Source organism: Erpetoichthys calabaricus, chromosome 5, assembly GCF_900747795.2.
Source record: "Erpetoichthys calabaricus chromosome 5, fErpCal1.3, whole genome shotgun sequence".
NCBI classification, from domain to species: domain Eukaryota; kingdom Metazoa; phylum Chordata; class Cladistia; order Polypteriformes; family Polypteridae; genus Erpetoichthys; species Erpetoichthys calabaricus.
The window spans coordinates 44,151,032-44,431,994 of record NC_041398.2 but is presented as its reverse complement, the minus strand read 5'-3'; the positions used below and the strand labels follow the sequence as shown (position 1 = coordinate 44,431,994).

Here is a 280,963-nt window from a genome sequence, read left to right as displayed (position 1 = left end):
TACACTGTACCAATGATGTGAGGACACATGGTACAGTAAAGATCAAAAGGCTCAAATTTACAGAGTAAAGCAGGACAGTAAGCCATGTCTTTAAAGGGGGAGCCTTGGTGGAGACGTCTGAAGGGTAACCTCAGACTAGGGGGGCAGCCTTCAAGCCTCCCCCTGTATGTTGAAGGGCAGCAGATGAAAGCCAACCAGGGACTAGGGACTTGATGCTAAGCAACCCCTATTAGTTACAGAGGGTCTACAATCCCTGGGGTGGTGGTGGGACACCAGCATAGGTCCTCCTGCAATAACGGAAAGATCAATTAGGAGTAAAAAAGACCACACCCTAGTAAAAGCGAGCCGAGTTTACAAACAAAACATTTAACAGACAGAATGAGAGACACTCAAAGAACAAGAGCCACGCAGTTAGAAGGCCAACTAAACTGAGTGAGAGGAAAGGCGAACAAGAAATCAGACAGAGCAGGCACAAGTGGTGACTCGGTCCAAGATGACTGACTAATGTCCTCTAGCAGAATCTTTTGCAGCAGCATGGAGTCATTTCTCTTGAACTCTGAAAAGAGGTGGGACTGCCTCCTATAAGGAGTGACCAGAAACTTCAAGTTTAAATAACGGACTTTGTTCTTAGCTCTAAAACCACAAGGACCACTTGCATCACACTGCATGATGGATATTGTCATTTTTACATTCAATCTTCTGAGGAAAAACTGCTGTCTAGTGCGGTACGAGTTATAGTCTGCTGCGTAATGGCAGTTGTCGCTAATGAAATTAACTGCAAACACAAAACCGTAAAAGAGGTGCGACGCCCAGGCATTTAATTTCAAATGTAAAAAGGGTCATCTGAGACAGACCTGTCTGAGACTCTCCAGCTGTCGTGTCACTTTGTCACTTTGCAGTTCTTGAGAAAATAATTAATAAAACTCTGACCCAAATCACAAACAATGCCAAACTCTCCGCTTATTAAGTTATTTTATTCTAAGCCCCACTAAAATCTCTCAGTTCTTCGTGCCTACTGTGTTCATAAGAATTAGTTATGAATGCTTTGAAATCACTTCAGTTTTTATTTTTTACAGCACCTTGAGGCTCACCGATATGAGAACACGGCCACATGTGCCATCACGTTGATGTCTAGTATGCAGGGCAAGATTTTTTTGGGATCCCTTCTATTTCTAGCCCTCTAGGCCAACAAAACCCTAATTTTTAGGCAATTTTGGAACCATATTTTGGCAAGGAAAACACATCCTAATGATAAAGAGAAAAACCAGTGTGTGTCTTCAGCAAAAAAAAGATCAGAAGAGCTCAGAGTTGGGTTTCCTGCATCAGCCGACCTCCAATGGAATATGACAAGTCAAAGTTACTCCTTTTCACAAAATTAAACAAAAATGTGAATCAGTAATCTTGTCATGTGGAGTGTCATTTTATGCTGTTCCAAGGTTGCTGATCACAAATCTGTTATTTTTGATATTTGATTCTCTACCAGTGCCATCTACCAGCTATACTCCGAGAGGGTTAAAAATAACATAATTCGAGCAAACAACATTAGATCAGACACCTTCTCTTATATCATTGCAGATCAGTTTAGATACCTAGGGGTAAACATCACAAGTAAATATAAAGCTCTTTATCAACTAACTTTGGAATTTGCATGGAAAAAATTAAACAAGACGTGCATAGATGGTCAACCCTCCACCTCACTTTAGCTGGAAGAATTAACGTTAAGATGAATATCCTTCCTAAGCTTCTGTTTCTATTTCAAAACATTTCAATATAGATCAATAAATCATTATTTAAGAAGTTAGATTATATCATAACCTCATTTATTGGGAATTTAAAAACATCCACGCATCCAAAGGGCAACCCTACAACAACCTAAAGCAGAAGGTGGCATGGCTCTACCTAACTTTCAATTTTATTACTGGAAGGCAAACATACAAGCTATAAAAACCTGGACATTTACACAAATAGATGAACACACGCAAGCTTGGTCCTCAATAGAAATGAAATCCTGCAGTCCTTCTTTATATTCCTTGCTTCGTACTCCAGTAAATACAAGTTATCGCCAATATACTAACAACCTAATTGTCCTTCATTCACTCAGAATATGGAACCAATGTAGGGAACACTTCAAGTCAGAGAAGCTTTTATCTGTGGCACCTCTGCACGAGAAACACTGCTTTCCACGCTGTGGAAGAATAACTTTAGGATAACATAGCATTCATCTTAAAGAAATAGCATAATAAATATGGGAAACCAAATAAAGGTGAAGTGAACAACAAAATGTACACTGAAATATAAGATTTTGTTTAGGAAAAATACTGAGATGGTCAAGTAAATAAAGAATGTACCAAGAGAAAGGTTAATGTAATAACAAAATATACTGAAGGATGACTAAGAAATCAGCAGATGTCCTATAAACTAGAATGGACAGTTGTTATATGCACAGCAATTTCAAGGGTGGTGTCTCATCTCAAAAGGTATAAGAAGAACCAGAATATAATATAAGAGACTTTTATTCTATATAAATATTTGGGTGTAAACCAGTGAACCAGCCAGAGTAAAATGTATGCATTGATTGACACTGTATGTAAATTCAATACAGTAGTTTATAAAATTAACCTCTATCCTTGGTTTCTCTGACCATTCTGACAATGTTGTAATGAACTGCTTTTGAAGAATGCTCCCCACAAGGCATTTTGCCGAGGAGTCATTAAAAGAGACCATGAACAGCTTTTCTCCAGCCTGATTACTGAATTGTCCTATTAGAGGATGTTTCTTTCTTTAATAAGATGTTAAATTTTGACCACAACCCTCTCAAACTTACACAGTTTTTAATGTTTGGAAAACGTATGGGGTTAAATCATTTAGTGATTTGTATATAAATGTCTTTTCGTCCTATGAACAAATTTACTTTCAGTTTCCCATCAACACAATTTTTCCACTATCTCCAAATTAGAAACTTTGCTAAAAGAAATCTGCCCAATTTTCCTCACCTGCCACCTATTCCTATTCCAGAATGAGATATGGATCAGTCTTGAAGACTCAGACACCATTTCTATAATATATAAAGCCATTTTAAAGTCCCTTCCTTTTAAAGATCCCAGAGTACAGTGGGAAAAGGATCTCTTACTCAACATTTCAGAAAAGGAGTGGAAGGCAGCCATGCACAGAATTCACACTAGCGCCATATGCACAAAGCATTCAATTATTCAACTTAAAATCATCTATTGAGCACATCTGTCTTGTTTGAAATTGTCCAAAATGTTTCCAGGGCAAGATCCAACTTGCGAACATTGCAATCAAGCTCCAGCCTCACTAGGCCACGTTTTCTACCAAATGAACATACTTCTGGATAAAAATCTTTAAATGCCTTTCACAAAGCCTTGGTGTCCCAATCCCTCCTAACCTACTAACAGCTGTGTTTGGTGTTCTTCCAGATGGGCTTAAAGTGGAGAAGAACAAACGAACTGGAATTGCCTTTACTACACTATAGGCACGCAGACTTATCTTGTGAATCCTAGCCCACCTCTGGGTAACTGATATTATATACTATTTGAAAATGTAAAAAATCAAATTCTCACTTAGAGGATCTGTGCAAAACCTGTCAGGATCTAATCAATAATATTTTAGAATAAGCCTTTATATTGGGGAGAAAGACTCCTTTCCCTCTTTACTACTCTCAGTAGTTTTACTTTGGCTGTTGGCCTTCCTCTGCTTCTCATGAGTTGGGTTTGAATTGAATTTAGTTTTGTTAAGTTTCACTTGATTGTATGGAATGTTACATGCTTTTAACAAATTTAATAAAAGATTAAAAAACATAAGCATGTGCAGAATCGTTTTAGACTATTTCAAGGTCAGTTATTATACATGTAATATTATTTTAAATTTATAATCCTTTACTAGGAGTCTAGCCCTTTATGGGCTTCTATCAGAGGATGAAAAATGATAAATTCATTTATCAATTAAGAACATTTAGGCTTTAAACATTTAAATTGAAGCACACATTTTAATATATCAAATACCTGATACAACTACTCTTATTTCCTATGTACTCCTACTTCATGAAGTAAATCATAACATTTCCTATGAACACCTATGATGGGCGACTTACGCTAATTCAGACTTTTCTAAACTGCAGTGTGGCCATAGAAATGCCAAAGAAATTATTTTGAAACTTTTGCAGGACATTAGGATGCGAACAAGTGACCCAAGGATCTGCAGGATTACTGATGAGGACACAGAGGTCAGGCCAGGTCAGCTTTGGGAGCATGCACTGCTACAGCTCATTGCCGCACCCATCACATGACAAAGCTGTTTGGGATCGTGGTTGGCAACCCTCCAGGCACATACGCGGTCCATTCCCACCCTCTGGAAAAGATCATCTATCTGCTGCACCCAAGTGTTACGTGGGCGTCTCCTTGTCCTGGTCCAGCCACTCGAGTCCTCAACAATGAAGATCCTGTGAGCCGGATCGCCCTCTGGGAATCAAGACACATGACTGTAGTGCTGTAACTGATGCTCCCTCACAATGCAGGTAATGTGCCTCACTCAGGACTCCATGAGCAACCATTCATTCGACACAAAGTCAAACTAGTGGTACCCAAGGATTCTCCAAAGAGACACAGTACCAAAGGAGTCCAGACTTCATCTCTGGTCACTGGATAGTGTCCATGGCTCACAATCATATATCAAAACAGGAAGCACCAGGAGCATCATGTATAATGCCCTGTGCAGAATTCACACTAAAACATGGCGTACGGACAAAAATAGAAATTGGAAAATGGATGGATGGAAATGTGCATACGCACAAAAAAATCTAGATGCATAAAGCTGTGTGTACGCGAACTTCCACGTTCTTCCGTTATATAAATCCCGGTCAGAGTGAAATGTAACGCACTTGCACGCACCTGCCGCCCCACCCCAACTCCTCATAGAATTACGCTCCTTTGAATATGCTAATCAATATAAACAGCCCATTATGTTCAGTGTTTTGTGAAAAGAGCACGGGGAAAAAAGAAGAATTTCAGCGAATACCAAGTGGAGGCAAGGAAAAATGTATTATTTGATGGTTTAAGTAATGATATAAACAACAAAAGGAAGTTGATTGAGTGACAGAGTGATACAGAAACTCGAAAGTTCAAGTTCAGAAAGTTGCACAGTGCCCGAAATAAAAAGAAGTGGTCAGATATCAAAGTTGCAGTGAGAAGGACAGTCATAGCCAACCGTCTTGAGTGTCATATGAAAGTGTATTAGGGTACAGAGAAAAGAAAAAAACGGATACAGTGGAAAAAAAGGTAGAAATTTCCACTTTAATTATGTAGTTTATTTTGTCATTAAAAATCAATGTTTAATCTCGATAATTCTCTCCGCTCTTGAACACAATCTGCTGTAGTGCTTTCCGAGCAGGAGCTGTATAGCTGTGATTCCACACTCAAGATACAACGGGTTAAAAAAAAACTCCAGTGGTGAACCGACAGTGACAACGCTAAAGCAGCTATGGCATTTGGAATAGTTCGGCAATTCCGTGCACCATTATATGGTTACAGGTTGATTACAATCAGATGCCTTAAACTAAAAAAATTATAGTTTGTTCATTTTAAGTGTATTTAATAATGCTACGTCAGGGATGTGAACCTAAAAAATAAAGGAAACCACACAGGAATAGTAGCACTGCTTTGACTCTGGGTGCTGCCAATTTGCAAAACCGAGCCGAAAACTTGCATATGGAATGGTTTCAGCTGGCGTGAGAATGGGTGTGGCTTTACGTCAAGTTTAGCTTTAATACATTGTGATGTGGGCGTGGAAATGGGTGTACGCAACATTTTTGTGCATATGCACCATTTATACACGATGGCCCAGGACTCTAAAGACTTGGACCTTTGTCCTTTTGCAAAGATATCAGGAGCACCACACACCCCTTTCCAGCAACCTCATGACCCCCCATGCTCTCCCAATCCATCTACTGACTTCATAGGAAGAGTCACCAGAGACATGAATGTCACTGCCGAGGTAAGTAAAATTCTCAACAAGGTCGACACTCTCTCTGCAGACACTCTCACTGCTGATGGCTGTTCCCAGGAGGTCATTAAAGGCCTGATCTTGTTTTTTATCCAGGACACCCAAAAGCCCAGACATTCAGACTTCTCACTCAGTGACTCGAGAACCCCGATCAGAGCCTCCATTGACTCCGTGAAGATCACAGCATCATCAGCAAAGTCAAGATTAGTGAATCTTTCTTTCACGCCCTTGCCCAACACCCAGTCCATGAACAGCATTGAACAAAGTAGGAGCAAGAACACAACCTTGACAAACCCCAGAATCAACTGGGAAAAACACAGAGGTTCAACTTCCACTCTGCAAAGCACTCACAGTACCAGTGTACAGGTCAGCCATGATATCAAGCAACCTTGAGAGGATCCCACAAAGTCTCAGGATGTTCCACAGAGCAGCTCGATCAACTAAGTCAAACGCTTTATGAAAATTGACAAAGGCTGCAAAGAAACTCTGCATTTGTGTTCCATGAGAACCCTCAGTGCCAGGATGCAATCAATGGTAGACTTCTTAGGCATAAAACCAGACTGCTCCAGTTGCTGGTAGGTGAGCAAGTGAACACGGATCCTATTGAGGACAACCCTAGCGAGGACCTTACCTGGCACCGAGAGCAGTGTTATCCCCCTGTAGTTGGCGCAATTCAGGTGATCACCCTTCCCTTTAGAATTTCCTTACCTGGAAACTTTCAAGTTTGAAGGTTCATTCTTGTCAAGGGGCCGATGGGGTATTTGTTTTTGTTAAAACGTTCATTTAGACGACATTCATTATAAGCAGCTATAAAAGAGTTTATGAACATTTTATTAACTTTACTATTAACTACAATCAATTACTATTAAAACCAAGAATACTCTTGATTATGCTATTGTCTTTTTCATTGTTTTATATTATGTTAAGAATGCTTGTAATACACTTTATAGCATGCATTAGACATTATGCTATTTAAGTATCAATCGTCCTTAAACAATATATAAGTGCACAAGTATTATAAAGGATGTAATAGAATATATTAAATATGTTTAATTTTCTTTCTATTTTAGCACAGTGTTTAATACTTGTATGTTTAGAGTTTACCTAAGTGTATTCAAAATATTCAATTTTAAAATATAAGGTGGCAGTCTGAATGCGCCAGTATACGGACTGCAGACATGAACATTATACTTTCCTAAAAACAGAACAACACACTAGTTTTCTACAGCATGCTGGTCAGCAGATGTTATTTGAAGATGGCAGGCAGCAAGAAAATACAGTATACACCTAGCAAAATTTTAAAGTCCATTGTGAAAGCAGAAATGTGGAACTGACAGCATGACTCATTCATGCACAGGCCAAGTGCCTTGAATTTCTACTGTAGTTGTCTTACTGACAAAGCTTACTGACCGCTGACATCGCTCTCTGCTCATTAACAACGCTGAGCCAGCTTCACAAAAAAAAAAAATAAAAACACAAAGACTAACTTAGTACGCACTGATTACAAGTTAGCAGCTTTGTTATGGGTTAGTGATCAGTGAAATAAGTCACAAACTACTTGGGGATATAAACTGCTTTTGGTTTGGCTAGCATCCTAGGTTACAGGACAAGTCTTATTCTGGTAGGATTTGATGTTGCTTTGCACAACTAATGGAAGGTCAATTGAGCAGAAGTTGTAATTATTCATGGAGCATGCAGGTAATAAATTACATCACATACTTTATGATTCTTCCTTAAAGTCATGCACATTTTTTCAGGACTAAGTAATACAAATGAACAAGTCATATTTTGAGAAATACTCCACCCAAAAATGACACTTTTTAAAATGTTACTTATGCTATAAAGTTTGCAGTGATGACCAAGAAATTTTTTTTAATTTCATGTTTTTTGCAGAACAAAAATAAAAATGTTTCTGACAGAACAGAAGGTAATGGTGACCAACAGCAAACAATATCAAACCGTTGATGAAAAAAATCTAAAACAAATGTGAACAAGCATTTAAATTGAAGACAAGCATCCTCTCTCATTCACTGGTCATGAGTCCAGCCAGTTTTGTTTTAATTCTCTCTTAGCTATGACCTCCAGGGGGTCCAGAGTGCATCCTATAACTGAGTCTGCCCTTTTAATTAGCTTGTTGATTCGGTGGGCCTCTCCTGAAGTGATGTTACCAGCCCAGCACACATTACACTACAGGGTAGAAAATCATACTGGTCATCACAGGCTTATGGAAGATGTGAAGGATGTCACTTCCCACATTAAAGGAACACAGTCTCCTTAAAAAAAAAAAAACAGACACAGTCTGCATGGCCCTTTCTTTTATGGTTTCTCTGTGTATCGTCTAAATGCTCTTTCAGATTTTAGCTCTGCATTTTCCGGAAGTAATTAATCTCACAATACTTTAGTATTTGGGACGCCCTGAACATACAACAGGATGACTTGATGTACAGTATATAGCATGCAACATGAGTAGCATGACATTTTTTTCATGGATGTTTGGATATAGCTTGATATTGTCTGGTCACCATAGACTTCTATTAGACAAGCTAAGTTCTGCATGAAAACATGCGATTCACGTTTTTTTTCTGTCATTACTGCCAACTACATGGTGGGAAGTTACATATAAAAATATTTTTGGGCGGAGTATTTTTTTGAATAGCTTCCAAAAAAACACATTTCAAATGTTTTCCTATTTCAGATTACACAATTAATAAAATATTTACAGGCAGTCAATGGCTGTTAATGATGGCTTCTTAAGCTACAGTATTATCTTTTTCTGTTTTGTATTCAGTATCTCAGTAGCCTTTATGTCCTATTCAATTTCTTGAATACAGTGGACAGTAAAGCTATCCAGTGTAGACTAAAACCCAAGGATCACGCAACAAGTTGCTGCTCTTGGCAGGAGAAGGCAACAAAATGACAAGAAAAAATACCATTCGGGACCTATCATTCATAAACAATAGTTTTCATTCCTGATTACAATGATTTGAATACTTCACAAAACATTGCCTGCATAAACTTCTATATAAGAGACAAGTAGTGCTCCCTACAACCAAATTTACATCTTTAGCACAAACTCATTTCCATTCATGTCAGTTTAGTTTATTTTTATAGCATCCTTAACAAATCCAGAAATTTACAAAGATACAAATGATATATACAAATTGCACAGGTTCAGTGTCGGGGGTCAAGAGTCCACAAGTCAAATTGCCTGCTGAATCTCCTGTTCTCCCCCTCACCCAAATACTTGTCTCATATTAAGAGTCCTCCAAACACCTCCTGCAATGTCTTTACTTTCCTGTCACCCCATAAGAGAACCTGCTCCATAGAAATATGTTTGAAATTCTGCACTGAATGAGAACTGCAGCTGTCCAGAGCTGTCATTTCTGCTTCTTATTCTTCCAATCCCAATATGGAACCTGGTAGTGTCATCAAACTTGACAAGAAGTGTGCATAAGCCATAAGATGGATCAGAACATGAATTTACCTGGCATTCGGTCTTACTCCTGTCATCTTAGGACCAACATTTCAATGTTTGCCCAGTCAAATCTTTCCTTCCTAAGGGTGGCACAATTAAAGAACAACTGTATATGCTGGATCATTTCAGGAAGGGCACTAACACACAGTATATAATGAGGGACTAATTAACAGAATTATGACATGAGGCATCAGTGAAGGACCTATTTCTCTTCAGACGAACCTTTGAAATTATACAGTACAATAATATGTGAGGGTCACTTCCCCAGAGATTCAGATTCATCTTTGTTCACCTACATTAAAGCAGTTTAGCAGTCCACAGATCCCTCATTATCTTGAATGCATCTTCTGATCAATATATCCAGCATCACCTGTTCTCTATGGGTTTCTCAGAAAGTTCAAGTTTTTTCCACAATTTAATACCGCAAAGGAGGGTATTTCATTGGCTGAATACTCTTCTCAAGCGTGCACCTTTTGACCAGTTCTTGTAAACTCTGTAATTGTGTCTTGAACTTCTTTTTCTTTTTCTTCTTTCTTTTCTTCTTTTTAAGTCTTGTGGATGGTGGTTGAAATTCCATGTCTGGTCCAACTAAAGCTCCTACCTCAGGCTCAGACTCGGCTGATGTTCCCAACTCAGGCTCCAGGTCAAATTCAAGTAGAGTTCCCATTTTTGGTGTGAATTCCTCCATTGTTCGGGTTTCATAATTAGGTTCAAACTCTGCCAATACATCTGTGTCAGGTTCAGGTTCTGATTCCATCAGTGTTTCCCCCTCAGGCATATATTTAAGTTTATCTAATGTCTTAGTATCAGGCCTAAGTTCAACCTCAATCAGTGCTTTCTCCTCCTCCTTAGTAAGTTCAGGTTCAGCAAATGTTTCTTGCTCAGGAATAGTGTCCAGAAATGTTGAAGGTCCAACATGAATTTCAGGCTCTGATAATTTTCGTTCCTTAGTCGCATTTGTGGACTCTGGCATCACATCATGTTCATTTTCTGGCAATATTCCAGTTTCAGATTCAAGCCCTGGGACAGCAGATGTACTTTCCACAGCCATAATTTCAGGCTCTGTTATACATTCTGTCTCAGGCCCATTCTCTGGTTCAATTATTGGCAATGTAGATACATCACACTTATTTCCAGGAAGTTTCTCTATTTCCAATTTAAGCTGAGGTTTAGTTGTTCCTGTTGCCTCATTTTCTTCTTCAAGCTCAGCCTTAACTAATACTTGTGTTTGAAGCCCATCTGGTTCTTCCTCAGGCTCAGCCTTCACTAACACTTTAGTTTCAAGCCCTCCTGGTTTTTCCTCCTTATGTTCAGTCAATACTTCCACTGATGGTTGAATTTCAGGCTCATGGGATAATTTCATATCAGTGCAAATGTCAAGTACTATTCCTTTTTCGGGTTCAGGTTCTCTCTGAACTACTTTTTCTTCCTCAGTCTCCAATTGAGGTTGAAAACCAGATTCTGTTTTTTCCACCTTGTGCTCAAACTCAGGTTCAACTGATATTTTAGGATCCTGTTGATCATCCATTTCAGCATCAAATGAAGTTTTCGTCAAAGGCTCATGCAATGAAACCCCCTCATGCTCAAGTAGATATACTGTTTCCTTTTCAGATCCAGGCTCAGGCTCAGGCTCAAAATCAGATTTTCTTTCCTTAGGGTCAACCAGTAATTTTTCATCAGGTTCAGGCTCAGCTAATCTTTCACCATCAAGAGTATGTTCAGCTAAATTTACAATTTCAGGTTCATATTTAGGCTGAGATTCACTTGGAGGTTTAGGTTCATGTTCAGATGTAAAAACAGTTCCAATTTCAGGTTCAAACTCAAATACAGGGAAGGATTCAGGTTCAGGTTTGGATTCAGTATACTGCTCAGTTTGGGGTGCAGGTTCAGGCTTAGGCACAAGCTCTGGCACAACATCAAGATGAGGTGCAGGTTCTGACACGGCATCAAGCCTAGGCTCAGGCTCTGGCATGGCATCAGGCTCAGGCTCTGGCATGGCATCAGGCTTAGGCTCTGGCATGGCATCAAGCCTAGGCTCAGGCTCTGGCATGGCATCAAGCCTAGGCTCAGGCTCTGGCATGGCATCAAGCCTAGGCTCAGGCTCTGGCACGGCATCAAGCCTAGGCACAGGATCTGGCACGGCATGAAGCCTAGGCTCAGGCTCTGGCACGGCATCAAGCCTAGGCTCAGGATCTGGCATGGCATCAAGCTTAGGCTCAGGCTCTGGCACGGCATCAAGCTTAGGCTCAGGCTCTGGCACGGCATCAAGCTTAGGCTCAGGTTCTGGCACGGCACCAAGCTCAGGCTCAGGCTCTGGCACAGCATCAAGCTTAGGCTCAGTCTTGGGCACTGGCTCAGGCTCAGACTCAGGTTCAGGTTCTTGCTCAGGTACAGGTAGAGGTACAGGCTCAGGCTCATCTTGAATTAAAATGGCCTCTTTAACCTGAAGGTCATCAGATTCTCCTTCCTCATGTTCAGGCTCAACTGACTGTTTAAGTTTAGGCTCAATAAGCTCCATTTCTGGTTCACTTTTTTGCACAACCTGAGGCTTCATCTTTTGATGAGAAGGTAATGCTTGTTCATCTGGAAATACCTGTGAAGTTTGAAAGGATCGATAGTTAGTATGTAGCAACCAAAATTTAAGCTTCACATTTAAATAATATTTTCCAAAAATTTCTGGATAATTTCAAATGTTAAAAAATGAAGACAACTATAGATACTAGCCAACCCGCGGCATAGCATACGCCGCATAATTATGTATTGATGGGTGAACACTTCCTGAACGACACAGTTGTCCAAATGGCGTGGGTTTGAGGATACGACTGTGAGTGAATGAAAAGATAGACCTCTGGAGAGAGCAACATATAATTGTCCGTGACTGAAAGCGGGATCGTCTGTGACGAAGAAGGCCACGCTGGTGAAAGTTACTTCGTCAGTAGGGATAAGTGTCAGTACTTGTAGATTAAGGTGTAGCGAGTCTTCGTTGTTGACGCTTAATATAGCTCGCGTACTGAGATGTTCCGGAGTCACAGTTGAGAAACACTTTTTTAATGTCTTTTAAGCACAGGGGAAAAATGAACATATGAAACATCCGTAATGTAATAAGCCACCAAGAAAAGTAACATTGAAACAATGCTATCTTCGACCCGATCTCTGTAAACAGAAGTGAAAACAAAATCGAGTCCGGTGCATTCTTTAACTGCCTTGTGGCGCTGTAGTAGTGCTGCTGCTTTGCAGTAAGGAGACTGTGGAAGATTGTGGGTTCGGTTCCTCCCTGTGTGGATAGCGCTTTGAATACTGAGAACACCGCTATATCAATGTAACAAAGTATTAACAGAAAATTGTGTTCGTGTAATAGTAAAAATCAAATTATCCACGACAAACAAACTGTTTTACATGCTGCATACCAACCTGCGGCGTAGTATATGCCGTATAATCACGCCGCTTTTTAAATGTTTTTTAAGCAGAGGGAAAAATATGAACATTTGCAAAATCCGTAACGCTGCTTTCAGTAAGTACAATACACACGCGTTTAATTTGTTGACCACTTTTTGCCAGCCGTCTTTTCTGGTTTGGGCTGCTTTTGCAGTGTTACCACTTGTGCATATTAAATCTTGAAATCCTTTGAGTAACTAATTAACTAACTAACACCCACCCACCCACACACACAGCCTGTTTGAAAAAAAATTCGCCCGTTCTTTCATCATTTTGTTGCAGCCTATCAAAGACTTGCTGATCATGTTTTCTAGACTCAATATATATTGGCTTTTCACTCAGCGCGGGCGCGCGCATTCATCTCGGATTATTACATCCAGGTAGACTAATCTGCTACACGGCTGCGTTTGAAAAACAGACTTATCCCGGATGAGTTTCACCGGCAGTAATGATTAGGAATCAGGTTGGAACAAAACCCTGCAGCCATAGGGGTTCACCAAGACCGAGTTTGGGTAACACTGCTGAACACAGACGAAACCGACTCAGGTGAGGAGTTGGGGCGGGCAAAGTAGTTGCAGCTATTGATTATTCAGTGTTGTTTGCCTGGGTGTCTGATCTGCTCGACGGGATCAGAAATAAAAGGAAAACAATGTGAAGGCAATGTCACAGGTGTTCCTGTGGTATAGCAGGTCCACAGCTCCCCTTCAAAAGGCCATTTTTAAATAAATAATCATCGCACTCACAGCGTAGTGAGGGGCATGGAAGTTTGGCTGAAACGGTTTCCGGGTGGAGTCGTGCTGCGGGTGTTTCTCCCCTGTGCAGTGTGCGAGCAAGTGAGGAGAGAGAGAAAGCCGGTACGTTAGAGTGAGCGAGAGCAGGCTCGAAGACAATGTCACAGGTGTTCCTGTGGTATAGCGGGTCCATAGCTCCCCTTCAAAAGGCCATTTTAAAACTATGTCTGATCTGCTCGATGGGATCAGAAATAAAAGGAAAACAATGTGAAGGCAATGTCACAGGTGTTCCTGTAGTATAGCGGTTCTACAGCTCCCCTTCAAAAGGCTATTTTTAAATAAATAATCACCGCGCTCACAGCGTAGCGAGGGGCATGGAAGTTTGGCTGAAACGGTTTCCGGGTGGAGTCGTGCTGCGGGTGTTTCTCCCCTGTGCAGTGTGAGAGCGAGTGAGGAGAGAGAGAAAGCCAGTATGTTAGAGTGAGCGAGAGCAGGCTCGAAGGCAATGTGTTCCTGTGGTATAGCGGGTCCATAGCTCCCCTTGAAAAGGCCATTTTTAATCAGGCGACTGACAGTAGTGGAGTCAGGCACAGAGAAGGTCAGCTGCTGAGAGAGCGTCTCGACTGTTGCAGGGCCTGCATCAGTGAAGCAGGTGAGACGCTAATGAAACAGAGGCACAGGGCTTATTGGTTTTTAAAGACTGCTTACTTCATTGTGTTTTAACCTCAGTTTTAAAGGATTGTTTTAAGGATCCCAGAGGATACCCCTCGCAAACTGTTTTACACGCTGCATATAGCGATTCACATCCGTGAGAAACATGCCTCTATGAACAGTCAACGTGACTCAGAGGTGCATGTGGCGAACATAAATGACGCCGTTTTTTCTGTGTCGTCGCGTCCGAGTTGGTGGGCGTGGCTCTGCGAGTTGTCGTCGTATCCAATGGTCTTAGAGTTGGTGGGCGTGGCTCCGTCCTGTGTGCTTCCATGGGTGTCTTGCTTGCTCTGGCGGCGGCTTAGTGAATTATATATATAGATGTTTCCAGAGATACTATAAATAGCACTTTTACTCTAACAAATACTCAGCATAAGAACACCAATGAAATAAGCTTAACCAAAAATGATGGTCACCATAAATTCAAAAGAAAATGCAAATTTCGAATATTCTCAAAGTAAAAGCTGTATCTGCAAATATTATGAAGTAACTCTCATATAGCAATAAAACTGTCAAAATTTCTCAATTTACGAAATAGTGCAATATTTAAGAAAATAAAAAATTACATTAAATAATACATTTTTAAAATACAGAAAAATACCAAATACTGGTGTTTTTCCAAGAATTAATTCTATTTCAAATGAAAATGTTCGTTACTAATGACTGTCAGTCCTTTTTAAATACTACTGCTACCAACTACTGATGAATCAGCAGCAAACTGGGATGTTATAAATCACTTGTGCCCAGAGTAATTCCTGACATTTCAACAAGTGACAGCTGTTTTTCCAGATGTGTCAGGAATTTCTGTTACATAAGCACATCAACTCAGGTTAGAATTAATTATATCTTTATCCACAGTGAACTACCTCATAGAATGTTTTGACATTTAATAGTAAACTATTTTGTGCAACTGACTTACATATACATGAAATGGTGGTTTGCCGATAGTTACTCATGGAGTTTTGCAATTGCATGCTCTAATTTTTCTAAATCACAGAAACACACCATATCCAGTATTAGTATTTTATATTGTTCTGGTTATAGATACTATAAAGAAACAATTTTTCTACATAAATTCCAATTCTGTCCTGTTATTTATAGAGAACACAAGAATTAAAATATAAGTTGTAATCATCAGGCAGTAAGATCTGTGTATCAATATTTTTAGGTGTATACAAATGTATTTGGAACAATCGCCCCAAGTGAGCCTGCAGTGTAGTAGCAGGCATGCATCTGTGGTGCAAAAGAGTGAACAAAATTCTTTAAAGCTGCTACTATTCTGAAAATCTGTACATACCTGAACTAATAATGCTTTACAAAAAAATGCATAATATTAACAAACTAGTCAGATTTAAGAAATCATATTCAAATGTAAGATTTATTTAAACATTAAATTTTATAGCTTATACTGTATATACACTTTCTCTGTGACCTTAACATGAAGTCAGTAAACAGATAGAACATGTGAATGGATAGATATCCATCATGTATCAGTTTGCTTAGTAGACATTTTAGAACTGAAAGTTGGAGAAGGACATACCATTCCAGATGATTTCATTAAGCTTTTAAGTTGTTTGTTCTCTTCTTCTAGGGCTCTGTTACGCAGAATAGTATCTTCCAACACACTCATAGCATCATTGAGTTTCTCCTGATAATGAACAACTTCTTGTTTACATTTCTTCACCATATTCTGACCAGAAAACAGAAGGACCAAACCATTAATTTCAAAGCATGTTGTTATAATAATATTATTACATAATTATATGAACTTGTCAGAAGTGAAAGACGTTTTGTATCACTTCTCTCAATAGAAAGATTGTTTAGTTAGGTTGTGCAAAGACCACCATTTTTCATTTAAAGTCAGTAAGACCAAAGAAAGATTATCTGAAGTTCAAAGACATGAGACTCATATGCTCACTACTATACAGTAATAGACAAGTACAATCTGCTTAAACTAACAACTCACAAAAGATACTTAAATGTACTTATTCTGTACTTAAAATTGTACTTTTTCTTGTAAATGCTGAAAACTTTGTTTAAAAATTCACAGTCCAGGTTGGAAAAGGTATACAAAGCACACAAGATCTGGTTCCTGACACAGTTTCCTCTTCATATGATCCAAACATAGATCAAAAGAAGGCCTTAGAAGAAGAATTGCTGAGATGCAAAAAGCTGGAAATGGTTACAAATGCTTTTCTAAAGGCTTGGGTGATCATCATTCCACAGTAAGACAAACTATGTGCAAACAGAGGAAATTCAGTACTGTTGCTACTCTTTGGGCGCCCTGTAAAGATTGCAGCAAGATCACAGCTTGGAATATGAAAAAGAAAAAGAACACAAGGTGACATTGATGGATTTGCAGAAAACAGTTTAACTTGCCAAAGTCACTGTTCATGTCTGTCATGTATAAAAAAAATAAACTGAGTAAGAATAGTCTGCAGAAGGACACCATGAAGGAAACCACTGCTCTCCAAGAGAAACACTGCTGCAAGTCTCATGTTTGCATGGATGTCTCTGTGGACGGATGAGACAAAAGTTGCACATTTGGCAGCAAAATGCAAATCACTGCACACAAAACATAAAAAAAATAAAAATCCTAGGCATGAAGCATGGTGGAGGGAGCACCATGGTTTGGGGATGCTTTACTGGCCTAGGACCCACATAGCTTGTTATCACAGAGGGAAACCACAAGTTCAAAATTTCATCAAGAAAGTTTACAAGAGAATGCCAGGGTAATGGTCAGTGACCTGAAACTTAACAAAAGTTAAATCAACAATGGAGAGTTGGTCACACAAGGAATCCCATAAATATGAATGTAGTGATACAGTATTGTAAGGAGGAATAGTGAAAAATCATCCTAACCATTTTGCAAGTCTGATAAGGAACTATAGGAAATGTTTGGTGGATGTTATTGCTAGACATCATGGATATAAATACACAATATATAGTTTTTAAAATGTTCCATAATGCTTGTGAGCGTTGTCAGCAAGAACAAATACCGTAATAGAAATGAAGGTCAATGTTTTTCATAGGATAGTAAAAATTTCTGAGGGTAAATGAATTGGTTTACCGTTTTAAATCTTATTGAATACTTTTTCATAATTAAGCAAATCACATAAATTAAATACAGAATACACAGTTATTCACAGTATTCTAGTTCTGAAATGCATTTTGATTATTGACTTTTATTATAGACAGTAGCTCATTGGTTAGGTTTCTGATTAAGAAGATATTTCCTATCATTCAAAATAAGGAAATACAGAAGGAGAGAAACTTACATACTGCTAAAAAGGAGGAAGGTTGCCAGGGTATGCTTATAGCTATCCTGATTGAGTGACTTAGAAAACAAGTGTAAATAAGTTATTGCTTAAGTGATAATTTTGCCTCAGCTCAATACCTTATTGCTGGTCTTACCACTGTCTTATAAACTTTACCTTTAAGCTTAGTCTTAATTCTTCGATCACACAATACTCCTGATAGCGTCTGGCAGTTGTTCCATCAACAGTGCACTCTTGGCCTACCCCTTATTCTACTTATTTAAACTGATCCACTGTTTTCAATAGCTCTCCCTGCAGGAAAATGTTTGAATCTTGATCATTGTTACACCTCAAATATTCTGTCTTCTTCCTATTTATCTTCAATCCTCTGTCTTCTCAAACCCCTTTTTCATTCTTCTTATAACCTCTCCACTTCTTGTGTTCTGGTGTTACATAGTACAGTGTCATCAGCAAAAAGCATGCTGGATCATGAGGACTGGTCTTTTATTCCAAGAGTCAACACATCCATAATCAAATCAAAGAAGATTCCTGGTGTAGACTTTACTCCAACTGGGATCTTGTCTGTTACCCCAACACTGCTTTTAACCCAGGTCCACACTCCCTTATACACAGCCTGGACAATCCTTACATACTTCTCTGGCACTTATTTCTGTCTCATGAACCTCCATACCTTTTGATATTGCACTCTATCATAAGCTTTCTACAATTCAATAAGCACCTTTCTGTTTTTCTAAATGTTTCTCTATGAGCTGTCTCAATGCAGACTGCATCATTTGTTTCTCTCCCTGGCATAAAGCCAAACTGCTCATCCCCTATGGTGGTCTCTTTCCTAAGCCTTCTCTCTATAACCCTTTCCCAGAATTTCATCAAGTGCAACATTGGCTTTATCTCTCTATAGTTTCCACAACTGTGAATATCACCTTTTTTTAAAAAAGGGTACAATCATACTTTTCATCCACTCTTCTAGTATTCTCTCTTGTTTATAGATCTTTTGCATTAGACCCCACAACACATCTACTACCTCTTCCCCTAAACACTTCGTCTGGTATTTCATCTGGTCATGTTGCCCTTCCATTCTTCATTGTTTTCAGTGCCTTCTTACATATTCCTTCCCAATTCTTGGGAATGGCCTTCATTTGGGGCTCCATCCTCAAATACTACCCCTTCTGTTATTATTCGTATTCATATTAGAATTCTTATTATTCTTATTGCTTGTTCTGTTAGCACTAGGTGCAAAGGTGGGACCTAATCATGGGACAAATCCTTATTGTTCTGTTTGGGGTGTATTCAGAGGTTAAAAATAACCTAAAGTGCATGTATTTAAAACACAAAAGGAAAAAAAATTAACATATATTCTTTTTGTAAATAAACATCATTTTGAAACATTTTGCATTTTTTTGTGTAATTAATTTAGTGTGATGTAAAAATGACTAATCATGGTTCACTTTACTATAACTGATAAAGGGTGACACGGTGGCACAGTGGGTAGCGCTGCTGCCTCGCAGTTGGGAGATCTGGGGACCTGGGTTCGCTTCCCGGGTCCTCCCTGCGTGGAGTTTGCATGTTCTCCCCGTGTCTGCGTGGGTTTCCTCCGGGCGCTCCGGTTTCCTCCCACAGTCCAAAGACATGCAGGTTAGGTGGACTGGCGATTCTAAATTGGCCCTAGTGTGTGCTTGGTGTGTGGGTGTGTTTGTATGTGTCCTGCGGTGGGATGGCACCCTGCCTGGGATTGGTTCCTGCCTTGTGCCCTGTGTTGGCTGGGATTGGCTCCAGCAGACCCCAGTGACCCTGTGTTCGGATTCAGCAGGTTGGAAAATGGATGGATGGATAACTGATAAAGTGATAAATTACTGATTTCTGATAACTCATAAATAACTTGATAAATTTCACTGCCAAAAATATTTTAAGAATCTTACACGAATACAGCTGATTGTTTCCTTGTAAAGTTTCAATCTCTTTTCAGCTGTTTCCTTGAGTTCAACCACCGAAACCTTATTTTCAATCATGAGCCTAAAAAAAAGTAAATATTAATTACTAACTTCAAGCTTTTCTATTGTTTTAAATATTAAAGTACACTAGGAATCCTGAGAATGAGAATCTCTCTCGGAGAAGAAAGTCAGTATATAGTACTAGAAGAAAATAAACCATAGGTATATTCATTAGCAATGCTGTTTAGTGATATACTGTATATGGTCGAGATTTAGACATGGACTGTAAGTAAAATGATACAAACAGTGGCCATTTGAAAAAATGTATCAAAACCAGATTAAACACCTATAGTCATGAAGCAATCATAGCTCTTAACCAGCTCTGAGCAATCTAGTATCAAGGTGCATCCACCAACAATAACATTAAACAAGACACTGACACTACGGTGGGCTGGCACCCTGCCTGGGGTTCGTTTCCTGCCTTGCGCCCTGTGTTGGCTGGGATTGGCTCCGGCAGACCCCCGTGACCCTGTAGTTAGGATATAGCGGGTTGGATAATGGATGGATGGAAGATACTGACAATACACAGCTGCTGCAAACATGGAATTCATAAACTCAACTTAGAAGGCTAGGGTTTGGACATGAAAAAAGCTAAGACACAGAGGTCCATTAATTTTAAAGAAGATACACTTTCAGGTAGAATGAAGTATGGGACTGTGTAGAAAACAGCTTCACTGTAGTTATGGTAAACATCATGCAACATAAATCTCTTAACATGTAGTGGTATGCATTAGTCATGTAAACTATCCAGAGAACAATGTAAAAACATTTTTGCATTGTGGCATCATTAATTAATTCCTGAAGATTTACTATCAATTAAAGGTAGATTAATACCTTAAAAACAGCAGACGTAATGTTGAAAAAATAAATTACAAGAGTTATTAGTGTGAAATAAAAGCTAGTGGGTTAACTCAATCATATGAGTTCACTTCAATGTAGCAATGTACAGGTAAATACTAAAAGCAAAGTGTTATACATAAATCACATTTTTATTCTAAATAATTGCCATGCTAAACACTGTGCGACACACAAAATAAATATAAGAATCATAAAAATCATGTTTTAATGTAGCATTTCAACTTGAACTTTGAAAGTGAGACATATGTGTATTTTTCAATAAGTATTTTAATTTCTCATGCAGCTTTTTACAATTACCTTTTCTGCAAATAGTAAAATTGCTTTTCCTTTCTCCGTTTCCGTTACTGGTGTGTAACTTTTCATACATAGTAAACTTGACTTTATTTGCTTCCAAAAGTAAAAAAATAGCTATTGAATAAGTCAAGCTCCACATTTAGATATACCAGTGACAAACACCCTAAAACCATATTCTCTGTTCAAAAATGACAGTGTGACAATTTTGCCATTAATCAGAAAGAAAATTCCCACAGGCCCCATAGAGGTCCATGATGAGGGATGACTAATTTGCATGAAACATCAACTGAATCATTGCAAAGACTATACTGAAATGCAAATCTATAGATGTGCAATTACATTTGAATAAACAATGCATTCCTTTGTGGTAAAAAAGTTGGGCAGCCAAAGCAAGGGGACATGCTTGCCAGAATTTATAAATGCAAGTTTAAGAATAATGAAAAAAGACAAGAAATTGAATTAAGTATTCTTGCAGAATGTATCATTGGACATTTAACCCGAATCTCTTTTTACTTTTAGCAAGAAAAAAACACCATGGGCCATAAAATGCAGAAAAAAAAGAAATAAAATAGAACATGGAGTACAATGTCAATAAAGTAACAAAAAAACAAGATTATCATTACAGCTTATACTATTGAATGTACATATTAGTCTATGTAACATACAAACCAATGCAAAAATTTCAATCAATATTTAAAGTAAAAAATAAAACTACACCTTTGTAAACTATCTTCCATTTCTATTACAAGCAGCAAGATTTCACCAATGGCAATGATGTCCTCAGGCATAGGTAGTAAAGTTGCGTCGTGTTCTCTTATTTTTTTAGTTAGTACTTGTCTTAGCTCAGCACATTGTTCTTCCTGTTCTTGCAACTGTTGCAATGGGAAAATAAAAATTATCATCAATCAACATTTCAGTTTCTCAAACTGTTTATCTATGTCAGTGTTTTGAGTTTCCTTTACTTCTGCTAGTAAAGTTACACATATAGTTTAACACTTGTCTGACCTTTAACTAGTGACAGTACAGTGACATTACACATGCATTACTTGCACATACACTACTAATGCTACACATGGCTACAGCTCTTTTTGGTCAATAACTTGTGGCACCTCCTTCAGAAGGAATAGATTCACAGTCTGCTATAACAAATTGGTCTCAGGCATCTTGCTGGAGGGATTTTTCCCACTGCTCCTTATACAGTATAACTCTGGTTCTATGAAGTTTGACAGATGTCTAGTATGAACAGGTCCTGCCACAGAATTTCAATAAGAACCTTAATAGATTTACTTAGATGTTTAGAATTATTATCTTGTTGAAAGATTCACTTTATACCCAACTTGAGTTTTCAGATTGATTGACATTTTCTAAAGAATTCCTTGATTCTCAAAATTCATGATTCCTTAAACAATGTCAAGTTACCCATGTCTATAGAATAAGAAAGTCAGCCACTGACTTGATTGACACTAGGGATAAGGTTTAATGGGTGGTAAGCTCCTTGTCAAATATGGCACTCTTATTGTGCATAAATAATTAAATTTTAAACAGACAGGTGCTGTCTGCTAAACATTAGGTGGGTAGCTTTGTTCTTTTGGGACAGATAGGTTTCTTCCTGGCGCCCCTTTTGGTAACTCAGTTTCTGTAGGTTATTCTTATTAGCTGTCTAGGCATCACCACCCTGGAGTCACCTACAGAGGCTAGAAGTACACTTGATGGTATGTTTTATTACAGTTTACACTCTTTTATTATTCTCCTTGTTGCCCAGGGTGAAACTTTAAGAGGACATCCAATGTGAGGCAGGGTTACCATTGATTTAAATGGTATATTTATGGAATCTAAATCTTTGTGTCCAAAATGATGAGCATTCACTACTTTTTTCCTTAGTTCTGCTGATAATTCATACGTTTGAGGCATGATGTTAGACTTATAGGAATATTAACTGACCTGCTTTCTTGCAATTATTTATGTCTGCTCTTCTCCTGAGCATTATTTCAGATCTTCACTTTCATTACTTAGGTGTCTGTCATTGAACCTCTTGATCCTGCTTTACTTTAATATACAGTAAGTTATAAACCTAAAGATTCACTTATTGTACACAATTTATGCATTTGTATGAAAAAATAAGTACACTACATGAAATGTTTTTTTCTTTAACATATGTGAACATCTGAGGTGGGTTGACGCCCTGCTTGGGATTGGTTCCTGCCTTGCACCCTGTGTTGGCTGGGATTGGCTCCAGCAGACCCCCATGACCCTGTGTTCGGATTCAGTGGGTTGGAAGATGGATGGATGGATATCTGAACATATCAAGATTTGATTTCCATTTAAACAGTATCTTTAGATAAACATGACAAAAATGAAAATTTGACTTTGCAATAATTAATTAAATGAAAAACAAACAGATATGCCATTTGGTATGTGTGGAAAAAATAAGTACAACCTTGACTCTAATAGGTGGTTACTGTCCCGGTCATTAGAAGCTGCTTCAAGTCTGTGTTTCCTACATTTGTGTAACAGTCTTTTGACATCAACTGAAAGAAAGTTTTTCCTACACCTCCATGCAGATGTTTTTCTGGTGAGTCTACTATGCTGTAAGTATCGGTTCTTATGCGTATTCTTTACATGTACAGGTCAGCTTATACTTTATTGTTGTTATTTTCTTTGTGTTGCCTTTTACAACAATTCATTCATAATGTAAAAAATGAATTATATATGAATATTATATATATATATATATATATATATATATATATATTAAATATATATATATATATAAATCAGTAAGGTAATGCAAGTCCTTTCTTAAATACAGTTTTAAACAGTAAGACCAGAAGAAATATCTTTAATGTATTAAGTGCACTTCAAAGTCATTGTAAGATTGTGTACTATTTATCAGAGTTACAAAAGAATTTCAATTAGAAATGGCTTCACTGTCTTCATATATCAAAGAGGAAAATATATCTTACAATTCTCTATCTGAAGATTACCCTGCATCTATAAAAATGTAAAGAAATTCAAATAAAAAAACACACAAAACTTTAAACTATGCTGTGACAATAACAGAACAAGCAACACAATGTTCCATTAATCAAAAATAAGACTTACTACTTTTTCTCGTTGTCTCTTTTGTTCTAACATGATGTTGTATCGTTCTTCTATAGCTCTTTGTTTACATTCCTTTTCTTTCCTTGCTTTTTCCAGTTGCATTTCTTTGTTTCTCTCCCTCTCTGCCTCCCATTGTTCCCTTAAGATATCCTAATCAAACAAAGAATCTAGTTAACTAAATTAATATTTGTTAAATGCTTTTAATGAAAGTGATAAACAAAATGACATATGAAGGAAAGGGCTAATGTAATAATAGATTTGGGACTCATCCATGTCTCCAGTTTAATTTAATTTCAAAAGTCTGAGTTGCCTTGAAATCTTGAATATTATAATCTTTTTAGTTAGCCAATAAAACTGAAAAAATCAAGAAAAAATTACAATCAGCTTAACCTTTGGTTTCTGCAGATTTTTATTCATTTTCTGGATAAGTAATGTAGGCTTAACATTTAACAGCAGCATCCTTAAAAACAAAAATTACATCCATGACAATTAAACTTTATGTGGTTGAAAGTGGCAAATCTGGAGGCTTTAAATATTGGTAATCATAGCCAGCTTGCACAGCAAAGATACTCTTTAAAGGTACATGTTTAACTGACTCTCTTTGAAATTTAGACTTCACATTCTATTAAATTCAATCTTCTCAATAATGCAGACCACCTGTACACTAGAAGAATGGTTCAGAACATTTTTTTTAAGTTTGTTGTGTGAATATGTACACAAAAGCACAAAGAAATCAAGGTCAATCCCATGTGTGCTAGCTGACTAGCATTGAAATTCATAAATAAAACAGTACATTACATTCATTAATGTAACTGTAATACTGAGTGCAGAGAATTATAAGAAATTACGGTATGTTGAGTAGTAACATTGAACCGGAAATATAATAGATCCTAATTAATTTTCTACCATAACAAGTTAAATCTGTGCTGCCAGTTAGCTATGTACTGATCTAAACATCACACTAATTAGTTGTATACTTTTACAAATATGGTAGTAAGCTGTTAATAATCATGCAACATATTAAACATTAATTATCATTACATTTGATCTATCAAGGTAAAAAGATGATGAAAATAAAATATAATTAGTTTCTAAACTGGTGAGAAGTTTAGATTTCAATGTCACACGCCTATGCAAATTTGGTTTTCAGTTTCAAAGAGCTATGTACAGGTATGCAAGGTGTTTATGGGATTCAAATTATACATACAATAAACTGATTATAAATCAGAATACCAGATACAGTTATATATAAATTTTCCAAAAATTTAATTTAAAGTCCACCCCCTACAGAACAGTAATCAATCAGAAAAGTGAAACTGGTTGAAAAGCTCATAGCACTGACCAGGATCAGCTGTTATAGAAAGCTCTTTGTTGAAGATGGCATTAATGAAGGGCTGCCACATGCATACTGATTTAATTGAAAACTGAATTTCTTTAATTATGTATAGTACATCAATTCTCCAGTGTACAAGAATAATCTGGTTAGGATTCTTACAATTAACAAAAATGAGATGGTGAGCAAGTAATGTACTGTAGGCTGTCACTGTGGTTTATTCATAATGTAGTGGTGTTCCATCTGTTGTTATACAATACAAGTCTCTATGATGGACAAAAGATGGAGATATAAGTTAGTGAGGGAAGATATTTTCTGTGAAATACAGTATGTGACTTGCACATAATTGAAGAAATGGTATTGCGTTATATTTAATTCACAGCAAAGAAGGTTCATAGATGTTCTATATTTTAAATGTTTTGTGTTTTGAGTAGGGGGTGTTTGGTCAGCCTTCTGATAACACCAGCTCTGACTTAAGACTCTCGGTGAGAGCTGAATCACAGGGTTCAGCTCTTACTGTAATTTCATAAGGTTGGCTACAAAACAAAGTTAGTAATCACATAAAGTTGGCTACAAACAGTAGAACAGATAAGGAAGAAACAGTACAAGATCTTTTTTCATAGCAAACCACCCCGGGTACGACATTATTCTGCATCCAGCCCTGCATGTAGGCCCTACAACCTGCAGGGAAAACCCTGGGGGTTAATGGCAGAATTGGCACTCCAGCCAGAGTAAAAACACTTCACACTGTTCCATTTCATCTGAACTAGTGTGTTGCTGAGGCGTCATCCATTGCATGGCTGGCACTCAGGTCCTAATCTAGGATCCTGAGGTGGTTCATCATGTGGTGGGTGCGGCAAAGAACTGTATCAGCACTTCATCCCAACCTCTCTCAACCATGTATGGGTTCAGTACTGTCTGACATCTTCCAAATTTTCAAAATATGCATGTTCATTGCTCAAACATAAAATTGAAAATTAGACAGTTTTACCACTGTCTTATTTAGGTTTTTGAAGGGATGATTTTTAAACTGGTATGGTTTCACTTTCATGTAAATAATTTTTTTTTTAATAAAGGCTAAAATATAGCATATAACACAGAATTCAAAAAAGTAAATTCTAAGTAAAAAAACATTTTACTAATATTGATTCTCATGACTAATGTAAGGTGATAATAAAGCCATCTAACAGAATCTTATGTGGTACTCTCTAGAAAACTTTCAATGTAAGGTACAGTTAACAATACATGGGAACATTTACAGTACAACTGCAAATGTAAACCATTGTGTTCCTGTTCAACTGCAAATTAGGATGGCAATTGAAACACAGTTTAAAAGGGGAAGAGTAGGTTCATGTTAAGTAGTCAAGAAAAAAAGTTCTCCACCATTATCTTTTCACACTCACCCATTTGGCAGCTAATTTTGTCTTCTTCTTTAATCCAAAAGCCACTGCAATTTTTGATTCTGAAAGGAAGAACATTCATACATAATCAAATCACAGAACTACACAGATGCAATTGTGCACATGAAAATGTTGTTTCATATAACAAAAAATTCTGACAAAATTAATTACTATACTATTTTGTTTGTTTTTATATTCTTCTGTATAGGCAGCAATGTCATTTCTTCTAGAGATTGATGTATTTGTTGCTTACATTTTTATTTTAAAAAGTGATGTTTCTTTGTTTTCAAGCTGGCTACCTTTATTTGTAAAATGAAGTGAGGATAGAAAAGGTACATACTGTATGGTTCACACGTAAGAAAAGAAACTCTGTATAATAATCTGCTGACTTGCACTGTGCTACCTCCTTAACACTGTACTGGATAAAGCAGGTTAAAAAAATGTGAAGATGGAAAAAAAGTAATTAAACTTTAATATAACTTTCAGTAACCAAGGAAGTTAGATGGCACAAAGCTTTATACACAGGAACTACAAGCATACTCACATACAGCTTTTCATTTCAGGATCTTTTGGCTGTCATATTTCTATGAACCAGTTTCCAGTAAGGTGCATATTAATTGGTTTAGTTGCTGGCAATAGAGTAAAATTGCAAATGCAAAAAAGAATATGCGCTCTAAGTCTTCACTGAAGAGGTAGACCATCTGCTAAGTTTTGTAGAAATTAGGCCACAATCCCTTATTGTGGAAGAAAAAAATACAACACAGGCTTGGTTGGGGTATTTCATTCTAAAAAGTTACGATTCAGAGTATTAATTATGCATTGTTAGAGCTACTGTACTTCAGTTTCCTAGGGGAGCTGTGAAGCTCAAATGGCTGCTGCATACAATTTTGTCCAGTTCTGATTATGTACATGCTCAAAGCCAAAATCATTTTATTTTACACAGTATATCCATTTAATTTAGGTGTTCTCCATATTTGAAATCTGTATCCATAGTCTGCTGAAAAGACATATGGTACACATATTAGTTTCACTAGCTAATGACATTTCAGCTTTAAAGAAATAATGCACATTTCCATGGATTAGTAAAAGCCATCCAGAATTATTATTTTCAGTTAACAGATTAAAAAAAATCAACCCCTATTACATATTTCTACAGGAAAGAATGTGATTTTGATTTCACAGTGATACTTTATGCTGAAAAAAATACAAGTGGGAGTGATACGGATATTGTGATTATCATGTTTAAATATCATTATCAGATTTCTCTGAAGAATACAATGTACGTTGTATTAAGATATTGTAGTTTCTTACTTTCTGGATGGACATGCACCCTCATTCTTTTTATTAGTATTTGTCATTTTCAAGAGCACTATTACTGCATTTGTTACAGTATCTTACTGCTATCCATTACTTTTGCAATGGCATTTTAACAGGATCTTATAATCAATGCAAATATTATAATGCAATAGTCTTATTGCAAATAATCATTTTGACATGGAAAACAAAAAATGAAAAAAATGTCTCTATAACAAAATGTCCTGTTACTAAATAAATTAAGTTTACTCTTGTTTATTCATTAAATGTTAGTTGACTTACTGAATTTATAATTAAAATATATTTTAGTGTATAAATAGATTTTGGAAATATGATCACAACATTGTTTTTCATAAAATTATGTAAATTACTTATGCAACTAAGATAAATTGCTCATACGTCTTCCAATTACATTTCCCCCAAAGTAGCCTGCAACCTCCTAGTCTTCTTCAATATACTAATATACCAACTTATAGAGCAAAGCCTTTGAGTGCTCTGCAAATATTTATACATGAAAATGAGGTAACTGACCAAAGATAGAGTAGATGCTCCTTCTGTTGTAATGCCTGCACTTACATAACCTGCACTAACAGCAGGGCACCCTGCATTCTTCATTTCCCTAGGCAGACTTAAAAGATGGTTCAGCTTCATCTTACTAGAACAAAATTGTGAACAATGTTTCATGTTTATACCTATCACCCATACAAAGAATTTTATATCACCTGTGGCACTTAATGCAATATTTTCAATATGTATTATTGAAGGCTTAAATACAAGTTAATGTTGTTGAAATAACAACAGATTGTTTTGCTACGTTTATGCTGTCTTCTGGTTCTCACACTTTTCCACCACCTACTGGTTCACACTGGCTGAAGAAGCTGGTAATGCAGTCACACAACCCACAAGCAAGCTTAGCCCCTCTAAAAACAATGAGAAGATCCTTCAGAAAATAGAGGAAAAAAACATATACATCCCCTTATTGGGGATAAGAATCAAGTTTAGGAGCAAATATCACAGAAATAAACATGTAGACATAAGCAAACAAGAAAACATTAAGCAAAATGATGTTAACAAGCAGTCTTTACTCTGTACATTTGCTTTTCTGCAAAGCAAAGTCCCATCCTCTCTGTTTCATGGATAGTTGGTAATTCTAGTGTCTAATGATATAATATCATTATGATGTATTAATCTTCCTCTCTTTTTATTAGATTAGATTAGATAAACTTTATTAATCCCATAGGTAAATTCAGATATGTATTGAACAGATAATTTTGGTAAAAGGTTTCTTTTTCTTGCTTGCTTTCTCTTTTTCTCCCTCCATCCATCCACAATTTCTATGGATTAATTATAAAATCGTTAGGGTTTTTTAATTTTAGGAAAATAATAAATGAGTTTCTTAAAGGAAAATTATAACTGAAGCATCTTTTCAAGAAGAACCAGAGCATCACAGACATGGAAACTAGGGTGTTTAAATATAACAGACATATACCAAAAGTCAAGAAAATTTTGGATTATGTTAGAAAAGAAAAAAAAAGAAAAAAAAAAGACACAAAACCTCAGCTGAGCAGCCTTCATCAAAGCCTAATGAGATGACTGTAGAAGATACAGTTGCTACACTTTACATGTGTATAGTATTATTAGTGACAAAAGTAAACTCTTACTGGCATGTGCTAATTAACAAATATCATGTCACCACTCTCTGGTGCCAAGGTTAGTGAGTATTGCTTTAAAACTTCTACCTTCCTCATCTTAAAATCTCAGAACACAATTAACAATACTGTCTACCATTAGGAGAAATATTAACTTTCATTCAAATACTAAGCTAAGCACAATGCTGTATTTATCAGTAAGTCTGATTAATAATTCTTCAGTGTGTCTGCTATTATAAGGCACATAAAGTGCAGCACTCTCTTTCAGAATGACTAACATTTTAAGCGTAACTAATTTTCTCCCCCTTCCATCCATGTCAGTAGAAAACGGTAAAAAAGATGATCTGTATCATGACATGTTGCCTATGGTGACTTAACTCTTTTTTTTTCCATTTGAGTCTCACATCTAATGAATGCTACATAGCCAAAGCATTGTGTTCATAATCTTCTCTTCTATTTCTTCAGCGTGGGAACAACCTTTACCTATTTCTTTCTTTGGTAGATGCATGCTGATGCAACCCTTCATCAGCTCCATCAAATAGCAGATTTGCATTATTAACATTACCACAATAAGCCTCTTTAACTTGAAGGGGGATGGGGCCGAAGATGGGTATTTGTTGTGTGCAAAACCGCGGCCACAGGACTCCTTTCAAGATACTCACATAAATCTGTAAATAAAAGTTCCTTGTTTACAGTAAATGCAAAATGAGAAAATGAGTTGTCTCTTAGTTTGCTGTTGTTTTGGAACTGAAAAGTACTACACTACCATACCTACTAGCTATCACAGTTACTAGATAGATAGATAAAATTTTATTTGTCCACTGGGGGAAAAGGTAGACAAACAAACAAACAAACAAACAAACAAATAAATAAATACACACACACACAAAAACACCAGAATGACTATAAAGAATCACAGTCACGATGAGGCATCATGCAGATGTATTACTGTTTATATAAAGGAGCCCCAGTAGCATTTCTTGACGCACTTATGATGAATAATTTGTTGGCTGAAAGTCCTTAGCACATTTATATACACGAGGGATGTTGAAAAAGTTTCTGCATTTTTTATATTTTCATTGGAAACAGTGAAGGTGGGAGGAGTAGTAATTGGGCATTAAAAAGTTGGTACGACGCTGGGAAAATTGCATTGCAATAGAAAGTGACTGGAGAAAAGTGATGTAGTTTGTTTTTGAAATTCTTAATAAATAGAGTTTAAAAAAAGTGCAGAAACTTTTTGAATGTCCCTCGTATATATAAATATCTGGTCTTTGGTTATGGTTTAAAATAAGAGCTTAAAGTAGCAGGTGTACAATGGATGGTTTCTTGAGCTATCATAAGTTAGGGTACAGTAAAGTAAAACATGATTCAGTGCATTTTAATCTTTAAATGAAAGCATTTAGTTTATTCAATAGTTAATGATTATTGCTATGCCAGAAGAAAATTACATCACTTGCAGATATGTAAAAAAGGTGAACAGTGTTGACTGGGTTTATGACCGTTTTGTTTAAAAATGAAGAATGTGCTTTATTCATATCATTCACTGTAGCTTGCTTCAAAAGAAATTATTTTCTGTTGCTTAATAAAAATGCAATTCTGAATGATAGATTAGCATACAAGAGTGCAACAAAACACATATTTCACAACATACCAAAGACTTCCACTTGCATTCCCAGATGTGACACTGTAGCTGTGACTGTGAACACCCAGCAGCAAAAATATTGAAAATTGCCAAGTTTTGAACAGTGGCTGATTTAAAGAGGCAATACAAAATTGAGTTTACGACTAAAATGCAGTGTACTGAATGAAACGTTGAGCTATTTTTGGAAAGATACAATACTAGCTCTTTAATTAAAAATGCTTTAATTTGGGGCAAAGTACAGTGGCATGTAGTGCACCGGCCTCAGTGCATTTGGACTATGAATCAATGTTGAAAGTTTTGGCTCTTAAGGCAGTAAAATGTGTGCAAACTTCTCTAAACTTTTTCTCTAAATTGTTTGAAATTATTTGAATTTTCTATATAGTGTTATTTATTTTGTAGCTAGTCCTATTCTCTTTTGAATCATAACCAGATTGAGTAAGTACATAGAGAAAGGATGTCTTATCGTGGGGTGTAAGCTAAATTAGCATTACTTCTAACTGCTACATGGGCCGGAGGATATGGCAACTTTTCATTGTTGATGTTTACCAGCAGAATGACTCCACTAAGAGCACAATTACATTTTCATCGGACAGATTATTAACTAGAACCATTTGGACAAGAACAGACCATTCAGCCTATCAAACTCGCCAATCCTGTTCAGCTAATTCTTCCAAAATAACACAAGTCGAGACGTGAGGGTCCCTAACATCCTCCTCTCTCCCAAGCTATTTAGCAATTTATTCCATGTGTCTAAGTTTCCTTGCATTAAGAAACATTTTATAACATTTCTGTAAAATTTGCCCTTAACAATTACTCAGCCTTATTTTTGTTGAAGAATTTATTCTATACTGAAAAGGTATAACTTCTTCGATTACAGCTCATATGTGTTAGGGCTGGAATCAGTCAGGTCTTTTTGAGGTATGGAGACCAAAACTGTACACAGTACTCCAGAGGAGTCCTCACTAGTTTGTTATATACTGTAGCTTAAGCTTCCCACCTTATCTTGTTCACCACAATTTGTGCTATATAATTACAATCCTATTACCCTTCTTATATCACTTCTGTACACTGTCTTCAAGTAACTGTGTCCTAAAATCTAACTGAAGAAGCCTTACATTCAATTTCTGTTTTGTTTCAATGGCTACTCCCTCCCTTTTTAGGTTCTACCTGTCATTCTTAATTAACGTGTACCCATCATGATATATTCATTACCATCTCTCTTATTTAGACAGGTTTCTGTTATTCCTGTTATACTGTATATGTGCAGCTGCAAATAAATCCAACTCACGTATTTTATTCCTAATACTAATAGCATTAAATCAAGCAATATTAATGTATTACTTTCTATACGTCTGCTTTTTAAAAGTGGTCTAGAACTTTCTTGTATATGTGTATTTATACTCCTGCCTGTTCCTTTATGTGAAATTCTAAACCTGGTCTTTCCTAAGTTCTCTGCCCCATTATTCCCTAGTTTAAACAATCCTCAACTAACCTGCTCATAAGCCTCCCCAATACATCAGTGCAACGTCTGTTTAAAAGATGCCATCTGTTCCAAAAGGTTCCCAATGTTCCATAAACCTATGCCCCTCTATCCTACACCAAGATTTGAGCCATGACTTAAGCCTTCAATTTCCATAGGCTTATTTAGACTTGCACATGGCATAGACAGAACTTCAGAGAAAACCACCTTGTCAGTTTTGTGTCTCAGCTCAGCACAACTCTTTAATTAGGGTTTGCAATAGTGATAGCCTGCCCTTATTTATGTAATTTGTTCAGACATGGAAAATGACAAATGCATTCACCATCACTGCAGTCGAGAGCTTGTTCACCCTTCCAGGAAGGTCTCCAACCTGTGAGCCCAGAATGCAACACACCATATAAACCTCTCTGTCTCTGGAACAAACGTTCATCTAAACATCCCTAATGAATCAATTTCCCATGATTATTACTTCTCTTTTTCTGGGGACTGGTTTTGAGATTATCCATTGGAACTCTTCAGCCTAATTTATCACATCAAAATCTGGGATTAATGCCTCTGTAGAGCAGCACCTACTGCTTGGTGCATACATCCGACCATAACTCACTTGTTTCTACCTCTCTGATCTGGAGTCTCTTCCTACAGCTCTTTGGGGGTATACACTATGTCCCTAAAGGCCACCTGGGCAAAGACCTGCTAAATGTTTACAACAACACAGGCTAGCCACCTCCTCCAAAGGTTCAGTGGCTCTGAGCTTAAGGTGCTAAATCTGCTGGCATCTCATGATACTAGGAGTCAACCTCGTGAAATGCAGCTTCCAAAAAGCCCACCATCATACAAGACTTACATTGCAAAGAAATTTTGTGGCATCTAATACCTTTTAAATGAATTATAAATTAATTAAGAGTTTAACTGCAGCACCTCTTTAACATTTAGTAGCCTTCCCTAAACCATTGCAGTTACTCTTTGAGACGCTCTCACTACATGCTTTCTTCCCTCTGCTACCGAAGCACATTTAGTGGACAGCTGAATGTTTTCATCTCTTACTGGACTTTCCTTTAAACCTGTTTGTTTCAATAAAAAAATGTCTCTTCACGGCTTTCTTTTTTCTAAACTAATGCAACAATCAGTAGTATACTTGCTTAATTACCTTTTAAATGTGCTCTTTATCCTTGCATTCCTCTGAACACCAATTCTTCTCGGCTAGCACATAATGTACTTGAGTTAACTACTACTCTTTTACTTCCTTCCTTACTGGGAAACCCACTCACTTATTTACTATTAACAGATATAAAGTCAGCTAATTATTTACTCACTGTCCTACTACTAAGCAATGCTATGCCTCCGCCATTGACTTACCCTTGTTTTTTGCTGTGACTACTATTACCACTGCTGCTGCCATCACTTCACGTTGCGAAGGTGCACACACATCTTTCAATCACAATGTGCCCTTGCTCCATGGCAGTTAAAAGAAAAAAAACCACCATGGCTTGTAACAAGCTGTTACAAGTACTCCCCAAACCCTTAGTGGCAATTAAAAAGGCTGTTTAAAGATCAAATGGTGTATTTTAATCAAGTTCCTTGCACAAGGAACACACTGCACCAACCTCTCAGTACAATTCACTAGCAAAGATGATATCAGCATGCAGCACACGGTCTGTACTGTACATCAGCAAAGCTCCAATGTTTTAAGAGTGTTACATGGTAAAGTGGCAAATATTCAGCACCTTTACACTACTTTTTAAGATTCTTTCATTATCTTTAAAACAGCTTTTTACTATATGTGTCTTATCCCAGTATCTCTGTAGCTTGCATTTGATTGCACTATTGGTGAATGTAAATCCATCTTAAGACCAAGTATTGAACTATTCTGTACAGAACAGGTATGGTCAGAACAACAGAGTTAATGAGGCTGCTTAAAACTGTATAACCAAAAGCATGGCCAGTGTAAAAGGGGCATCTGTTTCTGTGGACATTTATAATATTGGATGAGTTTCAAGCTAGCACATGTTCACTCTGTTTATGTAAAGTAACTTAGGCAAAATTACATCTCCTTACAGAATGGGACCATTTGTTTCTAAGAGAGATTTGATCAATATTATTCAGGTATTTTTTGCCTTTAAAGAAAGGTGAATACAAATACATTTACACTTAAAGTAACTTACTTTGCCAAGATGTAAACTTAGGCATTTCATGTAATTCTTCTTTGGCTTCTTCAGAGCCTGGGGTCTCCTCATCCAATACGGATTCATTCGAATTGGTAGTACTCGCCTCATATTCCTCATCAGGTGTTGGCTCCTTATACTCAGGGGATGGAGGTTCTTTGGGTGCGGCACTCTCTTGTTCTTCTTCTGGTTTGTCTTCCTCTCCTCCTCCTTCAGGCAGAGCCTCTTCAAATATAGGAGTTCCTTCAGACAAAAGTTCATCGGCCAACTCCTCTGACAAGGACTCCTCATTTTCAAGGACTTCCTTCTGGAGATAATCTACATCCTCTACCTGAAACAAGCTCAGATAGTTGAATTATATTTAACACCACACTATGTGCAATTCTAATAGTAAGGCAATCAACAATAAGTAAAAAAAAAAAAAAAACAACCTTTTGTTTGTAAAGGATACATTTTCTGCTCTTATATAACCTTAAAAATACAGCTAAAAAAACATCAATCCCTTAGCATTTGGTCTAGGATTTGAGAAACAGGTGTGGGTGAGTCATTTTCTATGGCCACGTTAGTGCTAAGAAGACCTTACTATGTATTGACTTAAAAAGGAAATAAGGAAACACTAGCAATGGTTTAAGTGTCACTAAGCATTTTACTGTGGCCAAATGTTGCATACTTTCCCATTTAATGAGCAAAATTTTAACAAAGCCTGATACGGATGGGGGCAAATAAACCTATAATCCATTAGGATCCAGAAATGTATTAAGAACTGGTAAGAGGACCAAGAAATGTTCTTGAAATGAGACAAGATTGGGTAAACAAAGTTTCATTATTAACAATTTGGAATTATCAAAATAGGAGAATAGAAAAAAGAGGATACTAAGAAACAAATGATATTTTTCAAAATACAATACAATACAATTTATTTTTGAATAGCCCAAAATCACACAAGAAGTGCCGCAATGGGCTTGAATAAAAATAAACCTTTCAGCAGGCCCTGATAGTTACCCCGTAGAATTTTATAAGAAATTCTCCACTCAGCTAGCTCCCCTCTATATTGGCAACATTTACAGAAGCTAGAGACAACCAAATACTACCTCAAACATTTCGACAAGCATTAATCACCGTCTTTCCTAAACAAAATAAGGACTTGTTACAATGTGCATCATACAGACCAATTTCACTCCTGAATAATGATGTTAAGATACTCTCAAAAATTCTAGCTAGAAGGATAGAGAAAGTGCTGCCCTCGGTAATATAACAGAATCAAACTGGATTTATTAAAGGACGACATCTATCTTCCAATCTCCAACGCTTGTTTAATGTTATATATCCATCCATCCATTTTCCAACCCGCTGAATCCGAACACAGGGTCACGGGGGTCTGCTGGAGCCAATCCCAGCCAACACAGGGCACAAGGCAGGGAACCAATCCCGGGCAGGGTGCCAACCCACCTCAGGACACACACAAACACACCCACACACCAAGCACACACTAGGGCCAATTTAGAATCACCAATCCACTTAACCTGCATGTCTTTGGACTGTGGGAGGAAACCGGAGCGCCCGGAGGAAACCCACGCAGACACGGGGAGAACATGCAAACTCCACGCAGGGTGGACCCGGGAAGCGAACCCGGGTCTCCTAACTGCGAGGCAATGTTATATATTCACCAGCAAAATCAAACACCCCAGAGATATTACTATCATTAGGCGCAGAAAAAGCATTTGATATGATTGAATGGAACTACCTTTTCACTGCATTGGAGAAATTTGGGTTTGGCCCGAATATTTGTGCATGGATCAAACTACTGTATACCAATCCAGAAGCTTCAGTTTGTATTAATAACATTTGCTCAGACTACTTTAAGCTAGAACGTGGCACCAGACAAGGATGTCCCTTGTGGCCACTGCTGTTTGCAATCGCTATTGAACCACTGGCGGTTCACTGACGAAATTCTTATCAGATAAAGGGGATTGTCAGAGTAGGACTGGAACAGAAAATTTCTCTATATGCAGATGATATGGTTTTATATATATCAGACCCAGAAAACACTGTCCCTGCAGTTCTAACAGCACTAACAGAATTTCAAAAGATATCTGGTCTTAAAATTTATCTGAATAAAAGTATACTCTTTCCAGTGAATTCACAAGCATATATTAGATTGGACACCCTACCTTTTACCATAGAAGATCAGTTTAAATACCTAGGGGTAAATATCACAAGTAAACATAAAGCTCTTTATCAACAAAATTTTGCCGTCTGTATGGAAAAAATTAAGCAAGACCTAGATAGATGGTCAATCCTTCATCTCACTCTAGCCGGAAGAATTAACGTTGTTAAGATGAATATCCTTCCTAAACTTTTTTTATTTCAAAACATTCCAATATATATCAATAAATCGTTTTTTAAACAGTTAGATTCAACAATAACCTCGTTCATTTGGAACTCAAAACACCCACGTATCCGAAGAGCGACCCTACAAAGACCTCAGGCAGAAGGTGGCATGGCTTTACCTAATTTTCAGTTTTATTACTGGGCAGCAAACATACAAGCCATAAAAACCTGGACACAAATAAATGAACATACACAGGCTTGGTCCGCAATGGAAGTAAAATCCTGTAGTACTGTACTTCTTTATACTCCCTGCTCTGCTCTCCAATAAATGCAAGTTATCGCAAATATACTTATAACCCAATTGTGCTTTACTCACTTAGAATATGGAACCAAATTAGAAAGCATTTTAAGATGGAAAATCTTTTATCCGTGGCACCTCTGCAAGAGAACCACCTATTTCAACCCTCGCAAACATATCCAGTTTTTAATACCTGGAAAAAAGTTTTGGGATTAAAATGCTCAGAGATCTTTATATAGACAACATATTTACATCTTTTGAACAATTACGTTCAAAATTTAACCTCCCAGCTACACATTTCTTTCACTATCTTCAAATTATAAATTTTGTTAAACAGAAATTGCCCGATTTCCCCCATCTCACACCCTCCACAATGCTGGAAAAAATACTGCTTAATTTCAAGGAATTAAACACCATTTCCGCATTATATAAAATCCTATTAGAGTCCCAACCTTTCAAATATCCAAGAGGACATTGGGAAGAAGATCTCTTAATCAATATATCAGAAAAGGAGTGGAAGGTAGCAAAGCAGAGAATTCACTCGAGCTCCATATGAGCAAAGCATAGAATTATTCAACTAAAAATTATATATCGAGCTCATCTGTCTCGCTTAAAACTGTCCAAAATGTTTCCAGGGCAGGATCCAACCTGCGAATGCTGCAACCAAGCTCCTGCCTCACTGGGTCACATGTCCTGGGCCTGCACCAAATTAACATCATTTTGGACCAAAATTTTTAAGTGCCTTTCAGACAGCCTTGGGGTTACAATCCCTCCTAACCCACTAACAGCTGTGTTCGGTGTTCTTCCAGACGGACTTGAAGTGGAAAAGGACAAGCAAACGGTGATTGCATTCACTACACTTTTGGCACGCAGACGTATTTTGTTAAATTGGAAGAATCCCAATTCTCCTCTGATAAGTCAGTGGGAAACTGATGTTTTATATTATTTGAAATTGGAAAAAATCAAATTCTCAGTTAGAGGATCTGTACAAAATTTTTTCAAAATCTGGCAGGATCTGATCAATATTATTTTAGAATAAGAGAAATAACTATTACCGCATTTAATTCCCTTCTCCATCTCTTATTTACATATATTTTTTTTTCTCCCTTTCTTTTGCTTATTGTTGTCTTATTAAAAATCCCTAAGCTATTCTCCTTTAGCTAAGCTCTCCTCCTCAGTGGTGGGGTTTGATTTGTCTTCAATTTTGTTTGGTTATAAATTGATCTATTTGTATGGAATGATTACAATAAAAATTAATAAAAAAATAAAATAAACCTTTTGATCAAGAAATTTTATTTTTCTACAGATAAATACTGTTACACATGCGCGCCGTAGGCCCTACTTGCAGACTCAGTCAAGGTATATACTAACCCACCAAAACGATAGAGGGCTCTGCCGCTAACACTGTTATTTCTTTCTTTTCCCATAGTACGGAGAAGCCATAAAGTCCTAGGTGTCCTAGAAGGAGACGTCACTTTTGACCAGATCCACAAGTAAGACAGAGCTCCTCTAAAGAATAATTGTACCTTCTCACAATCCTCTTTTTGAATTTCCGCAGGAGGGATATACACCAACGCTATTGTCAGTTCATTTTCCTTATTTTGTGTATTTGGATGATTGAAGGGGACGAACCAGTTGGTGCCCTAAAATTTCTTGCTGCAGTGCTAAGCTGTCATTACCACACCCAGCCACAATTATCCATTATTATACTGTATGGTAATAGCATGGTAACTTTATCTGTATATGAAAAATATATTTTAATAACTGTCAATATGTTCTTCTTTTTAAGAGTTATACATTTCTTTACAATTTATACTACCTATACCTCATTCAAGTGTGCTATTTTATTCCATTCCCATATTTAGATGTAGGATTTGGAAAATCACTAATTGAGCATAAGATTCAGCAATTTTGCTGTCAAATTGTACAGAAGTAATTTCACAAAAATTAAAAAGTAATTGTTGGGAAATTAAATGAGTTTTAGATGGATGAAAGCCTGTTTTTTATATGTTCTGCTCACCAATGATATGTCTACTGTACTTCAACATATTTAAATAGTTCTCAGATTCTGTAATGATGACTGCACATTTTCTCATCATACACACAAAAACACAATGAAGCACATAGACTGGTAAATATTACACAGGTCAACGTTGAGTGACCCTAAAATCTAACCTGTAAATAATAACAAAATGCAAACATTTCAAAGGTTTGTGAATAAACCGACATCTCTCTATTATAAAAAAAAATCTTGGAAGGCTTGGAAGGTGACAATATGTGATTTTCTCGGAGACACTTTAACGTCCCGCGAGACAAGGCAGTGAGACAAAAGGACAGCTGCTGTACAGGCTTTTAAATGATCGACGTGCAGCGTGACAAGCAGAACACGCAGCTCGGCAACTTTGAGTGCGTTCAGCCCCCCATCTGCGAGCGACAGAGACGCGAAGTGGTGCGCACATGGCACGCCCCTTTGTCATAACCCCTTAGTTATGACAAAAATAAATAACTCTGTACAGTTCACAAAGAATTGATATCTTAGTTATATGAACTTTAGAGTATTTGGAAAAAAGTAACACAAGCAAAACTAATTGATAAAACTTTGGTACTTTTGTACTAAATGTGGCCAAATGTGAATATGCTCAATTGAAGCTATTTTAACACGTACCATTTGTTTTCATTAAACTTTCTTTTTTGAGAAGATCTGAACTGCAGTACTTCCCCAATGTTCGTGGTTCTTGACAAATGTGTTTTATTAAACTTCATAATATATCACTTAAAAATATTGCTTTTTATACAGTATTTAAATATTATGTTTTGTATTCTCTCCAGTCGCATGAAAAATCATTCACTCTTCACTGACGCACATTTCAGATGTTCTTTCCCTTGAATAAACACCACAGCCCAACAAAAAATGAAAAGTACTCTCAAGCTTCACAGATACACCTTTACTTCACAAGCAATGATAACATAGTTGTCAAATTTACATTGATCCTGGTGGGCTGCAGTGCCTGCAGGATTTCATTCTAGAACTTTCTTTACCACTGCGGTGGGTTGGCACCCTGCCAGGGATTGGTTCCTGCCTTGTGCCCTGTGTTGGCTGGGATTGGCTCCAGCAGACCCCCGTGACCCTGTGTTCGGATTCAGCGGGTTGGAAAATGGATGGATGGAACTTTCTTTACCAGTTACTGCTGCAAATGACTTATTTTTTCTTAATTTTAATTAACTTGCTTTTTAAGATTCAGAACCCTTCATTTTTCTAGAAGCCAGGCCATAAAAACATGTAAAGTGAGGCAACAGAAGGCCAGCCAATTTGCCCCTAATTACAACTTTATGCCCAGGAAAAAGCATGGGCACTGTACAGACATATGTCTTATTGCTTTAGATATAAATGAAATGCTGATTTCAGAAATAAAGACAATTAAAACGAGTTTTGGAAATATCTGGTTTGATGTAATGAGAGTACTAAGAAGCCATTGAATTGAAAAACCTGTTTTGTCAACCGCAGGAATTGGCTTCTAATTAAGAAACTGACTGAAGTGAAAATTTATTTTCACTTAACTTATTTTCATAACCCCATTAGCTGGTCATCCGTTGGCTCACTTTGCAACTCATTAAAGTTTTATTGTTTAGCTGCCAGTTAAGGGAAAAAGAAACAATGAAAAGCTTTGAATCTTAAAAAGCAATTTATTTAAAATTAAGATATAAAAAGAATATTACATTAACAGCTGTAATTTGTTGCTAATTAAGGGAATGGCTGGAAAGAAAATCTAAAGCCACTGTGGCCTTCAGGATCTGAGTTTGACACCTCTCCTTTATAATTAAAGGATGAAGGTAATTTTAGATCAAGTCTTAAAAAATTGAAAGGGCACAGTACAGAATTCACAGGTTAGACAATGTCCCCCTCCTAGTTTGAAAAGGAAAAGAAAAAAATTGTGTATTAAAATTGAGGTCTAGTATGATTAGACTATTAGAATAAAGTCAATGCTGACCATACCAATCCTCTCTGTCGGCCATGAAGCCTTCTGTTTTCTGCTTCGGCAGCTCTGCACCTCTTATTCTGTTCTTCTTGCAGTAGCTCACAGGCATTGAGCTTTTTCAGCATCACAGAGACTTCTCGTTTAGTCCTCTTTGCATCTCCCTACAAAGAGAGTTGCTAAATATGAAGTTCCAGATGGGAAATGAGTCCTCATTTTTCCAGGAGGTGCACACAAGGAATATTTTGGTTTCTTCTACATGTTGCATGGTTCCTGTGAGACTCCGTAACTTCAAACATGATAAATAGAGGTAGAAGGTCCGAGTAAGAAACAAACTGAAGAATGAAAAGAAGGACCAACTAATGTGATAACAGCCCTTTTTTAGCAAAGAAACAAGTTTAAAAGTCTTACAGCAGCCCGAAGGATAAATTGTTTGTAGCGTTGATAGGTCTTCCTGCAGAGCTCAACGAATTCTGTTTCGGACTTACTGACTTCAAGATGGCATCTAAAAAAACAATCATCGATATACAATTCTCTACTTTAATTCAAATCAAAGGGAAGGTTTAAATGACACATTCTGGTTTTCTACCAGAATTTGCTGTTAATAGTCTAAAGTGTAGAAATAAAACTGTAATGATACTAAGCATTATAAGATAACTAAACACTGAATTTCAAGTGGAAAATATTCAAATAACAAATATTAACTTACTTAGCATTATGTTTTCCCCAGAAAAATGATTCAAAACATGTAAATACCAAAACATCAACATGCAGTATGAAAGATATGTCTAGTGTCCATGGCACTGATGCACGTCCTTCATGTGATATGTTTTGAAACAGCCATTAACCCACAGTCAGACATTGCAATTGGGAAGTAGGAGCGCGTTTCTTTGCATACTTTTCTTGTAATCATTTTTCTGCTGCTTCACAATCACGATCACGATTGTGTTATTATAGGCTATCACAAGACAAGTTCAAGGCTTACTGGCTTCCACGATTCCTCCGATACAAACGACAGTTGCTGTATCATATATAGTGCTTAGGAGGTTAATGTCTTTGTTGTCCTTCTACTTGATCACAATCATTTTCCCTTTCTGCCATATACCCACCTGCACCATGGTGAACCATCAGTTTATGAAGAAAAGAATGTTGGTGCAAGACATGATATTAAATATATCCTTAAACAGAAAAAGGTGCTGAATGGATGAATATAATTTTTGCCATATAACATAAAATAGTTTAATAAGTGAATTAATGTTTCTGTGCTTAATCATCTCTTCAGGTTTAACAAAAAATAAGTATTTGCGGAGCAAAATACTGGTATTTTTAATCAATGGGGCATGCGCAAACCGGGAGTAAATTCAAATATTCTGGAATTTTTCAAACCACAAGCTACAAACTTTCTTCACAATGATACATCATAAGCATCATAAAATGAGCTGTCATATATTAACAGGTAAGTGAAGTTGTACACTTCATTATGTGTAATTTTCTTCACTAATGCAAATTCCACATTTTTTAATTATTTTTTTAAATACTTCGAACATTAACTTGATCAGCAAGGTAAGATAGTTTTTAATTTAGTTTTCTGTAAAGTGAATATTATTTACTTTTTCTTTGAACATACTTAAAATTAAAATTGTTTTCTAACACAGCTCTTCACATCTGCAATAATTTATTACCTTTAGCTAAGAGCATCAATGTAGAGGTGAAAAACAGAGACAATAGCCTGAGTGTCTTAAGCTCCACAATGGAGTTGACATTTTCCTTGAGAAGAAAGGAAATTGTACAGGATCAGCCAATGGTCTCCACAATTAAACAACAATGGCAAGGGCTCTTTTTTGAAGAATGGGTAAACAGTTTATTCAGCTTCACACTTTAATATCTTAAACACACTTGCTCGGTTTCTACAGTTCAATAACTCAGTTCCCTCTCAGTGTCTTGCTTACACATTGTGTTATGTAGAATTTCAATGCATAACCCTGGTTGATCTGAAGTTAACACTACTAACATCATTGGACAGTTATACTATGGGTTTGTTTAAGATGTGCAGAGGTAAAGTACGACAATCAGGCGAACAGGAAATCGAGAGTCTACTAGAAAAACTGGATATACAGGTAAATAATATCTAGAGTATTTTTGCAAATTTATCAACTACAGAGTAGTATAGATTTTTCTTTTGGCTTCATCTTGGTATGATCTTGTATCATACCTTACCTTGTGTTTGTTGTGCTTTGCTTTTCGTTCATAGACCACACACTTAACAGCACACAGAAGAGAGTGGACTTCAATTTCAAAAACCATCCTAGTAATTTGCTGTCCTCATTTTATGTTTAATCAGTTTGGCCTTTTTATTGTGATATAACTTGCATAAAATTACACATATCCTGATATTTTGTTACAGTTTTTGTGATATCCATAATAAGGGATCTTTTATTAAGTGTCTAATTTTATTTAATGCCTTTTGTAGAACACTGAGCCATTAGAGACTCATGCAAAGAATATTGCAATGGGAAGTTGGAAGTGCTCAAGAATGCTGTCCCTTCAATTTTGCTATCCAATGTAGTAAATGTTGTAATTGTTCTTGAAGAGGACGTTGTGATGGATAATTTGGGAAACTTCACAAATGCCTTTACAATCCTGTTCGGTCTGCTTTATGCTCTTAACATGGACTATCGGAAGAACCTTAAATATACATTTGAGGTGGTCCAGAAAGTGTTCCTGAACCTTGGAAATGACTGCACTGCTAGAGTGCAATCTATAAAAAACATACTATTGCAAATTTAACATGAATTTCTGTGTGACATTTCCACAGAATTCTGTCACTTCTGGGCATCTGTTTTTGAAAGAAAAAAAAAATATATTAAATCTTTAACCACTGTTTTCAAATGTTAAGTTAAATGAAATTAACTGGTAAATGGTCTATTTATTTAATTATTTAAATTTATTAGTTTTTTAAAGAAGTCTCCAAATATTGATTTGAAGGAGCTAAACAGCCATTTTTATTGTCTGGTAATGACTGTCTGCAATGTTTTTATTGCTGTTATGTACACTATTATGTATGGTAAATTCTGTGCAGCTGTTTTTGACATAATTTATGAGTTAAAATGTTGTTCATTTGTACTGTCACTATTCTACTGCTCTTATATAGTATATTGCAGCTGGAAAGTTATAAATGTTGATAATACTTTAACAGTGATGTGTTAATAAAACATTTAAAGAATTTCATTTTCATTATTCATTAAATGCTGTGCTAGTTTTAATTTGTAGAGTGTAAAATTTACATTTGTGCTTAATTTTTGATACTGGCTTCGTGTGTAAGTTAACTAAGCATCAGTAGCTAATACAACACAAAATATGTTATTAGAACAACAAGCTGATTTGGGGAGTAGTAAAAATTTTATTGATAAAACATATCATTTTTATTTGAGCCAACATGATAAGGATGTCACTACAATTTGAAATATGCAATTTACACAATTTTAATTGGGTAAACTAAAATTTCTGAATGCAACAGGTCATTAGAAAATTTTAAGATTTTTTTTACACAGTGATCAGCCTGTGACTGAATAACCATATTTACATAGAATTCTGAATCTGTTTGGGGTTAACACCAAGGAAGTTAAGACCTATAACCAACAATGAATACTGAAATTAAAATAATGAACATAACCATGCCTCTCCATCCTCTCAAGTGTGCACTTCTATATTTTAAAGCTGATGGAGTTTTTGAGGACAAATTTGAAAAGAACAGGTGGCTTCTTTGTTATTTTTCATACATTTACTATTTATTAGACTCATTTTGCTGCATCAGTTTAGAATGAATTTATAGCATTTATTACTGTCAGGAAACTCTACACCTCTACCACAACTCCAACTTTGGAGTAAGCTTCTACTAATTTCTTTTGTTTTTTTCTGTGTACTCGTCTCCTTATATCACATCAAGAACATGCATTTTAAGATCAAAGTTGACTCCCTTGGCCCAGTGTGAGGAATGAAGGTGTGTGCACAAGTGTATTCCTTACTTGCATTTGATGTAAGTAGGATAAGTTTTAGCTCCTAGAAATTTAGTAATGGAAAAAACGGGGCCCCAATGTAAATGAATCTTCATAAAAATAAGTTTACTCAGCTTTTCCTTTTTTTCACTTTAATGCAAATTATAAATGTATTAAACGAATTAAACACCTTAGCATCTCTTTTGCCTTCTCTTTAAATTCTGCTGCTTTTTCAGTTGGACCCCTGAGATGTTCATCCAGGATGTGTGGTGAGGATATAATGGTCTCTTTTACTCTCTGGAAGATTTCTCCTGTTAAGATCTCATTTTCCATTTTATAATAAGGAAGCCACTCCTTCAGTTCGTGAAGCTGATAAAAGAGGAAAAATAAATATATATTTTGCATTATCAACAACCGCAACAATTAAGTCAATTAAAAATACTTTGTGTTACACAACTACAGGAATCTAACAATATTGAAAAGACACAAAGTTAATATTATTTGGAATCTTTTACAGTGAGCACCGCTAAAAAGCACTACACAAAAAAATATAATATTATAAAACAATGGAATAAAGAATTTCTGCTTATATGACCCCAGTTTTTGGGTTGCAAAATTATAGTCTGCTATGATGAGTGCTACTATGGCCATATACAGTAAAAGTAAAACCTTTGGCATGAAGTTCATCATTGTATAGTGATAGGAAACAGTAGCCAGGGAGTAGTTGACAGTGGATATCCCAGCATATTCACCCAAAGATCAAATTATATGATGTAGGAAATGTGTATGATGCAAAAAGAAGAATCGATCAATTGATATTAATCAATCAATTAATTACCAGTTTTACCAACGGCAAAGCCAGCAATTATATAATTTGCAAAAGCTCCCATTTTATTTTCCTCATCTTTCTCTGTAGGATGGGTTTTCTGCCATTAGGATTATATAAAAGTAACTGAAGTATTACTTGTTCTCAGAAACAGCATAATGCAATACATTGATAAACACAAGGATTATAGAAATAGGTTAAGTGCATATATCGACAAAGAAGACAGGATGCGAGACAGACGAAAATATAATATAGAAGAGGGTAGCTACTTAGAGTTCAAATTTATTCTGAAACAGATAAACAGTTTTACAATACTAAGCCAACCGATGCTGTGTGGAGTTGAGTGTTGTTGCTCTGGGTTGAAGGGGAGGATTCTTCTTGGCTTTTTCTACACAGTCATTTGTCTGTAGTGTGATTTGGTGCTTCTTCCCTCTGCTTGCTGTTAGGCTCATTGTTGGGTCCTCTACAACTTCAATGGGAAAAGCCTTACCCTTTATAGGACAAGAGTAGGTGCTAAAGTTCCCTTCATGAAGTAATGCTGCTTTTCACTCTTCTTACACAAAGGTATGTCACTGGTACAGAGCTTAGCTTGGAAGAGTGGAACTTAGAGGTGGTTCTGGATGTCCAGCTCAAATGCTCTATGGAGACCAGCTTTCAAGGCAAAGAAAGTTTTTAGGTTTTGTGCTCCACAGAGAGTGCTGGCTTCTCACCCCAAAGAGAGCAGCTTGACAGTTTTCAGCTCCCCAAAGAGAAAAAAAAAAGATGAATGCACCTAGTTTTGAAAGAAGGTATAACCTCTGGTAATTGGATTTAGGTCACATCAAGTTACAGATCTAGTGCCTGCTTACATGTGCCTTATTTTGTCTAATATATCCAACCAGAGTTCAGATCAGTTTGCAGTTACAAGCCTAAAATAAAAGTTTATTGGAAAGCTTTTTGGCTGAAGCAGTCTCTGCAGAGTAGTCAGCTTAACTCTGATTTACACCTTTGTTATCAGATGAAGTTCAGAGCATGACTAAAGTATTGATAGATTTAATTTAGTGTTCTCTCAGTAAAGTAGGTAAAGGGGTATAGCTGGATTTCTGCATTCCTGTTAAATCTAATGTCTTAAACAGGCCTTGCGTGCCACAAAAGCCTAGGAAAATGGGCGATGACCACTTTGTCTTACAATGATGCTCAGACAAATCACACCTAGCATGTATAGGTCACTACCAACATGGTACATGTTACAGTCCATACAACAAGTATAGTTTTCATGGAAAGTTAGTCAACAGAAAAGGAACCATCTCTCCAAAGAGAACACTAATCTAGATTAAAACAAGTAATTCAGCCCAACAAACCTGCCAGTCCTATCCACTTTCTTCTTCTAAAAAACATCAAGTCAAGTTCAGAAAGTCCCTAAAGTCTTACTCTCTACCACACTACTTGGTAGCTTATTCCAAGTGTCTATGGTTCTCTGTGTAAAGAAAAACTTCCTGTTTGTGCGAAAATTACCCTTAACAAGTTTCCAACTGTGTCCCTGTGTTCTTGATGAACACATTTTAAAATAACAGTCTCGATCCACTGTACTAGTTCCCTTCATAATTTTATATCATGTCACCTCTTAATCTTCTTTTGCTTAAACTGAAAAGGCTCAGCTCTTTTAATCATTCTTCATAATTCATCCCTTGTGGCCCTGAAATGAGCCTAGTCTTCACTGGAACTTTTCTAGTGCTGCTATGTCCTTTCTTTAGCCTGGAGACTAAAACTGCACACAGAACTCCAGATGAGGCTTCACTATTGTATTATAAAGTTTGAGCTTAACCTCCTTGGATTTGAACTCAATTTTCAGACCTCCCATTGTGTATTCAAACCTAGCATTTTTACTTACTATATGTCTTACTTTACATTTTCTCACAATAAATTTCATCTGCCACAAATCTATCCAAGCCTGTTCTGTAATGATTTAATGGATTCCAAATGATCTGTCAATCCACATATCTTACTTAACCAGTTTGTTACTTATATCCATCCATCCATCCATTTTCCAACCCGCTGAATCCGAACAGGGTCACGGGGGTCTGCTGGAGCCAATCCCAGCCAACACAGGGCACAAGGCAGGAAACAATCCTGGGCAGGGTGCCAACCCACCGCAGGACACACACAAACACACCCACACACCAAGCACACACTAGGGCCAATTTAGAATCGCCAATCCACCTAACCTGCATGTCTTTGGACTGTGGGAGGAAACCGGAGCCCCCGGAGGAAACCCACGCAGACACGGGGAGAACATGCAAACTCCACGCAGGGAGGACCCGGGAATTGAACCCAGGTCCCCAGATCTCCCAACTGCGAGGCAGCAGCGCTACCCACTGTGCCACCCTTGTTACTTATATTCCTATCTAAATCATTTATATATATTAAAAATAGCAGCGGCCCTTTGCACTGACCCCAGTGGAACACCACTCTTACCATCAACCAATTCTGATGAGGTTCCTTGCACTATCATCCTCTGCTTCCTGTGTCTGAGCCAATTCTGCACCCATCAACAAACACCACCCTGTACTCCCACTTCTTTTAGTTTAATGCCCAACCTCTCATATGGCAAATTAACATATACTTTCTGAAAGTCAAGATAAGTAATATCATATGCTCCGCTTTGATCACATCCTTTTGTTGCTTCCTCATAGAATTCCAGCATGTTAGTAAAAAATGACCTTTTTTGAACCCAAGTTGACTGTTCAGAAAAACTCATGTACTTGCCATGTGCTGCTCAATCTTATCCTTAATAATTCCTAATAATTTTCCTGTGATGCATGTTAAGGTTACTGGCCTATAGTTGCTTGGATCTGTCCGGTCACCCTTTTTATATAATGAGATAATACAGTATTTGCCATTTTCCAGTCTTTGGGAATCTCCCCAGTGTGCAGTGACTTCCTAAAAATATACGTATGTCAAGGGTTTACAACCATATGAAAAAGTTTGGGAACCCCTCTCAGCCTGCATAATAATTTACTCTACTTTCAACAAAAAAGATAACAGTGGTATGTCTTTCATTTCCTAGTACTGGGGTGTTTTCTGAACAAAGATTTTTGGTGAAGCAGTATTTAGTTGTATGAAATTAAATCAAATGTGAAAAACTGGCTGTGCAAAAATGTGGGTCCCCTTGTAATTTTGCTGGTTTGAATGCATGTCACTGCTCAATACTGATTACTTGCAACACCAAATTGGTTGGATTAGCTCGTTAAGCCTTGAACTTCATAGACAGGTGTGTCCAATCATGAGAAAAGGTATTTAAGGTGGTCAATTACAAGTTGTGCTTCCCTTTGACTCTCCTCTGAAGAGTGACAGCATGGGATCCTCAAAGCGACTCTCAAAAGATCTGAAAACAAAGATTGTTCAGTATCATGGTTTAGGGGAAGGCTACAAAAAGCTATCTCAGAGGTTTAAACTGTCAGTTTCAACTGTAAGGAATGTAATCAGGAAATGGAAGGCCACAGGCACAGTTGCTGTTAAACCCAGCAGGTCTGGCAGGCCAAGAAAAATACAGGAGCGACATATGCGCAGGATTGTGAGAATGGTTACAGACAATCCACAGATCACCTCCAAAGACCTGCAAGAGCATCTTGCTGCAGATGGTGTATCTGTACAACGTTCTACAATTCAGCACAATTTGCACAAAGAACATCTGTATGGCAGGGTGATGAGAAAGAAGCCCTTACTGCACTCATGCCACAAACAGAGTCGCTTGTTGTATGCAAATGCTCATTTAGACAAGCCAGATTCATTTTGGAACAAAGTGCTTTGGACTGATGAGACAAATATTGAGTTATTTGGTCTGAACAAAAAGCGCTATGCATGGCGGAAGAAGAACACCACATTCCAAGAAAAACAACTGCTTGCCTACTGTCAAATTTGGTGGAGGTTCCATCATGCTGCGGGGCTGCGTGGCCAGTTCAGGGACTAGGGCCTTTGCTAAAGTCGAGGGTCGGATGAATTCAACCCAGTATCAACAAATTCTTCAGGATAATGTTCAAGCATCAGTCACAAAGTTGAAGTTAAGCAGGGGTTGGATATTCCAACATGACAATGACCCAAAACACAGTTCAAAATCTACAAAGGCATTCATGCAGAGGGAGAAGTACAATGTTCTGGAATGGCCGTCACAGTCCCCTGACTTGAATATCATCGAAAAATCTATGGGATGATTTGAAGCAGGCCGTCCATGTTCGGCAGCCTTCAAATTTAACTGGAGAGATTTTGTATGGAAGAATGGTCAAAAACACCTCCATCCAGAATCCAGACACTCAACAAAAGCTATAGGAGGCATCTAGAGGCTGTTGTATTTGCAAAAAGAGGCTCAACTAAGTATTGATGTAATATCTCTGTTGGAGTACCCAAATTTATGCACCTGTCTAATTTTGTTATTGTGCATATTGCATATTTTCTTTTAATCCAATAAACTTAATGTCACTGCTGAAATACTACTGTTTCCATAAGGCATGTCATATATTAAAAGGAAGTTGCTTCTTTGAAAGCTCAGCCAATGATAAACAAAAATCCAAAGAATTAAGAGGGGTTCCCAAACATTTTCATATGACTGTATATATGTATTCGCTAGCCTCCTCATGAACTCAAGGGTAAATATTATCTGGTCCTGGTGATTTGTTTGATTTCATCCGATTTAATGTGAGCAGCACTTCTCCCTCTACAATTTCCAAATCCTTCAATACCTCCTTAGCAGTTCCATTTACCGCTGGGAGGTTATCCACTTCCTTACTTGTGAAGACCTCAGAAAAATACAACTGTAGAGCATCTGCTATTTCACGTCTGTATCATTTAATTCTCCTTTACTATCCTGATGTACTTCGCTTCCTCCTTGACTGTTCTTTTACTACTAAAATACTGAAAGAATCTTTAAGGGTTGTCTTTCGCCTTTTCTGCTATATTTTGCTATATTAAGGTTAAACTTAACACTTTTAGTCTTTGCATCCCCACTATTACAAAACATTGAGAACCATATTATATTATGGTCACTTGACCCTAGTAGTTCAATCACCTCTACACCCTCAGTTCTATTCTGATCATTACAGAAAACTAAATCCAGATAAGCTGCACCATGCAATGGTGCTTTAACATACTGTATTAAAAAACAGTTACTGATTACTTCTAAAAACTCCTGCTCTTGTGCACCACCATTTGCAAGGTTATCCAAGTTAAAATTTGGATAACTAAAGTCCCCCATAACTATAATATCTCCCTGTAAACTTGCCTTTTTAATATTACTAAAAAGATGTGTGTTGAAATTACTGTCTGCATTGGGTGCTCTATAACACACTCCTAAAACAAGGTCTCTTTCCCTATTGGTTTTCAGGCAAAGCCACATGTCTTCACTAAGATGGGGCTCATCTGAAGAGCTGAAGAGGACTTACATTTAAATTCTGTTTTGACATAAACAGCAACCCCACCTCCTTTTCTGTTCTGTCTATCCTTTCTAAAAAATGTGTTTCCCACTATGTTATACTCATCCCCATCTTTGTCATTTAGCCAGGTTTCCCTTATTGCTATAATATCATAATTATGCTCTGTCACATACAATTCCAACTCACTTGACTTATTTTTGCTACTTCTAGCATTAAGGCAAGCTATTTTTAATGTGTTACTCCTTCTACATTTAAATGTTTGCTTAGAATTTACATTACTACGCATTTTTATTTCTACACTGTTGTTTGTTTCTCCATGTATAGTTCTAAACCTGGCATGTCCTAAACTCCCTGTCCCACCATTCCCTAGTTTAAACAATCCTCAACTAACTTACTCATACGCCTCCCCAATACATTGGTACACCTCCGGTTCAGATGTAACCTGTCATGGCAGAACAGGTCCCATCTACTCCAAAAGGAGTCCCACTGCCCCATAAACCCATACCCTTCTACCCTGCACCAAGATTTCAGCCATACATTCAACCTTCTAATCTCCTCGATCTTACCTGGACTGGTATGTGGAACAGGGAGAACTATCAGTTCTGCTCCTCAGCCTGGCACCTAACTTTTTGAATTTAGATCACAGCACTGTCAGGCTGCCCTTATGTATGTCATTTGTTCCAACATCGACAATGACCACTGGATCCATCCCCATTCTGGCCAAGAGCCTATCCACCCTTCAAGGAAGGTCTCCCACCTGTGCACCCAGAAGGCAACATACTGTGCGAGACTCTCTGTCCCTGGAGCAAACCTACACTTCAATACCCCTAATGATTGAGTCCCCAACTACCACTACCTCTCTCTTTCTGTGAACTGGTTTTGAGGTGGCCCATTGGGGCTCCTCATCCCTGCCTATCACCTCAGAATCTAATATTAGAGACACCACCCAGCTCCGCAAGGACCTGAAAATGGTTTGACAATTCTAATTCTGGGGTTGATGCCCCAGGACAGTGTGCACCCTTTACCTTATGCTTTGTGACTATGTCCCACCTATCTCTACCTGTCTGGTCTGGGATCTCCTCCCGCCTCACCTTAGGGGTGCACACTATCTCTCTAAAGGACACCTGGGCCAGGTCAGCCAATTCCTAAATGCAACGCAGGCCAGCCAACTCCTCCTCCAGTTCAGTGACCCTGAGCTCAAGGTGCTGGATCAGCCAGCATCTCCTGCAGATGTAGCCCTCATTGACGACTGGCTCTACCAAGCCATCATCTAAAAAGTTCAACATCCAATACGACTTGCATTGCACTGGCATCATTATTAGCATTTGATTTAGGATTACTGCCTTAACTTATGCTTTTTTTTTTTTATTAAAATTAAATGATTTAACTTACATGGTAAAACTAAAAAAAATTAAGCCAAATAAAGTATAGAACTGCTACAGCTATTTTACACCTTCTGGCCCCTTCAGCTCCTGTACTATTCTCCCTCTCAGCTGCCTGCTGTTTGTTCTTCTAACTTTCACCCCTCTTATTCCTTACTTACAAGCTCTCCATTCACACTGTTTGTATTTCCCCATATTAATGAACCTTTATGCTGTCGCCCAATTAACTGCTCTACCACTGGACTGCTAAGAACCGCTCAATCAAAAGTAATTAATTAAATAAAACTTGCTTAGTGAATATTTGCTGCTAGTTCATTTCTTACTATCTAATCTGCTCCTACAGCCCCCCTGATCGGGCGTCTAAACGTTGGACGCTTACCTATGCATCATTGAGTCTTCCCCTTTATTGCTTTGACATTAGCCACACCATTTTTTTTAAACTTAGGAAATGCTGTTTCAGTTGCTTATTAACTAGTTATTGCTCTGACTCAGTTATTTACTTGCAAAAGCTGTGACGCTTTCTAACATGCCTCCTAGTCACCAGTTCAAATACAAATAACAAGAACAAGTACACATACAAGTACAAGTAACTTTTCCAAGCGCACCCTCAAACACCCAGCTACTTTTGCTCCTTTGCAGGAGTTTAATTAACTCTCACACCACAGAAAACACAAAAACTCTCAGAGACGCTACGCTGCCTCTCTCGTTGCAAAGTTGACATCGGCACAAGGTATCACCAGGTACATAGTGCAATAAGAATAATACCATGCGTTGTCTTGCAAATATGCATATGAACAAGAACGTTTCTGGAATAAATTCCTCTAAACAGCTGATACCAAAGTTGATTTATCTGGTAGCTATGCACAACACAGTGTTTGGAGAAAATCAGACACAACACATTATCGTAAGAAATTTATACCACCTATTAATTATGGTGAAAGGAGTATTGATGATTAGGGAAAGTATTGGAGCCACAGGCCCTAGATGCATCCAGATCATTGAGTCCACTATGAAGTCCTCTTTATATTGGAGTGTTCTGGAGGAAAATATGTCATCATATCACTGGCAGCTAATGCCTGGCTAAAACTGGATTGTGCAACTAGATATATCTAACATAAAATGGCCAGAAAACAAAAGATTCATTAATTTTGGAATATCCAAGTCAGGGCCCAGACCACCTCAAATCCCACACGCTGGAAAGACATCAAGTTGCTATATGTCAACACATGCCCTCAGGCATCAGTGATCTGCAGCAGAATTGTAAAAGGGAATAGAAGAAAATTTCTGAAACATGACGGATTGCTTTTGTCTAGTATTCAGTGCAAATGAGTGTGGCATGGAGAGCAAACAAAACTCTTAGTTTATTGGAGAATAAATTAGGAGAACTCTTGAAACCTTCAAGAGAAATTTAAAATAATTTAATTTTCTAGATCCTTGAAATCCTTATGCCTGTAACTTATGTACTACACTCCTGAACTGAGATTACAATCTTTAAATTGGGAATAAGAATGAAGACTGAGATGGCCTTTACTGCACATTGATTAGGATTTTAGTGGGACATTTATTTTTTGTTTGATTTTAGCTTGTTTAGAGTCACTGGAATGCTGGAAGGTCCACTTGCAGCTATGTCAATACCTTCTAGTAAAGTGTGCCAAGTGTTTAGATGTACAATAGTAACACTTGGTAAAGTTTATGACACCAAGGCCAGAGATGGCACAATAGTCCCACCATATCAGTAATGCATCATTACATTCCAGAGTGGATATGAAGTTCTTTTTTTTTGTATGGATCTCTTTTTTACGTAATATTTTAAAAATGTTCTAATTAATAATAATATCAATGTTTCCAGTTTTGTTGGGTTATCTGAAAGTGATGAATAAATTATAAAATAGTCTGTTGATTCCTATCTAATGAAATTTGTTTATTTAATCTTTTTCTGAATACCAATAATAAAGTACACTGTTCTGCTCTCATTCTAAGGAATATGAAAGAGGATGATTAAAAAAATGTAGGATTTTGGCGGAAAAAAAGTATTTCTTGATTTTTTAAGCAGTTAACATTTTGAAGGCATTAAATACACTGTTAATAATGTAACTACTGGTAAGCTGTTGTACTACAAAACAATCCCAGGAGAAATGGTGCACAAGCTATTGCAGAGCACTATTAAATATGTCAAAGGAGACAGCCGACTTGCAAACAGAAACAGACCAATCACAGTCACACAGTCAGCAAGGGTGGGATTTGGGATGCAAAGAGAGCAGCTAGAACTGCATAAAAAGGGAAGTTGGACCCTTGCTGGTTTGTTTGCATGACTGAAAAGCTGTCAAACACCTGGCGTGATGTGCATGGCGTGTTCATGTAACCCTATAACGTCTATAATGTGTTCCCGGGCCATAACACTGGAATTACTTGGAGCTCGATTGCAACGTTCGCAGATTGGATCTTGCCCTAGAAATATTTTGGATAATTTTAAATGAGACAGATGTGCTCAATAAAAGATTTTAAGTTGAATAATTGAATGCTTTGTGCCTATGGAGATAAGTGAATTCTATGCATGGCTGCCTTCCACTCCAAACTGAAGCTTCTGGACTGGTATATAGTATTTTGATCCATGCACATATGTTCAAGCCAAACCCAAATTTATGCAATGTGGTGAATACGTAGTTCGATTCAACCATATCAAATGTTTTTTCTGCATCCAAAGATAATAAGATCTCCGGAGTGTTAGACTTTATGGGTGAATTTACTACATTAAATAAGCGTTGAAGACCGGAAACTAAGTATCTACCTTTAATAAATCCGATTTGGTCTTATGATATTAAGATTCAAAAATTTCGATCTCCGGTTTTCGATGGATCTCAACGTTTTAGGGTGCCGAAAACATCAACATCTCGATGATGAATGTGTGTCTGTCTCTGAGAGTGTATGTCAGTGTGTCACAGTTTCTTGAGGATGGTCTAGAGCTAAAACGGCTGGATGGAAAAATACCAAACTCGAAACTTCAGCCTGTTATGAGCTGACAATATGCTTATTAGTTTTTGAACCAAATCGTGCAAGAGAAAGATGCACTCTAGAGGAACTCTTAAATACCATAATTTTGCAATTAATTATGAATTCTTCTCGTCAATTGCTCTTGTAATGACCTATTTTATGATCAGAAAGATCAGTATCAGAGTAATAAATAATTACTGAAATGTTATATAATAGTTCGTTCATAGTGCGCAAACGACAGTTTTACACAACAGTGTTAAAGGATAATTTGAATCTGAATTCTGTAGTAGCTGTAATTGAAATTATGCTTAACAGTACTGAAGACTGAGGTTGAAAAAGTAAACAAGAAAACTATATAAAAGCACAAATGTCATATCATAGGAAAAATAATTAACAACATATCTAGGCAGATTTACTTTATTCTTGTTTCTGGTGGGTGCAAACATCTAACAGGTAAGTACAATAAACAGTGTAGAGTTAAAAAAAGAAGGGCATAATAATGAAGGAATGGAAAATCAAAACAAAGTGTGCAAATCCCTTTAATCTCCAGAAACACTAAATATTAAAATGACTAGATCAATCAAGGAATGAAGTAAAGCTAACAACAGAAGACATACAGTATGCTGGTTGGACCTGCAGATCTGTTTGACACCTGCAGGTTTGTTACTGCTTAGCTACTTAACTACAACAATGACCTCAGATACATACATGTACCCATCTTTTCTAAGTGATAATGACATTTCCTCCACTGATGTAATGTCAGATGTATCACTGGTGAAAAATCCATGTTATTAATGGTATTAGGCTTGGTGAATAGAGATTATTACTTAATCCGAATTTTCTGCTCTCCCATCTACATTTGGAATGATTTAAAAGATTTAGAATTACTGCATATATGAATGCAATGCTTATTCTATTTAAATACATATGAAAGTTAATAAAAGTAGTGATTAGAGATTAAATGTTAACAGTGTTCAAAACTATTAAAAATTAATGTTCTGAAATTAAAACAATTAGATACATATTATTTGTAATTCAGTTATACCCCTCTCTCAATACAAGGACCCCTAAAGTTTTGTGATGGATCCAGGCTTACCCCCTGTCTTGACAATACATATGCTGAAGCTTAATAATCTTGATGTTCTGAGCAAGTTTGGGGAACCATAGACCCAACTATCATGACATGAACATTTCAAGGTTATTACCTTCAGCCATTTTACTTACTCACATGATTTGCACATCATTCCTTTATTTTTTAAGAATATTCATCAAGCAGTTGTATCCTCCATGCTGTCAAAAGACGCACTTAGTCCATAAATTTGTTGACAGAAAACAACGATTATACATTAGATTTTCAGGGGCCCCGTGTGAATCAAGTACTATATATTCTTGTCTCCTGCTGCTCAAATTGTAAAAATGCTGAATTAAACTACAACTTTTTATTGAACCACCAGGTTATTGAGGGTTCTTATAGCACTGTGAAATACATGCTAATAGTGAGTCACAGGAAAATAAAAATGAATGGATAGGGTAATTTAGATCATACAGAAGTAGAAACTGAGTTGTATGGATTTGGGTAATAACACCACCAAGAAATCCTTTGATAAATCTAGAGCTGAATTGTTGTTTTAAAATGGTGACAAAATAAACTACTATATAATACTGGATCTCTATTATGACAGTATCCTTTTACGTGTCATATTTAAATATATTCTTTGCTAAAGATGAAATAGAAGACAAATGTTTCATTTAACAGTTTGAAAAAAAAAACAGGTGCCAAAGAAGCATTAATCCTTGATTAACACAGCCTTCAAACTAAAAACAGTGCAGGACTTACAGTGTTTTCAAGCATTTCACGCTCCTCTTCCAGGGTCTCATTTTCCGTTTTTAAGCCCAAAAGTTGTTCGATTGTATCCTTTAAAGTCTCTTCAGCTCTGTGTCTAAATTGTCGCATTTCAGTTATTTCTTGTCGATATTTCTTAATTTCAGCCTAGGCAAAGAAATCACAGGGCTAAGATTTCTGTTTTAGTGAAAAAGATTTATTACATCCTTTATTAATTTAAAATAAACACTTGCACTTTTCCTCATGATGTTTGATTGTGTACACACAGGTTGTTGATCAGAAATGAAAACAACAGCTTGTAATTCCAAAATACATTTTGAAGGTAGGCTATTTTATCTTCACTTTTATCCTTGCTGAGATATGCTCCTTCATACCGGTTAACAGACATTTGTTACTGAAAGATCTTGTAAAGAACCAATCTACACTTACCCATTTGCTTCCTGGCTCATACTTTTTTACGAACAACTTTTGGGCTAAAGCTGCCATCACCCTGGTTTGATCTAAAAGAAAAGATTATTAGACCCACCAGGTTAATCATTTAAAAAAAAAAAAGTTTTCAACAGGTTTGTTTCATAAGATTGGTTGCAAGCATAATAGAAGAAAAAAGTTGCATTTGAATTGGTAAAAGCCCTAAAAACTACAGTATGTTTTATAAAGCACTGTAATCTCCAAATTACTACACTGAACTGCTCTGTCACAAGTTATACTCAATAGAATAATGAAAAACTATTTAATTAAGGGATCATATTTATAAATGTGCTTGTGTAGGGCTGTTTTATCTGTACTATACTTTTAAAGTATGGAGTTAACTTTTAATGGAGAGATATTTACCCTTTTCAAAATTTTGAATTTTTGCATATTTTTTAAGATGTAATGTTATGAGATCTTCATCTAAAAAATAAGTATACTTCTGAAAACCACAAACACCACAACAGAACTCTTGAGGGAGGTGAGTGCATGCGTTTACAATGGGATTGCAAAATGAACTCTTTTGCTCAATGTGTTGTTGTTTTTTGTATTTTTGGAATGTTATAGATTTTAAGACATTGGATGTACATATCTGTGAAAGAAAAAGTTCCTTAATACAGCAAAAATGGTGGATTTCATTGTTATCCTACCACATTTTCTAAAACCTTTAATAAAAAAGTACTCTGACAAGTAACATTAAAATAAATAAGTATTTTTTTCCACGTCCAACTATTGGCAACTTTGCACCCCTAAGCAATCTGTTCTTGTGAGTTTTGTGAAGGCAGTGCTCTACTAAATATCTTAACAGGGGCTTAAATCAGCATAAAAATCAAGACAGGTGCTATTTTTCTAAAATGTTTGACCGTCTTGGTAGAATTTTTAAGGCAGAATGTGTCTCCTTCAAAAAACAAAGGAGCCTGTGACTTGTCAAGCAAAGTGTTACCAGAATGACCTAATATTGTCTGAAGTAATGAATGTGGTCACTACTGAAAAGACTCCTGAGATTACAAGGAACTGAAATTTGGCTTCTCAAGAATAAATTGGCCCTATCCATTGAAGAAGTTTGCAAGGAGCTATTTTTGGTGGCCAGTGTTGAATATACAGTATTAAGAAGGCCAAAGTATGTTCTATTCCTGGAATCTTCTAACTGGTCTGAGAAAGTTTTATAGGATATACTTGGGGATTCTGCATACTCCTTTAAGCGGAAGATGTTCATGGTTTTTATAGATGTCTACAGTAAGTGGATGGAAATTCCTGTTATGCACTCCACAAGAGATGATAAAATCACTGAATTTTCCTTGTTCCTACTAGGTAAAGGAGTTCAACATATTCACTCTGTACCTCAACATACTACCACCAAAGGGTTAGACTTTTACAGCCAACAAAACATGCTCTGAAAGCATCTCAAGGTCAAGATTTTACTTATCAGCGCTTAAACCAGTTCCTACAGCCTTACAGAAATAGATTATGCCCCACTGATGATGTGGAGATGTCTTAGCACAACTTTTGATTTGTTAAAGATACAAGAAACAAGAAAATAATCAACAAAAACAAACTGACCCATGTAATAAAACAAAAACAGAAAAAAAAACAGAAGTCAAAGTCTTTAATCCTGGTGAGACCATCCTGGTTCCAAATTCTCAACACTGGGCCTGAGTGATCACTCAGACAGGGTCTGGTTCTTGCATTATCAGAATTGCCAAATGTATTTACTGACAAAGACCTAATGATCACTTGTTGTATGAAATGCCATCAGCTGTGAAGTCACAGCATGGCTACTGTCCTAAACTGCCTTTTGAGAACTGTGATGATCAGTGTTTTGTTACTGAAGAACAAGCCATACTTATTGAGGTGTCAGAGTCTGCGTGATCAACACCTGCATCAGTGGAAAGGTCAACATAGGCATCTTTTCCAACTCTTTCACCTAGCTCTAATTCAATGGACGGACACCATAATAGGTCATTTTGCTGTCAGGAAAGAACAGTCTCTTAACGTCAATATTTATAGGGAAGACTCACCCTCCCAAAATGGGAGTAAATAATTACCAGGGTGAAGTCAAGGGCTGAGACAGTACATCTTCTTCCCAACAGAAAATAAATAAAATGATGACAAAGAAAAACAGCAAAAATGAAGCTCAGTATTAGTTTAATGTCTCTTGTTAAAAATGTACATTTTACACTTAAGGGGAAACATAATGTTAAATCTTGCACTGCTACTTATGTAAATGCTTTGAATTTGCATTATGTGATACACATAAGTGCATTTGAGAAACTATAGGGTGGTTAAATGGAAGCACTCATAGGTCCCTTTAGGTGTGTTCTTGTTATAAATGGAAGAACAGAAGATACTTTTAAATCCCAATTTACCATAAAAGAAAAAAAAAAACAAGATGGGCTTGTTCACATGCTCTAATTGTGTTTCTGGATCTAAAGAACTTAATTTAGTTTGGACTCTAAAATGTGCCAGCCCTAGCAAGATAATGTACAGTAAGCTTTTGACTATTTTCTGATATTTAATCAATACTGTCAAAATAAGCTGTAACTCATGATAAAAAAGTTGTTGTTGGATTACATATAGATTTATAAACATCAGAGAGACCACAAAGACAAAAATGAGTTGCAAGTTAAGTCATAAAAATACAGGGAGGTACTGACATAATGCGAGTGGCAATTCAATAGTCCATCATTTTTAAATGTAAAAAATCCCAACGGACACTTGGCTAAAAGCCATGCAAGTCTGGATCAACTGTAGATAAATCTAAGAAACACATCCAAGCTATTAAAAGTCTAACCTCTCAGAATTTAAACATTCATATAAGTTTAAGCTTATTCATATAAATCTTAAGGATTCAATAATCTTTGGAGCATTTTTTGTTCCCACTAGACTTATTTTTTGGCATTAATTGTTAAAGGGTTCATGCACTGAGCATGCAAATATGTTTTTGAATTGTTCATCTGTTGAATGTATAAATTTCCAACAAATTAAGCATGCTAGCAAGAGGTAGTTTGGCAACAACAGATGACAAGTGCCCTTCACAGAGCCTTTTATCACATTGGTAAATTACATGACTGTATGTTTGAAACTAACATCTAGCTACAAAAATCAATGACAGTCTGTACAGGCAATACCATAGTAATAAAACTGCCTGCTCCTTACTAAACCTTCACTGTGATCTGTTTTGCTCAAATCACCTTCATTTTCATCTAGAGGAATTTTGAAGCCACAGGTGCTTTCAGTGTTGTGATCCTGATGGCAAATGGTCAATCCCTCTAACTCTTTTTCTTTACCTTTCATCTAATATTGCTTTGGTTGGGTTCTCTAACTCACTAGCCTTAGTAATTGCTTGTACCTTAATAATATGGTTAATATTTTCTTCTTTTTTTCAGACACTCAAGAATCTTTATACATCAAAATGTATAAGTTATACTACTGCACGTAATTATTATACACTTAGCATGTCTCTCGGATATCGTCCAATGATAGCGAGTTTCAGAAATTCTTGTCCCATAGTGTTTGTAACTGGCAAATGATCTTTTATCATTTCTAGCATGTTACTGTGTGTTTGTTCTCCTCCTTTTCATATACAGTATTCCCTTTTCACTTTTTAAATTAATTAAAAAACGAACAAGCACAAGCTATACTTATTATGTACTTTAAATAAAATTGAAACTCTTAAATAATGATGTTTATAGCAACTATAATATTTAGGTGCATTTTTTTAATTCCATTTCACTTAATAGGATTGGTTGACAATTTAAACTGTCTTTAAGAAAAATCAATCTCAAAAACATGCAAAGGTTCTGAACATCCAGAAGGCTGAACATACTCAGTTTTCATTATATTTTGAAGTGAAAGTTCTGTGGAGCATCTGTTGGCAAAGATTCACTGATCTTGACTTTGCTGACACTGCTGTGATCTTCACAGAGTCAATGGAGGCTCTGATCAGGGCTCTTGAGAGACTGAGCGAGGAGTCTGAGTGTCTGGGCTTGCAAGTGTCCTGCATAAAAACTAAGATCCAGGCCTTTAATGATCTCTTGGGCACAGCCATCAGCAGTGTGTCTGTTTGCGGAGAGTGTCGACCTTATTGAGTGGTTTACTTACCTTGGCAGTGACATTCATGTCTCTGGTGACTCTTCAGCAGACCTCTCAGTAGACAGATTGGGAGAGCATGGGGGGGGGGGGGGTCATGAGGATGCTGGAAAGGGGTGTGTGGTGCTCCCAATATCTATGCAAAAGTACGAGGGTCCTAGTCTTTAAGAGTCTTAGTGCTTCCTGTCTTGCTATATTGTTACGAGACATGGACGCTATCCCGTGACCTGACTTTGTGTAGAAATGAGCTGTTGCTCATGGAGTTCCAAATGTGGCACATTACCTGCATTGTGAGCACTAAGGCCATGTGGTGCGATTCCCAGAGGGTGATCCAGCTTGCAGAATCCTCATTGTTGAGGAGCCGAGTGGCTGGACCAGGTCAAGGAGACACCCACGTAACACCTGACTGTGGCAGATACAGGGTCATTTATAGATGTTGGGACTGGACTGCTTTTCTGCCTGGGGGATTCCCAAACAGGATCCCGAGCTGTTTTGTCATGTGGTGGGTATGGCAACGCAATGTACCAGTACATGCTCCCCAACCTGACCTGTCCTGCTTGAAAAACATACCATCAAGATACATACAGTAATATCTACGTGCACCACAGATCACAGTGTCTCACCATCCTGTAACGGAGTATCCTGTAATGGAGTATCCTGTAACGAAGCATCCTGTAACGAAGCATCTTGTTTATCATCATCCTGCTGATGGACACCTTCTTCTTGATTCCAAGAACCAATGTTATTATCTTCATTCTAAAACATAAACAGGAAGTATCCTATGATTGTCTCATATAATTAAATTAAACCTTTTTTTTTAATGAAGGCTTAAGTCATTATTTTGCTTATTTCTTTTGTGCCAGATCTAACAGAGTATAATATACATTATTATACCATATGCTTCATATATCTGGAATCTTATTAACCTCTACAATTCTGTAACAATTCTTTTGTGGTGGTGTTTTGCACCATTGCAATTTGCTCAAAGTACTCTGTGGCCACATGTGATGTTGGAAAGAATGCAGATATTCCTCAGTCTTCTAGGACAGTGCATCATAATAGTAAAGAACTACTTTGGCTCATTTGTATGTTGTATAGAATGCAGAGTAGGAACGGAGTGTTCTTTAGACCTTGGAAACCCTGCAGATTTATTTTATCCATCGTCTTACCAGCTGGACTTTTTGTTTTCCTATCCTCCCTGGCCATCTCATTATAATCATTAAAGACTTAAAACATTAGTTTAGCAATTGGATCCATATTTAAAGGATTCTTCAGTTTCTATTACTTGTTTATCTGTGTTATGTGAACTTGTATTTATTTATGTATTTAATATTTTCTTTAATTTTTAATTTCAATTTTTTCCAATTATATATTTTTCTTAACTTCTTGTAAAGTGCTTTGAGCTACATACTGTATCTTGTATTATAACGTTCTATGGAAAAAATGCTCTTGCTAGAGTTGCTACATAGTTTTTTTCATATTGCTCTTTAAAATTGCTTTTTAATTATTGGTAGTAATTGTTTTTGCTCTGTTGTCATTATCTTTGCTTTTTCTCATCTCAGTGCTCAAGGTAGCACATGATCTGCCATGTATTGTTCATCTTATCAGTTGTCTTCTCCTACATGCAAATAAAATTTTCTTTGTTTACCTGCAGAATGGTCCTTTTTAGAATATGGATGAAATAGGTCAGCTAGAATTTGGACTACAACTAGTCTCTCTGTTTATTTTAACATTTTGTTTTGTAACATGACATTCTTAAACCCACCTAATCCAATTCAGGTTCAGGGGGCGCTAGAGCCAATCCAAGTATTACTGGGTTCAAAGCAGTAACCAGTCCTGCACAGAGCACCAGAGTCATGCACATGTTCACAGAGGGTGCTAATGATTCACATGATTAGCAATGATGGACATTAGGATACTATTTGGACACTTAGATAATGTCTACTAAGAACAGAGCTTTACAGTCACATGTGAATAATAAATTATCCATCCATCCATCCATTTTCCAACCCGCTGAATCCGAACACAGGGTCACGGGGGTCTGCTGGAGCCAATCCCAGCCAACACAGGGCACAAGGCAGGAACCAATCCTGGGCAGGGTGCCAACCCACCTCAGGACACACACAAACACACCCACACACCAAGCACACACTAAGGCCAATTTAGAATCACCAATCCACCTAACCTGCATGTCTTTGGACTGTGGGAGGAAACCGGAGCACCCAGAGGAAACCCACACAGACACGGGGAGAACATGCAAACTCCACGCAGGGAGGACCCGGAAAGCGAACCCAGGTCCCCAGGTCTCCCAACTGCGAGGCAGCAGCGCTACCCACTGCACCACCGTGCCGCCATAATAAATTATAAATCAGTCATTTCAAAAAGTAATAGCAATTTGCAACACAAATAATGTTTTTGCTACATTTTTAAATACAATTTAATGACACTATATCTTCATAAAAAAAGCATTGATTTCTATCAAAAACATTAAACTTTTTGGATGACTGCAAACTTTTAAATGCTAGTGTATACAAGACAAAAATTATATGGTGAGTAAAAATAAAAGAGGACCCACTTGCCAAATGTCAACTATGTTTATACATACATTATAGCTATTTCATTGTTTGCTGCCAGTGCTGCTTCTTCAGACTTTGAGGACTTCTAGGCTAGAAAATGCTTGTTGTAAAGGACCATGAACCCAACCCGCCTCCAAAGGTTTATTTTTTCCAGAACCACAATTAATTGAAGGATTTGTTTTTCTCTTTTCAGTTGTTAAATCCTTTTTAAATGGAGCTCTGTTGGCACAGCTACACTTTCACTTACACATCTTTATCTTACTGTTTATTTAACAGATTGTTGGTGTTATTACCTACACATGTTTCATGATTATGCACGTTCCATGAATATTGTCAACAATCTTATGAATCATACATTAAGAATCAGGCTCATTTTCAGCTAACTAAGAGTGTCACACAGTAAAGCCTACTAATCTGCAAATGAACCCTCTTTCTTTAGCAGAGACAATTACCAGCTGTAATAAACTAAGCAGCTGCCACCAAGCTGGTAAGCATATTTCCAATGAGAATGCCTAACACCAGGAAAGCTACAGATAACAGAAAGAAAAATACAGATAAATACAACAATTCTGTTAAAAGAGGTGTTAAAAATAATTTAAGAAAAAAAATTACTGAGTGGGAATGGTTCTTCTGCCATGAGTCAGAGTGCTGCCACATCTTCTGAAAAGAAACAGAATGTTAAAAAGCTTTACAAATAGGCAAAAAACAAGCATATAAAAATTATCTCTCTATTATAATAAAAAAATCCTGGGTCGAGATGAGACTTTTTAGCCTGGGACGAGGCGTGACTTTTTCAGAGAGAAACTTTCACGTCCCGCAAAAGGAGACTGTGCCAAGAGATTTAACCATGCCTGGGGCAGAAAATAAAAGACAAAAAGTAGATGACAAAGTAGAATGTCGTAACGAATTCAAAAACGGCACGATATACATGCAGGCTAGTAGAATTCGAAAGACTCAAAAAAATGATAGTAAAGATCGCATTAGCGCAAACAAACGGAAATTGTTACTTGGTGAAATAACAGAACAGTGAAAAAAAGATTGAATATATTGTTCAGATTTAAACTTTAAGTCAGAGACTTGTAGATCGCCTAATTCGTGTTGCCATCAGGGAAAAGTAGTGTTTCTTCCAAATGAAGAGGCATATCTCCGAGAATTTAAAAATTTGTTGTTTGGTGAAAGTGAAATCCACATATGTGAGCGGCAGGGATGCGAAGTGGCTGGTGCGTAGCGCAGGCCGGGGGGTTTTGCGAGCGAAGCCACCTAGTATTAGTACATATAAATGTGTATACTGTATAAGACTTTAATATATATATCAATTAAAACATTTATTGCAGAATTATACAGAATTAGTTGCAATTAAGTCACATCCAACATTAAAACATGCAATCGTAAAATAAATACATAAATCATTAATTAAATACACATTAAAACACGAAATCAATGTAGAATTAACACAAAGGAATTTTTTTTAATTTAATGGCAAATTTTAAATTTAAACAATGGCCTAAAACCTGACCTTTTAACAAAATACTCCTTGAGCAAGTACAACCTGAATTTGAATGCCTTCCTAAAGGGCAAGTTGAAAAAAAGGCAATAAAAAAACGAGGGCAATGTATTAATTCTCAGATTGATAAGGCAATACTAAACACAGACGTGTTAAAATAAAATTAAACAAATTGAAACAACTGTAGACTTTGATAGATAGAGATAGATAGATAATTTATTAATCCCAAGGGGAAATTCACATACTCCAGCAGCATTTGAATTTGAATGCACTGCTAAAGAGTTACTTCACTGAAAAAAGCATCTCTTAAATGGGCATACAGTTAGGTCCATAAATATTTGGACGGAGACAACTTTTTTTCTAATTTTGGTTCTGTACATTACCACAATGAATTTTAAATGAAACAACTCAGATGCAGTTGAAGTGCAGACTTTCAGCTTTAATTCAGTGGGGTGAACAAAACGATTGCATAAAAATGTAAGGCAACTAACGCATTTTTTTAACACAATCCCTTCATTTCAGGGGCTCAAAAGTAATTGGACAAATTAAATAACTGGAAATAAAATGTTCATTTCTAATACTTCGTTGAAAACCCTTTGCTGGCAATGACAGCCTGAAATCTTGAACTCATGGACATCACCAGATGCTGGGTTTCCTCCTTTTTAATGCTCTGCCAGGCCTTCACTGCAGCGGCTTTCAGTTGCTGCTTGTTTGTGGGCCTTTCTGTCTGAACTTTAGTCTTCAACAAGTGAAATGCATGCTCAATTGGGTTAAGATCAGCTGACTGACTTGGCCATTCAAGAATTTTCCACTTCTTTGCTTTAATAAACTCCTGGATTGCTTTGGCTGTATGTTTTGGGTCATTGTCCATCTGTATCATGAAACGCCACCCAATCAATTTGACTGGATTTGAGCAGACAGTATGTCTCTGAACACCTCAGAATTCATTCGGCTGCTTCTGTCCTGTGTCACATCATCAATAAACACTGGTGTCCCAGTGCCACTGGCAGCCATGCACGCCCAAGCCATCACACTGCCTCCACCGTATTTTACAGATGATGTGGTCTGCTTTGGATAATGAGCTGTTCCACGCCTTCTCCATACATTTTTCTTGCCATCATTCTGGTAGAGGTTGATCTTGGTTTCATCTGTCCAAAGAATGTTTTTCCCAGAACTGTGCTGGCTTTTTTAGATCTTTAGCAAAGTCCAATCTAGCCTTTCTAATCTTGAGGCTTATGAGTGGCTTGCACCTTGCAGTGCACCCTCTATATTTACTTTCATGCAGTCTTCTCTTTATGTTAGACTTGGATATCGATACGCCTACCCCCTGAAGAGTGTTGTTCACTTGGTTGGCTGTTGTGAAGGGGGTTTCTCTTCACCATGGAAATGATTCTGCGATCATCCACCACTGTTGTCTTCCGTGGACGTCCAGGTCTTTTTGTGTTGCTGAATTCACTAGTGCTTGCTTTCTTTCTCAGGATGTACCAAACTGTAGATTTTGCCACTCGTAATATTGTAGCAATTTCTCGGATGGGCTTTTTCTGTTTTCGCAGCTTAAGGATGTCTTCTTTCACCTGCACGGAGAGCTCCTTTGACCGCATGTTGTCTGTTCACAGCAAAATCTTCCACATGCAAGCACCACACCTCAAATCAACTCCAGGCCTTTTATCTGCTTAATTGATAATGACATAATGACGGACTTGCCCACACCTGCCCATGAAATAGCCTTTGAGTCAATTGTCCAATTACTTTTGAGCCCCTGAAATGAAGGGATTGTGTTAAAAAAATGCTTTAGTTGCCTCACATTTTTATGCAATCGTTTTGTTCACCCCACTGAATTAAAGCTGAAAGTCTGCACTTCAACTGCATCTGAGTTGTTTCATTTAAAATTCATTGTGGTAATGTACAGAACCAAAATTACAAAAAAGTTGTCTCTGTCCAAATATTTATGGACCTAACTGTACATTAAAACTTACGTTAAAAATCTGCAATTCCATCCTTAATTATTCATCACCATCAATGACTTTATAATTATACTCTAAACATGTGTTTTTCAACTGGTGCGCAATGAGAGCTATCCAACTGTGCCATACAGAACAACCTATATGAGCGGGCTTAGGGAAAAAGCAGCTGAGAAAATGTGTTCAAAGTGCTCACCAAGTTCTCTGTCTGTGAACACCAACCTCCAAGCCTTTTGCCAGTGTCTCTGATACTCTCACCCCTTTAGACAGTTTAGCAAGTGCATAGATAGAATGCTTTTGTGGTTGGTAGAATCAAGACGTACTTTGGTATTTTTTAAGTTACAAAAAGTGTGCTACCACAGAACAATGGTTGGAAAACACTGCTCTACCTTCACCTTTGCTCCTGGCATAATGAAAGAGCTCTCTGTAGCTGCTATCTCAGTTAAAAACTGACACTGTGCATTACTTGGGTGGTTATGTTGCGTTCTTTGCATAAATTATCAAAGATACTGCAAACTGGAATAATGGGTAGGGATAATCATTACACTTCTATAGAATTTTGTCATTATGTTAGGGCAGTCAGCACTGTAATCCACCTGGCAGGGAGGTGAGTTAAATACTGAGGCACTAGAAATGTATTTTGATTTCAGTGAAATCAAAGAAAATGTATTTTGCACGTCAGTGGTATGACATTGATTCGATCTTCTTACAGAAACATGACATGAAAAAAAAAAAAGAGCGAGTGGATTTTTTTCCTTTGTTACTTTTCTTTAGCATTTCTCCAGGGCAACCATAAACCCCACTTCTGCCCACTCCACTGCACCTATGTCAGTATGTATTAATCAAGCAAATGAATACCAGTACCACGTACTGACTGACATGTGGCAAGTTGTTGTAAAACACGTAATTTGAAAGTTTTAACTAAAATGTTATTTATGTAAATTTTTAAAGGTAGTATATAAATATGGTACTGGATGTATACATAATTCTTTAGGTCCATTATTGCAATGAAATCTGTTTGGTTTTGATTGATCTGCACTGTTCAGACAGAAACAGAGTAAACATGGGGTGGACAGGTATGCAATAGGAGAGTAAATCCACAGTGAGGAGATGCCAAGCAATGATTTCAGGAGTAGTGCACATCACTCTATTTGCTTGCTGTTTTCAACAGAGGGACATCCACATCAAACTTTGATAGAGAAGACCAATAACAGAAACAGAAAAGGCCACAATACAATGTGATATTGCAAACTTCTTTTACTTTCTCAAAAAGAACAGCCTCTTGTGACCCTTCTTGACTATTGTCAATGTACTAACCGTGTTATAGTTTTGGGAATGGTTGCGAGTATGAGCTTGAAATTCTCCACCACTGTTACAATCTGGCCATTAATGCATAAAGGTACGCTGAAATTCTTACATTATACAGTGAAATTTACATGCTGTAGTTAAAAGTATACACTTCATTCTGAAACTCTCAAACACATAGACCATAAGCTGAAATGCATGCAGTTTAAAATGAAAGACATGCAATTCACAATGAAGCAAAGTGACTCCATTAGAGAGTGTATATCATTCATAATGCACAGATTGACCACTTAAGAGAGGTAGATGGTGTTTTCACTGAACCCAAGTGAGCAGTGTAAGGCAGAGCCAGAGGCTTGTGTGTACAGGCTCAGGACAAGGCATCTGGTTAAAATGGAACCACAGAAGTTCAGAGCAGCACTGCATTACAGAAAGGTCGAAGAGGAAGACAGCAGGCTCAACCACAGAGGCTCCAACAGTTCTTTAAGGGGTCAATTACAGCTAATGTTCTCAGAGTGCTAAATCCATTCCTCAGTCTCTCATATCCCGGGGTTGTTACACTATTGTCTGAAGTGGAAACTGCCTAATGACCGGAGATGAAAGACTGGTTTGATACTAGCGTTGATGGAGTTAAGACAAGCAGTATTCCCCATCCACATTCATGAGTGCTTGCTCAGGCTGGGCCAATCACAGATCACTTAGCACAACTCGAATGGCCTGGAAAAAGAACTTCATGTTACTCTCAAGGACAAGGAGCTTGAGAGAAGGGCAGGGTATCCCTAAATTGTCAGAAAGGTTAAGGCTACCTAAAGAAGCCAGCCATAAAAGCACCTCCAGAGAGAGTGGAGGGGGTCACAAATAGCGTATTTAAGAGAAGCACTTATAGAAGAGTGGCTGCCAGTAGGATCCTGGCTCTTTACTGACTCAGAGAGTTGTGGAAAATGGCAGGTACTACTGATGCTGACCCCAGGTGAGTAAAGTGAGGAACAGCCAGTGGAGTCAATGCATATTGTAGAGAAATGTGATTTTATTTTGTTTTATTTTGTATTCTTTAAATTGTTAAAAAGGATTATGGACAATTTTTATTATATTTAAAACTTATGCTTTAACTGAAGGTGCACATTTCTTTAACTTGAAAGCAGCTTGTCCAGACAAAGAAGAACAGGTGTTGGTATAGGCAGAAGGCAGTTTTTCTGCATTCAGAAGGGCAGACAGACACATTTTGCAGACAAGTCTGGCATTGAAAGGTCAGAACCTCAAATGGTAAACTGGTCATTTTATGGACTTTACATATTTATAAAGTGAAGCTTTTAAGCCAAGTGGATACCTTCATGCATACCTTGTTCACATGTACTAATATAGTCTGTTAAATGGACATGACCTAACGGTGTTCACCTTGGCCCTTACAAGATTTTAAAAAGTCAGCTTCAAGAAGGAAGACTTATTAAGAAGGAGAAGAAGAGACAACACAGCCACACAGCAATGTAACCTAAGAGACCCAAAGATTCAACATTTGGATGTGTGGGCCAGCAACTTCTGTGACATTGCCTCAAATATTCCAGGTAGTATCATTGATTAGCCATACCCATTTACCTTTTTATTTGTGTTTGCTTTATGCCAAATTAAGTATATTTTTAAGAATGTTAATCCTCTAGTTACTGTATAAAAGTTTATTGTGAGCTCCCCTTGCTTGCTTTGTTACTCTTATTATCTATATATATATATATATATATATATATATATATATATATAATTCACTAAGCCGACAGAACAAGCAAGACAACCATGGGATACGCACGGCATAGCCACGCACGCGAACTCACAGAGACCCGCCCACCAACCCTAGTGAGACGAGACCGCCTGCAAGCCCACCCCGCCTGACTGTTACAGTACTAGCATTCACCGCAATGCATTCACCGGAATGTACTGGAGTGTAAAACCATCGCAGCTTTTAACTCACAAACTGCAACAACTCACCAAATACCGCCACCCTGTCTCTCTAGGCATTCACACTGCCAGAAGACAACCATGGGATACGCAAGAAATAGCCATGTCCGTCAACTCGTAAAGCGCCGCCCACCAACTCTAACACCATAGGATACGACGACAACTCACAGAGACACACCCACCAACTCTAAGAGCATGGGACGAGAACGCCTGCCCGCCCGCCCGACTGTTACCAGCGTTCACCGCAATGTATTGGAGTGTTAAACCATCACAACTGCTAACTCACAAACTGCAACAATTCACCCAACACCGCCTCAGTCGCTTTCTATATCTAAGAAGATATACAGATACTCATTATTCCCCAGCACGCATCCACCCATGCTCTCAAGGCATTCACAGTGCCTGCTCATGTGCCCGGACGCAACAACTCCACCGCCTCAGTCGCTTTCTATATCTAAGAAGATATATAGATACTCATTATTCCCCGGCACGCGTCCACCCACTCTCTCAAGGCATTCACAGTGCCTGCTCATGTGCCCGGACGCAACAACTCACCATACACAAATTCTGCTTAATTTGACTCAACACGGGAAACCTCACCCGGCCCGGACACGGAGAGGATTGACAGATTGATAGCTCTTTCTCGATTCTGTGGGTGGTGGAGCGATTTGTCTGGTTAATTCCGAAAACGAATGAGACTCCCTACTGCTAAATAGTTACGCGACCTCCGAGCGGTCGGCGTCCAACTTCTTAGAGGGGTAAGTGGCTTTCAGCCACATGAGATTGAGCATTAACAGGTCTGTGATGCCCTTGGATGTCCGGTACTGCACGCACGCTACACTGAATGGATCAACGTGTGTCTACCCAATGCCGACAGGCGTGGGTAAGCCATTGAACCACATTCGTGATGGAGACCAGGTCTTGCAATTGTTCCCCACGAACGAGGAATTCCCAGTAAGTGCGCGGCTACTATCATGGTCGGGTGACTTGGTGGATTATATATAGAAAAGCAGCCGGAACCGCAAAGAACAATGAATGACGGGGGGCCGGGACGGAGGGGGCGGAATGGGTGTCCTTCCCCTCTCCCCCCGTTCCGCCCTCCACGCCGTCCTGCCCCATCCCTCGCTCTGGGAAGTGGAGGAGCGACAACAGTCCTCCAGTTTTCAGCCACGGACAATTATATGTTGGTTCGTAGCGTGCATTGTTGCAATGTTACTTTCTTGGTGGTTTATTAAATTACGGATTTTTCAAATGTTTATTTTTTTCCTTGTGCTTAAAACTCATTAAAACAGCAGCGTGACTATGCGGCATATGCTACGCCACTAGTTGGCTAGTTTTATTTATTGGGTTACGTCAGGAAGGGCATCCGGTGTAAAATTTTGTCAAATCAATGTGCGGACAATACAAATTTTCATACCGGATCAGTCGAGCCCCGGATTAACTTCAACCGCCACCAGTACTGTTAGCCAACAGGGTGCTGGCGGAAATTGGGCTACTGTTGGCTGAAGAAGAAGGAGAAGAAGATGGGGGAGACGTGTCCGGAGGCAGGAGGAGAGGAGGAAAGTAAAGAGAGTGGAACTGAAGGTAGGAACAGGCCCGGTCTTAGGTATTATGGGGCCCTAGGCGAAAGGGGGGTTAGGGGCCCCCCTTAGGGGGGTGGAGCCCCCCTGGAAGCTCTGCGAAATGTGTGAAAATTAGACCAAGGAGACGTTTTCTTGTAACGTTACGAGGTCATCACCCTACGTCCCTTTTTCGCCCGGAGTAGTTAGCTGCTACAATTTAGCCAGTTTGAACTGTTAAACATGCGAGGGGAGGGGCGGGCCGGGGGCCTGGCCACCATCAATCCGGAGCCCCCCGGACGCCGGGGCCCTAGGCGGTCGCCTACTTTGCCTATGCCTAAGGCCGGGCCTGGTAGGAACTTTGAATGTTGGCAGTATGACTGGTAAGGGGAGAGAGTTAGCAAATATGATGGAGAGAAGGAAGGTTGGTATATTGTGCATGCAAGAGACTAAATGGAAGGGGAGTAAGACCAGGTGGATCGGAGGTGGATTCAAATTGTTCTATCATGGTGTGGATGGGAGGAGAAATGGGGTAGGAGTTATTCTGAAGGAACAGTATGTCAAGAATGTTCTGGAGGTGAGAAGAGTGTCAAGCAGAGTAATGATTATGAAGCTGGAAATTGGAGGTGTGATGATGAATGTTGTTAGTGCATATGCACCGCAAGTTGCCTGTGCAATGGGTGAAAAAGAAGATTTTTAGAGTGAGTTGGATGAAGTGATGAACAGTGTACCCAAGGGATAGAAAGTGGTGATTGTAGCGGATTTCAATGGGCATGTTGGTGAAGGGAACAAAGGAGACGAGGAGGTGATGGGTAGGTATGGTGTCAAGGAGAGGAATGAAGAAGGTGAGAGGATAGTGGATTTTGCCAAAAGGATGGACAGGGCTGTGGTGAATATGTATTTTAAGAAGAGGAAGGAACATAGTGTGACGTACAAGAGTGGAGGAAGATACACACAGGTAGATTACATCCTATGCAGAAGAGTTGATCTGAAGGAGATTGAAGACTGCAAAGTGGTGGCAGGGGAAAGTGTAGTTAAGAAGCATAGGATGGTGGTCTGTAGGATGACGTTGGCAATCAAGAAGAGGAAGAGAGTGAGGGCAGAGCCAAGGATCAAATGGTGGAAGTTGAAAAAGGAATACTGCAAGGTTGAGTTTAGGGAGGAGGTGAGACAGGCACTGGGTGGCAGTGAAGAGTTACCAGACAGCTGGGAAACTACAGCAGATGTAGTAAGGGTGACAGCAAGAAGGGTACTTGGCATGACATCTGGAAAGAGGAAGGAGGAAAAGGAAACCTGGTGGTGGAATGAGGAAATACAGGAGAGTATACAGAGGAAGAGGATGGCAAAGAAGAAGTGGGATAGTCAGAGAGATGCAGAAAGTAGACAAGAGTACAAGGAGATAAGGTGCAAGGTGAAGAGAGAGGTGGCGAAGGCTAAAGAAAAGGCTTATGATGAGTTGTATGAGAGGTTGGACATTAAGGAGGGAGAAAAGGACCTGTACCGACTGGCTAGACAGAGGGACCAAGCTGGGAAAGATGTGCAGCAGGTTAGGGTGATAAAGGATAAAGATGGAAACATATTCACAAGCGAGGAGAGTGTGTTGAGCAGATGGAAAGAGATACTTTGAAAGGCTAATGAATGAAGAGAATGAGAGAGAGAAGAGGTTGGATGATGTGGAGATAGTGAATCAGGAAGTGCAATGGATTAGCAAGGAGGAAGTAAGGACAGCTATGAAGAGGATGAAAAAATGAAAAGGCCGTTCGTTGGTCCAGATGACATACCTATGGAAGCATGGATGTGTTTAGGAGAGATGGCAGTGGAGTTTTTAATCAGATTGTTTAATGGAATCTTGGAAAGTGACAGGATGCCTGAGGAGTGGATAAGAAGTGTACTGGTGCTGATATTTAAGAATAAGCAGGACTGTAGTAACTACAGGGGAATAAAATTGATGAGCAACAGCATGAAGTTATGGGAAAGAGTAGTGGAAGCTAGGTTAAGAAGTTAGGTGATGATTAGTGAACAGCAGTATGGTTTCATGACAAGAAAGACCATCACAGATGCAATGTTTGCTCTGAGGATGTTGATGGAGAAGTTTAGAGAAGGCCAGAAGGAGTTGCATTGCATCGTTGTGGACCTGGAGAAAGCATATGACAGGGTGCCTCGAGAGGAGCTGTGGTATTGTATGAGGAAGTCAGGAGTGGCAGAGAAGTACGTAAGAGTTGTACAGGATATGTATGAGGGAAGTGTCAAATGGTGAGGTCTGTGGTAGGAGTGATGGATGCATTCAAGTTGGAGGTGGGATTACATCAGGGATCGGCTCTGAGTCATTTCTTATTTGCAATGGTGATGGACAGGTTGACAGATGAGATTAGACAGGAGTCCCCGTGGACTATGATGTTTGCTGATGACATTGTGATCTGTAGTGATAGTAGGGAGCAGGTTGAGGAGACCCTGGAGAGGTGGAGATATGCTCTAGAGAGGAAAAGAATGAAGGTCAGTAGGAACAAGATAGAATACATGTGTGTAAATGAGAGGGAGGTCAGTGGAATGGTGAGAATGCAAGGGAAAGAGTTGGCGAAGGTGGATGAGTTTAAATACTTGGGATCAACAGTACAGAGTAATGGGGATTGCAGAAGAGAGGTGAAAAAGAATGCAGGCAGGGTGGAATGGGTGGAGAAGAGTGTCAGGAGTAATTTGTGATAGACGGGTATCAGCAAGAGTGAAAGGGACGGTTTACAGAACAGTAGTTAGACCAGCTATGTTAAGGATAGAGCTGCCAGGGAAGAGGAAAAGAGGAAGGCCTAAGCAAAGGTTTAGGGATGTGCTGAGAGAGGACATGCAGGTGATGGGTGTAACAGAGCAAGATGCAGAGGACAGAAAGATATGGAAGAAGATGATCCGCTGTGGCAACCCCTAATGGGAGCAGCCGAAAGAAGAAGAAGATTTATTTATTATTTTATTTTTATTATCTCATTTTATTTATAGGTACCTTTCAAGGCTACCTTACAAAACACATAATAGTCACAAAAACTTACAATAAAACCAATGTTAATACAACAATGAAAATATAACAACTAAAATTGATATCAAACAGAATACGCAAGCTTAAAATGGTGTGTTTTAAGGTGGGATTTAAAGGTAGGAAGAGTGTCAGTGTTATGAATATCTTGTGAGAGAGAGTTCCATGAGGAGCCACTCGACTAAAAGCTTTAAACCACATGGTAGCCAGGCGAGCAGGAGGTATAATACGATTAACAGAGGAGGAAGATCTAAGGATACAGGTAGGAATAGAGATATGAAGATCAGAGAGATATGGAGGACTCAAATTATGGAGGGTCTTGAAGGTTAAAAGCAGAATCTTAACATTAATGTGGTATTTAACAGGGAGCCAGTGAAGCTGGTGAAGGACAGGGAGTAATGTGTTCTGTGGAAGAGTTCTTGCCAACTTGGGAAGCTATAGAGAAAAGAAGAGACGTTCCTCTAGTACAGTGGTGGCGAACTCTGGGCCCGGAGAGCCGCAGTGGCTACAGGTTTTCATTCTAACCCTTTCCTAATCAGCAAGCAGTTTTCACTGCTAATTAACTCCTTTTCCATTCATTTTAGTAGCCCTGTTTTTAAGGAGTCAGTCCTCTGAATTGATTCCTTTCTTCATTAAATGGCAGCCAAACAGAAATGAGACGTGAAACGAGCCAACAGATGACCAGCTAAACTGGGATTTCAAACTCCAACCAATTTCACTCCAAACAGTCTCTTAATGAAAAGCTGATTCTTGCTGTTAATTAAGCCCGTTATTTAATTCAATGGCTTGTTGCTGCTCTAATTCTGCCACAGCAGACATTTCCAAATCTTTTAATTTTTCTGTTTTTTCTAAGAACATTTTCAAAATGTTTTGGTGACCTGAGAGATCAACCTTACGGAGACCTTCACCTTTATTTATTTTCAGATATTGTGTGATGGGCACAGGTGAGCTGGTCATATGGTGGCTTGTTTGATGTCTCATTATTGTCCATCCATCCATCCATTTCCCAACCCGCTGAATCCGAACACAGGGTCACGGGGGTCTGCTGGAGCCAATCCCAGCCAACACAGGGCACAAGGCAGGGAACCAATCCCGGGCAGGGTGCCAACCCACCGCAGGACACACACAAACACACCCACACACCAAGCACACACTAGGGCCAATTTAGATGTCTCATTATTGTTTGGCTACTAATTAAGGAAAAAGAGACAATTAAGGGGCCTGAGTCAAGTTAATTAAAACTAAAGCAAAAGAAGTTAATTAGCAGTAAAAACGGCTCACTAATGAAGAAGATGGTTAGAATGAAAACATGCAGCCACTGCGGCCCTCGAGGACTGGAGTTCGACACCTGTGCTGTAGTAAGTGAAGTGTAGCACAGTAGCAGTCAGTCCTGGGTGAAGTCAGAATCTGTAGTCTCAGCAGCAATTGCATTGTGTCTTACGGCAGTGCCCCCATCCAGGCCAGGTGAGGGAAAGGATAAGAAAACAAAAGTAGGGGTTGTATGTGTAGATCTACGTAACAAAGAATCTGGGTGTGGGAATAAAACTATAGAGGGCAAACAGTTACAGATCAATGGAAAGTCAGTTCTTCTTTCGGCTGCTCCCGTTAGGGGTCGCCACAGTGGATCATCTTGTTCCATAACTTTTTGTTCTCTACATCTTGCTCTGTTACACCCATCACCTGCATGTCTTCTCTTATCACATCCATAAACCTTCTCTTAGGCCTTCCTCTTTTCCTCTTGCCTGGCAGCTCTATCCCTAGCATCCTTTTCCCAATATACCCAGCATCTCTCCACTGCATATGTCCAAACCAATGCAATCTCGCCTCTCTGACTTTGTCTCCACTAATGGTCTTTTAAAAGGCCAGTTACCACCAAAGTTGTCCATTACTTCTTCTCTCATATTAGTCAGTCCCCAGGGCAATGTAGTATGTTTTTCAGTATGTAATACAGTATATAATTGTTACACAATGCATGCATTTTGAGTATTTGACAAAACCCAAGTATAGATTATACATTTTACTACAGTGAATATTGCATACTTTGTAAAGAATTATTTAAGTTCTAAACATAAGAAATCTGAAAAAACAAGTGGAGACAATTCAGTCCATCGAGACCATTTTTTTTGCTAATAGCTAAGCAGTCTCTTACAGATATTGATAACTAAACAGCACCACATAGATTTATTAACTCAGTTGTCAGGTGGCTGTTGAAGATTACTGTTGTCCAAAATGTTTTTTTTTTATTTATTCGCCGATTTGTCAACGTACCATAACAATTAATGTTTAAAGCTACCTAGAAACAGCAACTATACATTGATACCAATTAGACAACAGTAACATCCCAACTAAACAATGCGAATAAAAATGCATCTTTTGGAAACAATACAAACTGTGATACACATAAAATAAAATAAAAAACTGTCGTGGATTACATGTCTCAAATTTGCTAAATCCGAACACCGTTATTGCTAACCCGCTACTGAAAGAAAGCAGAGTTCAGACTCAACCCTTTAAGACACCCGACACCTCCCTCCGACATACGAGAAGAGCGCGCCAAACCACCGGAAGTAATGCACCATGGGACTTGTAGGCAAATACACAGTTCGCTCCCAGGAAGAACGAGTACATAACGGAAACCTAATGCGAGTTACGGTAAACCAAAATAACTCTTAATATTTGCATCGTTCAAGAGAGTCACTAATTTGTCCATGACGTGACATTTCAAAACACCCTGTTGGATCTAAGAGGCTTCTATGTGCGGATACAGTGGCACTTCGGAGAACGGCGGAACTTCGCAAATGCGCAGCGCCTTTTGACAAGAGGCGCCACACTGTACCTCGTTTTGGTCATCGTGGAGCTCTCCCGAAGGTCCATCCATCCCGCAGTACGTCTACGTGTCTAGACATAATCTAGCGCAGCACTAATGAACTGCACTGCCTGGCAGGCGGGACTCATGTGAAAGAATAAGCAAGTTCGGAAACTACCAACCGAGCAGCTCAGTCGGGGGTTGATGGTTGCGCGGCAACATGTGACTCCCGCCAGGTGTGCCGCTCCCAGACTTGGGCTTGCTCGAAAGCCTCGGGGCCGCGCAAATTCTACTGGCTCATATGGTGGCCTGGCGCGCGCACAAACTTTCTCGTACCCTGCGTATCAGCGCTCCTTTACAGCTGAGAGCTCGATTACTCAAAAGTCCAGTGGCAATGAAGTCGGCGGCCAGAGTCTCATCTGGCAACCTCGGTTTCTTTAATGCCCGTCCAATGATAGTTTATTGGTCTGTCTGCTGCTGGATACGACTGAATTCGTTCTGAAATTAAATGGATGGACACCTGATCGCACGCGTGAGTAACATCGTGAATTAGTATTAAAAGCAGGGCTGTCCGATTTAAAGCGCTCAGACAGCCCGCAGTGCTTGACAAACCCAGACAAACAGTTTGAAGACCGCCCTTGTTGAGGTCTGATGTTTACTTCCTCGGTATCCTTATTTCTTTTTTTCCCAGTCAATTTGCTTCTTTAAACCTATAAAATAAGAACCACGTTATAGTAATTTTAACCCAGACTTCAGTACAATATAGGTGGGGTGTATTGCAAAGACAGTATGGAATGTTAAGTTCTTCACGTACCCTGTTCAAAGGTGATTCCTCACTTTGCACCTAGTGCCTCCTAAATAGGGTATGGGTAGCCCACTGGGCTTGAGAATGTTATGTTAAAAAATGGATAGATAATTACAATTGCTCAAAATGTTAAGGCCACCAATATTGCACAAAATAATAATAATTCTTTAAAATAACCTGGCAACCCTGACGGCATTGGAGTAGGGTGGTCTACAGGTTGAAGAAACAAAAGTATCAAACCAAGAACTGGTTTTAACATTGACGTTGGGGGGTTAATTTTAAGTTTCGTTTTTTCTATCAGCCTGTTGTCCATGTGTATATTCAGATCTGTTCATGTTTTTTTAAGACCCAATCTGAATTCCTGTCTCGTGGGCGAAACATATAAACTCCACAGACACCGTGTCCCATTTTCATGGAGCTGTAAGGTGGCAGTCCTAGCACCCTTGTCACATTCCAGCGCCATTAACCAACATTTTTCTGTGTTTGCTTCCTTATCTGCTCTCGGCTAACATAATAAAGAGATTGTTGACTGCACTACTGACTACATCAACTTCTGTATGGACTTTGTAGTTCCAGTAAGAACAGTACGCTGCTATGCTAACAATAAGCCATGGATTACAAGTGACATCAAGGGCCTTTTGAACCAGAAGAAGAGGGCTTTTAAAGGCGGTGATCAGCATGAGCTCAAGCGTGTGCAGAAGGAACTCCAAGTCCAGTTCAGGGTGGTGAAGGAGTAGTACAGTAGAAAGCTGGAGCAGAAGTTGCAGAATAACAGCATGAAGGAAGTGTAGGATGGGATGAAGATCATCACTGGCTGCAGCTCGAAGCAGGGTGCCACCATCGACAGATACGTGGAGAGAGCAAACCAGATGAACAACTTCTTTAACAGGTTTGACCACACTAACCCACTCTCACCCTGGAGTACTGCACCCTCCACCCATCCTTCTGCTGATACCAGCATAAGAGAGAGTTTCCCCCCACCTACAATTACAGCAGCCCAGGTAAGCAGAGAGCTGAGGAGACTTCATGCCAGCAAAGCAGCGGGTCCAGATGGAGTATCACCACGACTGCTGAAGGCCTGTGCGCTGGAGCTGGGGAGTCCTCTACAGCGCATCTTCAACCTGAGCCTGGAACAGGGGAGAGTCCCGAGGCTTTGGAAAACATCTTGCATCACCACAGTCCCAAAGGTATCATGTCCTAGTGAGCTGAACGACCTCCAGCCTGTCGCTCTGACGTCACATGTGATGAAGACCATGGAGCAGCTGCTGCTTCACCACCTGAGGCCACAGGTCCGCCACGCCCTCGACCCTCTGCAATTTGTCCAGGCGTCCTTCTTCATTATGCTGCCTCCCTAGCACACCACCACATAGAAGAGGGTGCTCGCCACAACTGCCTGATAGAACATCTGCAGCATCTTATTGCAGACGTTAAAGGACGCCAGCCTTCTAAGGAAGGTGTTCAGTTGTAGGTGGTTTAAGTCGCACCATTTAACAAAGTCCTTGATGAGGTTTCTATACTCCTCCTCCTGCCCACTCCTGATGCAGCCCACGATAGCAGTGTCGTCAGCAAACTTTTGCACGTGGCAGGACTCCGAGTTATATTGGAAGTCTGATGTATATAGGCTGAACAGGACCGGAGAAAGTACAGTCCCCTGCGGCGCTCCTGTGTTGCTGACCACAATGTCAGATCTGCAATTCCCGAGAGGCACATACTGAGGTCTGTTTGTAAGATAGTCCACGATCCATGCCACCAGGTATGAATCTACTCCCATCTCTGTCAGCTTGTCCCTAAGGAGCAGAGGTTGGATGGTGTTGAAGGCGCTAGAGAAGTCTAGAAACATAATTCTTACAGCGCCACTGCCTCTGTCCAAGTGGGAGAGGGATCGATGTAGCATATAGATGATGGCATCTTCCGCTCCCACCTTCTCCTGGTATGCGAACTGCAGAGGGTCGAGGGCGTGTTGGACCTGTGGCCTCAGGTGGTGAAGCAGCAGCTGCTCCATGGTCTTCATCACATGTGATGTTAGAGCGAAAGGCCGGAAGTCATTCAGCTCACCAGGACATGATACCTTTGGGACTGGGGTGATGCAAGATGTTTTCCAAAGCCTCGGGACTTTCCCCTGTTCCAGGCTCAGGTTGAATATGCCCTGTAGAGGACCCCCTAGCTCTGATGCACAGACCTTCAGCAGTCGTGGCGATACTCCATCTGGACCTGCTGCTTTGCTGGCACGAAGTTTCCTCAGCTCTCTGCTCACTTGCGCTGCTGTAATTGTGGGTGGGGATGCCTCTTCTATGTTGGTATCAGCAGAAGGATGTGTAGAGAGTGCAGTACTCCGAGGTGAGAGTGGGTTAGGGTGGTCAAACCTGTTAAAGAAGGTGTTCATTTGGTTTGCTCTCTTCACGTCTCTCTCGATGGTGGTACCCCACTTCGAGCTGCAGCCAGTGATGATCTTCATCCCATCCCACACTTCCTTCATGCTGTTGTTCTGCAACTTCTGCTCCAGCTTTCTCCTGTACTGCTCCTTTGCTGCCCTGAGCTGGACTCGGAGTTCCTTCTGCACGCGCTTGAGCTCATGCTGATCACCGTCTTTAAAGGCTCTTTTCTTCTGGTTCAAAAGGCCCTTGATGTCACTTGTAATCCATGGCTTGTTGTTAGCATAGCAGCGTACAGTTCTTACTGGAACTACAATGTCCATACAGAAGTTGATGTAGTCAGTAGTGCAGTCAACAACCTCCTCAATACAATACAATACAATACAGTTTATTTTTGTATAGCCCAAAATCACACAGGAAGTGCCGCAATGGGCTTTAACAGGCCCTGCCTCTTGACAGCCCCCCAGCCTTGACTCTCTAAGAAGACAAGGAAAAACTCCCAAAAAAACCTAGTAGGGAAAAATGGAAGAAACCTTGGGAAAGGCAGTTCAGAGAGAGACCCCTTTCCAGGTAGATTGGGCGTGCAGTGGGTGTCAAAAGAAGGGGGTCAATACAATACAGTACAGTACACAGAACAATTTCTCAATATAGTAAGAAATAAAAAAATATATATATATATAAATTTTTGAAGTACAGAGCAGAATTTAACAGTAGATGATATATCCCATAATAAGATTTGTATTTGTATAGAGTCCTGGAGACCTCATCCTTCAAGCTGCCTCCCCCATTTGGCCATTCCACAGCTGAAACAGTGCTGGGCCAGCCAATCCGATGAAAGGACCCCTCTCTCCCACGATTCCTGCGATCCTCCATCTGGGATGACTTTTCCTTAGGCAGGCAAAACAACTTGGCAGGTGGGCCGTGGCACCAAGTGCCACATTTGAGTACCGAGAAGAAAAACAGAATAAGTGAGGGTTAGTATCCAATTATAACTGTCATGTTACTTATGTTTAAGTGCTAATGACTAACAACAGAGATGCAGTCTGTACAGTTAATCAGCAGCTCTAGTCAGGATATGCTGAACTGAAGTAGTGAGTCTTCAGCCGGGATTTAAAAGTTGAGACCGAAGGGGCATCTCTTATAGTAGCAGGCAGACCATTCCACAGTTTAGGGGCCCTGTAACTAAAAGCTCGACCCCCCACTGTTATTTTATTAATCCTTGGAATCATAAGCAGACCGGCATCTTGAGATCTTAATGTGCGCTCTGGTTTGTAAGTCATGATAAGTTCAGACAAGTAAGCCGGACCTCGACCATTTAATGATTTATATGTTAAAAGAAGGATTTTGAAATCTGCCCTGAACTTAACCGGGAGCCAGTGTAAGGATTTAAGAACTGGAGTTATGTGTTCGTATTTTCTTGTTCTTGTAATAATTCTCACAGCCGCATTTTGGATTAACTGGAGGCTGTATAAAGAACAGTTTGAACATCCAGTGAACACCGCATTGCAGTAGTCAATCCTACTAGAAATGTTCTCACTATGAGATCCCTGCAGGATATCCCAGTCTGTAGTTCCAAAACATTGTCTCAGAGCATTCTCAGCCTCCGGGGTCCACTTCCTGAATGATCGTGTGGTTACAGGTAGGACTCTCACTTTTGGTTTATAGTGAGGCTGAAGCAGAACCAGGTTATGATCTCCTTTCCCAAGCGCAGGCAGCGGGGTGGCACTGTATGCGTCTTTAACGTTTGCATACATTAAATCAATAGTCTTATTTCCCCGGGTGTTGCAGTCCACATACTGGGAGAATGCAGGTAATGTTTTGTCCAGCGTCACATGGTTAAAGTCTCCAGCGATTAGCATAAGTGCCTCGGGGTGCTGCGTTTGTAACTTAGCAACAGCAGAATGGATGATGTCACTCGCTAGCTCCACGTCCGCCCGAGGAGGAATATACACGATGACAACAATGACATGTCCAAACTCTCTGGGCAAGTAATAGGGACGTAGACTTATGGCCAACAGTTCGATGTCCCTGCAGCAAGTGGAGATTTTGACTTTAACATGTCCAGAGTTACACCACCGTGTATTAACATAGAGAGCGAGTCCTCCTCCTTTGTGCTTCCCACAGGTACTTGCATCTCTGTCCGCTCTAACTGTGCTAAACCCGGGTAGCTCCACATTAGCATCTGGGATGGTGTTAGTTAGCCACGTTTCGCAGAAACACAACAAACTGCATTCTCTGTAGGTTCTGACATTTTTCACCAGCGCAGCCAGTTCGTCGATCTTATTTGAGATTTCATGCATGTGTTGTATGATTTAGCGAAGGGGTTGATGGTTCTGAGCATGGAAACTAGCTGGAATGATTTGGTGATAAATTTGCCGTGTAGTTTAAAACAGTATGGTCCGTGGCCAGGAGGTTGAGTTATCTGTGCACCCATGGAAGCAAATACTAGAGAAGGGTTGTATTCTCAAATGTGTTCACGATAATTTTTAGCTGCTGATGTTTGCTGTGTAAGAAGCTGTTGTAAAGACACAGGTCGCTCCCGCAAAGGAAGTAAAGCTACTTTACCGTTGTGGCAGCACCTCGAGTACTTGTTGGATGCATTACGCTCAGCAGGCCAGTATAGTGCATGACATGGAAGACGACAAATAGGAAGGCATAAAAATAATATTCTTGAGCTTTGCCTTATAGACATTTCTGCATCTTAAGTCCAAGGTTAAGTGTAAAGGAAAACCAGCAGCATTGCTGTAATATTCCACATATTTATAAGGTTGTTACTAACCTTTGTAATTCTTACTTGCATGTGATCATCACTCCGATACCATGATTAGTTTGGTGGGCACTGCAGTTCTTGTCCATCCTAGATGAATGGTGGACAGATATTTGCTGCTTATTCTGCACAATACACTCTTAAAAATACTGGCTCTAAAATAACACTTTACTGGGTCATCCAACCATTGCTCGACCATGAACCGTTTAAATTCAGGACTGTTCTTTGCCTATGATACTGGTTCTTTAGGCTTTGAAAAGGTAGAAAAATAAGAAATCTTTAATTTAATGGTAGGCTACCTAGCAGGATAGTAACAGATCAAGAAAACCTGAACTGAGTCTGTGTGGTTAAAAGAAGGAAGAGTTCTCTTCTGTACTGGTACAGAATGTTTGTTATCAGTGACATGAAATGAGTGACAGTTCAGCCTTTGTTTGTTCTGCTTGACTCTCCATTAGATGTGCCAACTTTTTCAAGACAACTCTCCACAAAGCTTAGGGCCAGGGCCTTCATAATTAAAGCTGGCAGTCCATTAGTGGCACAGCAGCCTGGCCACTCCAGGGACATGTATCACTAGCTGTGGAGGCTTTGCCTGCTGTCTTTGTGTCTGTGTGTCTTTTCCTCCCACATCCCAGATTGATCAATTCTACCTTGTCTGTGTGTGCCTTTTCCCAGACTGGAGCCTAATTTAGGTGGGCTGACCCACTAATGGAGTTACTGGGATCCAGAAAATGAGAGGACAGAAGTTGATCCACATTTCATATTGCCCCATTGATAGAAAATGTCTAAGCACAATATCAGATGTCCCTAGTTATAAATGATGTCACAAACGTGGCATAGTGGTCCTCCTAAGGCCATCCCATGAGAAAACAGCCATATCAGAGTGGCCTCTTCTTGCTTCATTTTCTTATATCCAGATTCAAACTCAGATCCTGGGCTCCAATGCCTTCAGTGTGTCATTCCAACATTTTCTTTACCAGTTCCTGTTGCTAATTGCACAGCCTTTTATTGCCTTCATTTTAAATGATTAGCGTTTTAGGCTTTAGAATCACTGTTTCCAGCATCCAAACATTGACAAGATGTAAAGTAAACAAACAGATGGCCATTCACTGTGGAATCTACTGTAGGTGTCCGTCATACAATATCTTCTTTCAATAAAGTATCTGAAAAGAAAAACGTGGCAGTTTGAAATATATATTGACCTGCTCTGGTCCTTAATATGTTTAGGAAAATAAAAAGGAAAATCAACATAAGAACATAAGAAATTTGACAGACGAGAGGAGACCATTCAGTAATTCAAGCCTGTTTGTTTGGCTAATAGCTAAGCTGTCCCAGTATCTCATCCAGATACTTCTTAAAGACTAGGGGGCTTCGCTCTCCCCCTCCAAGCACTACATGCCATTGTGAAGTGGGGGGCTGAACGCACCTCAAGGATATGCTGCCGCTCCTCCGAAACCCCTCTTAAATGGTGATACAATGGGAATCAAATAACAGTTGCTTTTTTTACCTCCTCTTTGCTCGATCAGCTGCTGGCTTGCTGCTACTCCTGTGCCACGTGATCTGCATTTCGTGTGGCGCTTCTAACATTTTAAAGCCTTGTCTCTCTTCTCCCCCAGACATCCTCAAACACTATTTAATCTCTTTTCGCTGATCCATTATTTCATCGAGTAATATTTTCCATTTGTTTGCGTTTTACTCTTTTTTACTCTTAAATTTAATATTGTTCTTTGTATCAGTATGCTACTGATGGAGTTTCTGAATTTCCCCTTGGGATTAATAAAGTATCTATCTATCTAATGTGATCTTTACTCTCATTTTTTGAGACTTTCGAATTTTCCTACTTCCATTATCTCTAACCTGCTCTGCATGGGTGTCACAGGACTTGCTTCCAAAGCTTGTAAGTATGACCTGACTTGCCTGTCTCACGGGATCTGAAAGTGTGTCTCTGTCTCTCTTCAAAAGATTACGTCTCGTCCCAAGTTTTGTTTTTTTTATAATGGAGAGACTACCAAGGTTTCTACATCAACTCCATGTCTTGGTAGTTTGTTCCAAAGTCCCACAATTCTTTGTGTAAAGAAGTGCTTGCTGGCTTCAGTTTTAAATGCACTTCCCCTTAATTTCCACTGATGTCCTCGAGTACGTTATTCACCTTTAAGCTGAAAGAGTGTTGCTGAATCTATCGATACCTTTGAGAATTTTAAATACCTGGATTTGGTCCCCACACCGTCTCCTCTACTCGAGACTAAACAGGTTTAACTCTCTGAGTCTGTCAGTATAGGACATGTCCTTAAGTCTTGGGATGCACCTGGCTGCTCACCTCTGCACAACTTCAAGTGCTGCTATGTCATTCTTGTACCGTGGTGACCAGAATTGCACACAGTACAGTACTCCAGTTTTTGGAACAGTTTTGTAAATAGATAGATAGATAGATAGATAGATAGATAGATAGATAGATAGATAGATAGATAGATAGATAGATAGATACTTTATTAATCCCGATGGGAAATTCACATTCTTCAGCAGCAGCATACTGATACAATAAATAATATTAAATTAAAGAATGATAATAATACAGGTGAAAAAAACAGACAATAACTATGTATAATGTTAAATATTAACGTCTACCCCCCCTGGTGGAATTAAAGAGTCGCATAGTTTGGGGGAGGAACGATCTCCTCAATCTATCTGTGGAGCAGGACAGTGACAGCAGTCTGTCGCTAAAGCTGCTCTTCTGTCTGGAGGAAATGAGAGCCCTGAGAAACCATGAAAATGAATAAATAAATAAGAAATTGACTCAAGTGAAAATGGTGGCCCTCAATGACTTGGAAACCCCCAGGTTAGCTGGTCATCTGTTGCTTCTGTTATTTCACTGTTTTGCTACTGGTTAAGGAGAAAAGAAACAAAGAAGGACTTTGAATCTTAAAAAGCAATTCATTGAAAATTCAGGCAAAGCATGAATGTTCCATTAGAAGCAGTAATTAATTACTAATAAGGAAAATGGCCAAAAAAAATCCAGGATCTGAAATAGACACAGTACCACACAGCTTCTCTGCTTCTTCCAACCGAAGCCTGGTGTGTTTGTAATACTAGGAATGACCAGTAGAGGTCAGCAATTCTTCATTTGGTTAATAACTGTGGCCAGAAATAGTTCAAGTCATCTGGTCAGCCAGCACGCCACACAGACACACACAACACCAGCATAAGGTGAGTCACCCGGTTAAAGCAGAAACCTGTTCTCTTAAAAACTCCATGTACCTGCGCAAGTACACAACTGGGACAGCCTGCCGGGCCCACACTGACAGCAACCAGACATGGGACTTGAACCATAAGGCTAAGCCAAACACAGTTCCTATGAAAAGTAACAATAATAATTCTTTACATTTATGTTGGGCTTTTCTCACTACTCAAAGTATTTTGCACCATCAGTGGGGGTCCACTTCAACCACCACTATTGTGTAGCACAGGGGTCTCCAACTCCAGCCCTGGAGAGCTACTGTGGCTGCAGGTTTTCATTCTAACCCTTTTCTTAATTAGTGAACAGATTTTGCTGCTAATTAACTCTTTGCCTTAATTTTAATTGATGCACATCTCAGGACTCAGTCCTCTTAATTATTTCTTTTTTCCTTAATTTGCAACCAAACAATATTAAGACACAAAATGTACCAACACATAAATAACAACCTGCGTCCATCATGCAATAACTGAAAATAAAGAAAGGTGAAGGCCTCAGTAATGTTGATCTGCTCAGGTCCACAAAACATTTTGACAGTGCTCTTAAAAAAGAAAATCATCAGTTTTGGAAATGTCTGCCATGACAGAATGAGCACCATGGAATCAAATAATGGGTTTAATTAGCAACGAGAACTGGCTTCAAATTAAGAAACTGAATGAAGTGAAGTTGGTTGGAGTTTCAGGCCCCAACTTTGTTGGACATCTGTTGACTCATTTCATATCAAATTTATGTTTAGGTGCCATTTAAGGAAAAAAACAATCAATTCAAAGTCAATTAAAATAAAGGGAAATAGTTAATTAGCAGCAAACACTGGTCACTAATTAAGAAAAGAGTTAGAATGAAAGCTCGCAGCCACTGTAGCTCTCCAGGGGCCTCATGTATAAACGGTGCGTACGCACAGAAATGTTGAGTAAGAACATTTCCACGTTCAAATAAAACCTACACTTGGCATAAAGCCACGCACTTTTCCACGGTACCTCATACCCTGTCGTACGCAAGTTCTCCATTAGGTTTTGCAGACTGGCGGCACCCTGCGTCAAAGCAGTGCTACTGTTCCTGTGTGGTTACCCTTTCTTAGATCCACATCCCTGGTGAGGCTTTATCAAATACACTGAAATTAACTGCATATCATTCATAAATTTAATGCATCTGATTTTAATTAACCTGTAACAATATAATGGTCCACAGAATGGTCAAACTATTCTAAATACCATAACTGCTTTAGCATTGTTACTCTCGCTGCACCTTCTTTTTCTTCTGTCAGCTGCTCCTGTTAGGGGTTGCCACGTCGGATCACCTTTTTCCATATTTCTCTCACTGCACCACTCGGAGTATTTATATCACTGTATCTGAGTGTGAATCACAGATCTACAGCGATTGGAAAGAGAATTATCAGTATACAGCATCAAGCACTCACTGCCTCGGCCATTTGCTATTTGAACTGCTCTCAAGGCTTCACAGCCTTTCCTGTTCGGACCTCGCGGTTCACAAACAGTTTCATCCCAAGAACTATACACACACTCAATCAGTCCATCAAGTGCTCCTTGTAGAACTGTTTGTACTTGCAAGTTACCGTGAGGTAATTGTACTTATGATACAGTTATAATATTGCACAACCTGAGCCACTTTATAAAGCGCGTATTTACATATGATGATGATATCATTTTTAAGAAGAAATGCAGTAAAATATGTTGATTATATTATGCAGATAAAACTTTAACTTTAACTACATGGTGCCGCAGTGCTAGCGAGCTTGAGCTTCGTTCACGGTTTGTTCCTGCCTCGCGCTATATTAATGCTGTGGCTGGGGCAACACTGGAAGGATAGATGGATAGAATAATTAAACATTATGAAGATATTTCGATGTTCCTTAAAAGTTTTGAAGAATCGGCGTTCTAAGCTTACAGATGGCTTAACGTCTATTACAGAGCTGATTGTGTGGTGATTGGGTATTTGGAGAAAGAAAAGTAAGGACAGGAATTGGGGGTTAGTACGTTTGAAAACGACAGTACTTCTGTAATAAAGCATTTCATTGAAGGTTGCGCATGGCGCAGCAAGCATCTTGCTGTAAGACATGAACAATCACTGTGCCACCGTGTTCCCATGTTTAACAACATGCTTTAACTCATATCATCATGAAAATGATATCACGTATACTTCTCAGTATTTTAATTATTCAGATTTTCACGCCGACTTTGATATGTGACAACTTTTTTATTTCGGGCACTGTGCGACTTTGTGAACTTGAGCTTTCGAGTTTCTCCGACACGCTATGTCACTCGATCAACTTCCTTTTGTTGCTTATATAACTGTTTAAACCAACAAATAGTACGTTTTTCTTTGCCTCCATCTGGTATTCGCTGATATTCTTCTATTTTTCCTCGTACTTTTGCCATTGCCTTTTCACAGAATGCTGGGCTTAAGGGCTATTTATATTGATTTGCATATTCAAAGAGGCATAATTCTGGGAGGAGTTGGGGCGGGACAGCAAGTGCGTGCATGTGCGTTTATTTCCACGCTGAGCGGGATTTATGTAGCGGAAGAACGTGGAAGTTGTCGAACACACAGATTCCTGCATCTGGATTTTTCTGTGCGTAAGCACATTTCAGCATTTGTGCTTACGTCATGTTATAGTGTGAATTCTACACACGGCGTTATGCATGAGGCCCCAGGACTGGAGTTGGAGACCCCTGGTGTAGCATCTGGATAGATAGATAGATAGATAGATAGATAGATAGATAGATAGATAGATAGATAGATAGATAGATAGATAGATAGATAGATAGATACTTTATTAATCCCAAGGAGAAATTCACATACTCCAGTAGCAGCATACTGATAAAGAGCAATATTAAATTAAAGAGTGATAACACTGCAGGTATACAGACAGAGAATAACTTTAACGTTTACACCCCGATGTAGAATTGAAGAGTCGCACAGTGTTGGGGAGGAACAATCTCCTCAGTCTGTCAATGGAGCAGGACAGTGACAGCAGTCTGTCGCTGAAGCTGCTCCTCTGTCTGGAGATGATACTGTTTAGTGGATGCAGTGGATTCTCCATGATTGACAGGAGCCTGCTCAGTGCCCGTCGCTCTGCCACGGATGTCAAACTGTCCAGCTCCGTGCCTACAATAGAGCCTGCCTTCCTCACCAGTTTGTCCAGGCATGAGGCGTCCCTCTTCTTTATGCTGCCAACCCAGCACACCACCGCGTAGAAGAGGGTGCTCGCCAAAAACGTCTGATAGAATATCTGCAGCATCTTATTGCAGATGTTGAAGGACGCCAACCTTCTAAGGAAGTATAGTCTGCTCTGTCCTCTCTTGCACAGAGAATCAGTATTGGCAGTCCAGTCCAATTTATCATCCAGCTGCACTCCCAGGTATTTATAGATCTGCACCCTCTGCACACAGTCACCTCTGATGATCACGGGGTCCATGAGGGGCCTGGGCCTCCTAAAATCCAACACCAGCTACTTGGTTTTGCTGGTGTTCAGTTGTAGGTGGTTTGAGTCGCACCATTTAACAAAGTCCTTGATTAGGTCCCTATACTCCTCTTCCTGCCCATTCCTGAGCAGCCCACGATAGCAGTGTCGTCAGCAAACTTTTGCACGTGGCAGGACTCCGAGTTGTATTGGAAGTCCGATGTATATAGGCTGAACAGGACCGGAGAAAGTACAGTACCCTGTGGCGCTCCTGTGTTGTCTGACCACAATGTCAGACCTGTAGTTCCCAAGACACACATACTGAGGTCTGTCTGTAAGATAGTCCATGATCCATGCTACCAGGTATGAATCTACTCCCATCTCTGTCAGCTTGTCCCTAAGGAGCAGAGGTTGGATGGTGTTGAAGGCGCTAGAGAAGTCCAGAAACATAATTCTTACAGCACCACCTCTGTCCAAGTGGGAGAGGGATCGGTGTAGCATATAGATGATGACATCCTCTGCTCCCACCTTCTCCTGGTATGCGAACTGCAGAGGGTCAAGGGCGTGGCGGACCTGTGGCCTCAGGTGGTGAAGCAGCAGCTGCTCCATGGTCTTCATCACATGTGACGTCAGAGTGACAGGCTGGAGGTCGTTCAGCTCACTAGGACATGATACCTTTGGGACTGGGGTGATGCAAGATGTTTTCCAAAGCCTCGGGACTCTTGCCTGTTCCAGGTTCAGGTTGAAGATCCACTATAGAGGACTCCCCAGCTCCAACGCACAGGCCTTCAGCAGTCATGGCGATACTCCATCTGGACCCGCTGCTTTGCTGGCATGAAGTCTCCTCAGCTCTCTGCTTACCTGGGCTGCTGTAATTGTGGGTGGGGGGAAACTCTCTCCTACGCTGGTATCAGCAGAAGGATGGGTGGAAGTTGCAGTACTCCGAGGTGAGAGTGGGTTAGGGTGGTCAAACCTGTTAAAGAAGTTGTTCATTTGGTTTGCTCTCTCCACATCTCTCTCGATGGTGGCACCCCACTTCGAGCTGCAACCAGTGATAATCTTCATCCCATCCCACACTTCCTTCATGCTGTTATTCTGCAACTTTTGCTCCAGTTTTCTCCTGTACTGCTCCTTCACCGCCCTGAGCTGGACTCGGAGTTCCTTCTGCACGCGCTTGAGCTCATGCTGATCACCGCCTTTAAAGCCCTTTTCTTCTGGTTCAAAAGGTCCTTGATGTCACTTGTAATCCATGGCTTGTTGTTAGCATAGCAGTATACTGTTCTTACTGGAACTACAATGTCCATACAGAAGTTGATGTAGTCAGTAGTGCAGTCAACAACCTCCTCAATGTTCTCACTATATGATCCCTGCAGGATATCTCAGAGCCTGCTCTGCCTCAGGGGACCATTTCCTGAATGAGTATGTGGTTGTAGGTAGCTCCCTCACTCTTGGTTTGTAGTGGGGCTGAAGCAGGACCAGGTTATGATCTGCTTTCCCAAGCGCAGGCAGCAGGGTGGCGCTGTATGCGTCTTTAATGTTTGCATACAGTAGGTCAATAATCCTATTTCCCCGGGTGTTACAATCCACATACTGGGAGATGGCAGGTAATGTTTTGTCCAGCGTCGCATGGGTAAAATCTCCAGAGATTAGCGCAAGTGCCTCAGGGTGCTGCGTTTGTAGTTTAGCAACAGCGGAATGGATGATATCACCCACTATCTCCACATCCGCCCGAGGAGGGATGTAAACAATAACAACAATGACGTGTTATCTACCTGGATGATGCAACAGCAGCCACTTTTGCACCAGTATGTTCACCACACATTAGCTGTTAGGTGGTGAATTTGTGAGAGTGAGAGCCAATTATAGACAGAGGATAATTTGGGGGCCAGAACGACAAGGCCGTGGTGGGCAATTTAGCCAGGACATCGTGATACACCCAACTCTTTATGAAGGACGCCCAGGGACCTTTTATGACCATAGAGACTCAGGACTTCAATTGTATGTCTCATCTGAAGGACGACTCCATTTTTATAGCACAGTGTCCCCCCATTACTGGGACATTGGAATCCATGTTAAGACCACAGGGTAAGTGCCCCTGCTAGCCTCACCAACACCTCTTCCAGAAGCAACCCAAGCTTTTGCTGGTTATTCTCCCATTCAAGTACTAACAAGCTTAGCTCCAGATGGATGACCTCTTCTGAAGTGCATGTGGTATGGTGGGGTAGTCACCCCTGGTTAGAAGTCTTCACATTGTTGTTTCAAACAACTTTGAACTATAGTGGAATTAATTTGGGGTTTTAACACTGATCATCAGAAAAGGATTCTTTAATGTTAAAGTGTAAAGAGATCTGTGCAGAGTGGTCTATATTAAGGTAAAATATAAAACACAAAGTAAACAGTCCATGTTTAGTTGACATACCTTGGCAGCCATGATAGTCTTGAGTCTGTGTGCTCAGGTCTCGGTCAGCTTTGCACCGCTGGACATTGCACTTTCTCTCCTTTCTTCTGTGTAAAGCTGCTCAAACTCTGTCAGGATGCATAGAGATTGTGAGTGATCGGCCTTTGTCAAGTGCAGCCACAAAGTCTCCGTTAGAATGAGATGTGGACTGTGACTCGGCCACTCCAGGACATTAACATTGCTGTTTTGATGCCATTTCTGTGAAGTTTTGGCTTTATGGATGTGGTGGTTGTCTTGCTCCCCTTACCTCTCTCTACTCATTAGACACATTTTTAAAGACACCATAACATGATTGTAGTTTAATAAGCAGCTTGCTGCAGCTTTCCCTGTGCTGTTTCAAATGGCACTTCTGAAGAACACCATCCATAAGCGACTTTAGACTTTAATCTAAACATGCAAGCCCAAGACTGACTGCACTTTGTCTTTGGTAGAACCCGCATTTTGGTCTCAATGAGATTATTTACAAACCAGTTGTCTTGTGCTACTGACCTAATGCCAGGTTGTGTGCCGGCCTAATGAAAAGTCATCTGTGATGGAGTAGCACTGGAATTGTTGGGTAGAAGGGTCCTTTCATCAGATTTGCTGACCCAACACTGACTAAGCTGTGGAATGGCCAGTAGTGGGGAGGCAGCTTGATAGCCAAGGTCTCTAGGACTCTGAACAATTCAGAATCCTATTATGTAATATCATCTACACTTGCCTTTTGCTCTGTACTTGAAATGTTATTATTGTCCTATTATACAGTATTGTATTAAGGATTACTTGTGTTCTGTTCTTTGTACAGGGAGATTCACTCGAATGAGGCCCCGAACATTCTGTAATAACTCTCGCTAGGACGAAGCAATCTGAACAAAACAACGTGCAATGTGCTCCTCAGTATATGGAGCTTTGAACAAGCCGGGATGCCCCTGCGTCGGAGTGATGAGGTAGGCGCCGGACAGCCATCACGACATTTAACCTCCGTTTGCAACTTCTGGGTGCATATCACCCGTACCCCTTTACTCAGTCACTCGACTTCTCATCAGGATGGTGGTGTACAGTATTAAGCAGTGCGTCTTCATGGTGTGAACCTATTGGGTCACCAATTCATTTAAGCAATGTCAGAATCAACTGGATGATCGTGAGTTAACAGAAGGTCACTTCCAGCAAGATGGACCAACGTGTCACACATCGGCATGGCAGAAATTGAGTCTTTCTTCGGCAACAGGGTACAGTGGAACCTCGGTTTGCGAACATAATTCGTTCATAATTAGTCCAAAGCACTCGTATGTCAAAGTGAATTTCCCCATAAGAAATAAAGACCTCACAGGTGGCGTAGTGCTGCTGTTTTGCAGTAAGGAGACTGTGGAAGATTGTGGGTTCACTTCCCGGTTCCTCCCTGTGTGGATAGCGCTTTGAATAATAAGAAAAGCGCTATATAAATGTAATAAATTATTATTATTTTTATTAATGGAAACTCAGATGATTTGTTCCACAACCCAAAACTATTCATATAAAAATGATTAATACAAAATATAAAGTAAAAATACATAAAACAAATTAACTTGCACTTTACCTTTGAAAAGAATCATGGCTGGTGTGAGTGAGTTTCTAAACTCTTGTAGGATTGCACCCAACGGGACGACACACGGAAGAGCGTCCCAAAGCAATCGCAGTCTCCCAGCGCTGTAGCAGTTCTCCGTAAAAGCGAATCCGAAAAAGATCGCGGACATGCTATAAGCGCCTGCCGTCAATGGGTGATACAAGGAACAAGGAACATTATAAATGTGCAGGGCCCTGCCTGACTGCTGTGTCTGTGTATAAATAACCGCGCTGTTGCTGTTTCAAGCTGAATAAAGCTGGTGTTGCTAAAGTACTGAGACTCAGCTTCGTATTTTAGGGTGCAAGACGGGGACTCGCACGTCACAGCACACACGCGCGCGCGCGCGAGCACACATACCCACACACACACACGAGCGCGCGCGAGCACACGCACACACAGGCACGAGCGCGCGCACACAGTCACAATGCTAATGCTGCAGTAAACACTATACGCTCACACGGATGTTGACTATATGAGTGAGGCACGCCGACTCAGACGGAGAATAGGAGACGATTGCCCACAATCCCGCAGTGAGAGAGAGAGAAGAACCATCAGCACAGTTGTGATCAAATGACGCTCAGCAGACAAACTACTCGTACTGCAAGACCTCGCTCGTTTATCAAGTGAAAATTTATTAAAAAGTTTTGCTCGTCTTGCAAAACACTCGTAAACCAAGTTACTCGCAAACCGAGGTTCCACTGTAATTTCAAATTGGCTTTGGCCACCACGGTCGCCGGATCTGACACCACCAGACTTTTTCCTTTGGGGTATGCTCAAAGGAAAAATCTATCAGAACAAGCCTGGCACTGTGGTAGACTTGAAGGACAACATCCAATGTGAAATTGCTGCTATTCCTCCTGAGACACTTGCCAATATTTTAAGGATCATGGAGCGCCACGTCAAAATGTGTCTGACAGAAAACGGAAACCACTTCGAGCATCGCATGTAATGCAATCAATTACACATACGTCAAGGTATATAGCGTATTTGTTTGGTTCAGATTGCTTCATTCTAATGAGTGTTACAACAGTATATTCGGGGGTCTCTTTCGAGTGAATCTCCGTACTTCTAGAATTTTTATTTTTATACTGTATTGAGGATTTATTCTGTTGTATATATTGTACTGTATTATATTTACCCCCTTTTTTGACACCCACTGCATGCCCAACTTACCTGGAAAGGGGTCTCTCTCTGAATTGCCATTCCCGAGGTTTCTTCCATTTTTTTCCCTACAAGGGTCTTTTTCTTGTCTTCTTAGAGAGTCAAAGCTGGGGGGCTATCAAAAAACAGGACCTGTTAAAGCTCATTGCAGGCACAGCATTATAGGCCCCCCGGGCAAATCAGTGCAATGGGGCCCCTACCTACACAATCGCTCAGCAAGTCACACCATACATAGATTAGCATGGGGGGCCCCCGGGTAACTGCCCAGCGTGCCCATGCGTTAAGATGTCCTTGTGTGATTTTGGGAAAAAAATTAATTCTATTGCATTTGTAAAAAGCCTTGTAATGATGCTCATAGTGAAAGAAAGGCACTATATGAAATGAGAAAATGGAATTTCCTCCTGAGCGTCTTTCTTTTGCATGTGCTGTTTAATTTAGGTTGGCAGCAGTTATCGTGCTCTTGTAAAGTGACATTCACTTTAAGCTACTGCAATGAAACAATAAGAGCTTTGTCCATTATTTTAGTTGGAGGTGCAAGCAATCTGATAAAGAGCAGTGCAGCTGCCAGCTTTGACCTTGGATTTTATTGAGTTTAGCAGATAAGGGTAACTAAAGAGAAAGGCTGTAATGAAGGATGAACTGAGAATGGCTGCTGTATCGTATCATACTAGTCACAGAGTGAACTTACATAAAACACTGCACAATGCAAACAGCAGACCTGAGTGGAAAGTCAACTTTTATTAAAACAGCCGTTCCAAATCCAGTAACAAGAGGCCTACCACAAGGGGGTCAACAGTACGAAGCGACGAGCACGTGACTCCATCAGGCCTCATGTGGCCTCTTCCTTTGTTGCAGGTTCACGGCGCCCTGTGTCAGCCCCAGGACCAGAGGTCACTCTGCAGACAAGGCGCCGCTGGGGGGAAACGAGCCTGGAAGCCTGCTAGCCAAACACAAACAAGGAAGCCGTTCTGACAAGGTGGACACTAGAGAGGCTTCCCTAATCGGCGTCCTGACACGCAGAAATGAAGCAGAGGGCAGAAAAAGGCAAGCAAATGGCCGGGAGCCCACTGAGGGGAGCCGTTGCTAACACGCAATGCTGGTCTGTTGAACGTTCCCCGCACAGACTGACAGGCTAGGAACTTGGCTGCCGTTTATAATTTCACAGATCAACTGAACGTATTACAGATAGATAAGTGGCATTTGGTTTTTTTCTAATCATTGTCGCTTTTAGGGAGCTATTAAACAACAATTGTGCCTGAAGGACTGCAGATATGGAAAAGGTTCAGTTACAGTTACAGTACATGAGAACTGGCAATATGGAGGGAGGGAAATCATTTAGGGAATGTGCGCAATTGAAAAAGGATTTTGTTGGAGAGCATAAATGATTGAAGAGTATTAAGAATGTATTCTAGTAATTAACATGGCGGCACGGTGGCGCAGTGAGTAGCGCTGCTGCCTCGCAGTTAGGAGACCTGGGTTCGCTTCCCGGGTCCTCCCTGTGTGGAGTTTGCATGTTCTCCCCGTGTCTGCGTGGGTTTCCTCCGGGCGCTCTGGTTTTCTCCCACAGTCCAAAGACATGCAGGTTAGGTGGATTGGCGATTCTAAATTGTCCCTAGTGTGTGCTGGGTGTGTGTGTCCTGCTGTGGGTTGGCACCCTGCCCAGGTTTGGTTCCTGCCTTGTGCCCTGTGTTGGCTGGGATTGTCTCCAGTAGACCCCCGTGACCCTGTGTTCGGATTCAGCGGGTTGGAAAATGGATGGATTCTAGTAATTAGCATGGACTGTAACAAACTGGGGAGAGTTCCAGTTCAGATTGGCTCCGTTCTGGTAAAATGAAAAAAACAACAACAAAAAAAAAATGCATGTGATTCTTAAATTGACTTTTTATTTCATTGCAGACAGTATGAACCCAAAACATTTTATTTTTTGTCTGGTCGACTGCATTTCATTTGTTAATACAGTAGACATCCATTCCTACATTTCAGGCCTACAACACATTCCGAAATAAGTTGGGACGGGGTCAAATTAGGGCCAGTGCAGTTACCGCGTAATTAATAAATTGCTTTTAATTTTCTGATTTACCCTTTTTATACAAGGAAAGGGTTATGCCAGGGACCAACTTTCAACTTTTTACTGAATTTCTTTTTAGGCATCCGTAAACTCGACTTGATCACTGATGTCAGTCAGTCTGTGTCCACCAGGATTGGAGTCTCTGCACAATGCAACTCCCAATAAATCACTCGGCCCAAATGAAGCTTCACACAGTTTTTATGCTTGAGAAAACACTAGAAGCTGATTGATTTGGGGCAAATCAGTCCAGCAGAGGACCAATTACATATGCCACTGATTATGCCGTTTGGGGAATGATGTGTGACAGGGATAAACTTTGATTCGATTGCTTTCAATGTGATGTCTGTCTTTGGGTGAGTCTGTGGATGTCATAATCCAAAACCTCCATTCAAATGCAATATTTCCCCACTAAAACTGAAGCTTCATGTAGGGCAGCTGTGTCGAACTCCGGTCCTGGAGGGCCGCAGTGGGTGCAGGTTTTCCTTCTAACCATCTCCTTAATTAGTGATCATTTTTTGCTTCTAATTAACTTCTTTTGCCTTTGTTTTAATTGACGTGACTCAGACCCCTTAGTTGTTTCTTTGTCCTTAATTAGCAGCCAAACCATAATGAGACACAAAACAAGCAGCCACATGACCAGCTTCCCTGTGCCCATCACACAATAGCTGAAAATAAAGAAGGGTGAAGGTCTTAGTAAAACAGACGATCAACAGTTTTGGAAATGTCTGCTGTGGCAGAATGAGAGCAGCAACAAGCCATGGAATTAAATGACGGGTTCCATTAACAAGAATCAGCATCTCATTAAGAAACTGGTTGGAGTTTGAATCCCCAGTTTAACTGGTCATCTGTTGGCTCGTTTCACGTCTAATTTCTGTTTGGCTGTCATTTAATGAAGAAAGGAATCAATTCAGGGGACTGAATCCTTAAAACATGGCTAAAGAAAAGAAGTTAATTAGCAGTGAAAACTGGTCACTTATTATGAAAAAGGTTAGAATGAAAACCTGCAGCCACTGCGGCCCTCCAGGCCTGGAGTTTGACACCTGTGATGTAGGGGGTCATTTGTTGGACATACAAGACTTTCTGCTAATCTCTTTACTGTATTATAAAAAAAATCTTGGGACAAGACGAGACGTGATCTTTTGAAGAGAGACACTTTCACGTCCCACGAGACGGTCAAGTCACGTCATACTAAAAACCTTTAGAAGCAAGTCCTGTGAGACGTTGACTTTTGCAAGTCATGCCCTACTTACAACCGTTTTCAAACAAGACCTTAGTTGTTGGAATGCTTTTGGTAGACACACTTGCTGTGCTCTAGGCTCTTAAAAATTGTATACGTTCTAGGTGACACGTCAACTATTAAGTGAAGAAGAAAGAGCAGCGCGTCAAAAAGAGACCCAAAAATGTTGAAGAGAAAAGAATGCAAAACAGAAAGCAAAAATAATCTGTGTGTAAATTCTGAAAATCTTATTTATAATTTGCCAGTCTCCTCACTCACTCACTCACGTCCGTCCAAAGCCGAATGCGCAGTTGCCTTCTGCACAGCTGCCCGAAAAACCTCACGAGACCGACATCACGGCAGGCGGCGGATTTAAGGCCGCGAAAATTCAAAAAGAAAGGCAACTTCGATCAACATCGCGGCAGGCAGAGGATTTACGGCCGTGAAAATTCAAAGTGAAAGGCGACTTCGACTAACATCACAGCAGGGTCCGTCCGAAGCCGAATGCGCAGTCGCCTTCTGCGCATGTCCGAAGCCGAATGTGCAGTCTCCCTCTGCGCAGCTGCCCTAAAAACCTTATGAGACTGACATCGCGGCAGGCGGCGGATTTAAGGCCGTGAAAATTCAAAAAGAAAGGCGACTTTGACCAACATCGCAGCAAGCAGATTTACGGCCGCAAAAATTCAAAGAGAAAGGTGACTTCGATTAAAGCTCTAGAGGCCTGAAAGGCGATTTCGACTACAGCTCCAGGCCTAATTACGCATTCATTCAATACACCTATATCAGGTTTGTGGTGCTTATACTTATTACTACTTGACTCGTGCCCTTTTCATCTTACGTTGTTGAAACAGGCTCTTTGTCTAGTAAAGAATGATCAGACCGTCCCGCGAGACTAGACTTTGTGCCAAGAGATTTAACCACGCCCGGGGCCGGAAACAGAAAGTAGAACGTTGTAAAGAATTCAAAAACGTGATACACATGCAGAGCGGGTTAGATATAATGGAAGTAGGAAAATTCGAAAGTCTCAAAAAAATTATAGTAAAGATCGCATTAGTGCAAAGAAATGGAAAATATTACTCGGTGAAATAACGGAACAGCGAAAACAGATCAAATAGTGTTTATGGATGTCTGGGGGAGAAGAGAGACAAGGTAGTGAGACAGAGGGACTGCTGGACAGGCTTTTAAATGTTTGAGGCGCAGCGCGAGTTGCAGATCACACGGCACGGCAGCAGCAGGAAACCAGCAGCTGATCGAGCAAAGAGGAGGTAAAAAAAAAAAAAACTGTGTTTCCCATTGTATCGCATTTTAGGAGGGGGTTTCGGAGGACTGACTGCATCTCCTTGGGGTATTTCAGCCCCCTTCTTCACAACGGCACGTAACGCTGGCTGAGGGGTTGGCAAGCGAAGCGATCAGGGGGTGAAGCCCCTTAGTACTTCAAAAAAACAAACAAGCTGGCCCAGAAAGCTCTTTAAGGTTCACCTGTATATGTGCTCATGCTATGTGCTGTGATTTATTTTTCTTTTGCTCTGGTGTTCCCTGTGAATGAGACTATAAAGACAGACATTTTAAAAAAGGGTGACCAAAGGGTCCTACACTTGCAGGGGATTTTCTCAGGAAAGAGTGCAAAGTTTGTAAAGGGTGATCTTTGCTTTATACAAAGAGGGAAAAAAATCAAAACCTTGCTCTAGGCTTTTGTTGGCGGCACTCCTTTCATGCAACTAACATGACCTTTGTCCCGGACGTGATGTGTATTATGATTTTTTTTTTTTGCTACCACTAAAATATGTGCAGCATATCTGCATTTTTGTTTGTCTTTTGGTTTGCTACACCAATTTAATAAATCAGTTGGCAGTGTTTATCTGGAGGGTTCAAGAAAAAGCCATCAGCTATCTCAGGTATGCTGATGACATGTTTTATTGGCCGAGTCACCAAAGAACTACAGGAGCTGGCGTGCCAAGTTGACAGAGCTGCAAAGGAGTTAAGTGATGAGGACTAACACTGATGAGGATCTTGGTTCGATGGTGGAGTTTTTGGGAATTTGGAGAGTGGACTTACAAAATGATGCTGGTTGTGTAGGTGAGGTTAAGTCGTGGCTGGCAGCAATGGTTAAATTGAAAGTGATCTGGAAAACTAAGTCATTCAGCACCACTAGCGTGTAGTGGCATATGGATACAAGGTCTTGATGCTTAAGAAAGAAGACAAGAAGCATCCAAGCCTTTTACAACAACGAGTTTCTGAGAATCTCAAGACCACTGAACAAGTGTGTAAGCTGGCTAGAACAGAAAGCAAACTGCTGAGTCACATTAAAACCCACAGACTAAGGTACTTTGAGACAAGCGCATGATGCCAGTGACGGTAGTGTGATGACAGGTCTTGTAGCGGGGTCGGAGGGCGCAGAAGACCATGAATATGCTGTTGTGACAACATCATGGTGTGCACTGGCACGTTGGGGGGCGAGTCGAGACAGAAGCAACGACACTGCAGTGATGTGACAAGATACCAATTATTAATTTGCATGGGTGGTACACAGTTTACAACCTTAATCAAAGAGGGCACACGAGCAGCACTGTTCTGAAATAAAGCTGTGAAAGAACTTCAAAGAAAGACCAGCAGAACTGGCTCGTGACAGAGGTAGCTTTATATCACAGATGGGGAAAAAAAAAATCAGACAAAAACGCCCAAAAAGTTAACAAAGAAAACAAAATGTTACTTTATAGTCAGATAATACATTTTTAAATAACTTACAAAAATAAACGTACATATTCAAAGTGTATTTAAATATTACAAAACATTTTTATCTTGAGCTTTTAAAGTTCAGGAGTAACAGAAAACACATCTGCAATTAACTGTTTTTGTGGTGTGTATGTATGTATAGACATTACAGAATATTATTATATTAGTAAATAATGATATATGCATATGTAAAAAGGATGTATGTGCGTGTACATATATATATTATATAAATGTAAAGAGAGAGAGTCTATGTATGTGTGTATGTATTCTGTACACCTACATATACATAAATTAACACACATACAGTCTATCATTTAATAAATCAGACCGATAGTACAGAGAATTTATTGTAAAATGTATTATATGTTGGTCATTCCAGAAGTATTCTTGAAAATTTATATTTTATGTGACATCCAGTTATAGCTTTTTTGGATTTTTCTTTTTCAATCTCATTACTTTATGACAGGCCAAGTAGTTATATATTTAGGTACATTCATAATATCATTTTACAGGAACTTCTTAAAAGAAGGACCCAGCTCTACGAATGTTAGTGTGATTTTGCCCCACGATGTACTGTAAATTAAACCCCGATTAAAGATGTCTCTGCTATGCTCTTGTATACAATTTGCCTGAATTTGAATAGAAACACTTCCCAGCAGCCGTATCCTGGTATCTATAATGACTTTACCGTGGGAGCTTTGTGAAGTTTTAATCTAGTAGACTCTTACTTCAGGGTAATACGTGCAAAGTCTATCTTACGACATAGCAGTACTTGACTAGTAGATGCAGTACTGGAAGGATCTATTGTAAAATTTCACTGGGGTGCTTTTAAAATCTACGTAATAATACGAACCAAATAGTTTTTTGACATCAAAATAATGGAAGAACACTAACAATGTATTGTGCTGTTTATAAGGTGTGGTTATAAAGCGGCAGCTCCCTAAAAGATGCGCCCAGTTAGTAGCCCCATTGTCACCAAGTATACAGTATACACTACAATATTACATTATGTGTGTGTATATAATATACACACATACACACACACATTGTATATATATATATATATATATATATATTATAGGTGCACGCGTACATAAAAACATACATAACTATACATACATACACACAATAAGACATCATGTCTTCCATATTCAAATGTGCACAGAGTTGCAATTCTTTGTAACAAAATGCAAAGGCCTGAAAACGAGAGAGACCCTGTGGTAACATTTGGATGAGAATTCTGCTTTAAAGGACTCCTGACATTGTGCTGCAGGTTATGTACATCCTACTCTTTACAGAAAACGACTGATCATGCACAGTGAAAATGGACAACTATGCCATGCAGCTTGCACAGGCTGAGTGTATAAATCTAAAAACTGAAGGTAAAAATCCCATTCCTTGTCAGTGATGACAGGGTCCGATTCCTGGGGGTTTGGGGCTGGTGCTCCTTCTCTATTGTTACTGCAGTTGTGACATTTTTCTGAATTAAAGTGTTTATTAGTTTGCTGTATTCCTTTGCAAAATGAAAAGATAATAAATTAGAAAAAAAAAAGACACAAAAAAACAGCACTGCAGCCCAAGACAGGATCATATTAGCCCAGGCCTGATGTTATCCATAAAAGCCCCCATTTCCCAGAATCTTCAACAACACCCCCCCACTTATACTTTACAATATACTGTATCAGATAGTCCATGTCTGTCTGAATTTCAGTAGGTATAAAAAGGGTACATTCGGCCCACGTGTCCTTCTCTAATTTAGACAGGCCAGAGTCCATTACCCTGTGGTCACAAACGTTACAGCTGCTACACCTGACTGTTAAAAAACAAAACAAAAAAGAATAACTTCCCATCGAGGAATCTTTTCAAAGCACACCTGAAGAAACATCAGTGAAAAACATTGGTACCATATCAGCCACATAGCATGAGGTTTAAAAATCTTCATTTGGGTTCTAAGCCGGCTTGAGGGCAGTTCACAGCACTTGGTCTTTGTTTCACCTTTAGTCTTTTTGGCGTTCTGTTGTGAGCGCTTTTGCTTTTTTGACACCTGAGACCTGTCAACCTGCCCTGTGTGTTGTAAAACATAAAGTCCTAAGCAGTGACCGACTGAAATATTGGGACAACCTGGCTGCTGGTTTAAAATGGGTGAATGGCCACTGAAGGTGTAAAAGCTAGGTCTGAAGACCATCATCATTTCAATTTCTAGTGTCTGGAATATCCTAATTATTATGATCTTCCCCTCAGTGGTATCAATCAGCACATTTTAAAAACAAATATAAACAGTGTCCGCTATGCCAGTACAGATTATTTCAACACAAAATGTTCATAGTTCTATACAAACGTCTTTATGGAGCCATCGACCTGTCAATGATTTTTTAGAATCTGGAGACAGCATACAGAGACAAGACTTGCCAGATGAGTCAAGTGGCCAACTTGGCTGAACGATAACATTTATAGAAACGAAACAAATTGCAAAATGAGAGATTGTTCATTGCCTGTCATAAATCTCAACAAAGTCAGGTATTCAACTACTATCACATGAATGGAGACTCTGTTCCTTCAGGTCCATGCTTGGCACTTACCAACAAAATGGACAACCAATTTCACTTCTCCAAAAAATGTCACCTGATTGTGAACATTATGAGCTGCAAACTGCAAAGCGGCTAACAGTGGGAGCCAACTGACTTTGCTACTCTTAAGAAAGAGAAGGTGAGAGAAAGAGAAGTCCATACCCACTGATACAAGCCTGTACCTCAGTTGTGTAGGACTGAGGGAAGAACAGTGCAACCTAAACGCATTAAATCCTTCAATCAAACAGTTCACTACACGGGCCAGTCCAGTCATAGCAAGCAGTATGGAATAGTTGCTCCACTTCTGAGCACTGTTACAATCAATCGATGAGGCTCATTCCAGCCTTCCACCAGAGGATGTGCACTACATCCCCGCCATCTTAAGGTGGTGAGAAAACGGGCTTGTGTTAAGAACGTGTCACTACTGCTTTGGGTTGTGTACTGCTGTTTAAGTGATAAAGCTGTGCGTACACAGGTGTTTTATGTTGTGTGCTTATCATTCTGTTCAACTATTAAACTAATTAAGACGCAGACATACCACAAGATAGGTGTTTCTTTTTGACTGTTGAACCGTAACACCTCTTACACTGGATTATGAATGCATTTCTCAAAATTTTTTCTCAGTATTCTGGTGTCTCTGACAGGGTGCAGAAGCCTATACCAGCAACCAGGGCTGTGGAGTTGGGGTCGGAGTTGGCAAAAACGTTCTGACTCCTACTAAATTTAAATTGTAATGTAAAAAAAAAATACAGCAAGTTCAAATATCCCATTTCACAAACAATAGTAATAACTAAGTACTTCTCTGATGTAAGAATAAAGCCCAGTGCACAGTTGTGTTACTACTAGTGTGAAGTTCAGCTGAGCTGTTCTACAACCTGACATTTACATATTGTAATCTGGATTATGGTACATTACAAAAAGTGTTTTCATTTTATTTCAGATATAATGTGTTTAACAAGTTCATTTGAGTATAAACAAGTGTAATGATGTAGGTGGAGGTGTGTGCTATGGCCTGATGTGTGTTTTGGGGTTCTTTTCTTTTCTTTAAACTGCCCAATATGTTAGGGAGTCGGCTTCCTAGTCAGTAATTCTGTGTATGTTGCCTTCCTTCAATAAACATGGAAAATACATTAGCGTATCAAATATGTCGGAGTCAGAAGTACCGGAAACTAAGGAGTCGGGGTTCGAGTTGGAGTCGAAGGATTTATCAGCAACATCAGGTAGAAGACATGGAAATGGACTTGCTCACTCTGGGACAATTAATAAATGAACAATCAGTAACGCAATGTGCACATTTTTACAATATGACAGAAAAAAAGAGCACGTGGAAGAACAATGGTATCTTGAGTGGGAGAATGTGACAGCCCTTCATTTGAAGTTGTTTAGCTCTCTTCACAGTGCAAACCACATGTTAAATTCACTAGAAGGATGGGAGACTAGAGGTCAACAATTCCATGAGCATCAGGACCTGGTTTCTAGAATGGAAGTCGTTCCTTTCAAACAAGTGGTTTTTTTTTTTGGACTATCAAACTCCTCCATGCCGGGCTGCCTTTGGTTTGACTTCATTACAGTCTTAACACTCCAAACTGACAACAAAGACATATTTTGATTTTACCCCAGATGTCTTGCTGAATGAATCTGAAGCCAAACTGGCATCTGCTTTCAGCATAAAGAGGCTAACATTCTGACATTAATGTAGTGAAGAGGAGGGGTGACACTATTTAAACATGGCTGAACATGAAGTGGTCCTCAATAAATAAAAGAATCAACCACTAGGCTTAAGTTGTGCTTTTAACTGAGTTTATTTTGATGCTCCCCTTCATCATTTCTCATCAAAACATGGGGAGAAGCAAAGTTTTTCCTTAAGTCTGTATTTATATACTGTATCAGACTGTCTGACATTTTGTTATTTTATTCATTTTCTAGACTTCTATTCACATCACAAATCAGTATGAAATAGGAGACTACATTCGTAAGAAATTTGCGACCCTGTAGTCAGTCAGTCAGTCATTGTTCAATCTGCAATATCCTAACACAGGGTCACAGGGGTCTGCTGGAGCCAATCCTAGCCAGCACAGGGTACAAGGCAGGAACAAACACTGGGCAAGACGCCAGCCCACCGTAGGGCACACACACAACCACACACCAAGGACAATTTAGGATCGCCAATGCACCTAACCTGCATGTCTTTGGACTTTGGGAGGAAACCCATGCAGACACGGGGAGAACATGCAAACTCCACACAGGGAGGACCCGGGAAGGTCTTCTTACTGCAAGGCAGCAGCGCCACCACTGCGCCACCGTACCACCCTGACCCTGTAGTTACTTCTCTTAATTAGGCAGGTAAGCACCCTAATGGATGAAAATCTGGACAGTTGTAGCACCTTTGACTCACTTTGTGATCCTGTCAAATAAGCTGCCATAGCTCCAATTGTGTAAATTTGGAAATAAATATATATTTTAATTTGTACAACACCTTGGGAGAATAAAAAGACACTGTAGTATTTAAAATACATTTTGGCTAATGTATTTCTGCTTCATCTCAATGTGACTGCTCACTGAACCTTGTATATTTAATTGTTTCACAATTCATGTTACTTTCTGTATATACACAGAATGTACTGTGATGGGGCAATATTTTGATAGATTTCAAAGGATTTAAATGCTTTAGTGCCTTGCAGCAAGGAAACTGGGGTTTGCATGTTCCCCTCATGTCCATGTGGCTTCCCTCCAGGTGTTTTGGCTTTCTCACACTGTCCAAAGACGTGCAGCTTAGGTGGAATGGCTAAAGTGGGCCGTGTGTGTGTGTGTGTGTGTGTGTGTGTGTGTGTGTTCACCCTTTGATGGCCTGGCCCCTGCCCAGGTGTTGTTCCTGCCTTGCGCCCAATACTTGCTGGGATAGACTCCAGCTGCACTGTGACCCTGCCTGCCCTGGGTAAGCGGAATTTGGAAGATGGATGGAGCTATCCCTGAACACAATTCGGTGTGGTGATGATCAGGATGCAACTTTGAGGACATAATAACTTGGTCAGAATAGAACTTGGCAGAGTGGTCACACTCCATAAAATGCTAGAAAGCTACTGATTTTGAGAAACCTCACGCCACTAGATTTTACTCTGTGATTTTGTGGAGTTTTGTTTGGCCTGAAATACCTTAGATATAAAATGACAGCTGTACATATGGCGAGATATGTGCTGTACACATCAGGTTTTTTTAATATATAGATGGTGGTGCAAAAAAAATGTGTAACAAGCCTATGATATTAGCACCTGCGTGTACCTTTCTAAGAATGGAGAATGATCTGAGAGAAAAATCGTACTTAATCGATGTTAGGTTGAAAAATAATCTCTGAATCACTAAACGACTGCAATAAAGCATACACTGCTGCACATTTTTGAACAAAAAAGTCAATTCACCAAAAGGTTCACTAAAGAAGGAACTAGCTCCAGTGTAAACTGAGCTTCAAAGATCCTGCTTCAGTCAACCCTACAAGATGGCAGTCATCAAAGTGAGTGGCCTTACATTGCACATAAGAATGAGAGGTCTGGAAGCTCTAAGTAGCCATATTGATAAAACAGGACAGGAGTAGGTGGAGAAATAAAATGCTACAGAAAACAACATGGTGGTCACAAGTTGACATTTCACATCTGTACGGCTTTGAGCAGGACACTGTATATGGCAGCTGTACGCCACTGCCAGGACTCATCTATGTCAAACTCTGCTTGAATGCTATTTATCATGGAAAATGCCAATTGATCCATTTTGCTAAGCCATGTGGGCAGGCAGACACTGCAGGTTACTGGCCAGAAGGTTCTCAAACATAAAAGCCACAGATTTCAAACTCCACTGCTCCATCACATGCTCACCTCTTTGTAGCTTTGTGAATTTAACATACGCCCTCATATAGAGAACAGCATGGGGGCACCCTAGAACAGAGTATAGAAGCAAAAAACAAAAAACTATATTTGGATTCTCACTCTCGCCACCACATGCATTATTACATCAGCATTTTAACCATATTTTCTATTTACAGCAGCATATATATCCAAACTTCAAAACTGTCCTTCAGGTTCATACATGCTATGTACAAATAACGTTCATTTTCTAGAAGGTGCTGAAGTTGTGCGATTTCCCAGTACATTAATTCCTGATAATTTTCCAATTAACGTAAGTAAGAAAGCAAATGTCTTAAAAACATTTGCTAGGATGCTGAGAATATGCAGTTCTTTTCAAACTGTAAAACACATTCCATTTCCTTAGGAAAAGCCTGTGAGAAAATGCCACCATGATGCCACATAAGCAGCACGTGCCACCTCTAATACGTGGATTTCAGGCTTTGGGGATTTCTAAAATGGGGCCTTGCAAGTCGTGGAAGATAAAAACAGGTGTCTTCAGGGCTCGATGTACAAAGGTGCACAAACAGCATCAGAACTTTACAAACGGACTATCACCCCCCTCCAGACCCGGACAGTTCTTTGGTGCACAGTCATGGTTACCTTTTCTGCTTCATTCTAATAGAGTGCAAAAAGAGCATGCCTATTAACACATACATACACTTCCCACTTGGGTTCAAAGGGCTTTCTTAGCCTAAAACCAACTCCACTCCCCTTCCCAAGAAAACAGCAAAAGTATTCTTTGATCCAGGGAGGCCCAGAGACCCTGATCCTCTGGTACAAGTCACCCCCTAGCAACAAGGTGCTGAGAACCGTACAATGGGCCCAAAGAAAGCCCTGCCATTTATGGCTCAGAAGCCAGCTCATCTGGGGCTCAAATCCAAGGATTCTTCAGCCATTACACTGGATCATTGTGAAAGCGGGGCTGTGCAGTGCAAATCGAAGACACTTCCTTGAATTAGGAATTTTGAATCATTCCAAAAGAAAAAAAGTACAATAAATTAACATTAAAAGAGAGAAAATCATTCCAGTGCAAAACCAGAGCCTCAAGTGTGGCTGTCAGTGGTAGCAAGGGCTAAATTGAGCTTAGGCACAGAATGAGGGTAGAGCTCAACTCTCTCAGAAACCATTATCACTCTCGCAAATAAAAGATTTGGAACCCAAAGATTTCTCTTCATATTGTGCTGCTTTTTCCTTTCCTTTGACATGTCAGAAGAGAAACCCAAAGCATCTATAGACTCCAAATGTGCTGATGTGCTGGTCTAATGGAAAACTACTTCCATGTATATCGTTTGCTGCCTTGGTGGAACGACTCTAAGCTTCAAGAGAGCAACATGAATCCTTACTTCCTTGCAGTTCTAAAGAGTCAGGAGAAAAAATCTACAATTTGTAATCCATGAGTAGCAAACAGCAGCACAGCAATAAGAGAGGTTGGAGATTTATCTTGCTGCCCCAGACCGAGAATGTATTTCTTAAATTGAACTTTCTTCACATGTGTCCAAAGGAGTGCCGACAAGTTTCATGATCACTGGGGTGTCGCCGTTCTCCTTACTTTCTTCACATATTTCATTAATATTACTGTAAAGGGCATGTCCATTTGCCAAGCCATTCCTTTTAGCTGTGAGGGGAATGCCCTCAGATGCTAGACTTGGGCTGCTGGGTGTGTTAGGGGTAGCCTCATAATGGAGTCCCAGCTTTTCTGGCTCTTTGGGTTTGGTGTCTGTCAATCTGTTGTAAATGCAGATTCCAGCAGCACCAATCAAAACTCCCAGCATGAATAATAAAAACGACACTCCCACAGTGTACTTCCTCTCTGTACCGACGAGTGCCTTGTTCAAAGGGTTCTCAAGATTCACCTCATAGGAGGCCATGTCACAGCCCAGTTTGTTTTCGGCACAGCTGCATTTGTACTCCCCCATGCTTTCCTCGGATACTACGATCTCAAGACCATCGACATGTTGTTTGGGAACAGGAAACTGCCTGGGGTATTTCCAGGTACAGGATGACCAAGTGGAAGGGGGTAAGCAGGAGAGGATTAGACGAGATCCAAGCGCTGCTTTCATAGACTTTTGAGGCGGAGAACAGATTCCTGAAAAAGAATTTTAAAAATTCATTAGCTTATCTTAAGATGCAGACAATGCTAATAAGTTATCAACATCAACAGTTATCATCCATTACAGACTCTGTGTCACCGTAACTGTACGGTTGGTGCAACGGAGCTGGCACTGAACAGCTGTGTCCTTAGTATGGCTAATCATTCAGACACAGTATAAAAGGTGAGACAGCTGGCACAGAAAAAAATGCAGTATACACAAAGATGGCAGCATGGCACGATCCTAACATCCCTTGTAATAAAGCACAAAATCAATACTGAGATATCTTCCCTTAGGTAAGATTTTCTTGAATTAGGTCTTAGAAGCTCTGATTAGTTCAAATTACACTCAGGGCAAAAAAAGGCCTTGACCATGCAGAGCTGCTCATCAGTTTCTATGAAGTAGGAAATCACCACACACAGGGATCACAGCACGTACTGCATTACGAACATGCAGCAGCAGTACGAGAGAAGGCAGCTGCCAATCATAAGATGTGTGTGAAGATTCAAGTCTGTTGGCAGCGCATGTTCACAGCATATGAGCGGTGCAGAAAAAACGACTGAGACGGGGGACGCGAGTGCAGGAGAGTGTGACTAAAAATCTATTTCACTGTTGAAATGGATAAAAGTTAATATCACAACCCGATTTCAGTTTTCAGCTGAGTAGACGGATTAAAACATTCACTCTGATATTACGCTGAACTACCTGGAAATGGCATGAGAACAAGCTGACAGCCATTTTACCACTGAAATCTACCAATACAAATTATCCTTGTTTTTAAATCCTTGTAGAAGAACTCTGTACTTAGGGGTGAGCAGTGAGAGGAAGCAGGGATGGGTATGTGGTTACTACCTTTCTCCTTTCTCAATATTTCTTTACATATACTTGCAGCCATGTGTGAATCAAGCCTTGTAATGTATAGCATGTACTAACATAAAAAAAATAAAAAGTGTTGAACGATACCATTTGATGCCAAGGCAGTTTCTGTGTTTAAATGCAGACAAAAAGATTTAAATCTTGATAATTAGAGGACACAAAATTAATTTTCCATAGAAACAATGTAATTTTTACTCCCCCATGTTCTTTACAGCAGTGTTTTTCAACGACTGGGTTGCGACCCACTTTTGGGTAGCAGCTGCTGCCAGTGCATCGCATGTTGCTATGGTTCATATTAGTAGTGGGTTGCCGCTCTGACGATCGTGCTCCTTTCATCAAGGGGATATAAGGACAGTCTCGACTCACCAAGGTGAAACTCTGGTGATCACACACAATTTGCCCCATTGGTGGGTCGTGGTGATGCTTATATGGAAAAAACAGATTGTGAGAACAAAAAGGGTGAGAAACACTGCTTTATAGGATTGTGGGGTGCAAGAGTCTACCCCAATAAGATCGGAAGCACAAGGCAGGAACAGGAAAAAAGCCTGGAAAAGACAACAGCCCATTGCAGAAGCAATATATCTCTGCTGCTCACATTGTGAAGAGGGGGACTGAACGCACCCCAAGGAGACGTGGTCGCTCCTCCGACACCCCCTCTTAAATGGTGATACAATGGGAAACACATGCAGTTTTTTTTACCTCCTCTTTGCTCGATCAGCTGCTATTGCTGCTACTGCTGTGCCACGTGATCAGCATTTTGCGCGGTGCACTTCTGTCATATCACCTATGTCCATAAATTCAATCTCTTTTCACTTTTATCTTTTCATCAATATCACATTTAATTTTGATTCCGTGTTTGGAATTACATCTTGACAAAGCAACGTATAACTGCCAGTGAGTGAATATCGTTTCTTTCTCTCTACAAGAAATGTGTCTGACATAACAACACAGGAATTTTCCAAATCTGTTTGCATAAGCTCTTGTCTCGCGGGGCTTCCAGCCCCGGGCGTGGTTACATCTCTTGGCACGAAGTGAAAGTGACTCTGAGACAATCACATCTCATCTCCTTCGAAGATTTTTTTTTTATAATAGAGATTTATCTCATGCAGTGATAAGAACATAAGAAATTTGACAAATGAGAGACCATTCAGTCCTAGCGCTTGTTTGTTTAGCTAATAGCTAAGCTGTCCCAATATCTCATCGAGATGATGAGCATTGTGAAGACCTGGATTAGGTCCCCATGCAGTCTTCTCTGCTAAAGACTAAACGGATTTAATTCTCTGAGTCTGCCAAAGTACACCATGTCCTTAAGTCCTCCTCTGTGTTTCTTGTAGCATTGTGACCAGAACTGCACACAATACTCCAGATGCAGTCCTACTAGCACATTATATAGCTGAAGAATAATGTCCCTTGATTTCTATCGAAGTGTTTATGATATAACTCAACATTTTATTTGCCTTTTTAATTGCTTCTGTGCATTGCTTAGATGATGAAAGTGTTTCAAGATCCTTTTTAGAGTTTCCTTCTTTTAGGACAGTGTCTCCTATCTTGTATTATTAATTGATGTTCCTCATGCCCACATGCAGCACTTTACAGATTCCTACATTAAACTGATTTTTCCAAGTGTTTGTCCCATTCTGAAGCTTGTTCAGGACATTTTGAATTGGTTTTGCTGCCTTCTCAGTTTCTTTCATCTGTCCTGATTTACTGTCATCTGTAAATTTAACAAGTTTACTAACTATACTGGGAATCAATGTCATTAATATAAATCAGGAAAAGTAATGGTCTAAGGACAGACCCCCGTGGAACTCCGCTGCTGCGTGGAGCATTCTCATTTTACCTGCACGCTCTGTTTCCTGACGGTTATCTCTGAAGCCTATAGGTGTGGGCCTGTGTCAAAGGCTTTTCGAAAGTCTAAGTAAAGTCTGTCATATGCTTGGCTTTTGTCAGCTATTTCAGCTGTCCAAAAAATTTAAAAAGCTTTTGGATGGCAGGATCTTCCTCTCATAAACCCATGCTGGCTGTTACTTGGTATATTACTTTCAAATAGGTACCTTTCTAATGTATTTCTTTTCATAGATGCAATTATTTTTCATGATACAAAATTAAGACTTATTGGTCTGCAATTTTTTCTCCCTTCTTGCAGGGAGTCATGGAGTCACATTTTCAACTCTCGTACCAGTACTTCTGCTTTCTTAAGTGACTGCTCAAATATGCCTAACAAAAGTTTATTAATGATACCTTTCATTTCTTTCAATAGGTAAAATCCCACAAAATGTCAAAAAATAGTTTTAAATCCCATGTTTTCGTGCAGAACAAAGATAATATATTTTCTGACATAATACAAGTTTATGGTGACCAATGCTTGAAAAAATATTAAAAAAGCCCAAGAACAAATCTCACATATTCCACAAGTCAAGTCATCCAGACCACAGGTGTCGAACTCCAGGCCTGGAGGGCCGCAGTGGCTGCAGGTTTTCATTCTAACCATCTTTTTCATTAGTGACCAGTTTTTGCTGCTAATTAACTTCTTTTGCTTTAGTTTTAATTAACTTGACTCAGGCCTCTTAGTTGTCTCTTTTTTTAATTAGCAGCCAAACAATAATGAGACACAAAACAAGCCGCCACATGACCAGCTCACCTGTGCCCGTCACACAATATCTGAAAATAAAGAAAAGTGAAGGTCTCGGTAAGGTTGATCTCTCAGGTCACCAAAACATTTTGATGAACAAAAAATCAAAAGTTTTGGAAATGTCTTCTATGGCAGAATGAGAGCAGCAACAGGCCACAGAATTAAATAACGGCTTAATTAACAGCAAGAATCAGCTTCTCATTAATAGATTGGTTGGAGTGAAATTGGTTGGAGTTTGAAATCTCAGCTTAGCTGGTCATCTGTTGGCTCGTTTCACATCTCATTTCTGTTTGACTGCCATTTCACGAAGAAACAAATCAATTGAGGGGACTGAATCCTTAAAAACAGGGCTATTAAAATGAAGGGAAAAGGAAGTTAATTAGCAGTGAAAATTGGTCACTGATTAGGAAAAGGGTCAGAATGAAAACCTGCAGCCACTGTGGTCCTCAAGGCCTGGAGTTTGACACCACTGATCCAGACGTATGTTGACAACATCATAAACACGTGTATTTTTACTAAAATACTGTTAAATAAACCACTTCTTGAAAATACTCTCATGAATGAAAATAAAAAGTGATCAGATCTGAATGAGCATTTCAATTGTGGACCCACCTCCCGTCATTATATTTATATTCATAGCAGTGAGCCACAACTGGAGCATCTCTGAATTATTTAGCAGCAGGCTGTGAAACTGCATGGGTGAATTGACCTTCTGGTTGATGACACATCTCAGATATGCACAAGTATGAGGCATATTCTCTTCCTGATAATGTTTTCACTTACTCTTCTTTAACTTTTAATCTGCAGTTATACATGTCTCTTAGTGCATGCTTTTTTTAGTGCACATGATGTGCAATGTTATGCATTGAATAAACTGTTACTGGGCTGAATTCCTGATGAATGAGGTGGGGAGGCAGGTCTTCAAGTCAAATGCTCAGACAGGAGGTCTGAACAAGTTACATTTTCATTCAAAAGACATTAAATTTCTTTCTTCTTTCTAGAAGAGGGAATCCTGGATCAAACCAGCACAGGAAAAAAGGGGCATGGCCCCAATATACAACTGCATAAGAGAATAAGGACATACATGTCTGTAGTTTGAGAAACAAACATCTCACAGGTCTTTAGGCTGCTGACTCAAATTCACACCAAATACCTGTGTCATCTGCAACATTGAAACGAAAAGGTTAAAAAGGGCAAACAAGCCCAGATAGTGCATGGTGGGTTTCTGGGTGGTTTCAACCTTTTCTTTCCAGATATGGCTTTATCTTTAAAACTCTGCCAGCCTCCCGCAGTTGTACTTTCACTATGACAGATGTCACTGGAATTTGGCCAGTCACTTCTCTACTAAATAATATGACAGGAAATAACAACTGAAGAGCAGGCTTTAAAACTTGAAATTTCCTTGACGACTAAAAGCTGTGCCCATATTTTATAAAATCAGTAGTTTCATCCATTTCAGTAACCTGTTTTAGTTAGTTTGATCCATTTTCCTTTCACACTTTCCAACTGTATAATACATTTTTAAGCCATTTAGAAGAATAAGGAGCACAGGGACCTTCGGTTGAGCAAAGTTTGACAGGGTTATACCAAAGGCAGCTGAATGCGAATTATCATACAGAATATGGATGTTCCATTTGGAATAACTCTAAAGAGGGAAAAGATAAACGTCAATCGAAGTTCATAAGGCCTCTGACGACAGAGTAAAAACAGATAAACTAGCTGCTGCTGTCAAATATTATTATGCTGACATTATTCATTTATTAATGTGCACAATGTCTCAAAAATGTCTACAAACATAGAGGAAATATTCTGACACTGATGGAACCACAACTGAAACTGCCTTTTGGTAGTCACACGTGCATAACCAAAAAAATTATGCACATAAATTCAATGCTGTTTCTGCCTCTCTTTCATTGGTATTCTTTAATAAACTTCTTGTTAACTTGAGTGTGCATTCCCTACATACAATAAAAATGATCCTGGAGTGTGATTTGAAAAAGAAATTATCCAAACTCCCTTCTTTTACTTTGCAGAATTTAAAGATCTCTCTTTTTCTCTCTTAACAGCTTTTAAATTACCGATATTTTCCAGCAGTTATTGGTACAAACAGCAGCATTCTCTTCAGTGATCATTTCACACCTAAGGCTATTTACAGCGGAAACATTTTGCAAAAATAACACGGAAACAAATCCTAGCAAAATATCACCACTTCACAAGATAATAGCGTTATGACGTGACTAACAGGGACCCATATCATATTATTTCACTGAGAGAAAAATACTTAAACAGAAGCAAAATAAAATAATTTAAACCACACTTATAAATTGCCACATCAAAGCAATCATTTTTTGATTTTTGATTTGATATACATGTTAGTTTATTTGCAGTTGACGAAAAGTATGTGAACATAAATACAGATCTAGTCTGTGCAGACTCTCAGAAATGGCAGACTAGTGAGAAAGAATACAGAACAGGAGAGAGAAAGAAGGGTAACATGGCTGTTTTGTTGGTGACTATAAATGTTCTTATTTATGATTACGTGTTGTTAATACACGAATATTTAACAGGCACACAACTAAAACTTCTATACAAAAAAAACTAATTAAGGAAAAACTTTGGTAAGAATGTCAGACAAAATCACCTTCTTTAATACTTCAGAGCCGTAGCTAAAAGATTCAAACACTCTTTGCACAGACTGCACAACTATTAGTCTAGCAAAACCGACTACTTTCTAAATAGATAGTCGAGGGAGAAAGAAAAAAATACCTTCTTCAGCAGGACATAAACCTGTAGCATTTCCAACATTGACATCTTGGAGAAGCCTTAATAGAAGCATTGAAGTTGAAATAGAGAAAACAAGATAAAAAAGTGAATTATTGCAAACAATACAATGTTTATTAAAATATACAATATATAATGGTTAGTTTTAAAGACATGTCCATTGACATAGAAAACATACTGTGAAGTTCACACACAGTGAATAGAGTTAACATTGTAGAAATCTGTCACTGGATGGTAATACATTAGTTGTAATGGTGAAGGAAACAAGCCATACTAAAGACTTCTTTTACATAATGTTCAGACTCACTATTCTGAACTGTGAATTTAAAAATCTATCTAGATTATCTAGTATCAAATTAATGGAAGGGATTCTTAAGGAAAAGACTGAGCAACAAATGGCCAAAACAGGAGTGTTAGTCAAGTATCAGCCTTTGATCAGACGAGGAAGGTCATGTTTTACCAACATGCTGGAATTCTAGGATTTAGGAGTCGGGAGTAAACTTTATGCTATTAATTACCAGACAGTGTTCAGAAGCCATTAAGAAGGCAAACAGAATGTGAGGTTTTTAGTACGATGTGTGGAGTACAAGTCCAAGGAGGCTATGCTGAAGCTTCATAACACACTGGTGAGGCCTTGTCTGGAGTACTGTGTGCAGTTTTGGTCTCCAGGCTACAAAAAGGACATAGCATGGCTGTAAAAAGTCTAGAGAAGAGCAACAAGGCTGATTCCAGGGCTACAGGGGATGAGTTATGTGGAAAGATTAAAAGAGCTGAGCCTTTTCAGTTTACACAAAAGAAAATTAAGAGAAAACATGATAGAAATGTTTAAAATCATGAAAGGAATTAGTACAGTGGATTGAGACTGTTACTGTAAAATTAGTTCAGCAACAACACAGGAACACAGTTGGAAACTTGTTAAGGGTAAATTTCGCACACGTGTTAGCAAGTTTTTCTTCACACAGAGAGCAATGAACATGTGGAATAAGTTACCAAGTAGTATGATAGACAATAGGTCTTTTAAAACTAGACTTGATGTTGTTGAATTAATTGGATAGGATTGGTTATCTATGTTGAGCTGAAAAGCCTGTTCTTGTGAAATTTTTTTTAATGTTCTAAAATATCTATGTAAATATTTAATATCTCTTACCCAGTGTGTGCCTTGACTGACTGACAGACAGACAGACAGACAGACAGATACCGTGTTTTTCCCAAAAATAAGCCCTACTCAAGATTGTCAGCTGAAAAGTAAGGCACCTAAGGCCAGGTTTATACTTCACGCGATGTGACGCTTCTGCCTGAAACATCCATTAAATTCCGAGGACACCTTGCCACAATATCTCTGAAAAGGATGTTTAATGATTACATCCATCAATTCGGGGTTGCGCTGATTCCAGCAGCATCGGCGCAAGACAGAAACCAAATCTCTGGACAGGACATCAGCACATCGCAAGGTGAACACAAGCACACACATACACTGCCATCATTGTAGCTTCACCAAATCCCTAAACCTTCATGTCTTTGGAAGGAAAACTGAGCACACTGTGGAAACCCACCAGGAAAACATGCAAACTCCAGGCAGGGATCACAAGGGACGTGACTCCCTGCGAGACAGCAGCGCTACCGCTCTGCCACCATGCCACCCCATAGGTGTAATTATTAACAGGATTCATTATTTAAACAAAGTTAATGATTTATCTGTAAAATGTAAGATACACATTTTAATACATTTCATCATGAAAGTGATCAAGTATAAATGTAAGAATTCTAAATGTGCAGAGAGCTGGAATATCATAAATTTAATGTGTTCTGTGTGATGATCTATTGCTGCTTGCCGCTGCTGTCAGGTCAGGAGGAAGCCCCAGAAGCGTGTAGCAATTTAACAACTGGGATGACGTTTATGATGGTCAGCTTTAATGATAAAGTAAACTACAAGGTTAAAGTGGACATTTCGAGTTTAAAGCCAAAATTTCCACTTTAATCACAAAATAGACATTTTCATTATGTTCTTATTTTTTTTTTCTCTGTGGCTCAAATACACCGCTGTACATTCAGATGGTATTGTAAGTTACAAAAAAAAAAAAAGACAGTACAGAAGATGGTATGCGAGACTTAAAATGCATCGTGTCTTTACTTTGGGGAATATGCGACGCTTGAATATCAAAGCAACATAAATATATTTGTATGTCAGCATTTTGCTTCACCACATCAAACCATTTATCAAACATCGAAGCACGCACATCAGTCCTGGAGGATCCTAAAAGCGGCTGGATTAGCAAGAAATTCAGGCTGAAATTCAGGGTTTGACTGTAGAGAGTTTTGACAATATTCCAGAAGAAGCTGACATGACTGTATTTGGATAAATGTATATTGTTGTACATGAATAAATATAAGATATCCCCTGAAAATAAGCCCAAGTGCATCTTTTGGAGCAAAAATTAATATAAGACCCGGTCTTATTTTTGGGGAAACATGGTAGTTTGTTAAAAAACTTGACCAAATTAAAATGACTGACTTAACAAAGATGCTACACTGTGTGTTGTAAGTGTTCTACCATGAGATCTAACTGGGTTAGTCCACCAGAAATCAGGATCCACCAGAAATCAGGATCACTTGGACTTTTATTTTTCACACAAAACCTATTGAACTATTAAATTATGAAAAATAACCATTAGTTTCACATGGAAAGAGAAGCCTTTAAGTTTGGGATGTTTGCAACATAGAAAAAAAGAAAAATAGAAAGAGGGTAGAAATGCACAAGACGTCTCCATACCCAATAAAACTGGTGAGATAAAAACCTCAGTGTACAAAAGTAATGTTTTAAGCAGTTATGTCCCAAGAGTTATCTAAATCATTACTTGTATCTGTGCATTAAGTATCTTTCAGTAAGAATCATTTAAATACATTTTCTATGTTGGCTACTATTGGTTTTACTGTGTTTTATTAATTTTGCTTTATTGCGATAGCAAGTTTAGATTGTTTGGTGGGGCCAAGGCGTCATTAGAGCATCTAATGTGGGTGATTGCATAGGCCCACAGGGGTTAGTAGCTGAGAAGACAACAGTAGCAGTGTGGAGAGCAGAAGCCTGCTTTGTTGAGTGACACTCAGGTCTGAAAAGATTTGTTTGGTCTGTTTTTGTCAGGCTAGTAAGACTCTTTGCTTGTCAAGTCAAGTCAACTTTATTTATAAAGCACTTTACATACAACAGCCGCTGACCAAAGTGCTTGAGGCAGATGCACATGTGCAGGTATGCCATACACATGGGATGCTGCATGGAACCCTCAGTTTGCTTAAGGTCCTTGTCAAATTGTGGATAAAGCTGTCCACATAGGGCATTATAAAGAAGTCTCATTTAACTTAAAGCAGCTGCCCATGCGAAGGTAAAACTGTACACATGTGGTGTTATAAAGCAGCAATATAAAGCATTCAAACACACATTGTAGGGTAAACAAAATAAACAAAGGAACTCCCACAATGATACACAAGTGTAATACTGGTACTTACCCCACATCATGCTGAAACCACACACACTCTTTCTGATTGGTATTCCACCCACAGTTTGGGTCCCGAGAAATAACACACTCATAGCAGCTTCTGTGCTGGCTGCAGTTGGCCAGTGGCAGCTTTACCACTTCACTAGGGGACCCAAGAAACACAAAGTCCTACAACAGAGGGGCATACATTTATTTTCTACAATCACAAAAAAAAAGCAAAATGTAAAGCATCGTTACTTACATTCTCACAATATTACCTCAACCAAAAAAAATATCAAAAAGCCTACTTTTACATGATGTCCCATTATTGCAGTGAGAAGGATATTTATTCTACTGAAACATCAAGCTTTGTCTCAGTAAAGTCAATCAAAAAATGTGTAAAGGTAGAAGTCAGAATGACATATGCACTGAAGTACTTCCTCCATATTGATTTGACATTTACTGTAATTGCATCATGTTTTACTAAACTGAATTACTGAATAATTGCAGTTATAAAAAAGAAGCCATGAAACTGGACAAGCAAAGCTACATTTGTTAAATGAACTGGCTACTTGTGTCTTGAGACCTAATACAAACCTAATGGTCCTTTACCACTATTAAATGTCGGCTTTGGGACATTGACGTAAAGTTAAAGCAAACTAACAAGAAAGGGAAACCACGGACATGCCTACATGTTTATATCTGGTAAAGAATGAAAGAAACAAGCACTGGACTGTTAACTGGAGTTTCTGTTTTCCTCACCTTCTCCATTAACTAGTCATACAGTTAGGTCCATAAATATTTGGACAGAGACAACTTTTTTCTAATTTTGGTTCTGTACATTACCACAATGAATTTTAAATGAAACAACTCAGATGCAGTTGAAGTGCAGACTTTCAGCTTTAATTCAGTGGGGTGAACAAAATGATTGCATAAAAATGTGAGGCAACTAAAGCATTTTTTTTAACACAATCCCTTCATTTCAGGGGCTCAAAACTAATTGGACAAATTAAATAACTGGAAATAAAATGTCCATTTCTAACACTTGGTTGAAAACCCTTTGCTGGCAATGACAGCCTGAAGTTTTGAACTCATGGACATCACCAGATGCTGGGTTTCCTCCTTTTTAATGCTCTGCCAGGCCTTTACTGCAGCGGCTTTCAGTTGCTGTTTGTTTGTGGGCCTTTCTGTCTGAAGTTTAGTCTTCAACAAGTGAAATGCATGCTCAGTTGGGTTAAGATCAGGTGACTGACTTGGCCATTCAAGAATTTTCCACTTCTTTGCTTTAATAAACTCCTGGGTTGCTTTGGCTGTATGTTTTGGGTCATTGTCCATCTGTATCATGAAACACCGCCCAATCAATTTGACTGCATTTAGCTAGATTTGAGCAGACAGTATGTCTCTGAACACCTCAGAATTCATTCGGCTGCTTCTGTCCTGTGTCACATCATCAATAAACACTAGTGTCCCAGTGCCACTGGCAGCCATGCACGCCCAAGCCATCACACTGCCTCCACCGTGTTTTACAGATGATGTGGTATGCTTTGGATAATGAGCTGTTCCACGCCTTCTCCATACTTTTTTCTTGCCATCATTCTGGTAGAGGTTGATCTTGGTTTCATCTGTCCAAAGAATGTTTTTCCAGAACTGTGCTGGCTTTTTTAGATGTTCTTTAGTAAAGTCCAATCTAACCTTTCTATTCTTGAGGCTTATGAGTAGCTTGCACCTTGCAGTGCACCCTCTGTATTTACTTTCATGCAGTCTTCTCTTTATGGTAGACTTGGATATCGATATGCCTACCCCCTGGAGAATGTTGTTCACTTGGTTGGCTGTTGTGAAGGGGTTTCTCTTCACCATGGAAATGATTCTGCGATCATCCACCACTGTTGTCTTCCGTGGATGTCCAGGTCTTTCTGCGTTGCTGAGTTCACCAGTGCTTGCTTTCTTTCTCAGGATGTACCAAACTGTAGATTTTGCCACTCATAAAATTGTAGCAATTTCTCGAATGGGTTTTTTCTGTTTTCGTAGCTTAAGGATGGCTTCTTTCACCTGCATGGAGAGCTCCTTTGACCGCATGTTGTCTGTTCACAGCAAAATCTTCCACATGCAAGCACCACACCTCAAATCAACTCCAGGCCTTTTATCTGCTTAATTGATAATGACATAATGACGGACTTGCCCACACCTGCCCATGAAATAGCCTTTGAGTCAATTGTCCAATTACTTTTGAGCCCCTGAAATGAAGGGATTGTGTTAAAAAAATGCTTTAGTTGCCTTACATTTTTATGCAATCGTTTTGTTCACCCCACTGAATTAAAGCTGAAAGTCTGCACTTCAACTGCATCTGAGTTGTTTCATTTAAAATTAATTGTGGTAATGTACAGAACCAAAATTAGAAAAAAGTTCTCTCTGTCCAAATATTTATGGACCTAACTGTATGTCACTTAAAATGTTACAAGGATTTTATACTACTGTGGTCTGTTTCTGCTTATTTTTTAAAGTTCAATGAATTAGCTTTTGTGATGTTTGAGCTTTGTGAACACTTATATGATTTATTATCATATACTAGTTTTAAATATGTGTAAGCACTCAGAGACTGAATTCAGCAAAGATCCCCATACAAGCTCTTGAATTGAAAGTGGCTGCTTCTTATCATTTAAGATGTCCTGTACCTGATATAGCTGGATGTTTTGAATTGGCTGTTCTGTAGAGAACAATGTTGTTTTATCAATCACCAGTGCCTCTTCTTCATTACTGGTATGTCTGTAAACAGCTTTATGAAGCTCCCCTCGGTCTGTGCAAAAACAACCAGGAAAATGTGGAGAAATTAATCACTAAATGAATTAGGGAAGGGAAGAAAAGACATTACAGAGTCTGAAGCCAACCTACAATGTGTTGTATCAGTCTGGGGAATATAAATTAGCATCAAAAGTAAAATGCAGTGTAAAATCTTTACTGCACCGATTAGCTGTATTATGTGTTAATTACTGGAGGTGTAATAACATGAATAAATTTTTGACTGATACCACTGGAAACCTAAATAATGTAACACGTGAAATAAAGTGAAAAAATAGACAGTTCACAGTGATCTGTGACATACAGCACTAAGACAGAGAGAAACAAAACAATTCTATCCTATTAACCAGGAGTTCCATCAACTACAGCAGGATGACTCTCATAAATAAACTGCTTGAAGGGAATACCAGGAGCCACAAACATACCTGACAACCAGGGATTCGTTTTGCTAGGCAGGAAAGCTGGTTAGGGACATCTCCTTAGAACTTTTGGACATACAGTATAACTGGCATGGGCTATAATGACTTAGGACGGTCAAGCAGTGGAACTGCCGCATTTATTTCTGAAAACACAGCCTTCAGCTGTCTGCCTGTCTGTTTAAAGGACTACTCCATCTAAGAATTGTATTTTTCATATGTCATTTACCCCATGTAGTTTGCAGTGATGGTTCAGAAAAACTTTTAATTGTCATGTTTCATGCAGAACAGAGATAACAAAACAGGGTTCCATGGTAGAAAATGCTAGACAACAATAAACAGTATTTAAAAAAAATAAATAAATAAGAAAAAAATGTCCTGTTACTCATGTCACATAATCCACATGACAAGTTATTGGGCCGTATGCTAACAAAATTCCAAACATATGTATTTGTACTAAAATTTTGTTAAATAAACCACTTCTGGAAAACAATTGAGTGAATGAAAATGGAACACGCTCAGATGCGCTTGAGCATTTCAATAGAAAACCTGCCATCCAACCTCATTCATTGGTCAGGAGTCCAGCCCAGTAACAGCTTATTCACTGGCATACACTGCGCTTCATGTGATATCAACAAAAAGCATGCACTAAAGGACACGTAAAACTAAGGATGAAAGGTTACAAGGACAAAAATAGAACTTAGACTTGTGCAAGTCACTTATACCACCTTGGTGGATTTGTTCAAGTTACCCAAGATGCTTCAACAAGCAGGAGGCCAATTCACCTGTGTAGTTTCAAGGACCACCACTAAATAATCCAGAGGTCCTCCAGTTGTGGATCATCGCTATGAATAGGAATTCAACGATGAGCAGCAGGTCTACAACTCAAATGCTCGTCTGAGCACATTTCATTCTCATTTATGAGAGTGCTTTCCGGAGGTGGTTTATTTAGCAATATCTGCTTAAAAAATTACATGCTCTGTGCATGGTGTGAGTGCATGACTGAACGAGTGGACATGTGGATTATTTGATACAAGTAACATTTTCATATTGCTTTCTGTTGTCCAGGGTCTACTCTGTCAGAAACGTTTTTATCTCCATTCTGCATGTAAACATGATATTTTTTTTTCTCCCCCATCACTACAAGCTACATGGGGTAAGGAACATATAAAAAATATCACTTTATGGTGGAGTATTCCTTTAACACATCGATCACACATTTAACACAAATTTTATGAGCATGTTAAACTATTAATAACCTTTTGAATATTTCAAAATATATTGATGGATAGGACAGAGTGTATCTGATCTGATCTGACTTCAATGTAGTAAGTTATTTCTTATTTATTTGTAACTTCCTTACTACAAAAGAACTAATTAGAGCAATGAAATATACATTAAAAATTACTGGTATGATGGAAGTCTCTATTCTGAGAGCTCATACACTAAATTGTAAAATGTTTCTAGGGAACTCAAAATGAAAGCACTTGTTTTTTCCATATAAAAGACTTCAGATGAACATAATGTGTTGATGCAATGCTCCATTGACCACATGAACAATGTCCATTTAGTGTGCTCTTTCCCAACATGTTGTTTGTTTTTCTGTGGCTGTGTCCTTTTTGACTGTTGTGTAGTTACCATCTTAATAGGTTATGCTGGATTTGCTGAAATGCATATGTCTCATGCTAAGCAACAAACTGACATGACGTCAATATGCAACCCACCTGCCCACATTCTCTCATCCATTTGCATCCCACATACAAAGGTTTATATTCTGCATAGTTACACACATTGAATGCAAAGGCACTTGTTAACTGACAATGCAAATCACAAAACAAATAAATCTGAAGAATCAAATTCATAGACTTTCTGAGGCTTTACCCCACAGGTGTATATGGCAATAACCAATAAGTGTAGGTGGCAATATGCAAAAATGAATTTCCATAACCTATAGAGGCTTCTGTCTGATCTAATTACCTAGGAAGTTTAAAGTCTACAGCATCAAGAACCTCAGCAGTTACCAAAAAGGACAAGAACAAGAAACAAATACCACAATGCATGACATTTAAAGATCAGCAAAAACAAAGGTCCATCCATTACTCATCCATTTACATCACTGAAAACCACGTTCTGTACCACAAAACTAAGAGGTCCTTTACCTGTCCCAAGCAGCAAAATGGAAAATGAATCTCTGCCAGCGTGGGAGATGTTCACTGCAATCTTTGTGTACTTTGTGCCTCTCTTGACTAGTATGGCCTGGGAGAGCACAGGCTGCTCCATCAAAGGGTGGTCTCGCACAAATGTCAGCACTCTGTCGGGGAGAGTCAGAGAGCTGGTGTACCCTTGTGCCCTTATTGCTGATGTGATACACTGAGAAGAAAGAACAAGTTAAACTGCAAAATATATAATAAAAATGTGTTAGAATATACTGTTGAAAAATGAGATATGCATATAATGGTAGATACACTTTTTTTTTTTCAGAAACAGAAAAAGACAGCTTTGATTATTTGGTTGCTGCTCATAATGATTTGGGGGTAAAATCAGTCACCTGAGAGCTGTTTAGCATTAGATGGGGACATTTAATTTATATGCTATCACTATAGCATTAACTAGGGCCTCTGACAACACCTTAAACACGTTTTGCATCTTCTGTATGGATCTTAATTCATTTGTATTTTTTCCAAAACATTTGTTTTCAAAGAGACCTAAAATGTGGCAATACAGTGGAACCTCGGGTCACGACCGTAATTCGTTCCAAAACTCTGGTCACAACCCGATTTGGTTGTGACCCGAAGTAATTTCCCCCATAGAATTGTATGTAAATACAATTAATCCATTACGGACCATACGAGCTGTATGTAAATATATATATATACGCTCGCTCGCACTCTCTCTCTCTCTCGCTCGCTGCACAGGGAATGCACAGGGAGAGACTGAACACCCGAGTGTGGTCGTGAACAGATGCAAAAGTTTGGCAAACTTTTTGGTCATAACCCGATTTGTACGTGTTCCGAGACGTTCGTGACCCGAGGTTCCACTGTATTTTCAGCATGTTTTTCCTTGTATACGCTCAGAAGACATGATGAAGCAGCATCTTTAACTTTTGGCCTATAAGACAGTAAATTAGATGTACACTGCAACCTGACAAGTTCATCACTTTTATATAACCTGAAAAGATAAATCATGAGCTTATATTTTATTGCTAAATTTCAAAAGTCAGAAAATGGAAAATTACCACAATTTGAAATAATTATGGTTGTTGCATTCATTTCTATGTGGTATGGGTTTCTTTGGTGAGTTGGGATATATTAGGTAGGAATCAGTAAAAGACAAATCATGAAAAAGGTGCAAAAATCTACAACATTGCCATAAATACCTCATAGTAATGTCCATTATAAAAGAGGAGTGAACATCGGACAGAGATGAATGTATGTAGAAAAGGGAGTTACTTCAAAAGTGTGATTCTAAACAAGTAGTGGTAATAGGAAAAGATGAACAAAAAGATATATGACAACATTAAAGAAATCAAGTAATTTCTGACTACACCTGATTTATTTTTAATTGCAAAGATAATGACAAAATAAAATAAGCAGTGTTGTCCCCTTAGTATACATTTAGAAGTTGGTGAGGACTAGGTGGGACCTGGACTCAAAATAAGGTCATTGTTCCTCTTGTGTGTTGTGAAAGGCAGGTAAAGAATGCTCTAAAAATTCTTGTACTAATATGGGGAGTTACCAGCCCTGGTGAATCCAGAAAATGGCTGTTAACCCGGCACAGAACAAGAGAAGGTGAGGACTACATGATTTTAAGATGTGTCCTGATATGTAAAACCAAATAACCTGGGACATTTTGTGGTATAAATAACCACCTGAGGTCCCACATTCAGTGGGGGAACCGCAAACACATAGAAAAGAAGAGCTAAAGAGGGATGGTGAGCTTCAAAAATACCAGAAATAGCCTTGCATGAAACTGAAAAATGGTATTTCTTCTTTTTTTCTTATTGCTTACCGCTCCAGGTCGGGGACTCGGTGGAGGCTCCAAGCTTGGTGAATTTTCATAGTCAGACTTCACTCTTTTGTAATCACCATTAAAGGCATGGCTAATGTCCTTGATAGTATAGACACAGATGGCAGAGACCTCTTCTCGTTCCCTAAAAAAGATGAGTCAAAGCCAAGTTATTGGGGGGAAAAATGAGAATGACAACTCGTCTTATCAAGGTTCTGTCACAGTTTACATGACTTTCTCAGCAATTTTTCAGTCGCAGACTTCATTTATATAACCGTAGTGAGTCTTAGGCGGTTGTGTAGCATGGTATACCCAGTGACTTAGTCTAACTAGTCTGCGACTCACCCTTGCTCTGTTTTGTCTTAAGTCTTGGGGATGGGCTTGTGCACATAGCAGTATGAATGGAGGGCTGTCCTCATTGACCGCTATTGCATACGGCTGCAACCTGTATAATATCACCTTTAAAAACCACCAAAAAATAATAGAGACAACAAAAGGAAAAAAAGAGACATTAGGAAAGAAGAGTCTGCTAAAACTACTCATAACACAGGGGTGTACAAACTGTGGCCCGTGGTCCATTTTTATTGGCCTGCAGCAAATTCTAAAAGTATAATGAAATATGGCCCACACACAAAACTTATTCTTAACTGTATTGTACTTCTTATGTTTAACATATGCGGGAATACTGTTTTAATCAAGGCAGCGTCTTCACAAACAAGTGCAACCAAACAACAATTTTGCTACGGATGACAAAAAATGTCAGAACCAAAGAAACGCACAATAGCAAGTGAGTGTAGAAAATTTCAGACAAGGTGGGAAAATGAATATTTCTTCCTAGAAGTCAAGGGTAAGTGTGTCTATTTGATTTGCAATGAAACTATTTCAGTGATGAAAGAGTATAATGTGTGTCGACACTACGAAACCAAACATCCGATCTACACGTCCTACACTGGTACCAAGCGAGAACAGAAAGTTAAGCAAATGGCAGCTAGTCTGCTAGCTCAACAATAGTATTTTTTTCCGTGCTAACAAAACACAAGAAAATGCCACATTAGCCAGCTGCGAAGTAGCGCAACTCACTGCTCGACACGGGAAACCTTTTCAGATGGTGACCTCATAAAACAGTGCCTCACTAAAGTCGCAGGAATAATATGCCCTGAGAAGATGCAGGAATTCAACAACGTTCGCTTGTCTAGAAACGCAGTTGTGTGGCAAATTGAAGATTTGTCAGCTAACTAACTTAAAACATCAAGTGTCAGATAAAGCTTGTGCTATTGATTTTTACTCGATTGCACGTGATGAGAGCACTTTGTAATACAATAAATGAAAACCCATTAATAGAGAGCTGTGTTGCTCTTTTTTCTTTAAGCATATTCAATTATCAAGCATAACTTACCTATATTTGATTGATTTTGCTAGCTTAATACACCAGAGGTGAGGCAATATACCTCACCTCAAGTTGGTGGCCCAACCCTTTGCATATTTCTCTGTATGTGGCCCCCAGTGAAAAAGGTTTGGACACCCCTGCCATAACAGAAGCCATTATATAATTTTTTCTCAATTCCAGGTGAGCTCTTCAGACTTAACATTTTATTCCCTCAGGTAAAGTGATTGGCACAGACTCCTCTTAAAGAACATTCATCCGTCCACTTTCTAAACGCTCTTTTTTTCACAATAGGGTCAATCTCAACAACATCAGGTCCAAAACATGGAGGGGTTGCTAGTCCAGTCCATCACACAAGCCAACAACCTTTATTTTATATACCACCTTTCTATTGTGAGCCCCATCTCAAGGTGCTTTATGCGTAAACAACTGTGCCGTATACTGTATGTGTGCATGTATAGTTATGCAATTATACCAGTTTATTTACTGCCTTATGGGCCCAACGTGACTGATCCCAGGTGGTCAAAATCAAACACCACACCAAGTTTATATACAGTGGTTGCTTAGTCTTAGGTCATAGGTGCCCTTGCACCTGTTTAAATATGTTTATTCATTTGAGACCACCAAAAGACAAATCTTCTCCCAGTCAGGTGCAGGTAATGGAATAGTGGGGCTCATTCAGACTCTGATAACAAGTCAAGTCAAGTCAAGTTGGGGAGCATGCACTGGCACAGTGCGTTGCCGCACCCACTACACGACGAAATAACTCGGCATCCCGGTTGGCAACCCCCCAGGCAGACACACGGTCCAGTCCCACCCTCCGGAAATGACCCTCTATCTGCTGCAGCCAGGTGTTACGTGGGCGACCCCTTGGCCTGTTCCAGCCACTCGGGTCCCCACCAATGAGGATCTTACAAGCTGGATCACCCTCATGGAAACACGCCACATGGCCGTAGTACCATAACTGACGCTCCCTCACAATGCAGGTAATGTGCCTCATTTTGGACTCCATGAGCAACCGCTCATTTGACAGAAAGTCAAACCAACGGTACCCAAGGATACCAAAGAAGTCCAGTGTTTATCTCAGATCACTGGATAACGTTCATGTTTCACAGCCATATAGCAAGACAGGAAGCACCAGAACTCTGAAGACTTGGACCTTTGTCCTTTTGCTAAGATATCGGGAGCGCCACACACCCCTTTCCAGTGACCTCATGACCCCCAAATCCCCCCCCCCCCCCTCCATGCTCTCCCAATCCGTCTATGGACTTCATAGGAAGAGTCACAGTGACAATACACTCTGATAACGCTAATTGGAAAATAAAAGAAATTGATTTTTTACAGTCAATTGTAGTCAAAAGCCCCTTTCACACATGCAGGTTGTCTGAGGATACACTGTTTATTGCTATTAAAAGCAAAGGATTTCTTCCAGGCTCACCAAAAAGATGGTGTAAGTTTACATATGTGTTAAGTTGTTTACTGTAAGCTTCTAGCTTTCCTAGTAACTTTCCTCACTCTATAGGATAATTAACTGCTTTTTAGTTGTAGTTTCATATCTATGTTTATGTAAGATTAGGTTTGTATATGTCTAGCTACAGTGGCTTAAGTAGAACACAGTTCTCTTGCCATACTTCAACAGATCTAAAAAAAAGAAAACACACACATCACAGCAGACCTCAATGAGAGCGAACCAATCAAAAACACTTCTGGTTTGCCATATACCAGTCCAAGACAAGTCTGAACACAAATGCACTAAATACACTTAAATAGGAAGCACGCTGGGTTCTGTATGATAACGTGAATAATGTCCTTGATTTTCTTACCATTGAGAAGAGAAGATTCCATAGAACTGGGTGCTTTGCCAGTTGTCTGGGTCTATCCGTAATGTGTACACATCACGAAGAATGTTGAATCGACCCCCAGTGTCAGGATCCTCACAAGCGAGCTGCGCTTTCAAGAATGTGGTCCAGCGTTTCTGCAGGGTCTTTTGGCCTCCAATGTCACCCTAGAAGCAGAGAATTAGGTAAGTTACCACCAAGTAAAATAAGGAACAGTACCAGTGCAGCCACTGCAAATCTTCAAGGTATTTTTTGCGTACATCACAAACAAACTAAACTGATCAACACGTAATTCTGTGTGATGTGCTGTGGCTTGTTTAAAGAGTCATGCTGTTGCCTAACTTGAAGAGGTGTAGTGGGCTCTTCGTCATATCAGTGACTAGTTCAAATTTTGAGTTCTAGATGCCCTGCCTACTCTCATCATTGGTTATGAGAAAATATTCTGGACTGCCAATAAAAACACAAATCTTTGCTGCTGAACTCCAAGCTTGCACAGCCAGAAAATCTTTAAAGGACTACTGGATCTTTGTCATTTCATTGCAACCAAACAATAATCTCTACCCATGTGTTAAAAAGTCACCATGTAGGTAATTTGAGAAACTTGACCTGCAAGTCTTATAATGTATTTAAGTGGCAAGAAATTATGTCATAAATTAAGTATATGAATACTTGTGCATGTGTGTAACACATTAATGTTTATCTCACAGTCTGACTGACACTAATGCATTAAAATGTTGTGAGAAGGCTGGCTTCCATACATGCAGTCTTGTTGTAAAGCTGTGTTCCAGTTTCCCTGTGTTCCCGGATGTAATGCATAGAGAAGGCAGACTGTGGATTAAATGTAGCTATGCAACATGTTCACTAACCCAGCACAGTGAATCTTCTACCTCATTACAAGAGATCTATGAATGACTACAATCACATACTCGAGGACATCAGTGGAAATTAAGGGAAGGCATTTAAAACGGAAGCCAGGACGCACTTCTTTACGCAGAGAGCTGTGGGACTCTGGAACAAACTATCAAGGCGTGTAGTTGAAGCAGAAACCTTGACAACCTTTAAGAAGAATCTGGATGAGATACTGGGACAGCTTGGCTATTAGCTAAACAAACAGGGATGATGGACTGAATGGTATCCTCTCGTTTGTCAAATGTCTTATGTATTCTCATGTATGTACAATCTTCCGGATATACATTATATCAATAAAGCTAGGCTGCATCTGGCAGGGGATCTTAATTAGATAAGAAATCTAAACTTCTTTTTTCAATATACGTTTGGACCTGTTGTTGAGTGTTTTAATTTTTTTTGTCCTATCCTGTACTTCTCCTGGATGTTAGTTAGCACATTTCCAACACCATCACTGACTCTCAAGTTAAAATCACCATATTCTTCCTTTACCAATTTGGAACATGCTCTTGCTGCATGCCATTAGACTACTAAACAATTCCTGCTGTCAATTTTTAATTTATATACTTTATTTTCCACATATGGCAACAATACATGGTGCTTCATCGGTAAGAAGAAAGCACTTTAATGAGGTAAAAAGAAAAAACTAAGATTCAGTTGGTTAGAATTTACCTTAAATAATCTTTAGTTTATTTTGGACAATGTTTGTGCTATGAAAATTAATATAATTTATAGTTTTTGTTATTTTCATTTCTTCCTTGATAAGACCACTTTGCATTCCAGGAATATTTCTACTATGGCACTGCAGTCACTGTGCATGTGTCAGCTAATGACTTATCTATTTAAAAGCAGGGGACGGGGAGAAATTAGCCATCTACGCTTTAAATAAAACTAAAAAAGAAGTACTATCTCAACTTACAAAAATAAAAGCAAATTATTTTAGTTAGGACTGTTTCTAGTTTTTACCCCATATAAGAAGTTTGCCTTGTTTATGAACATGATTTCACTATTTGTGTTCTTATCTCTGCTGCCTATAAAGTAAAATCACCAATAATATGCTCTTTTTTATGAAAAGACGTTCTTCTTGGTCACAGCGGTTTTTTTTCATTCTTACATCCTTTCCATGTCATCTTCAAAGCACTGCTAAATGCTTAACACAGCAATGGCAATGAACTCTCCTCAATATCAAATGGCACTTTTAGAAATCTAGAACTGAACGAGGGCTACTAACAGCCTATCAAAAGAAGAAAGGCAAAGAAAAAATGATGAGTGAGTAGCAGTGGGTGGATGGATAAATCATCATTAAATGTGAGGCAAACACAAACCAACAAACAGGACAGCTCTACAGCATTCCAATCCATTTAGGGGCAATGTTGACTTACAATACAAAAATGACAACTCACTTTGCAAACTCGAGCCACACGGGGAATTCTCACTTTAGCATAAAACTCGTACTCTCTTGCGGTCTCCGTCAAAAAGAAATAGACCTTGTCATCATCACCATTGTTGCTGTTCTTGCTCTCTGGCACAAAAGCAGAACTCACAAACTCCGGCTCTGTGGAAAGAAGTGGAGAAAGGTGGGATGTTAGGAAAGGTGACCGTGGTCTTTAATTACTCTGTAGAAGAGACTCATTAAAAGTAATGAAATAAATAAAATTGTGCTGGCTATACATCGCGGCACGGTGGTGCAGTGGGTAGTGCTGCTGCCTCGCAGTTGTGTTCGCTTCCTGAGTCCTCTCTGCGTGGAGTTTGCATGTTCTCCCCGTGTCTGCATGGGTTTCCTCCGGGTACTCCGGTTTCCTCCCACAGTCCAAAGACATGCAGGTTAGGTTCATTGGTGATTCTAAATTGTCCCTAGTGTGTGGGTGTGTGTGTGTGTGTGCCCTGCGGTGGACTGGCACCCTGCTCAGGATTTGTTCCTGCCTTGCACCCTGTGTTGGCTGGGATTGGCTCCAGCAGACCCCTGTGACCCTGTAGTTATGATATAGCAGGTTGGATAATGGATGGATGGATGGATGGCTATACATCATCTCAGCAGAGGATAAAGATGTTAAAAGCAGCTACTGGTAACCATGCTTGCACTTTCAGGAGTCAAAGCAGAAGGGACAATCATTCTGGGGAAGGATAGCTTAATTAGTCAAATCAGATTATTTTAAACATATCGATTATAATGAACATTAACATTACAATAAAATATTTCATATGTTGCTCCAATAAAGACAACTTGATAAAACAAAGAAGAAAAAAAATGTGTAACAAATTGTTTTATTAGCCTCACTGCTAAATATTACAGCACTTTAAATGAAAGTCAATTCTATACTTCAAAGACAGCATAGCTTGGCTCAGTATAAGGGTGTCATAGACAGTAATACAGTGGAACAAAAATGACGCAAGGCACAGCACCGGGACTAATTACAGCAGACTGCTGATGTAAATTAGCAGGCTAACCTAATGAGGAAACTTCAATGTGCACCAAAACACTGAAGTAGAAGGAGGACAGCAGGGGAATAACAAAGACCTCCCACCGCTCTACCCCAGTGGCACACATGGAAAGCAAAATCTCCCAGAGCATAATTCATCACACAGATGTTCTGGATGGAAAAACAAAGTTATTTTTGGTGAGTGGACAGTTTTTTTCATAACAATACACAAATATGCATAAATGGTCACCTATAAACATGAATATTCATTGTTAATACACCTTATAAAAAAACAAAATAACTGCTTTCCAGTAAAGCAATTAATATAATTTAAGAGATTTAAGTGTGGGCATACTCCGTGAAGAACTGGCATCAAGTCTATAGCTGTTTCCCTCCATGAGTCTGTTAACACAGCAGGCTCCCATAATCCTGACCAGGAGAAAGGGGGAACATAAAGTGATTGGTAAGTATAAGCACAGACTTATAAGTAATTCATTATTTTACATTTAGCGTGTATGTTGATGTGCATGAGCAACCGGTGACCATCTCCCTGACTCAACTGAGCTAAACAATACCACTCTGAGACAACAGCGGGTGCTGTCGCTACCAGTATATTCTCTTTCACTTACAGTCCTGAGAAGGAAACCAGTGTGGGTATCCACCCCTACCCATGATGCCGAGAGCTGACCCTGCACCTTCCAGTCAGGACGCTATAAAACTGGACGGCCTGGGAAGGTTGTTTATCACTGCAGTCAAGGAATTGAGACTGAACGAGCTTCCTTGTGAGATCCAAGAAAGAATAAAACTTGGCGTGGGCTGATGTTTTAGTCAGCTGTCTTTTCCATTGTGCTGCAGTGCACCCTTTTTCCTTTTTTCAGTTTCCTCATTAAATGTGGCTGCCAGGTTGTTACCCCACTGATTTCTCCTGCTTTGCTCTGGTCTGTCTGTCGGTCACAATGTGTATTCCCAAATGTGCATAAATATATTTAATAGATGTTGAAAGACAGTGTAGTAAAAACACACATATCCATGCATCTATTGATCTCTGCGTGCCACGTTTACTTTAAACCAACTTCACAATCTGCTCCCTTTTTCTGGTTGAAGAACGGAATGTACTCTATTAATTATTTTTTATAACTTTAAATTGTATTATTCAACCTATAATGAATGCAAAATGTTTAAAAACAAAAGTCACCACAATCTTCATTCATGTATATGTCAATATGTGAAGGTTTTGCTAAAATTGTACAGTTATTTTCATGCTTCAACATACAATAGCTATGGCTCAAACACCTGTAACCTTATTAGTGTTTTTCTCTGTTTCTATTTTTTTCCCTTATAATACTTCAGGAACTGGGAACATAACTGGGCAGGTGTAAAGAGTATATATATTTGTGTTTTTGTGAAATAAAATGACATATTTGAATTTGTTTATCATGGTAGAGGAGAGTGGAAACGTGTTCCATGTTTGTCAGACATACAAGAAAGAATTATAATGTACTCTGTTATAAAAACTACTACTAACACAGTGGCGTGACAAAAGCATGCAAGAAAAATGCACGCAACAATGATTGAGTGCAACTAGTACATTTTATTTACACTACTACTACTATTATGAAATAAATGACAGAAAACCACAACTTAGAAAAAATCCTTTCTTGCTTTAAAGTACTTTAACATTTTATAGAAAACATTACAAACCCCTGCACTTTTGTCAGAAAACTGTTACAATTACAAATGCTTTGGCATACATATGTTTATTTCTATTGCTGGCACTGGAAAAACGCAAATAACAGAAAAAAAGGTAAAATCTGATATCACTGTCTACAAAAACACTGTACAGTATCTAATTTAAACATTAGGTCACCATTAAAAGAATCAGGCAACACTTGTACAATGTGCTATTTTTAAAATTTCTGTCATCTGTGGATGTCTACAGCTCAGCCTGGCAAAAAACAAGCTTTTTGTGATCCCGGCCAGCCTGTATGCTTATCCCCTCATCTCTGTACAGCTTGGCTCACTGTTGCTAACACCTGCCAAGTCAGTATGGAACCTTGGGGTAGCGACTGATGAGCAGCTATCTTTTTTCTGACCACATCTCTACTGTTTCTCGTTCATTCAGGTTCACGCTGTACAACATCCGCAAGATCAGGCCTTAGCTGACAGAGTATGCAGCACAACTTCTGCTCCAAGCTTTGGTCTTGTCGTGTCTGGACTGCTGCAACTCAGTTCTGGCAGAAGTTCCCACATGTGCTATCAAGCCACTGCAAATAGTCTAGAATGCAGTGGCCCATCTTGTATTTAACCAGTCAAGATAGGCACATGTCACTCTTCTCTGCAGGTCCCTGTAGCGGCACGCATTAAGTTTAAATCCCTGATGCTTATACAGAGTAGGCAGTGGGTCAGCACCTGTGTATATGGAGACACTGGTGAGGTGCTTTACTCCTTCTCACCCACTCAGTTCTATCAGGGAAAAGCATCTAATGATGCCGCCTCCATGTGGTATCAAGTCTCAATCCATAATCTTTTCCTGTGTAGTTCGTAGTTGGTGGAACAGCTGCCCAAATTCATTCCATACTGGTGAATCCTTCAATGTATTTAAGAGGCAATTGAAAACCCATCTATTCTGTGAATATCTATCAAATTGATGAAAAAAAAAACATTTGCTCTGTGATATTTTATACTCTATGATTGTAAATGTACTAGTTATTACATCTTTTCAATTGTGGCAATCAACTTTTGTTACGCGTCCTATTATACTTGCTAAACAAACAGGCCCTAACCTAATGTTACTCAATTGTTTAACTATTTTGTAAGTTGCTTTGGATAAAAGTGTCTGCTAAGCAAATAAATGTAAATGCAAATGTAAATTTGTACACACACAGCGTTGAACAGTTAACACCACACTGCCCCATTTGGTGGCTTCAGTCTTCTACCATTCAGTAAGAGATCTTTTCTTGCAAATGTTGTTACATACATCAGTGCTGGAATTCATACTGAACAAGTTTTTAAGTCACATTGTCAAGAATTTACATTTTTCCTTTTCCCCTTAACAGAGTGAGGCATGTGAGATCTTTTCAGCGTACACATCATGCATTATACCCAATCTTCCTTTCAAGACCACTAGAAACAAAGGCTGAATTGTAATAACTTCTGCTCATAGCCCATTAAAAATAATTGCACATTTTTTTTATTATGTGACACTATGACCAAAGCTCTAAAAATGACTAAAATTCTGCAAATGTTACTGATCCCCGAGTGTTTTTCATATGGAATGTCATTTTGATCTTGTAATTTAATTACATGCTTTGACACATATCTTTTGCAGTGTCTAACTTTGGATTGCTGTATATAAAACTAAAGATGGCGATTTATTTAAACAAGGATCTGTTACACTAGATGCTGGACATCAGATTATTATGAATGGTTATGAAAGGTATAACAAAAGGTAGAAACTATCAATGCTTTACGAAAAAAAAAAAAAAACTGCAACATAAGCAAAAAGAAGTAGAAGTGGATAAAAAACACATGTCCTGATTTTTTTATAGCGGCATTTACCAAACACAAATCGGTGGACTGGCACCGATCCATAGAATATTTTGCTGGTCCAGAAAAATCAGGGAATTCTCAGGTCATGCTTTTTAGCCAATGTGAACCCTTCTAATTTTTCAGATAAGATTTCAAGCAAAACATTGCACCATATTCTGTTCTGTGTATGAGGTGTCCACATAATCTGGACGCTGTAAATTCGAAGGGGGAAGGCTCTCCAATCAAATTGTATAACATGTTTATGCTCGAAACTCCCAGAGGGACCCAACACTCTCTGATTTGATGTTAGTAAATCTGGATGATAGAATCTTTGCTCTATTAAGAAGTTTAAAAAGAAAGTACTGTCACTTTTGTATTGTCACTTCAGGCACTGGTTGCACAAAGCATAATACAGAGTAAATAAAGTTTATTATACTATTCACCTCCCCAGTATCTGCAAAGATTTCTGTAGGTCCACATGTCAAAAAGGTTGACAACTGCTGGTCTACAGCAATGCTATAAAAACTCAGACAGACAGACAGACAGACAGACAGACAGACAGACAGACAGACAGACAGATAGATAGATAGATAGATAGATAGATAGATAGATAGATCCTATCTATCTATCTATCTATCTATCTATCTATCTATCTATCTATCTATCTATCTATCTACAGTGCATCCGGAAAGTATTCACAGCACATCACTTTTTCCACATTTTGTTATGTTACAGCCTTATTCCAAAATGGATTAAATTCATTTTTTTCCTCAGAATTCTATCACACAACACCCCATAATGACAACGTGTAAAAAGTTTACTTGAGGTTTTTGCATATTTATTAAAAATAAAAAAATTGAGAAAGCACATGTACATAAGTATTCACAGCCTTTGCTGTGAAGCTCGAAATTGAGCTCAGGTGCATCCTGTTTCCCCTGATCATCCTTGAGATGTTTCTGCAGCTTAATTGGAGTCCACCTTGTGGTAAATTCAGTTGATTGGACATGATTTGGAAAGGCACACACCTGTCTATATAAGGTCCCACATTTGACAGTTCATGTCAGAGCACAAACCAAGCATGAAGTCAAAGGAATTGTCTGTAGACCTCCGAGACAGGATTGTCTTGAGGCACATATCTGGGGAAGGTTACAGAAAAATTTCTGCTTCTTTGAAGGTCCCAATGGGCACAGTGGCCTCCATCATCCGTAAGTGGAAGAAGTTTAAAACCACCAGGACTCTTCCTAGAGCTGGCCGGCCATCTAAACTGAGCAATTGGGGGAGTAGGGCCTTAGTCAGGGAGGTGACCATGAACCCGATGGTCACTCTGTCAGAGCTCCAGACGTCCTCTGTGGAGAGAGGAGAACCTTCCAGAAGGACAACCATCTCTGCAGCAATCCACCAATCAGGCCTGTATGGTAGAGTGGCCAGACGGAAGCCACTCCTTAGTAAAAGGCACATGGAAGCCCGTCTGGAGTTTGCCAAAAGGCACCTGAAGGACTCTCAGTCCATGAGAAAGAAAAATTCTCTGGTCTGATGAGACAAAGATTGAACTCTTTGGTGTGAATGCCAGGCGTCACGTTTGGAGGAAACCTGGCACCATCCCTACAGTGAAGCATGGTGGTGGCAGCATCATGCTGTGGGGATGTTTTTCAGCAGCAGGAACTGGGAGACTAGTCAGGATAAAGGGAAAGATGACTGCAGCAATGTACAGAGACATCCTGGATGAAAACCTGCTCCAGAGCGCTCTTGACCTCAGACTGGGGCGATGGTTCATCTTTCAGCAGGACAACGACCCTAAGCACACAGCCAAGATATCAAAGGAGTGGCTTCAGGACAACTCTGTGAATGTCCTTGAGTGGCCCAGCCAGAGCCCAGACTTGAATCCGATTGAACATCTCTGGAGAGATCTTAAAATGGCTGTGCACCGACGCTTCCCATCCAACCTGATAGAGCTTGAGAGGTGCTGCAAAGAGGAATGGGCGAAACTGGCCAAGGATAGGTGTGCCAAGCTTGTGGCATCATATTCAACAAGACTTGAGGCTGTAATTGTTGCCAAAGGTGCATCGACAAAGTATTGAGCAAAGGCTGTGAATACTTATGTACATGTGATTTCTCAGTTTTTTTATTTTTAATAAATTTGCAAAAACCTCAAGTAAACTTTTTTCACGTTGTCATTATAGGGTGTTGTGTGTAGAATTCAGAGGAAAAAAATGAATTTAATCCATTTTGGAATAAGGCTGTAACATAACAAAATATGGAAAAAGTGATGCGCTGTGAATACTTTCTGGATGCACTGTATCTATCTATCTATCTATCTATCTATCTATCTATCTATCTATCTATCTATCTCTGTCTCTTTCTCTGTCTCTCTGTCAAGCAGATAAAATTGCATAAAATGGCACACTAAAACCTCCACTATCAAAAGGTTAGGCACGGAGCTGAAAGGAGGAACTGTGTCTGTAATCAAATACTGTAGCAACATAATATTCAGCATACAAGGATTCAGAATGAATGAAATCTGTGGAAAATACAAATTCACAATAAATAAACAAAAGCTGTTCTCCCTGCACACCTGCCAGCTCACTGTCTGAGTTGCACTCTATGACATTTTGTGGAGCTCAGCAATCAGAAGGAACAGTAAAGTGCAGCCACTTCATCTCTCGATTAAAATAAATCCATGTAAGATATTTAGGGAATCTGCTGAACATCTCCCTTGGGAGAAGGCCTTCTGGAGGGATTCAGCCTGCCAGCTGAATGGGGAATCCCTCAGAAAAAGCTGCAGCTAATGATAAAAGGAAAAAACTCATCTGTCTTTCATGAACTGTTGCTACTATAATGTTCACTACAAAATGCAGATGAGAAAGGAAAAATAAAGGGCAGCATCAGAGAATTACTGTAGCTGCCTAAGCTGAAGAGGCAGAATGTATAAAAACTGGGCAAGGAACCAAAGTGCTGATGTGTGTGCATCTTGGGTATAAAATGTAGCTCAACAGGATCGCAGGGTTAAAAAGTAATGAAGTTCAATTAAGGCACATTAACAGTGGCATCACTATGGAAAAGAAATAAGGAAAAGAACACTTTTAGAAACTAATTTATCAACACTATCCATAGGCTGTCATTCAAAAAAAAAAAAAAAGTAACATGTTCTTCCATTAAGATTTGCATGTAACCAGTTATAACCAAGGGTTAAAAGTCTGCCATGGGCTATTGTGGGCAGTGAGGTTTTCAAAGGGCATTAACTTCTGGGCATTTTGTGGAAAGACATGTCACAAAAGAGAGAACAGTCTTTCAAGTTGCTATTCGTAATTTGTAGTGAACACTATTGACTTCAGTGCTCAATGATTCAAACCCATCTCTACTACTCTTTTATATACTCCAGTATGTTGTGAAAAGGCGCTATATAGGCGGCCGACCCGACACAGACTGGACACGGAGGCACACGTAAAATAAAACAAATATTTATTTTTCTTCACCTGTGGGCGCACATCTTCCCTGTGTCCCACAGGCAGTACACACCAATACACTAAAGTGTTATCCTCCACTCCTCCTAGGCAGCTTCGTCCTCCAACTCCCAACTCTGGCCCATGAGTGGTGGTCGCTGGCTCCTTTTATTATGCACCTGGAAGTGATCCAGGTGCTTGATTGCCGACACCCGGCTACACTTCCGGGTGTGGCGAAACTACTGCCCAGAAGGGCCCAGCAGCTCCCACTGCAGCACTCCCTGGCGGCACCTGCAGAACCCAACAGGGCTGCACCTAACTCCCACTCCCAAGAAGCCCTGCAGGAGTCCGAGGCACCTCTGCAACCCAGGGAGGCTGCCAACTAGCGTCCAGGGGGAGGTATTGGGTCTCCCATGCTTGCTCCCCCGGAACATATGCTGCAGGGGCATCCTGGCCGGGCATGGGCCCTGGCCGTCTGCCACAATATAAAAAGCAGTGACTTTGTCATTATTTAATGAGTTTTAGAGTGCATGAGGAGAAAGGGTGTGAATTAGTGATGAACGAAACAAGCAAGTTTCGATTTGCATGTAGCTTCACAAAACGGACACTAAAATTTGTTTTGCAGGCAACTTCACAATTTTAAAATGGCAAAAACAGAAAGAGTTTTTTTGACTTTTTTTCAAATGTTTTGAGGGTGGAAAACAAGCAACACATCTCTCTAAAGTCTTGTTCACACTCCTGTGGTTACGTTTTCTATTCTGCAGTTGTGTGAAGCATGTATTCCACAACACACTAGTAAAATCAATTCGATTTATGCCTCTAGTTCACATCACAAGTGGAGGAGTACAGCATGCCTGTTTTAAAACAGGACATGCTTCATTATTTGTGTATAAAGACACTAAAATGCACCATCATACACATTGTTGTGTTTTCTCCATAGGAAAATCATCATGGCCACTTACTTCACTTACACTGTTAACTAGAAACCATGATATTTCTAGTTGAGGATATGCACACTTCTGGTGATTTTTTTTCCCCATTAGCAATCTTTATTTAAATACTCAATAACAAGCATACACATACAGAATGAATGTATGAAAATGCATGGAGGCAGGAACTAAAAGCCTTTCTTCTTGTGTGAACGGTAGAAATTCAATTTATTCCGCAATTTTTTTTTTTGTGAAAGGACACACTTTGATTTTGTGCAAATCACTTTGGTCAAGACTAATGAGAATTATAGTAAAATGTGGACAATAGAAATAATGCATGAAGAGCTGTCAATTATTATATCAATCCGTCTGGGTCATGAGGTTGGCAGCTTTGAGACTCAGTCCATTTCACAACACACTTATGCACACTCACATGCTAACTCATACCTAACGTACACATCTTTACAATTTAGGAGGAAAGCAACAGGCAGGACTACTCCCAAAAAATATACATAGATGTGCAGAGAAGATGCAAACTTCACAGAGATAGCGGCTGGGATTTAAATGCAGGACTCTGGGATTGTGGCACAGAAGCACTAAACACTGTCTTGATAAATAATGCAACATGAAAAATGGATAGAACAGAAAGAAAATCAGTGAAGCAGACTGAGTTGGTTTAAACAGATGACATTACACAGGAGTGATCTCATTTGGGTTTATGATCTTATAAATGAAACACTTTGCTATTCTTGTATTTATCCAATCTTGTCTGCTCTGGGCTATAAATAATCTCACCTTTTTATAGCTCACATTAAATAAGATATGTCATGCATTTCCTACCATTTCAGCTAAATGTACCCAAACATTGTTACATTATTATTAAATATTAGGCTGACACCATTATCTAAAGTGAAGTCTAGGGCCAGACATTTTACAGACACTTTGTAAAGATGAAGCACAGACAGGCTGAAAACTTTGTTGAGAATCTCACAGTAAGAAAGAGCAGCCATGTGGTTTCAAGTCTTGTGCCTTTGGCACTACACCATACTACTTGGCATGTGTGTATTGTTGTATACAGTGAACACTGAAACAAGGCTACTGTATACTACTTAGAATTCTTGAGCCCACCTTTACCTCCCTATCTCACTGAATATTCAGATTTGACACAATTTGAAAGCCTTTAAAAAAATTAGCAGATGCTTCATACAGGATATGACACAGTCTATGGTTAACTTTATATCTGGTAATGGTTTAGTACAGATGACATTTTCTCACTGTTTTATTTTAATGATGCAATACCACTAAAAAAAAAGAACAAACCACTAAATAAGTTCCTGGCATGTTTGCTTAAACACAAACTAATGCCTATATTAAACAAAAAGAGATAAAATGACATGAAGTTGTATTTGCCTTGTATTTTCTCTCTTTTTTTCTTGTAACTAACTGAATATTCCTTTGAGGGAAACCTAAAGTCTACTTTGACCTCAGACCCACAAATCTGCAAATTAGCTCTAATGTCTGCACTGAATTCACTGCACACTTACAATCTGATGCTGTGCCCAGTCTGTGCTGTACTAAAGTTTCAGCTAACATGCGCTCTCTGCAAGCTTTTGTTGTTAGCTTCTGTACCACACGATGCATGGTATCATCTGATTATATTTAACAAACCCCGTCACACCACCTCTTAAGTTACCAAGCAGTTACTTCAATTCAATTTCATTCATTTCAGTTTATTCAAATTAGATTAGATAAAACTTTATCAATCCCAGTGTGAAATATAGATGCATACAGGAGCAATAACAACGATACAGACTCACCGGACAAATCATACAGTCAATCGATAAATAAATAAATAAATGTACGGTACATTGTGCAAAAATTTCAAAATTAACTTAAAGAGTTCACCAGGATGAAGCATTGAATTGCCTAAAAACAGTGGGAAGAAAAGATCCCCAGTGGCGCTTCTGAACACATCATGTTGGAATGAGCCTGTGGCTAAAAGCGCTCCAAGACAGCACCTCCTGGAGGGGATGGAGGGGATTTTTCATGATGGCATCCAATTTTGCCACTATCCTCTTTTCCACAACAGCTTCCAGTATCTCCAGAGTTTGCCCTATGATGGAGCAGGCTTTCCTGATAAGTTTGTTCATGCATCGTGATTCTTTAGAGCTCAAATTGCTTCCCCAGGAGATCATAGTGTGCAAGAACCTACTGACTACTATGGGCTGGTAGGACATTTCACAGGCAGCTTTTTTAAAGTGAGGATGTTAAGCATTGGGTTTATAATACACAGAATTTGCCATCACCACCTCCAATTTGTTAATAAATGATTCCAAAAATCTGATTGACAAAAATGTAATTGTGAAGCATAAAAGCTAGCAAAAACACACAGTAGTACCAACTCACTCCTATATTATCCCCTGTGGGTATGATCCTATCTTTTAACCTTATACTACCGCGTTTGGAATTTCACAACAGCACACAGAAGTAGCAAACACTATTGTGTTTCTTCTCACAGCCCCATTTAACACTTCAGATGCTTTGCCCATTCCTAGTTCACCAGGCATTTCTTACTGGCAGAGCAAGAGGAGCACCCTGAAGAAGTCCACCCACCATTTTCTGAGGAATGTTCTTACCTCCTCCATACTGCACTTACTGTTTGATATTTTCTTCTTTAATGAAGCCTATTAAGCTGAGCCCCAAGAAAAATCAGCATGCACTAGGTTTGGGCACTAGATTAGAACATGAGAACACTCTTCATGACAACAGACTATTTAGCCCAATATATATAGATATATATATCTATATACCTATATATATATCTATATACCTATATATATATATATATATATATATATATATATATATATATATATATATATATATATATATATATATATATATATACGGTAGGTCTTCAATTCCTACTCACTTAACTTCTGCAAAAGATCACTGAGTCAGGATCTGAAGGTCCGCAAAAATACTACTGTCTACCACACTGTAGTGTAGGCTGTCCTATCCACAAGAAGCAATGTTAAACTTTCTTTTCTGACAGATATGACTTTACACAACAGATAACGTCCCAAATGATCCATCCCTGTCATTTAAGACATATGTAGTAACCAGCTCAACCTGCTGTAACAAATATTCCAAGTATCTAAGTACCCTACTCCATTTGTAACAGTCACCCCTCACTTACATTCCTGCACGTTTCTGTAATGCTATCTAGGTTCACAATGTATTTAAAAATCAGAACAATGGCCCCGGGTATTTGCGTGACAAAGTGCAGATTTCAGAAAAACAAATCAAATAATGGTCTCATTAGACAGGTGCCACACTCTGCACCATGGTTAAAAGTTATGAACATGCTGGATGTAGTTTTCACCAGTGCCTAATCCATATTTATAACAAACAAACCTCAAGTTCAAAAAAGTTGGGACACTATGTAAAATAATGTGATTTTAAAATCCTTTTTGACTTGTATTAAATTGAAAACAGTAAAATGACAAGAATAGAAACTTTGATTTTTTTTGTAAATAAACATCATGTCTCACAGACTAAGGAACAAACTGAGGGCTATAAATCTTGATGTCCCCACAGTCTCCCAGATCATGGACTAACTGGTCAACAGAGGGCAGTTTGTGAGGCTTGAAAGAATACTCCACCCAAAAATGAATATTTTAATATGTCACTTACCGTTCAATTCAATGCATCCCCCCAACGTCCCTTCCTTCGCTCCAGCCAGAAGCCATTGGAAGATACTACAGACTTCAATATACTACAGTCATTTTTAGAATAATATTTATTGTATTATATTTTTTAATATATTGTCTTACAAAGATTCCGACTAAAGTACAATGTATTTGAGGTGGTATGCATTTGAATTTTCCCTTGGGGATGAATAAAGCAACCAATGTAAGACAAGTTGAAATCTAAGTAATTAATATTTGCAGAGCACCATCTATTGTAATGCATTTTGTAATGCATATGGTAATAAAATGCATTACATCTGTCATTCCAAAAGAGGGCAAATCACAAACTTTTGCAGCAATAAAATGCATTACAACAAATGTTTATGACGCACCATCTGTCAGAATAATAAATGCAATGCATTTTATTGCTAAAAATGTTTTTTATGCACCATCTTTTAGAATGACAGAGACATGGCAACTGGTCAGAAACACAGACACTTGTCATTTTATTAATGTAGATAGATATCTAATCTAATCTAATCTAAATGCACACTCATTCTGAATTTGGAGTTTATGATGCATTCCAAAAAGTTGGACCATAGCATTATCAGAAAACAAATGTTAAGAATGTTTCTCAGACATTCCACAAGACGTGATGCTGTCATGCTTGAAAAGTAAAGCTTGTTAAAACAAGAAAAGGGTATTAGAATCAAGCAAAATTATCTGCCAATATAGTGAGAAAGTTTAACTTGTTAACTTGTTAAATTTTCTAAAAATGAGATCAAATGAGAACGCCATCAACAGACACTTGGACATAAATCCAGCATATGCAAATTCAAGAAGAACATGTTCATAATAAATAAACTGTACACCCAGTACCCCCCTCCGATCACACTGACTTAACCACCTCCACCACCGCCCCCTAACACGTAATTTTTGGCTATATATTGCCTTTGATTCTTGTAAGTCTAAGCATTACTACTTTATGATATGTGATTCATTTTTTTCTCCCTTTGTGGATCTCCAACTGCAAATATTTATATACAGTGGTGTGAAAAACTATTTGCCCCCTTCCTGATTTCTTATTCTTTTGCATGTTTGTCACACAAAATGTTTCTGATCATCAAACACATTTAACCATTAGTCAAATATAACACAAGTAAACACAAAATGCAGTTTTTAAATGATGGTGTTTATTATTTAGGGAGAAAAAAAATCCAAACCTACATGGCCCTGTGTGAAAAAGTAATTGCCCCCTTGTTAACAAATAACCTAACTGTGGTGTATCACACCTGAGTTCAATTTCCGTAGCCACCCCCAGGCCTGATTACTGCCACACCTGTTTCAATCAAGAAATCACTTAAATAGGAGCTGCCTGACACAGAGAAGTAGACCAAAAGCACCTCAAAAGCTAGACATCATGCCAAGATCCAAAGAAATTCAGGAACAAATGAGAACAGAAGTAATTGAGATCTATCAGTCTGGTAAATGTTATAAAGCCATTTCTAAAGCTTTGGGACTCCAGCGAACCACAGTGAGAGCCATTATCCACAAATGGCAAAAACATGGAACAGTGGTGAACCTTCCCAGGAGTGGCCGGCCGACCAAAATTACCCCAAGAGCGCAGAGACGACTCATCCGAGAGGTCACAAAAGACCCCAGGACAACGTCTAAAGAACTGCAGGCCTCACTTGCCTCAATTAAGGTCAGTGTTCACGACTCCACCATAAGAAAGAGACTGGGCAAAAACGGCTTGCATGGCAGATTTCCAAGACGCAAACCACTGTTAAGCAAAAAGAACATTAGGGCTCGTCTCAATTTTGCTAAGAAACATCTCAATGATTGCCAAGACTTTTGGGAAAATACCTTCTGGACTGATGAGTCAAAAGTTGAACTTTTTGGAAGGCAAATGTCCCGTTACATCTGGCGTAAAAGGAACACAGCATTTCAGAAAAAGAACATCATACCAACAGTAAAATATGGTGGAGGTAGTGTGATGGTCTGGGGTTGTTTTGCTGCTTCAGGACCTGGAAGGCTTGCTGTGATAGATGGAACCATGAATTCTACTGTCTACCAAAAAATCCTGAAGGAGAATGTCCGGCCATCTGTTCATCAACTCAAGCTGAAGCGATCTTGGGTGCTGCAACAGGACAATGACCCAAAACACACCAGCAAATCCACCTCTGAATGGCTGAAGAAAAACAAAATGAAGACTTTGGAGTGGCCTAGTCAAAGTCCTGACCTGAATCCAATTGAGATGCTATGGCATGACCTTAAAAAGGCGGTTCATGCTAGAAAACCCTCAAATAAAGCTGAATTACAACAATTTTGCAAAGATGAGTGGGCCAAAATTCCTCCAGAGCGCTGTAAAAGACTCATTGCAAGTTATCGCAAACGCTTGATTGCAGTTATTGCTGCTAAGGGTGGCCCAACCAGTTATTAGGTTCAGGGGGCAATTACTTTTTCACACAGGGCCATGTAGGTTTGGATATTTTTTTCTCCCTAAATAATAAAAACCACCATTTACAAACTGCATTTTGTGTTTACTTGTGTTATATTTGACTAATGGTTAAATGTGTTTGATGATCAGAAACATTTTGTGTGACAAACATGCAAAAGAATAAGAAATCAGGAAGGGGGCAAATAGTTTTTCACACCACTGTATAAAATGGAAGGATTTAAAAAAATGATATACAATCTATAGTGAAACATTTAATGATGGATGTTATTAAAAAAAGAAAAACCATAAAACACATCAGAAGTAATGCTGTCATGGTCAACAAAATTCAAAAGGTTCAATAAACTAAAACTCACCACTAAGCCAGTAGAGAGAAGTATCGGTTCGAATGCGCTCTGCCTCACTCCCCATTGCACGCGAGATCAGAGTTTCTGTGCCCAGGAAGTTGTTAACAGTTGCAGCGTACAAAATTCCATCTAAGGAGAAAATCCAAGTGTGACAATAAGAACGGGTGTTGTTGTCCAACACATTGACATCTCCAGTAAATGTGAAACAATATTCAGAACTATCTGCAGAACCTGGGACCATTGCAGTGGGTCACTCAGATCCAAATAGAGCTCTATCACTCACTGGGCTAACACTTTGACAGTTTAGGCATTATGATTTGGCATTATGATTCGTCTTTGTATGAATCATCTTAAGATGTATTTGACATTCACTACTGGATAGTATTTTATAAAGCCTTATTGACTCAACACAAGTCTGTTTTTTTGTTAAATGCGTTACCCTGTGAAGTAACCTAAGCTGTCATTTTACAAGGAGTAGATGGTGGATTCACTCAATTAATTTATATCCCTTCCTACGCGTTAGACTCTGAATGCTATTCATAAAAACAATATTATCTCCAATTCTGTATCCACTGTAAGCTAATTGAATAGTTTCTGCCATTTGTCAACCAATTTAAATTGTGGATCTAATAAGAGAGTCCTCATTTCTCCCCATCACTGGTAAGACATACCTGCCATCACGGTGGTGAACTGCTGGCTGGGTTCAAATGGACATTTCCCTCTGCCACTCTCCATTTTTGTTTCTAGAGTAAACTGGGACATGCTCTGCATTGACATGTGGGTAAAAAAACAAAAATCACAGAATTAGACATATCTGTGTAGAAGCTGAAACAACACATTTATCTCATGTGACTCCTCTAGCAAAAACGATTACTGCACACAACTCAGCACCTCTCAGAATCTCAGCATATTGCTCCTGAGTATGCACTGTTGGCTTGCTTAGCTGATCTTTTACCAGTGCCACCTATTGTGCTACAGAGAACCACAAACACCGATGAACATTCGTTCACAAGAGTGTTTGTTTCAATTCAAAATATTTTAGTTAGAATACATATGTTTGGGACATTTTCAGCTTACTACTAGATGACTAGACATGTGGATTATACAATATGAGTAACATGATGTTTTCTTCGGAGACATTTTGATATTGTCATAGACTTCCGTTATATCACAAACTTTGTTATCTCCATTCTGCATGAAAATATGAGTTTAATTTTTTTCGGCCATCAGTAAAAACTATGTGGGGTAAGTAATATATACAGTAAAAGAAAATAACAGTATTTGTTTAATGCTGTAGGACACATTTCAAATGTTTAACTGTACTGTATGTGCTTAATATCAGGCAGAACTTGGTCCATACCTTATGAAAATAGATGTGATGTATGACTGTGTCTAGTCAGACCCACAGGGACATAAAAGCCATTCAGTCTAACATAGTTTATCATCTCAAGTTAACCCGGCAATAACATAAAATCACCAAAAATAAGATTTGAATGTGCTAAACTCAATGGCAATACTTGGGTTACTTGTCCCAAGTATTACAGTTCAATGTGTAAAGAAATATTTTCTAAAAACTGAGCAAAATTTTATCCTTGACTGACTTCCACTTGTGTCCTGGTGTTCTTGTTAAAGATAATGATTGTTAAACAAACAACTGGAGTTCACCCTTCTTACTCATTATAATTTTAAAAACATTTACCACATCAACTCATAATCATTATTTGTTCAAGCTGATAAGAGTCAGCTCCTTTGACCTTTCCTCATAACTCAACTCCCTCATTCACAGAGTTAATCTCATAGCTCTTCAAACTTGCAATTCAAGCTATCAGCTCACGTGAAGTAAACGAGCTAAACATGGAGGTGCTGTGTGAAATGGCAGCATTTTTAAATGAGAGCAAAAGCCACATTGAAGATCTTCCGTGCCACTTTGACGCGAGCAGCTGTGTTTGGACAGCATTTCCTGCTTCGTCACGCACATGAACCACTGTCTGAATAGGCCAGCAGGTCTCACATGCGCTAACACACAATACACAGACGTGCTTGACGGGGTGACAGCAGCTAATTTATCTGTCACAAAAACTGCCTTTTGAAAGGCAATTAAAAGAAAAAAGAAGCTTTTTATGCTTTAAAAAGATCAAACAAATCCATTTCATTAATCGAGTCAGCAACTCAAAACAAACACGTGTGTGTGTGTGTGTGAGTCTCTTGTCAGCACAACCGAGGGAAAGAAGCTTTCAACTGTTTAAATGCTGGCAGCACTTCAGAAAATGCTCTTTTACAAACCCGGAGGAGTGGCTAACACCAGTGGGACACTGTTTGGGGTTTTTGTCTTCTGTTATGCACAGTGCACAAAGGAGATGATTACAGGCAAGATTTTCCAGCAGCAAGTTAACTCTTGGGCACATTTGTCTAAAGAAGCTGTAATAATAACAATAATAATAGTAATAAGGGCGTAGAGAGGTAATTGAGATGGTCTTGGTAGCGTCTGAGTGCAACATGGGGATGTGACTGTGTGCCAAGATCATTCTTCTACACAACAATTTAAACAAAGAAAGAATATCCAAAAAGTGGGCAAGCAGGCTCACCTATTACAGTAGACATACAATTTTAAATTTGACTTGTAATGTGTATTTCAAGGTACTCAAGGACACTGCATTGTTAAAGAAGAAAAGAGTGAACAATAAAAATCAAGAAAAAATATACATGTAAGTGAATTAAGTTTTGAAAATAAACAAGTAGATTTCAATAAATTCAAAAAACAAAGACCTTGGTGACTAATTACAAGCAAGGATATTTGTGATGCACCTGCCCATCCAGGACCTGCTACATAAATATTGTCCAATTTTGTTTCCCCCTCATGTTGTTGCCACATGCACAGCACATTAAATGGACCGTCTATTTAATGTGTGCACTTGCAATGCATATAATAGGCGACAGCAGTTTTGAGAGAAAATGGTATCTGGAGATGACACAGAGAAGTCAGAATTCACACAGGGGTCATAACAATTAAATACAGTAACAAAGCTCAGGATTTCTACCCAGAATTTGGGTCAGAGAGAGAACATTAAGTCATAAGCAAAAAAAGGGTATGTGTAAAAAAAGACAAGAAACATCATACGTAAATTATAATCAGAGTAAGTAAATTAAAAAACTAACAACATGATGCAAAGGTTTTTCTTTCATGAATGTAAATTTTGGGCGATTACGTATGCATGGAGCCGGCTTTTTCAAATGTTGTGGATTGTGTTCCATTGAGTATATAGGATGATCTTGAGGACTCCTAGGGATTCCGTGGGTGCCTAGGGAAGGCATAGGGAAGACTTAGCCAGGCTTGGTGCAGCACTACCACTGAATGCCTGGGCGATGGCAGGGAATCAAAGCCAGTTTTTAAAGGTTGACTGCACCTTTCAGCGGGCATCTGTGCCAACTAAGAAGACCAGCTCAGGTGGGTGGCAGAGATACAGTTTTTATAGGCAAGCCCCAAGGCTCATGGTTTAAAAGGAAGGATCCTGCCAATGAATTTAACCTCATGGAAAATGGATAGCTGTATTTATTGTTACTTATTGATCTTTAACCCCCATCTTATCACCTGTTTTGATTGCTGACTATTTATTTATTTAATAGATGGAACACCGCCTGCTTTTGCACACTGAGGATTTGTAACAAAAGCACCAAAGCACTTTACTCTACCTCTTGTTGGTTCCCATGTCTCCATTGCCTGGCTCATCTCAGTACATGACTATTGAAGGTCCCGGGTTCAAGGCAGCATGGAAGCTGCAGAAACTCAGACAGTCACACCTAGATGTGCCACCCTGATACATTTCATCTTTTTAACTAAACGGGAAATAGCGTTTTTGTTAATGAGTGAGTGAACCTGCATTATACTGTATACAAATGGGGATTTAAACTTTGATGTTATATTGTACACAACTTGGCAGTTTTAAAACTTGTCAAACTGGTGTTGTAATGACAGTTGTATGCCAGGATTTGTTAACAACAGTACATACGTGCAACCCTTTTACTAGATGAGCACTCAGTCACTCAGAAGTGCACAATTAAAAAAATAGAATTACAAAATATTAAAAGAGGACTCAAACTGCATCCAAATCCAGGATGTTCTGTGAGCAAGTAAAAGGTCTACCAATGCCACTGTCTAATGACACAAAAACAAGTTGTGCTTACCTCAAAATTAAGGTTTAACATTAATAATATAGGGTTTTCAACACAAAAAAAAAAACTAATTTATCTTCTAGATTTAAACATTAAATATATTCCATTTCTGCGGTGGGCTGGCGTCCTGCCCGGGGTTTGTTTCCTGCCTTGCGCCCTGTGTTGGCTGGAATTGGCTCCAGCAGATCCCCGTGACCCTGTAGTTAGGATATAGCAGGTTGGATAATGGATGGATGGATGGATAAATTCCATTTCAATGTCCTAATTATTTAAAGAATAATTCAGCTTTTATCAAAAATTGAGTCCAGTAATGAAGAGTTTTTAAAATAATTCGTTATTAATAAAGACGTGTTGTTTTGGTGCTATCACAAAGAAAATCAGCTAAGAGATTTTCACTATATAAAGTTTCAGTGTATATTTTTATCCAACAATTTCCTATACTTACTTGCTTAAGCACATTTAAAGTCACGAAGAAAACACAGCAAACAGCCTACATTCAACATTAAAAGGGACTAAGCAGAACAGAAAGTGGATAATGCCATTTAAATTATGGCAATGTGTTCATTGAATTATAAGAACAAGCAGCATTGCACTGCACCATTGTGCCACTTTGCATAAAGTTTTGAAAATACAGTCTCTATACAGGAAAATATTATACAGTATATGAAAAGGCTACAGGCTTTGTGCAAAGATTTCATCCTGATAGATAAGAATCCTGAACAGAAAAGTGACTGAAACACTACAGCGCAGCCTCCATTTCATGAGAGCCCACAACGGAGATTACGCAGATCATCCTTTCTTTCTGTTTTCTTTTCAGGCACCAGAAGCAGTTTTTAAATTGATTTCTTTTCTTTGGCTAACACACAGTGCAGTCTGTCGGCAGCTCAGGGAACGTACCCAAGTCATCGGCATCTTGCACAAAGCAGTCCACTTCTCAGCCGACCTGAGCAGTGCTACTCTTCCCTCAGACAAAAACATTAAAAAAAGGTTTTGTTCACAGATTATATGCTAGAATGTACGGGACAGAAAGGTAAGATGTGATTATTCTTCACTCTGTTATTAGGAAGAGCTGCAGTACCAGCCAGTCTACTTTAATTAAACCACAGAATCCCTCTGGGCAGGGAGTGTGGCCAAGCACCTACAAAGGTTGAAGTTTCAAGGCTACAGTTGACAGTCAACACTGTGCAGAACCCTACCCATTAGCTTGCAAGAGACACGTCAGTGTAAGTTTTTATATAAATGGGTGTGAAGTAACATGATAGTTACTATGACAAGCATGAAATTGTTGATTGACTGATTAGCTTCACTGCACTGATTTCATGTGCCTTTTAATACAGTATGTATGCAACTACAGATACATACTCGCATCTCTGGGAGGCTGGGGACCCAAATGGGTCATTTTCCATTACTCCATTGCTGGGGCGGCTGCACAGAGCTAAGGACGTAGGAGGTAATCCCCGTAATGGGAGCTGTCAAGACTAAAGAAGGCTGCCTATTGAGCTTGGTTAGCTAGCGGGACTCCAGTGGCAGTTGACAGGTACCAACAGGCCAGGCGCTGCATAGCAATGGCAGTTATGGAAGCAAAATCTCAGGTGTGGGAAGAGATCAGTGAGGCCATGGAAAATGACTTTCACCCAGCCTCAAAGTGATTCTGGCAAACTGTCAGGTAAATCAGGAGGGAGAAGCAGTGCTTCGCCCATTTGGTTTATGGCAGGGATGGAGTGCTTCTAACCTCACCTACAGATATAGTTGGGCAGTGGAAGAAGCACTTTGTGGACATCGTAAATCCCACCTACACACCTTCGTTTGAGGAAGCAGTCAGGGAACTCAAGAGGAGAACACACCCATTACTGGAGCAGAGCTTGCTGAGGTAGTTAAAAATCTCCTCTGTGACTAGGCTGCGAGGGTGGAGGATATTCAACCCGAGTAATTAAAGGCTCTGCTGTTTTGGCTGACACGTGACTTCAACACTGCATGGAGGCTGTGTTTCTCAGTCAGAAAAGGGTGGAGTGTTCTCCCCAGATTGGGGATGGGGTCCTGACTCCAGCAGAAGAATTCAAGTATCTCATAATCATGTTCACAAATGAGAAAAAAAGGGTGCAGGTGACCGACAGGTGGATTGGAGCAGTGTCTGCAAATGTTGTTCTAGTTAGTCTTGGTGAGTACAGAGCTGAGCCAAAAGGCAAAGCTGTCGACTGACTAGTCAATTGACATTCCTGCCCTCACCTACGGTCACAAGCTGTAGATAGTGACCGAAAAAACTAGACCATGGATATAAGTGGCAGGATGTCTGGGCTCAGCGTTAAAGACAGGGTGAGAAGTGTAGACATTCATTCAGGAGGAGATGAAAGTTGTGCTGCTTCTCCCACACATTGAAAGGAGTCCGTAGATATGATCTGAGCAGTCTGATTAGGATGCCTCTTGGACACCTCACTGGGGAGCGGTTTCAGGCATTTCCAGAGACCTCAAGGCAGAACCAGGATATGCTGGAGAGAGGACATCTCTCGGGTAGCCTGGGAATGCCTCAGTAGAAGGTGGTGGGGAAAAGGGATGTCTGGACATCATTGCTTAGACTGCTGGCTTTGTGATACAGACCCGGAAAAGTGGCAAAAAGTAGATGGTTGGATGGTATCTATAGAACGTGTAATATTCTAAATGACATTATTTTTGCCATGGAAAGCACAGTACAAGGGAAGATCAATGAGTCTTGTTGCAATGTTCATGTATCACAGAGAATTAATCAAACAGGCTGCCTGAAACATAAACTTTACAGAGATAAATGATATCATGTTTGCACAGAGTAAAACACATGGCTTTGAAGCATAAATCATTACAAATAGGTTAACTTTTGATCTCAGAGAGGGACAGAAACAACTATTCTTTCTTAGGAAGCTCATTTGTTTTAAAGTGGACAAAAATAAACTTTTTTAGAAGTCTTTCTTTGAATCTGTTGTTAAATGTACTTTTATATATTGGTTTGACAACTAAGAATATAAACTATCTTAAAACATATTAGCAAAAATAGTAAAATTATGTATTATAGGCCTAAATAGGTTCAAAACTAGGCCAATTCAATTCTGTCAGGCAATAGCCATCCTCTTTTTCCTAAATTTCAGTTGTTGTCATCAGGCTGCGATTTAGGCCCCAGTGAGTAAAAAGCAACACATTTAAGAACTCTTTTATTCCTACAACTGTAAGCATTTTGAATTCTGCTACTGAATCATAATTTGTGTGTATGTACTGGTAACACCAGTTTTCATTTGTTGAGTGCTTGCTTATTTTCCTGTATCGGTGAAACAATGCTTTATGATTTGTACTTTACTGCTGCAAACAAGTTTTGGGATATATAAAGTCTACCTAATATACTTTGCTGGGCTATTCTTAACAGTTTCCTCAATACAGAAGGGGGTAAGTGTTGGCCATGAGTAGTGCTACTGCCTTACAGATCCAGTTTCCAATACTCATTTGCTATGTAGACTTGGCATGTCCTCCATCTATCTGCACGAGTCTTCCTTACTTCAGTTTTTCTCTCACATTCACCAACACATGCAGGTTAAATTAACTTGTGATTCTAAATTGGCCCTGTGTCAGCCTTTGTGTTTGTCCCATGATGGACTGGTGTCCTAACTATCCATCCATCCATCCATTTTCCAACCCGCTGAATCCGAACACAGGGTCACGGGGGTCTGCTGGAGCCAATCCCAGCCAACACAGGGCACAAGGCAGGAAACAATCCTGGGCAGGGTGCCAACCCACCACAGGACACACACAAACACACCCACACACCAAGCACACACTAGGGCCAATTTAGAATCGCCAATCCACCTAACCTGCATGTCTTTGGAATGTGGGAGGAAACCGGAGCGCCCGGAGGAAACCCACGCAGACACGGGGAGAACATGCAAACTCCACGCAGGGAGGACCCGGGAATCGAACCCAGGTCCCCAGAGTCCTAACTATGGCTTGTTTATTTTTTCTCGACTTGCACATAGTGATAGGATAGACTCTGGCTACCTGAAAACTTGCATTGGGTTAAGCAGGTGTATGGCGAGGCGAGGTGTATGGTGTAAGCAAGGTTATGTTCACTTGCTTCAGAACTACAGAAAACATGGAAGAGTTTCTAGAAGATAATGAAGATGGTATTAATGCAGGAAGATAGACATAAGGCTGGAAAAACTGTTATGAAGATGAGCTAATAAAAGATAAAAATCAACTAAAATACATGTTGAAGAGCGGGTTACTTGTAGTGTTGTGCTCATGCTTGTACTGTGAACTTTCAACAGAGAAAGAAATACTCAGACAATAATGTATGTAGCTGTCCAAAACATACTGGTGCAGCTGCCTCACAAGTATTCTTACCAAGTTAAGATAATAAAGAATTAATAAAAAAGTATCCTGATGCTATATTCCTCCATGTATGTACCACCTGGTTGGGAAACAGCATGCAGCAGGACCACAAGGTTCTGCAGAGTGGTGCTTTTAGCTTAACGCATCACTGGATACTCACATCGAGCGATATTGGACCAAGACAAAGAAAATTATCAACAATACCAGCCATCCAATGTCTTCTTTTCGGTGTTGTAGTCAGGTAAACGCTATCTCTGTCTAAAGTCCAGTTTAGACACTGAGGGATAGCTTCTGTCCACAGTCTATACATGTCTTGAATAGTGAAAGTGCCAAAAACTACAAGATGCCCCATTGTTAACTGTCTCACATTAAGTTATTTAAGTCATTACTATCACATATTTAAAACTCTATTAATGATTTTTGACATTTATAAAACCACATATTACTGTTATTGGCCATTTTTCTTCTTAAATGTACAGTCATTGGAGTTGAGCAAATAAGCCTTTCAGTAGATATTGTACTGTATGTATAATTTGTATGTGACAAGTCAAATGTGAATTAATTTGATGAGTGGTATACATACAGTATGTACTATGTATAACTCCACAGTATCTATTCTGTGCACAGTTCTGTCTAAGATTTTGCCATCCTCGTAATCAATTAGCGATCGTATTGACTTGTTTATATCAGTTTGCTCAATCCTCCATTCTTAAAAAGTAGTTGAGTGCAGTGCACAGTGAGTTCTTAAAGCCATATTATGGAATTTTTAGTAAAAGTTTTTTCCACAACAATATCTTTACCAAGGCTTTAGGTTTCTATCCTGCACAATTATTTATAAATGACTGTCAATATATGTTAACTTCCCCAGATTAATTGATTTATATGTAAGTCTATTTGTATTGTTTGGCTGTTTGCTGTGAACATTGTACTGAAAGTACCCTTTGCATTGTGGTTTGTAGTCTTACAAGCAAGAATGAGACATGTGCAGATGAACGCTTCACTCTCAGTTATTGTTCTCTATCTGTCTTTCCTTGCACGAACATGCAACAGCGAGAACTGAGTATCAACAACAGGAACAAGTCAGGGTAGGAAAGGAAGAAGTAATGTTAACAAATCAGCAGCAAAAACTCAAGAAGACAATCCACTGAGACTCCGACAGTCAATGAAGATGCAGTTTGGAAAACAATCTGTTGGCTCTAAGTCTCAAAAGCAAATCAATCAGAGCCCTTACCATTGAAAGAACAGAGGCTGCAATATCTTTTTAATGACCTGATAGTCAAGCAACAGCAGATTGTGCAAGTGAACAGGCATACATAAAAATATCAGCTCAATAAATCTGACCAAGGCCACTTACGATGTAGGTGCACTGAGGGTTGTAGGCATAGGTTCCACAGGCATATATGTGCGTTGCATTGTAGAATTCCAGCAGCCGCACATAGTTGTGACATTCAGCCTGAAAAGAGAAAGCATACAACTGAGCAGCGGATACAGGCTTCACAAAAGTATGGGCCATACTGCCCAATACCATTCAGTTATGGCTAAAGGATAAGCAATACAGGTCCAGTATAGAGAGATACCTGCAAATCTACACTTCCTTCTGAATGTTCTACAATTTTTACATTTTGCCCTTTAACACCAAGCATTTACATGAACTGTTGTAGAAACACTTAACAATATAGTACACACAGAATCAATCAATAAATAAATAAATGGGGAATCAATACATCAGAAAATCACAAATTCCAAAAGATGACACACATCCCACTCAATAATTCCTATGTCACATTATGTGACTTTTCCAGCGATTCAGTCGTAGGCTTCAAATACATAATGTCAGTGAGTTGGAGACAATCGGTTGTGAAACCAAATGCCTGATGTGACACAGCCAGCAACTGAGACCAACTAGTATGCGACACCCTCTGATAAAATCAAACAGGTTTGATACTGTCTTTAGTTGGAGGGACAAGGTCTGTGTGCATGATAGTTGACAACCAATGAATGCTCATCTGGAAGTACAGTTTACATAATGAAGCGATGACAAATAAGGAATTTGGGTGTTTTGAACCTCACAAACAGAAGAGAAGTTTGTTTGTCTGATATTTAGTGTTTTACGTACTAAAACAGAATGGAAGAAAAGAAAAAAAAAGGTAGAGAATGTGGCTGAACTTACCATACTTTTTAATATGTTAACCTTTCATAATTGCCTGCTTTGTCAAGTAGCACAGGGGCTTTGGATCTTGCAAATAAAACAAAGGCGCATCTGTCTGATGTTGACAGAATTAGAGAAAAAAGAAAAAAAAAGGGCTGTGCTTGCTGTTGAACTCACCACAGTTATTAACCCTCATGACAAGAAATCCTGCAATGTGAGATCAGCTTAAGATGCAGTTCTCATCACCTAGGTCATAAAGACAACTTTCTTCATCACATCCTCTTTCAGGCCATTTATAAAAGCCACAGAGAATGTGATAAGGAAGAACATAGGGAAACTGAGGTTGACTGGGGAAATTCTATGACAGGTCGTATCAGATCCTTCTTTGACATGAGAATCATTGCTTTTATTACTACAATGGATATAAAATCACAAACACAGGACTGACTGTGATTTGAAAGAATCACCAGAACGTATTTTATGCAGAGCATTTCAGTATGATAACCAGGTAAACAGATTCTACAGATGTAGGGAGCTAAGCCTATATGTGATGGTCAGGACACACTCTAGATGATCGATCGTTAATCTGTGAGGACACACAAAAAGGGGAAATAAAAGTCGCCAAGTGACTTGACATCAAAGTCTTGAAATATAAGAGTGAAGAAAGTTGCCAGATTCACAAAGAAGGTACCCCAGTCTGAAGTGAAATTGCAGTAGAAGCACTACAATAATATGATTAATAAAAATAATAATAATAATAATACATTTTATTTATAACAACATTTATTTATATAGCACGTTTTCATACAAATGATGTAGCTCCAGTGCTTTACAAGATGAAGAAAGAAAAGTTTATAAAAAACTAAAAATATAAAAATAAGATTAGGCAATGCTAAGTAACAAAGAATAAAGTAAGGTCCGATAGCCAGGGAGGACAGAAAAAAACAAACAAAAAAAAAAAAAACTCCAGGGGGCTGGAGAAAAAAAAAATCTGCAGGGGTTCTGAGGCCACGAGACCACCCAGCCCCACTAGGCATTCTACCTAATATAAATGATCTCAATCAGTCCTGATGGTTTACAGGCTTCATGTGAAAGAATTAGATGATGATGGTCATGTGGACATCTGGCCTTCAATTCTTCAATGCAGGGACTGCATGGTGCCTTGATAAAGTAGTGGTGGTGCAGACCGGTAAAAGAACAGTAGTAGGGGTTAGTATGGATTGTGGAGCCATGATAAAAGCAATAATTAAATGTATATACAGAATGTCAGGGTTACACTAAAATGAAGCTATAAGAAATCAATATTAAAATAATGGGTTTTTAGCAGTTTTTTAAAAATGCTTCACATTATTAGCCTGGCGAATTTCTATTCTATTATATAGCATCTTTTTCATTCTTAAATAACTGTAACAGGCAAAGTAACCAAGTATAGCCAAATAACAGGAGGGCAATGAATGTCAAGGAGGAGAGTTGGTATGCAGCACTTCCTCAGAAACAAGTGTTGTGCCACTGGCAGCCCTCAAAAATAGATTAGAACTCATTAGGAGACCTAAAGTGAACAGAGAAGACTGCACTACCCTGCTCATCATTTTTCATCTTACCTCACTAAAGTGGGAGAACAATTACAACATGGACTACCAAGAATGAAGGAGCATAGGAGGCTGCCTATCTTTATGGAGGGCAGCTGTGGTCTCTCAACATTTTTAAAAGCATACATTTGTGCTCAGCAAACTTTTACCCATTATGGGGAAGAATGATGCTAACTCAACTGTGGGGGACATTAATCTCCCTAGGCAGAAATGTCACCAAGATAAGCAGTTTGCCTCAGGATGGGAATAATGAGTGAGGAAACAGGTGTGGCTCAGTTTGATTCAATAGAAAATACAGGGAGTGCTGCTTGAAACTAAAAAAAAAATGCTATATGCTAAGTGATAACAATTGTGTATCCCACCCTACACCAGTATCCCTATGGTAAGTTTGTTAAGTCTCCAGTTTAACACAGATTAATAAAAAATATTGAAAAAACAAAATATAAATAAAAAACATTGCTTCTTTTAAATGTAATCATAGTGGCCACAGTTTGTGCTTAATACTCTTTTGTTATACAACATAAACACTGAAATGTCAACAAGATGCTATATTGACAACTGTAAGATCAAACTTTTAAAGGGGCTCCCACTCATTAGCGCAGAAATGGGCAATCAGTGTGGTGTTCATTGCTCTCTGTCTCTTAGCCAGAAACAAAACAGAATAGAGAGATGCTGGGCCTAACATTTTTCTCACTAGCTCCCACTTTCAGTAAACATACTCTTTTAAATAGCATCTTTTAATAGTGAACATCATCCCAACATGCTTGAAAGGTTCAGCACAATAGTTGGTGGATTTCTACCGCAAAGTCACTGACACGTTAAATGACTTTGGATCGCATAGTCAACTATTTGGTTGTAGTCCCATGTCTGTGTCAAGAGCACCCCATCAACATTTTGGACTCGCTATACCAACATTTATTCTCTTCTTTCACTTCTGTGATTTAGTGTTTTAATATAACAATGTTTATTGCTAGCTTTGTGCTTTAGAGCTCAGTGCCTTAATTAGCAGACCACACATCTTGGCTGTTTTGAATATTATAACAGACGAATCTCAAAACTAGCCAGTCAGAAATTGTAATGGGTTTGTAACAAAATATAGTACATATGTACTACAACTCCAGGACAGGAGGGTGCGGTGCCGTTAAAAATATGGTACTTTTTCCTCATCCACAGTACAGAGAAGATGCCACTTGAGACCAACCAACACCCTTCTGTCAGAGTCCTATAAAAGCCGGCCAAACCCAGAAGGAGTTCTGCCACACCAGACCACTCAACTGAGCAATGTTACTAATTCTGAGGCAGCTGTTGCCTGTTGTTCCAATTGCTTTGTGCCACTGTGCGCTTCTTTTCGTATGTGCTTACAGCATCATATTAAACAGGATAACCTAGCTGGAACCCTAACCCCATGACACGTTTAGTTTATGCATTTTAGGTTAACCATCGAGACCTTGGTCAGGTATGGTAAGACAATCAGCTAACAGAGACAACTTTTCAAGAGTGAACAACAGAATGTTAATGGTAAGAGAAACAGTTTAAAGAAGTAAATGCATATGTGATGTTTTCTCTCTGGAAGAGAACATTTAAATCATTTTTTGTTTATTTTAACTGTTAACCATTTGTGTGATCATAAAGACAAGTCATGTAAATCTAGAACCTTACCTATGAAGGTCAGTTTAAACCAGTGTTTAACATGAGTCATGTTCTATTAATAAGGATGAACTCGACTTAAGGATTCTTTCAAGAAGCTCCATTCCACTTTGATGATTTCAGCTTCTTAAAATCAAATAAATAAATAAATCAGCGCATAGCCCGTAGTACTCAAACAGCACTCTGAGTCTTGTCTGTGTCTTTAAGCTGTGGTCAAAACTTCTATCCATCAACTATCAAGCACTGTAAGAACCTGGACCTCCAACTCTGCTCCTCAGATTTAGTAATAATCTGTCATTCCTTTATTATCTTTACATTGTAATTCCAAAGGTGCCAACTTTAACAGATTAACAGGCTTACATGCTTCCAGAATTTATAGATAGTCCTTTCAAATGTATTGAACACATTACCCCTCAGCTGGGGCCATTACCCCTACATTGGTTTCCTGTACAATATCTCATTATCTTCAGAACTGTTACCAAGTTTTTGTGGTGTGTGTCTGAGTGTTCCACAGCAGTAGACTGCTGCCTGTAAACTCTCTGATATGCACACAACATAAATGGGCCTTTATCATGTTTTTATAAAGTTATCTCTTACTGCCCATCTCAGTTCAGCTATTTTCAGACTCTTTGATGTATTGATGAGAAAAAGCACAGAAATACAGTAAATCTGCACCTAAAAGTTGCCAGCCCACAAGATACTTGAATTAGTCTACTGCAGTATCTGGTTACTTTAACCAATGTCAAATATACTTTCCGGCGAGATAGCACAAAAATAAGACAGCCGTAAGAGAGCCCAAGACAGGTTGTTTTATTTAATATGCTGCCTCTCTTGTCATTGACTGTTTAACACAATTTTCACTACGATATACAGTAACAAAAATGAACGAAGGGAGAAAAAACAACAACAACATTTATTTATATAGCACATTTTCATACAAAAAGTAGCTCAAAGTGCTTTACATAATGAAGAAAAGAAAAATAAAAGACAAAATACAAAATTAAAATAAGACAACATTAGTTAACATAGAAAGGAGTAAGGTCCGATGACCAGGGTGGACAGAAAAAACAAAAAAAAACTCCAGACGGCTGGAGAAAAAAATAAAATCTGTAGGGGTTCCAGGCCACGAGACCGCCCAGTCCCCTCTGGGCATTCTACCTAACATAAATGAAATAGTCCTCTTTGTAGTTAGTGTTCTCACGGAGTCACTTGATGGTGATGGTCATACAGACTTCTGGCGGTTAGAGTGTTTGGAATGTGGACATGGAGGAGATTAAGCAGCATAATTCTATGATTACCACCAAATTACTGTGCAATAAGAACTCGAGTGGGTCAAGAAGGTATTGAATCCAAGGAGCGACTACTTTGTTCACATTGGGGCATAGTATGTTTCCTATCATTCTTTAAAAAAATAAATTATGTTTATGCAAAAATATTGCAATTAGCTGCATTTTTGGTATTAAAACATCTGGTAGGACCACATGGACCTGGGGGAGAGACCCTCTCAGAAGGAAGGAAGTCATACTCTCTGTGCAGAGAGTATATGTGTATACACTTAGGTCCATAAATATTTGGACAGAGACAACTTTTTTCTAATTTTGGTTCTGTACATTACCACAATGAATTTTAAATGAAACAACTCAGATGCCGTTGAAGTGCAGACTTTCAGCTTTAATTCACTGGGGTGAACAAAATGATTGCATAAAAATGTGAGGCAACTAAAGCATTTTTTAACACAATCCCTTCATTTCAGGGGCTCAAAAGTAATTGGACGATTGACTCAAAGGCTATTTCATGGGCAGATGTGGGCAAGTCCATCATTATGTCATTATCAGTTGAGTAGATAGAAGGCCTGGAGTTGATTTGAGGTGTGGTGCTTGCATGTGGAAGATTTTGCTGTGAACAGACAACATGCGGTCAAAGGAGCTCTCCATGCTTGTGAAAGAAGCCATCCTTAAGCTGCGAAAACAGAAAAAACCCATCCAAGAAATTGCTACAATTTTACGAGTGGCAAAATCTACAGTTTGGTACATCCTGAGAAAGAAAGCAAGCACTGGTGAACTCAGCAACGCAAAAACACCTGGACGTCTACGGAAGACAACAGTGGTGGATGATCGCAGAATCATTTCCATGGTGAAGAGAAACCCCTTCACAACAGCCAACCAAGTGAACAACACTCTCCAGGAGGTAGGCGTATCGATATCCAAGTCTACCATAAAGAGCAGACTGCATGAAAGTAAATACAGAAGGTGCACTGCAAGGTGCAAGTCACTCATAAGCCTCAAGAATAGAAAGGCTAGATTGGACTTTGCTAAAGAACATCTAAAAAAGCCATCACAGTTCTGGAAAAACATTCTTTGGACAGATGAAACCAAGATCAACCTCTACCAAAATGATGGCAAGAAAAAAATAAGGAGAAGGCGTGGAACAGCTCATTATCCAAAGCATACCACATCATCTGTAAAACACGGTGGAGGCAGTGTGATGGCTTGGGTGTGCATGGCTGCCAGAGGCACTGGGACACTAGTGTTTATTGATGATGTGACACAGGACAGAAGCAGCCGAATGAATTCTGAGGTGTTCAGAGACACACTGTCTGCTCAAATCCAGCTAAATGCAGTCAAATTGATTGGGCGGTGTTTCATGATACAGATGAACAATGACCCAAAACATACAGCTAAAGCAACCCAGGAGTTTATTAAAGCAAAGAAGTGGAAAATTCTTGAATGGCCAAGTCAGTCACCTGATCTTAACCCAATTGAGCATGCATTTCACTTGTTGAAGACTAAACTTCAGACAGAAAGGCCCACAAACAAACAGCAACTGAAAGCCGCTGCAGTAAAGGCCTGGCAGAGCATTAAAAAGGAGGAAACCCAGCATCTGGTGATGTCCATGAGTTCAAGACTTCAGGCTGTCATTGCCAGCAAAGGGTTTTCAACCAACTATTAGAAATGAACATTTTATTTCTAGTTATTTAATTTGTCCAATTACTTTTGAGCCCTTGAAATGAAGGGATTGTGTTAAAAAAAATGCTTTAGTTACCTCACATTTTTATGCAATTGTTTTGTTCACCCCACTGAATTAAAGCTGAAAGTCTGCACTTCAACTGCATCTGAGTTGTTTCATTTAAAATTCATTGTGGTAATGTACAGAACCAAAATTAGAAAAAAGTTGTCTCTGTCCAAATATTTATGGACCTAACTGTAAGTGAGTAAAAGAGACAGATGGTCAAGCATTTAAGGAGCACAACTAATGAGGCCTGCTCCTCTGCTTGAATCCACTTGCCTGTATATGTGGCTGCAGGCATTTGCAGAAAAAATCCTGGTTTGGATCAGCTTGTGGAGTTGGGGAAAGTTAGTGCAGATTGTGTTGCTCCAAGTGAACTGTATGAAGCAGTAGTGGCAGTGTCAATATGTACGCAGGGGACATAACAGGACAGATAATTGGAGTGGTGCAGAAGGAGTTGTGGAGGACTGGAACAGCAACGGCAGCAGCAGCACCAGAGGGCAGCTCAGTGAAAGCCATCATAAACCTCATACAAGGGACTGAGGAGAGATGTTGCATCTCGCAATGTATTAGGCTACCAGTGATGATAAAATGTTTGTCAAATAATATTAAAAAAAATCAATTAATATTGTCATACAGTACAACCTCCGACAGGCAGTTTTAAAATATATCTAAACATCAAATTTCCAACTTCACTTCAAGGGGCAAAGTGCTAAATCATATTGTCTATACAGTAAGTAACCAACATGGTTCATGATAATGATGACAACTACTCCAAAACAGCAAGATGTGCAAATTCATGCAAGCTTTAAATTGCATTGCAAAAAAAAAAATCAATCAATGGATTGCTTAAAAGGCCTTTACCCTTCGAGGCAGACTTAAGAAGTTCAGGCTACACATGTGCACATCTGAGTAGAGGACATTGTCAGGTTGAAGAGATGGGCCAAGCAGCCCAGAAACAGGCTAGCAGAACAAGGCACAATGAAAATTGTGCATACTCTAACAAGAAATATCTTTCTAGTCAAGAAATTTCACTGAGAGTGTTATGGAAAACTAGAAAAAGTTGATCATGAAGACTAAGTTGAGTTTGCTATAAACATTTTAACAATTCAATAAATTATCCAAAGAAGTGTTCTACTTATTTAATGTTTATAAATCAGCAATATAGAAAAGGACAAATCAGCACTGCTAATTAAATCAATTTCACTGTTGCTGGTAAAATTATATACCAAAATCTTCTGTAATGGAGTGTATATCTAGCATTTAAGTTGATATATATTTTGTGTCTTTTTTCGTATGCTAGATAAACCAAATGCAGTATTAAGTGTTTTAGGAGGCAGGTTTAACTTCATTGATTAGAATTGCAGTGCTTTGATGTTTACCTAACCAACCCTCCAAGTCTTTACAGACTGACTTAGGATGTGAAATTAAAGGCGGTGGGGATGGAGCATCAGTCCAGCTTGGCAAGGGTGACTGTGCTTGGACTTGCATGAACCTACAAGCCATCCACTCCAGGAAGGCCATAAACTGCCCAAACAAAGCAACTGGTGGATGAGTAGTACAGAGTGCTTTAATTGGTAAATGGCCCAGAAAGGGACAAGTAAATTAATTCTATTGGTCGTGAATATTATCAGAATTTCTTTGCAGCCTTTGTTGATTTTCACAAAGCGTTTGACTCAGTTGATTGAGCTGCCCTGTGGGACATCCTGACGGTTCACAGTATCCCCTCGAGGGTGCTGGATATCATGGCCGGCCTGTACACTGGTATTGTGAGTGCAGTGCAGAGTGGAGGCAGAACCTCTGTGTTTATCCCTGTTGATTCTGGGGTTCGTCAGGGGTGTGTTCTGCTCCTACTCTGTTCAATGCTTGTATGGACTGGGTGTTGGGCAAGGTCGTGGGGTCCAGCGGCTGTGGGGCATCTGTTGGTGAAGAAATATTCACATATCTTGACTATGCTGACGATGCCGTGATCTTCGCGGAGTCAATGGAGGCTCTGATCGGGGCGCTCGAGAGACTGAATGTCTGGGCTTGCGAGTGTCCTGGATAAAAACCAAGACACAGGCCTTTAATTACCTCTTGGGCACAGCCATTAGCAGTGTGTCTGTTTGCAGAGAGAGTGTCGACTTTGTCGAGAGGTTTACTTACCTTGGCAGTGACACTCATGTCTCTGGTGACTCTTCCTATGAAGTCAATAGACAGATTGGGTGAGCATGGGGGGTCATGAGGTCACTGGAAAGGGGTGTGTGGCACTCCCAATATCTATGCAAAAGGACGAAGGTCCTGGGGCCTCATGTATAAACGGTGCGTACGCACAGAAATGTTGCGTACGAATGTTTCCACGCTCAAATCGCGATGTATAAAACCTAAACTTGGCGTAAAGCCACGCACATTTCCACGGTAACTCATACCTTGGCGTACGCAATTTCTCCTCTCGGTTTTGCAGACTGGCGGCACCCAGCGTCAAAGCAGTGCTACTGTTCCTGTGTGGTCTTTCTTAGATCCACATTCCTGGCGCGGCTTTATAAATCCACTGAAACTAACTGCATATTGTTTATTAGTGTAATGCATCTGATTGTAATTAACCTGCAGCAATATAATGGTCCAGGGAATAGCCATAGTATTACAAATACCGTAACTGCTTTAGCGTTGTTACTGGCACTGCACTTCTTCTTTTTTCAGCTGCTCCCGTTAAGGGTTGCCACAGCAGATCATCTTTTTCCATATTACTCTCACTGCACCACTCGGAGTATTTATATCACTGTATCTGAGTGGGGAATCACAGCAGTAGGTGATTGGAAAGAGAAATATCGGTACACAGCATGAAGCAGACGCTGACTCAGCCATGGCAAAACGCTTTAGAGACTTCCCAGTACGGACTTCGCGGTTTAGAAAAAGTTTCATACCAAGAACTCTAAACGCACTCAATCAGTCCAACAAGTGCTCCTTGTAGAACTGTTTACCTATAAGTACAATCACCTCACTGTAAACTTGCACTAAGTTATAATATTGCACAACCTGCGCCACTTTATAAAGCGCGTATTTACATACGTATGATGACTATATCATTTTTAAGATGAAATGCAGCAAAATATGTTGATTATATTATACAGCTAAAACTTTAACTTCATTTAAATAATCAGTATTGTTAATAATTAAACATGTGAGGACACGGTGCCGCAGCGCTAGCTAGTTCACAGATAGCTCATGCCTTGCGCTGTATTATTGCTGGTGCTGACGCGACACTGGAAGGATAGACCGATAGAATAATTAAACATGTACTACGAAGATATTTCAATGTTCTTTAAAAGTTTTGAAGAATCGGCGTTCTAAGCTTACAGATGGCTTCACGTCTATTACAGAGCTGATTGTGTGGCGATTGGGTATTTGGAGAGAGAAAAGTTAGGACAGGAATTGGAGGTTAGTACGTTTGAAAGAGACAGTACTGCTGTGATAAATTATTTCATTGAAGGTCGTACATGGCGCAGCAAGCCTCTTGCGTGAGATATGAACAAGCACTGCGCCACCGTGTTCCCATGTTTAATAACATGCTTTCATTCTATCATCATGAAAAAGATATCACGTATACATCTCAGTATTTAATTATTCCGAGAGCTGTAATATCACGAATGCAATGGATTCTGTGTCCAGTCGGAGAAAGAGAAAGAACGGAAGCACGTAGTGATTCACACATAGAGCACATAGAAGATCAAATACAGAACAAAGCATTAACGTGCTACTTGAGAAACTAGTAAAATAAAACGATTTTAAGATGAAGTTTATGATGTTCTACTTTAATGGCAAAATAAACTACGTGATTAAAGTGGAAATTCGAGATTAAAGTTGACATTTCGTGCTTTTTTCCCACTGTGTGCCTATTTTTTTTGTCTGTACCCTAATAAGCTTTCATATGACACTCAGACGGTGGGCTACGACTTGCCTTTTCATGGCGACTTTGATATGTGATTTCTTTTTTATTTCGGGCAATGTGCAACTTTGTGAATTTGAGCTTTAGAGTTTCTCCGACACTATGTCACTCGATCAACTTCCTTTTGTTGATTATACCACTGTTTAAACCAACAAATAGTACGTTTTTCCTTTGCCTCCACTTGGTATTCGCTGAAATTCTTATATTTTCCCCCGTGCTTTCCCCATTGTCTTTTCACAGAAGGCTATTTATATTGATTTGCATATTCAAAGAGGCGTAATTCTGGGAGGAGTTGGGGCGGGACAGAAGGCGCGTGCACGTGCGTTACTTTTCACGCTGATCGGGATTTATGTAGTGGAAGAACGTGACAGTTTGCGTGCGCACAGATTCCTGCATCTGGATTTTTCTGTGCATACGCACAATCCCGCTTTGTGCTTACGCCATGTTATAGTGTGAGTTCTACGCACGGCGTTATACATGAGGCCCCAGGTCTTTAGAGTCCAGGTGCTTCATGTCTTGCTATATGGTTGCAAGACATGGACACTGTCCAGTGACCTGAGATGAAGACTGTACTCCTTTGGTAGTGTGTCTCTCCGGAAAATTCTTGGGTACCGTTAGTTTGACATTGTGTTGAATGAGTGGTTGCGGCAGGTTGTGGGTCATTTCCGGAGGGTGGGACTGGACCGCATGTCTGCCTGGGGGGTTGCAAAGCGGGATCCCGAGTTGTTTCGTCATGTAGTGGGTGCGGCAATGCACTGTGCCAGTGCATGCTCCCCAACTTAACTTGAATTGACTTGGTCTAAATGAAGCATGGCTATTAATTGGTTTTGAATCAAAGGCCATTCTGTACCATGACACTCCACTGACTTGTGATTTGTGATAAGAATGGTATAAAGCTGGTCACTTTACCTTTATCTCTCTCTCATGCCATCTGGCCATGAAAAGAACACCATGATGAAGACAACTCAATTTTAGCAGCCATATTGAGACAGGCATGTGGCTAAAGTACCTGATCACAGAGTGGTATGTGAATGGGATTTTAGACATTTTATTAAGGTCTACATAATAAAGAATATAAAGGGGGTAATAGGGTCACATAGATCATACAAGACAAAACATCTCCAATCAATGATTGCAACTGATATTGCAACACAAGTTGATATATAACAAGACAATAGCATTTCATCATTGCTGCTTATTAAATTGCAAAATGTGAACTTACACTGTGGACTGCAAAGGTGGTAGCCATGAATAGTGCCATATAACAAAGAATGATTACACTGATGCCCAAGGAATTCCTTCACTGGCACTTCATAAGTTGTATACTAACAGCGTATATCAAGGACTGCAAAACTATTTCATTCCAATTGCTATTAATCTTCTAAATAAGTTAAATTTTATTAAACATCCACAACCTCAAAACAAAAGGAGAAAGAGATAGCATTTGAATCATTCATCAGTCAAGTTTTAATGTTGGTTTAATTTTTATGTCTAATATGTTTGATCGAATGTTTCACCAGAATATTATGCTCACTGCTACATTTTGTTTATTTGTACCAAGTTTATGCTTAATGGCTGCATTCTTTGTTGATGTGTTTTTTTAATGTTATGTTGTAGTCTCTTTGTAATACATGCTGATAAACCAAATCTTCCGCTTGGAAAAATAAAATTGAATCGAATGGGTTGGCCCGGTGGCACAGTGATAGAGCTGCTGCCTTGCAGTAAGGAGACTGGGGTTTGCACCCTGGGTCCTCCTTGCATGGAATATGCATGTTCTCCCCATGTCTGTGTGCGTTTCCTCCAGGTGCTCCGGTTTCCTCCCACAGTCCAAAGACATGAGGTGAACTGGAAATCCTAAACTGGCCCCAGTGTGTGGTTGGTGTGTGTGTGTGTTTGTGTTCACCATGTAATGGACTGGCACCCTGTCCAGGATTTGTTCCTGCCTTGTGCCCTATGCTAGGTGGGGTAGGCTCCAGCAGACTCCTGCAATTCTGTTTAGGATTAAGTGGGATAGAAAATGATTGATTTGAGTGAACTGAATGGCATTAGCCATTGAAGGTGCTATATAAATGGAACTACAGACTGGGACATTTCACTAATGGTCCAGTTTAAACTGGCCACTGAGAACTCCCACCTTAAATGTTGCTTTAAGGCCATCTTCCCTATCTTCTGCGAGAGAAAACATTTTTCTGTGGATTCTTAAAATGGCCTTCTGACAGCACCTGTTTTGCAGTCATGATGCAAGAGTCTCCTGTGATACAGACAGATAATTATTACTCTGGCAGACAAGGTTCAGTTCTGTTTTTTTAAAGAATGTCATAAATATATTACTTTGTCCTTCCAAGAGGCTGATGCAATATATTTATGTTCAGGATTAAAATATCTCAGTGCACTCAGTGAAAACGTACTTCTCGTACACTAAAGCCTAACATTGGAGATTTTCACTTTGAGGTGTTGCTTACTTTCTTTTAATCTAAATTTTCAAAGGCAGGCTTGTACTGGGTGACTGTCACTCTGTGCAGGGGCTCATGTCTGACTTTTAACAAGTGAAATGTGACAAGGCCCGCTTACCTCGCTCTTTCCTTTGTCTCTGCACGACTTGTGGTTGATCTCTGACACGTTCCAGTGGATCTGAAAAACAGAAAAAAAGCACAAAAGGGCACTGTGAGACACACCTGCATGATGGCAGATAATGCAGCCCAGTCACTCGGTGAGACTAAAACAAACAATTCACCTTACTAAGGCCCCACAATGACGACAGATACTGAGCTGTTGAGTAAAACAAAGAAAGCTGCACTATTAAGACCCTGTGAGTAAGACTATGAGTGGTATGTAAACCATGAGTATTGTTCATAAAAGACGGTAGAGACAACAAGCCTAAAAGTACTCAGGCGGGATATAGAGGGACAGTGGCCTCAGCTCTCAAGTAATCACCCAAGAGGACAGCTCGGCCTACTGACATTTTAGGCACCCTAGAAGTAGTTTATACAGTGGTAGTACATTAGAACATGAAGTAATGTTATTATTGACTGTGGGGTATCCAAAACCTGTAGTCACATTCATGTTGTCAGTATTACAAGATTATTATAGGGGTGGGATAGTGGCACAGTGTTTAGTGCTGCCATCTCACAGACTCAACATATTGTTTGAATCCCATGCCCAGATGGTATCCATATGGAGTTTGCATGTTTTCCTTCTAGGCCTCCAGCTTTCCTCCCACATCCCAAATATACGTGTTGGGATATTAATGATTTTTGGCCTTGAGTTTTCTCCTGCCTTGCTATCTGATGTTGTGAGGGTAAGTTTTGACTACGCACATTTCGAATAAATGGGATTGAGAATGTTGTGTTAATTATTACACATTTAACGTAATACTGGGGTCTCTCTGATGTGTTAACCATAATGCCAACATCACCCCAAATGTATGATAATAAATCATCTTTATTTATCTCTACATCACATATTGTATATTTTTATTAAGGACCAAGTGTTCCTAAGTAACTGTTTCTCTGAAAACACTTTTATGTTTGACTCTACTGAAGAAACCAGAAGAAGATCTGGCAGACAAAAATGGTAACAAATGAAAGCTGCCAATTTAAACTTTTTGCAAGTATATTTTTTTAAGCACTAGCATTTGGCTAGGTTTTTTGTTTCATTACCTACTTGCACGCTGCTGAAGTTAGAATTATCTCATGGAATGCTAAATGCAACCTGATACAGGCCTACATCTACTTTCTTAAGGGTGCAGTGCCATTTATTTCATTTCTAAATTCAGAAAGCATCTAAAATGTACTTTTGACAAACTAAATGTTATTCTCATCTCAATTATACAAAATGGGATATTAATTTCAATGCAGTGTGAAAGAGGACAATGAGAGATAAAGGCTTCGGGCGACTTCCGCAACCCTGTATATTGTAAATGAAAAAAACAATAAAGTGCTTTTCATCAAAATGAACATCGCAAGTCTGAAATTAGACTATTCAAGATGGCGACACTTATGGTTAAATAAAGGCCAGGCAGGAACAGGTGGGTCCAAGTGGATGGACACAGAATGTGAACTCAGGGGTTTTAAGGTTGTCAATCATCTGGTCAGTAGAGGGAGGAAAAGAAGAGGTATTAGTATACAGCGCCACCCTGTGGATCGGTGACACATTGCCATCAACAGAGCCTTTAAGCTGTCCCAAAGGCACATGTGTGTGACAGCAGTCACACTGGAACAACTTGAGAGTCTCCAAATAGCAGAATATGCATGTCACTGGCATGGGGGAGAAAACCCAGTGTTTGTCTGGGTACTGCTGCCTCCAGCTCCAGAGTCCGAGTTTGAATCTTGGCCTAGACCCCTTCTAATGGAGTGTTAACATTCGCTGTTTCTTGTGTGGTTTTTCTCCAGGGATTCCATTTTACTCCCACATCATAAAAAATGTACATGTTAGGTTATTTGGGGGCTTGTAAGTAAGTCTGGGTGTGTGCCCTCCATTGCACTGGCATCTACTGCTGTTAACCACGATTTGTATAAGAATGAGGTGGTATGAAAATGGGTGACTGGAGAGAAGAATAGACAACCTAAATGCACTCTTATGTGTGTACAATAACTATAGGTTACTTTTATGTGGGTAGTGACTTTCTTTACATGTTCTACGATTCTGTGATGGCCAGTGTGATCTTCACTTTAAGGAGACCCACCCAATCAACAAGCTAATTAGAAGGGCAAAATCAGTTATGGGATGCACTGTAGACAAAACTGAGTGACATTATTAACAATGCTGCACATCCTCTCTCTGACACACTCACACATTCAGCAAAAGCATGTCAAGACAAATTTATACAAGCAGCAACAGGCCTTCAAAATTCCTCACTGGGACTTCTCTTTTATCCTAATTCATTTCAGAAGGTTTCTTCTTTTTTGTAATTGTTATGTGTATTTGAGGGGGTTGTTGTTATAATATTCATTTGTTTAGCTTATGCAAAAAGCTAAATTTCCCTCTTGGTACAAATGAAGTACTGACTATCTATCTATTTATACCCCCATGAGAAATACTAGGACTTCTAGTACTTTCCTTCCTGCCCTGTGTATTACAGAAATAAATTGCAGGACTGCCACTCTGACTTTTTTGAATTTTCCAGAATTACGTACAAAAAATAAGTCAGATAACATCATCAAAAGTCAACACTTACCACAACACATGAAACACATCACATAAAAGACAAACTTAGAATGTCACCTACTATATTAATTCTAAAATTGCTCCCATTTAAGGAGTTATGGCCTCATGCACAAACAAAAAAAAAATATGCCATAAACTTAATCCAAATCCTGGGTCACAGTGGGCTGAAGCCTATCTTTACAATATCAGCTCTAAGGTCAAGCTAGTCAATTAACTTAACACACAGAAAGCACACAAAGGTATTTTGGCAGTGGCTAGGTATGGGATTTGAACTTGGGTCACTAAATATGTAATACATACACACATACATACACACATATATAAGGTATATACAGTATTTAGGTGGAGAGAGAGAAATCTGTGACAGAATAGGTCTCAGATTTGTTACCCTTTTCTAGCCAGAATATCATTACAAAAGATTCTTGGTTGGGGTTGAGCTCTACAAGAGCAATGATCCTCTAGGTCACTTGTGTCCAGCAGCAATCTTCTGCTCTAAGAGTTAAGGTTCCCTCAGAGGGAACTGTAGCATTTGCAGGACTCTCTGTGTGAACAGAGGTGAACTAGAAGTGCCTCCAGGCTGGCTGGCACTAGAGTAGCCTCAGGACTATTCCATTTCAAGTGGGATGTCAGAATTTCAGAGTTCCTAGTCAGTATTTTCAACTGGAATGCCCCATTAAGTTGGAGTCCCAACTTGGAAACCCTGGGCTGGTCTGTCATGCCTGAGTTTGCCCGACTTCAGATCATGACGTCAATCCAAAATGGAGATGTATACTGCAAATATTACTGAAAGCTGTAGTATTATACTGTTTATTAGCACTTCTGTCTACTGTATTTGTGTCTCTTTATATCAGTCGTGCACACAATACTATCTAACTTCTATCTGTGGGTATGTTGCCACAGTGTTCGGATGCACAAAATAATGTGTATTCTGTTGTTATCAACTGCTGTGTATTCCAATGGAGCAAGCACAACAAAGGCTTTTCTGGAAGCGCCCATATTGATTTTCCGAATCTTTTACTGGAACACAGCAACTGGGGTGTGATGCCACTCCCAGCTCTGACATCTGACGTCCAAGGCTAATTTAATGCAGCATAACCTTAAAAGTGGGCCTGGAGTTGGGGGGGCTTGCCCTGTGAGGAAGAAGAGAAGTTCAGTAGGTGAGAAGGAACACCTCTGTTTGATACTCAGTACCAGAGGAGTGGAAGAATAGTGTGATTATACCCATTTATATGCGAAAGGTGATAGTCAAGATTCTGGAAACTATAAAGTGATAAATCTGATGTCACATGTAATGGAAATTTGGGTAAAGGTTATAGAGAGAAGGCTTAGGGAACAGACCATCACAGGGAAGGAACAGTTTTATACAAGGGAGAGGAACAACTGACAGCTCATAGAGAAACACTGAGAAAAACAGAAAAGTCTGCATATGGCGCTTATCAATTTGGAGAGGGGTTTGTGATAAGAGTGTCACATCAACAGGTCTGGAAGTGCATGAGAGAGAAAGGAGTACCAGAGACATATGTGAGGATTGCCCACAATATGTATGAGGGAGTGAAGATTTGGGTTAAAAGCAGTGTTGGGGTAACAGGAAAAATTCCCAGTTAGAGTAGGGATCTTCTTTAAGTCCTGACCTCTTTGATCTGGTTATGGATGTGTTGAGTCTTGAGATAAAAGACTAATCTCCCTTGTGCTTGCTTTTTGCTGATGACATTGTGTTGTGTAGCACCAGGAAAGAAGAAGTCGACAGGAAGTTAGAAGAATGAAGGGCTTTGGAAGATAAGAGTATTGAAGATAAATAGTAATAAGACAGAATATTATCAGGTTTAATGATGATCAAGATTCCGAAGTTTGCCTACAGGAAGAGCTATTGAAATAAGTGGATACATTTAAACATCTAGGATCAGTGGTAGACTGAGATGGAAAAATTAGATGCAGAGATAATCAATTGAGTGCACTGTGAATAGAACAACTGGAAGAAGGTATCAGGAGTATTGTGTGATTGAAGAATTAAGGTGAATGTTAAAGGTCAAGTTTTTAAGACAGTGGTAAAACCATCAATGGTGTATGGAGTTGAGGCATGGACAGTAAAGTAAGCACAGCAGAAAAAGGTTAGATGTGGCAGAACATGACAATGTTGAGATGGATGAGTGGAGTTATAAAAAATGACAGAATAAAAAGCGAGACAATCAGAGGTGTAACACAAGTGGGAGAAATATTTAAGAAAGTACAGAAAAGTAGGTTGAAGACGTATGGACATGTGATGAAGAAAGAAGGTTGATCAAGCAAATCCACCCCACATAGAAGTGGGAAAAAATGAAAAGAAAGAAGACAATGACTCCGGTAGGCAGCCAAAAGGCTTGTCAGTGCACAGTTTTCTTGTTTTGTTCGCTATTTTTATTGTGTATACTTTTTTCTTTCACCCACTCTTGTATTTTTTGAGTAGCTTAAATGAAACATATGAGGCAAAAAGCATATGTTAATAATGCAATAGTTGGAATATACTGATGAGTACTGTATGTCTGGTGGCCTACAAATTATTTTTCAAACACTACATCTATATTAACCAATGTAAATGTGTAAATCTGTGATACAAAATGGTTTTATACAAGAAATTAACAATATCCTAAAGCACTATGAGAACTTGAGTAAAGGAAGGCAGTGTGATTTAGTGACCATAGCAAAAATACAAAATGTGTGCTATATCAAATTATTCGGAATTACAAAGATTAGATCACATTTCAAGCCAAATTAATACAGAAGCACAGATCTTTTTCAAAGGTTCCAGTGCTCATAACGCATTACTATACTGTGGTTTAATCTACTTTACTGCACAGCACACTCACCACTGAAGGATGTGTCATCTTTATTGAGAATGCATTAAGGACAAATTGCTAAAACAGCATCACCTTTCAGAAATAAGCTGTGTGAGACAGGAAATGTACAGAATTACTCATCTCTGCTGACTGTAGTGGGCAGAAATCTGTTTCAATGACAATTACACAACCATAAAACTTATTCTCAAGAGATACTGCACCAGTCAAATAAAAGGAAAAAAAACTCCAGGATACAATCATTTATTCATAAATATATTAATATTCCAATCTGCCCACTGCAATACTATGTCAAAGGAGGTTCAAGAAGCACTGGGCTGAGGCAAGGGCCAAGTCCAAACTGGGCACTCACCAACCACAGGTCACACCTCCTCATGTACACAATCAAGGCTTTTAAGAATTCACCTGGAAAAGAAATTCTGTATATATCCTTATGATCTGCATTAGAAGGGCTTACAAAGTGGTCCATACCGTACTAGAGCAGAGGTGACCACAACAAACACTCATTTTTTCAGCAAAATCTTAAAAAGTGACCCATCCACATGAAATAATGCATTATGATGAGACAGAGGTCCAGAATACACTACTCCACTTGGTCACACAACACACACACCAGCCATGTGGCAAGGACACATCAAGACACAGCAGTTATTTTTATGTATTAGTTGTTTAATATTTTACTTTTACTTTTAAAATAACCTAAAGACAGGTTAGGTTGACTGGTAGCACTAAAGTATCCATGATGGGGTGCAGAAATTTTGAGTTTGTCCTGCCTTGGATTTTGAGTTGTGCTTACTGCTGCTGCTAGGATTGGCTCTGCTTTTGCATATTGCTGGCCAAAAGAAAGTCATACTGGACTGTTACAGTATAGATGACTGTTGCAACCATGTGTTGGTTAAAAGGTGGAAGGCTTAATAAATAAAACAGTCCAAACATACTAACGATCCAGGTGTGTCATATTAAAGGGGGTGAATACTTGTGCAATCAATTACTTTGTTTTTTTATATTTGTAATTAATTTATAACACTTTGCAGAGATCTATTTACACTTTGACACTGTGACCAGTAGGAGGCACTGCAGCTACCCAAACCTCATACACCACCACACAAACATCAGTCCCAGGTTCAAATAAACAATTTATTATCCACAATACCTTCACAGTGGCTCTCAATACACACGATTCCTCTATTATCGCTCTCTTTCCCCTCCACCACAGCTCCAGGCGATCTTTGTCCTCCTGTTACCAGACACCAACTGCTCGGATGTGGCAAGGCAGTTCCTTTTACCTTGGACCCAGGAGTACTTCCAGTGCCAAGGAATAGCCCGATGGACGATGGGAAGTCCCAAAGAACACAGGGCAAAGCCCCTTAATAGTGCACCCTGGTGGCACCCAGAGACACCCACAGGGCTGCTCTACAGCACTACAACTCCCAGCATGACCTGCAGGCGTCCATTATTGTACCTGCCTCCAGGGATGCTGCCATCTAGCAGTTCAGGGGAATATGTAATAATTCAGTTCCCACTATTCTTCCCTTAAGCTGGCCTCCATCTAAACCAGCATACCCATTCTTTGGATGGCATCCAATGCCCATGCCCTTTCAATGTCCATTTACCACCTGGCCCTCTGGCCAGTCATGGAAAGGGGACCCCATTCTGGCAGGGATGTCAGACCCTGCCTGCCATCCATCACGACATTAAAAAGTCTTTTTTATGTTGATCAGTGTCAAAACAGTCATATTAAATCCACAGTGATTCACTGTTGTATAACAACAAAATGTGAAATATTTCAATACTTTTTGCAGACACTGAACCTGGGTGGGTGACTGCCATGTTCCCACAGGGGTTTGCAGCTGAGGTGGGAAGCCTCCAATCAAAAGCAGTGTGGTGAGTGGGCACCTGCTTTAGTGATTGGCACAGGTGTAGCTTAAACGTTTGGTCTGCTTGTACTGAGTAGGTAAGTCTCTTTGCCTAAAGCAGCTGTCCACATGGACATAAGGCTGGACACGTGGGGCACTATAAAGAAGTTATATAAAGGCAAAGGTTCACAACAATACATAGTCACAAACCATTTTAATTTTTGATCAAGTTAATTTCCACCAGAACTGGAGCCTGCCTGCCCACTGAACTAATGTCCCCTCCACAATGCCGGGCCTTGTCAAATAGACCAGTTTTCCAGTAAGCTCAATTATTTTACACAGGCAGTGTGGTGTAGTGAACAAGGAATTAACATTTAAAATACAAAGATGCAGATTCTTGATGGAGATTCCCGTCTCCAACCCACTGTGTGACCATTAGAAAGTGTAAAATATGTGTAAACAATTGCAGTGTACCATGCAATTGAAAGTCCCCTCAGTTCAAGGTGTCACCCAATCGGAAAATAATAACAGTTTTCCGTCATGCCCTACACACTTCACACAATACCCCTCTCCATCAGAACTCTTCATCTGGGTCTCTTCTACTAAATGCCACTCAACAAACTGTTCCACTGGACTGCCACACACATCCTTTAGTCTGCTACCAGGCCCACCCTTCACTCTACAAACCCAAATACTTACAGTTCTTGGATTCTCGTTCAGGGATTTGGTCTTCAGAGCGAAGATGGCATTCTTGGCTCCTACATACAGAGTATCCGATTCTGGGTGAAGGAGCAGGACACTGTAGTTGGAAATTCCTTCAGAAGAGAACTGCTGTACCAGATGTGGATCCAGATCTATAAGCAAAACAGATGACTTTGGTTACTTTACAGATGAATTCATACACACATTAAGATATCTAAATCCACTTAATCCAATTCAGGGGCACAGGGGTTGGCCAGAGTCTGGTCCAGTAGCACTAAGCACAAGGGTGGAAAATGCATAAGGCCTCACACACTCAAGTCAATTTAAGAGTACAGTATACCTAATATACCTAATTTCCAGGTAGACACAGGTTGAGTGTGCCAGGATTCAAACCCAGGATGCTGAATCTTTAAGGCTGAAGCAACAACTGCTGCACCACCCAGTCATGCAGGATTCAGCTGCATGTAAACTAATGTTAACCTTCCAGCACGACATTCAAAGGTTCCAGTTGTACATCTGCTTACATGTAATGCTTGCTGCCCTTAGGGGAAAACATTGTCACCTGACACACAGGGGCAAGCTACTCCAAGATAGTCTCGGTGAACAAATGTTTATCCTGCAGGCAGTGTGGGACTCCAAGTAAATACAGGGTTTGAATGTCAACCACAAATGTGTCTGTTTTGTTCTTCCACTGACGCACAATGTGTAAACTGGGACTTCCAGGAAAGGCATCAGGAAAATATGACATTTTGTACTAATTAAGAATAAAAACATCAGCTTAAAAAATTGAGTAAGGACTAGTGACAGTGTAATTAAACAGATGTCCTTTTAGCAAGTCGATGTTTACAGTGGAGACCAAGCTTTTAGCATTTCTTATCTGAAAGTGGATGGTGACTTAAAAAAGAAATGCCACCTGAACAGAAAAAAAAACAGGTTATAGATAAGAGCTTTACCAGACTTAACTCAGAGTATATGTCATTAAAGGTGGAAGACACATTAAGCCCTCTAAACCCGAGACCAGCTCAGCGACCTGAGACGGTAGCAGTAATGCACTCCTCTGAGTTTTTCTTTTTTTTGCTAAACGGAAAGCTGCTTTTCTGGGCGGACAAGAGTCACTGCATCGGCGTCACACACTTGCTTTACTGGGTCTAATTTTATCCAGCTGTTGCCCTGTTACAGCAATTTTCAAAGTTGACACATCACTTTCAAATCAGGACTGTCAGCAGATAAGTAGATGACCTTAGCTTGGGCAGGCATTCGAGCACGTAGGATGATTTCAGCTGAGCTGGGCCACTCACCTCTACCTTCTGTCTCCTTAATAAGGCTAGGTGACTAGATGAGCCTGCCTGATAAACGTTCAGCCAATGTAAAGTCCCACAAACTCCCAACTATTTATCCTACGTGCCCTGATTATACAGGATTCCTCCTGAAATAAAGGCAATGTCAAGAAAGCTGACAGTAGCTAAGAAATGCAAGTGACCATCAGTCCTGAACAGGAAATCTGCAAAGAACCTACTCTAATGGGAATTAGCCCCACAGCCTGGTTCAATAAGACAGCTGGTAACCTGGGCCCCGGCTGTCCCAGTTCTTAAGCAGTTACACTTGAAGTGTCCTTCCCAAACTCCTCCAGTCGAACGTCACAAAGCTACTAAAAGTAGGTAAGTGGGTTAGAATGAGAAAAGGCCTAACTTTGGCTTCTGACTGCATAAAAGAATAAAAGAACAATGACATCAAAGTCAATTCATGAAGAAATACACGGGCTGACAGAATAATTTACTTTAGGGTATATGAACCCTGTGAATTGGGCTGATGTCAAATTACCCGACTTCTAGTCGTAGGGTACTTCAGGTATATCTCATTGCTAGACCGTGTCAATTTAAATGGCTGAACATTGTTGGGCTGGTCAAATTATGCGACTACCTGCCAACTTTCAATCACAGTCATTCTCACACTGTTTCCTGACAGCCAATATCATGCTGCCTGACAGAGCCAGTGTTGTATGAAGGGTTAACAAGTACAGTGAGTTCAGTACTAATCTCAGCCTTTTTTTTCTTTTTTTCATTCTGTCATGGTATGTAAAACATGAGACATCAGAGAGATGAGCTTATCTTCTGTTTGTGAGGTCCAGAGCTCCCATGTTCCTTATTTCACATCACATCAATATATGCATTGAACGTCCGAATGAGCATCAAGTGCTTATCACTTCTCAAGTACAAAGAGCTCCACCCTGAGAGTAAAGACAAAAGCAAACCTGTTTGATTTTATTTGAATGAGTTGTAGATTAATTGAACTGACTCGCTGGACATGTCACATCATACAACCAGCTTCAGACTGCCAATGACTTGCTAAGATTTTGCAAATGAAGGCTACAAGTGAAAACTGGTGGAAAATGTATCTAATGTGTCATGGACTCGGACTCAAGGGAAAAATGTAGCTCTCAGAGAGACAATGATGACACATCAAATGAAAAATATGAACCAGCCCAGCACCTCTACCTAAGGAAACATGTTTGAAAAATTTTCCTTTGTAACATGTGGCTCTGTTGTCAGAGACTTAGTCAGTAACACTTCTGGCTTCAAGTGTGTTTAAAGTTGTTTTTCGGAGGTTTTCATGTGTAACACATTGACAGACAATGCAGCCTACATGACCTGAGTTGTTGTGTTGGACCTTGCCCTATTTCTGAGATATTGTAGTATGTGCTAGCGCAGATAATGTGAGATAAAGATACAGGTGTGCAATAAAATATCAGCATTATATCAGAGAACTTGAAAATATGAAAAAAATGCAACTACACACAAAAATTACTATAATTCAACCAACTGAATTACCATAAAAATTACTATAATTCAACCAACTGATCAATACTTTTGCTCTTCCAACACCCAAACAAATAACTCTACAGCTACCAACCTCCCTAATAAATACTGGTCATCTTATACAAAATGTCTTCAGACAGCCCCACACACAACATGCTACCAATGAAGATACTGAACCAATCATAACAGACTTGGATAAAGATGTAGAAAAGTTTGTAACTATTTTGATTATTTTCCTCAAGTTTGTCTTTAAGATTAGCAAATAAGAAAAAACTACATATTGTGAAATGAAGATGCACTAATTGTTAAAGTGTAATGGTGGTAATTTGGGTAATGTAAATATCACACTCATGCAGCAATGAAGCAGGAAAGAAATATGGGAAATGCGGCACTGCTCTACTAGAAACTAATGTTCATAAACTGTTGGAAGCAGTAAAGATGTTGCTGTGTGTGCCTCCAGTTTGTCTGTGTGAATGAAGTACATTATGAAAAATGCGTAACTAGTCCACCATTGCTTCTCTCCAAGGCACTTTGTTTTAGGCAGCAATCTGTGACACCTGTGGCAATGGACGTTTTGTGGACCTTTCAGGATTCCCATCATTTCACCTGAATGCAATCATTATCGTATTGGTGTTTGTGAACAAGGAAATACCAATAAACTCCAGGGGTGTATATTGCAGGAATTTCCCAGATTATATGTGTGAAAGAGGTTCATGGAGAACAAGGAAGAGGAAGGAAACAGGCTACACTATGAAGGATCAGAAACAGCAGAAAACAAAGAAATAACATGAGGCTCATGGGTTAACAGAGCTCAAAGGGCTATACCATGAAGCACTGGATGAAGTGGAAGAAGATGAACATAAAATTACTCAACGAATACTCAGCAATGATACTAGGAGAATGAGGAGAAGACCAAGATGCTCCATGTTGGACCAAAAGGAGGACAATGAGCCATATTAGATTTTTGACATACATTTTCGATATGTGCACAGAGGGGAAATTTACCATGAAGTGAGAAACAATACAGACAATCACATATACTCACACAAACAGCAGGCCACTTACTCTGAGGCCCCTATCAAACATCACACAATGGACCTGTTCACATGAAGGGAGGGGAGAAAGGATTCTTTGTCTAACACTTAGAACAGACAACAATAGAGATGACCACAAAGACATAAAAAGAGGAAATTGTGGTCAGATTTGTAAGTGCTGAAAACTCCTACATGTTATGCTTAAAATTGTGCACTAGAGGTACTGTAGCTGCTGCAGGATTATGGGAAACGCAGCAAATCCATGATTCACTGACTCAGAACTCTCCACATTTTCTTAAGGAAGCTTGTTTGGAAACTTCAAAAGCTGCCCACCTAAACAGGTGCCCATTCTGATGGATTTATTATAACAATTGCCTTCTGTGAAAACAGTGTGAGACTGTTGGGCCTCCTTTAGGGGTACAATCTGTTGCACACCTCATGGAGTACAGTTTAAACATAGGAGAGCTTTTCGTATTCCCTGGTCCCACGGAGCTCAGCTTACATTTTGCCAACCGGATGGATTAGGGTCATTGGACAAGCTCGTGATCAGAGCTGGTATTGCAAGTGAAGGCACCAAACCTTGATAAAGACAGGACACGTGTACCCTCCAGTTCTGCATGACGCCCATCCTCCCAAAGCCTCCTATACACATGTCTTATTAGCCAACGGTTTTAACATCTGTTACAATAATGTACCACCAGAGCAACTAAATAAAATCCATGTTTACCACACAAAATACATCATAATGCCTGCTTCTGGCTCATATGAGGAGACAAGGCAGAGCCAAAGGATAGAGGCTGGACATCCAAGAGCCAGGGCTGCCAGTTAGCTTTGAGCACTCAACAATAGCACAGTGTTCAGCTCCAATTAGATCTGCTCTAATTACAGCTGGAGCCACATGGTGGAGGGGACACATGACGATTAAAGGCATTTATCACATTAAGGCCTAACAGGGCACAATTGAGCCAGTCGACAAAACATTCTTTTACCCAGAATTTGTTTACCAGCTTGACTGCGACAATCCGACTGCTCCTCCTCATTTAATCCACTTAAGCATTACATTTTCAATATATGCTCAAGCTGTGGCTATTTCACTAGACATTTGGATTCAGTTTCTGTAATGGTTACCAGTGTTCTTGTGGGACGGACACCATCCCCAACATGTTAAGCAGAAATAATACAAACAAAAAGCACATTCATATTTGAATAAGTAGAATTAACAACTTGCTCAGAGTTCCAAAGTAAAGTTTCTTTCAAACTAAATAAAAGATTTTTCCATTACCTGGGTCTAGTCCATCTAGGTCTTTCCCACCTGTGCCCGCCACTAAACTGGCATCGCTTTCAGCCTTCACCCTTCATATTGCAGGCGGTGAGACCACAAGAGGGCTCTATATTGCCATTTCAGGCTGGATTATGTGGGTTGCCCAACCACCAGGCACTCGTTGGTGAACAGTACCTCCAGGCTTGGCTCCAGGAGTGGGTCCCAATAACCCTATCAAGGGCAGAGTACACTGTTTCTTAATTTGTATTTTCATGAGGGATATATGGAGCTGAAAAATGGGCAGTAAAGGAAACACATAAGAGGAAGTTAAATGAGGCACAAATGAGAAAGTTGAGATGGATGTGTGGAATTACAAAAAAAAAAGACAGAATAAGAAGTAAGACAATCAGAGGTAGAACAAAAGTGTGAGAGATATCTAAGAAAGTACAGGAAAGTAGGTTGAAGTGGTATGGACATGTGATTAGGAGAGACAATGAATATATGGTCAAAAGATTGATGGGAATGGAAGGACAGGGGAAGAGAAAGCAAAGGAGGTGGATGGATTAAGTAAAAGAAGATCTGAAGGAAAAGGGCTTAATTGAGGAGGAGGTGCAGGAGAGAGCTGTATGGAGGTGGTTGATCAAGCACATTGACCCCACATACAAATGGAAAAAGATGAAGAGGAAGAAGATCAACATGATGAATGAAAAGTGGATTGCTCTTTTAGGGTGAGGGAGAGAATAAACAACTGCCCTTGGTGGAATATTTCAAGTATCTCAGAATCTTCTTCAAGAGTGACAGGAAAAGGGAACATAAGATTGACAAGCGGATTGGATCAGTGGCAGCTGTACCAGTGCATGGTGGTGAAGTGGAAACTAAGTCTGAAGAAAATGCTTTTGATTTACCTTCGTCCTCACCTATGGTCATGAGATCTGGGAAAGCAAAAAAAAAAAAATAGAATTGCGATTTCAAGTGTCAGAAATGAGGTTTCTTTGCAGGATGGCTTGACACTTCGTGATAGGGTGAGAAGCTCAGCAGTTCTGGAGAGCCTCAGAGTAGAGCTGCTGCTCCTCTGGATTGAGAGAAGCCCGCTGTGGTGGTCTGGGCATGTCATACCCCTCCACCTAGGGACTATATTTCTTGGCTGGCTTGGGAACACCTGGGAATTCCCCAGAAACAGATGGAATCTGTAATTGTGGGTGAGGAAAGTCTGGGCTGACCTACTTGGCCTGTTGCCACTGCAACCCTAACTTGGAAACGGGGATAAGAAAATGACATGACATAAATTATATCAATGAAGCAATGAAGAATGGTAGAGCAGTGGGGGATTGTTTTAACCCTGCAATGATTAGATGCATGCTCAGAAATCAGCTGAAGTATTTTGCAAGTAAGTACGCATGTAGTTCGAGTAGCCAAATGAAAATGGGTCATTGCATAAACTACCACCAAAGGTACATTGAGACACCTCATTAGTCACTCCATGGTAAGAATTCTTGAAGTTGTAATACAATCATATGCTGTCTGGTTGAAAGGAGATTTCAAATTGGCGAAATGTGATCATGGGAGATTGTGCAAGTATTGATGCCCCATCCATGGTTGGTTCCTGTTTTGTGCCTGCATTGCTAAGATTGGTACCAGCTAGCAATGACTCTGTAAAGGGGACTGCAAGTTCTATAAAATGAACTGAATGTAGATGAGATGATAATCTGAAATCAGGTCTTTTTAGTTAAACATAAAAAAAGTCATTGCAGTCGATCACAAAATTTAGACTTCAGCCAGAATTACGGACAATATCCTTTGGCATCTCTAAATTCTGAAAGAGCTTTTACCAAAACTGAGTAACCTTACCAAAAAGTGTTAGAAAAACCCTTCAGCATCACACTGCCCCAAAGTTAATTTCACAGGCCGTGGTGACACGATTGCAGCAGGAGCAGATCAATGTCAGCCTGATTAAATAGGCTAGATAAAGACAATGAAATTATTCTTCTATGTTACAGCAGAGCTGGTGTGAATGTCTAAACACTACTGAGAAACTTAAAGCTGGAGAACTTCAGTCAGCAGTTAAACCCTAGCCAATCTATCATGCCCACATGCTGCTCACCGATTCTTCCAGCACTGACCTGCAAATCACTTGCAGCTAAGCCTCAAGAACCAGTTTAGTGGTGATTCACCTTAACTTTTAATGACAAGGACACAATTCTGAAATGGAGTAAGTCCTCTTGAAGTCATCAAAACAGACATAGTTTGCCCTTGCCATCCAGATTAGACGGCTCAGGCTAATTAAATCATGTGCTAAGCTTGGCCGCATAAAAGTTGCCTTCTGTTTTTGCACTGCACCATCAGTGTGGTCCACTCTCCCAAACGAAACATGGGCATCCTGATGTGCAAATGTGTTTCAGACTGTGGGTGTTCATATTTGAGAGTTGGGGCTTTAAATAACAGAGCAGGCAGTAGAATCCAGAGTGCAACTAGCAGGTGAGAAGAAGACCACTGTGCCATGCAGCCATGGGTCAATCGATAACCTTACAAATGTAAGGGGATGTTTTCATTAAGTCTGGCACAGTTGGTAAGCCAAGACATCCCAAGAACTCATCAAAAAAGACTAGGGACTCCAGTTCAATAATATAACCGGGCCATTTGTTCAGGGCTAAAACTACCCTCTGTTTCCTACACAAGAACTTAAAGTGAAAACAGAAAGGGTTTACTTTAATCTGCCATTTTTTTCCTTCTTGAGTGGATGCCAACTTACAGTTTATTAAAACAGGTAAAACTAGTATACTGAATAAAGAGTCACTTTCAAGTCATCCACTTTTTAAAAATTAAAGTTTGCAAAACAGCTTCAAAAATATAAATGAGGTGCCTTATCAGGTAACTCTGCTCACTGCCACAATCACAGAGCTGATCTCGTAAAATGCAACCCAGTCAGGTTTACAGGAGCCGCAGGACTGCAGTTTGACAAGATGAACAAGAAACAAGGGTGTGTGTACATATGTGTGGCACCCCCACTGCGTGACAAGGGAAGAAGGAAGCACCAGAATGCACATGACCAAAGGCTGCCGAGAAGAAAAACATGCAAGTAAAGTGGGTCAGTGGAGAAGGACATGGACTGTGTAGTTCAAGGAGAACAATATGATCTCCAGCTAGAGATTACATTAAAGACACAACTCTTGGTAACACTTTAGTTTACTTATTGCAAAAATGCATCCATTACACATTTGCTCTTTTGAACCAAAGGCTTCTATTGGTTTTAATGACACTTACAAAGCATCAGCTAAGTGGTTATTCATCTATGCAATGTGGCCTACTAAGATTACTTCACTTTGCAACAGTCCGAAGTTGATTACATGAGACACATGTCTCTTGATATTGCATACTTCATTATAAGACCTGCTAATCCTTAATATTCATAGGTAATTTTACCAGTATATCAAATTCCACTGTACAGAGATGAATAACCCATTTAATGATGCTTTACAACCATAATTAAGTACAAAAGAAGCCTTTTTAAGGACTTGTTAGATAAGAGTAAAGGAGTAATGGGTGCATTTTTGCAGTACCTAAACTAAAGTGTTATTCAACTCTCAGATGCATGATGAATTTTCAATCAAGCTGGAAAAAGCATCAAATTAAAAATAAATGAATAGTGTTTAAAGTGCTGGACTGAAAAGCAGATGGCTGTGAGGTACAGTAACTCCCACCCACTGATTTACTGTTAATGTACAACCCAAGGCAAATCAGTCACACTGTCAAAATTGGGTTGTACACTTAGGATGTGTAAGCAGCATTGGAAAAGATACATGTCCTAATTCACCTCAGTTTGATCATATATTTTATACATGTGTGTATACTGTAGGAGGAGAATGGGCACCACGGCTGCACACGGATTGGCTAGCGGGATATCGAAATGGATTTGTACCTGGCCAGAATGTCTTAAGAGACGGACTGAGGAGAGTCGAGGATTGAGACTGGTTCCATCCCACATACAATGGGTGCCAGTGGTCCTCATACGGTAACCCAATCAGGACACCTGCAGGGGTGCTTGGGAGTTAGAGTCCAGAAGGGCAACCCTGTTAGGGTCCCTGGGAGCCAACAGAGGGTGCTGTCGGGAAAGGACCTTCTTACTTTCTGTATGACCCGAAAGTGTATCCAGGAAGACACGGCATGACACCAGAAGCATTCCCAGGTCCAACTTAAAACAAGTCTGCTGCCTAACTTCATTTGAGTCAAGAGACAGCGGGCAACACTCAGCGGAGGACAGAAGGAGAGAAGATTTGGTGATATGTTGCAATTGTATATTGTTATTGTGGCAGATTAATGGAGAGGGGAACATTAGAAGGTATTTTGTGAGAATAAATATATTTTATTCTAAAAATGTTTGGTGCTTTACTGAATCTTGGGTTTGAGGCTCACTAGCACCCCCTTGTGGTCAGAATATTTATTTTATAGGATATATATTTTATGTATGCACACATACACATATTAAATACTCAGCCCAAAACTATGTTCCCATGTTATTGCCTCAGATTCTAAACTTACAATAAATTGAAGTAGGAATTTTACCTGCTGATCACAAAACATTGCACATGATGTCAAATCAAAAGAAACAAACTGAAAATATTTCAATCATTTGCTAAAAAGAAAAAAATATATAAATTGTGAGATTCTAAGCATTTTCCTACCGTAAATCTATGGGTGTGTTTTCACAGAGGTGGTGTACTACCTTACTGACTCTCTCAATTTGTTGATAAGTCTCCACCCGTCTATTAAAATCGTTGATCAGCTGTTCATAATAAACTTATGATGATACATACTCCATCGCTCACTGAGGTCCAAGAGATGGTTGATATTTTCCACAAAGCAACCCAAAATGAAGACAAAAGAGTATTCAAAAAAGCCATGGATTAACTGTTGAGAAGACCTGAGGAAAACCATCTCAAAGGCACTGAACCAGCCGTCTGGAGTTTTTTTTGTTTTTTCTGTCCTCCCTGGCCATCGGACCTTACTTTTATTCTATGTTAATTAGTGTTGCCTTATTTTAATTCTTATTTATTTTGTCTTTTTTCTCTTTCTTCATCACGTAAAGCACTTTGAGCTGCATTATTTGTATGAAAATGTGCTATATAAATAAATGTTGTTGTTGTTGATGAACACACCTTGTGGCTCAGTGCAGTCCATTATAGCGGAGTGAAAAAAACAGAACACTATAACAGCCACACTGAATAGGCCAGGACAGCACTCTAAATGTATGAGCCGAACAAGAACTTATCACTTGACTACTGTGATACCAATTGTCACTCCAACTGAGTTGTGCCATCAGTGACTTTGATTGGAGAGAATGTTCACACATCAACAATCTCCAAGACATTGCACAAATATCTCAAAGCATGCAGCATTACTACAGCGCCACTGGACTGCCTCAGCCACCTGTGTTGGGACTGCTGGGAAGACATGGTGCACAATATAAAAAGATGCCTGCAGGAAAGAGAGGGGAACGTCTTTTGGGGTTGCGGATTTGTTTCCCGCATTACAAAGCTACAAGAGACCCCCCCACCACCACTTCCTTTTTCATTATGCTAAGGATTACAGTTTTTCTTGAATTTGTGCTCTTTGTTCAGTCTTAACAGTGTTTGTGTAAGTTTAATTGATTACTGTTTATCATCATTGGGGATTACTGGGGAGTCCTGTATTTGTAAATAGTTTTCTTTTGGATATATCCTTTTCATTATTTACCTCAGCCAGAGTGCTACTCTGTGGCAGGTGTACATGCCAGACCAGTCCGGGTGCTGTTCTGGCTTCTCCATTTCATATAAATAAAATACTGTTTTAACAGTGTGAAACTAATGCCTCAGGGCCACTTCAGGTTTTTATAGAGGAGTGGAAAGGGATGAAGTCCTGAAAAAATATATATTTTCTTGCCCATAATCAATTTGCAAAATATCATTTGGAAGATACCGCAAAGACGTGAAAGAACGCCTTGTGTTCTAATGAAACTAAAGTGGGGCTTTTTGGCTTGAACACTAAGTGGTATGCGTGATATAAATATGACAATGCAGTTTAGCCAGGTAACACCATCTCCAAAGTAAAACGTGACGGCGGTAGCATCATTGTCTGAGAATACTTTTCAACAGCAGGGACTATCAGTCTGTTCAGGATTGATGGGAAGATGAATGTTGCACAATACAGATAGATCCCTCTGCCAGAAAGCTTCACAGGGGGAGGAAATGTGTCTTTTAACAGGAGAATAACTCCAATCACACTGCCAGAGCAACAATGGAGTGGCTTAATATAAGGACATCAAGTTTATCTGAGTGGCCAAGTCAGAGTCCTGACCTTAATTCCATTGAACATCTGCAGCAAAAACTAAATTGGTGTCCACCTTAACCTTCAATTGCTCCGTCTTGGGTATGACATTAACCTGCATCCAGCCCTGCAAGCAGGTCCTCCAACCTGCAGGGAAAACTCAGAGGTTGGCGGCAGGATTGGCACTCCAGCCACTGTAAAAAAACCTCACACTGTTCCACTCTATTCGAACTAGTGTGGTGCTGAGGTGTTGCCCGTTGCATGGCTGCGCTAGGGTCCTAATTTGGGATCCTAAGGTGGTTCGTCGTGTGGTGGATACAGCAATACGGTGTATCATTGCATGCTCCCAGTCTCCCTCTCGCTCTCCCCGAAGACTGCCCGATGTAATAGCCCCAAGTGGTGGCTTATACAAGTACTGAACCAGGGGGTGAATACTTTAAAAAGTGTATACATTTCAGGGTTTGGAAGTTATGTTTTTAAGGGTTTAGAATTTTCACTAGATACATTAGACAGGTAAATGTGACAATATTTGATATCTATTACTGTGAGCATTTGTTGTATGCCTTTCTTTGCTAACCTTGTGCGTCTCAACATGTCTTTGCCGGTACTTCCTCTTTCGAATGTGTTCCTGTAAAGCCGCTTTTCAGACTTTGCTTGCCTCTTGTCTTCTTAATGACTACCACCAACAGTATATGTGCCCTCATTATCCGCTGTGAAAAAATCATTTATATTCTTGCAAAACTTCTTGTGTTTGGAGGAAACTTCTTAGTGTTTCTCCTGCACCTTTCCTCAATATTCTTGTGTGTCTCTGACTCTTTCCTGGCTCCTCATCTGTCTCATTCACATTTGACTAAGCAAGGAAAGTGAATCTGACCAATTACACTAGAGCCAAACTGACCAATCAGATTGCTTGAAGGGACCACACACACGCATACACACACACACAACAGCAGTGATTTATCATATAGTAGATGGATTCATAGATTCTTTTTTGACAGCACTGCAAAAAGGAGTGCTTCATTTTCAAATAAAACTTCCCATTAAATTGATTAAAACACCACATTCTGACAGTCACTTGTGTGAAAAGAGAGTTGGGGGCTGAAAGTTTTTTTCAAATAACAGTGTATAATGTCAGACTTAGTAGAACATCAAGGTGCTAAAAACCCACCTTCAAAAGAGTGGAGGCAGGGTGCTTTTCAAAGACAGAGCGAGCACAATTAAGGTACTATGGGAAATTATTCAACAAGCTGGACAATCACACTTTAAGGACAGCTTTTCTAGCTAGATGAATGTATCGCAGAAATTCTGGTCCCTTTCATTTCCTTGGGGGAGTCACCTTATCTATACCACCGTACATAACAACCAATCATTCATTCATCAAAAGAAGACAGAACTAAAACCAATAGTGACCTGTCTAGGAGAAAGGGTGTGTGACCTGTGGCCCCTACTTTCTCTCACTCCTCTAACAGTCACTCCCCCAAAGTCCTCTGCCCTCTTCTCCACCCACCCTCCTCCCACAAAAGGCGCATAACAGCTGCTTTGTCTTGCTGCGGTTCATACAGAGAGCTCCTTTCATACTCGCCTCTGGACAAAGTCATTGGTGATCTGCCCCTCAAAGGCTTTCTTCCATCATTGCAGCCCCTGGACAAAAGGGAGAGGCAAACAGCACCTCAGTGTCAAGGCAATCAATCTGCAGCCTGTGAACCAGAAGCTGGTAGGTTATTTCTCATAGTGTAACTGTGCTGCTTCTGCTGATAAAGAAGGAGAGCAGCTGTAGAAAGTTCCGCCATCCAAGACTCAGAGAACGATTCTCACCTGCAATAAGGAAGTGGTTAAGAGAGTGATGCTGACAAAAGGGAATCCCAGCCATTAAGGGATTTAAGAGTGGTACTCTTCCCTATGTGAATTCTGACAGGACCCACTACACTGTTTAATGCCTAGCCTGAACAAGGCCTTTATCAAACAGAAGGTAAGTAGACAGTAGATGTGCAATGCAGAATGGACCAGGAACTCCTGCACTGGATGTATGTTGTTATCATGAGCTATGGGAATTTTGGCACTGTAGCTATAACTTGTGACATCTCACCTTCCTACTTTGTTGTATTCATATAGATTTCTGCTTGGCATTATTGAAGAAATGTGCTTAATTTGCTCCTTGGTCTACTCAAAATGCAAAGAAGGATTAGCTCTAGTCTCTTTTTTTTGAGAAAGTAAAAATCAAATATCATGTGACTCTAAATATGACAAGTTCACAAAAATGGCAGTTTTGCTGACATGATTATTAATTAGGTGAGAGATCAAGGTTAAAACCACAAATTTGCTAGCTCTTATAGAAATGTTTTCTTCAAGTTGTCTCATAAAATATACGTTTAAGAGCATTCATGAAAAATTACCCCCTGGGAAACTTATATGCCTCTAATGCCCCCTAACTGGTGAAAGCAGTTTCAACTAGTGGCTTTTAAGGCTTCTGGTGGCCTCTCCACTGCAGCCTGGATGTTTGTGTTTTTTCAATGAGGAGGCATTTATAACAAACATTACAATAATGTCAGGAGATAGAAAGCCTGCAGTTGGCAGGAGCTCCTCTAACCATGTAATATGGCTAAAGATCTCCACATCCTGCTTGACTTCCATTGGGTTCTGTCATATTAACTTCTCATCCGCTCTGTTAGTCCACACTCTTACAACTCACTTTTAAATCTTCTTATCTAAAGTCAACACTGCTCTCCCCTTGTCTGCCACTGAGCACTGCCATTATCACTTCATCATTATTTCATCTACATGTATGCAATTCTCTCTTTATGAGAGCCGATTCATATTAGACTGCAGCAAGTTCAGTTTCACTGCCTTTGAAACTCTGCCATTTGCCTAAAAGCTGTCAGCTCAAACACCCCAAAACATCTGCCTGACCCTGAAAAATCCATAACGCAACAAACAGATCACGTTGCAGTCATCTCACTGTCCCCAAGTCCCTTTCCACAATTTCAAATGAATGCTCCTTCAGCCGAGTGGCTCACACTCTGTAGACTTTTGTGCCAAGGACTACTCAAGAGGCTCATTCACTTTTAACCTCTTCACTTCCTTTCTGGGGTTGTTCCTCTGGTGTTAAGTCGACCCCGATATGTTTTATTGTGCTACTCCTCTGGTTTAACTGATTTCTGCCTTTCCACAAAGTAACAGTCCTTGTTTCCAATCTCAGGTGTTTTCTAATCCAGTCCTAGTATCTATCAATACTACAACCTTGTTTTAACCCATGCTACATTTTTAATTTTACTCTAACTCGAGCCACAAGTCCACCCAACGGCATTCTTAATCATAATAGGCCAACTTATATCACCAATTAATCTGACACACATGACAGGGATAGACCACATTGCTAAATTAGATCTTTGCTACTATCAACATATGAGCCCAACACCTTTTGAAGCACTTCACCATATTCTAAAATTCAAATCCAGTGGCTACACTTTCACCACAGTTTAATACTTAATATATACAACAGACAAGAGGAAACCTCCATCATAGTTACTGTACTTCTAAACCCATCATAAAGATGACAATTTGATATTTGTACCCACTAACACCACACCTGCCCACTGTTGCTCAAGCCAATGAACTTTATGAAATGTCCCGCATTTTATGATATTCAAACCCACAGCGCACTATAGGCCTACACCTTACTATAATAATAGAGCAAACTTACCACAGAAATCCACCATACCTTTATATGCGAGTCCAGAGTACCCACTTGAGACCAATGGGCCCCATCTTCATTCACTGATGTTGAGGAGGAGACGTCCAGGAAACAATTTTCTTAAACTTTAGACTACAGAAGACCTGCACTTTATCCTGTTAAAACCCGCCAAGTACACTTGTAGCAGGTCACAGTCATACTTCTGATCAGGTCCTATGACTGATACTAAAGACCACTGGCTACTGAAGATCATCTAAGCATGCTACAAATGAGTCCTGGGAGTACAACAGTTTACCAGCATAACTCTATGCTTACTTTCAAAGGCCTTCTCCATAACCAGAAATTTGATCCCACTGAGCACATTAGCCCTATGCGATAGCCTTATACAGCACAGACTGACTACAGGAGACTTGTCCATATGCAGTGTAGTCAGATTTGAATGTACTTAGTACAATAGACATGCCCAAAATATGACCTCACAAAGTACAATGAATTAAACTATACAGTACTGTGATGATAGGAGAGACTGTCCAAACGAATTCTTATAACCAACATTTGCATCTCTTCATGAAAAAGTATATCCTATTAGTTTCTTTGTTGACATTGCCTGTGCCTGTGCCGTTCTACTGAAATGTAAACTATAAAACAGGCAAGTGCTGATTGACCCTACAAATGTAATTACCAAGGACAAAACTAAACATATCCTCATGAAGTCAAAAATCTAAAATTTTTAGAAACCTGCATTTATTTACTGAAGATGGCACTTTCATTGATTTCAACTCAAAGTTCAGACAAGGGTGCATCCCCAGCCTCTTGTTCGTAGATAAGATAACAAATGACATGTCACCAAATAATGTACATGTAGAGACCCCACTAGAACAGGAAAAAAAAAATCCTTGGAAGTCTGCATGATGCAAATACAGGCATCACCAAGAAAGCAAATAATGTAAAATGAGCAAAAATAAATAAGGGATTGAAACATGAGAAAAATAAAATATGCTAAAATGGCTTTAAAATCTGTGGATCGTGACAGACTCATGTCATAATCTGCCGTTTTATCTCTTATAGTACAGCGGACACAACCCTAATACCAAAGTCCACTGAGTGCACAAGTCCTGCTCAGGCTTTCACCTCAGTACATTACATCCCTGCTACAGCCTTGTACTCAAGCCCACCAATCGCAGCAGACCTGCTCCACAGCTTCTTAGCTATGCACTTTTAAGGGTTAAGTTAACATTGACGGTTTTGCTGTGCTTTGTATTTTGGTCAGGCTTATAATTATTTGTTGTTTTTGTTACTATGTTTTTATGTCATTTTGGTTATACGTGTTGGTCATTTAATAATCATGAACAGTATTCTCACCCATTCCTTGTGTTCCTGGGTTACCTTAATGTCACCACTGCTGAGACATCCCTCGGACTATTTAAGACCCAGAGAAGAGGACATCAGGCAGAGGTTGTGTTGGAGTCTTTTGAAAGTATCATTTTCTTCTTTTTTTTGTGGATTATTTGCTTTGCCTTTGTATTCTGCTCCTCAAAATGTGATTTTTGGACTTGTTTGCTATGCTGTCTTGAGAAAGTTTGTCCTATTTTCTATTTTGTTAACTAGGGGGCTCTGCCCCCCGGGCTCGCTTCGCTCGCCAACCCCTGTGTTTGGTTTACCGGATATACAATACAATTTATTGTTTGTAAACCCCAAAATCACACAAGAAGTGCTGCAATGGGCTTTAACAGGCCCTGCCTCTTGACAGCCTCCCAGCCTTGACCCTCTAAGAAGACCAGAAAAAAACTCCCAAAAAAACCCTTGTAGGGAAAAAATGGAAGAAACCCAGGTAGGTTGGGCGTGCAGTGGATGTCAAAAAGAAGGGGGTCAATACAATACAGTACAATACATAGAACAGAATAAATCCTCAATACAGTATAAAAATAAAAATTCTAGACGTACGGAGTAGAATTTCACATTAGATGATATCACATAATATGATTTGGATTTGTTTTAAGTCCTGGAGACCTCATTCATCAAGCTGCCTCCCCCATTTTGCCATTCCACATCTGAAATAGCGCTAATCCGATGAAAGGACCCCTCATTCCCACATCCCCAGTCATCAGGGATGACTTTACCTTAGGCAGGCAATCTATAATTTAAAGAGATTGTTATTTTCTTGGGAATTGTTACATATGCATTATTTTCACTTTTACTTTAAAAACTTTTGTAAAAAGAATACTTGTTTCTTTATTTCCTGCCCCGCGCGAGGTTACATCTCTTTCTTCCCGAACATATAATACTGCTCGTGTTGTTAAGCGTGTTGCGGCTGAACGTACGCTAAGGATATGCCTTTGGATCATTTGCTTTCTTTTTGCTGCTTGCTAGCTGCCTCTTCTGCCTGTCGCATGTCGTTGTTTTAAGAGCTCGGAGTACATGATGCTTGCCTGCCAAAAACAATCCAACAACTGCTAGCTAAGAGGTCTGTTGACTTATTTTAAATGATGGCTCACTGTCTGGTCTCGCGTGACATTGTAAAAACAATACCTGTCTTTTATTTCTAGCCCCGGGCGTGGTTGAATTCTTTCTTGCAGGATGTATAACGCTGCTCATGTTCAGTTGGGGTAGCTGCTGTCGCAATCTCTTTAAAGCCTGTACAGCCGCTGTCCTTTTTGCTATGGCCCTGGGACAATCTCGTGTTTACGGTCCCCGCGAGACGCACTGTGGCAAGGCTCCTTGGTCTTGCAGGTCTTTAAAATGTCTTTCAAGATTATCACGTATCGTAGCCTTGCATTTGCTTTCCATTCCAGGATTTTCTTTTATATATAGAGAGACAAATATTTTCATTTATAAAGAATTTTGGAAAGATTTGTCTCTACAAGCCAAAGTTCGACAGTTCTCTCCCTTGTAAGATTTTGATATATTTTTGGAACATTTCTTGTATTTTGAATTTTTAAAGTCTGTGCTACTTTGTTGGGCCTGTGTAGGCCAAAGCATGCAGGTAGTAGTTGGGGGAACTAATGGATTGGGAGTAAACCTGTTTTGGGCTGGCCAGTAAAAGGCCTGGCCTGCTTTTGGAGCTCTTTTTGGAGGTCTTACGCCCTTTCATCATGTTTGAGATTCAAACTCACAACATTGTGTACAGAAGACCTCCTTAATACAAGGATAAGTCAATCCACATAGTGCAATAAACCTGTAACTTACTCATATACTGGGAAAACAGAATAAAAACAATCCTGCATCAGATCCTACTGAGATCATGGACTACATATATAGGAGATGTTTGATAACACTGGTAATTTAGATATTTGAGACCATGAACTACAAGAGCCTTAAAATCATTCTCCAGTACTTAAGCCAACTAAACCTGAGACCTTCTTCTCACACAGCCACAGTGGCCCATTAACTGTTGCTAGATACAAGAGCGCAGAGAGTGTAGTTGTATTGTCTACCAAGACACTCTGGCCTACTCAGTGTATGGAGCACTCTACCATTCACTTGACCAACATCTCAGCCAGAGAAGTAATGTTTAAAAAGTATGGCCGATGACAGTACAGGAAACCACTAACCACATGATAGATTGTCTAGTCACCAATACTGAAGTCCATGAACTGCAGCAAATCATCTAAGACCAATAACAAGAGGCCTGCATGACAAATTCATCCTTCATTCTACTATGAGTGTATGACAGCCCTCACATTACAGTCATTAAGTGAGATGGAAGACAAAGCCGCCTTTAAATCATTGCTGCCTTTCATCACTGGGCACAATGCAATGTCTGTTACATCTGGAGTAGAATTTGTTCTCTCTCTCTCTCTCTGCTGCTCACTGATGCCCGCTGGCAGAGATATGGAGATGTCTGTACTTTTCTCTCCACAATTGTCACATTCACAGCTGCTGCTGCTCTGATGCTCTGTGCGTTCCAACGTCTGCATGTGTCAGCCACAGTGAGGGTCCTACTCTGTGTCTGCTTTTGGTAAACACTGAACACCCATTGGCATTGGGCATAAGGAGGCTCTGCTTGAGTGTCTACTAATTGGAGGCACATCAGCTAGGAAGGAGTGTTGCTTTTCAGTATAAAGTAATAATGGGAAAATAAATGGAAAAAAGCATCCACTCTTAGGTTATGCTTGTTTGCAGGTTCTTGGGAGCTTCCTTGAAACAAAACCAGTCAGGGTTTCTGGCTCTACTCACAGCAGGAAACAAGCACTACAAAAGGTGATGAATGCTTCCTCACCATCTTGCTACAAATTCCTATCATTTCCCAAACATAGCATTGTCGGTAAGCAAGCAGAAAAGCAGCCTAAGATATTGAGCACTGGGCTACACTGTGGTTAGAGATGCAGAAACCGCCACTACCCATAAACCCAAAACAGACAGAAATGAGAAGATTCTAAATTGGGGGACCATCTCATTTCACTCTCATAATGACAAGAACAATTTGTGGAAAATTAAAAATACAAATTAAATAAACTGAACACACAATGAGTAATACACGAGAGTGGAATGCAACTTAAGCAATATTAATTTACTTTATCGACCCATGCTAAAGATTACAAACAAATGTCCGAAACTTTATAAAAGGTGCTATATAAGATAAAATCTGTAGTCAAATCCTGAAGAAGCACACTCACCAAAGTAAAGAGACATTTGCAAAATTAGACTGCACACCATTTAAGGCACTTCATTTTGTAATATGCACCTCACAGGATTGTCACTGTGACAAATATGTCAAGCCATGTGCTAAGAAAAGCAGCTGCTGTAAATTAAGAAATCAGATAGAAGTAGGACATGGACTACTAAATGAAGAACGTTTCACATATACAGGATATCCCAGTAATATACCAATGAAATCACAGGTCAAAGACTTTTGTGAACAAAGCACAGGAGTCAACCATCCCAGAAAACCTAACTATGACTTTTTCCAGTTCACAAAACTCATTATCATGAAATAAATATTTTTAACAAAATCACTTGTGCCTCGATTAATGTCTCCCTTGCATTTAATACTTTGTACAGCCTCCCTTTGCCAGTAAAACAACACTCTGCCTTTTCCTATAACATCTCACAATGTTGGAGAATATAAAGCAGGTAATCTGAAACCATTCCTCTTTACAGAACATCTCAAGATCATCTAAAGTCCCAGGTCCTCTCTTGTGCAACACTCCTCTTCAGCTCACCCCACAGGTTTTGGTCTGGGGAATGAGACAGTCATGGCAGAAGCTTGATATGGTGTTCCTATAACCATTTTTGTGCTGATATGGATACATGTTTTGGATCATTGTCCAGCTAAAAAATCCAACGAAGACCCAGTATTAGTTTCTTGGCATAGGCAGCCACATTTAAACTCATCACCCAGAGTGTTTGCGTCCAAAAAGCTTACTTTCTGACCATAGAACACAAATTCTATTGAAGTTACAGTAGCAAACACACAACGCTTATGTTAGTGGTTAAATGACAGGAAAGGCTTTTTTGGTATGCCTTTCAAATAATCTGCTGGCATGGTAATGGAGTCCGATGGTAGTTTGAGAGACTTAATAGTCCTACTTTGTCTGTATTTCTCCAACAGTGATCCTTGGATTTTTTAACCTCTCTTATTATCCTGCTCACTGTTTGTGGGAGCAAAACAAATTTTGGTCCCCTTCAAGGCAAGTTGGTAAAAGTCCTAGTTGATTTGAATGTTTTAATTATTGCTCTAACTGTAGATATGGGCATTTTCTGGCAAGTAACAATTTTTTATAGCCATTCCCTGACTTGGGACATAAGGGACTTTGGCCTCTGTGTCACTTCATATTTATAACCCAGTGAAACATAAGTCATGGATTAGTAACTGAAAGTTCATGCACACTCTGGTAACCTTAAAGTCAGATATAAATGGAAAAAATGCTTCAGTTACACTTTGTTCATAAGACTTTCTAGGGATGGCGACAGCCGTGGCATATATGGTTTTGTTAAAATTTGCGAGACTGAGGTAATTTACCAAAAGGTGATTTTTTTAATACTCGTGTGTATATATATATATATATATATATATATATATATATTATATATAATCTGTCAATCGTCAGGACCAAGGATGTGACGGATAAAAGAAGAGACGGACAAAAGAAACAGCTAATTTAAAACCAATATATGGTAGATTACTTTAGCGAATAATCATATTTATTTACAAAACAAAACTATATTAACAAAATTCATCCATCCATCCATCCATTTTCCAACCCACTGAATCCGAACACAGGGTCAAGGGGGTCTGCTGGAGCCAATCCCAGCCAACACAGGGCACAAGGCAGGAACCAATCCCGGGCAGGGTGCTAACCCACCGCAGGACACACACAAACACACCCACACACCAAGCACACACTAGGGCCAATTTAGAATCGCCAATCCACCTAACCAGCATGTCTTTGGGCTGTGGGAGGAAACCAGAGCGCCTGGAGGAAACCCACGCAGACACGGGGAGAACATGCAAACTCCACGCAGGGAGGACCCGGGAAGCGAACCCAGGTCCCCAGGTTTCCCAACTGCAAGGCAGCAGTGCTACCCACCACCGTTCCGCCCCAACAAAATTAATTAATTCATATAATATTGTATTCCCATATTATATATATATATATATATATATATATATATATATATATATATATATATATATATAGAGAGAGAGAGAGAGAGAGAGATATACAGACACACACAGTGTCTATGAAAGTTATTCACCCCCTTGAAAGTTGTCATATTTTATTGTTATACAAAGTTGAACCACAGTGGATTTAATTTAACTTTTTTGACCCTCAACAGAAAAAGAAGCTTTAATGTCAAAATGAAAACAGATCTCTGCAAAACGGTTTAAATTAATAACAAATATAAAACGCAAAATAACTGATCAGGTATTCACTTCCTTTAATATGACACTCTTAAATCCTCACTGGTGCAGCCAATTGTTTTTAGAAGTCACAGAATGAGTTCAATGGAGATCAGCTGTCCGGGGTTTCAGTTGATTGTATAAATGCTCCTGTATGTGGAAGGTCTGATTTGTGGTGACTCAGTATCATGGCCTAACCTATACAACGATAACAAAAGAACACTCCAAGCAACTCCGGGAAAAGGTGATTGAAATGCAGGGGATGGAGACATTCATAATGGCTAACAGGGTACAACACCCTAGTACTATCACTCATTAAGAAATGAAAAAAGTAGGGAACCACTGAAAATTTGAATACACAAAAACTGAGTGAAAGTGCAAGAAGACAACTACTGTGGGAGGCCATCAAGGGACCTCTGAGAGCGGTGACTAAAACTGAAAAACTGTGCATATGACAACTGTTGCCCGAGTGGTGTTTTAAGAGACAGTGCCAACGAGAAAAACCACTGCAAAAAAAAAAAAAAAAGAAGCACATGATAGCTCAGCTCTGGTTTGCCACAAGGCACAAGAGAGATGCTGAAGTCAGACAGAAGAAGTCAGATGAGATGAAAATTGAGGTCTTTAGCAATCAGACTAAACACCATGTTTGGCATAACCACACACTGTACACTATCAAAAACACGCCATCCTCATTTTGAAGCATGGTGGAGGGAGCTTCTTGCTGTGGGGATGCTTCTTTGCAGCAGGCTCTGGAAGATTTGTGAGAGTAAAGAGTAAAATTAATCGAACAAAATACTCGAAAATCTTGGAGGGGAAACCTGAACAGTCTGTAAGAAACCTGTGCCATTGACAACAGTGTTAATGCCCTGAAGTGGCCGTGTCCACACCTCAATCCACGTGAGACTTTGTGGCTACACTTGAGAAAGGATGATCACTTGCAATCTTCATGCAACCTGACAGATCTTGAGCAGGTTTACAAAGAAGAACAGGGAGAAGCTGAAAGGGACCTGAGGACACAGACTCAAGACTGTCATGGCTGCCAAAGGTGCATCATCTAAATACTGACTTGAAGGGCAGGGGGTGGGGATTCTTATGCCAAGAGTTATGTTTTATATTTGTAATTAATTTAGATCAGGCGGCACGGTGGTGCAGTGGGTAGTGCTGCTGCCTCGCAGTTGGGAGACCTGGGGACCCGGGTTCAATTCCCGAGTCCTCCCTGCATGGAGTTTGCATGTTCTCCCTGTGTGCGTGGGTTTCCTCCCACAGTCCAAAGACATGCTGGTTAGGTGGATTGGCGATTCTAAATTGGCCCTAGTGTATGCTTGGTGTGTGGGTGTGTTTGTGTGTGTCCTGCGGTGGGTTGGCACCCTGCCCGGGATTGGTTCCTGCCTTGTGCCCTGTGTTGGCTGGGATTGGCTCCAGCAGACCCCCGTGACCCTGTGTTCGGATTCAGCGGGTTGGACAATGGATGGATGGATTAATTTAGATCACTTAGCACAGATCTGGTATCACTTTGACATTCATGTGTTTCTGTATTGATCAATGACAAAAAAACTACTTCAACTCAGTTTGATTCATTGTTGTATAACAACTAAATGTGAAAATTGAAAAGGAGGTGAATACCTTTTAAAGGCACTGTAATTGAAAACAGCACAACAACATCCCACACTGGATAAATGTCAGGTATAGAAGTAGATTAAGAGCATGGAAAGTTCTGTTTTGCTATTCCCAACATTTGCTCCTGTACCATTGCCACCTCTCTTTCTCACACTTACTGTATACAACTACTTGCCATGCTGCACAGCATGTTACAGAAAGGCCGGCTTCCTTTCCCATTGTGCATTTCAATGTAAACAATGACATCAGGGTGTTTAATTGTTGCCAGTCCTGCGTTCTCAGCCATGAAGCTCTGCAGGTGCCTCACCCCTCCTGTAGGCCAATTCAGTCACTCAGCAACCTCCTCCGATTTCCTCAAGTCACAGTATTATATATCATGGCATTATGTAAACTGTACAGCAGGTGCACAGTTATACTTGTATTTTCCCTCCCTGTATGTGCACAGCATTCGTTTAATATTTTTATTTTAAACAATAATTGAGTATGAATTTACTTTATATGAATTTGATGAAGCAATAAGTCAACCATTCAGTAATTCCACCATCTATTTAATGAAAACACTTGTATGATTTATACAATTCTCAGAAGAAATGATAATAACTAAATATGATTGGCAATTGAAAAGTTCTCAAACTGTCTCATGTCCCACGTGTGCTGCAGCTGTATGGTGGTGGGTAAGATCCAGACCTTGTGATAGCACAGCGGGAGTAAGACGAGCTTCCGTATAGGCCTTGAACTGTCATGCCCCACATTTTAACCCCAATTCTACGATCACAGCTGTGAGTAATATTTCTACAAGTTTTTAAGATAGATGTGTGATGGCAAGAAAGAAAGTGCCAAAGAGACTCTTTAAAATTTTGAATAAACCTTATGAAACAGTGAACGGTTCCACAAGATTTAACTGGTTTAAGTATTTCAATAAAAAAAACTCAGTTGATGAAGAGGTGAAAAAAGCCACAATTACTTAAACATGGTATCAAATAATTCATGGTTAGGTATTTTTTTTTAGAAGTTTTAGAGGACTGTAAGATTTCTGTAGTGTATGAAAGGTGGAAATTCAAAAAGAAAATAATCCTCAACACCTGAAGAATTTTCAAATAATAGTTTTTACTGAACCATTGCAGAAGGCAGAGTGGTGGCTCTGAGGGTAGGGATCTGTATGTGCAATCGGACAGTTGCCGGTTCAAATCCTATAAATGGCAGAAGTGATTCCACTCCATTGGGCTCTTGAGCAAAGTCCTTAACCTGCAATTGCTCCATCCTGGGTATGACGTTAATAACCAGTGTGCCACACTTGCAATGGGTCCTAATTTGGGATCCTGAGATGGTTTGTCGTGTGATTGCTGCGTAACACGTGGTATCAGTGCATGCTCCCAACCTCTTTCTCTCTGTCTCCTTGCAGAAACAGATACAAATCACAGCATTCACAGAACTTTTTATACCCGTGAAAAGTAAAAATATTTCAATGCATTTATAATTTACTGCATCTAATCTGTATACACACTGACAAAAACTCCAAATGAATAAAGAATCAGACAGCAAAGCCCTGGCTAAAATACCACAGTTGCCTTACTGTGTATGGCTGGGCCGGCCATAGAGGTTTTCAGATTGAACACTAAATGCAATGAGCTGTCCTCATAATGAAAAACATTAATATAAAATAAATATTCACTGAATAACTGATGCTGCATTAAACTGAAAGAGATGTGGCAATCCACTTTAACACTAACACAATGATGGTGCCTCCATCCACAGGCCACCATGTCACAGAAAGCAAAAAATCTTAGGTTGAAATCCTATTGCTGTTTGGGTATTCTTATAAAATGTTACATAAAGCATGTATTACCATGGCACGACATAAAAAGATGGATCGAGACAAACTTATGATGCCCAGAAAAAATACAGAATTGAAATTACTTGGCACATGAGTGAGGTCTTTCTGGTAGGTTGTGCCCTCTTGTCCAATTATGGCGCTGAAACTGATACTTTTTTGTATTCCAGTTTGAGCTATCGTTTAACTCTTTTCCTCACAACACAATAGAGGCCCAGAAGCCAGGAGTTAGCCTTCTTTTGTGCCAAGAGTTTCATAAACATGCTGGGCTGGGGTGTGTAAAAGTAGTACTAGATCGTGGCAAGAAATGAATGACTGGAGCACATACACTCTATCCACATAAAGGACAGCGAGAGAAAAATGACATCTGATGTGTTGGCTAAGGTGGTGGCCATAATATTTTATTTACTACTAGCCATCCCCCGCGGCTAGTGAAATAGGACAGTGAGAAGGGCCCCGCCCAGCTCCCTACTCCTGACATCACTCTTCCCTCAGCCCGCAGCTTCTGTCTCGGATTAGCACAAATATATCACTCCTGCAAGCGAACTATTATTCTTAGTGCAATGAGAGATGTCGCAAAATCAACCGGAATGTTCAAGCAAATTATAGAAAACAACCCGATCTAAATCCGTTAAGTAGTTCTCTCATGAAAAGCAGACAGACATACAGACAGACAGACACTGGATTTTATATAGAGATGCACTGTTGTATCGGGGCGGCAGGACATTAATTAAATTGTAGTATGAGGGAACATCAAATCTGACAACTGCAGTTGATGATCTTATCACCCTGAGGGTCTTTGCAGGAGATGACAAATTACATGACTCCATAACGACTTTCCACCAGAGTTTTAAATTTGAAAAGTATTACAGAATTCAACACAGACAGTCAATTAATGTGCTTGCCTTACAGCTCCAGTGCCTATAAAAATGCATTCTGGGTATGGTGAGTTCAGTCACAATCTCCACCCAATTTGTGTCACTTTTTCCATTCTCTTGCAGTACAAAAAACATGAGAAATCAGACAGACGAGCCTCCCTTCTGTTTGCGTGGTCCAATTCTGAAATTTCACCATGGAATTAATAAAGTTTATCTAATCTAATCTAATATACCCCAGTCTTTATTCTTTGCAGCTGCATTTGATGTATTATAATTCTTTAAATTAATATAGGGATATTCTTGCTACTCACAGCAATTAGAGGAGAACCCCTTCAAACACCACCAATGTGTAGCATCCATCTGGATGATGCGATGTCAGCCATTTTTGCACCAGTACACTCACCGCACATGAGTTGTTAGGTGGTGAAGTGGTGGGAGAGATAGTCAATTAAAGACAGGGGATGATTAAGGGGCCAGAATGATTAGGCCATGCTGGGCAATTTAGCCAGGAGAGATAGGTTGGAGCATACACTAATACAGCGTGTTGCCGCACCCACCAGCCAGATCATTGGGATAAAACCTACTCTTTTTCAGAGATGCCCAGGGATCTTCAACGACCACAGAGAGGCATTGGGATCCACATACAGACCACAGAGTAAGCACCCCCAGTTGGCCTCATCAACACTTCTGGGTGACCTCTCATTGGTTGAAAGCACTCACATGCCAAACCCAATGACTGAAGACAAATTCTAACCTGTTTGATGTAGTTGGAGCACATCATAGACCAGTCTAACTGAGACACTGGGGATGTCATACTACAATGAGTGCTGATTACTGGAATGTACAATGACTGCCCCAAACATTATGTAAATGAAGTTTGAAACTGAAAATTGCTGGAAAAACTACACTGTGAGGGGTTTTTGACAAGAGGCAGTTAAATGACAGCATGTAATGGAGATTCATTAAATTATACTAAACCATATGCGGTTTACTTTACCCAACCATGCCCATTACCCACATGATAGTTGGATTTAACAGAAAGGGAAATTGAAATGTGGCAAACTCTTTTAATTAAAAAACCGAACCCAATATCCTGGCCTGAAATCTCAACTAATGTTGGTAGCTGAAGAAGAAATATAAAAAAAGTTTCAAGCCCACTCATGTTCCTCTCAGTACTGCACATTAAATTTGTTGCAGTCAAATGTGTTGAAAGTATCTACTGTAGCGTACTAACTGAAAAGTGCTATATAAAATTTAGCTAAAAATCACAGCACTTCAATTCAGGCATTTACATATATATATTTTTTAATTAAGGCACCATCCATACATCACAAGAAATGTGATTAAAGCAAAACAAAACACTCAGCTTTGAATCAGAGCCACACTCTTCCCAACGGAAATCCGCAACTCGCGCAGTGCAGCATGAACAGGAAAGAGAGTCAATGCTGCGTTGAATTGATTTCCATACACAGAGTATCCCAGTCAGGCTATCCTGAAGTGTACGGGTGTGTAGCTACGACCATCTGTGTCCCCTCCTGTCAACCTCCCGAAACACTGGTTGGCCTTTACATGTGTGCCACTGCAGTTGCTGGTGTCAAGTGGCTCTTACAGAGACAGCACATCCCCCTTAAAGGATTCCCGGCTTACTCTGACCTGTATGCTCTCGGCATATTGGCTACTGTTGTGTGTGTGAGTGTGTGTGTGTCTGAACACAAGTAAGAAAGTCGCATATGTACTTTTTGGAAAATAAGAATTTTTATTTATGAATCATGAAAAAAGAAAAGGCGATTGTTGTCCTACTGATGCCCCTGTAGCTTCAGCAGCTGGTAGGTTTACAACACAATGGCAGGAAAAGACCCAGCTGAAGTTAGCAATCTCACAGGAGAGGAATCAAACATAGAGATGTGCAAAATTCAAGCAGAGGAACCAAAACACAAAAAGTGCCCAAGGTCTCTGTGTAGACAGTTATTGTGAAATATTTAAAGGACGACCCCATTCACCGAACACCCTCTCAACAAAATGCGTATCTTCCTAGTGTTCTGCTGCCAACAGCCACACTGGCTGCACTTTAGAACAGATAATCCATCTTAAGCTAAGCATGTTTGGGCCCAGTCAGTACTTGGGTAGAGGACCACCCAGGAGAAGCTTGGGTTGCTGCTGGAAATTGTATTGGTGAGACCATTAGGGAGGACCACCCGGCGGAGTGTTTGTGTAACCTAATGCCCCAGGGCAGGGACAACAACACAGTTCTGAAAAAAATGGTGCCATCCTTCAGATGAGATGTAAAACCAAGGTCCTGACTTTCTGTGGTTGTAAAAGTTCCCTGGGTGTCTTTTGAAAACAGTACAGTACCTCCCGAAGTCCTGCCTAAATTGCCTGGTCATTCTGGCCCCCATTCATCCCCCATCTCTAACTGGCTCTCTCTCTCACCCCTTCACCACCTAACCGCTAATGTGCAGTGAGCGTACTGGCACAAAAATGGCTACCATTGCATCATCCTGGTGGATGCTAAACACTGGTAGTGGCTGAAGTAGTTTCCTACTGTCTAAGTAAAGTGCTATATAAATGTAATTAATATATATGAGGTGGCATGGTGGCGCAGTGGTAGCGCTGCTGCCTCGCAGTAAGGAGACCCGGGTTCGCTTCCAGGGTCCTCCCTGCGTGGAGTTTCCTCCAGGTGCTCCGGTTTCCTCCAAAGACATGCAGGTTAGGTGCATTGGCAGTCCTAAATTGTCCCTAGTGTGTGTGTGTGTGTGTGTGTGTGTGTGTGTGTGCTCTGCGGTGGGCTGGTACCCTGCCCAGGTTTGTTCCTGCCTTGCGCCCTGGGCTGGCTGGTATTGGCTCCAGCAGACCCCCATGATCCTGTGTTAGGATATAGCAGGTTGGACAATAACTGACTGACTGACTAATATATATGAATATGTTGGTCTCAGCAAACTGCACTATGCCAGCATAGCACACTGCCAACTAATCCTGCAAAGAACAGTTAAGACTTCATCTCTGGATATGGACAAACCATGGACCGAGTGTGGACACTTGGTTGGTAAGGTAGAGTTGTTAGACAAAATAAAAGAGGAGCAAAAGCATGGTCTGCTTACTAGCAGCAACTGTAGGAAATGTGACTGGTGAATTAACAAGATGTTTTAGCAGAGTTGGCCAACGAAAACTGCAAACCACACTGTGGAGTTTCCATATTCCACCCTTGTTAATTCAATTTCTTCTCACATCACAAAGACATGAAGGCGAGTTTAAAGGGTAACTTTAAATGTCCCCCACACGAGTGAATGTAGGGACTGATTTCTGCATAGGATCTCATGCGGCTGGAATAGGCGATTTGCGAATTGGAATAATAGAATTCAGCATGCAACTGAATGATTGCTCCAAGATGCAGAGTCCAAAGGTCACTTCACAATTAAAACATGCATTCAGTGTCAATGTGGGGTGCAAACGTTGTAGAGCACACTTATTTTGACACTCAACTGTACTAACTAATAATTTCCAATCAACCCAACACACATGACTTTAGGGTATACAAAACACACTTTAATCAGTGAAAAGCCATTCCTAGGCTGTTTATTGGTTCTAGCCTGACTATTTCCATATTAATGCACTTAAAACAGAGTCGGTGAGGGCCAATTTATACTCAGAATGCTTACATGCACGCATCATGGCTGCCATGCCTTCCCAACATTCTTTTGATGCATCCTCTGAGCATGTCCTCGCAGTACCAGAAAAAAATATGGGTGGCGTGTGTGAGCAAGTTTTGGTATGTGACATCAGCAACGTTGTTTACTATCAACATCATGTGATGGTAGGCTTGCAGCTCCAACAGGATCAATCTGGGTGCTTTGATGTCTGACATGCAAAAGCATTCATGTTGCTTTTCTTCATTCATTTCTCACATATGTAATACAAGTGCCGCAATTTAAAGGTCTCGCGTACCATCTTCTGTGTCCTTGTTGCTGTTTTTTGCAACAGCATCAAAATGCAAATAATTTTTATCTTTAACTTCCTTCTTCCCTGAACTCACAACACGTGCTGGAATCCTTCAGACTTACTTAAAGTACGCACACAACTATAGTCAGTACAATGCTTGCATGGCAACAGCGTCCTGAAGCTCACGCTAAGTATAACTCCGGCCTTGGGAACTGAACCAGAAACTAAGTGTCTTTAATCACTTGGCCAGAGTGCATTTTGTAAAGCTTTCAAGATGATATGATATGAGATTCAAGTATGTCCTTTGACGACAACACCACATTTGCCTGTGGTCAATCTCAGAGGCCTAAGACGGCAGTGGCAATATGTGATACTGTCCAAGAGAGTCCATACTGAGTTGGACACACAGCACAGGAGAAGCTACAGTATATTAATGTCACACATCTGAGAGAGCTCCACATGTACTATTAACTTGTGTTGGCTTCTTCAATTCTTAAATGCATACCTGGTATGTTGTGGGTTTTCCATGTATTGGGGAAAAATGGGGATCTGTATCTTTAAGGAGGAGAAACTGCACAGACAGGACAGTCTGACGAATAGGGATTTAACCGAGAAAGGTGAGAAGAGAGAGAAAACTGAAGAAGAAGCAGGGAGCAACAACACACACAAATGGGAAACACAAGACGGAGGCCACCTACTGGAAGTTGGATGCATGCCCAGATGTACAAGTGAGCCGCGTCTCAGAAGATGAATCTTTTCTATTTTATTTTTCTGGAGCACTCAACCATTTCTCCTGGTAGGACAAAACATATACCTTATAATACTTGTGGCAGCTTGGTGGGAATTTCTTCCTGCCACCATCAGGACTGTAAAGACTACAAATGTGTATTGTTCTTTTCATCTAAAATGGGTTAATAAATGTAACGTCATCACATACCCTGATTTGTCAATTTTGAGCTTTGATTTGGGAATGTATTTGTTGTTCGGGGGGCTTGTGTCGTAAAGTAATTATTTTTTGCTTGTGGAGTTGTTTATACATTTTTTTATATTACTGATCAGTGAATGCTCATGTGGGATTTCTGGGGAGTAAGTTAAACAAAAACGAGTGCTGGTCACTGAGTCCCGAACAGTTTTTAAATTATACTAAAGACTGCTGTGTGGGAGGCAGCTCCATTCTGAACATGCGACTGCTCTGGCTATAGCCTGACTCCTTTGGAGCAATACAACATCTACAAATCATCCAGGAGAACGCTGAGCATCTTTGTTCAAGAAGTCAACAAACAATTGTACACCAGACAAGTCTCCAGAGCTCAAATTGACTGCACAGTAGAATCATCAGGACCCATACAGCAGAATGCATGGCAGAAGACGGCCTTAACATTCTTTCATAAATCAGTAGCAGAGTGGAGCAGTGACCAAAAGAGTAGAGGGCTATATTAAAATGAGGACCCTAAACACCATCATAGGACCAAGCAAGCACCTTCACACCAAAACACAAGGCAAATGAAAGCAAGGAGAAACTATATCTAAAAGCACATGCAGGTTAGGTGCATTGGCGATCATAAATCGTCCCTAGTGTGTGCTTGGTGTGTGTGTGTGTGTGTGTGTGTGTGTGTGTGTGTGTGTGTGTCCTGCGGTGGGCTGGCACCCTGCCCTGGATTTGTTCCTGCCTTGCGCCCTGTGTTGGCTGGGATTGGCTCCAGCCAACCCCCGTGACCCTGTGTTAGGATATAGCGGGTTGGAAAATGAGTGACTGACTGACCTTGAGATGCTCCGGAGTCTGTACCAACAGATACACAAAAAAGAGCCTTGAGAATTTGCTTTAATAACAGGACATGAGACACTACCAGGAAAAAGGCTGGTAAGCTTCAATTCTAAAAAAAAAAAAAAAAAAAAACCTCATCTTATACTCGAGACAGCTCTCACGTTCACAAGTAAGCTTGGCTCCCAAACTTGACAAATCCAAAAAGGACCAAAAGAAGTTTTTAAAACCCCTGGACCAAATAACAAAACACTAAAAGTGATTCAAAAAGGTTTGCCAACAAGAGGCAAACCAAAAGCTAACAAAACTTGTGCATCATTCAAATGTCAAAAACCAGAAACAAGAGCAAGAGATTCAAAAACCAGGGAGACCAAAAGATAACGCAAAATTTAAACCAGCAGAATAACCGACTAATGCCTCAGTGATGGAGCTGGAGTTTCTCACAATTGAACAAGTGACTTTTAAAGTGCAGCTGAGAGGATATCACACTACACAGTGGAAGACAACCCCCGTCCCATCACTACACAGCACATCAATGGAATGGCCTCAAGGACCATGTGGGAGAAACTGATGTGGTCTGTCCACTTGCATGAGTTAGCACAAAAGTAATGCAAAAACAACACTAGATTACATTTGCTGTGGTGTGGTCTTCAATTACTGCACACTGTGAGGAGGTCCTCTCAACTTGACCACATCCCACTGCACCATATCCAAACAAGTACATAAAACTTTTGTTTGCCATCTCACAGTTCACAAAAGACAAAGAGGTGGTATGTTCTTGTTAGCTTTGATCCCATCCCACCCTGTTCTGGCAGCCCAGTTGTATCAATTGAAACTAGCTTTGCTATTACTTTCCCTCAATCACACTATGTGATCTTCAGAGGTCCTTGCCTTTAAACCCCCCAATCAAGAACATTGGGTCAAATTCTTACTGTCACTTCTAACCCCAACTACTATTGCCGCCAACCTTTTTTTGGGAATATAGGGCTTTGTTGGGCTGAAATGTTTTGTCTTGTCAAAACTGCTGTGATGATCATTGCTGCCAAACTAAAATGTGACTTTTTACTTCAAGCAGCTCTGCTAATTGGGAGTCACTGCCACCACCCACTTCCAAAGAGAATACAGAACTGGCCAAACCAGAAGCACCTGCTTCAGGTGTTACATGTATCTGACACACGACTGTGCATGATGTTGCCAGGCTCTCGGATGTCTCATGCATGCATAAGCAGACTGCAAAACTCCAAGGACACGAGAGCTGCAGGCTTTAAAAATCAACAGGTCACAAGGACAACCACAGTGAAGCAGATAAACAAAACACCTGGCACAATTGTAATGGGAAGTGGAAATTTCCAAATAAGAAAATAAAGAATAAGCTTTGCAGCTGTTCCAACATGACACATTCAGTGAGCAGTGGTGACAGCACGACCGACTCACCTAAACCAAAACACGGCAAAAATTGACCAGTCAGGTTAGAGTATGGCACAATCATAAAATTCAGGAAAAAAATCCCATTTAATAGTCTTTATTTTATATAAAGCATTAACATAAAAAAGAATGTACTTCATTAAGGAGAATAAAAATAACAGTACACCCATAATGACTTGTGGGGAGGAGGGATTTTTATCTGTTACCACAGAGATTTGATGCCCGAAATTTGTGATTCAGTGTTTAATTTTAAATCCCTGCCATCCATTCATTTTCTAACCGACTTAACCCATTCAGGGTTGGAGGGAGCTGATGCCTGTTCTGGCACCACTAGGGTTAAGACAAGAACAAGCCTGGAAGGGGTGTAACGGCGTCACAGGGCCGTTCAGACACAAGCCCACAAAGGACCAAATCACCAGGTGACAACATCAAGAACAAATTATTTGTTGTTTAGCCCGAAATCACAAAAGGAGTGCCACAAGGGGCCTTTAACAGGCCCTGTATTTTGACAGCAAGGCCTTGCCTTCCTAAGAAGGATAAAAAAACCTTGTAGGGAAAAAAATGGAAGAAATCTTGAGAAAGTCAACTCAGAGAGAGACCCCTTTCTAGGCAGGTTCTGCATGCAGTGGGTGTCAAAAAACACACAGATCCTCTTCATAGATCTAGATGGCAAATCTATCATTGTCAACTCAGGAATACAATACAATAGACCAATAGTAATAGTACAAGTACAGAGCAAAACGCAAGAGTAGATAATATCACATAAGAACATTAAGATTTGTTCAAAGTCCTGGAGATATCGGTCAACAAGCTGCATCCCCATTACTGGCCATTCCACAGCTGAGGCCGATCTGACGAAAGGACCCTTCTACCCGATAATTCCAGTGCTCCCGGTAACTTAACACACATGTCTTTAGGGATCAAGAGTCCACATGGAGAACAGCCCGGGATGTTACATGAACTCAGGACACTACATGGGTCAGGAAAAAGCACTAACCACTGTGCCACCCCACTGTACCCACTAACACATATACCGTATTCACTTTAAGTTAATCTCTCTCGATACAAAATGGTCATCTGGAGCAGTGCACAGTTTGGTTTTCAAATGTTAAAGATTATAGGTGCAGAAATACATAAAATCAAAATATATCATTGTGTAATTTTGTTTCATAGTCATCTTTTCATCATAGTTTGTTTATGGCAGCAAAACTAGTCATTTTCATTCCACTGTCCCAATACTTCTAGCCAGTTTAGTTTATTTTTATAAGCTGGTGCTTTTCATAGAGCCGTTCAGACTGTTTAAAAAAATCTGCATTAGTGTAAGACATTCTAACTTGGGATTGTTCATGAGAAATATAATGATTTACACAATGAGGCAGAAGTACATAGTAAACGAGAATAGTTGTGTCATATATTAGAAACATTAAAAGGCACGCTTTCACTTCTGTAAATATTCTCAGTTGTAATAGAAATTTGTCATTACGCACCCTGTGATAGAGGTCCTAACACGCTCTCACCTCAGAGTACTGCACCCTCCAACCATCCTTCTGCTGATGCCAGCATAGGAGAGACATCCCCACCCACAATTACAGCAGCGCAGGTGAGCAGAGAGCTGAGGAGACTTCGTGCCGCCAGCAAAACAGCAGGTCCAGATGGAGTATCGCCACGATTGCTGAAGGCCTGTGCGTTGGAGCTAGGGAGTCCTCTACAGCGCATCTTCAACCTGAGCCTGGAACAGGGGACAGTCCCGAGGCTTTGGAAAACATCTTGCATCACCCCCATCCCAAAGATATCACATCCTAGTGAGCTGAACGACTTCCGGCCTGTCGCTCTGACGTCACATGTGATGAAGACCATGGAGCGGATGCTGCTTCACCACCTAAGGCCACAGGTCCACCATGCCTTCGACCCACTGCAGTTCGCATATCAGGAGAAGGTGGGAGTGGAGGATGCCATCATCTACATGCTACACCGATCCCTCTCCCACTTGGACAGAGGCAGTGGTGCTGTAAGAATTATGTTTCTGGACTTCTCTAACGCCTTCAACACCATCCAACCTATGCTCCTAAGGGACAAGCTGACAGAGATGGGAGTAGATTCATACCTAGTGGCATGGATCGTGGACTATCTTACAGACAGACCTCAGTATGTACGTCTCAGGAACTGCAGGTCTGACATTGTGGTCAGCAACACAGGAGCGCCGCAGGGGACTGTACTTTCTCCGGTCCTGTTCAGCCTATATACATCGGACTTCCAATACAACTCGGAGTCCTGCCACGTGCAAAAGTTCGCTGACGACACTGCTATCGTGGGCTGCATCAGGAATGGGCAGGAAGAGGAGTATAGGAACTTAATTAAGTACTTTGTTAAATGGTGCCACTCAAACCACCTACAACTGAACACCATCAAAACCAAGGAGCTGGTGGTGGATTTTAGGAGGACTAGGCCCCTCATGGACCCCGTGATCATCAGAGGTGACTGTGTGCAGAGGGTGCAGACCTATAAATACCTGGGAGTGCAGCTGGAAGATAAATTAGACTGGACTGCCAATACTGATGCTCTGTGTAAGAAAGGACAGAGCCGACTATACTTCCTTACAAGGCTGGCGTCCTTCAACATCTGCAATAAGATGCTGCAGATGTTCTATCAGACGGTTGTGGCGAGCGCCCTCTTCTACTCAGTGGTGTGCTGGGGAAGCAGCATAAAGAAGAGGGACACCTCACGCCTGGACAAACTGGTGAGGAAGGCAGGCTCTATTGTAGGCACGGAGCTGGACAGTTTGACATCCATGGCAGAGCAACGGACGCTGAGCAGGCTCCTGTCAATCGTGGAGAATCCACTGCATCCACTAAACAGTATCATCTCCAGACAGAGGCGCAGCTTCAGCGACAGACTACTGTCAATGTCCTGCTCCACTGACAGACTGAGGAGATCGTTCCTCCCTCACGGTATGCGACTCTTCAATTCCACCCAGGGGGGTAAACGTTAAAATTATACAAAGTTATTGTCTGTCTGTATACTTGCATTGTTATCACTCTTTAATTTAATATTGTTCTTTATCAGTATGCTGCTGCTGGAGTATGTGAATTTCCCCTTGGGATTAATAAAGTATCTATCTATCTATCATTGAGGGCTTAATCCCTAGTAAATGATAAAAAAAATTAACATCATAATTATAATTGCTGACCTTGAAATAATCTAAAATGATACCCACATGCTTATGTTTGAAAACAGTCATTTTTAATCTTCTGGGAGTTGCTCATAGAGGGCTAGGACAACTGGTGAAGAACCAAAAATCACAAATATTATTATATCCAAGATCAGCAACTTAGAAATAGCATAAAATAACACTCGTGTATTACCAATCCTTCTTTGTTTTCTGAAAGGTTTATGAAAAATGGTAACTTTGACCCCTCGTATCACATAAGGGGGTGAATCAGCTTATTATTATTTGGCTCATGCCTTTATCCAAGGCAACGTACAACATTTGAGGTGCAATTGCTTATATTTCTTTTTGTTTTCATAGATGGAGCACTGGCAGGTGAATTGACTTGCTCATGGTCACACAATGTCAGTAGAGGAATTTGAGCCAACAACCTCAAGGCTTGAAGTCCAAAACCATAACCACTACACCACACTGCCCTGGGTTTGGATGATGTGGCAGGCACAACTTCAACTCGTTCTGATTAGTTTTGCTGTAGATGCCTATTGGTATATTCTTTATCGTAAGGGTGTAATTTCTTGCACAAAATATGATAAAAAAAGGTCTAAAAATGAGTGTTATTTTATCAGGTTTAAAGAGCTAAAAATAAGGGAAAATCCCAAAAACTAAACATCAAGGTGAGTTGAACAGTATATCATATTTGGGGGGCTCTCATACTAATGAGTCAGGATGCACCAAGCAAAACAAAGCTGAAATGATTTGATAGCAGGACTGCCAAGCTTTTTAAGTTTCTTCCTTTTAGCCATTCCGACATGTGCTCAGACTATAGTGTATATTTTATATTATATATATAAGTAAGTAATTTATTTAAAGAGCGTCTGTAAGCCAAATTCCGCACTAGGGACAAAAAAAGTTTTATCTATCTAATTTTATTAACACAAAAAGACAATCCATAACATGGCACATGCACACAATATGAGCAAAAATGATATCTTAGCAATTAATACACATCAATGAAAGAAAAAAATAAAAAAAAGAGCAGCTCCAAACCTCCTCAGCCAGTCTGAGTGGGGCTGTGACACACAAATAAGAACCTGTTACACAAGTCCTCTCTCCTTCCTTTTCGCTCGGTCTGTCTTGAACTCCAGTACTTTTACTTTGTGGCTCTCACCCTGCAGGCTCTAGAGAGCTGCGCTCACGCACGTGACGTTTTTTCCAGTCTGACCAGACAGGGTTGGCCTTCTCAAGCAATGAAAATGCAATGCCGTGTCTGGATGGAGGTAGTCAGGCAACTTGGAGTGTTGCTCGTCAGACAGCTCAAACTCGACTTTTATTCATTTTTAATTCACTTTTGATACTTTCAGCCTGCTGCAGAGATGGAGTGCAGGGGGACTGCTTTTAAATTTTTAAAATGGTCCTGTTGTTCAGCAAGGGTACTTAAAAGAACCATTCAGTATAAAGTGATACAATGTAGCTACCACCCCCTAACACCGTCTGACCTCAAGACAATGGAAACCAAGCACTTGGAATGGTGACAGCATACGTAAAAACTGTGTCGATTAGCTGGTTTCCCGAAGTTAAGAATGAATAAAGAAATAAATAAATAATACAAATGTCTTATCAGGAAACGCAAAAGGGGGGCAAGCGAGAACGTCACACAGGATCCATTTCAAAGGAAAGAAAAAACAAAACAAAACAGCTGATCAGCACTGACAAAGGAGCAGGAAGACGACTGTAGTTGCTCACTGACAGATACTCATTCAATCAACCTCTAATCTATATTCTACCTTTAACAAAATACAATAAAAAGGTCGCAAAAAATAAAAAAAAAACTGCACTAATTCTTAAGTGAGAAACAAATCTCACCCACTGGTGGAGCACCTGAGGAAGAGATTAGGCCGTCATTATTAGCTACAATATCCTGAGGGCGCCTCTCAAAACACATGACCACACACGATGAGCTAGCAGCAGGGTTTGATCCCGTGGTCATAACGTACAGTCAGCTTAGTCAACCAAGTTTAATCAAGAGCTAAAGGCGCCGGACCTCAAGCCAGCAGGATGCCAGTTCAATCCTAGTCTGTAATGTACTCTTTGACCCTGAGCAGGTTGCAAAACCTGTCTATGCACCAATTGTAAAAACAAAAAATATCTATAAACAGGTATAAGGAAACATAAATGTGAGACACCTTGGATAAAGCCAACTATATTGGAATAATACAAGCAGCCCTGCCATTATAAAATGTTCCCAACCAGATCACACAGCTGGTATCGCCTACAGGCTACATCTCTGAGCACACAAGTCAGGGTGGTCCAGTAGAATGGGAGGGCTGCTCTTTGATCTTGAAAGTAGTTGTAAAAGTCAGTATAAAAAAATAATTCCTCATAAAGTTTTGAGGCCTGAAAGGCACATGTTGCTCACTGGCTCACTCACCACACATTGGTTATCAGCTCAGTCCATTTCTCATGATGGACCCTGTGGGCAGGCATGTAAAGATTCATGTAAGTACATAATATCCTTTGCTGAAGCCACCATGGCTTATCAGTTAAATAACTAAAATAAATTTGTTTATAGCATTATTATAAACCAAAGGTGCTTCACGCAGCAAACAAGAACACAGCATGAAAACTATGAAAATTAAAGATAAAGTGATGAAAGTACTGGCCTGGCAGGGCAAACCCAAACTCATATGCAATGCATCCAATACTGAAGCTAAACTAGTTTATAGTTTTAGGGCAAACAAAGGCACACCTTAAAAAAAAAAAATACTACACACAAACTGGATGAGTGAGAATCAGAACAAAAACAAATTGTGCAAAGCACAAGTTTAGAAGCCAAAAAATGTTAAAACACTGGCTATGTGTACTGAGCCACTGCAGACATTTAAAGGTTGTGTTTAATTGAGCCTGCCATCTTAAAATACACAAGAAAAATACCCAGGCCTACCAGCAAGATAAGCTTAGGACCACAATACCCAAGGTCAGCTGGCTCTACCAAACGCATGACTATCATGGCACACTTTGAGGAACTGTGTTGTACTGTAATGCTTGAAATTAAACAAGTTAACATGTGACCAAGCTTTCTTGTGAAAGGTGCCAGAGCCAAATGGTTTGCCCCAACCCCCCAATCACACCAGCTTCTGCCCACCACAGCACAAAAGAGCATCTGATGCTGCTACTGCTGGATTATCGGTCACAAGTCGGATTAGCCCAGCTCCTAATTAAAGGCACGTCCAGGGATTTACCACTATAATTTGTTACTAGCCAATCCCATTATTTGGAATACTTGTCAGTATCTCAGGAGACCACAGCGTGATTAGGTATAATAAAAAAGGAGGAATGAATATAAAAACATCAAAATATAAATAATATAAAAAGACTCTGCAACCGTTTATAGAGTGCAGAGACGGTGACACCACCAAAGCCACTACATCTGCCACCAGTGTCTGCTTAGCTGAAAAACTCTAGTCATTCAGCACTAAGCTGGGTTGACAAATTAAAAGTTCAAATCCACGGAGCTCCTTCGGTCATACCAGTTAAATCACTTTTTTTTTTTTTTTTGTTTCTCACCCTTGCATTTCCAAGCCCCTTTCTCAATATTTAATCCTGTTTTGTTCCCACTAAACTGATGGTAATACTGCCATGTCACATATTAATTTAAACAGAGAGTCCACTCTGATTGCTATTCAGGTGATTGTTTTATATTCAGAATTGATGTCAAAGGTTTGGAAGGCTCTTTCTGCCTCATACTTGCAAACAACGATTTATGTAATCTTTTGTTGCTTTTAAAGTGTATGTATTACAAAGCACCTCTTCGTGGAGCTTGCCAGTTCAGGCGTCCTTGAGATTTTTTTATCCATTCTCTGCAATTATAAAACACTCTTCTTACTCAGATGCACTTGAGAATTGTCTGGAATCATTTTGCATGACTATTTTAATTTACACTTAAAACCCATGATTGTTAAAGCAATTTACACACACACACAGACAAACAACAGAGAGGCATAACACATGGAATAAGATACCAAGCACCCTGGTAGACTACAGGACTTTTGGGACCTTCAAAACCTGACTTGACATTACTTTGGGGAAAATGAGTGTTTAGGATTTGTGAATGCTACACGGGTTGGACAGGTATCCCAACCAGAGAAGGGGATGGTTCCTTACCAGGATGGGAGGCTCCGAAAGAAAGGAGCCAGACCCAGAAGTGACAGCCAGAGGAGATGTATGGACAGCCCACCTGAAGTGGAAAATATTGCTGAGAACTTTTTATTCACCCAGAACAGCAGCCCTCCGTATCAGCACCCATTTGGGAACCAGTAGGGAATGCTGGGAGATGTAGTCCAGCAATACAGCCCTGTTGGGAGATGCTCTCCATAAACTGGGACTTCCATATGACCCGGAAGTACTTCCGTCAGGCAGTGGCCCAGGCGCTGGAAGTACTCCCAGGTTCTTAATAAAAGGGGCCACATTCCCTTGTCCAGGAGAGTCGGAGCTGGGAGGATGTAAGCAACACTTGACTGGAGGAGGGCAGTGTGGTGGTGAGAGGAATTGGGAAGAGTTGTGTTTGGTGGAGAGAGACAATCTGTCTTTGTGCTTTTGTTACTTTGTGGAGGTGAATTGAATAAACCTTCCATTATTTGAACCCGGGACTAATGGTGTGTTTGTGTTGGGGTACGCTGACGACCCTGATCTCCATCACTATATATAAACTGACCAAAAAAATTAAAGGAACACTTTGAAAACCCATCAGATTTCAATGGGGAAAAAATCCTGCTGGATATCTATACTAATATGGACTGGGTAATGTGTTAGGAAGGAAAGGATGCCACATCGTTTGATGGAAATGAAAATTATCAACCTACAGAAGGCTGAATTCAAAGACATCCTGAAAATCAAAGACTAGTCCATTTTGCCGAAATTTCATTGCAGCAACTCCAAATCGTACTCAATAGTTTGTATGGCGCCCATGTGCTTGTATGCATGCCTGACAATGTCCTAATGAGACGACAGATGATGTCCTGGGGGATCTCCTCCCAGACCTGGACCAGGGCATCACTGAGCTCCTGGTCAGTCTGAGGTGCAACCTGGCAGCATCGGATGGACTGAAACATAATGTCCCAGAGGTGTTCTATTGGATTTAGGTCAGACGAGTGTGGGGGCCAGTCAATGGTATCAATTCCTTTATGCTCCAGGAACTGCCTGCATACTCTCGCCACATGAAGCCGGGCATTGTCCTGCACCAGGAGGAACCCAGGACCCACTGCACCAGCATAGGGTCTGACAATGGGTCCAAGGATTTCATCCCGATACCTAATGGCAGTCAACGTGTTGTTGTCTAGCCTGTAGAGGTCTGTGCGTCCCTCCATGGATATGCCTCCCCAAACCATCACTGACCCCCAACCAAACCGGTCATGCTGAACGATGTTACAGGCAGCATAACGTTCTCCACAGCTTCTCCAGACCCTTTCATGTCTCACATGTGCTCAGGGTGAACCTGCTCTCATCTGTGAAAAGCACAGGGCGCCAGTGGAGAACCTGGCAATTCTGGCATTCTATGGCACAGGGCCCACTAGAGGACGTTGGGCCCTCAGGCCACCCTCATGAAGTCTGTTTCTGATTATTTGGTCAGAGATTCACACCAGTGGCCTGCTGGAGGTCATTTTGTAGGGCTCTGGCAGTGCTCATCCTGTTCCTCCTTGCCCAAAGGAGCAGATACCAGTCCTGCTGATGGGTTAAGGACCTTCTACGGCCCTGTCCAGCTCTCCTAGAGTAACTGCCTGTCTCCTGGAATCTCCTCCATTCCCCTGAGACTGTGCTGGGAGACACAGAAAACCTTCTGGCAATAGCATGTATTGATGTGCCGTCCTGGAGAAGTTGGACTACCTGTGCCACCTCTGTAAGGTCCATGTATCGTCTCATGCTACCAGTAGTGACACTGACCGTAGCCAAATGCAAAACTAGTGAAAAAACAGATGAGGAGGGGAAAAATGTCAGTGGCCTCCACCTGTTAAACCATTCCTGTTTTGGGGGTCATCTCATTGTTGCCCCTCTTCTGCACCTGTTGTTAATTTCATGAACACCAAAGCAGCTGAAACTGATTAACAACCCTCTCTGCTACTTAACTGACCAGATCAATAGCCCAGAAGTTTCAGTGACTTGATGCTATACTCTGATTAAAAAGTGTTCCTTTAATTTTTTTGAGATATATATATATACACACACTCATATATTCAGAACTATTTTAAAGAAAAGTGGTGTACACTTAGAAGGTAGATGAATTGGTAAATGTGATCACTGTTTGCTCTGCTCTCTTCACACAGGCAAGCTACAGGATCTCTGCCACAGTGCTACGCAGCAACAAAATGCAAATGAACTCCACAGTTTGTCAACCTGTCCTCAGTGCAAATACAGAGCAAGGATGTTGTTCAAGCGCCACGGACAGTCCTAGGAAAAAGGATTTGTTTTTTTTGCAGTTTTAAGTAGGCTGACCGTGATCTTTATATCTTCCTTAGCATCCAGCATCAATGTGTTTGGTTTTTTTTTCCAGCCCAACATGCTTCCCTTCAAAACACCACTAATGAACTTAGTTGCTCCTCTCACCACACAACCTACAAATGTACACTGATGCACATGTCTAGCCCCGAAGTTATGAGATAAGTTTCCCATGACCGCTCAAACTGTTCTTGGACTGTTGATATTAAGAAGACTCTTGAAAAGACACAAAAATATTATAAGCCTGCCGAGGCTTTCTAGCACCCTGCAGTCACACCCCGGATGTCTACAGCTGTACCGACAGCTGTCATCTGACTGCGATTTGTTACATTGCTAGCTTCATCTACTGTACTCTTGAGACTGCTAACTGTACAGTAGTTATTAGGCTTGTTGTGATCTACCTTAAAATGAGGGTATTTATTCCTTAGTTATTTTGTACCTTCATGCTTAACTAACAGATATTGTATGCCTTGGTTTCGTTTTTGTAAGTTGCCCAGGGCAAAGGTGTCTCCTTAATTATAATTTATTTCTCTTGGACACTCCCGTTTTCCTAATAGACCCCATTAAAAATATGTGTGTGTGCGATTAATTGTTGAGTCTAACTTGACTCCATGCAGGTGTGAGAGTACTGTGGCCCTGCATATCCCATCCAGGGTTGGTTACTGTCGTGCCCCTAGTTTCTGTGACCGACAACGGTGTAGTCAGACATACCCATGCCTTAAGTTGTAAGGGTGGGCTCTGTGTGTACGAGAACTGTCAAGCAATGAGCACTCACCCAGAAGTACCGTGACGAGAAACAAGAAATTTAGACTTTGCAAACAGAATGAGACAAGGAATAAGGAATGTGTAACTCACAAACAAAACACTGGCTCGTCTTTCTAAATTGTATAGTTTATGTACCAAAACAGAAAGGAAAAAAAAGGTCAGAAAATGCAACCAGACTTGCCGCAACTGTAAATCCTTTGCATGACCACCAGTTCCATCAGGCAGCAACGTATTGGCTGTCAGAAACAGGAGTTAGCTTGCAATATTTTGCAAATGTGACAATACACTGTAAAGTTGTCATGCAGTTGCATAATTTGACATCTCCAGCGATTACTAGTTGTGTAAACTGACACACTCAGGTGCAACTTCAGTCATCAAGTCTGACATCCCCAATGACTGGAGGTTGTGTACCATGTCAACAGCTTGAACTAGATTAGGCTGGTTTGAGAATGGTAACATTAATGGTTAATGTCCTTAATTATAAATCAGAAGGCTACAGATTCAGCAGTGATGCTAACTCATTGTCACCCCACGCGAGTTATCCGGAACGTCAACGCTTCTACTTTTGAATATAATTTTGCTGTAATTATAAGCACACGGACACACTGTTGATCATAGAAAAGTTTTCTGTAAAATGCAGTTTGGTGCTTGTGCACACTTTCCAAAACAACAAACTTGTTTTTTGTCTTTATTTTATAAATATCTTCTGTTTTTTTTTGTTTTTTTTTTTTTACTTCACAGTTTCATCTAAAGTTGTTTTAAAATCATTTTCATGGCAAACTGATCAACAAGTCCATCATGAAAACAACATTCTCTAACCCTCTTAACTCAATTCTGGAGGCCCCGAGTGCCAGATAAGATACACCCTTAGGCAGAGTGCCAGTCCATCACAAGGCCCACGCACGTGCACATCCACACTGCCAATTTACAATCACAGATTAAACTAATCAGCACATCTTTGAGGATGCAGGAGGAAAACCCTGGCAGACTGAGAAAACTCCACATAACAATAACAGGTGCAGGATCTAATCCCAGGGCAGTGAATCTCTGAGGTGTCAAAGCTGGTGAATGTAACACCATTTAAATGTCGTCCATCCACATAACAAGCATGTCTTTGGGATGCGATATTAAACATGGGAGTATCTCGGTTTTTATTCACACATTCAATGGAAGAAAATGCAAACTGTACAGGGCACAGACTTGAACCCCGTCTACTGAACCTTAATGGTGCCAGCACTACCCACTGTGCTATGGTTCACTTCAGAATTACAACAGCAGACAGATCCAGACTCAAATATTAATAAAACCAATAAAACAAACAATTTAGAAAAGGACAAAATGGATAAAGGACATCATTAAACATGTTACACTGAAATGATCGCTGTACATGAACGAATTGGCAGTGGAGGGGACGCTGGCGCACGCATGTTGCTGCCGCTCCTCCCTGTTATCAACACTTTTCATTAAAATTTGCGTTAAACTTTTTGCAATTGTTCACTTTCTTTTATTGTATGTATAGTTCATGGATGCAATTGACTCAAACTGTGTTGATTTGGATTTACTTTTATGGACTTTGCCTTGACTGGGACAACTGAATCTTTCTGTGGCACACTGGACGAGCCATAGAGACATTTCTTTGTACCGTGACAATCTATGAGCCGAGGACGGTCTAAGCGCCGTGAGCATGGGAAAGGCGCTATATAAATGTATTATTATTATTATTATTAAAAGAAAAATAAAAAATAGCCATATAATTCTGACTTAAGAGGAAAAAACACACAACAGCAAATTATTACAAAAAGCTCTTGAAAGGTGTAAGGAGAAACTGAAAAATAATTGCTACTAAGGCCAAAATAAATAGCAAGCAATTTTTTGAGTATTACTACAGTAAAAAGAAACCTTATGGTGTATCCAGCAAGGGCTGCTGGTTCCCTGGAATTGTGTTCTTCACTGATGTAGAACGGACTTGAGCCATACATATTGTATCCCTTTAGTAACCACAGTGAAAATAATCAGACGAGAGCAATAGGGTCCAAAAAAATAGATATATACATTTAACTTGCTTCAAAATGTAGCTTCCACCCGCAAAATACGATGCATAATTATTTAAAAATTATATTGTGGAATAAAATGAAAAAAAAAGCTTATTAACAAGAATGTTATAATTATTGTTGTTTTATTTCTGTTTTTATCTTGCTTTGCCTTTGTTTAAACTTTTTATGTAGCACTTTGAGATTTACTGCTAATGTAAAGTGCCCTATAAATAAAATGCAATTATTATTATTATTAAAAATACATAAACAGACCTCAGAGAAGCCAACAGAACATACAGTCGTCATTCAGTTTCTTCAATGGGGAATGCTGACAGCTATATGAGCCCAGTCCGGCTGGGAGTTCAGGGGCATGGAGACAGCTTCTGGCTTTGTGATGGATCCTTACCATTATAAACACTCACATATTTATATATTCATAGAATTTGCTATGAACCTTGCCATATATACACAACCGCCATCTGGGCCGTCTATGTTATTTTCTGGAATGTTCCCAAATAACACCTTCCCCTGTTCTAGTCCACTCATGGCTTCAGCAGACAATGACCCTTGGTCACTCTGGCCATCTACTGATTTAGCAAACATTACCATTTTAAAATAACCTGCCTGGGTGGTTGTTTCATATGTTTCGGTCCATCTTTCTGGCCAGTTTCACCCTGTCATCTTATTAATGGCTTTAAAATAAACTTCACAGATTACAGTGGCACACTTCAAACCTATTACTACATAGGGACACAAAAGGAGAAATTACTGACAATGAAAAAATAGCAAATACCCTGAACAAATATTGCACACAAGTATTTATAAATGAAGAAACCAATGGGATGCCCCTTGGAGAAGTAAAAACAGACTCTGAATGCATAGAGGAGTCAGCTGTGCTTCAATCCCTTGATACGTAACCTACAAAGCTGGACCTCAAGTTGGTTAACTGACAGAAGACAGAGCACAGAAAACATTTCACATGTGGTGCGGTCATCAGTGGAGTCCCTCGGGGTCTGTCCATGGACCATTACTTTTCTGATTTATATTAATGACACTGATTCCTGCATAGTTAGTAATCTTGTAAAATTTGCAGAAGATACTAAAATTGGACGAATGGTAGGTACCGAGGACTGAGGACACAGCAAAAACAAGTCAAAAAGTCCTAGACATGCTTCAGAACTGTGCAAACACTTGAAAATGCAGTTTAATGTAGAAATGTGCATAGAGCTACAAGGGGGCAAGAGGAACGTCAATTATAAACACAAAATGAGAGACATTGTACTAAAGGAAGCAACCTCTGAAAAGAATTTTGGAGTATATGTTGACCAACATTTTCATCAACTAATCAATGTGCTGAAGCTACTAAAAAAGCAAATAAAATGTTAGGTTGTATCATAAAAACATCGAGGGATGTTATGTTCAGATTATATAATGCACTAGCGAGACCTCATCTGGAGTATGTGCTGTTCTGGTCACCACACTAAAGATAAAGACGTAGCAGCACCTGAAGCTGTGCAGAAGAGAACAATCAAGTGCATTCCAGGATTTAAGGACATGTGCTAGTCTGACAGACTTGGAGAATTAAACCTGTTCAGTTTAAAACTGAAACTGTGTGGGGGTCTAATCCAGGGATTTAAAACTCTCAAAGAAATTGATACAGTAGGATTCTTTCAATTTAACAGTGAACAAACTTGAGGACAACATTGGAAATGAACGAGATATATATTTAGGACGGAAGAACTTCTTTACGCAAAGATTTGTGGAATAAAATACCAAGACATGACGCTGAAGCAGAAACGTTGACAATGTTTAAGAAGAATTTGGAAATGTTAGAGTTTAGCCATCAGCTAACCAAACAAGCTCGATGGACCGAATGGTGTTCTCTTGTTTGTAAAATTTCTTATTTTTGTATGACTGCTTTCATAAACTTTGCAATACATTTACTTACCTCAAAATATAAAAAAATCAAACATGAAATGGGAAACCATTGGTGCTCTTTATAACTCCAGTATATATGACTCCAAAATTACAATTGAACAGTTTCATGAGATGCGAGTCATCAGTTCAGCGTAACTGGATAAGAATATCAGGATGGTAAACAGTATATTTTAATTTCATGGAATATGATGTATCTGTTTTATGACAATTTAGAACATCATCCCAAGCGACATGATGCTGACATCTGGATGCTACTGGATTTTAGAGTGGAAGTCATGATAACGTCAATTGACATTTGTACATGGACTGTAAATCATTTCTTTAACCCTAAGAAATTGTTCAATTTTATTTCTGGAGGCAGATGGGCTTCAATTATAAAGGATTGGCAAGCCATTGGTGCTCAAGTTTAATTTTTTACATTTGTAGATGTGTGAATATATTAAATTTTATTTAAGCAGTCTGCTCCTTATTTAAATTTCCTGTTGAATATACTAACTCAAGACATTAATATTAAGATGGCTTGGGTATCACTTCATATTTACCCCAATTAGAAAGTGGCTTTTATAAAGAAATTAATAAAAATTATATTCTTTCAAGATGCAATTTTGTATACAGGTACTATAGCAACTTAAAAAGTGATCATTACTTTTAAAAATTGTCACATTGCCTTAAGCATATCATGCAATATTCTACATTTCAACAAACTACTTAGGACAGTAATTAATCTTAAAATATTACTGTTTCAAGCAAATATTGTGTTTCCAGATAACAAACCTCTCCTGAAATACTCTGCTTTAAAGATGCATTCAGTGACCAGTCTATATTTAATCTGTCAAAAAATATAGAAATGTCTCTTATTCTAAGATGGACACTGGGACTCCAAATTTATAAAAGCATAGTGATGTTAAAATTAAACCTGATGATATTCCAGGTGTATCTCAACTCACCCGATCCTTTAGGTTTCTTGACTGGACGCGGCCCATCTTAACTAGAATTGTGGTCGTCATCTTAATCGCGTTTTCAACCAGAAACTAAAAGCTTTTAACAGTATAGGCCAAAATTTTGTAAGGTGTCTTAATACAAATCATCCATCACCTCTAATCTCAGTGAAAAGAAAAAAACCCTCAATTTCCTGTTTCACTTAAGCCTATTCTTTCACCTCAACGTTGTCGGCATCTTAGAAATTAAATACGTGATGAATAAAGAGGTTCCTGCTCTTAAAAAGGGGGTAAACATGTACAAACGGCCCTAAAGGCTCAGGAACTTCTGCCCTGGCGACGCCCTCTGGAAAAAGTGCACCCCACACGCAAATAACTGAATGAAGTCGCGAGGTTCACCGTTAAGAACCGAGCTAAACAATCAGAAAGCTGCCATCGTACATAAGCATGAAAGAGCGGCCCGCGAAATTCGTCAGATCAACCAAAACACCACCTGAAGGGATTTTATTTTCTTTATACTCCGAGACCATCGGAACATTTACACATTTTCATAGTTACCCGCCTAAACCCGTATCTTTTTTTTAACAAGCAAGCAACACTGGTGAACATGCCAGGATGGGCGTGGTCGATAACAGGTGGGGGCGTGGACACGAGGGTTAACCCAGTAGTAAGATCAGAAAGCCCAATTCAGAATAAATGCTGCAGTTACCCTACTCCGTATATTTGCATGACCCCGCCCACCTGCATTTGATTTTTTTTTTTACCTCCACCCCTTCCCGGCAAAACACTCTACGAATGCCTAATGAGACACAGGCCACTCGCTAGCGTAATGAAAGACTGGACCTCAGACCCCCAAGCCAACGCGGAAGTATACTTAGGAAACGGATAGGCGAACAGACGCACATCCACAGGAGTGAGATGACACCTTCGGACAAAAAAAAAAAATAACTTTCCGGCTTTTAATCGTACTGATTTAAATGAAACGGTTCGAAGTGTTATAGCGAAAGCTCCTTTTGCTTGTACTGTTCTCAGATCTACAAAACAAAAAAAAAAAACTAAACATGAATGACAGATCCGTGCCTTTATCAATTATATTTATATTTACATAGCGCCATTTGTCCGCTATACAACTGCAATAGCTCTGTAATGAACTGAATGATTCAGCACAAGCCCAGTGTAACTGTACTACCAAGGGTGTAAAAGAATTAGACTATCCAACTGATTTTAAGACACCTAGCAAGCTTTTAGGAATTGTTCAAATTATGAGCTTTTCCGCTAGCCAGGAGAGGTTAAATAATGTACAATGCTGATGCAAAAAGTTTAGCAGTTGTGGGACTAAAAATGCTTTCTACAGTATGTGGCTTAAATAGTTTTATTGAAAAAGATACAGAGATGTAATTCTTTGCATAATCTATCCATCCATTTTCTGAATCTGCGTTATAAATGCAAAGAAGACGAATAAAGAAGAAACACATTTGCAATTGGCATAATCACGGTTGTCAGTTAACCCCAACACAAGCATCTTTAAAATTTGCAAATAAATCCACAAAGAGACTAGCAACAATGTGTAGACACCATAGAAACAGAGTGAGACCACTGGGCCTGGAATCAGCGTGGAATCCCCAGAGGTGTGATGCAGCAGGGCTAAACACTGTGCCACCATCTCACCTTCTCCATAATTCAGGTAATAAAGATACAACTCGATCATTTCACTATTTCTCTGTGTTTTGTACAAATGTAGTGCTGCACTACCATAATGTATTGTCATGCATATGTACAGTATATAATACTTAAACTATGGAAGACCTTGAAAATATTGACTGGCATTTCAATTCTAGTATTTATGGAGCACGAGTCAAATTAGGTTCTTACTTGAATTAAATCAAAAAATTGATGTTTTCTAACTTCTTACTGCTGAACTCTTGCAAAACTGAGATTAAAAAAAGCTCCACTTTCAATCACCTACAAAAAGCCTTCACGGCCACCTGACCTTATCATTGGACTCATCTTGAATGGCTTAAAAACCAATTCTATATACAAGGGCTATACCTCTCTATTAATTATAAATCTATCTTATATAAGTGTATTATTTTCTTGTATGTTGTTTATTTATAATTATTCTTATCTAATTATAATTGGCTTTTCATTGTTTGCACCTATTTCTTTGACAGCTTGTAGAGCACTTTGAACGACATTAAGTGTATAGAAATGTGCTATAGAAAAGTTGTTTTGGCCTTTCAACGCCTTCTGCATGGATCCACAAACACTCTGCCACATTGTCATCTACTCTTAGATGGATTACTGTAATTCAATTTTCAATAGTCATCCTATATAAAACTATCAGCTATAAGGTGGAAATGCTGGTGAGCACACAACACTGGACACATCACTCCACAACTGCCCAGGCAACACCCATTTCCTGCCTGATATGAAATCAGCTTCAGAACTGGACCCCTGACTTGCGCAACAATGAATTTCAACATCCCATGTTTATCCATTATCAGTATTTACTCCACATCATCCTACCAGATAACATTTACAACTCTGACTGAATGCTCATTTAGCTATTTGGCTCCAGCTCTCTGACACTCTTACCCATCACTTCCCACTCTTTGATTTATCATTTATTTAAACTATATTGGTTTATACTATATTATGTCCTTCTGTTCACAAACCTAAATTTATGCTAATAAAGTAAATGAGTTGATCACCTGTATTAACTTTTTGCTTTTAATTTTCTGGGTTCTTTTCAGGTGGCTTTTGCGCTATATAAGATGAAAACAGATTGAGACTAGGAAAACTAAAACCCAGTCTACATGGTAAGAATGTTGGGTTCGAAGGTGGCACAGTGATTCTTACTGATGTGTCAAACCTCCTATTACTTTTGGTCATTTCCTTTGTCAGTCCCAGGATGTGCATGTTGGCACGGTATATGAAAGAGTGCATATGTGTGTGAACTTTGATGGCTGTGGCGTTTCAGATCCATTCAGGATGGGCAGTCACCCCATAATGGATACAGCAGGCTCACAAAATGGAAAGATAAAAAATATTTTATAGAGCACCTTTAATGAAGGTTCTTACACAGATTTAACCCGACTTCATAAGAAGGAATGAAAATATAACCCCTTGTGTTCTTCTGAATGTACACGCAACAGCACACTGCCCTCACATACATCCACATGCACTTATGACTTTTAAGTCACCATGGCTTAAAGGAGTTCACATAAAGAATAAATGTCAATGGCCATGGCCAGACAGAAAAGCAGCAGACAATATCCAGAGAGCAGCTGCCAGACTTATGCCAGGCTGAATCCATCACTGTGTATTTCATCTAACACTTTCCACTGTAAGCACTTTACAAAGCAACCAGCAGTACAGCACAAATGTTCTCAGGAGACATGAGAGGAGCTGAACTATTCAGGCACTGCAGACCTGGTTAATCATACTCAAAGTATTAAAATAATTGAGTATTGAACGTCTTTGCATTAATAAAAAAAAAATCACCTGGCACTGTGTTGTGCTTTACCCATTTGTCTGACGACAGCACAGACCAGAATCCTTATTTTAAATGCATTCTCTCAAAACAACTTTAGGTATACAAATATCTGGTTATGGGCCGTGTTTCATGGGATCATTACCACACCTTTTAACGCAAAAATCACACCATGCAAATTAGAAGCTTTTAGCCCCAGCTTGACTCCATCACCCGTCAGCATGGGACACCAAAAAGCTGCTAAATGGTCTTTTCTCTACAAAGCATATTCTAATGTTCTTCTTCCTCCATTTACATTTACAACATTTAGCAGACGCTCTTATCCAGAGCGACTTACAACAGTGCTTAGTAGTCTACGACTGTTCTTCAATCTTTAAGGCTAGGATTAAATCTATTGTCATTAAACAAGTTACCGCTGACCAAGTTGTACACAAAACCATGCTAGAAGAAAATACTAAGTTGTTAGTACAAATTTTTTTTTTTTTTTTTGAGAAAGGGTAGAAAAAACAAGTATGTGTTATTGGCATAACAATGATGTGCATGTTGCTAAAGAATTGCTTAACAATAATAACAACAAACATTAACATAACAATAACTGCATCACCTGCAGATTTTTACAGCAAATCCAGAGAATTGGAGTGAGCTTGGACTCCCATGAAAACTTTGTTCATACTCTGCACCTGATGATTTTGTAATACTCCTCTCTGATGTTTAAAGTATACAGTTAAATGCATGAATGAAGAAACAGCTTTTTCACCATATAAACTAGAAATACATAGATGGTCTCTGTTTCACCCACAGAATCACCCCAGACATCAAAATACTTTTAATCAACCCAGCTTTATTTAGACAGCACCGTTCTCTCACCATTGGAGCACATGCAGGTTAAGTAATTTGCTTAGGGTCCACAAGATGGGTCCGCAGCTGGGTTGACTGGTAACCATTATAACAGTCGACTTTCTTATCCACTTTGCAGCAGTGCTTGCCAAGGCAAAGCTCAAAAGACATGGGAGTCTTCTGAAACTTAACCACATACGGTTCTTTTACTTTGCCTAAAGGGCGCTTTAAAAAAAAAAAAAAACTCTTTTTAAGTTGTGATCATTTCATCATTCCTTAATCCCTTCTCAGAAAGCAACATTCCGGGGCACTCAGAGACAAGAAAACAAAACATAATAAAATAAAACTGATTGTGGTGTGCCACATATACAGCCTCACACGCAGGTCACCATCACAAGGTACCATCACCTACAAAAATGAATTGAGTTAAAACCAAGGAAATAAATGACCCAGCAACATCATTGAGATGTTAGTCACCCTTAGTACTTCGTTTTGGGATCCAAAATAATCCAGACTTTAGAAGCATGATAAAAACGAAAACCAAAGCAATAAGCAGTATAATCATGCTATGCAGAATACAACATTACTGGAAGCAATACAAAATGAAATGCAAGAATTTCCAAAAATGTGCACCCTCGCCACAAATAAGCCGTTCCCAGAAGCATAAAACAGGCGCCTGCCCATAAAATGACCAGCACTGATGGATTCTCACGGGCAATGAACACCTGCGGACCGGAGAATAGGAAATTGGCCTTGAGGCGATTATGGTCGTTTACGGTCTTTTCCACACCTACATGAAGTGCTTCAAAAGAGACAGAAACAGTCTGCTTCTCGATTCCGTTCCTTTCTAGATTGCCGCAATTTATTTGTGAAGCCTGCATTAGCCAAATTACAGAATAATAAAAGTAATGACTTTATGACACGGTATTCCTAGAACATCACTGACTGCAATTGAAGTGTAAAATATGTAATTGTGAAAGGCGCTATAAATTAAATAATGTGTAAAACCTAAATGAGCAAAGGCGTAAACAGGTGTAAATGAACACTGCCTACTTTGATTTTTCCATTATATAAAAAGCTGCTGCATTTTACTAGTAATTGAACAGCACGGAGCAACTAGAAATGCAAAATTTACACGCAATGCTCAGATGTATAGGTAATACAAAAGCCAGAACAACCGCAAAAAATCATCACAGCTATGTGGGCGCAGCCTCGAGAGACGATATGGGCAGATGCACGACACTTCCATCGGTCTCAGATGGTCGGTGTCCGCACGCTACTGCAAGCGCCAGCTGAACGGGTGGATGGGTGCCGTAGAGAGGAGTACAGGATTGAGACAGGTAGGGCTGCACGGCGGTCGGAACAGCACCTTCGGGCGCACCCCTTTCCCCCGGGGAGTGAGAGAGCTGCCTTCGAGATGAGCCTTTTGTTTAAACTGCCATACCGCGAAACGCTCGAGGGTGGGGAGTGAGAGGAGGCGCAATCGCTACAAGCAATGCCTCCCCATTGTACCTAAAAAGTACAGTGCAATGCAGACACGGAGCCAGTAACGTGGTGGCATCCGCACTCAGATGAGAGGGCATTAACACACAGTATTAAGGAAATCCCTATTGTTCTCTTACGCTTTCTGGGTGTATTTTTCGCAAAGCAACTGCAGCTCAGCGGTACAGCGAGTTTTCTCATTACTGTACTACTGTAATCGCAGCCCCCACCTTCCCCCTCTTCCCTCACGACTTCCTCCTCCTCCACTGCAGGTGAACTCACCTCGGTAGGTACTGCTTAGTCTGGGCACGGGCTTCATCGCCACGGCGAACGTAAAGTGCAGGACCCAAAATAAGGACCTGGGCAGATAAAACAGTGTCATTGTGCTTCTGTAGCTCCGATCCAAGGAGAAAAAGAAATTGGGAAAGCCAGCGGCTCTGCCACCAGAGCTAGCTGAATGGCCGTACTCTAATCATCGACCACGAAGGCGTCCTCTTGGTCCCAGTGTTCCAGATGAAACAAAAGTTGCTGTTTCCTTCCCTTTCGCCAGTACAATAGCGCGATGTATTTTTTTCCTCTGAAACTCGAGTCAGGACCGTGAGCAACACACACAGTCGACTCTTGGTCCGGTATATATCTGGAAACACCTTGCACGATTCGGTACTCGCATCGTTGCTTAGTACATTCCCTGTTGTGGACTGCTGCGCTATACTACTGAGGCGCTCACAGGCAAAGCAGTTAGCTAAGCCCCGCCCCTACCATCACCGCCCGCCTACACACAAACCCGCCCATATTTGCTAGACGAGCAGGTAAGATCAAAAAATTCATCAGGTTTCTGAATCGACCTAATCCTAGTTTATCTTCACTGGAAACCAAAATAAAAAGCCTTTTTTTAAAGATAATATCCTGCTTGATATACGGATTCAATCGCTTGTCTTTCATCCCAAGATCCACACTACTTGCACATCCTCTTGCGGTCAGTTAATACACGTAGCGGGAGTGGCGTAGACGCTTGTCAAAGGAGAAAAAACGACGTGTTTGCATAAAAGATTGTATACATTTATATAACGCCTTTCAAACGGTAATGTTTACGGGGATTGTATATTATCAGTTTAGTTTGGATTAAGCATCCTGGTATTCGTCGGAGGTCTATTAAAAAGAGCTGCGGTTGCAGCACTTAATATAGAAATAAACAGCGTTTATTTTATTAAATGCGCCTCTTGCAACTGCAGTACCTTTTTTATTTCCGTTTATTTTACTTTATGGAAGCTTCCATTCAATTGGAGTTTTCATCTACTGCTGAGTCCCTGAATTGGATGAAATGAGTTGGAACACGTGTTTTACACGTGTATAGCGCCTTTAGCCATAGATGCAGTGTACTTCAGGCAGTACTGCAAAAAGAAAATCATTCAAAACATATTCTGTAGAGTACAGGCGGGAGGTTACGCGTCTTTCATCCAAAAGTAATTTTAAAAAGGTTTTTATATTACAAGTATTTATGTCGCTTCGGAAATAGTGGCAGCCACTGGACAAAGAGAAATCTTTAACGCCCATTAAACAAATGAACTGCAAATGGTCCTTTCGACAGGCCATTTTCAAAGCCGCTTAATGCCGTCCAGTGTGGAGGGACAGGGGCGTGTCCTATTCGCCTCTGAACAGGAACCAGCCCCGGACTGGAAGTCCGTTCATCCCTGACCAAATTCCTAGGCATTCCTTAACGAGCAATCGACACGGGGATGTCCCTGCACCAGCCATCTAAAGACGCAATATTCCTCATGTATAATAGCGCCAAGAGAGTGAGATGGGGTGACAGAAGAGTTTTTCATTGTGGCGTTAAGGCTTTTCGTGAATTTGCATATGTAGAATAGCCAAGTCAGTGAAACCCCGATGACAAGCAGGCGCCGACTTCCTGCTGGGCAGGTGGTGCATTTTGAAAGAAAAAGTGAGGGTCTTCGAGATTCGCTCACATACCTATATATACGTTGTATTCTGCAGTCTGCTGGATGAGAGGCTTGTGACTTGGGGTTTCAGAATACAAACGGTTTAAACACAAAGTTGCGTTAAAAAATAGACAAACAGTACAAAACAAAGCAATGCTTCTTCGTCGAGTATGATCACTGGCCAACGGACTTATGCATTAATTAGTATCCATTCTTTCAGATCGCGTTTCAAATGTCACAGTGCAGTCGTTGATGGGTTTAAAGTTATTTGCATTCCGACTGTGACGGCCTCATAATCGGATAAAGGAGCCTGCCGCAACAGAAACACCCCACCCCCACACGAAAACCGTCCAGCGTTAAATTCCCAATCTCCGTCCAGCCAGCCATTCATGTTTTGTCTCCCTTTATTTAACGCCCATCCAATAACGTCTTGTGCAGGAGCCCGCCCTGGACGGGAAGCCCGCACACGCACCGCTCTCATCCAACTAACAGTATCTGTCTGCTAATCCCGACAGTACTGAATGAATCCATTAGGGGAGCAGACGACGATGCGTTTTGGATCGAGTTATCTTGTAATGAACTCTTATGAAACTGGATTGTGCCAGCATTGACAGATGTGATCACAACGTTGAAATACGGAAAAAGAAGAAATGTGCACTTGTGAACTGTAAGTCGCTAAAACAAAAGTAAATGAAGGGCCAATGTGGGATACTGTAAAGCACGAAGTCAATCACACTTCATTTTTAACAGAGACCGTTTGTGGCGCTTTACAAATTCAAAGTTTTCATACAATTGCGCAATTGCTTACACAGATTGTTTTTTTTTCCTGTGGGGTATGGCAAGTTAAGTAACATCCCCGGGTTACACTGTGACTGGATGACAGGAACAGCAGCAGGACTTTGTTGGTTTAATTACTAAGCCACTAGACCACACTGCCCATGAGTCAGGCACACATACTCTGTCAGAGTGAGATTCCAGGTCAGTCACTTAACTAAAAAGTTGAACTGGGGGCCTGTGCTTTAAAATAAATAACATGCATGTTAGCAATGTCACAGTATGGGCTGCATGGTGGTCCAGCCACCTCATGGATCTCTTGTCCTGGACTTGAATGCCACTACAAGTCACAGCCTGCATGGAGACTGCATGGCCTCCCCATGTCTCCATGGGTCATCCTCCAACATTACAAAAAGAGATGCAAGTTGTGTTTGTTTGGGACTCTAAATTACCCAGTGTGAACAGTGGTGACCTTTTAGGGTGGGTTCTTACTTTTTACCTAGTACTGCTAGAATTGGCTCTGGAGCCCCTGTAACAATGAAGTGGGTATAAAGTGGGTTTAACACTGTTATATTACATCACAGTAAATGCTAGTCTGTCAAAGCTATACACATACGCAATTGATAATATCATATTGGTTCCTGCCTTGTGCCCTATGTTGGCTGGGATTGGCTCCAGCAGACCCCCGTGACCCTGTGTTTGGATTCAGCAGGTTGGAAAATGGATGGATGGATGGATATGCATAACATTTTAACAGGAACCTCTTTAATAAAATTTCCACCATTCATTTACTGAATCTGATTAATCATTTCTAGGGTCGCATGTAACAAGACCTTATCTTAGATTCATCAGGCTCAACGTAGGAAACAAACCTTGGTAGGTTTGCCCATCCATCCTGGAGCTCACATATTGACTCACATTGTCTATGTAACATCACCTTTCATCCTTGGGATGCTGGATCTAGAGAAAAACCCATACACACACGACGTGAAGACCCCTGGGTGGGATGTGAACCCAGGACTTTAGATCTGTCAGACACATTTTTTAATATACAGACTGACATTTTTACACATTAGCAAATATTATTTAAATAATGCACTTAATTTGTCATATCACCAAACTTGTGCAGAGCAGGTCACCTGGTGAGTGTGTATTGGCCCCAGTGTGAGTTTAATTGTGTGAATCAGTGAGCAGGTCCTGTGAAGGACTGGTGTCCTGTCTAACATGCCTAACACCCAGGGCTGCCAGGATAGATTCCAACCCCATGACCATGAAGTGGGTTTGAGAAAGTTATGAATGTATTTACAAAGTGCAATATGTAACACATATTTTTAATATATTTTCAATATCTACTCTCTATATATAAAATCCTAAGCCTAAAAGTGCAAGGGTTTTGTGCAACGATTTAATGTGACGTTTTTATGTCACTTTTTTGTCACGCTTTAAATCAGGCTTATTTTAAAACCTACATATATATGTTTAGTTTCATTCTTTTCAGACTTTATCGAACTTTAATGTGATGTTAGATTTTCAGATCCTTATTCCGTTTTTAAATTATAAAGTAAAAAATATCAAGAACTCATGTCCCATGAGACGAGACTTTGTGCCAAAAGATTTAACCACGCCCGGGGCCGGAAATAAAAGACAAAGAGTAGGACAGCTGCTGTACAGGATTTTAAATGTTCAAAGTGCCATGCAAGATGCAGATCACGTGGCACAGCAGCAGCTAATCGAGCAAAGAGGAGGTAAAAAAAAATGATTTCTTTCCCATTGTATCACCGTTTAAGAGGGAGTTTCGGAGGATCAACCGTGTCTCCTTGGGGTGCGTTCAGCCCCCCTCTTCACAACACGAGTGACAGAGACATGAAGTGGCTGCTGCGTAGTGCAGGCTGGGTGGGGTTGGCGAGCAAAGCGAGCAGGGGGCTAACCCCCTAGTACATTATATATTTTCTTCCATTGGGCAGGATGGTGGTGCAGTAAAGAGACCAGGGTTTGCCTCCTGGGTCCTCCCTGCATGGAGTTTGCATGTTCTCTCTGTGTTTTTGTGTTGGTTTCTTCCAGGCGCTCCGTTTTCCACCCACAGTCCAAAGACATGTCAGTTAGGTGAATTGGTGACATTAAAGTGTGTGCTTGGTGTGTGTATGTGTGTGTTCACCATGTGATGGATTGGCACCCTGTCTAGGGTTTGTTTCTGCCTGGGCTTCAGCACCCCCCATGACCCTGGTCTAGATTAAGCAGGTTAGTAAATGACATGACATGATATTGTCTTGTGTGTTTTACAAAAGAGTGGTACAGTACATGGTGCACTGATTAATTCTACAGTCTCAGATTTAAATTCCACCTTGGTTGGTATCTGTGTGGAATTTTCACAATTTCCCTGTGTTTTTGTGCATCTTACTCTGCATAATCTGATTTCCTCCCACATTCCAAAGGCATGCACATTAGGATAGCTGGCCACCTTGACCTGGCCCAGTATGTGTGAATGTGCTCTACGCAGGGTTGGTTTCTGCATTGTATCCAGTTCTGCTGCTGTAGAAATTGATAAAAAAAGTAGTTTCAAAAACTGATCAGCTGATTAAATCTTTGATTTGCATTCTTCTGTGCTTTGTAAGATGATAATTGATGATATTGTCTATAAACAGACCATCCATCCATTCTCTTTACTCTTTCATGGTGAGAAGAAGTCAAAACATATCTTGGCATCATAGGCTCAAGGCAGGAACCAGTCCTGGACGAAGCATTTGTGAAAGGTGCAATAAAACACAAAGCTTGATGGATTCTTTGACTACAATCATCTTTGAAACAGTTACAGTTATATTTTACTGGTGATTTTCTTCATGTATTTTCACTTTTTAAGTCTTTCTGGATAAAAGCACAGTGAGAAATCCTGAGAAGGTAATTATAATAGAGACATATGTGTAACGCCCAAGGTAAGGGGTGAACTTCCCCAAATGTTATTACACTCTTAAAAATAATGGATCCTTAATGACACTGTGAAAGAAACACAAGAAACCACTTTGAAGGGTTGGGTGTATGCCAACATAGTAGTCCCTGTATATTTGAAAACCAAGCCAAAATTCAAAACATTTAGTCTTGACAGACGGAGCTCAGAAATTAACTGAATACAAAGAAAAAGATGGCAGTTATATAGTGGAATGACAGGAAGGGGCGTGTCCAGGGGGATGCCAGAACCAGAAGTGACATCATCAGGTTGGATTTCCTTCAGGGCTGCAGAGGAAGAAAAAGGGAGCGAGTGTTAGCTGACAGCGCCCACCCCTGGTCTGGTGAATAATTACAACTGTATAAGCCTGCATTCGGCCTCCGATGTGCACATGTGTGACGACACTTGTTGTTTCTTTACTGGGTGCCTTGTTGAACTGGTGCTTGACCAAGCACCATGTCATTTTGAGAAGGGTTCATTCCATATGAAGATAATTCTTTCTCCTCTGAAAAACTTGATAATTTATATAAGAAAAAAACCAGAAATCTTTAATGAGTGGTAGGCTACCTAGCAGAACACTAACAGACTAAGAAAACCTGGACTTAGCCTGCAGCAAGTGTCCTTTTAAACTTATGACTTATTGGTATTCCACTAATCTGCTACCATCTCTGCATGGTTATTTTTACTGTAAGGAGCCTGTTGCAGAGCTAAATAAATAAAGGATCTTTCTGGAACCTTCATGTGGATGGGCCTTTTGGGACTGGAAAGGGTTCCCCTATGGCATCACTCTGAAGAACCACTCTGGCACCTTTATTTTTAAGATTGTACTACATGGATAAGAGTGTCAGCTGTAAGTAAATAAATGTAAATCAGTAACACTTGGAACCCATTGTGGTGCTGAGGTGTCAGCCTCTGCACTTGGGTCCCAATCCAGGAGTTTGTCATGTGGTGGGTGCGGCAACACGTTATCAGTGCATGCTCCCAACCTCGGTGTAACATAAACAAACCCATGGTTATGGTCTCATATACAGTAGCTGTAGGAGACAATAAATGCACTATAGGGAGCCTTAATTGTAGTGTTATCATTAGTTCTTTTGTAGTACTGGGGTGTTGCACCGTGTTAGCCTTTATGGATGTAATGAGAAGTCAAGCAAAATTTATTGGCCAACTAAAAAGATTAAAATATGCAAGCTTTTGAGTTAACTCAGGGGCCTTCTTTCCTCAAAAGCTTGCATATCCTAATCTTTTTAGTTAGTCAATAAAATGTGTCATTTTGCTTCCCTTCTCATTTGCTCTTCATAAGTCGTATTAAGATCAAAAAATAATTTGTTAAGTTCTTTTGCATATCATTAGCTGAATAATAGATGCACCTGCTTAAATTCAGGATATCAAGGATAACCATTAAGTGTACTAAATGCTTAGTGACATCAGCGTGAAATACTTTGTAGATGAAACTGCAAAAATAAATGAACCCAACAGGTAAGTGTTTGGGGATGCAAGGGAAGAAGCAGAGTACTCATGCAAACATGGAAGAACAATTCAACTTCACACCAACAGACATAAAGTTCACTAAACAGGAGGTGATGGGCTCCTTCAGTGATCTCTCCATATTTTCAGTGTAACTGTTTCCCTTGGAGACAAACCTATCTATCTATCTATCTATCTATCTATCTATCTATCTATCTATCTATCTATCTATCTATCTATCTATCTATCTATCTATCTATCTATCTATCCCGGCCAATACCCCCAGGCCGCCAGGTGGAGCCCTCCCTGTAGCGTGCAGAGGCGGCATTTGGGGGTGGTGACTAGGGCAATCACCCCAGGCCCCGCGATAGGAGATTCTTTTGTCACCGTCAGCTCATCACACAAATATGCGGGGCCTCTGCAAGACATTCAAACCATGTTTTTTAACAATAATAAGGCGTACAGCATTAGAGGCGGAGAAGCCCGTGAGCATGGTGGTACGGTATATAGCCTACACTTATAGCTCTCGGCCCCGCATATGACACTCGCCCAAGGCCCTGTGTACTCCTAAGGCCGCCTCTGTAGCGTGGAAGTGCCCTGAATGCCAGCAGGGAATTATGGACAATGGAATGTTTATTCACAGCCCTGCTGGATACCATGGGGGCCGTCAGAGGATGCTGCCTCTATTTTCCCTAAACCCCGGAAGTACATCCCTGTGACATGGAGAGAAGAAATGACATGCTTCTGGGATGAAAAAGAAGAGTTTTGATCTGACCCGGAAGTGCTAGGAAGTCACATGGACTGAGGGTTCAGAAGCACTTCCAGGTCACGGACTATAAAGGACTGTGGGAAATCCCAGACGAGCGAGCTGAGTTGGGAGACAGGGTGACTAAGCGTCTGGGAGTGGAGGATTGTTATTTGATTGAGAATTGGTGTATTATTTATTGTGGAGTGGAGGTTGTTTGGTGCACATTATTATAATAACAAAGTCAATTCTTGGACTTTTATCTGGTGTCTGATAGTGTGGTCTGAGGGTTCAAGGGGTCGATAGTGCCCCTATCTGTCACACTATCTATCTTCATAATAATAAACTCAGGAAACTAAACCCAATGGTAGGCATATTTTCTGTCCTCTTCCTGCAGCAGCATTTGGTGGAACTGGGACCCACATATCAATATTTAAGTGTGCACTTTTCACTAATCATTTTTAAAGTGTTAGAGTATTAGGTGCCCTTCCTATAAGAAGATAAGACATGTAATAAACAAGATGAAACAATTGAATTCATCATTTGGTTTGCTAATAGGTAAACTGTCTCTACATCTTATTCAGATTAAAATCGCCAGAGGTCGATGACTTTGTAGCTTGCCTCACATTCCCATGACCTGGACATAGATTTTCAGTTGCTGACTGCATTAACATAATCTTAGCGAGGTGGAGGCAATTGAAGGTGCATGCCTGTGACCGGCAGTCATGTAGTCTGACACACCCAGTAACTGTGTCCAACCAGTATGCAACTCAACCCAACCAACTTCGACATGTTTGGCTTCTCTCTGTTTTATGAGAGCTGACAAGCAATGACTTATCAGCGGGAAGCAGAATACATGCAGTTCAGTTACAAGGATCTCACAAACAGGAGAGAGACTTGTCTTTCTGATGTATTTTGGTTCATGTACAGTAACAGAATGGAAAAAAGCAAAAAAAGGCAGAGATTGCAGCTGAACTTGCCATACCTGTAAAGCCGCCTAACTGCCACCAGCTTTATCAGGCAGAAAAAAAGGTAAACTTGTGATTCTGGAAGAAATAAACTGGAAAGATATTAAAGAAAGAAATTTTGTTCTCAACTAGGACCTCTTTGAATATTTAAATTGTCAATCAACCCAAAGAACCAGGCAGGAGGAAATTTGTTCATTGCATCTTGGATTTTCTCTACATGAAGTGGGATGCATTCCATCACAGCAGCCTTTGATGGAGTGGTCATAGAACATAGAAGCTCATACTTGTAGACCACTGTATTTGCATAATAGTGCTAAGATTGGTTAAAAGACATGAGATGTTTTCAGCAGAGATCATAATCAGCTTACATACCTCAAAATAAAAGTCTTATTCTACTATACTCTTGTTCTTCTCCATATATCTTAAGTTCACCTCTTACCCTTTTTTATTAATTTTTCTGTGTACATGACAACTTTCAAGTCTTACTGGGTGCATGAAAGAACACGACACCACCCAATTTCTTGAACCATCCCCTGGAACATTCTATTTGTTTATTTATCAATTTTAGTAGTCTCTTCATGCTGCATCAGGAGTGGGCAGGAGGAGGAGTATAGGAACCTCATCAAAGACTTTGTTAAATGGTGCAACTCAAACCACCTACACCTGAACACATAACCAAGGAGCTAGTGGTGGATTTTAGGAGGCCCAGGCCCCTCCTGGACCCCGTGATCATCAGAGGTGACTGTGTGCAGACCTATAAATACCTGGGAGTGCAGCTGGATGATAAACTGGACTGCCAATACTGATTCTCTGTGCAAGAGAGGACAGAGCCGGCTATACTTCCTTAGAAGACTGGCGTCCTTCAACATCTACAATAAGATGCTGCAGATGTTCTATCAGACGGTTGTGGCGAGCGCCCTCTTCTACGCGGTGGTGTGCAGGGGAGGCAGCATTAAGAAGAAGGACACCTCACGCCTGGACAAACTGGTGAGGAAGGCAGGCTCTATTGTTGGCATGGAGCTGGACAGTTTGACATCCATGGCAGAGCGACGAGCGCTGAGCAGGCTCCTGTCAATCATGGAGAATCCACTGCATCCACTAAACAGTGTCATCTCCAGACAGTGGAGCAGCTTCAGCGACAGACTGCTGTCACTGTCCTGCTCCACTGACAGACTGAGGAGATCGTTCCTCCCCCACACTATGCGACTCTTCAATTCCACCCGGGGGGGGTAAACGTTAACATTATTCAAAGTTATTATCTGTCTGTATACCTGCATTTTTATTACTCTTTAATATTGTTTTTTTTGTATCAGTATGCTGCTGCTGGAGTATGTCAATTTCGCCTTGGGATCAATAAAGTATCTATCTATCTATGCTATATTCTAACACAAATGCTATTTATTTCTTTGAATGTATACTGCACACCAAACCACTTTATGCACAAACTATGTTACTCCTAAATAACTATATTATTCTTTCACACAATGCTTTGGAAAAAATGTGAAATTGTGCTGGAAAGTCATCTAGTTTGTCATGATCTGCAGTATTTCCAGTGGCATCATTTAACACCCTCTAGTATCAAGATCAGCAACCTCATTCATCAAGTTTGGCATCCCCTCTGACTACAAGTTGTGCAATGTGACGTCAGCGTTAAAGTCATTTTATACTGTAGGCTTTCCTGGTTTTTGTGAAGATTATCTGTTCTTAAAAACTCTTTGTAAGGCCAGTCAGTCAGTCATTATCAGACCTGCTATATCCTAACACAGGGTCACGGGGGTCTGCTGGAGCCAATCCCAGCCAACACAGGGTGCAAGGCAGGAACAAATCCCTGGGCAGGGTGCCAGCCCACCACAGGGCACGCACACACCCACACACAAAGCACACACTAGAGACATATTTAGGATTGCCAATGCACCTAACCTGCACGTCTTTGGACGGTGGGAAGAAACCGGAGCACCCGGAGGAAACCCACGCAGACACGGGGAGAACATGCAAACTCCACACAGGGAGGACCCTGGAAGCAAACCCAGGTCTCCTAACTGCCACCGTGCCACCCCCTGTTGTAAGGTGAATTTTCATAATGGAAACACTTAATTACCATTTATTTAATTTTTCAAGCTCTTCACCCAAAAAAAGACCAACTTTTATGTTTAATAATAACATTAGCCGTCAATACAAATAAGACATTGTCCATTAAATGCTGTTTAATAAAGCTGTGCTTTATCACTTCAAGTTTCACATTCAAAAGGAGTGCCCTTTAAAACTTTCCTGGGTTTTTCCAACTATTGCATGATCTTTTTTGGAGCCATGATGCTCAAGACATGTGAGCAATACACATGACAAGGTGAATAAACCCAAGCAAGTGAATGTGCAATTGCACCTTGGCACATGCCCAGTCTCTGAATGCAGCATCAGCTCTGAGAATGATAGAAAGAGCGATTACGCGTCACCAAGATCTAGTCCCACCCCGAACATTCAGCAGCGCTCAGTGTCATAAGCTGCAGCGACCTGCGAGGTGTGTAGATCAGGTGTTAGTGCTGGCTGTGTGTGTTTGAAGATCATGTTAGACTTGATCAATGTAATCACGAAACTTTGTGGTTCTTAAAATGAGAAATGGTATTAAAAGAATTCATTCATATATGCAAATTTTCATCAAGGGCATGACTAACAATTTCATTAAAATAATTCTGCTGGATCGCCTTTATTGATGACTTTTTTGTATTTTGAAGAACTGAGTTAGGTCCCCACACAATCTAATTTTCTTAGCCTTTCAGAAATGGGCATGTCTTTCATTCCAGTGGTGTACTTTGTTACTTTTTCTCTGGATGATTTCTAGAGTTGTGACACCTTTTTTGTTCTGTGCTCACACAAGAGTCTAGCTGCACCACAAGTGGAACTATAATGAAATTAAACAAGATTTTGGGTAAGACAAATTGAAAAAAAAAAATCTAAAATAATTGACATACAGTACCCTCCATAATGTCAGGAACAAAGACACATGAGTTTCTTTTTGGTCTCCAGTTTAAAACTACGAATGAAACAATTCAGATGTGATTGAAGTGCCCATTGCGGACTTTCATTTAAGTAATTTGCACACATTTCGGTTACACCATGTAGGAATGACAACACGTTTTCTACACAGTGATATTAAACTGTGGAGCAGAGGGGGAAATGAAGGAAAATGGGTCTTTGTCCCAAACATTATGGAGGATGCTGTAAATACTCTTTGCCTGAGTTTGTTTAGCACTGCTGCTTCACTGACCCTCCCCTCCGCCACCCAAAGTCCTAAACCCAATTCTGGGTCTGGTCACTTCTGTGCAAAATTAGCTTGTTTATTCCCCCCATGTGGGTTGTATTTATTGCACCAGCCTACAACACCCTAACACTGTACAGACAGAAAAGATAGTAAGACTATAAAAAAAAAAACTAGGTTGGCATGGGGGTTGCCACTGCAAAGAAAATGTGTTCTAAAGTTAACTTTTTCTATTTTCAATGTGACAACAAAATTAAATATTGCCACTTTTACTTCACAGTGTTCTGACTAATAAAAGTGACTGCAAGAATATGGTGATCCCGTGAAGGGCATGCAGTTGGCACAGAAATAAATCAATGCGGTCTGCTCTCACCAGCAGCTCAGAGCTTTGTTTATTAATTTTATTCTGTAATATGCTTGAGTGCTTTGTAATATGGTTTGTGATTTTGCTCATCATGGTAGGACATATGTTGAATACTTAATCAGTGAAGGATGGTTAACAGGTTGTAGTGTCCTCATGAACAATAACAAAGCTTTACATTAAAAAGGACTCCTTAATGGGTGCTTGTTTGCTTATTTTTGAAATTTTGGAGGAGCGATTTCCACTGCTGCCTCCCACCAAATTGGTTTGATACTGTATGAGCAGGTGCACCCTGTGATGGATTAGCATCCTGTACACTGTTGGTTTCTGTGTTGCCTCTAAGGCAGATGGGATGGATCCTGACCCTGTGACCCTATTGAAACAAATAGGCCCAGAAAATAAACAAATGAATGGGTCAATAAATATGTGCCTGTGTAGCTGTGGTTTGTGATGAGCCGGTATCCAGAATTTCATCCTGTGTTACCTGATGCTGCCTCGACTGGTTGCAACCCTGTAGAATTAAGAAGGATCAGGAAATGAATAAATGGATAAATTGCTGGGCTGTGGAGTCATTAGGCCTACACAAAACCTTTGACTTTGGCTGTGACTCCAACTCAGACACCTCTATTTATGGGACCACTGACTCCGATTTGTCTATTTGTAGTTAGATTCATATATTCATGTTGTTGATTGAAAACTGAGGCGTAACAATATGATAGCCAAGGCAAGCAATTGCCAAGGACCCTGAACTGGGAGAGGGGGCCAAAAGAGCATCCATTTACATTGGTATTCATTAAAATGACAAATATACAGGCCCCCCCCCTTCCTCGGAGTATAGCATCAACATACCACAAAGTTACAATTGGAAATCTTTACCTAAACTTTGTTGCAAGAGTATCTGTGGTTGATGTTAAATGTAATCAGTGCTTTTTTCATAAATCACTTTTCCGTAGGTGATTGAATTGATTCTATCACTAAGGTTTCAGCTATGTTTTACAGTTGGACGACTCTGTGTTTATCCAGACTTGGGACGGGCACCAAATTGGACTGTTTTGCCCCCCTGGTGGCTAGATTTCATAAATCAAGAAGAGAATTTACATTTCTGGAAGCAAAAAGCAGGTAAAAAAACAATAGAAGGAAAGGATGGTGGTAAGTAGTAGAGAATCTATAATGTTGATTCAATTAAGTATGCCATGTTAAGCTGGGCGTACTGAATTAGGGGGGATTGGAACTGAAATGCAGAATCAGAAGGACTGTCTCACACACTCCGAATGAGCTGACAGCGTGTTTTACAACAGCAGAGGAGAATAGCTGATAACTTATCTGGAGCGAAAAAGTAATCAAACCCATCGATAAGGCAAAAATTCCAGTTGGAATAAAAGCCGACAGACAACTAAGAGAAGAAAGCAATGACCTGAAGTCGATCATCCAGCCAGTGGTGAAAGCTCGAATATGAATGGCTCACAGCAGACAACTGAACACTGAAGGCAGAGAAGCAAATGAAAACACCCAGACGATGGAGAACTCGGTTCTCAACTTAAATTCTATTTATTCTCTGCTTTGCAAGGGCACGTTTATATGTTGTGGGTCCTGACTCCTGCAGCAAGTACACCTTAGGTTTCAGGCTTACAAACAGTAACTTTAAAACTTGCAGTAATATCTTGTAGGTGCCAAGGTGGATGGATTGGCATCCCGACCAGGAGGGAGAGTGGTTCCTTACCTGGACAGGTTAGTTGTAGATACCTTCCCTAGCCAGGAAGATATAATTGAAGGACTGGGGCCATGTTGTTCCCAAGAATGCCAGATGGCAGCATCCTTTGGGTAGAACTCCCATTTGTTCATCTGCAAGGCACCTTGGAAATTGTAGTCCTAATGGACAGCCCTGTTGAGGTATGTGGGTGCTGCCAGAGGGAGCTGTGGGTAGAGGACTCATAGTTTTTAAGAAGGTTCAGCCTGACTGGGAAGTACTTCTAGACCAGGGGTGGGCACAGTCATTCCTGGAGGGCCGCAGTGGCTGCAGGTTTTTGTTCCAACCCAATTGCTTAATAAGAAGCACTTATTGCTCTAGAAACATCTTCTGCTTCATTTTAGTTGTCTCCCTCATTAAGATTTTGAACCCTTATTGATTTAAGTGTTAAACAGCTGCATTCTCGGTTTTTAATTGCTCCTTATTAGCAATAAGATGGAAATGACACAAGAAACCAGCAATTATCCATTTTGCTTGTTACCCTTTACACCTGTGTGTATTTATCGTGCGCTATTTGCTTTAATTAAATACTTGGAAGGAAAGAGAAGAGAAAAAAGTGAAGGATTGAGAATTACTCATCCGTTTTACACTTCAAAGTATTTGGATGATATCCTTAGAATGGAAAAAAAATCTAAGATATGAGAATGACTTGACATAGCAGAGCTGAAGCACTAACAAGCCATGAAATGTAATTATTGGCAAGGATTGTTTTCTAATTAAGCAACTGGGTTGGAACAAAAACCTTTGGCCACTGCGGCCCTCCAGGAATGACTTTGCCCACCCCTGTTCTAGACTGTAATTGTGTGGCACCAGAAGTATTCCTGGGTCTGGCCTAAAAGAAGCTCCCCGACCTCAGCCAGGTAAATTGGAATTGGGAGGTAGAGGGCAAGGCTTGCATGGAGGAGAGGAGAATTGTTATTATAATCATGTTTGTGAATGTTTAATTTGGAAAAAGAACCTGGTAAAGGGTATTTTATACAATAAAATGCATTATATTTGAACTCTTGACTACGTATATGCACTTGTGTCTGGGGCACCCCCTTTGATCACAAAATTTACAAAACATTTTTTGTTTTGGAACTGGCTCCTTCATTAGGAATTCACAACACAATACAATACTTTTCTTTCTTTTCCTCCTCCGCTCCTCCCAGGCGAGTTTTGTCCTTCATCCAAACGCAATTCCAACATTCCGGACTGAGGTGAGGCAACTCCTTTTATGCTAAACCCAGGAGTATTTCCTCAGTCACAACATTACATAGAGGAAGCACCTCAAAGTAGGGACAACTACTTTTGGCAGCTCTCTCTGGAGGCACCCATGCCGCTCAGCAGGGCTACTCAACGGCGCAATAGCTCCCGGATTGCCCCACAGGCATGCACATGGATGGCCCAGCAAAAGCAACTTTTGAAAGGTTATCTACGCCATCCTTCTGCTTCACTGTCCTGCCCAGGAAAAGGAGTACCAACCATCCCAGTGACAGAATCTCAATCCACTTATGGTCTCCATCCAGTATATGGGGCTTTCAGCCAGATAAGCATCTTTCCATCCCATTTGGAAAGACAGTCCATCCTTGCCAACCATTACACCTGCAATATTTAAGCATCTTCTTTGAATAAGAGTCCTGTTATTGTCCAAAATCAAGCAGTGGGACTGCTGTTAGCAGAAACCAAGATCCAGGATCACATCCAGCTTTGTACCATTGGGTTAATATTAGTGAGGTGTCCTAACCAGGTGGTACAACATTTTGGGGGGACTGCTTGTCTTAACAAGGTTTGGGAACCGCTGGATTAGGTCACATGATATGATGCTATAAATACGGTGGCAATCACATAACCCATTATTCCTCAGTGTATAAAAGTTCTTGAGATCTAACATACTTAGTTTCATTACCAAGAAGGACCTAGTGTCAGGTCTAGTTTCAGCTTTTTAATGTTCTTTTTCAATGTTGTCTTCTGGTTGTTGTTTTGCCTTCGTGTTTTGGCTGCATTTACGTTTCTCTTTTTTTTCCCCAGTTGACTATGACTACGTTATCATTTCCTGGTTATATTCTATTTTCATAATGATATTTTGACACCAGAATGTCATAACACTCGGCTGGACTCTTCCTCCCCATAAACATGTAATAGAAGAAGTAGGTTTAGTGAACGGGTGAGTAGGTGGGTTTAAACATTAAACGCTGACTTACGGAAGTTTGCTTATTATTCATTGTTACAATCTAAAGGGATTTCCCAGGCAGAAATATACTAATGGAGATTTATTTACGCACATAGGTACTTTGAACTGCATTTCCTGATAGTTTACAGGGCTTTCCACCTTCTATAAAAAAGTATTTTCACCCTCAATGTTTAATAATCCAAGACTTAACTAGTACAAGCCAACATTTTTGTTTAGTACATTTTTATATTAAGATGCTTTACAGATGTGGTGTCACTATGTTTTGGCTATTTGTGCAGTGGCATGTGCAGTGATACCACTTGCTATGGGTCACACGATGAGTCTGAAGCAGGAATGAACTACTTTGAAGTGCGCTGCATTATAAAGAAGCCCCAGTACCTGTCTAAATACTGCTGCTCTTGTGGATGATGAAACCACAACCCACCTAACTAGACATCTACAGCATATACTAGTCACCCACCCCGCTCCTTCTGAAGACATTATCATGCTGTGAGAATCTGGAATATTCTGGTGCAATTTAAACAGTACACATCATGTACTATGATTTAACCACCTTAAAGAAGCGTACCATGTAGATGTTAATAAAAAAAAGAAAAGAGTCTGATATGTTTAGATACTCCTTTTTAATACATAACCCCATAACATTTTGAGGGACGAACTTCATCTGCATGCAGTACCCTTAGGTAAGCAGACATGATGACATGTAACACTTGGACAACCCAAGAAAACAACCTTATTGCAACATAAGATCTTGAAAAACTTGCATACTCAACTATACAGTTCCCTGTCAATTCAAAACAAAAATGGCACCCTGTATGACCTAGGTGTTTGGACCATCACCGATAAGAACTGCATGGCAATAGATTCAATCCCTCTACTTATTGAAAACCTGAGCAAGTCAAATAGCCTGCCAGTAATCCTATGGTTTCAATATTCATATTGCTACATCTATAAAAAATCTTTTACACATTACTTTTATAGTGAACACTTTAAGAACTTAACAAATAAAGTAAAAAAGAAGTAATGTCGTAAAGAACATGGTAACAAGCACTGACAAGACATTTCCAAGCAAGTCACTTACAATTCCTAATGCTCCAGCTATAGCAACATACAAATAAACATATTATGGACTTTTACTATTTGGCCTATGGTATGGCAAGGTACCTTATGTAAAAATATCATACCAATAGTAAAATATATTTTACATACTACTGTAGCATCACAAGATAGCTGATAGAACAAAAAAAATTGTAAGGCTGAATAATATTACCAACAGGTGGATAAAACAACAGAGAAAACTGAACTGAAATTCCAACCTGGGGCATCATGTATAAATGGTGCATATGCACAAAAAAGTTACACATGCCCGTTTCCACACTCATTTCAAGATGTATAAGAACTAAACTTGGTGTAAAGCCACACACATTTTCACGGCAGCTTCACCCAATGTGTACGCACATTTCTGCTCAGTTTAGCGAACAGGCAGCACCCAGCGTCAAAGCAGTGCTACTGTTTCTGTGTGGTCTCCCTTTCTTTTTTAGATTCACATCCATTACTCAGGCTTTATCAAATATACCAAAATTAATTGCATATCATTTAAAAATTTTATTCACTTAATTGTAATCATTCTGTAACAATATAATGGTGCATGAAATGGCCAAATTATTCTAACTACCATAGCTGCTTTAGCATTGCTAAGACATCACAAATGGAAGAATTAGAAGAGAGCGTGTATTTATAGATGATTATGACTGGCTTCTAAGTCGCTTTTGATTGCCAAGAGCTGTCTTCTTGGAGCTGTGTGCTGAACTAGCACCGGCTTTACAAAGGTAGACTTTGAGGAATTGTGCTCTACCTGCTCCTTTGCAAGTTCTGTCCACTCTTGGGTTTTTAGCCACAGGAGCTTTTGAATGTGAACTTTCTGACTGATAGGGTATTTCACTATCATTACTGAGCTGCTTCATGCCAGCTGTATGGGATGCTATTATCCACCTTTCATCCAGATATGTTAGATTTACACTGTGGTTGAACTGGGAAACATCAAAGCACAATTCACAGCAACATCTGGTTTTCCAAATTTAATCGGAGTGGTCAACTGCACACATATTGCTATTGCAACGGCACTGGGGAAGTTGCATCAACCAGGGATGAATCACCAAAAGAATAAGCTGGCACTACATCATACATACTTGGAGAACATATAAAAATGGCAGCTCTGCACTGTCGCATGTGCTTTTTTCCACCTAGTGCGGCAAAAGGGAAGCAGCCCTTTTAAAGATAGCGAGTCACCTCAAAGAGCCACGTAAAGATCAGAGAACAGATCTGTTGAGTTGCTCAGTGCCTATGCTACACTATAAAGGCGCCTTCAGAGAATGAATTTGCTTCTGTAACATCAAGCATTTCCAATCTATTAATGTGCTGCTCTATAGTGCAAAGAAATTGTGTAGCACTGTGAAAGCATGTAGTGTGCTGCATAATGTGGCACACAATCGTGACTTGCCTGTTCCTGAAGAGATGCGGTATGATGAACCTGACCCTGACAAACTAAATGATCATCCAAGTTGGACAGCGTTACAACTTTGTTTGAATGTAATTAGCAGAATGTAAAAACAGTTAATCAGATGCAGCATTTATCTTTAAAACAATTAATTTAATTTGCGGTCAAAATCACATAATACAGTCCTTATAACTCCTTAGTTCACTGGTCACAACTCTTAGAGCATCCACTATTGCATTTTATGACTCCAGAACAGCATCTATCAGCTCACACAGCTAGATGGTTGCCCAGATGTTTCCGAGGCAGAGGTGTGTGTGCAGCCAGCATACAAAGATGTGCAGGGCACAGCAGTACCATCACCTCATGGATTCATGTCCTCAGCACGGAGGTCAGCACTTGTAATATTGTCTGAAACAGAATAAACAGACGTGGGCTGCAACTTGCCTTTTCATGGCGACTTTGATATCTGACCACTTTTTAGTTCGGGCACTGTGCAACTTTCTGAACTTGAACTTTCAAGTGTCTTTGCCACACTGTATCATTCCATCAACTTCTTTTTGTTGCTTATACCACTGCTTAAGCCAACAAATAGTATGTTGTTCTTTGCATTTGATGAAATGCTTCTTTTTTCCATGTGCTTTTGCCATTATCTTCTCTTATACTTCCTGGTGATGGCAGCATGACACAGCACTTCCTGACATCATGTGATAGCAACTGTTCCATATCCCAATCGCAATATGGCTGTTCACCCACAAAAATTAAGCATGTCTTATAAATCGTCATAAATGAAACACGGCTTTATAGTTTGGATTTAGGGACATCTGAGCTTGGTTATTATAACTATACTAGTCATTTAGCCAGTTACAATAACGGGCGCTAGAACAGTAGTGCATAAACATTAGTAGGAACAGTCTATATTAAATGGCAAGGAACTTTGACCTCATTCTTTTTGTTGGTCGTATTTTTCTTTCTTTCAGCCTTTCTTTTGTTGATGTTTACTTGCTGAGCTGACCGTTCTTCATGGGCTGCCGCCGTGTATTGTGTGTCTTTAATTTTCTGTGACAGTAATACTGTCTTGTACGGCTCTATTCAATAAAGGCGCACACAAAAAGGCGAGCTTCAAAAGGGCGACCTCAATTGAGCGTGGCGAATAAAGGCGTTCGTAGATAATTTAGTTCAAATGGCTCTGGAATATGTGAAGAGCAACAGGTGCAGATCTTTATTTACGCGCGCCTTTATTCGCTGCGCCCAATTGAGCTCGCCCTTTTCAGGCTCGCCTTTTTGTGTGCGCCCTTATTGAAGGATACCGTCTTGTACATCCACTGGCTTGTACGTCCATAATATACCTTTAATTTTCTCTGGCGGAAATACAGGTGTGCACGTCGGTAATATGCCTTTAATCTCCTCTGACAGTAATACTGGCTTGTATGTGGCTGTAATATGCGTCACTGTATTGAGTACCTTTAATTTCCTCTCGCAGTAATACTGGTTTGTATTTACGTAAAACACCTCTAACTTTCTCTGACAGTAATATCGCGCATCGCACCGTGCCCCACGCATGCGCACTTCATCAGAAGACACCCACACACGGACACCTGGACGCACATAGGGATTTTATATATATAGATTATACTTCAAAAACAGGTATCTTAAAAGTTGCAAAATGAATTGAAGTTAGCAAATTCACTGGGTGACAGTATCTTGCAGTAGTTAAAGTTTAAATCCTAGGCTAAGAACTGCCACATCTCAAATATGTCAAACTTGAGGTAACTAGCAATTACTGTATGCAGTGGCCTGGAGTGAGTGAGTGAGTTTTACGCAGGGTTGGTTCCAGTCTTATGTGCGATGGTGACAGGATAGGTTCAGGCTCCCCACAACCTTGTAGTAAGAATAAGTGTGTTTGTAAAAGGAATGAAATAATTACTGAATGAATGACTGAGTGTGAATTCTCAATTAATCCAGAATTCAGCAGTAAAATGGTAGTCTATTAACGGCTGGTATAGATCACGAAGACGCAAAGTTCAATCAGTGGGAAGCAGTGAACTAAACCCAGTATTTATAACGTGTCTATATGCAACATGTCAGCTCATTAAAACAACAGCCCAAGTGTAATGCTTGGCATTCACAGTTTCATTTCGCAAAATACCAGTCAACTCTATTAACTGATGAGGTGGTTGCTAGTGTATTGGGGTTTTAAATTAGTGTCTCAGAATTTATGTTTTTACTGCTTGGACATCAGCTGCTTTGAAAGCAGAATGGAATGAAATAATACAATCTGAGTCAGTATATACATATATTTATCCCAATCAGCCACAAAATTAAAACCACCTGCCTAATATTGTGTATGTCCCCCTTGTGCTGCCAAAACAGCTCTGGCCCACTGAGGCATGGACTCCACAAGGTCTCTGAAGGTGTCCTGTGGTATCCGGAACTGAGACATTAACGACAGATCCTTTAAGTTCTGCTAGTTGAAAAGTGGGGCCTCTATGGATGGGAATTATTCTTCCAGTACATCCAACAGATGCTTAATGGGATCAAAATCTGGAGAATTTAGTGGCTAAGTCAACACCTTGAACACTATGTCAACCATTCCTCAACAATTTCTGCAGTGTGGCAGGGTGCATTATCCTACCGAAAGAGGCCACTTTCATCAGGGAATACCACCATAAAAGGATATACATGTTCTGCAACAAACTTTAGATAGGTTATGCATGTTAAATTCACATCCTCATGAATGCCAGGACATATGTTCTCCAAGCAGAACATTGCCCAGAGCATCACACCTCATCTGGCTTGCCTTCTTCCCATAGTGCATTCTTCTACCATCTATTCCCCAGGTAAACGACACTCTTGAACCCAGCCATCCACATGATCTAAAAGAAAACGCAATTCATCAGACCAGGCCACCTTTTTCCATTGCTCAGTTCTGATGTTCATGTGCCCATTGTAGGTGGACAGAGGTCATCATGGACACTCCGACCAGTCTGCGGCTTCACAGCCCAATATAGAGCAAGCTACAATGCACTGTGTGTTCTGACATTATTATCTCATGGCCATCATTATGTTTTTCGACAATTTGTGTCACAGTAGCTGTTCTGAGGGATCGGACCTGATGGGCTAACCGTCGCTCCCCAGGCACATCATTGAGCCTTGTGCACCCATAACCCTTTCGCTGATTCACCAATTGTCCTACTTTGGTACGTACTATCCACTTCATACTGTGAAGACCCCACAAGACCTGGCATTTTGGAGATACTCTAACCCAGTTGTCTAGCCATTAAAATGTGGCTGTTGTGCCTGTTTTCCTGCTTCCAACACATCACCTTCAAGAACTGACCATTCACTTGCTGCCTAATACATCCCATCTCTTGACCGGTGCCATTATAATGAGGTGATCAATGTTATTCATGTCACCTGTCAGTGGTTTTAGTGTTCTGTGTGCTTGGTGTATACAAAGCAATGAGGTCATGATAAATAAATGTACGTAAACAATTGTTTCATTACTTGACCACAGATTGAGACAAAGCTTTGAAATGAGGTATCTGTGAATATTTGGTCAATTCAAGTCTTCACTTAAACTTTGCGCTCAATTCTCCACCTTTGACTTTCAGCCACTTGAAATTCACTAAGCAGACACCTTGGGTTTACTCTTGCATTTTGAACATGATCCTTACTCTCACTCTGTTGAAGGAAAGGCTAACTTACATTATGCTGTCAGAGGCAATCAAAGGTGTTACAGATTTGTACAGACTCGGAAAGTTTAGTTTTACAACAGAATTTTCTCAAAGAAAATTTTTTTTTTTTAACTTTTCTAGAAAACATTTTACATTTAAAGAGTTCCCAGAAAGCAGTGATAGAAACTATGAAAGTTCTTTAAGCCAACAATGAATCACTAAAAGTTCCAGGAATTTACAGAATGAAATAGGAAGGTCTAGAAACTTCCATTAGGCAGCAGAACTTTCTCTTTAAAAAATACTGAATTTCTAACACTTTTAAAAAAGTAATCAAAATTAATGGGGATGTTTAAAATGTGACAGATGAGTTCAAAGCATTAAATTATGAAACAGAGGTGTCTCCACAAATTATGTAGCCTGTAAGAAAAATCAGGGCATTTTAAAAGTTTATGGAGTGTAAAAACAAAAGTCTCCAAAGTTCTATATTTAATAGAAAAACAAGATTTCTGTGAAAGAATCATATTTTTAAGACTTTTTGGAGTATCACAGTAAAGACTAGAATGGTCTATCATTAAATGGAGGAAATTCAAAGAAAATACAGTTTCTATAATGTTAGACAGAAACCCTAGCCTTATTAAGCATTGCAGTGTAACAGAAAAGAGTAGAACATTATTTTATGGATTAGAAAACATTTATGGAGAAAAATCACCAACATGTTAGCTTTTGCTAGAGTAATGAAGAGGTTTACAAAATTCTAGTAAGAGTCAGTATCAATAGAACACTCATCCGAACAAAACAACAATAATTATAAGCTGACGATTTTAGCATAAACTGTATGAGTAACGTTGATGTTTGTCTTTTGTCTCATTGTGCTCTAGTGGTCTATGTAAAGGCTGCTTCTTCATTGTAGTTATTATTGTTGGCATTATGTGCAACTTACATCCATCCATCCATTTTCCAACCCGCTGAATCCGAACACAGGGTCACGGGGTCTGCTGGAGCCAATCCCAGCCAACACAGGGCACAAGGCAGGAACCAATCCCGGGCAGGGTGCCAACTCACCACAGCAATTTACATGATCAGAATATAACTTGACAGATTTAAACAGTTGATGCATTGTCAGATTATGTAAAGAATTTCGGAAGTATAGCGTCTTGCGATCTTTTCACTCGAATACCCCCAATACATCACCTTATCTTTGGAATGCGCTATGGGCTCCGGAATGAGGCCCACGGGCTAGCTGTAGTGCGCCACGTAATGGGTGGCTCTCGGCTACCAGGTGATCTTATCAATGGCTGAAATGGAGATCGGCGAGAGATAAAGAAAGCTGAAGCGTCGTCCTCAAAAACTAGCGGTGGCCAGCTTCTCTTGTTATGACAAAGGTCGCCAGCGTGCCGAGACTAAGCCAACAAGGAACTAAATTGTCGAGTTTAAAATGTGTGTACTGGAGTAACTGGGTATATTCGGTACATTCAGCAGGGAGAACACGTAAATTCGAAGAAAGCAATACAACCCCAAATCTCCCAGTTGTGGCGTGACGCCGACCGTTCACTTCAATCAATAATACATACGTTAAAATTAATCTCTTGAAATGCTTTTAAAGCAATCAATGCGACAACCGCCTCGCGTGTCTCCCTAAAGTCCACGTGAATGTAATGAATTGGGAAGTGAAGCGTACCCCAAGTGGGAATTCCGAAAGCACGTGTGCGCAGCGCGAGCCATGTGATGTGTGACGTCACTGCGCCGCTTGGAAACAGAGATTAAATAAAGCGCGTTCGCCTAATCTTTAATTAAACAAGGGAGTGCACCTTGACGAAAACATCTCTGTTGAATTAGTACTTGCAATCAATATAATTTGCAAGTATTTGTTTTTTAGTTTTAGTGTAGGTTTTTGTATAGCATTTTGAACTGCGCTGACTATATGAAATGTGCAGAATGAATACGTTATTGGGACGTAGATAAAGAATTGACACTTCATTTTCTATACCTGGCGCTTTTTTAATCACTTCTCCACATCAAACATTATGCCACAACATACCTCCAGTTATCCTTAATTCCCTAATTTAAAAAAATCTCCTTTGTTTATTGGGGAATTAGAGCTTAACCGAAGCAAAACGGGTCGGGACGCCGGTCAGTCAAAAGGAGAACACTCATTTAAAATCAAATACACGTAGAGTTAACCTGTCTTTGATAAGAGATCTGGGCGTGTATGTAGGCGGGGCTTCGAATAATTGATTGCTTGTTTTAATACTGAACTGTGCAGACAAAGCAAGTTTAAGGTGACCGGCAACTTCTTGCGCATGTGTGTTAAGTGTCATATTGAATAAACCGGTTTAGTGTTGTGTTACGGTTGGCGGTTAAAGATGAATGGAAAAAGAACGCACACACTTCTAATAGTGACAATTAAGCTTTTTTCCTGTAATATGACTACTTGTGTCTTCTGAATCTGAATTCCCCACAGCGGAACGGCATCGAAGAAGAAACGACTATGAAAATGGCCAGTAAACTGTTAATGGTAGGAGCCCCAGAGCTTCACTTGTATGTTTCACATTTGAAAGAGTTACACGTCGCAGAGTATGCGATTGGCAGTGGAGTCTGAGTAAACCAACTTCTAAAGCCATTTTTGTTTCTGTAGAAGGCACAGGAGGCGATCTAATGCCGACACACATACTCTACATGTTGCATCTTCTAGTGTGAATAGCGATGACACACACCCGCTGACTATATTATAAATGAATCATTTTATTAAATCCAATAACATTTGAACAGGGTCTTAATCTCATACAGTGCACGCCTTCATTAGAAATTCCTGTCTCCTCCCCAACAAACTAACACCCGCTCCCAGGATAACCCTGCTTCAGATTAGCATAGCAACACCCACTACATTAATCATCTGGAACGGCAGATGGTTAACATGGCCTGCTTAAGGCTGTCCGGGATACCACACCACATAACCCCACAACAGAACACCTTGTGCACGCTTTCTCAGTCAACTAACGACTTCCGCGTCACTTTGACTGTAGACGTCCATCCATTTTCACGTTTACTTTATATTGAGCAGGGTCGCGGGGAGGTGGAGGCTGACTCTGCAAGCATGGACGCAAGGGAGGTGTAAACCATCCAGTCCATTGCATGGTGAACACACGCAATAGGTCCAATTCGGAAAAATGTATATTTTTTTAACTGAATGTCAATCAACGCTCACTGCTCACAAATTTATTCTCAATTTTTAAATGCTGTAACTCCCTGTTAAAATTTCACCACATCAAAGCCTACTGTAGGCCTATAGATGCACCCCCGGCTGTAAAACGTTGTCATTTTGCGCTAATATCTTCGATTGATGATTGATCGACTGCACGTCAGGAAACGGAGTCTTACAGCTGCAGGGTCTGGGGTTCAAATGCCTTTCCTGGCACTGTTTCCATTGATTTTGTGTCAACCCTCAGGGGCCACTTGGACTTAGGGCCCTGCAGCGTAATGCCGATTCCATCCACACTACCAAAGATGTCGGGGGACCGTATCGTGTTTTGCTATTGTGTTCCGAGATGGCCCGTTTTCCGAGAAGGGCCCGTTTTCCGTCTGGCGCCCCCTGTGGGCGGGGTAGAGTTTATCGCTTCCCGCAAACCAGCAACCTTTTTTTTTTTAGAAAGAGCACAAATAAATGACTGATAAACGACCTTCGCCCACGGGCGCCGGAGTGCCCTTCCAGTTCGTCCCTGCCTCTAATTTACCAGTGCAGCGTGTGCGTGCGGCTCGCCGGTTTTTCCACTCTCAACACGCTAATAATTGAGAACACTTGAATTTCTGACTTAAGCGCTCTGCTGAATAATTAAACTTAGTAAGTTATTCAAAACACGAACATTCCCGGCGATTACATGCAAACACATTTTATTGAAGCTTTTAGAAATCTGCTCTGGAAAAGGCAGCAGAACATCAAAGACTTTAAGGTAATAAACGGTCGTAAGTGTTTTAAAGCTGGTGGGCTTATTTATTTCGTTACAAACACATTTTTGTTTAGGAGCGGCATTGCAAGCAGCAAGAATGTGCCCAGAAGGCGAAGCTTAAGGCAAAATCCCAAAACAACCGGGCCATAATTGGTCAGCCCTGGTAAACCGATCTTTATAAATTGACACAAATGGCAGCGGCTAAAATAATTGTACAATCCTATCAGGCGAAATCTACCTTCTGCTGCGCGCTGGTTCTTGGCGAGAGTGCCTCGCTTCTAAAAGCCGCGCTAAAGCCGACAGGCAGAGTGATTGAATTTAGTCCTCGATGAGATTAATGTGTGAATTTAGAGTCCATGGAAGGAGCAGCCACACGCACTGAAGATTAAAAGACTCCTTCGGCAAAATCTACCTATAGCTGTCTGCACGAAGACCTCGCCCCCTCATCCTCCTCCTCCTTCTCGAATAAACCAGGGAAATCCCGGCTTTTGGTAAGACTCTGACCCCAGATCGCTTTTTCCACGGGGGGGTTGGCGGCTCCAGTCACAATGCCTATGAGAGCTTTGTGGTTGGTTAAGTACCTGCTGGACTCCATATACTTAGAACTTAGCCAAAGGATTGAACTGTCCTTCTCGCCCCCACCCACCTACCTTTCTCAAGAAGTGAATAATTACCACGCAGTTCACAACTGCAGTGAACCTTTCTCTTTTTGAAACTTTCCATTCCATGTTATTTATTTACCTGCAGGATGTCTATCGTGACTTATTCTGGGTAGTGAAAGGTTAGCCTCACAGGTATCACACATTTGACTAACCGAGGGGACTTTACCAGATTAGGATACATGACAACTATTTACATATACGGTATCTTTTACAGCCATTGAGGTAAGTGTGCCAAAGGTAAGAACTGCCACTGTGTGCCACACTGTTTGCCCAATGCAGTAATCTGCTGCTTTTTCAGCTCACACATTAAGTGTTGCCTGCATTCAGAAGTGAGAAGTCTGGGTTAAAGCAATACAATGGACATAAGCTTCATCGATACATGCTTTTGTTATTATTGAACACATTTTTCTGTACATGGCTGTACTGCTCAAATGAAATACTTTGGGATGGAATATATAATCTGTCCGTTTTGTTAATCCTCTCACACCAATTACAGATGCAGGGTCCTACATGCTTGAAAATAAAGGTGCCAATGTGGTATGTGGCGATGCCATAGAGCAGGGGTCCTCAATCACTGTCCCGGAGGGCCGCAGTGGCTGCAGTTTTTTTGCTCCAACCCAATTGCTTAGTAAGCAGCACGTATTGCTCAAGTAACACTTCTGCTTCACTTTAGTTGTTTCACTTGTTAAGATTTTGAACCCTTATTGATTTAAGTGTTAAACAGCTGCATTCTCGGTTTTTAATTGCTCCTAATTAGCAATAACATGGAAATGACAAAAGAGACTAGCATTTCTCCATTAAGCGTGTTTCCATTTACACCTCTGTGTATTTATCATGGCGGCATGGTGGCGCAGTGGGTAGCGCTGCTGCCTCGCAGTTGGGAGACCTGGGTTCGCTTCCCGGGTCCTCCCTGCGTGGAGTTTGCATGTTCTCCCCGTGTCTGCGTGGGTTTCCTCCCACAGTCCAAAGACATGCTGGTTAGGTGATTGATTGATTGGCGATTCTAAATTGGCCCTCGTGTGTGCTTGGTGTGTGGGTGTGTTTGTGTGTGTCCTGCGGTGGGTTGGCACCCTGCCTGGGATTGGTTCCTGCCTTGTGCCCTGTGTTGGCTGGGATTGGCTCCAGCAGACCCCCGTGACCCTGTGTTCAGATTCAGCGGGTTGGATAATGGATGGATGGATGTATTTATCATTCACTATTGGGTTTAATTAAATACTTGAAAGGAAAGTGACGAGAAAAAAGTGAAGGACTGAGAATTACTCATCCATTTTATTCTTCAAATTATTTGAATGATATCCTTAGAAAGGGGAAGAAAATCTAGGATATGAGAATTACCTGACATAGCAGAGTTAAAGCACTAATTAAATTATTGACAAGAATTGCTTTCTAATTAAGTAACCGGGTTAGAACAAAAACCTGCAGCCATTGTGGCCCTCCAGGACTGTGATTGAGGACCCCTGCCGTAGAGCAGGGGTGGCAAACTCCAGTCCTGGAGGGCTGCAGTGGCTGCAGGTTTTCATTCTAACCATCTTCTTCATTAGTTGTTGCTGCTAATTAACTTCTTTTGCCTTCGTTTTAATTAACTTGATTCAGGTCCCTTAGTTGTTTCTTGTTCTTTAATTTTTTAGATGAAGGCAGAGCATTAAAAAGGAGGAAACCCAGCATCTGGTGATGTCCATGAGTTCAAGACTTCAGGCTGTCATTGCCAGCAAAGGGTTTTCAACCAAGTATTAGAAATGGACATTTTATTTCCAGTTATTTAATTTGTCCAATTACTTTTGAGCCCCTGAAATGAAGGGAGTGTGTTAAAAAAATGCTTTAGTTGCCTCACATTTTTATGCAATCATTTTGTTCACCCCACTAAATTAAAGCTGAAAGTCTGCACTTCAACTGCATCTGAGTTGTTTCATTTAAATTCATTGTGGTAATGTACAGAACCAAAATTAGAAAAAAGTTGTCTCAGTCCAAATATTTATGGACCTAACTGCAGTTCTATCAGGAACCACACATCCCAGTAAAGAACCATAGAGTGCCATTAAAGAACCAGGAGTTTTAAGAATATACCCCTGCTGTTTTATACTCATTGATTTACAGTGCATCCGGAAAGTATTCACAGCGCATCACTTTTTCCTCATTTTGTTATGTTACAGCCTTATTCCAAAATGGATTAAATTCATTTTTTTCCTCAGAATTCTACACACAACACCCCGTAATGACAACGTGAAAAAAGTTTATTTGAGGTTTTTGCAAATTTATTAAAAATAAAAAAATTGAGAAAGCACAAGTACATAAGTATTCACAGCCTTTGCCGTGAAGCTCGAAATTGAGCTCAGGTGCATCCTGTTTTCCCTGATCATCAATGAGATGTTTCTGCAGCTTCATTGGAGTCCACCTGTGGTAAATTCAGTTCATTGGACATGATTTGGAAAGGCACACACCTGTCTATATAAGGTCCCACAGTTGACAGTTCATGTCAGAGCACAAACCAAGCATGAAGTCAAAGGAATTGTCTGTAGACCTCCGAGACAGGATTTTCTCGAGGCACAAATCTGTGGAAGGTTACAGAAAAATGTCTGCTGCTTTGAAGGTCCCAATGAGTACAGTGGCCTCCATCATCCATAAGTGGAAGAAGTTTGAAACCACCAGGACTCTTCCTAGAGCTGGCCGGCCATCTAAACTGAGCGATCGGGGGAGAAGGGCCTTAGTCAGGGGAGGTAACCAAGAACCCGATGGTCACTCTGTCAGAGCTCCAGAGGTCCTCTTTGGATAGAGGAGAACCTTCCAGAAGGACAACCATCTCTGCAGCAATCCACCAATCAGGCCTGTAGACTGACTGCAGCAATGTACAGAGACATCCTGGATGAAAACCTGCTCCAGAGCGCTCTTGACCTCAGACTGGGGTAACGGTTCATCTTTCAGCAGGACAACGACCCTAAGCACACAGCCAAGATATCAAAGGAGTGGCTTCAGGACAACTCTGTGAATGTCCTTGAGTGTCCCAGCCAGAGCCCACACTTGAATCCGATTGAACATCTCTGGAGAGATCTTAAAATGGCTGTGCACCGACGCTTTCCATCCAACCTGATGGAGCTTGAGAGGTGCTGCAAAGAGGAACGGGCGAAACTGGCCAAGGATAGGTGTGCCAAGCTTGTGGCATCATATTCAAAAAGACTTGAGGCTGTAATTGCTGCCAAAGGTGCATCGACAAAGTATTGAGCAAAGGCTGTGAATACTTATGTACATGTGATTTCTCAGTTTTTTTATATTTAATAAATTTGTAAAAACCTCAAGTTAACTTTTTTCACATTGTCATTATGGGGTGTTGTGTGTAGAATTCTGAGGAAAAAAATGAATTTAATCCATTTTGGAATAAGGCTGTAACATAACAAAATGTGGAAAAAGTGATGCGCTGTGAATACTTTCCGGATGCACTGTATTCGTACGTCTTTGGGATGTGGCAGGAATCTTGAGGAGACCATGCAAAACTGCACTCCGACAGTGACCAGGCAGGGATTTAAGCCCAATCTAACCAATGCACCAACATGCTGGTTTAAGATTAGCTACGTAAAATCAAATTAAAATAGTTTAAATACATTGTTTGTGCTATAGACATCAGTGCTGCAGCTTCAGAAATCTTGGGTTACTGTCTCAATGTTCTCCCGGGGTCTGTATGGGCGTCTCCCTCCTACATCCCCAAAGACATGTTTATTTGGTTAATTGGTTATTTCTAATTGGCCATTTCTGTGGACATTCGTGGGCCATGTGGTGGAGTGGGTCTTATCCAAAGCTGGTTTCTTGACCCTTAGGATAGACTCTGGACTCTATATTGGATTCAGTAGGTTTGAGAATGTCACGTTACAAACACATTGTGGGCAACATTGTGCTACAGTATAGCCTTGAAAAGTTCATACTGTTGGGTCTTTGTGGCCTGACTGTACTGCACTAACATACACGTTCACCCTTCATCTCTGAGCAAGTCACGAAAACAAAAGATATGCCTTCATGACAAGTATTCTGAGAGGAAGTTCCCTGTAAAAAAATTGCTTTGTCAATGAAAGTTTACATATAGTTAATATTCTTACATTAGGCCTGCTCATCCCTTTACATCTTCTCTTCTTCTTTCGGCTGTCACAGTGGATCATCTTCTTCCATATCATGTTCTCCTCTGCATCTTGTTCTGTTACACCCATCACCTGTATGTCCTCTCTCACCACAACCATAAACCTTCACTTAGACCTTCCTCTTTTCCTCTTCCCTGGCAGCTCTATCCTTAGCATCCTTCTCCCAATATAACCAGTATCTCTCCTCTGCACATGTCCAAACCAACACAATCTCGCCTCTCTGACTTTGTCTCCCAACTGTACAACCTGAGCTGACCCTCTAATGTCCTCATTTCTAAACAGGTCATCCCTTTACATACACTAGCAATATTGGGTAGAGCATGTAGTCTTTGAAGAAGGCCCAAGAGGAAGCATATCCTTCTCATTTCATAATATTAACTCATTCTCTTGGCTCCAATTACTATGGACTCTACGAAACAGAAAACAGGATTGTGTTCCATCACCAGGCCATCCTTCTGTCGTTGATCATGGGGGCATTTATCTAAAGTCAGCCTAGTCAAATTAATGGCCAGTGGGCCACATTCAGCCCAGAAGCAACCTGTGAGCGGCTCAGCCCGTGGTCCCACAAGAAATGCAGAGAAAAGCCAAGAAAAACACATTTCATGAGTCTTCAAAAATTCCTACACAAATTCCCACAGTACTACAGACCGTGAATGCAACACTACAGAAAACATGGCTTTTTCCAAATGAATCTGTTACTGCAATGAAAGCCTCGCTACTGACAAGCACTAGATCTGCACTTCTCTTCATACGATGGTTTGCCCCTCCACTGACACGTTTTGATCCTGTGGATTCACGGCTGTTACGATGATGATGACTCAAAGCAAAGAACAAACTAGAAAGATGGCATTTGATGAAAACTTGCAAAAGGTTTGTAATTTTCTTTAAAACTCAATCAAATTAAGCACTGATTGTTTTGCAGGACTACAAAACAACTTTTTTGTAGAATGTAGAGCTTGTTATTAACCTGTGGTTGATATTCTTCAATTTTGGAAATTCTGTGTTTGTAATGTTAAAATATCAGGCACAATATCATGTAGTACAGTATGCTTATGCAGGTGGCACGGTAATAGCGCTGCTATCTGTAAGGAAATCATGGGTTTGCGTCCCGGATCCTCCCTGCATGGAGTTAGATAGATAGATAGATAGATAGATAGATAGATACTTTATTAATCCCAAGGGGAAATTCTCATACTCCAGCAGCAGCATACTGATACAAAAGACAATATTAAATTAAAGATTGATAATAATGCAGGTAAAAACAGACAATAACTTTATATAATGTTAACGTTTACCCCCTAGGGTGGAATTGAGGAGTCGCATAGTTTGGGGGAGAAACGATCTTCTCAGTCTGTCAGTGGAGCAGGACAGTGACAGCAGTCTGTCGCTGAAGCTGCTCTTCTGTCTGGAGATGACACTGTTTACTGGATGCAGTGGATTTTCCATAATTGATAGGAGCCTGCTGAGCACCCGTCGCTCTGCCACAGATGTCAAACTGTCTAGCTCCATGCCAACAATAGAGCCTGCCTTCCTCACCAGTTTGTCCAGGCATGACAAATCGTAAAGCGATTTGAGTAGTGAGTAAAGTGCTTAATAAACATAAAGAATTATTATTATACTTGACAATTTGTCAATTTCTAATTTTAAGCATTATGTTTTTCACCAAATAAACAAATCATGTAACGCTAGGACTCTCGGCCTCTCTATACCATCACAGTACCTCGAACTTGATCCAAACGCAATGTATGTGTACCGCCATTATTTAGTTTACAAAAAAGGCTCTGCTAATCACACTTGTGGTGAAGTAAAATGAACCTCTGTTCCCTGTGTTAGTTACTGTTATCACTTGTTATGGGCTTGTGCACTGATAGCTTTGACGCTATTGACCGTTCTTTTTTTATTCTGTTAGCTGCACTTTGTGATGTGCCTGGGTCATATGTGACCAAAAGGGAACCAAATGTTATTGCTAAGACTGTGCACTATTTTGTTTTTATGCACTTTGAGATGTTCCAAGATCAGATACGACCAAAATTAATTATTTTTTTATTTCAAAAGTGGAAAAAATGATTGCTACTACTTCAGATTCTGTTCAGTTATATATTTTTTTAATTGTTTTTTTAATGGACTTTTTGATGTGCCTGTGTCAGATGTGACCACATTTGAAAGGAAACAATGAATAAATATTATTTGTATTTCAATACATTAATTTCTGTTGGTTTAATATTTGTTATTACCTGCTGCTTACCGGACACTAAAAATGTCTGGCACAGCTAAATTTCTTGGTTTGAAAGTCTGTCCCAAATGAATTTGTAATTGAATAGCCCTGGGCTACAGTCGCAATGCACATACTTCATCATGTTTTTTGCAGCTAGTGAAATATGTATGGAAAGTAGATTTTTAAAATAAATAAAGAGTAGCACTTCCTACTTTGGATAGTACTGCTGGTATAAGCTCCAACATCACATTATATTGCAATGAAACAGACAAATCTACATAACAGATGGCCTGACTTCCTAAAAAGCCTGTTTAGAATTATTCATTTAGTTCATATTTTATACATTTACATTTTTTTTTCTTTGCTTAGCAGATGCTTTTATCCAGAGCAACTTGAAAAAGATGTCAACATAATGAAGTAAACATCAGTAAGGGGAACTGTGTGGGAGCAGGTGATACAGGATAAGGTTTCTAAAATATAATCATCCCAAGCGAGTTCCAGCTCCTAGGTTATAAAACCTAACAGCTACTATCTCCAAACAAGAGTCTTCAAACGCTCCTTAAACACATGGTGGGAGTCAGAATTTTGAATGGAGGTGAGCAACACGTTCCATCAGACAGGAGCTGCACACAAAAAGAGTCTGGACTGAGATTTGATGCCACACAATGGTGGCATCACCAGACACTGTCCAATAGCAGACTTCAGTAGTTGAGAAGGAGCATAGGACCTCAGAAGTGTCTCCATATATATTAGTGTAAACCCAATGACTACTCTTTAGGCAAGCATCAAGGATGTGAACTTAATATGTGCTACACCAGGAAGCCAGTGTAGTGACCTGAAGAGAGGAGTGACATGTGCCCACCTTGGCTGGTCAAACACCAGATGTGCCGCTGCACTTTGAATCATCTGCAGTGGCCTGGCAACACATGCCGGTGCTCCTGCCAACAGAGAGTTGTAGTAGTCAGGCTGTGGCAAAACCAGAGCCTGGACCAGGACATGTGCTGCAGATTCTGTCAGATATGGTCTGATCTTGTAGATATTGAACAGAGTGAATCTACAAGACCGATAAAATGGTTTCTGAAAGACATGATTCTCGAGTTTAGAGCACAATTACCACCACATTTCAATTTTGTGAACATGTATTGCATGACTTGGTGAGCCTGTGATGTGAACTAGAATCTGTAGAGCGGGGTTCTCCAACCTTTTTTCCCCTGAGAGCTACTTTTACAAAACAAAAATGGCCGAGAGCTACTCATGTTTTCTAACGTTTATTCTCATAGCTTATTTCAACCCAAACAAAATAAATAAGCTTGTTTTGCTTGAACATTTCCAAAATCCACAACTCACATTTTGCATTAAAACATCACAAAAAATATTTAGTTCACCTGCAAGTGCATTTTTTATGTCTGTATGCATTTTCTAGTGTATCTCACACTATTGAATTAAAACATGAATGCTGTCAAAACAAAACAATGCAATTCCAAATACACAGATATGACTTATTCACTTATCATTTTGTTCCATGCCACTGTTTCATATCACAAGAGTATTCCCATGTCCAGTTGCATGTGTGGTGTGTTTTTAGTTAGTGAGATGACTCAACAAGAGAGGTGTATGGCGGAGTGGAGCCACTTAGGTTCACTCTTATGGAGTCATTTGAATAAGAGATCTACTTAACGGATTTAGATTGGTTTTTTTTTCTATAATTTGCTTAAACATTCTGGTTGATTTTGCGACTTCTCTCAATACGCTATGTATCATAGTTCACTTGCGGTACCGATTTATTTGTGCGAATCCAAGAGAGATGCAGCAGGCCAAGGGGAAGGGCCTTCCTCACTCACTCAGCGGCTTCAGAGCGTGTTCCTTAACTCCGCTTAGCTAGCAAACGAGAAAACAATTGAATTCAACTTTGTTTGATATTTAAAATAAAGTGTTACTTAGGTCTTGATGAGTCTGAGTCCGGTTATTCTCTTAAGTGTATGCCACATTGAAAAGACAGATTGCAATTCAGATTGTGGATCGTGATTTTGTGTTAAAAGGATCATGATATGATTTTTTGGAAAGATCGCCCACCCCATAATTTGACTAATTAAGTTTTCAAATTTATGTAGGATTCATTAACCCTTTGGCGAGATACTTGGAAAAGGGGTTGCGAGCTACTGCTAGATTGCAAGCGACGTGTTGGAGACCCCTGATTTTTGGGTTGAAGTCCAAAGTGTTAGCCATTTGGCTGTGAGGCCTGCCATTGCAAACAGTTCAAAAGATGATGAGGAGCAATAACTGACCTTTATTTCACAGAACACCTTTTTATTTGGAACACCATGATACAACATTATACTAATAAAATAAAAATAATGTATTACCAGTGTCTGGTGCAAGGCTCTGTAATATCAGTGGTGCTGATTAAGCCAATGTCCTTGTGGGGTACAGTTCAAAACCTCAACTGCTTTGGCATTTTCTTCTCTCAATTATTTTAAAGATGTTCTTTGGCTTTTTGGTACTTTATATTATTGTTAACAAATTCTGAACAGTATTCACCAATTGGCTGAACCTGCTTTTTCCCCTAAAAGCAAGGCCAGAATAAGACCACATTGTGGCCCCAGGGAGAAAACCACACAAACCCCACTTTCCCCATTCTCCTGACTGAAAGCACCCTTGATAGGCACAGGCTTATACTCACATACTGTATTATGAACATCACATATGTCAATAATAAATCACAAAAAGGGATTAAAGTAGATGAAAATTCCAAAACTCTATGTCGAGTCAACTTGATTTTCCTCCTTTGTTCACTAATTTGTATAATACAACAAACGTAACTGTCCTGCGGTGGGTTGGCACCCTGCCCAGGATTGGTTCCTGCCTTGTGCCCTGTGTTGGCTGGGATTGGCTCCAGCAGACCCCCGTGACCCTGTGTTCAGATTCAGCGGGTTGGAAAATGGATGGATGGATGGATGGATGGAACAAACGTAACAAACTAAATTGAAACAAACTATATTGAAACAGAAGTTCAATATGGTGTCCCGCAGGGCTCAGTACTGGGACCTTTACTGTTTTCACTGTACATGCTTCCACTGGGATCTCTCATTAGGAAACATAATGTTAATTTTCACTCGTATGCAGATGACACCCAGTTATACCTTTCATTTAAATCAAATGAAGTTTCTCCAATGTTGTCTTTAATTAGTTGTGTTAGCGAATTAAAGGAGTGGATGAATGAGAACTACTTGTCTTTAAACACAGATAAAACAGAGATGTTAATTGTTGGAGGGAATGACGCTGATCACAACAATATTTTGTCATCATTTAACTCAGTTGGAATCCCAGTCAATTTTACTGAATCAGCCCGCAATCTAGGAGTTATCTTTGACTCTAGCATGTCATTTAAAGCGCATATTGCAAAGTTGTCCAAAACATGTTTCTTCCATCTTAGAATTGTTAGGAAATTAAGGCGCTTTTTAAATAAACAGGATTCTGAGAAACTAATTCGTGCATTTATCTCTAGTAGGATTGACTACTGCAATGCGGTGTTCACTGGATGTTCAAACTGTTCTTTATACAGCCTCCAGTTAATCCAAAATGCGGCTGCAAGAATTATTACAAGAACAAGAAAATACGAACACATAACTCCAGCTCTTAAATCCTTACACTGGCTCCCAGTTAAGTTTAGGGCAGATTTCAAAATCCTTCTTTTAACATATAAATCATTAAATGGTCGAGGTCCGGCTTACTTGTCTGAACTTATCATGACTTACAAACCTGAGCGTACATTAAGATCTCAAGATGCCGGTCTGCTTATGATTCCAAGGATTAATAAAATAACAATGGGAGGTCGAGCTTTTAGTTACTGGGCCCCTAACCTGTGGAATGGTCAGCCTGCTACTATAAGAGATGCCCCTTCGGTCTCAGCTTTTAAATCCCGGCTGAAGACTCACTACTTCAGTTTAGCATATCCTGACTAGAACTGCTGATTAACTGTACAGACTGCATCGCTGTTGTTAGTCATTAGCACTAAAACATAAGTAACATGACAGTTATAATTGTATAATAACCCTCACTTATTCTGTTTTTCTTCTCGGTACTCAAATGTGGCACTTGGTGCCATGGCCCACCTGCCAAGTTGTTTTGCCTGCCTAAGCAAAAGTCATCCCAGATGGAGGATCGCAGCAATCGTGGGAAAGAGGGGTCCTTTCATTGGATTGGCTGGCCCAGCACTGTTTCAGCCGTGGAATGGCCAAATGGGGGAGGCAGCTTGAAGGATGAGGTCTCCAGGACTCTACACAAATCCAAATCTTATTATGGGATATATCATCTACTGTTAAATTCTGCTCTGTACTTCTAAAATTTATATTTTTTATTTCTTACTATATTGAGAAATTGTTCTGTTCTGTGTACTGCATTGTATTGTATTGACCCCCTTCTTTTGACACCCACTGCACGCCCAAACCTACCTGGAAAGGGGTCTCTCTCTTGAACTGCCTTTCCCAAGGTTTCTTCCATTTTTCCCTACAAGTTTGTTTTTTGGGAGTTTTTCATTGTCTTCTTAGAGAGTCAAGGCTTGGGGGCTGTCAGAGGCAGGGCCTGTTAAAGCCCATTGCAGCGCTTCCTGTGTGATTTTGGGCTATACAAAAATAAACTGTAAACTGTAAATGATGAGTGTAGCATCAACTCTGCAGGAAATCAACTTTCTTCTTGTAGCACAGATAAAGAACATCAAGTAAACATTTATAAAGGCCTGTGCTACCTTCGGGCAAATATGTAACTGGTCCTTTTTGGATTCACATATTTGCAGCAAATCAAATAAAAAGAATGGCGATGAGTCCAGAAGGGAAATGCTGGATATTTACATTTATTGGGTGTGAAAAGAGGAAATTTCAACTACGAGAAGCACTCGAGGGACGAATAGGCAGTTACAGCAAAGTCTGCCACAGTGAAAAGAACAGAAGCTCAAACCCAGAACTGTCATAAGATGGAATCCTTCAATTTGGTTTCATTGTTTGGTCCATCTTGTCTCTTGCAGTGAGTGACCTTGTCTTCCACATTGGTGTTCACATCTCTATATATATAAAATCCAACGTCTGTCTGTCTGTTTGTATGTCTGTCCGCATTTCACGAGAGAACTACTTAATGGTTTTAGATCAGGTTTTTTTCTATAATTTGCTTGAACATTCCAGTTGATTTTATAACTTCTCTCATCACGCCAAGTATCATAGTTCGGTTGTGGCACCAATTTATTCACGCAAATCCGAGAGACAGGCTGCGGGCGAAGGGGAGGGGGAGGTGGGACCTCAGGAGTAGGGCCATCCTCACTCATGTGCCAGCCTCCTTTCGAGTCGCTCTCCCTCTCATCCCGTGTTGCCTCCACCTAGATAGCGATACTTGTTTGTTCGGCAGACATTATCATCTAGAGATTGTTAAAGAGTAACGTTTCATGTTTTTGAGAGAGAGATCACAGCTATGTGTGTTTTAGAGGCTATCATCTCATTGGCAGAGATATCACAGCCATGTGCTCTCCTCCACATGTGGGGGATTTTCTCCCATCAGAGCTGAACACAATCAGATGCAATGCCAACGTTTGACATTGGAGCGTACTGTACCTACTTGGCCACTTGACCAGAGATACCTTGCCAACTTTTTACATTTTTGGCAAAGAAATCACAGCTACATTATCGCACCTGACAGCAAAACCAAAAATATTGTATATCAAGAGGCCCTGAGATAAGAAAGCTATCAAAGTAAATTCTTCTCAATACAAATTTAAAAAAAGAAAAATGTATTGATTTTTAAAGTTTGTCTTGTTTCACTACTATGCGGGCGGAGCTGCGGGGGACAGCTAGTCTTAAAATATAAAGGTGCCAGAGTGGTTCTTCAGGGTTATGTCATAGGGGAACCATTTTGGGTTCACAAAAGACCCATCCACATGAAGTTTCCAGAAAGACCCTTTATTTACTTAGATCTGTAACAGGCTCCTAACAGAGAATAACCATGAATAGATGATTACATTAGAGGGTTAGCTCAGGTTGGACGCTTTTGATACAAAGCCACAGATGGGAGATGCTGGGTATATTGGGAAAAGAATGTTCTTTTTTTCAATTGCCATCTGGAGTTTTTTTTTTTTTTGTTTGTTTTTTCTGTCCTCCCTGGCCATCAGACCTTACTTTTATTCTATGTTAATTAGTGTTCCTTTATTTTAAATCTTATTTATTTTGTCTTTTTTCTCTTTCTTCATTATGTAAAGTACTTTGGGCTACATTGTTTGTATGAAAATGTGCTATAGAAATAAATGTTGTTGCTGTTGTTAAGAATGGAGCTGCCAGGTAAGAGGAAAAGAGGAAGGCCTAAGAGAAGGTTTATGGATGTGATGAGAGAGGACATGCAGGTGATGGGTGTAACAGAACAAGATGGAGAGGACAGGAAGATATGGAAAAAGATGATCCGCTGTGGCAACCCCTAATGGGAGCAGCCGAAAGAAGAAGATAATTACAAATAAAAGGACTGTTGCTGCATGTAATAACACAGGCCAAGTTCAGATTTTCCATCCATTCATCCATCCATTATCCAACCCGCTATATCCTAACTACAGGGTCACGGGGGTCTGCTGGAGCCAATCCCAGCCAACACAGGGCGCAAGACAGGAAACAAACCCCGGGCAGGGCGCCAGCCCACTGCAGTTCAGATTTTCTTAATCTGTTATTGTCCTGCTAGGCAACCTACCATATATGAAATATTTCAGTTTTTTTACTAAATATTAGGAACTTTTTCAAACCTCAATGAACCAACTTCACATGTAAAGAACCCTTCCCAGAATTAATTCTTTCAGGGCTGGTGTTGACTTTTGTGAAAAGGAAGAGATGACGATGGTAATCAAATGTGACAAAACCAACCATTATGTTTTAGTTGGACTCTTGCTGCAAGAAGGAAAGTTAGCTTCATTGGTTTGATCGAGATTCCCTGCGCATTCCGTGAGTAGCAAGGAGCAAAAATGGCACTGACATAATGGCAAGAGATCAAAGCGAATGCGAAAAGCAAAATACTCCGTGGATGAAGTTTTGCCTATTATCTCTGAACTGGACTATGACTTGAAGAACTTCGATTTTGATACAAGCCATCGAAAATGAATGTTAGGTTCCAGCTTCAGCTGACTGGTCCCCAGCTAATCGTGGTGCTAAACAGGTTTATATAGCTGACACGCCTACGGCACTGTTCTCGAGGAGGACTGCCACTTAACAATGATAAGAGGTAAAAACCAGAATGCAATGCACTGCGACCGTGACCGCTGCTGCTGCCGCCCCAGCCACGTGAAGACAGCCTGGCAGCAAGCCTGCCAAACATTCTTGGCAAACTGGCAGCCACAGCATGCAGCAACAGACGTTTTATGTTGATTTCTGTGTGAAACCATTGCTTTTCAGAAACTATGTTTTTTGGAAAAAAAATTCTGCCCTCAAAGAGTTAAATGGTGCTTTGCCAAGCAAACAACAACCCAGTAAAGAACCCTAAAATGCCATAAAAGAACCATTCTCTTTAATCTGTAGGTCACTGTAATTGGGTTGCATTTTGCTACTAGAAATGGTGATATTATTCTTTTCCTGGTGATCTGCAAGGTCGGTCTCATTTATCTCAAACGTACTGCAGTGGTTACAATTTTTGAGATCTTGTTCTCATCTTTTTAAGCTGTGTGAGGGATGGCCGGCCGAATATTCCGGTCCAAACCTCCAGGCCGCTAGATGGAGTCCTCCCAGCAGCATGGAAAGTCCCCAAATTCCAGCAGAGCATTATGGATGGTGTAGTTTTTATAAACAACCATGATGGATACCATGGGGACCACCAGGAGCCGCTGTAGGGAGGCTTACAGAGTGCTACGTGCCCTATAACCCGGAAGTGCGTCATGATCACATGACCAGAAGAAACGACGTGCTTCCGGGTTGAAGAAAAGGACTTTTAATCTGACCCAGAAGTGATAAGGAATCATGGACTGTAGCATTGGAACCACTTCTCCGGGTCGGGGAATATAAAAGGACCATGGGAAAGCCCAGACGTTGAGCTGAGCTGGGTGGAAGGGTGGCAACGCATCTGGGAGTGTGGAGGATTGTATAAATTGATTATTGGTAATTTATGAGTATTGTGGAGTGGAGGATGCTTTGTGCACATTATTATTATAATAAATTCAATATTTGGACTTTTATCTAGTGTCTGACGTCTGGTCTGAGGGTTCAAGGGGTCACGGAGACCTTAAACTGTCACAGCTGCAAATATCAGACAGAGTTTTCAGCTAAACAACATATTTTGCTTCTCTCCATTTTTTAAAAATTCCTTTTGCCTGCACCACAAGTCTCTCGTTTTGAATGACCATCAATTTTGACTTTTTCTGTCTTGTACCATAGTCATGCATCAAAGAAAAAATCTTATAAAAGTGACCTATCAGAAAAAGATGCCTGCTCTGATCGCATCCCACCCTTGTCACAAACTTTTTACTTAGGTCTGATTTAAAAGTTTTATGATCAGGAAGATCAAAATGGGACAACAGAGTGAGTTGACGTGTGGTGAAAGCGTGACCTTTTCCCTTTATTATGTACCTCTTTCTCACATTTGCTAAGACCCCTTTGTGAGCAGGGCTCCACGATGCGCACCCCAGTAATCTGACCATACCTGCAAGGTTCTGCAGAGCTGGGGTGCAAAGGAGTAATCAATCCTGGTGATGATGGCAGTCCTTGTAGGGCACAGTCACACACCTACTCTTACTCACATTAATGCTAATACAACAGGGGTCCCCAACTCCAGTCCTGGAAGACCGCAGTGGCTGCAGGTTTTCATTCTAACACATTTCTTAATTAGTAACCTGTTTTTGCTGCCAATTAACTTCTTTTGAATGAATTTTAATTGACTTCTGCTTTAAGATTTGTTCCCCTGAATTTCTTCATCATTCCTCTTAACTGCTTCATTTTTTTCCTTAAATGGCCGCCAAACAGAAATGAAATGAAAAGTGAGTGAGCGAACAAAAGACCAACTAAGGTTAGGACCCCAAACTTCAACCAAATTCACGCCAACCATTTGCTTAATTAGTGACGATTCGTGTTGTTAATTAAACCCGTTTCTTTAATACCATGGCTTGTTGCTGCTCTCATTCTGCCATACATTTCCGAAATTGCTGATTTTCTCTTTTCTAAGAGCACTGTTAAAATGTTTTGTGGACCTGAGTAGATCAACATTCCTGAGACCTTCATCTTTCTTTATTTTCAGATATTGTGTGAAAGACACAGTTTTCTGGTCTTGTTTTGGCTCATTTTATATCTCACTAGCCATCCCCCACGGCTCTGTCCACGTATTAGTGAAACAGGACAGTGAGGAGGGCCCTGCCCAACGTCACTCTTCCTCCTCCCCTCGGTCCGCAGCCTCTGTCTTGGATTAGCACGACTATATCGCTCCTGCAAGTGAACTAGAGAAGTGAGAGAAGTCATAAAATCAACCGGAATGTTCAAGCAAATTATAGAAACAAAAATATCTAAATCCGTTAAGTAGTTCTCTCGTTCACTAACTAAGCGGAGTTAAGGTTACGCCCCAAGGCAGACATGTGAGTGAAGAGGACCCCGCCCCCTCCCCACAGCCTGATGAGTCTCTCTCAGATTCGCACTAATAAATCGGTACCACAAGCAAACTATGACGTTCAAGCAAATCATAGAAAAAAACCCGATCTAAATTCATTTAGTAGTTCACTTGTGAAAAGCGGACAGACATAAAAACGGGTCTAAAAAACCACAAGAAACCATTCTTGGACCATGAAATTTTTAAAACGAATGACCTATAGGCCAAGGATAATCTATATTCCAAATTTCAAGTCCTGAGTCCTCATGGTTCAGGAGATTTTGTAATGAGTGAGTCAGTAGCATTTGGCTTTTGTATATATACAGTGCATCCAGAAAGTATTCACAGCGCATCACTTTTTCCACATTTTGTTATGTTACAGCCTTATTCCAAAATGGATTAAATTCATTTTTTTCCTCAGAATTGTACAAACAACACCCCATAATGACAATGTGAAAAAAGTTTACTTGAGATTTTTGCAAATTTATTAAAAATAAAAAAATTGAGAAAGCACATGTACATAAGTATTCACAGCCTTTGCCATGAAGTTCAAAATTGAGGTCAGGTGCATCCTGTTTTCCCTGATCGTCCTTGAGATGTTTCTGCAGCTTAATTGGAGTCCACCTGTGGTAAATTCAGTTGACTGGACATGATTTGGAAAGGCACACACCTGTCTATATAAGGTCCCACAGTTGACAGTTCATGTCAGAGCACAAACCAAGCATAAAGTCAAAGGAATTGTCTGTAGACCTCCGAGACAGGATTGTCTCGAGGCACATATCTGTGGAAGGTTACAGAAAAATTTCTGCTGCTTTGAAGTTCCCAATGAGCACAGTGGCCTCCATCAACCGTAAGTGGAAGAAGTTCGAAACCACCAGGACTCTTCCTAGAGCTGGCCGGCCATCTAAACTGAGCGATGGGGGGAAAAGGGCCTTAGTCAGGAAGGTGACCAAGAACCCGATGGTCACTCTGTCAGAGCTGCAGAGGTCCTCTGTGGAGAGAGGAGAACCTTCCAGAAGGACAACCATCTCTGCAGCAATCCACCAATCAAGCCTGTATGGTAGAGTGGCCAGACGGAAGCCACTCCTTAGTAAAAGGCACATGGCAGCCCGCCTGGAGTTTGCCAAAAGGCACCTGAAGGACTCTCAGACCATGAGAAAGAAAATTCTCTGGTCTGATGACACAAAGATTGAACTCTTTGTGTGAATGCCAGGCATCACGTTTGGAGGAAACCTGGCATCGTCCCTACAGTGAAGCAGGGGTGGTGGCAGCATCATGCTGTGGGGATGTTTTTCAGTGGCAGGAACTGGGAGACTAGTCAGGATAAAGGGAAAGATGACTGCAGCAATGTACAGAGACATCCTGGATGAAAACCTGCTCCAGAGCGCTCTTGACCTCAGACTGGGGCGACGGTTCATCTTTCAGCAGGACAACGACCCTAAGCACACAGCTAAGATACCAAAGGAGTGGCTTCTCTGTGAATGTCCTTGAGTGGCCCAGCCAGAGCCCAGACTTGAATCTGATTGAACATCTCTGGAGAGATCTTAAAATGGCTGTGCACCGACGCTTCTCATCCAACCTGATGGAGCTTGAGAGGTGCTGCAAAGAGGAATGGGCGAAACTGGCCAAGGATAGGTGTGCCAAGCTTGTGGCATCATATTCAAAAAGACTTGAGGCTGTAATCGTTGCCAAAGGTGCATCGACAAAGTATTGAGCAAAGGCTGTGAATACTTATGTACATGGATTTCTCAGTTTTTTTATTTTTAATAAATTTGCAAAACCTCAAGTAAACTTTTTTCATGTTGTCATTATGGGGTGTTGTGTGTAGAATTCTGAGGAAAAAAATGAATTTAATCCATTTTGGAATAAGGCTGTAACATAACAAAAGGTGGAAAAAGTGATGCGCTGTGAATACTTTCTGGATGCACTGTATATTATTGTTTGGCTTCTAATTAAGGAAAAAGAAACAAGGAGTCTGAGTCTTCAAGAGCAGGTCAATTAAGAATAATTCAAAGGAAGTTAATTAGCAGCCAAAACAGGTCACTAATTAAGAAAAGGGTTAGAATGAAAAACTGCAGCCACTGCAGCCCTCCAGGACCCGAGTTGGGGACCCCTATAATACAACGAAGAACGACTGGTCAACCAAGCCTGCTCTCCAGCTGTGTGAGTTTGGTATGTTCTACCCTTGTTCATGTGGGTTTATTTCAGTTCTGCCTCTCACTTTCCAACTGTATTTAGTTCTTTTCTTTTCAGTAATTGTTAAGTGTTCCCTAGGTGCTATTCACATAATTGCCGTGTGGTAGAGTGGTTGGCCCTCAAACCCCAGTTAGGTGTTCATATCTCACTGACAGTGTGTGACCATGAGCAAGTCACTTCACCTGCTTGTGCTCCAATTGAAAAACAAAAGTCATGTAATCAATTGTATCACAAAAGTTGTATGTCACCTTGGATAAGGGCAAAGCCATACTGTATAAGTAAACTTTAAGCAGATTTTTAGGAGGCAAATGTGTGGATTATCTTGGATGAATTAGATGATATTCCCCCAGCCG

General features: G+C 40.0%; 2 protein-coding genes across 2 annotated transcripts; both read right to left on the bottom strand.

Annotated features, from left to right (window-relative positions):
• Positions 1–9,908: 9,908 nt before the first annotated feature.
• Positions 9,909–79,430, bottom strand: LOC114652732 (titin-like). Its single transcript, XM_051928529.1, has 15 exons — positions 79,177–79,430; positions 65,661–65,705; positions 63,096–63,228; positions 58,345–58,415; positions 57,910–58,062; positions 45,659–45,837; positions 41,885–41,978; positions 41,494–41,637; positions 34,871–35,201; positions 26,627–26,685; positions 23,891–24,040; positions 21,506–21,660; positions 19,565–19,658; positions 15,911–16,060; positions 9,909–12,086 (listed from the first exon to the last, which is right to left on the bottom strand). The coding sequence occupies exons 1-15, from the start codon at positions 79,216–79,218 to the stop codon at positions 9,909–9,911; spliced, it is 3,978 nt and encodes a 1,325-aa protein (XP_051784489.1). The 5' UTR covers positions 79,219–79,430.
• A 23,418-nt stretch (positions 79,431–102,848) lies between these two features.
• Positions 102,849–236,067, bottom strand: sema4f (sema domain, immunoglobulin domain (Ig), transmembrane domain (TM) and short cytoplasmic domain, (semaphorin) 4F). The gene is made up of 14 exons (XM_051928472.1): positions 235,636–236,067; positions 180,815–180,969; positions 172,834–172,893; positions 159,301–159,399; positions 150,101–150,194; positions 149,439–149,558; positions 134,019–134,170; positions 131,695–131,876; positions 128,491–128,632; positions 126,642–126,852; positions 123,943–124,064; positions 121,302–121,459; positions 117,786–117,841; positions 102,849–111,507 (listed from the first exon to the last, which is right to left on the bottom strand). Exons 1-14 carry the CDS (start codon positions 235,733–235,735, stop codon positions 110,891–110,893), a joined length of 2,268 nt encoding a protein of 755 aa, XP_051784432.1. The 5' UTR covers positions 235,736–236,067; the 3' UTR covers positions 102,849–110,890.
• Positions 236,068–280,963: the final 44,896 nt, after the last annotated feature.

What these genes read in the sequence shown, in the direction of transcription:
- sema4f (XM_051928472.1), bottom strand. Translation starts at nt 235,735, where the DNA reads ATGACACTGTTTTATCTGCCCAGGTCCTTATTTTGGGTCCTGCACTTT. An exon ending in ACCCTCAGTGCACCTACATC is followed by an intron (nt 150,195 to 159,300) that starts GTAAGTGGCCTT and finishes ATGTCAATGCAG; the next exon opens with AGCATGTCCCAGTTTACTCT. An exon ending in CATTTTGCTGCTTGGGACAG is followed by an intron (nt 124,065 to 126,641) that starts GTAAAGGACCTC and finishes GTTTTTGCACAG; the next exon opens with ACCGAGGGGAGCTTCATAAA.
- LOC114652732 (XM_051928529.1), bottom strand. Translation starts at nt 79,218, where the DNA reads ATGGATGGACCTTCGGGAGAGCTCCACGATGACCAAAACGAG. An exon ending in AAGGCAAAAGAGATGCTAAG is followed by an intron (nt 41,979 to 45,658) that starts GTGTTTAATTCG and finishes TTGTTTTTTTAG; the next exon opens with ATGCCATCTTGAAGTCAGTA. An exon ending in AATTTATCCTTCGGGCTGCT is followed by an intron (nt 41,638 to 41,884) that starts GTAAGACTTTTA and finishes CTCTCTTTGTAG; the next exon opens with GGAGATGCAAAGAGGACTAA.